This window comes from Tenrec ecaudatus, chromosome 14, assembly GCF_050624435.1.
Source record: "Tenrec ecaudatus isolate mTenEca1 chromosome 14, mTenEca1.hap1, whole genome shotgun sequence".
Classification (NCBI taxonomy): domain Eukaryota; kingdom Metazoa; phylum Chordata; class Mammalia; order Afrosoricida; family Tenrecidae; genus Tenrec; species Tenrec ecaudatus.
Window position 1 is genome coordinate 74,311,566 of NC_134543.1, and position 226,613 is coordinate 74,538,178.

At 39.5% G+C, this 226,613-nt stretch overlaps 1 protein-coding gene across 3 annotated transcripts; it reads left to right on the forward strand.

Annotated features, from left to right (window-relative positions):
* The first annotated feature begins 783 nt into the window (after positions 1–783).
* Positions 784–165,079, forward strand: HEATR5A (HEAT repeat containing 5A). Of its 3 annotated transcripts, none has more exons than XM_075531220.1 (37): positions 784–931; positions 29,503–29,700; positions 34,432–34,643; positions 35,457–35,565; positions 43,143–43,292; positions 43,951–44,125; positions 47,032–47,192; positions 48,375–48,630; positions 49,615–49,770; positions 51,403–51,653; positions 54,638–54,749; positions 60,714–60,866; positions 65,456–65,555; positions 73,607–73,716; positions 74,900–75,063; positions 75,151–75,326; positions 80,876–80,981; positions 87,831–88,021; positions 90,262–90,421; positions 96,915–97,104; positions 98,826–98,995; positions 100,769–100,795; positions 102,878–103,016; positions 108,446–108,625; positions 109,557–109,796; positions 112,407–112,588; positions 113,820–113,888; positions 125,028–125,207; positions 131,860–132,082; positions 133,757–134,005; positions 135,392–135,519; positions 145,875–146,022; positions 146,603–146,875; positions 150,643–150,867; positions 162,081–162,232; positions 163,923–164,136; positions 164,529–165,079. In XM_075531220.1, the coding sequence occupies exons 2-37, from the start codon at positions 29,566–29,568 to the stop codon at positions 164,822–164,824; spliced, it is 6,162 nt and encodes a 2,053-aa protein (XP_075387335.1). In that variant the 5' UTR covers positions 784–931; positions 29,503–29,565; the 3' UTR covers positions 164,825–165,079. The 3 variants fall into 3 exon arrangements, with proteins under 3 accessions (XP_075387335.1, XP_075387336.1, XP_075387337.1); XM_075531221.1 differs by having other exon boundaries at positions 47,035–47,192; XM_075531222.1 differs by lacking the exon at positions 100,769–100,795.
* Positions 165,080–226,613: the final 61,534 nt, after the last annotated feature.

Here is a 226,613-nt window from a genome sequence, read left to right on the forward strand (position 1 = left end):
TCAGCAACATATAACACTTGAACAGATGGTAACTGTGCATAAGGCACATTGGTTAGAACTGAACTCAGGCCTCTACCTGGAAAGACAGAATTTTGCCACTGAACCACAACTCCTCCCACGCCCACCCTTTCTGTGGTTGTTCCTGTCAGTTGTCACAGGGTGAGCTTACCAAGACCTTACATTGTGTAGAAGGCCCTACACACTAAATACACAAATGTTTAGAGAGGCCGTGGCATCAGGCCGGCAGCTTAAATTTCAAATGTTGTAGGAGGAATAAGTTTTTTGTACTACATTTGCAACTTTTTTGGGAATAGTATGAGATTGTTTCAAACTAAAAAAATGAAATATTCCATTCAAATGACCAAGTACACGAGAAAAACACACTTGATATGGAGCCAAGAGGTTGTTAATTCCAGTCACCCACGAGGGTGACCTAGCCATTGTGACCCTGAGCAAGTCACTTTATCTCAGACCCCATCCTTCTTGTTATTAAAGGAGGGGCCCACTGGGGTGTCAAGAATCTGCGGACACTCACAGCACTGGGCCTGCCTGAACTTCTGCAGCCTCCAGCTGTGTCTTTGCTTTTTGATGCTCCGACATTGACCCCATGGATTGCGGCTAGCGATTTAAAAAGAAAACAAAACAGACAAAAATAGCTGCGGCCGGAATCTCCGGACTGCAGCGCCACAGTCTGAGGATCAACTTGGGCCGCTGGCTCCTTCATCTGCTCTTTCGGCGGTGGAGCAGTCACGCCTGCCAGAGTGGGCGCTCGATAGCTCGGCGGCCGGCTGGCGAGGCTTGGGATCGGCGGCGCGGCGCAGGGCGCGCCCCCAGTCGCCGGCTCCCGCCGCGCTGGCCCTCGGAGCGCTCCTGCCCCGCCCCACTGCCTCACAGTCCGGCTGCCGCGTCCCCAGCCGCTCCGAGGAACCGGGTAAGGTGGCGGGGCCGGGCCGGGCTCTGCGCGTGGCAGGGCGAGCGGTAGCCGACTTCGGGACGGGGGCGGTGTCCGGCTGCCTGCCTGCGGGGCTGGCGGATCGATCCTCTGGGGCCCGGCATTGCGTGTGGTGCCGCCGGGGGTCCCGGGATGGGGGACAGCGAAGTGGGCGGGAAGGAATCGGAGGCCCGCGGTGCGAGAACGGGTCCCGGGCCGAAGCTGCCGGCGCCTGCTGAGGAGGGGCAGGGCCGGGGCCCGGGGCTGTCGGGCGGCCCGTGCCATCCATCCTTTCTCCCAGGCTCCGCGAAAGTCGGCTGCCCGGCCACAACAGGTAGCCGCGGACTCGCCCGCGGCGGGAGGTCGGAGGTCGGAGCCCGTCCGGCGGCGCCGGGGTCGGTGGGGAAGGCGGCTCCCCGCGGGCTTGGACCAGCCTCCCCTCTGTGCCGCGCGCTTCCAGCGAAGATGGGGGGCATTGCCTTCCGTCTGTAGGACTTTTTCCTGCTCTTTCAAGGGGAGGAAGCCTGGACATAGTGTGCGAAAGCATTTCGTCCGACCCCACCCTGGATCATGGGACGGCATTCCAAGAGACTGAAGTCTCGAAATTTTACTTCTCTCGTCAGATAACTTCAGTCAAGTTACTTGGGTTTCTTTATGAAAGATCATAATTGCAAAGTTTGGTTTTTTATGTGCATTTGTTTCGGCAGCTAATATTATTCAGGACCTTTTACGTGCGAGCCCCGAAGGAATTAAAAAATATATATGTGCCTTTGAAAAAGTGGTCGTAGATAAACTTTGAAACATATATTTTAATGGCGTTGTTCCCTTTAATAAAATGCTTAAGCGGGCAGGATTATAACGTAAGAATAGAGATAGTTGGAAAAAATACTGTCGACTGAAGTTTTGCCTTAGGATACAGTTATTTTACACAGAGCTATAGAATAGTGAAAAAACTGCTGGCTTCAGTTCTACCATAATTCTCAGCACTACTGTTTTTAAGATTTTAGATCTCTTTTATTTTACTTCTCGTTATTTAAAATTTTACAAGGCGCGCTGGTGGCGCAGTGATCAAAACTGCTCTCCGAGCTCCCCAGCCACTCCCACAGGAGATATATGAGACAATTTACCGTACTTCCTTGAAGATTTACAGCCATGAAAACCTTAGGAAGCAGTTTTATTTTGCCCTATATGGTCACTATGAAAGAGAACTTACTCTATGACCCTAGGTTGGGTCCAGTTCTATCTAATTTGAATGATTAAAAAAAAACAAAAACGAACAAACTCACTCCTGGGTCGTGGGGAGGAGAGGAGCCAGTCAGGGTGCAATATAGCAACGATGAAACAAAACTTTCCTCTCATTTTTTTACCCCTCTCATTCTTTAATGCCTCCCTCCTACCTCCACCCCCGCCCCCATCATGATCCCAATTCTACCTTACAAATCCGGCTGGACTGGAGGATGTACACTGGTACAGATAGGAATTGGAAACACAGGGAATCCAGGACAGATGGACCCCTCCGGACTAATAATGAGAGTGGTGATACCAGGAGGTTATGGGGAAGGTGAGGGGAGAAAGGGGGAACGGATCACAATGATCAACATATATCCCCCTCCTTGGGGATGGACAATAGAAAAATGGGTGAAGGGAGACATCGGACAGTGTAAGACATGAAAAATTACTAATTTACAAATTATCAAGGGTTCATGAGGGAGGGGAAAATGAGCTGATAACGACTCAAGTAGAAAGAAAATGTTTTGAAGATGATGATGGCAGCAAATGTACAAATGTGCTTGACACAATGGATGGATGGATGGATTGTGATAAGAGCTGTATGAGCCCCCAATAAAATGATTTCTGAAAACAAAAACTCTGAAGTACCTTTTAAAAATTATTTTTTAAACCACCCAAATAAGGAGTACATCATGAGTGGGCATGGGGTGGTGGTGGTGTTTCACTTGTGTTAACCTTTCTTCCTTTCAGCTTTATTTTAAAAATGGATTAAGGCAGTTTTATAGCCTTTATGTGCCTTTTATTAAGTACCTTATAAACACAATAAGGGCTTATGTACCATTTAACCAATATTTAGAATAAGATAATTTTGGAATATGAGGGACTTGAAAAATAATAATTCAGGACCTTTTATGGTGACACAGGAACTAGGTGCTTGGCTACAAACTGAAATGCTAGAAGTCAAATCTTTTGAGAGTAAAGACCTGGCAATTTGTTTCCATCAAGATTGCAGCCTAGGAAACTCTATGGAGCAGTTCTAAAACTAATTTTTTGTTCATAGATTTCTCTGTGTAAAACATGTTCATGGTTTATATATTTTATATAAATAATCCTTTACTCACTGGAAAGCATATGTTTTTATGCAAGTAAAATTATAGGAAATTGAACCTGTTGAAACATACATACTTGGGGAAGGAGAAAAAAGACGCACAGGTACAAAATCCCTTGAGTTTATTTCCAGAATTCAAAAGACTGAAACATTTTTCTTTTTAATTCATTTGGCAGCAAAACATGAATTGAACAGATAGGTAACTATTTATAGTCTCAAGGAGCCATGGTCAACTAGATGGCAGTGACTTTGGTCTTGGCTTGACTGTGAGGAGCCCTGGTGGCCTAGTAACTAAGTACTTGGCTGCTAACCACAAATCTATGTTTCAAATCCATTAACTGCCCTGCAGGGGAAAGATGCTTCCATAAAGATTACAGACTTAGAAATCCTGGGGGGAAGTTTTAAATTGCCCTATAGGCTCATTATGAGTTAGAGTTGACACATAGGCTTTGGCTTTATGGGTTTTGTGTGATTGTGCTTATTTTTGTTGTAAAAAGATTAGTGAGTGTGATTGTGGTATGCTAAGGGGCTTTGAGGGAATAGGTGGGTGTACACTATGACTTGACTTGGCATGACAGGTACAGCCAGAAAGCAGAGTAATCAGCAGTTGTTCTTGTGAGCCATACTTGGAAAGTTAAGAACTTAATTGGGTATTTGGGAGAGAGTGAGAAATAGGGTCTGCAAAAAAAAAAGCCACCTCCAGGAAGGCCAAAAATGTGTGTACCAGGCCAGGTGTGGCTACAGGAAGGCCCAAAGTGTAGTTAATTCCAATAGGTTAGATTGTGAACTGGAGGTGGGAACTAAGTAGAAAAGCCAGTGCAGATTAAGGTTGAATCTGTTGATGCTGGCCAGGATGGAAGGGTCTTGAACGGTTAGGGAATGGATTCTGAATCATTGTAACACTATAGGACCAGTAGAACTGTCCCCACAGAATTTCTGAGGGCTATGAATTTTTATTTTATCGTTTTATTAGGGGCGCACACAAGTCCCATCACAATCCATACACACGTCAAAGCACATCTGCACACCCATTGCCCCACCACTCCCAAAACATTTGCTCTCCACCCAAGCCCCTGGCACCAGTCCCCCATCCCTCCCCCTCCCCCTTTCCCCTATGAACCCCTGATAATTTATAAATTATCATTTTGTCATGTCTTGCCCCATCCGATGTCTCCCTTCACCCACCTCCCCATTGTTCGTCCCCCAGGGAGGAGGCCACATGCAGATCCCTGCAATCGGCTCCCCCCCTCGAACCCCCCCCCCCCTCTCCACCTTCCATCATCGCCACTCACACCACTAGTCCTGAAGGGAACATCTACCCTGGACTCCCTGTGCTTCCAGTTCCCATCTATATCAGTGTAATTGGGATCTAGAGGAAAGCCACATGCCTCATTGCTGCCACGTCATACCCTGACTGGCTCGTCTCCTCCCAAGACCCCTCCCCAAGGGGATGTCCAGTGGCCTACAATGGGCCCTGGGTCTCTACTCTGTACCTCCCAACCCCCAATGACATGACCACCACTCGATCCACTCGACACCCTATGATCCCACAAGCTGGTGTGCTTCCTCCACGTGGGCCCTGCTGCCCCTGAGCCAGACGGCCGCCTGTTTACCCTCAGGGCTGTGAATCTTTATGGAATCAGAGCACCTCATGTTTTCCCCCCTGAGAGGCCAGTGAGTTCAACAGCCCGGTATTTAAATCCTGCACTACCCAGTCTTCTAGGGATTAAAGTAGGACATCCTAAATGGCAGATTGCACTACCAGCAAATACTAGGCTACACTTCTTTTGGAAAGTTGAAGGGTTCCTGAACTCTATGGACTCAGTTGCTCTGGGGAAATAATGGAAATAGCTTTGTCCCTTTGCTGATTAGTCTCATGATACTCTCTTGGTTTTATTTTTGGCATCCCTCTCCTTTTTTTTATCATGGGCATGGTGAAAATGTATAGTTTAGATCAGAGTTTTACATTCAGCAAATTCATACACATTCTGATGCAACTCATTTATTGCAATCGCTTCAATATAGATCACTTCTCATACTTTCTTCCCTGTGTTACCTGTTTCCATCCCTTCGCCTTTTCTGACCCTCTGTACTTTGTCTTTAAGTAAATGCTGTCCTTTTGATCTTAAATGGTTGATTATTCTAACGTAAGGGTAAGTTTCTGGATGTGAGTTCAGTTCTAGCAATGAAAGGTAAGGGACATAGTTTTGGGGATCCCACCAGTCTATCTGATTTAGTAAGCCTGTTCTCGGGATTTTGCATTCTCCACATTTTTCTTTACTCCACCCAGCTCCTTCTATAGTGATCCTCTTCTAAGCAATTGTCAGTTGTAGACAGCCACCATGTAGTTCTAATTGCTCTTCAGATTGTGGGGGCTGATGTTCATGTGGTCCATTTAGATCATCGGTCTAATTGATTCCATGTTTCTTTAGATTTTTTATTGCTCTTTTTTCCACTGGATGAGGAGAGACCAGTAGTTATACCTTAAATGACTAGTCATGAGCTTTTAACATCCTAGTTGTTACTAAATTATGAAATTGAATATTGTCTATATCCTGTGTTATACCAATTAACTGTGTGTTAGTCTGGGTAGACTAGAGAAACAAATTCATAGACACTCAGGGTATAAGAAAGAGTTTATGGGTATAAGAAAGAGCTCTTACATACAAGAGCAATTGAATATTGAGAAAACATCCCAGCTCAGTCCAGATCAAGTCCATAAGTCCAATATTAACCCATATGCCCAACGAAACACATGTAATGATGCCAAATGTAGGAAGATCACAGGCCAGTGGGTGGGAAGTCTTTTGGATCCAGTGGTGCTGTAAGCATCTCAGCTTTGGCAGGGGTCTCCACTTGGCTTCTCTGGCTCCAGAGGTCTGGCTCTGTCAGCCTCTCTCCATGTGTCTTCTCCACAGGGATGACTTGCAGAGAAGGCGTGTCTCCCACCTTCAAGGAGGAAATGCCAGTGTTCCCAGAATCCTCCAAGTCCATGTCCACACCGTGACCTCATTGGCTATATCCTGATTGACAAACTAGACTCCACCCCTACACTTTTTTTATTGCCCTACACTCTTAATCTTCAAATTGACATCAGATTATGCAACTACCACCTTCAGTGTCCCCTGAAACTGGTCCTGATCCCCCAAGTCCAGCAGATCATTCCTGCAAGATGTTTGGTTATTAATGTTAAGGGTTGTTTACATAATAGTACTTGGCTCTGCTACCTTTAACTCTTGATTAATTTCGTTCTAAGTTTGAAACAGTCTGTTCTGTCTTGAAATGTACTGGATGTCCTCTCCATTTGAAAGTTATATTGTAATTATTTTATTTACAAATCTTGTCTTGAAAGTATTTTTTACTGCGGATGCTTTTATGCCTGAGTTGGCTTCTGGGTGTTATTGTCATGTATGTTAAGCTCAGGCTTTTGCCTTCTGTTTGCTGGTTCTTTGTCCAAAGAGCTCCCCTTAGTATTTCTTTTAAGAGTGATTTGGTCTACAAATTTCATTTATTTCTGTTTATATGGAAATGTCCTAATTTCACCAATGTATGTGAGAGGCATTTTGCTTTTTATGTGTTTCTTGTTTGGCAATTTTTATATATGTCACAGCATTGCTTTCTTGTTTGCATGATTTCTACTGAAAAAATCAGGGTTTAGTCCTATTAGCACCCCTTTGTTAGGTAATTTTTTGTTATTCTTAAGCTGCTCTCTGGAGTCTTTAACTTTTCAACAATTATCGCTTATTTTGTTGTTTCTTCCTGTTTTGGAATTCTGATCACATGTAACAATCCTTTTGATGGTATTTCACGTATTTCTTAGGCTTTCTTTGGATTTTGCTGTTTTTGTTCTTTAAAAAAATATTTCCCTAGCAGATTAGTATGGAGAGATTTATTCAGTTTCACTAATTAGGTCTTCTATTGTTTCAATTCTTCTCCTTTGCTCTTTCAATGTATTATCTATTTCTGAAATCTTAATCTTCTGAGTTTCTATTTGCTGTTTTTGTATGGTTTCTAGTTTCTCACTTATTTTGTTTCTTGTAGTGCTTTTATGAATTATTCTACAGTTTTTTCTGTGTTTTCCTTGATTTTTTAATTTTTCTCCCAATCTGATCTTTCTCCTAATCCATTGAAGTAATCTAAATACTGTTCTTTTGAATTCCTTTTTAGGTCCTTGCAATGCTTTTTCTTTCTGAGAAAAGTCTTCTGGCTCTGTTTATTGCTTATTTGTTTGAGCCACTTGGTATTGCTTCTTTGTATGAACTGAAATGATCTGTTGTTTGGTATTGTATTTAATTGATGATTGTATGTTGATGAGAACATAGCCTTTCACTACTTGTCCCCTTGTGGGTCTAAAGAGAATCTTTGTTCCTAATTCTTTTTTTGTACATATAGCACAGTTTAGGACAGTTTGGGGTGGTATTTTTAACCACCGATTGATGATTTGCTGGTAAATGGAAGGGGGTAAGAATACAGAAAAGGGGGAAAAAACTAGTAAAGGGAAAGCTGAGAAAGAGGAAAAAAACAAAACAAACCCACTGACTCATAGCAACCCTATAGAACAATAGCAACCCTATAGAACAAGGTAGAACTTCCCCTTTGAGTTTCCAAGACTATATCTTTATAGTAGCAGAAGGCCTCATCTCTTCCACAGAGTGCCAACCTTATGATTAGAAGCCCAATAAATAATCCACTTCACCACCAAAGAAGGGAAGAAAAGGAAAAACAAACACAAAGCTACCCTAAAAAAAGGTAGTCTAAGGAAGAAGACTGTTAGAAAGATAAAAACCCATATTCACTGTTAGCAAGTCAATTCTCACTCATAGTGACCCTATAGGGTACTTGTAGAACCTCCCCTCTATAGCTAACTGAGACCATCTTGTCTCCTGATGATTGCCTGGTGGTTTTGACCTACTGACCTTTTGGGGGCAGAGCACCTGGTGTTGGTCAGTACCCTCTGCCAGCTACTAAGGTCATAGGATGGGGCTACAGTGTGTAGTACATTTTATGTTGCTGTTTCAGATGGTGGCTGAGATCATCTTGCTCGTTGCTGAAAGGATTTTTTTCTGGCCCAGAGGGCAGCAGGGAGCAGGGCAGCTGGTTGTGGAAGGCAACCCCACCCATAGGGGATGGCCAGGACCCAGCCCTGCAAGAAATTCAGGAAAATCCTAAAGTTACATATAAAAATGAACTGATAAAACCAAGCTCTAGTTTCTCAGTAGAAACCATGCAGGTTGTGTAGATTACATTGTTTGCTTACTTCTTGTCACTGAATTCTCAATGTTGTACCAAATCGTGAAATTGTAACTTTTTGGTAAGGTGAGTAAACTTTTTGTTACTTTAAATCCTGCCTTCTGAATTATAGTTAAAAGTATAACAATGAGGAAAGAATGTTTCAGGAAACTTGTGAAGTATGTGATAGGGAAATGGAAATAGCTGATGTCAGTTAAAAAGAAAAGGTTTCCTGATGATTTTGTGATTCTGAGACAGATGTCAGCCAAGAAATGTTTTTTAAAGTTCCTGATACAATTTTTTTTAAGTTCCTGAAATATCTGTATGAAATCTTTTGTTCCGGTTTCCACTTTGGTGCACTTGGTAGTGCAGCTGGCTATTCCTCAATAAAAGGCTTTTTTTTTTTCTGCTCCAAATAAGTAAAATCTGCCCCCTGGAAATACTCTGTGTCCAGAGTGAAAGCTCCCTTCCTAGGGAGAGATAGGAGAGTTGATGTATGGAATGAAGAGTGATAACAATGGTCAAGAGTAGCCAAAAAGTAGACTAAAGTTATTAGTATTTACAGGTTTATTATACATATGAAAGCTGATGTCTTTAGAAGACTTAGCATTTAACAAAAAGCCATGCAATACTGGAGAGGAGAATGAAATGATCATAGTTATATTTGAATGTGATGCTTTAATACCTGTGGTGATAAAGTCATTAAAAGCAATTAGAGAGTGTAACAAAACTTATAAAAAGATTATATGAAAAGCAATGAAAAAACTCGGACATTAAAAGTAGACATAAGAGTATAGTCTTCTTTCTGTTCCTTAAATAGCTTTAAGCTTTAGGACAGATTTTTTAGCTTTTTAACTTCACTTATAAAATGAAGGTACTAGTACTTAAGTTGCAATGCTCTGAGGATTAAAAGAGATAGTCAATAAAAAGGATCTAGTCAGGAGGTCCTTAAAAAAAAAAGTCAGTTTCTTTAAAAAATATTGCTTTCTTTTCCTCACTGCATTGTTAGGGTTGGTCCCTACTGTTGAGTCTAGCCTCCACAGCATCACTTCCTTTTATACTTCCTGAGTTTTATCTTTTGTAATTTGCAAAAGTTGGCTCCCATCCTCTGACATTCTCACCCCATAACATTGACTGACCTGATGTACTTAAAAAGCAAGGAACAATGGAAAGTGAATTCAAACACCAAGACTGACCTTTTGCTGCTAATACATTTCATGCCCCTATCTCTTCCTTTTTCATCCCATCTTAGTTCTCTATCCCAGAATACGTGCCCCACTTGTTTGGGGCATGTGTGCATCTGCTGTTATATTTGGTTTGTGTATGCAGTTAAGTAACTGCTGCCTATTACATTTGCAGGAAACATTCTTGGAATCTTGGTACAGTGAATATATTTTCAGTATATATTATAGTACAGTACCATGATTAAGTTGATTGCATGGGTATTTATGTTTAGAATTTTTTAAATTGAGTTTTAATATTTATGATGCAACAAATTTTTATTTTGGCAGAGGTGTGTATGTTTAATATATTCAAAAGTGTGGATAGCACAAATCTTTATGTGAACGGATAAGTTATTAATGTAGCAGGTGATTAAAACTAGTATATACCTTACTCATATCCCACAATGAGCTAGCAGAAGATTGTGTTGATTTATTTTTAGAAATTTGAATGTTGAATAATTTGATATAAAAACTAAGCAGAAATGGCCTCTTTTAGGTAGAAGTGTAACATTGACTTGTTACACATTTTCATGTAATATTTCATTAAAATCTTATTATTGTCTGAACAACAAGGACATGTTTTGTCTTTACACGCATAATAAACCAGACCCACCAGTCGCTCTGCGGAGGAAGATGAGCCTGTGGCGATCGATCTGCAAAGCCTTGAAGACCCAAAGAAGCTAGTTGAGACAATGCCTCAGAAGCTACTGGATGGCAGTGCATGTAGAGTAGCAGTTCTGAGATTATGTCTTGTGGGACACCAAGTCTACAAGATTCCCTGTTAAATTGAAAGACAGGATGAGGAAGAAATCTTAACCCTGTTGAGAAATATCAAATGCTCTATCTTTACCCCCTACAGACAGTGTCTAATGATGACATATATGTATGCAGAAGCTCTGTAGAAAAGGAAATTGTCAATTTACTATTCCGCAAAATATTCATACTTGGATTGCCTCCGCCCTTCCCCCTAGAGAGCCTATTTTCATTCATTAGCCTTCTTGTTTTATCAGACATTCTTTGGGGAAAAACTGCTTTACCTATAGGACTTTCTAGTTAATGCAGGACTTGAAAATTGTTTGCAGTTCTTTATGATACTGTAAACATACAATCAGTATGACTTGAAAATTGTTTACAGTTTTTACTTTTATAATTCAGTAATCAATATATTTTATACTTTTCCCTTTTTCTTTCTTTTTTTTTTAACATTTTATTAGGGGCTCATACAACACAATCCATACATATACATACATCAATTGTATAAAGCACATCCGTACATTCTTTGCCCTAATCATTCCCTTTTTTTTTCTTAAGCATGAATTTTTAAAAGCTAGTCTTCATTAAAAAATAAAATAAAAGCTAGTCTTCAATTGGTTTTGATAATTTTATGACTTCTAATACCTTTTTAAGAGTTTTTATAATAGAGACTAAAGAGCCTAATGGCATGGTGGGGTTAAGTGCTGGACTGCTAACTTCAAGGTCACTGGCTCAAATCTACCAGCCACTTCAAGGGAGAAAGATAAGATTAGGCTGTCTCCTCCCATTAAGATTTAGAGCCTAAGAAATCCTAAGGAGCAATCTACTCAGACCTATTAAGTTGTTAAGAGTTGGAATAGACTCCATGGCAGTATGTTTTCACTATAATCGAGAATTAGAGAGTGCAAGATGAATCCATATGAAATTATGTCATAGGTTTGATTTCATTGTCAGAGATTCCTTGGTTGTTTAAGGTTTACCTAAAAATAATATCAAGGTAAGTATTTCTTAGCTAATTTAATAGATGACTATGTAAAGATAGTGGACACTAGTGGCTATTAAAATCAATCTGAATGATTTAAGTCTCAGTATTTTCATTTATAAAATAGGAATAATTCTAGTAGTTATGAGTGGAGGAATGAAGATTAACAGACCCTGGTAGCACAGTGGTCAAAGTATTTGACTATTAACAGAGAAGTGTATGGCTCAAACCTGCCAGCCATTCCATGGTAGAACGATCTGTGGCAGTCTGCTTTCACAAAGATTTGCAGCCTTGGAAACTTGGTTCAATAAGGACTACAGCCTAGGAAACCCTATAGAGCATTTCAATTCTGTCACATAAGGTTACAATGAGATGGAATCCATTCAACAGCACACAACAAAAAGACCTCATCTCTGAGAGAGACCAGCCTTCTTTAAGTAACATCTCAAGTATGACCTAATCCTGTGTGTTACTTGTGAGATCCTGTTTTGTAACCTATCATTTTCCCAAACCTGGGTCACAGATGGTAATCTTAGGTCAACACAGAATGATCTAGCTTCTTCTCAGATGAAAGGTCACTTATTTTTGAAAGTTTTTCATTTTAAGATGTGTATTTCCTTAAGTATGGGAGATTATGGGGTCTTGTTTGTTTGTTTGTTTGTTTGTTTGTTTACTTTTTGCCCGAGTAAACTATCAGGCTGAGTTGAAGTTTTAATGATACAATACAAAACTGAAATTTAAGTGGAAAAGATATTCAAAAGCACTGGGCATTGGATATGTTCAGGAATTAGTTCTTTTTATTCTTTAGTGACTTATTCATTTTGCAAATATTCTCATCTGTTCTTGTGGAGGAAAAAAACCCAACCCAGCCAACCTATCTTATGCCTATGTTTGCTCTTTTTAAAATTTTATTTTCACTTTTCTCTTCTGCAAACTGACATCATAAATTATTTTGAGAAACTGAAATGACCAAAAGAGAAGGAAGACTATTCCCAATGTAAATTTTAACATAATGTTCCTACCTCTATGAAAGAAGATCTATAAGCCCTAAACCAAAACATGTCTTCTGCTATTTAGTTGATTTTGACTCATAATGACCTTTTATAGGGTTCCGGATACTATAAAATTTTGTGGAACAGATAGACTTATCTTATTCCCACGGAGTAACCAGTGGGTTTGAACCACTGACCTTGGGGTTAACAGTCCAACACTTCCCAACAGCACCACCAGGGCTCCTTTTATAAGCCCTAGATAAAATTAAGATAGCACTTTATAAAGGTCTGTCACTACCAACAACCCTATTTGTTTGCTTAGGGTGCTTGTACTACCTTACCTAGATAAATTTGATGTTAGCTCACTTTCAGGTGGGAGATGAGCCCTTGATCATACTGTTGAGAACTGCTCTTGGAAGATGATTTGCATGTTAACTAATTTGTAGACTACTTTGGTCCTGGAAAATTGGCCCCTTGCTGATTTCTTTTTTCTGAATAGTTAATCTGTTTATGTATATATTCTAGGCTAACAAGGATGTTGGGTTTAAAAATAGCCGGTTGAAAGCATACCATGCTAAAGGTAGACATTCTTCTCTTCCACATTATGCCGTACCTTTGAAGGCTGACCAAATACTTAATTATATTGAGTCATGAAATTGTTTATAGGTGACCCTTAAAAAACTATAATTTGATATAGTTATATTTATAAAGTGGTTCTTAAACTTTTTCCTTACCAAAAGAAAGGAGTAATTCTTGTTAAAGGAAGTCTACATAGGGTCATTTTGGAATTTCTATGACATCTTATGATTTATCTTGAAACAATTTTGCCAACTTCAGGAATAACTTCTTCTAGAAGAGTAAACACCAATGACTCACTTTTCCATACTGTGTATACCACTCTCATCATTTCTAACACCAGTTACTTTTCCTCCCTTTATTAGTACTCTTTCTCCTGTCTGAACTCATTGCCATTGACTTGATTACTACCAGAAGTCCCTATTTGGATTTCTGAGATAAAATCTTCATGGGAACAGATAGCCTCATTTTTCTCCTTTGGAGCAGATGGTGTGTTCAAAGTACGAACCTTGGGGTTAACTGCTCAATGCACAATCCACTATGTTATCTGGGGTCCTTTCTGCCTACCTTTTTCCAACCCACTGCTACTAAATTGATTCTGACTCTTGGAGACACTCTGTTGGGTTTCTGAGGCTGTAAATCATTATAGGAGCAGGCAGGTTCATCTTTCTCCCTGAGAGCCCCTGGTAGGTGTGAACTGCTGACGTTGGTCATTTTAGGGTTCCATAATTCACTACAGCATCTCCCAGAGCTCATGAACCGCCAAAGGAAAGGCTCATGAGGTGTTAGAGCCCGTCATGTCCCAAATCTGTGGGCCAGGTATCAGTCAGCTGGATTCTCCTCACTCAACCTGGTTGCAGGGGCTGACAAATCCAAATCAACTGTCACAAGTATGCAGGAACTGGTGAGTCAGGTCAGAGGCTTGGCTGCAGACTTGAGTTCCAAGAACCAGATATCAGAGGACAGTGAGTCAGATGCGGGGTCCAAAGCAAGAAGAACTTTGCCAGAGCATTCATATATATTGGATGGAAAGCATACTCGCAAGAAGACTAACCCTGTATCATTAACGTAGTTGGTAACGATCTCCAAAATGGGACCATAATCACAAGCATGGAAACTAGCAAACAAACTTACTGCCATGGAGTCAACAAAGAAAGCCTTTCCCTATGCTAGTACCCTTAATTTGGTCTTCTAGCTTCCTAAATATTGTGATAATAAATTTGTTTGTAAAGCTATTCACTCGTGGTATTTCTGGTACAGCAGCACTGCATCGTCACCATACTGTGCTACTGCCCTTTGTCATCAAGTCAAGGGCACGATGCTAAATCCACTGTTATCGTGTCACTTGTGACTCATACTGAGCCTATGCAGAATTTCTGAAATGAAATCTTTCTGGAAGCAGCCAACTCATCTTTGTCTTGAGGGCTTATAACTGCACGCAGACCCTGCAGTTAGCAGCTTACTGCCGAACCCACAGCACCACCTAGGCTTCTTTCACAGACACGACCAACCCTCAAAAAATGTTAAGCTTTTAGAGAATTTGTGGGACTTTCTGGGTGATGCAATAATATACTCGGCTGCTAACTAAAGAGTTAGTGGTATAAGTCCATTCAGTATAGGATCTGTATGATAGTTGCTTATCTAATCTCTTGTATATCTCAAAAGAGATTGACTCAAGAAACAATTTAATCCTGTAGGTTGTATCCTGCCTCATTAACATTAGAGGTTAGGATTTAGAACGCATAATTACAGCATGTCACAGAATGGAGGATAATGAAATAATATTGAGAATCAGGCCTAGCCACGTTCATGCATTATTTTGGGAGGGGACATAATTTAATCTATATCATGTGGTTTAAGCACATATATTTGGGATTGTTTTGGTGTATTGACCCTATTCTAACACTTAATTGCTTTGAGAGCTTAGGGGAACAACTTTCGTGTGTCTCAGTTCGTTCCTCTGTAGCTACTTTACAGTTGTGTTGATTATTTAAGAAAATAAATGTAAAGTGCTTACCGTAGTGGATAGAATAGAGTAGGTAATCAATAAATATTACCTGCTGTTAAAAATACTTGGAGACTCCCCCCAGAAGAATTTACTTCAGAGGACAGCAGTGAAGCTACAGCTCAGGGAGAAAGACATGTTTGATCAGAGCACACGGGAGCAAATGAAGAAGGAGGAAGAGAGAGTAGAGCACATCCTGTCCCACCAAGCCTTGAGGACGATATCCCTACTCAGAGCAGCCAATGCAGAGAGGACCATATGACTGGCCCCACTACCAGACATGACATCCCTCACTGACCCATAGCCCTACAGGGGATAACACTGGAGGCACAGTGTGGGAATTACACTTGATCTGACCCCACCATACCAAGGAAAATACTAAGGACGTACAACAGAATAGCAAAGGGATTAGAGCAAGGAAGGCCCACGGGAGTACCAAAAGTAGACTTTGGGGCCAGGGCATGGCACCCCATCAGAATTGACCAGAAAACACTCCTAAACATAACTTGAAAACACTCAAGAAACATACCTTGAACTATTTATAGGTTTTTACCCTTTTTTTGTCATTGTTTTGTTTACCTCTGTCTTGTTTTTGTGCATATTATTATCTCTGCAGGTCTGTCTAGATAAGATAGGCTGGTAAACAATTGGAGGAGAAAACAACAGGACCAACGGTTCCAGGGGGACATGGGAGAGGGGGAGGTGGGGAAAAGGAAGTGATGTTAACAAACCCAGGGACAAGGGAACAAGTGATCCAAAAATCAGTGGCAAGGAGGGTGTAAGAGGCCTAGTAGGGCTTGATCAAGGGCAGTGTAACTGAGAGGAATTACTGAAACTCAAATAAAGGCTGACCATGATAGTGGGACAAGAGGAAAGTAAAGGGAAATAGAGGAAAGAACTCGGAGGCAAAGGACATTTATTGAGGTCTAATACAGGCATGTATATATATATAGAGAGGTCTAAATAGAGGCATGTACATATGTAAATATATGATGATGGGGAAATAGATCTATGCATATATTTATAGGTTTAGTATTAAGATAGCAGATGGACATTGGACCTCCGCTCAAGTACTCCCTTAATGGAAGAACACTTTGTTCTATTAAATTGGCATTCCATGATGCTCACCTTCCAGACACAACCGCTGAAGGCAAAGCGGGTGAATAAGCAAATGTGAAGAAAGCTGAACGTGCCCAGCTATCAAAAGATATTGTGTCTGGGGTCTTAAAGGCTTGAAGGTAAACAGGCGGCCATCTAGCTGAGAAGCAACAAAGCCCACATGGAAGAAGCACGCACACCAGCCTGTGTGATCACGAGGTGTTAAAAGGATCAGGTTTCAGGCATCAATGAACAAAATATATCATTGTGAATGAGCACAGGGTGCAGATTGGGGACCCAAAGCCCATCTGTAGGCAGCTGGACATCTCCTTATAGAAGGGTTGTGGGGAAGAGAGAAGCCAGTCAGGGTGCAGTGTAGCAACAATGAAACACAACTTTTCTCTAGATCTTAAATGCTTACCCACCCCCACTATAATCCCAATTCCACTTTACAAATCTGGCTAGACCAGAGGATGTACACAGGTACAGATAGGAACTGGAAACACTGGGAATCCAGGACAGATGATTCCTTCAGGACCAGCGGTGAGAGTGGCAATATCAGTAGGGGAAGGGGAAGGTGGAATAAAAAGTGGGGAACCGATCACAAGGATCTACATCTAACTTCCTTCCTGGGGGACAGATAACAGAAAAGTGGGTGAAGGGAGATGTTGGACAGTGTAAGATATGACAAAATAATAATAATTTATAAATTATGAAGGGTTCATGAGGAAGGTGGTGGCAGGGAGGGAGGGGGGAAAATGAGCTGATACCAAGGGCTCAAGTAGAAAGCAAATGTTTTGAGAAAGATGATGACAACAAATGTACAAATGTACAAATGTGCTTGACACAATGATGTATGTATGGATTGTGATAAGTGTTGTACGAGCTCCAATAAAATGATTTTAAAAAGAAAAGAAAAAAAATACTCGGACAACTCTTTTATGAAACTTTTTTTTCAAGCAGCAGGTGACAATTCTTTGAAAAAAATCTTGATATTGCTACTTGTGGCCATTTTTGAAAATGAACCATTTTATAATTTCCACGGAGACCTAAACAAGAAAATAACAGAAAGATTAGAAAAACAAGCATTTTTTCAGCCCCACCACGAGACAAGATGTCCTTCACTGACCCATAATGCTATGGCGGACAACACTGGAGACCCACTGGGGGAATTGTGTCCAATCTGACCCCACCACACAGGGGCAAAACACGGCATGCAACAGAGCATCATGGGGAGCAAAGCAGTGGTTGTCCCGTGGGAATAGCAAAAATAGACTTTGGGACCAGGGTATGGCACTTTATTAGACTCCACAGGAAAACACTCATAAAGGTCAACAAACAGACCTGGGTCTATTTATAAATTTTATATTTTGTTGCTTTGTTTTCTTTTGTTGGTGTTTTTTGTGTGTGCGTTTTATTGTTTTTGCATGTCTATCTAGATAAGATAGGCTGGATAAACGATCTGGAGGAGAAAACAATGGACTGACGATTCCAGGGGGACACGGGAGAGGGGGAGGCCGGGGAAAGGAAGGGGGTGCCAACAAACCCAAGGACCAGGGAACAACAGGTGATCTAAAATAGATGGTGAGGAGGGCATAGGATATTTGGTGGAGCTTGATCAAGTGCAGTGTAGCTGAGAGGAATTACTGAAATTTAAATGAAGGCCGAAGATGATAGTGAAACAAGAGGAAAGTAAAAGGAAATAGAGGAAAGAACTAGGAGGCAAAGGACATTTATCAAGGTCTAATAAAGGCGTAGATAGATAGATAGATCTGTGTACATATAGTTAGCAGACGGACATTGGGCCTCTACTCAAGTACTCCCTCAATGCAATAACACATTGTTCTAATAGCCCAATGCTCACCCTCCTGACATTGCTGAAGACAACATGGATGCATAAGAAAATGTGAAGAAAACTGTTGGTGCCTGATATCAAAAGATAGAGTGTCTGGATTCTTAATGGCTTGAAGATAAAACAAGCAGCCATCTAGCTCTGAAGCAACAAAACCCACATGGAAGAAGCACAGCAGCCTGTGTGATCATGAGGTATCAGTAGAATCAGGTATCAGGCATCTACAACCCAGAACAAAATGTGTATGGATGTGAATGAGGGGGAGGGTGAAGTAGAGACCCAAAACCCATTGGTAGACAATTGACATCCCCTTACAGAAGGGTCACAAAAAAGAGATGAGCCAGTCAGGGTGCAGTATAGTACTGGTATAACATACAACTTTCCTCTAGTTCTCTAATGCTTTCCCTCTACCCCCACCCCCACTATCATGACCCCAATTCTACCTTACAAATCTAGCTAGACCAGAGCACCTACACTGGTACCAGCTATGAGCTGGAGACACAGGAAATCCAGGACAGATAAACACCTCAGGACTAGTAATGAGATTAGCTGCACCAAGAGGGTAAGGGGAAGATGGGGAGAGTAAGAGGGAACTGTTCACAATGATCGACATATAACCCCTCCCAGGGAATGCACATCAGAAAAAGTGGGTGAGGGAGACAGTAGTTGGTGTAAGACATAGAAAAAAAACAGTTTATAAAATATCAAGTGATCTTGGTGGGGGGAGGATGGTGGGGAGTGGTAAATGAGCTGATACCAAGAACTCGAGGAGAAAGAAAATGTTTTGAGAATGATGATGGCAACAAATGTACAAATGTGCTTGACACAACATATGTATCTATGGATTCTGATAAATGTAAAAGCCCCCAATAAAATGATTTTTAAAAAGAGATTTAATAAATGTTCTCTTTAAACTAAAAAAAGAAAAGCATTTTTAAAGGCTACAGAACGAGAGGATTTATATTACGTTAAAACAAAGCAGATAACATGAACTGCACTTGTGTTCTTCCTAAAGTGAGACTTCAAATAGGAAGAGCTGCATTTTTATTTGCACAATGTATTTGCTCATCACATTTATAGTGTCTGGGTAGAGATCTCAAGTGCATTTTAAATGTGGTTTAGCTGTAGGGTTACCAATATGAAATGTATTTAATATTAATTTATATGAAGAATATATTGAGGATAGTAGCGATAACTTTATGCCCTGCTTATGATCTCAAGCTTTGCACTGAATTATTTATTATTGCATTGTGTTAGCTCTTTAGCTCCTTGATAGATCATTTTACAGCACAATTTTGCTGCTGCCTAAGGAAAAAAAATTGCCTCTTCAGCAGTCCTAATGACCTCTAGAAATGATAAGTTGATTCTTAAGGTGGGACTGATGTGTTCTGGTAGTTACAAGAAATTTTCTGTATGATGGTGAGGCTTTTTTTCACCTTAAACATTCATAGATACCTCTTGAGTGCTTTTCACCTTCTGTATGCTTAGTAGGTTTTTTGCCAGAAGTTATTTTGTCAGCGTTCATTTATTTTATCCTTCACTGTGTCTTTTTGAGCCAGGCCATTTCTGAAAATAATCAAAGTTCTTTTCTTTTAAAAGGACTTTTGGGGTCTAGGATCCCTGGTAGTACAATGGTTAAGTGCTCAGCTCCTAGCCAGAAGGTTCGTGGTTCAAACTCACCATCTGTTGTGCATTAGGAAAATAAGCTCTTGCTTCCATAGTGATTACACCTTTGGGAGCCTTATAGGGCAGTTCTTTTCTGTCTGATGCATTTATTATGAATCTGAGTAGACTTGATGTCAGTGGGTTTGCATTGGGATTTGGGCAGGACAAATTGGGAAGAGACCATCCAGAATGGTTAAAACAGCACACAGGCTTGAGAAGGTAGTTGCGGATGAGAGAAGATGACTGCTAATTAGTAAAGAAAATGTTCTTTGGTCTTTGGGGCAGTGTCAAGGTCAGAATGTAGGATATGGCCCAAGGTCATAAATAGGATAAAGAAGAGGAGTTGAAAACTTAATACCCGTTGTCATTTTTAGTTGCTGTGGAGTCAGTTCTAATTCATGGTAACCCCATGTGTGCCAAGAATAACTGTTCTATAAGGTTTTCAAAGCTCTGGCCAAGCCTTTATTTCTGTATAAATAAAGTATAAAAACAACTCAATAGCTAACATTGAGTAGTTTGACAAATCTAAAAATTTCCAGACATTTGGAATCCAATTTTACCAATGTTTAATTATAAACTCATAGAGAATACAAATGTGGACTTTAGGTCACAATTAACGGGTATTTCCACATTAACATAAATTCATTGCCCTCAAAGGTTCCCATGTAGTCTTTTGCGCTGTTGTTGTTAGTTTGGTCCTGTATGTTTTTTTAAAAAATTTTTTTTTATTTTAACAATTTATTGGGGCTGATACAATTCTTTTCACAGTTCATACATATACATACATCAATTGTATAAAGCACATCTGTACAGTCTTTGCCCTAATCATTTTTTTCTCTTTTCTTCTTTTACATTTTATTAGGGACTCAAACAACTCTTACCACAATCCATACATATACATACATCAATTGTATAAAGCACATCCGTACATTCCCTGCCCCAATCATTCTCAAGGCATTTGCTCTCCACTTAAGCCCCTTGCATCAGGTCCTCTTTTTTCCCCCCTCCCTCCCCATTCCCCCCTCCCTCATATGCCCTTGATAATTTATACCTCGTTATTTTGTCATATCTTGCCCTATCCGGAGTCTCCCTTCCCCCCTTCTCTGCTGTCCCTCTCCCAGGGAAGAGGTCACATGTGGATCCTTGTAATCAGTTCCCCCTTTCCAACCCACTCACCCTCCACTCTCCCAGCATCGTCCCTCACACCCTTGGTCCTGAAGGTATCATCCACCCTGGATTCCCTGTACCTCCAACCCTCATATGTACCAGTGTACAGCCTCTGTCCTATCCAGCCCTGCAAGGTAGAATTCAGATCATGGTAGTTGGGGGGAGGAAGCATCCAGGATCTGGGGGAAAGCTGTGTTCTTCATCGGTACTACCTCACACCCTAATTAACCCATCTCCTCTCCTAAACCCCTCTATGAGGGGATCTCCATTGGTCCTGTATGTTATTGCTAGGTGCCGGTCAGTTCCAACCCCTAGATACCCGAGGTAAACAGAACAAAACAGTCCCTTCCTGAACCATTCCACAGTTGTTACTCTTGAGTCCCTTGCTGCAGTTGATTTTTTTTTTTTAGGTCCCTTGCGTCCGTTGATTTTTTTTTTTTTAGGTCCCTTGCGTCCGTTGATTTTTTTTTTTTTTTAGGTCTTATTTTCTTGACCCTCTCCTGATAATATGTCTGAAGTTGATGAGATGAAGTTTCAACATGCTCATTTTCTAAGCAGCATTCTGGTTTTACTTCTGTAACAGATTTACTTTTCTGGAAGTCTATGATATGTTTAATATTTCAGTAATACAATTCAAAGGCATCAGTTCTTTAGTCTTCCATATTCCTTGTCCAACTTTTGTGTGCATATAAGATAGTTGAAAATTCTGTGGCATGGATCCTGTGTACCTATTCCTCAGAGTGATGATGTCCTTACTTTTTAACACGGTGAAGAGCTCTTTTGCAGTGTAATGAGCCAGTGAAAGTAGTTGATGTCTCTGCTTCTGCTAGCGTTGACTTTGGATCCAAGTAAAATGAAGGCCTTGACAACATTAATATTTTCTGTTTCCCATGATTTTGCTTACTACCGGTCTGCTTGTGAGGTTTTTTGTGTTGTTTATTTTTGAGATTTAATCCATACTTGAGGTTATAGTCTGTGTTTTACTTTCTCAGTAAGTACTTCAACTCACTTTGAACAAGCCACATTGTATGATCTATAGGTTGTTAATGAGTCTGTCACCAATCCTGATGCCAAGTTCTTATAGTCTCTCTTTCATTGCCATGAAGCCCATGCCAACTCATAGCAATGCTACAGGACAGGGTGGAACTGCCCTGTTGGGTTTCTGAGACTGTACCTCATGATGGGAGTAGAAAGCCCCATCTCCCTCAGTAGGAGTGGCTGGTGGTTTCCAACTGGATTGGCCTGGCAGTTAGCAGCCCAACTTGTACCACTGTGCTGCAGGGTGCCCGCCTTCTTATCGTCTAACTCCCCAGATTATTTGCTCATATACACAGATTGAATAAATACAGTGAAAAGACACACTCTGATGCACATCTTTATTGATATATGAATTTAGTTCTTAAAAACATTTTTATTGTGAACTAGGGTAGAGGTTTATATACCAGATCATTGTTTTTACATTCAAAAACTAAACTTATTATACCTCCCTTTAGTTTCTTGTTTCTTGACAACCCCGCCCCCCAAACCCCTACTCGTTGTTTTGTGTCCATTTTCACCTTGTAGGATATATCCTCCCCTTCACTCAAGTCTCTCCTCCAACCCAGTGTTTCTGAAAGTGGCTGATACCACCCCCTAGGGGCACTGGAACAATCTAACGAGGCTGCAAAGGCAGAAACCTAAAATATCCTGGAATACTTTATCCTGGAATATAGACTATAGGACAACATTTTTTAAATTACCAGGGTCCTGTAAAGGGGATAGTACGTCAAATAACTTTGGGAATTTAAGCTCAAGCTTATTGCTTCTCCTTCCTTTTCTTCCCCTCACACCCCTGGTAACCATCAAAGTGTCTGTTTCTTTTGATATAAAAACCTTTGCCTTGATTTTTTTTTAACCACTGTTAGTGGTCGTGGTCTGATACATTATTTGCTTTCTTGTGATTGACTAACTTCAGTCAGCATAACGTCCCCCAGAACTATCCATGTCATGAAGTGTTTCACAGGTTCATCATTATTTTTTAATCGTTTTATTATGGGCTCATACAACTCTTTTTTTTTTTGCTTATACAACTCTTATCACAATCCATAAATACATCAATTGTGTAAAGTACATTTGTACATTCACTGCCCTCATCATTCTCAAAACATTTGCTCTCCACTTAAGCCCCTGGCATCAGGTCCTCATTTTTTCCTCTCCCTTCCCTCTTCCCCCTCCCTCATGAACCCTGGATAATTTATAAATTATTATTTTGTCATATCTTGCCCTGTCCGAAGTCTCCCTTCACCCACTCTTTGTTGTCTGTCCCTCAGGGAGGTGGTCACATGTAAATCCTTGTAATCAGTTCCCCCTTTCCAACCCACCCTCCCAGTATCACCACTCATACCACTGGTCATGAAGGGATCAGGGATCATCTGCCCTGGATTCCCTGTGTTTCCAGTTCCTATCTGTACCAGTGTACATCCTCTGGTCTAGCCAGACTTGCAAGGTAGAATTCGGATCATGATAGTGGGGTGGGGAAGGAAGCATTTAGGAACTAGAGGAGAGTTGTATTTTTCATTGTTGCTACATCGCACCCTGACTGGCTCGTCTCCTCCCCATACCCTTCTGTAAGGGGATGTCCAGTGGCCTACAAATGGGCTTTGGGTCTCCACTCCGCACTCCCTGCCCCCTCCGCCCCCCCCCCCACATTCACTATGGTAAGATTTTTTGTTCTAATGATGCCTGATACCTGATCCCTTCAACACCCGGTGATCACACAGGCTGGTGTGCTTCTTCCATGTGGGCTTTGTTGCTTCTCATCATTATTCTTTAATGATAGTTATTTCATTGTGTGTATGTACCAAAGTTTATTTATTCATTCTTCCACAGACGAACATTTGGATTGTTTCCCTCTTCTTGGTATTGTGAATAGTGATGTAATGAATGTGGGTGTGCATTTCTGTGTGCTGTGTAATTTATGTCTAAGGTTTATGTTTCAGCCTTTAATCCATCTTGAGTTTGTTTTTTTATATTGAGTGAGATGTGCCCTCTTTCATTGTTCTGCAAATGGAAATCCAATTTTGCTATCACCATGTAAGAGACTATTTCTTCCCTATTTGATTTATTTCAGCCCTTTGTCAAAATCTGTTGTCTGTAGTTGGATAGATTTCTGGGTTCTACATCCTTTCCCATTGATCTATACCATTGTTTTGATTTCCATGCTACGGAATAGGTTTTGAGGTTAAGAAGTGAGAGGACTGCCCCTTTGCTCTTCTTTTTAGTGCTGCTTTGCTTATCCTGGATCTCTCTCCTCTGTATTTAGAGTTAGTGATTCATTTTTCCATATCTTTAAAGAATGATCATGAGACCTGGCTCAGAATTACATTGTTATTTATAGATTGCCTTCGAATGATGAACATTTATATAATGCTTCATCTTCCTATTTGTAAATATGGTATATTCTTAGATTTATGTAGGTCTTATTTTATGGGAATCCATTTGACTTTTGTATGTGTATCCTGACATGTTGCCAAATCTTTCAGTTATTTCCACGAGTCTTCTTGTCGAGTTTGTGGAATTTTCTACATATAGAATCATATAATCTGCAAATACTGAGAATTTTACTTCTCTGCCAATTTGGATGCCTTTCATTTCCTTTTTGTTGTCTAATAGCCCTGGCTAAGAATTCCAGCATAATATTGACTAAAAGTGGTGAAAAGGGTCATCCTCATTTGCTTCCCATTTAAAAATGGAATGTTTTCAGGTTCTCCCAATGAGCAAACACTGGGCATTGGTTTTGCAATATGGCCTTGATTATGCTGAGGAATTTCCCTTCTGTTCCTATTGTGTTGAGTGCTTTTAATCAGGAATGGGTGTTGGATTTTGTCAAATGTCTTTTCTGCATCAGTTGATATGATTGTGTTTTCGTTTCCGTGGAGTGTTGTTTTTTTTATCGTTTTATTAGGGGCTCATAAACCCTTATCACAATCCATACATACATCAATGTGTAAAGCACATTTGTGCACTCATCGCCCTCATCATTCTCAAAACATTTTCTCTCCACTTAAGCCCCCGCTCCCTCAGGCCGTGGAGTGTTTTTCTAATGTTGAACTATCCTTGCATCCCTGTTATAAATCCTACTTGATCATATTATATTTTTAAATATATTTTGTTCAATTTTATTGACTGGGATTTTGTTGAGAATTTTTATTTCTGTGTTTGAAGGGATATTGGAGTGTAATTTTCTATTTTGGTAAAATCTGCCTGGTTTGGATATCAATTCATAATATGAATTTGAGAGCTTGCTATCCTCTTCTATATTTTGGAAGCTTGTGTAGAATAGATTATTTGTTAGAATTCCATAGTGAAACTGGTCTGAGACTTGTTTGTTGTGAGTTTTTTAATGAGTTTGTTTATTTTTTTGTTATGTGTCTGCTGAGGTTTCTACATCAGTTTGTGTTAGTTTACATAGTATGTTTCTAGAAATATGTCCTTCTATTCTAGGTTTTTGAATTTGTTGGAATAATGTCATTCATACCCTGTTTCCCCGAAAGTAAGACATCCTCAAAAAACAAGACCTACTTATAGTTTTGCCTCGCTAAAATATAAGGCATCCCCCCAAAATAAGACCTCCTCAAAAATAAGGCTCACCCCACCCCCTGTCCTGAAACTACCGCACCATAACTCTGGACTCTGGACCGTAGAGGTGTGCACCGCTGCGCAGCTCACTGTTGGCCGCAGCGCAGCCCTAGCAGACATGAAGTGCGAGGTCTCTTTTAATAAAACAATAAACAATAAATGTGTACCATATTCTTCTTCATAGAAAAATAAGACATCCCCTAAAAATAAGACCTAGCACATCTTTGGGAGCAAAAATTAATAAGACATTGTCTTATTTTTGGGGAAACAGGGTAGTTCTATGCTATTATTTTTCATTTCTGTTGTTTCTATTTTAATGTTGTCCACTTCATTGCCCATGTCTTGACTTCCTCTGCATTCATATGTTTGTCTACATTATTTCTTTTGTTTATCTTGTAATTATATTCATTGAAGAATAATACCTCTGGCTCCTTATTTTCAGTCTTATAAGTTTAGTTTACTTTGAATAATGCTTTAAGTGTTGGTGTCTTTTATGTTGATCTTTGCTTTTGCTGTTGATTCTCTGTTCAGTGAACTTCCCTTCATGTATTTCATAAGGTTGGACTTGTACTTAAAAATTCCTTTAATTTCTAATGATCTGGAAATACTTTTATTTCTCCCTCATAATTAGGGATACTGTTGCAGTATATAATATTCTTGGTTTGCTTTTTTGTTTTTGTAGTTTTATATATATTGTTCTATTGTCATTTTGTCTCTATGGTTTCTGCTGAAAAAACAAAGAGTTTAGTCCTACCAAGGGGGTCCTCCTTTACAGTGAAGTTTTCTTTGTTTATTCTGTCCTGGATTTAAACCACGCAGTATCCATGGTGTTTCTTTTCCTGGTGTTTTTGGTGTCAACCCATAACTTGTCTGTTCTTCAATCATTAGACTTCAATGTGTCAAATCTATTCTTGAGATGGTGTCTAAATTCGGGTGAGATATACTCAGTGAGATATACTCAAAGTCATACTTTGTTTCTCCTAGACTTCTTTTAATCTGAATCAACTTCATCTTGAACTTGAATCCGAACAACTGATGATCAGGTTTGGAGTCAGACTTTGGCTTTGTTCATCATCTAGAATTGTCTGTATGATCTTCTATGGATTATTTTCTTAAAAGAGCATAATGCTCAAGACAGACATTTTTAAGCTAAACTGTTTGGTTTTAGAGGACTTTAGCAGATATTTTTCGTTTAAGATTTAAAGATTATTTCAGGACAGTAGTTTCAGGGATTCATCTATCCTCCAGAAAATGGCTCCATAAAGTAAGATATCCATGAGATTTTAAAATTCTGATTTGTATTTTTATTTCTCTATTGATCAGGATTTCTGGAATCTTGGCTCAAAATTCCCAGTTATATGGTAGCCAGACACTATCCAGTTCTTTTAGTTTTATGGCAAATGAATGGAGCAGTTCCTTAAAAAGCTCCAACAGAACTACTACGTTAGTTATCACTCCCCCAAGCTACCCTAGATTACCCTACTTCCTCCCTGTATTTCCTTTGACCATTTCCCTTAGTTCCTAACCCTCTGAGCTTTGTCCTTGGATAAATGCTTCCCTTTTCATCTTCAGTGATTGATTATTCATTGAAGTTCTGTTCCACAAATGGAGGCTGACTAAAGGGCCATAATCTTGGGAATTCTACTAATCTCTATCCAACGAGTAAACGTCATCTCTTTTGTAATTTGAGCTTAATTGTACATTTTTTCTCTCTTACTTTATCCAGGACCTTTTAGTATCCCTTTAGAGCAGCTGATATTGTCAGCTAGACACCATCCAGATTTTGGGGACTGATGTTTTCATGGTCCATATGCCATTGGACCAGTTGTTTCTTTGTATCTTTTGATTTTCATCACTCTTTTTTTCTTCTGTCCTGGAAGACACTAATAGTTGCATCTTAGTTGGCTGGTTATGAGCTTTGAAGACCCCGTCACTACTGAGTCCATATCTTATGTAAAGAAAAGAGTTTAAACAAGCAAGTAGAGATCAGGGGACCACCCAGAGAGAAGAGCTAGGAGCAGAGCCTATTTTTTGGAGTCATGATCTCTGAGTGAAGAACCTCCTAAACCCAGGGAAAGGTTGATGCCAAGATACATAGAGATTTCCAAGGGTTGCCAAATCAGTTACATTGAAAGGAGCCAAGGACTTTCCCTCCGAGGTGATGGAGAGAGAGAGAGCCTTCTCCTAGAATTGATGCCCAGAATTTGCTTTTCTGGCCTCCTAAACTAAGAGAATATATTTCTGTTTGTTAAAGCTATCCACTTAGGGTACTTCTGCTAGGGGCCACTGAATAACTAAGATACAATCTAGTTGGGGTATATGCTATTTCACAGTGATTTTGATTAGCATCTCTGATGGCTAATGACACTGAATATATTTTTATGTGTTTGATTGCCAATTGGTGTTCTTTTTGATGAAATGGTAAAATTCTGTTTTATGATTGGCTTTGGTTTTCAAATTATTACATTTTTTGGTTATTAGATTCTTGGAAAATCGATTGTTTCTGAAGACAATCTTAACCAGTATCTTGTCTTTTAAATTTTAATAAGGTTTTTTGTTGAAGAAATGCTAGAAGATTTTATGTTTTCATTTATTTGTTTTGTCTTTTGCTGGTTGTGTTTTTAGCTCTTGAAAGCTAAGCCTGACAACATTGTTTCTGCTTCTTGCAAGAATTTTGTGGTTTTAGTTTGTACATTTAGTTCCTTAATGCATTTTTAATTTTTTTGTCTGTTGTGAGATAAAAGATCCTATTTCATTTTTCTATATAAGAAAATTCCGTTTTCCTAAAGCCATTTATTTTATTTTATTAACTTAAGACAATTTCATTGACACACAATTCATGTATGATACAATTCAGTGGTTTGAATATATTAAGAGTTGTGCAATCATCACCACGATCACTTTAGAACATTTTCTTCATTTTTGTGTTTTTTCTTATTAGTTTCCCATTAACCCCATCCTCCCTTTCCACAACCCTAAGAAGTTATTAATCTATTTTCTGTCACTATAAGAGCTAACTATCCTGGATTTCATAAAAAGAAAATCATGCAAGCCCCCACATCCCCCAACAACAATAACAAAACACAAAAACCTGTGTGGCTGAAAATAATAAAAACTAGAACAAATGAAAAATTAGAAGGAAAACAAATGATAAGATATTAAAATTTTCCCTAGGGGACAGACAACAGAAAAGTGGGTGAAGGGAGATGTCAGACAATGTAAGATATGACAAAATAATAATAATTTATAAATTATCAAGGGTTCATGAGGGAAGGGACAGCGGGGAGGGAGGGGGACAAATGAGCTGATACCAAGGGCTCAAGTAGAAAGCAAATGTTTTGAGAATGATGAGGGCAACAAATGTACAAATGTGCTTGACACCATGGATGTATGTGTGGATTGTGGTAAGAGTTGTATGAGCCCCCAATAAAATGATTTTTTAAAGATATTAAAACTTTACCTAACTATATTTGCATTAATTCACTTTCTGATGCACTGTCTGATGGCAAGGCTATTCACATCGTGGTCAGTGGTCCGAGGGAATTCATTGGAGGCTTAATCCTAGTGGGAACTCTGCAAGTGGATCTGGGGCTTTCCCTGTCATCCACAGTCTTCTGCAGATCTGGTGCTCACAACTTAAGCTCAAATGTAATTCCCTATTTTGATCTTAATTTTACCATTTACAATCTTTAATTCACACAAACTAGTGTGCTCCTTGTGTGGACTTAGCTGACACCTCACTTAGAGGGCTTCCATTTTAAGACAAACTTTTAAGACTTTCTGATATCCAGGTACCTCTGATTTCTTTAGTGATCCCTTCACAAGAGTAAATATTGAACAGGGCAGCATCATAATTGATTATTCCAAGTTCCTGAGCCATTTATTGAATAAATCTTTCTCTATCAAGCAGATGTGGGACCTTTTTAAAAATTCAATTAACCATACATGGGTTTGTGAAAATTCACTCTTTTTAAGTTAGCCAGTGTAGTGACAATATTTTCCCAATGTTATACAGTCACCACCTCTCTTTCCAATGATTACTTTCCTTTAAAAGTTAATTTTTCTCTGTTGCAGAATTTTGCCCTTAGATACATTGACTGAAGTTCAGTGAGAAGAATCGTGGTCAGATAAAGTTTCATGGAAGGAATGGAATTATCTCATAGCTTATTGCTGAACGAAGAAGCATGCTGTCGACTCGGTGAAGTTCAGAAGGCAGAATTTATCTTTGAGTGGTTGAGATATTTGGAGAAGCTTTTGCTAGCAACCAGTAGGGTAGGTAAAATTACAAATGCTGTATTAATTGTCAGGAGATACTCAATTCCCTTGGTTTCCTTTCCTAAACCTAAATTAACTTTTAAGATGCTAGGCTTTGTTTGTGTTATAATTACTAGTTTTTATTTTGAACTTTACTTTCTGCATTTATAATAAAAGTAAAAGTTTGTTCTATTTTAAAAATGTGACAAAGAAATTAACCAATATTTTTGTATTTGAAAACAGAAACTGTGGCCGTTAAGTCAACCAGACTCAGAATGACTCTATAGAATTGCTGCCATGGGGTTTGGGTGCTGTAATCATTACAGAGGCAGCCATATTGTTCTCCCATGGAGCAGCTGGTAGATTTTCACTGCCAACCTTTGGGTTAACAGCCAAGTCCTTAACCCCTGTGCCAGCATGGCTCCTTTACTTCTGATAGTACCTCAGAAAAATATAAAAGAGCCTTGGTGGCCCTGTCAAGTCAGTGCTGGACTGCTAACCATAAAGTTGGTGCTTCATATTGAATGAAGGGGGAAGTGCAGAGTGGAGACCCAAGGCCCAAGTGTCGGCCAATGGAGATCCCCTCATAGAGGGGTTTAGGAGAGGAGATGGGTCAGTCAAGGTGCGAGGTAGTACCGATGAAGAGCACAGCTTTCCCCAAGATCCTGGATGCTTCCTCCCCCCCAACTACCATGATCTGAATTCTACCTTGCAGGCCTGGATAGGGCAGAGGTTGTACACTGGTACATATGAGGGCTGGAGGCACAGGGAATCCAGGGTAGATGATACCTTCAGGACCAAGGGTGTGAGGGGCGATGCTGGGAGAGTGTAGGGTGAGTGGGTTGGAAAGGGGGAACTGATTACAGGGATCCACATGTGACCTCCTCCCTGGGAGAGGGACAGCAGAGAAGGGGGGGAAGGGAGACTCCGGATAGAGCAAGATATGACAAAATAACGATGTATAAATTACAAAGGGCACATGAGGGAGGGGGGAGCGGGGAGGGAGGGGGAAAAAAAAGAGGACCTGATGCAAAGGGCTTAAGTGGAGAGCAAAGGCTTTGAGAATGATTGGGGCAGGGAATGTATGGATGTGCTTTATACAATTGATATATGTATATGTATGGATTGTGATAAGAGTTGTATGAGTCCCTAATAAAATATAAAAAAAGAAAAGGAAAAAAAAAGAAAGAAAGAAAAGAAAATGATTAGGGCAAAGACTGTACAGATGTGCGTTATACAATTGATGTATGTATATGTATGGACTGTGATAAGAGTTGTGTGAGCCCCTAATAAAACGTTTAAAACAACAACAACAACAAAAGTTGGTGCTTCAAGGCTACTAGTGACTCCAAGGAGGTAAGATGAAACCGATAGGTCTCTATGAACCAGAATGGACTCTAGCACTAGGTGAGTTAAGAGAAATATGTATTATAAACCAGACTTCATTTCATATCTTTTGTACTTTACGTGATGCCTGGTGGCATAGTAATCATTGGTCTGCTATCTTAATAATTGATGATTCAAACTTACCAGGCATTCTGAGGGACAAAGGTGAGGCTTTCTGTTTCTGTGGGGACGTTCAACAGAGGTTCCCAAATGTATTTGGCCTATTGTACCCTTTTCAGAAAAAAAAATTAATCAGCACCCCCCTGGCAAATAAACCCTTTTATTCTATAGCCCATAATCCCATAATAAAGTGTCTACATTTGCAGCCCCCTGGATTGTTCCAGCACATGTTGCCCACTTTGGGAAAAACTGAAGTATAGCCTTGGAAACCTCTGGTAGCAGTTCTGCTCTTCTCTGTAGGGTCACTGTGCGTGGGGATCAACTCAGTGGCAGTGGGTTTGGTGCCTTGTGTTTCTCTGCATGCATGAAGCTCTGATGTAGTCAGTATAAAACATAAAACCCGCTGGTATCAGCTGGGTTGACTCTGACTCATAATGACTTTGTGTGGGGTTTCCAATTCTATAAATCTTTACAGAACCAGACAGCTTTATCTTTCTCCTCATGGGTTCAGACGTCTAGTGTATTCAAACTGCTGACTTTTCCATTAGCCCAGTACAAGTCCCACACAATAGGACCTTTATTTTTTAAAACACAGGTCAACTTTAAAGACATATGAATATAAAGTGGCTTTGCATAAATATTTCTTATTAAACATTTATGAAATGAATACAGAAAAAGAAAAATGGCCAAGTATGTCCCTCACCTAAGTTAACAGCTTTGATGGTCAGATTTAGTGAATCATCTGAGGTGGTGCTTCACTTTTAACTATTTTACATATATCTTCTAAAATTAAAGTCATTCTTTTATATAACATTAGTCATGAAAACATTTAAATTAAGAATGGACATGAATCTGTACAATTAATGACTATCTCGCTATGGAATTTTAGAAAAAATTTTTTTAATACCATTAATTTTGATATTCTGTACCCCTTTTTCTCAGCACAAATGAAATGGAGTAACAGGTACTTATATGTGTATGTTTACTAAAAGAAAAGGAACATTCCACTGAACTTTCAAACAGGTTTAAGTAGAGTAAATAAATCGCTGTTACAAGGTCAGCTCTGGCTGCAAGTTGCTTCAATTATGCAAATATATACAGATGTACATAGCTAAAAATGTCTATTTAAAATAAAATTTTGCTCTGCCTTTTAAACATACGAAGGACAATTTAGAAGAACTAGAACCCTGGTCTTGGTTAACGAAGACTCCCGTATAGTAAGATCTGGAATTTTACAAAATTATTTTAATACTATGTAGACACACACACCCCCTTAGAAGAATACACTTCAGAGGACAGCACTAGGGCTACAGTTTGAGGAGTGGGGCGCGTCAGAGCACACGGGAGAAACAAAAAGGGATGGAGAGGGAGGAGAGGACATCTTGGCCCACCAAGCACCATGGACAATGTTCCTGCTCAGAGCAGACAGCACACAGGGAGGACCGTAGGGCTGGCCGCATCACGGGACATGGTGTCCCTCACTGAACCATGGCGTTGCGGGGGATAGCACTAGAGACACAGCGTGGGAATAGTGCACGGTCTGGCCCCATCACGCTGGGGCGAGGCACTGAGGGCATGCAGCAGAGCAGCAGGGGAGCGGACTGATGAAACCCCCGGGGGTTCCAAAAATAGACTAGTAGACAGAGTGTGGCACCCCATCAGACTCGACTGGAAAACACTCATAAAGGCCAAAAAACAGACCTTGAACTGTTTGTAGGCTTTTTCATTTTGTCAGTGGCTTTCTTTTTCTTTTTTGTTATTGTTTTGTTGGTTTTGACTTCCTTTGTTGTTTTATTTGGCTTTGCCAGGTTTTGCACGTAGTAATGTATCTGCATGTCTATCTAGATAAGATAGGCAGGATAAACAATTGGGAGATGAAAAGAACGGGACCAGTGGTTTAGGGGTGGGGGGTATGGAAGAAGGAGGGGTGGGAGAAAGTATGGGGGGACAGGAAACCAACCAAGGAACAGGGGAACAAGTGAACTAGAATCAATGGAAGGAAGATTGTAGGATGCCTAGTAGGGCTTAATCAAGGGCAGTGTAACAGCAAGGAATTACCAAACCTGATGAAGGCCGAACATGGGACAAGAGGAAAGTAAAAGGAAATAGAGGAAAGAACCAGGAGGCCCAGGTCATTTATGGAGACCTAAATATAGGTATGTACATATGTAAATATATACTATGTACTCATATCAATATGTTAAGAATTAAGGTTGCAGATGGACATTGGCACTCAATTATTCCCTTAACACAAGAACACTTTGTTCTAATAATCCAGCATTTTTTGATGGTGCTTGGGGTCTTAAAGGCTTGAAGATATAGATAAAGAAGCTGAGAAGCAACAAAGCTCACATGGAAGAAGCATACCAGCCTGTGTGATCATGAGGTGTCAATGGGATCAGGTATCTAAGACCCAGAACAAAACCATACCCAAGGTGAATTGGGATAGGGGATGGAGGGGAGACCCAATGTCCATCTGTAACAATTGGACATCCCCTAACAGAGGGGTCATAGGGAAGAGATGAGCCTGTCAGAGTGCAGGATAGCACCGATGAAGCACACAACATTCCTCTAGTTCTTTGGTGTTTCTTTCCTCCACTATCATGACCTCAATTCTACCTTACACATTGGATTAGACCAGAGCATGCACACTGCTACAGATAAGAGCCTGTAACACAGGGAATCCAGGATAGATAAACCCCTCAGGGCCAACAAGGAGAGTAGAGATACCAGGAGGATTAGGAGAGGGTGGGGGGAGATAGGAGAAATGATCACAAGGATCAAATAGAACCCCCTCCCAGGGGAATGAATAATGGAAAGTGGGTGAGGGGAGGTGGAGGATAATGTAAGATAGGAAAATAATAATCTATAACTTATCAAGGGTTTGTGAGGGAGGGTGGGTAGGGGAGGAATGGGGAAGAAATGGGGAGCTGATATCAGGAGCTCAAGTGGGAGGAGAGTGCTATGAATATGATGATGGCGGCATATGTGCAAATGTGCTTGACACACTGGATGAATGTATGGATTGTGATAAGAGATGTAAGAGCCCCCAATAAAAGTATTTTAAAAAAATAATTTTAATAGTTAAATAATTTTGTAGTATTTTACCTATTAAAATAATTTTGTAGTATTCTAGAGCCTTTCAGGTGGTTCTTAAATATGTAGAAGGAAATTGTAGTAGAGTGTTATAACTAACTATTTTGAATTTTATTTTTGTTTGTTTGTTACCTTCCCTCCTTCCAGAGTGATGTAAGAGAGAAACAGAAGACCCTAGTTGAACAGCTTCTGTCTTTGTTAAACAGCTCCCCGGGGCCGCCTACTCGAAAACTCCTCGCTAAGAATCTAGCCGTTCTTTATAGTATTGGAGACACATTCTCTGTTTATGAGACAATCGATAAATGTAATGATCTTATTCGTAGCAAAGATGATTCTCCTAGTTACCTTCCCACTAAACTGTAAGTTAAACATTAAAGCTCACTAGAAAATTAAATAATGTGTCCTTTGCCTACAGTGTTTGTGAAATACCAAATTACTTAGTTATTTTGAAACTGAATACATACTGAATTTTATTCATTCTTACTTTTTAGATCTAGTATTTTCCATTGACCAAGAAATGTTGTTTTAAAAAAATTAGAGATGTTTAAAATCTAGATTTAAAATTCTTATTATTCTCACCAAAATTTTAGCACTTCAATATTAAGAAAAAATCATGTCTGTGCATTTTTAGTGTTCTTTTAGTTCTGTAATTGTTGGTAGTGAAAATTAATGATAAACTGCTTAGTTTCTTTGTCCATAGGAACTGGTTTATCATACATTGTGTCATATGTGGTAGCACAATAGTAGTTCCATAGAAATTTTTGTTGATCCCAGTTTTTAGCCTTTTGTATTTTCATAAAGCTTTTAGACTTAAAACTTGATGGGAACAATTTTTGTATGTTTATTCTTAATCTTCAAGTCTAGCCTTGATTACCTAATATGAAATTGACTTTGACTAAAATATTGTATTATTTTATTCTGTAAAAATAATTGAAGGGGTAGAATCTTTATTCTAATTTAGATTAATTGAAAATGAATACCATTCTTTTAAAGTTCTTCATATTCAGAGTATATATATTTTATATTTAACTCACGATTTCATATTTAACAGTAGAAGACATTATGGGAAATTTTACCCTTTAAAGTTAATCACTTTTATATGTGTTCTAAGATTTTTTTTTTATTTCTGTTTGTAGAGCCATGACTGATTTCTAATTTAAATGTTGTTGCAGTGCTGCTGTGGTGTGTTTAGGTTCCCTGTACAAGAAATTGGGTAGAATGTTGGGTAACACTTTCACTGATACAGTGGGAAATATTCTTAAAGCAATGAAGAGTGCAGAGGTAAGTAGGTTCAAACAAAGAAAAAAATAGCATTTTTTAGGTGTGATAGTGTGTTAATTCTTAGAACAACATATATGGCAAGCATAGATAGATGTGCACATAACTATATTCTTAAATCAAATATGTCCAAGTGATCCACATGTGTCTGTGTATTGAATCCTTATTAGAAAATTAATAATATTGTGGAATTTCATGTATTCACCTAATCTAAATGGGCAGACATTATTTGGCACCTTTTTGCTCTTCTCATTTACACCTTTCATCTGGTACCAGTCATTAGTTCCAAAGTGAGTGCTGTTATCAGAGACTCAGACTCATTAATTGGTAATGACTGTGTAACTGTTGGATGGAGTGATTACTGTACCACTAGGGGCAGAGAATATAACCAGGGTGGAAAGGATATGGAGAACTGAAGTGTGACCAGGGTCTGAATGGCTTTTTGCTTCCTAATACAGTGTGTTTCCAACCCTCTCATCCTTGGCTTGTTTGTATCATTTACCAGTGTGGATCACCCTTTGTTCTTAAACCTATTTCTTAATTTGATTTGCAAGATAACTACAATCTTTCTCCAACTTTACTTTTTTTATTTAATAAATCTTTATATTGGGGCTCATACAACTCTTATCACAATCCAGACATACATCAATTGAGTAAAGCACCCTTATACATTCGTTGCCCTCGTCATTCTCAAAATTCGCCTTCCACTTGAGTCCCTGGAATGAGCTCGGTTTCCTTTTTTTCCCTACCCCTCCCTCCCTGCTCCCCACTTCTCCCTTAATAGTTTATAAATAATTACTTTATCTTATCTTACACTGCCCGGCATCTCCCCTCACCCACCTTCCCATTGCCCATCTCCCATAGAGGAGGTTACACATAGATCCCCAAGATCGGTTCTCCCTTTCTACAACTCCTTCCCTCCCAGTGTCGCCACTCCCACCGCTGGTCCTGAGGGATTCATCCGTCCTAGATTCCCTGTGTTTCCAGATCCCTACTGCACCGCTGTACATCCTCTGGTATAACCAGGTCCGCAAGGTAGAATTGGGATTATGATAATTGGGAGGGGAGGAAGCGTTCAAGAACTAGAGGAAGGTTTTGAGTTTCATTGTTGCTACACTGAATCCTGAGTGACTCATCTCCTCCCCACTACCCCTCTGCAAGGGATGTCCAGCTGTCTACAGATGGGCATTAGGACCCCATCACGCATTCCCCTCATTCACAATGATAATGATTTTTTCCCCCCGCCTTTGTTGTTTGAAACCTGGTCCCCTCAGCCCTTCATGATCACACATGTTGGTGTGCTGCTTCCGTGTGGGTTTTGTTGCTTCTGGACTAGATGGCCGCTTGTTTACTTTCAAGCCTTTAAGTCCCTGGACTCTATATCTCTCAATAGCCTGACACCATCAGCCTTCTTCACCACACTTGCTTGTGCACACATTCATCTTCAGTGTTTACGTGAGGAAGGTGATCACACAATGATTGTTTTTGTTCCTTGGTGTCTGCTACCTGGTCCGTTCAACACCTTGTATTCACTTATTAGACTTGTGTGCTTCTTCTGTGTGGGCTCTGTTGCTTCTGAGCTAGATGGCCGCTTGTTTGCTTTCAAGCCTTTCAGACCCCAGACGCTCTGTCTTTTTGATAGCCAGGCACCATTAGCTTTCTTCACCGCGTTTGCTTATGCACACATCTGTCTTCAGTGATCATGTTGGGAAGGTGGTTATCATGGAATGACCATTTAGCTGGGCAAGGTGCTATTGTATTGAGGAAGTGTGCGTGAGGAGGCCCAATGTCCACCTGCTACCCTACTACTGAACCTATAAATATATGCACATAGGTCTATTTCCCCCATAATCATAAATATATTTACTTATGTACATATCTGTATTTAGGCGTCTCTGTATGTCCTTTACCTCCTACTCCTTTCTTCTATTTCCTTACACTTTCCTCCTGTCCCACTACCATGTTCAGCCTTCATTCTGGTTTCAGTAATTCCTCTCAGTTACCTTGCCCCCTTGGTCACTCCCTACCAGTCCTCCCATCCCCTCCCTCCTCTGGTTTTGAACCACTTGCTGTTCCCTTGTCCCTGTGTTGGCCAACACCTCCTCCCTTCCCCTACCTCCCACGCTCTCATGTCCCTCCAGGACCGTTGGTCCCGTTATTTTCTTCTCTCATTGTTTGTCCAGCCTATCTTGTCTAGGTGGACCTGCTGATATAGTAATATGTGCATACAAATGCAGATGGCTTTGACAGCGCCCAAGTGGCACATAGGAACATGGCTTTGACAGCAGCAACACCGACACACTGATAGGCAGAAAAGCCACTAACATACAAAATTTACAAGGTTGAAAAAAAAAAAGAAAGAAAAGACAAAACAAAAAGATAGCAAAAAAAGAGAAAAAATTGCTGGTAGTTCAAGGTCTGTTTGTTGGCCTTTAAAAGTGTTTTCCAGATGAATCTTGTGGGGTGCCATGTTCTGGCCCCAAAGTCCATCCTTTATATTCCCTTGGGATCTCTTTGCTCTGCTTCCCCCGCTGCTCCATTGCACGCCCCCAGTGTTTGCCTCAGTGTGTTGGGGTCAGCTCAGTTGCACATCCCCCACTGTGTCTCCAGTGCTGTCCCGTGTAGGGCCATGGGTCGGTGCAGGATGTTGCATCTCGCAGTGTTGCCAGCTGAATGGTCCTTTCTGTACGATGGGCCCTTTGAGCCGGGCTATCGGCCTGTGGGCTTGGTGGGCCCAGGTGTGCTCCACTACATCCTTTCTCCTTCCTTTGTTTCAGCTTCTTTCTGGGTGTGGTGTGGTGGGTCAGTTCCTTTCCCACACCAGACGATCTATTGTCATTTTCTGTGGTACTCCCTTCGAATGTGGGGGTCGGGCTAATTCTGGATTGGGCCAGCGTATGGTCCACCCTCTTTGTAGTAGTCCTCCGTCCTTTACATTGCCCTCCTTGTTTGGTGTGTCATGGTGGGGTTCTCCAACTTTACCAAATACTGTGATCTCGTCAATTCTATTTTTATCCATCAGTATATTTGTATTTAAAAAAAAAATCTAATCTGGGAACCCTAGTTAAGCACTTTTAAAAATAAAACTCTGTAATAGCTACTGTTCAATTACTTTGGAAACAGTTTACAAAATAGCTCTGAAATATTTTATAGAGATGTTTATAGTTTACATGGGAGAATGCAGGTGTAAAAACTGTTAAGTTTCAAGATGTTATTAAATGCTGGTGAGTAGCTTCTGATTTAGAGCATTCCTGTGTACAGCAGAACAAAACACCGGCTGGTCCTGTACCATCCTTACAATCAGGACTGTGTTTGAGCCTATTGTAGCAGCCATCGTGTTAATCCATCTCTTTGAGGGTGTTTTTTTGCTGACCACCTACTTTATCAAGCATGGTATCCTTCTCAGTGGACTAGTCCCTCTTGATATTACGTCTGCAGTACATGAAACAGAATCTCATAATGTTCATTTCCAGGGAGCATTTTGGCTATCCTCATTCTAAAGCAGATTTGTTCCTTCTTTTGCAAATCCTGGCTATCTTCAATATTGTTTCCCAATATCATCATTTAAATGTATGAAATTTTCTCTGGTCTTCCTTATTCATGATATGGCTTTCACATGCATATAAAGCAATTGAGAATACCATGGTGTGTGTCAGGTATATCTCTGTGTTAGTCTGGGTTGACTAGAGAAACAAAATCTTAGACACTCATGTGTATAAGGAAGAGCTTTATATAAAAGAGCAGTTATATATTGAGAAAACATCCCAGGCCAGTCCAGATGAAGACCATAAGTCCGATACTAGTCCTTAAATTCCTCATGCAGCACATGCAATGGTCCTGAATACAGGAAGATTACAGGCCAGTGGGTAGAAATCTTGTGGATCCAGTGGCAGTGGGAACATCTCAATGCTGGCGTGTGTCTCCACGAGTCTTTTCCAGCTCTCTGAGTTTCTCAACAACAGGAATGGAAGGCAAACAGACTGGGTCTAACCTCCAGTTGAGCTATTTATCTCTGTCGCACCTCCAAATGAGGTCATCAAATTTTGACCTGATTGATGGGCTAGATTCCACCCCTTCCCTCAGGTTGACAGGAGCTTATGTAACTACCACAATCACAGTCCTCAAAATAACAGCGTTGCTTTTTACACTTTTGCAACAACTGCTTTTTTATATTGTTCGATTTTATAACTGCTGCTTCCACAAGTATTTATTGTGGAGCCAAGTAAAATGAAATCCTCGACAACTTTAATGTTTTTTCCATTTTCCATTAATGGTGATAATGTTTCTCATTAGTCCAGTTGTGAGAAAGCTTGTTTTATTTTTAGGTGTAATACAGCCTCTGTTCAGGAATCAATAACCCAGAACAAAATTCTATCACTGTGAATAACAAGGGACACAGAGTGGAGACCCAAAGCCCACCTGTGGACAATTGAACATTCCCTTACAGAAGTGTCACAAGGAAGAGACAAGCCAGTCAGGGTGCAGTATAGCACCGATGAAGCATACACCTTTCTTCTAGTTCTTTAATGCTTTCCCCCACTCCCCACTCTGATGACCCCAATTCGACCTTACACATTTGGCTAGACCAGAGGACATACAATGGTTATAGATAAGAGCTGGAAACACATGGAATACAGGACAGATAAACCCCTCAGGGCCAATAATGAGAGTAATGATACCAGGAGGGTAAGGGTAAACTGAGAGGAATAAGGGGGAACTGATCACAAAGATTTACATATAACTCCCTCCCAGGGGAACGAACAACATAAAAGTGGGTGAAGGGAGATGTTGGACAGTGTAAGATATGACGAAATAGTAATAATTTATAAATTATCAAGGGTTTGTGAGGGAGGGGTGCCAGGGAGGGAGGGGGAAAATGAGGAGCTGATACCAAGGGCTCAAGTAGAAAGAAAATGTCTTGAAAATGATGATGGCAACATGTACAAATGTGCTTAACACAATGGATATATGTATGGATTATGATAAGAGCTGTAAGGGCCCCCAATAAAATTATTTTTTTAAATGTTTAACATATTTAAGTCTGCTTGTTTTCAAAGCATGTTTCTATAAGAACATTTCTTTTGCTCAAGAATAGTAATTTTAAACTCCGTTTCCATTAACCCCTTTAGTTGAGTTATGATACTTTTTAGACCCTATGATTGACAAGAGTTTTAAAGTATTGCTTAGATTTTATGCTCCCCTGTTTATACTTTTATGATTTAGTTGATCTTAGATCACTGCAGTTCATAGATACCAAAAAGATTCCCAATAGTGATAACGTTTGAATCTGAGGTAATATAAAATTCAGAAATTTTCCATTAACCCTCATTTTATTTTTTCTGCCTGTAAATGTTGTTCTCCTTAAATAAAGACACATTATTAACATTACTATAAAAGTGATACTAAGTTAGTTGTTTTTGTCTTCATTCAACTTTACTTGCATTTAATAGTCCAGACTTCCAGGGGTAACAGAAGTCATTTGGGCATTTAATATAACATCAATAATAAAAATGTCTACTTTTTTGTTGTTTACTGTGTGCAAGGTGATGTGGTAAATGTTTTACTCACAGTTGCTTATTTACATCTCCAAGTAACTTGATGAAGGTCACGTTATTTTATAGATGAGGAAATAAGAAAAACTTAAATTTAGGAGAAAACAACAGGAAGACAGTTCTGGGGACCATGGGAAAGGGGGGGGTGGGGGGAAAAGGAAGTGTTGTTAACAAAGGGACAAGGGAGCAACCAGTGATCCAAATCAGTGGTGAGGAGGGTGTAGGAAGCCTGGTAGGGTGTGATCAAGGGTAATATAACGAAGAGGAATTTCTGAAACCCAAATGAAGACTGAGCATGATAGTAGGACAAGAGGAAAGTCAAAGGAAATAGAGGAAAGAGCTAGGAGGCAAAGGGCATTTATAGAGGTCTAAATAAAGGTTTGTCCATATGCAAATATATTTATATATGAGTATGGGGAAATAGATCTATGTGCATATATTTACAGGTTTAGTATTAAGCTAGCAGATGGACAATGGGCCTCTGCTCAAGTACTCCCTCAATGCAAGAATACTTTGCTCTATTAAACTGGCATTCCATGATGCTCACCTTCCCGACAGGATCACTGAAGACAAAGCAGGTGAATAAGCAAATGTGGTGAAGAAAGCTGATGGTGCCCAGCTATCAAAAGATATAGTGTCTGGGGTCTTAAAGGCTTGAAGGTAAACAAGCGGCCATCTAGCTGAGAAGCAACAAAGCCCACATGGAAGAAGCACACCAGCCTGTGCAATCATGAGGTGTTGAAAGGATCAGGCATCATCAGAACAAAAAAAATCATATCATTGTGAATGGGGGCGGGGGGGCGGAGAACGGAGTGGAGACCGAAAGCCCATCTATAGGTAGTTGGACATCCCCTTACGGAAGGGTTGCACGGAGGAGACGAGCCAGTCAGGGTACAGCATAGCAATGATGAAACATACAACTTTCCTCTAGGTCCTAAATACTTCATCCCTCTCTACCCCCACTATCATGATCCCAATTCTACCTGGCAACTCTGGCTAGACCAGAGGATGTACACTGGTATAGATAGGAACTGGAAACCAAGAATTCAGGGTGGATGATCTCTTCAGGACCCGTGGTGGGAGTGGCAATACTGGGAAGTTAGAGAGAGGGTAGGGTGGAAAGGAGGAACCGATTACACGTATCTACATATAACCTCCTCCCTGGGGGATGGACAGCAGAAAAGTGGGTGAAGGGTGACGTCGGACAGTGTAAGATATGACAAAATAATTTATAAATTATCAAGGGTTCATGAGGAAGGGGGAAGTGGGAGGGAGGGGAAAAATGAGCTGATGCCAGGGGCTTAGGTGGAGAGCAAATGTTTTGAGAATGATGAGGGCAATGAATGTGCAAATGTACTTTACACAGTTGTATGGATTGAGGTAAGAGTTGCATGAGCCCTGATAAAATGATTTAAGAAAAGAAAACTTAATTTCATACAGCTGTAAGAGACAGGTGTTAAAACCGCATCTTGTTAATTATAAAGCCCAGACTCTTAATCTTTGAATTAAATTACCTGGCCCAGTAAATAATAACAAAATATTAATAACCATAAAATTATTAAATGCTGTAAATCATGTACTGTACTAGAATTTATATATATTAACTCATGAGTTAAGTACTATTGTCCCCATTTTATAGATTGAAAACCACATATACTCTCAAAATTGTGTGTCAGTCTGCAGTTTCATTCTTACTGTAATAACCATTTATTTTTTATTTGTTTTTTTAATAACCATTTATTAAATGCTTAGCATGCAGACTTTTGCTGGCTATATTTTATGTAATATCATGAAATAATCACATCACTCTTGAAATTTATACATATTACATGTAAAAAATACAATTAAGACTAAATTAGAAACACTTCATTAAAAGAGGACTTATTAATCTTTATGTCATAATGGGTTGATTTATATGTGTAAAAATCTGAATATTTCTCTAATATGTGAGATAAACTTTAGTGCTTGCTGCTGTTCATAGTGGGGTTTTGTTTTAAAATCCTAAGACTTTTTTTTTCTTCTTTGTAGTCTCAAGGTCGGTATGAGATTATGCTAAGTCTGCAACATATACTAAATGGGCTAGGAGCCGCTGCTACACCTTGCCACAGGGATATTTATAAAGCTGCTCGATCATGCTTAACAGACAGATCAATGGCAGTTCGTTGTGCTGCTGCAAAGGTAAATTTTATTAGCAAAGTTTCTAAAAATTCATGTAAATAAAATGAAATCACTATTTCTACTCATTTATTTGAGAAAGTATTAGTATTGGTTCTGTAATCTTAGAGGTACAACCTTGGCAAACCATTAGATCTAGCTATCTCATTGTAACATAAAAAAGATTGGCACTCAGAGAGATGAATGAATTTCCCAGGATTCATCAGGTAGATCACAACACTTCAGAGGTTGAAGTCAAGTGTCTGGGTTCTTAAGTACTCATTACACTCTATTGTGCTTCCTTTGTACAATTGTAGAAACAAAGATCCACATGGCAAGGCATCACATAGTGGGGGGGGGGTTGTTTGTTTGTTTTTAATCAGGTCTCAGCACAATTAATTGCTTTGATTGTATAATAAAGCTGTTCTGTGTTGAGGTTATTCTTACATATGCTCATATCTAATTCATTTTTCATAACCAATTGATGTTATGCATGATTCTTCAGCCACCCATTCCATTGTGGGCATTTTGCTTTGTAAAGTATAGGCTTTAAGTATTCCATTGTTGTACCTGTGATCATTTTTTAGATGCTCTGAATTTATATATTATTTTTGTTAGATCTTATGTAGCTGTAAGCCTGACATTTTTATTTGTTTTTTTATTTCTATTTTCTATTGAGTAGTGTCTCCTTGAACTTCAGAATGAGGCTGTGTTTATGTGGAGCACAGATCTCGACAGTGTGGCCACATTGTGCTTTAAATCCTTTGAAGGTTCCAGTTATGATGTGCGGATTTCTGTTTCAAAACTGCTGGGTACAGTATTGGCTAAAGCTATAATTACTACAAGTCCAGGAGCAGGTAAAAATTTATGTGATTAATTTAAGAATGTGTTCAAAAAATTTTTTGCAGTTAATTTAAGCAAATATATGCAGCATGATTGCCATCCACTGTTTCTTTTGCAAAGAAGCAGGGTATGAACTAGCATGTGTAACATTGTTTTAGATCTAAAGAGTCTGTTGTCTTAAGTATTAGCCAGCAAGAAATATAATCTTAATCTCCAATTTCTTTTAAGCTTCGTATGTGAATAATTGTCTTAGCATTTCTTTGGTTAGTATAAAGGAGCAGTGATATAGATCAATCCAAATGATTAAGCACATGAGAACTAGCTAACAAGGAGTCCTGGTAGTGTCATGGTTACATTGTTGGACTGTTAACCATAAAGACAGCAGTTCAAAACCACCAGGTGCTCCATGGGAGAAAGATGATGCTCTCCACTTCCATAAAGAGTTACGGTCTCAGAAACTCACAGCCACATTTCTGCCCTGTCCTAGGAGTTGCTATTAGTCAGACGGCAGTCAATTTGGTTTTTTTACTAACAAGCTGGCAATTTGAATTCACCTAGTTGTACCTTTAGAGACAATTGGTGATCTGCTTTTGAAAACATGGAGTCCCCGTGAGTCATATTCAGCTTGATAACAACAACAATCTATGAAAACACTGATGAATAATAATAAACTCATTTTATCATTTGCTTTCCAAATATTGAACATAGAGTTGCTGGTTTTGCAAAAAATAACTTATTTTAGAAAGATTAATACAAGACTGGTCTCAGTGAGGTAGAATTTAAAGATGTCCCAAATGTCTGAATTTTCCAAATGCTATACCCCTTCATTATCTCTGATCTCAACCACCATTCCTCCCGTAGTATATTCCCCCACATCTCAGAGTCCTGCAATTCACCAGAAAGTGTACCAGATTCATGAGCCATTAAGGAAATGACTCATGTGGTTATTGAAGCTAACAAGTCCCAAATCAGAAGGGTGGCATGTGTCTGGAGGATCCTCTTCATTCATTACCAAATCTGCATTGTTGACTTACAAGTCTGGGGAAATTGGTGAATTGGGTCACAGCAATAGGTTGCTGGTTCATGTCCCCCATACCAGAGCTTAGGTGGAGGCAAGCCAGAAGCAAGATCCTGAACAAGAGAACGAACATAGTAACAGCTGTTCAGTGCTGTTACAGAACTACGAAATATCCCAAAGCAAAAGGTCTTACTTAGCCAAGCAACAGAGCATGCTGGGATTCATGTTTAGATGACTATACCAAAGTCCTGGGCCAGCAGTCTTTTAGAGTAGTTACTGGCATATGATTGTTCATCAGTACTAGTCTTCTGCGCATGCTTAGTCATGAAGAGGCAGTGACAAAGCTGGCATCTGGCCCACATCTGGAGCATGGATGGAGGTGTGGTTTTTGCCTTGTGATGTCAAAAGGTTAGGTAGAAAAGACTGTGATTACATCTGTGCACCTTTAGTGATTTTAGTGAGTCAGGTCTAATCTCAGCCAGTTCCATGATCCCAGTCTACTGTTTTCTCAACTAAGGCAGCTGACAGTTTGCCTCCTAAAGGGAACAAATTGAAAACAGAGATTGGTTTTTGTAAGGAATTTTGGGGCACGAAACAGAACCAAAGATCCAATCGGCAAAATTTAGAAGCAGGCTTTATTGGGAGGCTTGCGGGCGGATTCAGCAACTTGGGGAATTGAGCTATTGAAACCGCACTTTGGGAAATTTAGGCTGCGGTTTTTATACCCCTGCTGGCAGACACAACTGGGAAGGGTCCAAGCTGGGGAGGATCTGTGCACACGGGTACTTCAGAAGGGAGAAGGTCTTTGACCTTATCTATATGCCAAGGACGGCTAGAGTGGAGTGTGCATATCTTCAGAAAACATTCTGGCTCAGGGAGGAGCCGGCTCTAGGAATTTGAAGGTTGAGCAGGGGAGAGGGGAGATCAGTGAGAGAGAGAGGTCAGTGAAAGGGAGGTCTATGAGAGGTGAATTCTGAGAGCCAAGCTGAAGGCACCGGATTCAAAATGGAGTCCCTTTTGCCAAGACCAGACAGTTTTATTTTTGCACAGACTATAACAACAGGTGTAGAGGCTAAGATTTACATCATTATTGGAGAACTATAGAAGGGCTATATTAAGAAGTTACCTACATTGCAGAGTTAGAATCTATTTGATGACACCATACACCACCACCACCTTACTCCTCAGTCATCCTTAAACAAACAGTATCATTGGCATCATCTAGGAGGTTATAAGAAATGCAAAACCTGGGCCCCAATCCTGTTAATAAAAATACTCATTTTAACAAGACTTTTTGAATATTGAAAAGCAAGGAGGTTACTTTGAGGACTAAGGTACAACTGACCCAAGTCATGGTATTTTCCATTAATTCATATGCATGAGGACACTAAATAAGGAAGACCGAAGAAGAATAGATGCACTTGAATTGTGCTGGCAAAGAATATTGAAAGTACCATGGAGTACTAAAAGGATAAACCAATCTGTCTTGGAAGAAGTAAGGCCAGAATGCTCCTTAGAGACAAGGATGACGAGACTTGGCCTTACAAATAATTTCAAGTTATTCTATTACTGATTTTATTCATGGAGCACTAAAAAAGTTTTCTCTATTTTAAAATGTATAGCCTTGTTGTTTTATCTACATTGCGGGGGGGGGGAAGCAATGGGCCTTATTAATGTGGTATAGACTTTAAGATGTCATTGATGTGGAACTTCAGGGTCCTTGGTAACTTGACCTTGGAACTGTTCTTTTATTTTGTGCATTGCTGTGTTTGTCTTGCATTTTGTTTGAATTTTTATTTTATCTTTGTTTATATTAATGTTGGCTTTCTGCAAATCAAATTCATGCATTAAAATTTAGACTGTAAAATGTGAATCACAGTTTTGTTTTGTCCTTCGTTATAGCAGCCTCACGTCAGAGCATTCGCAAAGTCTCTCTGGAGGAAGTTCTGGAGTTATTAGGAACAGGGTTTCTCCGTGGGAGTTCAGGATTTCTTCGAGCCAGTGGAGATATGCTGAAAGGAACCAGTTCAGTCAGTAGGGATGTTCGAGTTGGAGTTACTCAGGTTGGAATCACAAATCAGAATCCAAATATAATCCTCACTGATCCATGATGACAGTTTTAGTTTCAGATGGCAGTCAGAAGTGACACCACACAAGTCCATAGTTAAGATCTCATAATCACGAATTGAACTAGTGAAGCCAGAATACAAGAGAGCCTCATTTATGCTACACAAAGAACATTAAAGATATGCCTCTTTGAGTTCCTACAAAGAAACTTACTTTGCTTCCTTTGAAACACAATACTTCTTTTGTTTCTCTTTGTCTCGGCCTCACATTTAATGTGTCTTGTGGTTTTCATCATTTATCTGTCTTTAGGGTAAAATAAGCAGTTAAGTATGTATTATTTAACATGAACAATATTTCCACTTTACATTGTTTCAACTCCTAAATGAAGATTATAGCATAAAGTCTACTAAGTTCCTAAATTCTTTGTCCTAAAGAAGCATAACCCTTAGAAAAAAATAACAATAAAACAGCAGAGGTCTCTCTATTTCTAGAAAAATCTTTTTTTCCTAATGCAGCAATGATTCCTAGCAAACTTATAGTTTTGAAAATTCACATGTCATTGTATTATACTGTATATTAGACTTCATGAAAATGTAATATGTAACAAGATAATTGTTATTAGATTATGGGCTGCTAAGAAACTGATTGCATAAGAAAACTCATTTTTATATATTTGGAGTATTGATAATCACTGAAAATAGAGAGCAATGAGTCATCACTATATAAACACCTCTTCCAGGTTTCCAGAACGTCTGTTCCCATCATGTTAGAGTATTAGAGCATAGTTGATTCTTACAATCTGTTCATCTCTTTGATTTTTCTTTTCTTATTCAGAATTTTAAATGGCTTAAAACTTTTGTTTATCCAGGTCCCAGATGTGCTTTACATATTTAGCTGACTGTGTTGGTTATCCTAAAATTTCTCTCAGCCTGACCAAAATAAAATGGAAGCAGCATGAATCAAATAGCATGTGAAAAACCTGTGTGTTTCAGTTTGGGCTTTAATGAGTTCCATGATAGGGCTTCAGAAAGTTCAGGGGAAAATTGAATGAAAGGATACTGAAATTTTTTCCCCACAATACTCTTTGTAACCTCCTTATATGGAAGGGAAAATACTAATATATAATTGAAATTATTACATATTTTTTTAAATTAAATTTTCTCTTATTTTTTCTTTAGGCTTATATTGTATTTGTTTCAACACTTGGAGGAGCTTGGCTAGAGAGGAACTTTGCCACCTTCCTTGCTCATATACTAAACCTGGTGTCACAATCATACTCTCGAGCTACCCAAGCCCAGGTTGATGCTGTCTGCTGTCGCCGCTGCGTTTCATTCATCCTTAGAGCTACTATAGGAGGCCTTCTTGGGGAAAAGGCTCAAATTGCTGCTGCTAAGGAGATTTGCCAGGCCATCTGGAAACAAAAGAAAATCATAGGTAGTAATACTATTTGTTTTCCCAATACTGAAGGAATTGTCCCATTAGAAGCCCACACTTATATATTACTATGTTAATATAAAAACTTTCTTTTGTAAAAGAAGTTAGTAGTTTCAATAAAAGTTCATGAGAAAGACATAAATGATCTAACTTGATAAGAATGATCATATGAAAACCATCTTACATTTTAAGACTAGTTATAACAGTCCCTCAGAATTATTATCTACCTCTTATAGAAGTTAATATAAAACATTTTGACAAAATTAGTCCATCTCAGTTCCTATACTAACTGGTAAGTTCCTCTACTACAGTGGTTCTCAATGCCGTGAACTCCAACCATAAAATTATTTTCGTTGCTACTTCATGAATGATTTTGCTACTGTTATGAAACGGGCAACCCCTATGAAAGGGTTGTTGGAACCCCAAAGGGGTCACCACCCACAGGTTGGGAACCATTGCTCTACTAGTACATTTTGCTTATCTTGAATATCATTAAAATTAAAATCCTTTTAGATTTCCCTTGATTGTGCTTTCAGTGCCACTTGCTAAGAGAGTAATAAGGGATCCAAATCAAGGTTGCTTGAATGACATCAGATTAAAATCAGTTGCAGTCAAGTTGATTCTCATTTGTGGAAACCGTGTATGTACAAGCGTGGAATAGTGCTTCATAGGGCTTTTAGTAGCTAGTTTTTCAGTAGATCACCAGACCTTTCATGCAAGGCATGTCTACGTGGACTTGGACTGCCTACCATTCTATTACTAGAAAGCCTGTTAACCACATTTGCCACCCAGGACTCCTGTACATCAGTGCAGAGTAAGTAATTCTTCCTTCAGTACTTAGCTAAACCACGTTTTAGTTACTGCTTCAAGAGTTTCTTAGTAATTAAGTGGCTGTTTTAAATTTCACATTTATGTTTTTCTTCTACTTATCAATATATTTTAATAAAATATTGATTGTATGTTTAATTCTTGCACTTCAACCAGATACTGTAATGAGTGATGGTAATTTGGAAACCCGGCTTGGATCTGCAGATGTAGCAGCCAGCCAGCATATGCTGATATGTGCTTTACAAGAACTGGGGAATCTTATCCACAGTCTCAGCACCACAGCTGCACCTTTGCTGCAAGATGCAAGTGCAGGTATGGCTATTGTGGTTGGTTTGAATACCTTGTGCATACTTTTAATCTAGACAATATTTCCAAGAAAGATGTCCGTGATGTACCTCACTTATTCTACTATAGATTATTTGGGGATATTTTATGAAATATATGTTTGAGTCTTTTTTGATTTCTTAATTAGAAGTTCTCTAAATATCTTCTTTCTTTTCTGTGGGTATTTAAGATAGTATGGAAACACATACAGAGAAAAAAACCTTAACCCAGATCTCTTATCTGAAATGAAAACATGAATATGTATATGATACAGGTAATTCAGCTCTGGAAAGGTCTTTGCATTCCTTATGTCTTTAAAGACTATTTTGTCATTTTTATAACAGCTTTTTTGTTGTTAGGTGCCTTATGTCAGTTCCAACTCATAGCAACCGATGTAAAACAAACCAAAATGCTGCCCGGTCCTGCACCATTCTCACAATTGTTATGTTTGAACCTTTACTGCAGCCACTGAGGCAGCTCAGCGCCTTAAAGGTCTTCTCTTTTTCGTTGCCTCTCTTTTTTACCAAACATGATGATGTCCTTTTGCAGGGACTGGGCTCTCCTGACAACATGTCCAAAGAACTTGAGGCGAAGTCTCACCATCCTTGCCTCTAAGAGCATTCTGGTTTTACTTCTTCCAAGAAATAGGAATTTGTTCTGTTGGCAGTCCATGTTACTTTCAACATTCTTCACCAGTACCATAATTCAAATGCATCAGTTCTTCCTCAGTCTTCCTTTGGCATTGTTCAATTTTCATATCATATGAGGTGACTGAAGATACCAAAGTGCCATCTTGCTTTTCAACACTTTAAAAAGGTCTTGTGCAGTAGTGCAATATATTGTTTGATATCTTGACTTGTTTCCATGAGCTTTGATTGTCAATCTAAGCAAGATAAAATCCTTGGCAACTTCAGTCTTTCCTACATTTACCATGAGCTACCTATTGCTCCAGTTGCGAGAATATCTATTTTCTTTACCCTCAATTGTTTAGTGAGACTTAATCCATACACCATAAAATTCACCCATAAGCTATTATGTTTGTGCTTTGTTTAATCCTGGGGTAAGTATTGTTTAAATAGCATTCTTGAATTGTCACATAAAGCTGTGTGATGTATTTTGAAGAAAATGTTTGTTGAATTATAGCAAAGATAGACTGTTTTCTTACTAATAAAACTACTATCTTCACACTGGACTTAGCAAAGCCACGATTTTATTTAACAGTTTGTTTTCAGGTCAACTCAATACAGTAGATAGTGCTTGAACTAAATATATAGATTAAGTATATTTGAAGGGTGGAAAAATTAGTAGATATAGAAAAATGTGGCATTCATCTTAGATTATTTGTTATTTATTGGTAGTGTTTAATTCCTAGACTGGATTAGTAATGATCTCAAGATAAAGTAAATAAAATATTGGTTCATTTTAGGAAATAAAAGTTTGGGGTTTTTTTTCTTGAGTTAATTTAAACTAGTTTCCATTAGATAAATGAGAAATGATCTTGGGTATAAATAATTATAAACATTTGATGTGTGAAGATACATTTCTTATCTATATGTGACCATTTCATGGTTGGGTTTTACCTGTATACCTGTGATATAATTTGTTTGTTCTTCCTTCCAGGTCTTCTTGACGGTGTCATTTCAGTTACTATTCATCCTAGCCTAGCCGTCCGACTTGCAGCTGCGTGGTGTTTACACTGCGTTGCTGTGGCGTTACCTTCGTACCTCACACCACTCTTAGACCGTTGTCTTGAGCGACTTACTGTGCTCAAGTCTTCTCCTGAAGCAGTGACTGGCTTTAGTTTTGCTGTGGCAGCTTTGTTGGGAGCAGTGCGACATTGTCCCCTGGGAATTCCTCACAGAAAGGGCAAAGTAATGATTTAATTCTCCATACAGAATAATAATATTTCAAGTTCTTCGTGAAAACATTATAACCTGTTTATGTACTGCTGAATGACAGCCTTACAGAGCAAATATTTGAGCAGCCAGTTGTACTTCTCTATGAGTGTTAAATATTATCAATACCATTGCTGTGAAAAGCAAAGGGATAGTTACTTGCATCCTACACATTTAATAGAGTGCTTTTCCCCCTTCATTTATTACAAATATCTCCATTTTAGCAATCTGAACACGAGGACTTTATTTTGCTTTATGTCTAGCCCTACCATATGCATACAAGTTGGGCTGCAAAAGAAATCTTGAACGGCATTCAGTAAGCTTATAGTTAGAGGTATTGGTGGTACCATTTTGAAATTACCTTGTAATTATAAATGTATTTATTTACTGTGTATATGTAAACAAAACAAAAAGCCTTACTGCCATTAAGTCTATGCCAATTCATAGCAGCCGTATAGAACCAGGGTAGGACGAACCCTGTGAGTTTCTGAGACTAACTCTTTACAGGAGTGGAAAACCTGGCTTTCTCCTTTGAAGCAGCTGGTGGTTTCAAACTGCTGACCTCGCCTTTAGCAGCCCAACCTGCCAATATACCACTAGGACTCCTTAAGCAAATAAATAAATAGTTTTAACAATATTGCGAGGAACCTGATATTTTAAGCAAAAAGAGCTATAACTATAGAATCAAGAAAGTTAAGTAGAATTGTGAAGCAGAATTGTCTGTTAAATTTGAATTAGAAATTCATTATAAATTTGTAATTTCAATAATACTTACATCCTAACCATATCCAGTGAAGAGGCCCCCCCCCAAAAAAAATGAAATCTCAATATCCAGGAGCTAGTACGTTGATTATATCTGTAAGTACCACTTCCAACAAAAAGAATCAAAATTCTGTGAAGGCATGACTGGTTCCAGGTCAGTAGTGGAAAATACACAATATGAGCCTGAGTCATGTCGAGAGCATGGAAGTCATCAAAGAGTACTGAGTTCATGTTAAAGGATCAAATTAAAACAGATACTATTCCTATCAGTTATATTGTATTTCAGTTTTCTTTCTGGGAGAATATCTGCTTGCCCAGTTTTCAGCTGGTTTGATTTGTTTTGTCTTCATTCGTTTTGCGTACCATCCATCAGTGATCTAGACTGCCAAAACCCACTGCCCTGAGTCAGTCGGTTCAATTCAAGTCAATTCCAAGGCTTTATAAAGCCCCAACAGAACAGAAAACCTCATCTTTCTCCTAAGGAGTGGCTACTGGCTTTAAGCTGCTGAACTTTTGCTTAATAGTCCAACATTTATGCAAAAAGTGGACCTAAATTAGTAGCAAGTTGATTTGGTTAATTGTGTAATGGTTACTTGTTGGGTTGCTAACTGAAAAGTCAGTATTTCAAAACCATCAGTGGCTCTGAGGGAGAAAGACGGCTTTCTACCCCTGTAAAGAGCTATAGTGTTGGAAATTCATGGGGGCAGTTTGATCCTGTAATATAGGGTCACTACTGTCAGCATCAGCTTGATGGCAGTGAGTGAGCCTTCCTCCTAAGAAATAACAGATCAAAGTATCATTCGCAATTCCAAAAGCCTGTATCACTCAAATTGTACTTGAAAGATACCATTAATCTAATAGAACTCTATAAGGAGGCTTTCAAAACTTGTTGAAGAAATGGGTTTTTCCAACAACTTTTTGAAACCATATGCTTACATGCATGGATAAATGTTCAAAAATTCCAATTGAGGATAAATGGTATCAAATAGTAACTCACACACTTAGTTAATTATTAACACACTACTACTTACGTAATGATTAACATACTGGTACTTACATAATTGTTAACACACTGGTACTTAATGAGTTAATTAATAACACAGAGTAAAATGATGTCATTCATCATTATCAAAGGTAAAAAGTTTTATGTAAAAGGAAAAGGAGAGTGTGAAAGAAAGTTACACTCTAGCAGCCTCCTGGTCTTTGTAATATAAGTGTATATTATATTGAATGTGAAGTATATGCTTTTTGTTACCATTATTTTATTACTGCTAATCTCATAACTTTAAAGATAGAACATTTTTAGTGTATCCTATTCTATTGTGATACTCTTAACATGAGACTATTTTATTGCTTTTAACTCCAATAATCTATTGCCTTTGGAAAGACAATTTTCAGTCATTTAGATAGTAAAGTCACTTTACACTCGAAAAACCAAGCTCACTGTCGGCACGTTGGTGCTGACTTTATAGTGGCTCAATAAGGCAGGGTAGAAATGCTCCCAGGAATTTTTAAGACTATAATTCTTTACAGGATTCAAAAACCCCATCCAACTCCCAAGGAGCAGCTGGTGATTTCGTACTGCTGACCTTAAAGTTAGCAGTCCAGTGCTACACCACTAGTTCTCCTATTAAAGGAACGCAGGTGTATAGAATCTTTTAAAGAGTGATGGTATTCCTGTAAGGAATTCTTTTCTAGCAATATGTAAAAGTAAAATCAAACTCTGTATAGCTTTAGTTGAACAGTCTTACAAAGATTAATAGGGTTGTTAGATACTATCTACGGACGCGAATGGTGCTGTGGGGTGAGCATTGGATTGCTATCTGCCAAGTCAGTGGTTTAAACCCACTCTGCTAATGGAGAGAGATGAGGCTGTCTGCACCTGTGAACATTTAGAGCCCCTAGAACTCTATGTAAGGTTGCTGTGGGTTAGAACCAACCTATTGGCAGTGGGGTTTCATTTTATTTTGCTTTTTGTTTGTTGCTGGGTGGGGTGGGGTGGCAAGTTATGACCTAATAAACTCATAGTAAATCTTGAATATTTTTTCTTTGTACTTTTCTGAATGATAGTGCTTCATCACTTAACATTTATCATATGTAAGAGTTAATGTAGCATGAGATAATTACTAATTTATCTATTAGCCTATAAATGACATACTTGTTAAGATAAACAACCTTGTTGTTGTAATCATAAACAGATTATTATGACATTAGCAGAAGACTTGCTGTGTTCTGCTGCTCAGAATAGCCGCCTTTCAGCACAACGTACACAAGCTGGATGGCTGTTGATTGCATCTCTGATGACATTAGGTAAGTCTTCTGTAAGGTCTAGTCTCTGCTTTGAGCCAAGATCCATCTGACATCAGCAATGGTATCCCTGGTTCCATGTCCTCTAATGACTACACCCTGAATCTCTGGCATCTCTCTGTCAATGTATTGCTGCAAACATTGTTTTAATGATCTTAAGCAAAATTGCACTTGCATGTGATATCAGTGATATTGTACTTTTGTTTGAGCATTCTTTTGGATCATCTTTCTTTGAAGTGTATACAAATATGGATCTCTTCCAGTCCGTTGGCTAAGCAGCTGTCTTTCAAATGTCCTTAGAGTTTGTGTGCCATCAATTCCTGAACCTTCTTTCCAAAGGCTTATGCTTTCAGTGCAGCTTGATCTTCTTCCTTCAGCACCATTGGTTGGTGCTTATGTGCTATTTCCTGAAATGGTGGATTGTCAGCTAGTTCCTATTTATAGTGAGTTTGTATATTTTTTGCATTCCAGTGACTGTTTCTTTTGCATTCCCATTATCATCTTCTTTTGATGCTTTCTGCATCATTCAATATTTTGCCCATAGACTCTTTCAGTGTGGCATCTTGAGGCTTGAATTTTTTTTCTTGAGTTATTTCAGTTTAAGTTCAGCATATTCTTCCTTTTTATATTTCTAGCTCCAGGCCTTATACATTTCAGTATGATGTTTTACTTTGCTTCTCCAGCTGCCCTTTGAAATTTTCTATACAGCTCTTTGACATCATCATTTTTTCCATTTGCCTCACCTAATGTACTATTAATTGCAAGTTTCACAGTCTCTTCTGGTATCCACTTTGATCTTTTCTTTCTTTCCTTTGTTTTTAGTTACCTTCTACTTTCTTCTTGAATGCTGTTCTTGATGACCCCTCACAGCTACTCAGGTCTTTTTTCATTAGTATTCAATGCAGCAAATCTCTTCTTGAGATGCTCTCGAAATTCAGATGGGGTAGTCTTAAGGTTGTATTTTGGCACTTCATAGACTTGTTTCAATTTCTTTTCAGCTTCAACCTGAACTTACATACGAGAAATTGGTGGTCTGTTCCACAGTCAGCCCTAACCTTGTATTATCTGCTGATATTGAACTTCTGCCTCATCTCTTTTTACAGATGTCCTCAGTTGGATTTTGTGTATTCTATATGGAGAAGTCCATGTGTATGGTTTCCTTTTGTGTTGTTGAACAGAGGTATTTGCTATGCACAAGTCATTGTTCTTGTAAAATCTACCATGCAATCCCCCTGCTTCATTTTTATCGCCAATACTGTAATTTCCATTTACCATTCCTCCCTCTTTGTTTCCAGTTTTTCATTTCAATCAACAGTAACTATCAATGCATCTTTTTTCCCCCAATCATTTTATTGGGGGCTCTTACAATTCTTATCACAATCCAACATACATCCATTGTGTCAAGAACATATGCACATTTGTTGCCATCATCATTTTCAAAACATTTGCCTTCTACTTGAGCCCTTAATATCTGCTGCTCATTTTCCCCCTCCATACTCCCCCTACCTCATGAACCCTTCATCATTCATAAATTATTATTATTTTGTCATATGTTACACTGTCCAACGTCTCCCCCGCCTTCTCTGTTGTCCATCCACCAGGGAGGAGGTGATACGTAGATTCTTGTAATAAATTCCCCCTTTCTACCCCTCATTCTCTTCACCCTCCAGGCATCGCCCCTCTCACCACTGGTCCTGAAGGAGTCATCTGTCCTGGATTGCCTGTGTTTCCAGTTGCTGTCTGTACCTATGTACATCCTCTGGTCTAGCCAGATTTGTAGGGTAGAATTTGGATCATGATAGTAGGTGGGGGGGAGCTTGTAAAAACTAGAGGAAAGTTATGTTTCATCGTTGCTACCCTGCATCCTGACTGGCTTATCTCCTTCCCACAACCCTTCAGTAAGGGGGTTCCGGTTGGCTACCATTGGGCTTTGAGTCACCACTCTGCACTCACCCACATTTACAATGATTTTTTTTGTTCCTTGATGCTTGATACCTAATCCTTTCGACAGCTCGTGGTCACACAGGGTGATGTATTTCTTCCATGTGGGCTTTGTTGCTTCTGAACTAGATGGCCACTTTATTTTTATTAATAAATCTTTTTATTGGGGCTCATACAACTCATCATAATCCATACATACATCAATTGAGCAAAGCACCCTTATACTTTCGTTGCCCTCGTCATTCTCAAAATTTGCCTTCCACTTGGGTTCCTGGAATCAACTCGGTTTCCTTTTTTTCCCCTCCCTCTCCCTCCCCACTCTCCCCTTCCCCCTGCACCCTTAATAGTTTATAAATAATTATTTTATCTTATCTTACACTGCCTGGCGTCTCCCCTCACCCACCTTCCCATTGCCGATCTCCCATAGAGGAGGTTACACATAGATCTCCAAGATCGGTTCTCCCTTTCTACACACCCTTCCCTCCCGGTGTCGCCACTCCCACCGTTGGTCCTGAGGGGTTCATCCGTCCTAGATTCCCTGTGTTTCCAGATCCCTACTGCACCGCTGTACATCCTCTGGTCTAACCAGTTCCACAAGGTAGAATTGGGGTCATGATAATTGAGAGGGGAGAAAGCGTTCAAGAACTAGAAGGTTTTGAGTTTCATTGTTGCTACACTGAATCCTGAGTGACTCATCTCCTCCCCACTAGCCCCCTGCAAGAGATGTCCAGCTGTCTACAGATGGGCATTGGGTCCCCATTACGCACTCCCCCTCATTCACGGTGATGTGATTTCCCCCCTCCATCTCCCCCTTTGTTGTTTGAAACCTGGTCTCCTCTGCCCTTCACGATCACCCATGTTGGTGTGCTGCCTCCGTTGGGCTTTGTTGCTTCTGGGCTAGATGGCCGCTTGTTTACTTTCAAGCCTTTAAGTCCCTGGACGCTATATCTCTCAATAGCCAGACACCATCAGCCTTCTTCACCACACTTGCTTGTGCACATATTCGTCTTCAGTGTTTACGTGAGGAAGGTGATCACACAATGATTGTTTTTGTTCCTTGGTGTCTGCTACCTGGTCCGTTCAACACCTTGTATTCACTTAGACTTGTGTGCTTCTTCTGTGTGGGCTCTGTTGCTTCTGAGCTAGATGGCCGCTTGTTTGCTTTCAAGCCTTTCAGACCCCAGACACTCTGTCTTTTTGATAGCCGGGCACCATCAGCTTTCTTCACCATGTTTGCTTACACACACATCTGTCTTCAGTGATCATGTTGGGAAGGTGGTTATCATGGAATGACCGTTTAGCTGGGCAAGGTGCTATTGTATTGAGGAAGTGTGCGTGAGGAGGCCTATTGTCCACCCGCTACCCTACTACTGAACCTATAAATATATGCACATAGGTCTATTTCCGCATAATCATAAATATATTTACATATGTACATGTCTGTATTTCGGCTTCTCTGTATGCCCTTTGCCTCCTACTCCTTTCCTCTGTTTCCTTATGCTTTCCTCCCGTCCCACTACCATGTTCAGCCTTCATTCTGGTTTCAGTAATTCCTCTCAGTTACCTTGCCCTTGATTAGATGGCCACTTGTTTTTCTTCAAGCCTTTAAGACCCCAGACACTATATCTTTTGATAGCCAGGCACCATCAGCTTTCTTCACCACATTTGCTTATGTACCTGCTTTGTCTTCAGCAATCGTGTCGGGAAGGTGTGCATCCTGGAATGCCAATTTAATAGAACAGCATATTCTTGCATCGAGTAAATGCTTGAGTGGAGTTCCAATGTCCATTTACTGCCTTAATACTAAACCTATAAATATATGCACATAGATCTGTTTCCCCACACTCTTATATAAATATATTTACATATGTACATTCTAGTCTTTAGACCTCTATAAATACCCTTTGTCACCTAGTTCTTTCCTCTCTTTCCTTTTACTTCCCTCTTGTCCCACTATCATGCTCAGCCTTCATTTGGGTTTCAGTAATTTCTCTCGGTTACCTTTCCCTTGCTGAATCCCTACTGATTTTGGATCACTTATTGCTCCCCTGTCCCTGGGTTGGTCAGCACCACCTCCTTACCTCTGCTTTCCCCTCTCCCGTGTCCTCCCCCAGAACCATTGGTCCCATTGTTTTCTCCTCCAGACTATTCATCCCGTCTATCTTATCTATAGATAGATCTGTGAAGATTAATAATATGCACCAAAATTCGAGTCATAACAAGATAGGCGATGAGTGAAAACACAGTGATGACAACAAAAAAGGAAACCAATTACCCATAGAAGAATAAATTAATTAAAAGAAAAAAATTTTTTTAAAGAAAGAAAAACCTGTAAATAGATCGAGGTCTGATTTTTTAATCTCTAGGCGTGTCCTTCAGCCAGGTCCAATGGGGTACCATGCTCTGTCCCCAAAGTCTGTCCTTTGTACTCCCTCGGGGTCTCCCTGCTTGCTCCCATGGTTGCTTTGCCGCACACTTTTAGTGGTTTGCCTCGGTGTCACAGGGTCAGTCAGGGCCAGTTCCGACCCTGAGTCTCCAGTGTTCTCCCCCTTAGGGCCCTGGGCCATCAAGGAGCGGTGTGTCTCGTAGTGTGATCAGCCATATTGTCCACTCTGTCCATTGGCTCTTCGGAGCGGGGATATCGTCCTCCAGGCCTGATGGGTCAGGATGTGCTCCACTCTCTCTTCCTCTCCCTTCATTTGCTCCCATTTCCTCTGATCAAACATACCCCTCTACCCTAGCTACAGCTTCTGTGCCGTCCTCTCAAGTAAATTCTCCTGGGGGAAGGGGTAGTTGTCCACGTAGCTTGTATAGGGGCTGAGCCCTTAGGCCCCTCCACTGGCTCCCCACTCCTTGCCGGCACACTGCATTCGTCTGGCACTATCAGTGCATGTAATTGCATGTTTGACTGGTTTCTGACTGAAGTTGTTGATAGAATTCTCCGATTTCTTCATCACAAGCTTTTGTAGTTGGTGCATAAAATTGAATGATTTTGTATTGATTGTATTTCTATGAAAGTAGATAGATATCCTGTCACAGACAGCATTCTACCTCATGATTGATTCTGATTGTTCTTTTGACAATGAGTGATAAGCCATTCCTCTTGATTGTGTTATTCCCAACATAGTAACATCAAAGCAAAATATGATATTCTGGTTGACTTTATTTAGAGAAAGCAACTCCTTCTCAGTCTCATTTCGAGTACTTTCTAACCCAAGGGACCTACCCTACGGCACTATTTTCAACAATGTTCTTCCATTCATTATACCTATATCTGATAATGTTTCAAAGCTCTATGTAAGGTTTCTTCAGTGGCTACTGCCTCTGAAGTGGGCAGTCTATTCCTTGTTTCCTGTATTTAGTGTGGAAGCTCTGCTGAATCCTGTTCACTTTGAGTGATCCTGCTGGCATTTGAAATACCAGTGACAAATCTTCCAGTATCAAAGCAAAACACATGCCACCATAGCATGACAAACTGACAAATAGGTGGTGAAAGTGTTTGTTACTTTAGTAATATTACCTTGCATTTATGTGGTACATTACAGTTTTTCAAAGCATTTTAAAATACAGTCTGACGTAAGGAGTCAGCAGTTTATACAGGTGGTATTTTCTTTAGTATTAGATAACAGAAACAGGTTCACAGGGGTCACAGACATAGTGGAAGAAGTGGCACTGGAGCCTTAAACTTCTGTTAATATTCCTTTCTTTCCGAATTATAGTGCCTTCACGTAATAAATCATTCAATAGGAGAATCTTTTGCAACTACAATGTAAGAAAAATAGAATGGAGTACAGTAGTGCATGAGAATGTTTAAGAGACAAAGACAAAACCCACTGTCATTGAGTCAGTTTTAAATTGTAGCAGTCCTATAGGACAGAGTGTAACTGGTCCTTGGGGTTTTCAACACTGAATCTTTGTAGGGGCTGACAACCTCAATTGTTTCCTATGTTCAAGAGACAAGAACCAGCTTAATGATAAGATTTCAAGAATAACCACTTTTACACTAACAAATTTAATAAATTACAGGCCCTGCTGTTGTCAGTCATCACCTTGCTCGGGTTCTGCTCCTGTGGAAATGTGTTTTCCCTGTATCTCCCAAAGATCTAGAAACAGAGAAGAACAGAGGAGATTTATTTACGTGGCAGGTGACATTGGAAGGACGAGCGGGTGCACTGTGTGGTAAATTGAATTTAGTCTTTTTCTCTCCTCTGACTTCCTTTGTCTTTACACATGCTCATCTGTTTTCTCTCTACCACTTGTAAATTTGTTGCATTGTTGTGGTAGTTACATAATCTGTTGTCATTTGAGACTTAAGAGTGAAGGGGTAGAGTTTAGCCTGTCAGTCTGGTCACAGCTTGATGACCTCATTGAGAGGCGCTCAGGAGATAAATGCCTCTCTGGAGGTGTGACACAGATATACTCCCTGTTGAGAAGACACATGGAGCTACGCTAGAGCCCTGGGGCTGCAGGAGCCATGGAGAGACCCCTGTCAGCTCTGAGATGCTTCCACTGCCACTGGATCCACAAGACTTTTCACACACACTGGCCTATGAGCTTCCTGCACTCAGCGTCATTGCATGTGTTGCGTGAGTCTGAAGAGGAATTTGTAGATTTGTATCGGACATATGGGCTAATATCGGACTTATGGACTTGATATGGACTACGCTGGATGAAATGTCTCAATATTCAGTTGCTCTTGTATATAAAGCTCTTTCTTGTAAACATGTGCATGTCTGTGAACTTATTTCTCTAGTCTAGCTGGACTAACACAACTGTGATGTCTTCGCATGTTGCTGTTATGTTGGAAGCTATGTTATGGGTATTACCAATTTGTAGAGGTTTCCCCATGGTGGACAGGTTTTCAGCAGAGATCTCATACTGAAAAATATAAGGAAGGAGGACCTCATCAGATGAACTACACATGTATCAAGTTGACTATTCTGTGGAAAGATACAATGGAAAAACAGTATTTTCAGAAAATGGCCAAAGGCCCAGTCCAAAATAGGAAACTGTTTGCTCATCTACAAGTTCAATTAAAAGCTAACAAGAATTAAAACAGGTCATGAAAGCCAAAGTAATAGCTTGATGATAGTTTACCTGAATTTAGAGACCATCTTGTACGAGGCTGTTTTCTAGAAAAACAAAACCAGTGTATCAAGAAAGAAATTTATATCTAGAAAGCAACCCACATATTAATATTATACCCAAATAAAATTTTGCTGAAGATAATTCAAAAACAGTTACAACAATACATTGTCAGGGAACTGTCAGAAATTAAAGCTAGATTCAGAAGAGGACCTAGAATAAGATATCGTTGCTGATGTGAGGGGTGGATCTTGACTCAGCAGAATATCAGAAAGGTGGTTGATTGCCTGCTTTGTTGATTGTACAAAAGCATTTGAATGTGTGAATCGTAGCCAACAATGGATAACATGACCAGGGGCCAGCATGCAGTTGTACATACAGTGTGAGGAAATACTGCATGGTTTAAAATCGGGAAAGGTATGTATTGAGGTTGTATTGTTTTGTCCTTTTTATTCAATCTGTATACTAAGGAAAAAATCTCAGAGCTGAACAATATGAAGAAGAATAAAGCATCAGGATTGGAGGAAGACTCAGTCACACTCTGCAGTATGCATCTGATGCAAGCCTTTTTGCTGAAAATGAAAAGGACTTGAAAAGGACTGTTTTTGATCAAGATCAGAGACTATTGCCTTCAGTATGGATTATAACTCAACATAAAACAAAGTTTCTCAGAAGACCAATTAAGCAGCAGTAAGATAAATGGAAACAGTCTTGAAGTTCTGGAAGATTTTTCACTTTATTTGGATCCACAGTCAACATCCACAGAAGCAGCAGTCAGTAAATGAAATTATTATTGCATTGGTCAAAATTATTCCAAAGTCCTTTTTAAAGTGTTGAGGGATGTCATTTTGAGAACCAAGGAAAGTCTCAACCAAGCCATGGTCTTTAAATTTGCCTCATATGCGTGCCAAAACCGGACAACAGATAAGGAAGATTGAAGAGTTAATGGCTTTGAATTATGGCATTAGTTTCATTTAGCCTTACAATAAAGTTAATAGAACGTAAATCATTAAAAATAATTTGTGCTTCGTAAAGGAGAGGGTTGGTAAAACAGGAAGATCCTCAACAAGATGATTTGACACAGTGGCTGCAATATACAACTCAAGGCAAAAATTATGATGATGGCTCAGGATTCGGCAGTGCCTCATTCTGCTGGACATAAGGTCACTAAGAAGTAAAACCAACTCAATGGTCTTACCAGCAACAGCATGCAAACTTGAAGTCAAGAGGGGTAGGAATCCCTTAAAAATCTTGCTGGCCCCCCAGAAGAATTTATTTCAGAGGACAACACTGAAGCTGCAGCTCAGGGAGAGGGACATGTCTGATCAGAGCACACGGGAGCAAATGAAGGGGGAGGAAGAGAGGGGAGCACATCCTGGCCCACCAAGCCTTGATGATGATATTCCCACTCAGAGCAGACAATCCACAGAAAAGACCATATGGCCGGCCCCACTATGAGACACGGCATCCCTCACTGACCAATAACCCTACAGGGGGCAACACTGGAGACACAGTGTCGGAATTGTGCATGATCTTACCCCACCACACTGAGGCGAAACACTATGGGCATGCAACAGAACAGCAAGGGGAACAGAGCAACGAAGTCCCAGGGAATACCAAAAATAGAATTTGGAGCCAGGGCTTGGCACCCCATCAGACTGCACCAGAAAATCATCCTAAAGGCCAACAAACGGTCCTTGAACTAACTACAAGCTTTTCTTTTTGGTTGTTGATGTTGTGGGGTTGATTTTGTTTTGTTTTGCCATTGGATTTTTGTTGTTCTTTTGTTGCTTGGTTTTGCTCTGTCTTGTTTTTGTACATGTTATTATCTCTGCAGGCCTGTCTAAATAAAATAGGCTGGATGAACAATCTAGAGGAGAAAACAACAGGACCGACAGTTCCAGGGGGACGTGTGAGAGGGGGAGAAGGGGGAGAAGAAAGTGGTGTTAACAAACCCAGGGACAAGAGAACAACAAGTGATACAAATCGGTGGTGAGGAGGGTGTAGGAGACCTGGTAGGGCGTGATCAAGGGTAATGTGACTAAGAGGAATTATTGAAACCCAAATGAAGACTGAGCATGATAGTGGGACAAGGGGAAAGTCAAAGGAAATAGAGGAAAGAGCTAGGAGGCAAAGGGCATTTATTTATAATAAAGGCATGTGCATATGCAAATATATTTATATATGAGGATGGGGAATTAGATCTATGTGCATATATTTATAGGTTTAGTATTAAGATAGCAGATGGATATTGGACCTCCACTCAAGTACTCTCTCAATGCAAAAATACTTTGTTCTATTAAACTGGCATTCTATGATGCTCACCTTCCCAACACAATCACTGAAGACAAAGCAGGTGCATAAGCAAATGTGGTGAAGAAAGCTGATTGAGCCCGGCTATCAAAAGATACAGCATCTGGGGTCTTAATGGCTTGAAGGTAAACAAGTGGCCATCTAGCTCGGAAGCAACAAAGCCCACATGGAAGAAGCACACCAGCCTGTGTGATCATGAGGTGTTGAAGGGATGAGATATCAGACATCAAAGAACAAAAAATCATATCATTGTGAATGAGGGGGAGTGCGGGATGGGGGACCCAAAACCCACCTATAGACAACTGGACATCCTTTACAGAAGGGTCACAGAGAGGAGACTAACCAGTCGGGGTGCAGTGTAGCAATGATGAAACCTACAACTTTCCTCTAGTTCCTAAATAATCCTCTCTCCCCTCCCCCACCCCCAATAACATGATCCCATTTCTACCTTACAAATCTGGCTAGACCAGAGGATGTATACTGGTACAGATAGGAACTGGAAACACGGGAATTCAGGACAGATGATCCCTTTAGGACCCGTGGTGAGAGTGGTGATACACGGAGGGTGAAGGGAGGGTGGGGTAGAAAGGGGGAACCGATTACAGGGATCTACATATAACCTCCTCCCTTGGGGACGGACAACAGAAAAGAGGGTGAAGGGAGATGTCGGACAGTGTAAGATATGACGAATCATTTATAAATTATCAAGGGTTTATGAGGGAGTGGGGAGTGAGGGGTAAAAATGAGGAGCTGATGCCAGGGGCTTAAGTGGAGAACAAATGTTTTGAGAATGATGAGGGTAACGAATGCACAAATGTGCTTTATACAATTGACGTATGTATGGATTGTGATAAGAGTTGTATGAGCCCCCAATAAAATGATTTTTTAAAAATCTTGGTGGCTTTTAATTTGCTTTTATTTATTAAGATTCATGACATTTTTAACTAAAAGAAAACCTAATTTTAAAATTTAGTAACTTCAGACTAATTTTTTTCTATATAAAATAGCTTGCAGAAACTATTATTTCAGGTAATATGTTAAACCTGTAAAAACCTAAAATTTTTATTTGAAAATTAACTTGATTCCACAAAACTAGCATATAATTAGCAACTAAGTCAAAACTAAACATAGAACCTAGGTTAATCTCTTGCATGACTGAACTGAAAGGCTAAGTAAAATCATAGTATTTTGGTTAATTTACTTATTAGTCTCTTAGGCTATATTCATAGAGAGTTCTTTTAGTATTACAGGTTTAAATAATATTTTATTTTTAGCACATTTCTTTATTTTTCTAGGGAAATGTGAATTATGTACCATATTTGGATGCTCTTTTCACAATTGGTGCCAAATTAAAGTTTGTTCTCTTTCAGCTATCAAGAGCTTTATTTCCCACTGTGGTGATCTGCTTACTGAGGAAGTAATTCAGCATCTTCTTACACCACTTCCTTGTGCTGTGGATTTGCTTGCTCAGTAAGAATCAGTTATTTAAATTGCATGTAATAAACCATTTAGCTGTATAATGTTTTTAAAATAATATCTTTAAAATATATTAATAAGGAAAAATTTCTATGGTTGATTAATGATTTTCCTTCTGCAAAGGAGAGCAATCATTTGCTTGTATGTTTTCTTATAATAGGTTCATAAAAGAATAAAAAAGTAATACCTATAACATGAAAGGAAAATAATTTGGTAGATGATACATCTTTCATATTGCCACATTTAATAAAATTAAATATTATGCCTGTTAACCTTTTCAGGTGTGCATTTGATTGATCTGTAACTTTTCTGGGTTTGTTAGAAACAGCTCCTTGTTTACAATTTACAGTGTATTTGTTTATAGTCTTCAGAATTAAAAAAAAAATTTTTTTTTAAACAATTTATTGGGGCTCATACAATTCTTATCACAGTTCATACATATACATACATCAATTGTATAAAGCACATCTGTACAGTCTTTGCCCTAATCATTTTTTCTCCTCTTTTTTTACATTTTATTAGGGACTCATACAACTCTTATCACCATCCATATATATACATACATCAATTGTATAAAGCACATCCATACATTCCCTGCCCCAATCATTCTCAAGGCATTTGCTCTCCACTTAAGCCCCTTGCATCAGGTCCTCTTTTTTTTTCCCCTCCCTCCCCTTCTCCCCCTCCCTCATGTGCCCTTGGTAATTTATACATCGTTATTTTGTCATATCTTGCCCTATTCGGAGTCTCCCTTCCCCCCTTCTCTGCTGTCCCTCTCCCAGGGAAGAGGTCACATGTGGATCCTTGTAATCAGTTCCCCCTTTCCAACCCACTCACCCTCCACTCTCCCAGCATCGTCCCTCACACCCTTGGTCCTGAAGGTATCATCCACCCTGGATTCCCTGTACCTCCAGCCCTCATATGTACCAGTGTACAGCCTCTGTCCTATCCAGCCCTGCAAGGTAGAATTCGGATCATGGTAGTTGGGGGGAGGAAGCATCCAGGATCTGGGGGAAAACTGTGTTCTTCATCGGTACTACCTCGCACCCTAATTAACCCATCTCCTCTCCTAAACCCCTCTATGAAGGGATCTCCATTGGCCGACACTTGGGCCTTGGGTCTCCACTCTGCACTTCCCCCTTCATTTAATATGGTATATATATACATATACACATATATACACATACATATACACACTTATATCGTGTTTTTTTTTTTGCATGATGCCTTATACCTGGTCCCTTAGCACCTCGTGATCGCACTGGCCGGTGTGCTTCTTCCATGTGGGCTTTTTGCTTCTGAGCTAGATGGTCGCTTGTTCACCTTCAAGCCTTTAAGACCCCAGACACTCTCTCTTTTGATAGCCGGGCACCATCAGCTTTCTTCACCACATTTGCTTATGCACCCATTTGTCTTCATAGAGGTGTGCAGACAATGATATGATTTTTTGTTCTTTGATGCCTGATAACTGATCCCTTCGGGACCACTCGATCACACAGGCTGGTGTGTTCTTCCATGTGGGCTTTGTTACTTCTGAGCTAGATGGCCGCTTGTTTATCTTCAAGCCTTTAAGACCCCAAACCCTATATCTTTTGATAGCCAGGCACCATCAGCTTTCTTCACTACACTTACTTTAAAATGTTTCTTTAGAGCAGGGTTTTTAAAAGATTATTTTTGGCTGTTTTTACAGCTCTGATCATAATCCATACACCATCTATTGTGTCAAGCACATTTGTACATATATTGCAGTCATCATTTTCAAGACATTTTCTTTCTACTTGAGCCCTTGATATCAGCTCTTTTTGTTTTTCTATCTCTCCCCCATCTTCCCTCCCTCATGAACCCTTGAGTCTTTAGAAAAAAAATTTTCCCTGACTGCTATCACCCACTTTTCTGTTGTCCATCCCCTTGGAAGGGGGTTATATGTAGATTATTGTGATTGGTTCCCCCTTTCTACCCCTATCCTCCCCTTACCCTCTTGGTATTGCTACTCTCATTATTGGTCCTGAGGGGTTTAATCTACCCTGGATTCCCTGTTTCCAGCTCTTATTTGTACTCGTGAACATGCTCTGGTCTAGCTGGATTTGTAAGGTAGGATTGGGGTCATGATAATGGGGGATAGGAAGCATTAAAGAACTAGAAGAATGGTGTATGCTTCATTGGTGCTATAATGCACCCTGACTGGCTGTTTCTTCCTGTGACCCTTCTGTGAGGGGATGTCCAATTGTCTACAGATGGGCTTTGGTTCTTCACTCCGCACCCCTCCCTAATTCACATCAATAATGATTTTTTGTTCTGGGTTTTTGATGTAGAGCATGGTTTTTTAATCTTATTTCTTTTTATATATCGCTTGGTCCTTCTTTCACTTTTTATCTGATTTGTTGAAATTTTAATTAGGATTGCATTGAATTTGTAGATAAATTTGAAAAGAACTTATTTTTACAATATCTGTGAACATGATACCTTCCTTTTTTAAAGTGCAATTTATTTTTCTTCATAAAGCTTTCATATGTCTCATGTTAAATTTATTTCCAGGTATTCAATATTTTCCATTGCTATCATAAAATAAATCTTTTTGAGTGTGTCTATAAATGTTGTTAGTAATATATAATAATACAATTACATGTATATCTGGCCAATGTCCTGTATTAAACATTTATGCTATCGATATTTTTCAGATTCTCCTCTTAATATAATGTATTTATTAATTTGTAATCTCTCTCTTCCCTTATGGGTTAATTAGAGAACTGTCATTTTAAATTAGAGTGGTTGGTTCTCTAATAAAAATGTTTGCTATAGGCTTTATATCAGCTTAGAAAGTAGTCAATTCCTAATTGTGCTAGTGTGATGTTATTTTAAAATATTTCATTCTTTAATTCTTTTTGACTATTTAAGGTCTGATTTTCTTTATCATCTCCCCATCACTCCCTTTAAGTATCTTGACAAGATACATCTAAGAATATTCTCAATTCATCTACATCTTTTAAGTTTTTCAGCATAATTTTGTTAGTAGTATTTTTCTTTTCACTCTCTACTATACTTACTAATTGAGGAACTCTGCTGGCATAGTGGGTTTCACATTGAACTACTAATTACAAGGTCAACAGCTTGAAGCCCCATTCATAGAGTTACAGTCTCAGAAACCCACAGGGGGATTTCTATTCTGTGCTGTAGAGTCCCAATCAATGAGAATCGATTCAGAGGCAGTGAGTATACCAATCAATGAGAATCGATTCAGAGGCAGTGAGTATACCTGTTATATTGCCTTCTTTGCTTCTAACACAGTTCCATTATTTCTCATATTTTGTTTTTCCTGATTCTTCTATTAATCTTGACAAGGAATAGCTTTGGTTACATTCTTCCTTGATTGTTCCTTTTTTAAATGCTTTAAATGATGATAATGTTATGATCATTGTTTTTTCTTGTTTATTATCACCCTTTTCATCCTTCAGTTTTCTTTAGATCTTTTTCAAAATGAATACTAAATCATTGAATTTATTCTCTTCTGTTGTAAGCATTAAAGACTATAAATTTTCCTCTAAAGTCTGTTTCTGAATCTCAAAACTATTAATATATATTCTATTAATTTAACATTTTTGTTTAAAATTCTTTGGGTTATGTAGAGGTTAAATCTTTAATTTCTAAATGTATTTTTTAATTTATGGTTTTGCTACTGATTTTAACTTAATGAATATAATTTGTGTGTTCCCTATTCTTTTAAATTAACTGGACCTTGCTCTATGGCTAAAAAGTCTCATTGTACTATCTTAACTGATTTTTTATCCGTTGAACCAGTTAATTGAGATCAATGTGTTAAATTATTCCACATGACGGTTTGCCAATTTTTCATATTCTGAGACTATTGACATAATCTTTGTGAGTTAAACTATCTAGTAATGCATTAAAGAACTACAGGAAAGTTGTAAGTTTCATTGGTGCTATACTGCACTCTGACTGACTCATCTCTTCCTTGTGACTCTTCTGTGAGGGATGTCCATTTGTCTACAGATGGGCTTTGGGTCTCTGTTCTCCACTCCATGTCCCCCCCAATCACATTGGTATGATTTTATTCTGCGTCTTTAAAGCCTGCTACCTGATCCCATCAACACCTCATGAACACACAGCCTGGTATGCTTCTTCCATTTACGCTTTGTTGCTTCTCAGCCAGATGGCTGCTGCATTACCTTCAAGCCTTTAAGACCCCAGACACTATATCTTTTGATAGCTGGGCACCATCAGCTTTCTTCACCACCTTTGCTTATGCACCCATTTTGTCTTCAGCGATCATGTCGGAAAGCTGAGCATCACAGAATGCCAGTTTAATAGAGCAAAGTGTTCTTGTGTTAAGGGAGTACTTGAGTCAAGGCCCAATGTCCATCTGCTACCTTGATTCTTAACATATAGATATAAGTGCATAGGTTTATTTCCCTATCGTTATATATAAATACATTTACATATGTACATACCTGTATTTAGACATCTATAAATGGCCTTTACTTCCTAGTTCTTTCCTCTACTTCCTTTTACTTTCCTCTTGTCCCACTGTCATGTTCGACCTTAGTAATTTCTTGCAGTTACATTGCCCTTGATTAAGCCCCACTAGGCATCCTATGCCATTTTCTCCATTGATTTTAGTTCACTTATTGTTCCCTTGTTCTTGGGTTGGTTAACCGCCCCTTCCTTTCTCCTACCTCCCCTTCTCCCATGTACCTCCCGGAACCATTGGTCCCATTGTTTTCATCTCCGAATTGTTTATCCCACCTATCTTATCTAGGCAGACATACAGAGACATATCTCTTTTAAACTGTGCATTTGGGGATATTTAAAATTGAATTTAACAATCTCTGTCTTTTAACAGGGAATATGTGGCTTTTGTGGCTTCTTTGTTTTGTATTAATTCTACTTGATTTCCACTTTATTGGTTTTCTGCCTTACAGTGTTTGTGAATAATTGGCTGTTAACTTTTTCATATACTGCCTCTTCTCCAGGCTCTTGACATATTCCTTCTCAGTCTTTGAATAGACAAGTTTTGGACTTTTCATTTTGTCTTTCGTCTTTAATCTTTTCATATTTTTTCCTTCCCTCCTTGCTGTATTCTGAGTTATTTCTTCAACTCAATCATTGTTTGTTAGCTGAGTCTCATATGATATGCTTTTGCCTCTGCCAAGACTTTGGACCACTATAGATTTCTTCAGGACCCTCCCCTCCACCCACACCCCCCTTGCCACCTCTACCTTGCCAGGGATGCCAACTAAATTTCAAATACTTGTGTTGGTAATGGTTCCCACTCTGATTTCATTTTGTTTTATGTTTTTATTTGCTTGCTTGGTTTAATTGGGATAGGGGAAGGTTGCCTTTAGAAAAGTCTCTTTCTCCGTGTCACAAATGCAAAGCATCTTTTACATAGCATCTAAAATAATAGGAGAGCCCTTCAGAGAAGACCCTAATCTGCCCTCCTAATGCAAACAGAAACCTCCAGGGATGTTTTGTTGCTACGCACACATCCACCCCACAAAATGCCATGTTCTGTGCATTTCTAAATCCCTTTGTTCTATTCAAGTTACTTTCTTTTGGAAAAAATCTATATCCCTTTGATCAGAGTTTTAATGAATTTGAACTAAATGAATTGCAAAGTTTTGAAATATATAGTTTGTAATTTCTTAGCATCTAAATCAGTGGTTCTTAGCTTCCTAATACCGCAACCCTTTAATACAGTTCCTCATGTTGTAGTGACCCCAACCATAAAATTATTTTTGTTGCTACTTCATAACTATAATTTTGCTACTGTTATGAATCGGGTGACCCCTGTGAAAAGGTTGTTTGGCCCCAAAGGGGTCGTAGGCCACAGGTTGAGAACTGCTGATTTAAATGATAAAATTATGTTACCTATGATTTTTGCATCTGATGTTAGAGAAACACAAAAATACAGTGGATTTATTCTTTTTTTCTAAACGTTTTATTAGGGGCTCATACAACTCTTATCACAGTCCATACATATACATACATCAATTGTATAAAGCACATCTGTACATTCTTTGCCCTAATCATTTTCTTTTTTTCTTCTTTTTTTCCTTTTCTTTTTTTACATTTTATTAGGGACTCATACAACTCTTATCACAATCCATACATATGCATACATCAATTGTATAAAGCACATCCATACATTCCCTGTCCCAATCATTCTCAAAGCATTTGCTCTCCACTTAAGCCCCTTGCATCAGGTCCTCTTTCCCCCCCCCCCCCCCCCGCTCTCCCTTCCCTCATGTGCCCTTGGTAATTTATACATCGTTATTTTGTCATATCTTGCTCTATTCGGAGTCTCCCTTCCCCCCCTTCTCTGCCGTCCCTCTCCCAGGGGGGAGGTCACATGTGGATCCTTGTAATCAGTTCCCCCTTTCCAACCCACTCACCCTCCACTCTCCCAGCATCGCCCTTCACACCCTTGATCCTGAAGGTATCATCTACCCTGGATTCCCTGTGCCTCCCGCCCCCATATGCACCAGTGTACAACCTCTGCCCTATCCAGCCTGCAAGGTAGAATTCAGATCATGGTAGTTGGGGGGAGGAAGCATCCAGGATCTGGGGGAAAGCTGTGCTCTTCATCGGTACTACCTCGCACCCTGACTGACCCATCTCCTCTCCTGAACCCCTCTATGAGGGGATCTGCAGTGGATTTATTCTTAAATATTCTATATGATCTTTCAAGATGACAAAACAAGAGACCCAATATTATAAAATAGCAAGCAATAGTTTTCTAGAACATGCAAAAGAATAAATGTTAGACTTTCGTAGAGGCCATAGAATTTTTGGGTATAGAGAAGATTTACTCCATTGGCAGACTAAAAGTAATTACCTTTACCATACATACTTTAGTACAAGCTGGGTTTTTCAGCACATTTTTAATGCTGTTTTGTGGTAAAATTGGGTGCCTCAGTTGATGGTCAAATTAGTTTATACTCGAACATACACGGTAATTTCTCTATTGCTAAGATAGATGGATACCATATTCTAGTTGATAGATAGCATAGTGACTTGCCACAAGTAGGTTTTCAATAAATACTTGTTAGAGGAATAAACCAAACAAAATCCACTGCTATCAAATGATTTCCTACTTACAGCAGCCCTGTAGGAAAGGTTCTGACCGTCTCATTTCACCTCCAGAAGGAATGCTGGCTTAGAAAGCGCTACCTGAACACCAAGAGAGAAAGTAGAGTAAGAATCCTTGAAAGTTAAAGGAGAGAAAGGAGAAAGAGATGAGATTTCTTCAATGGAAATTTTAGGAAAACCTTGACAATTTGTGCTTTAATGAAGGGGAAATTGTTTTATGATTTTCATATTTTGGTGTTCTTATTACTTGGTGGTGCCTTCTAGTCTTTAACAATACTTGAGTTTTTCATTGCATATATTTGTGTCTCCTTATTTTAGTTTTAGGAATCTTGTTGGCACTGAGGGTTAAGCAGTGGGCTGCTAACCTCAAGAGCTTCATTGAAATCCAATAGCTATTCCCCACGAAGAAAAATGAAGCTGTTTCTTTCTGTAAAGACTTACCGTCCCAGAAACCCTAAGAAGCAGTTCTACCCTGACCTAAAGGGTCACTAGGAGTCAGAAACAGCACTATGGCAGGCAGTATTTTGGTTTGTTTGGCTGATTGCTTTTCTATATAATAAATGGATGTTGATTTCATAAATATGAAGTTATAAATTTTGACAGTAAGTTTTCATTTCTAAATATTCTGTGACCTTAGGAATCTAAGCTGAATATAGTTTATGGGGTTTTCAAGTATTTGTTTATTTTTAATGGACAATGTTAGAAAAATTAGTATTATTTCTGACTGTGACACTTGCAATCTCATACTTTCTTTTTTGAATACTAATACCTTTTTCATTAATAAATGTTATTTATTTTCTTAAATAGTAAAAGTAGCACTAGCAAATGTTCACTAATACATATATAACTATTTTATATTTTATATTCATTCTGTCAATACTTTGTACATTGTTATATAACTTAACCAATTTAAGATTGATGTTTTCTTTTATTTTAAGGCTTGTGTCAATTCTAAAAACATATGGAAATCCTTTGAAAACACCATCAATAGTTTATAGACAAAGACTATATGAACTATTGATTTTATTACCTCCTGAAACATATGAAGGTATGTGCCTTACACTAAAATGTTTTACTGTTTTAGCTAGTATAGTGGCTGAAAAAGAATTAACATTCACTGAATACTTTATGAATAAATTATATGGAAGTTATTTAGTACTTTGTTTTCACTAGGTTGAGGGAATGTTTCCCAAGTAATCCATTTCATTTCATGAAAGCCATTATCAGGCATGGCCGTGGTATAAAAGCTTACTGTTCTTAGATTGGGGCTAGAGTTAAGTGGTAAGCCTAAATCCATCTGCTTGTCCGCTGGTTATGAACAATTCTGGTTTAATTTGGCGATCATATTATGACAAAAAAATACACGAGAGCAAAGCAAACAAATGGCAGAAAAACAAAGAAACAAAAAGACAAATGTGGTCAGTCATCCCTTGGAGTATAAGGTGACTTTACTGATGACATCCATTTTTCCAGTGACATAGAACTTAAGCTACTGTGGATATGAGGAGTTGATGCAAGTTTAGGTCAACTGCAAGCTGCAGTCCAGGAGTTGTTACTCTGTACAGATGGATTTTGTAATTGAGCTCTCTTTCCAGAGGAAATTTTCCTGCACCAATTCTTATTGGTGCAGATCCTTGCCTATCAGATGAAAATCCATTTTCCAGTGAACAATTTATATTCATATATTTTCATAACATTAATTGCCATAAGAGAACTCTTCTATTTTTTCCCTGTGTTCTCCATATTTATTCATCCTCCTTTCATGCCCCTTCCTGCCTCCTGAGCTTTGTTTGGTGGCAAATGTTGCCCTTTTGGTCTCATTTGGTTAGTTTCTGGGGAATGTGTTCCACACGTATGTTTGTAGGCCTATCCCTTATTTGACTGCATGGTAATCCCTTGGGGTGAGTTCCATTCCAAATTTGAAGAGTATCTAAGTGCTGTAGTCTCAGGGGTTCCACTTGTCTCCATTCATTAGGCATTAAATGCACAATACTACTGAAATGTCTTTTCGGTAGCCATTCATAGTCAACCTTGTGGACAGAAGCACACAATTTAGCCATTCATTTTAGTTCTCAGGTAGGAGAAATAAAATATTTGACTTTGATATATTAAAGTTAACCAATGTGTGGATCAAAGCCTGTTTGTTTATTTGTTTGTTTTTTTAACCCATACACTAATCTGATAACTGCTAGTACTAATTTGCTAATTTAACATTTTCTCCTATTTAACAGGAAACCTGGGTATTATACTCAAAGAACTAGTTGCTGACTTGACTGGCCCTGACATCCAGGTGGCAGCATCCACATTTTTACTTCCACCCCTTTGTCATCAGGATGATCTCTTAATATTGAGTCCCTTGCTACAAGAGACTGACCATAGATTTATTGAGGAACAGGTAAAGTATTTTTTGATAATTCTTGGGTAGAGTTAGTCTGTGAACAGTGATCTAAAAGCCTGATCTGACTTTTTTTTTATTTTTTAGCTCCTGCTTGGTAATGGTGTTGCTTGTGGAAGTCTTGAGTATGACCCTTATTCTATATATGAGAAAGATGTAGAAGGAGATTCAGTGCCTAAACCCCTACCTCCAATGCTATCAGTTATTAGTTCTGCAGCCAAGTTCTTTGGGGTTGCATGTGCTCATGTGGGAGAAACTCAAAGGTAAACATCTTCAATAATTTACTTATTCTGAAATAAATAAGTAATTGGGTTATTGAATGCATGATGAGAATTGATGGGTCTGAAGAATGACAGGCTCATTGACAGCTAAGATTTTTTTTTATTGGGGGCTCGTACAACTCTTAGAATCCATACATACATCTATTGTGTCGAGCACATTTGTACATTTGTTGCCATATCATTCTCAAAACATTTAACAGCTAAGATTTCTTATAAATAAAAGTTGAAGGTGAGATGTTGTGTACCTCAAGTTGATTCCATCTCATAGTAACCCTATAAGACAGCGTAGAACTGCCCTTTTAGGGCTTCCTAAGCTATGACCTGCACAGGAGCATATCACTAGATCTTTTCTACCATGGAACTCTGATATGTATTTGAACTACTAGCTACAATCACTGCATGGTTGTGGCTACACTATTTTGCCCGTTTGCCCATGATTATCTTATCCAAGTGAAAATACATGTGAAAAAATCAGTGATGATAAGAGAACATTGTTTGTTTTTTTTGAGCTGTTGTTAAAAAGACATGCTGGAATTCTGCTAAGAGGTTTTTCCAGACTTTATTCCCTTTGAGACTTTTTGGAGCCATTATACGTCAGGTATTAGCCTTAAACTCGAGGATTTCAAAATAATAATTTTATCAATTAACTCAAAATGAACTTTGGCTTTGAAAAACCAAAAATTGATAATAATCTCATTTAAAATGACAGAGTTTTAATTAGTAATGGGAGATAAAGCTTTCCCCAAGATGAAAATACTCATATTCACTGCCAGGAAACTTTGTTACTACCTGAGAAATTAAATAGGTTTTTTTGGCTCACAGTTTATAAGTTAATTTTATTCAAGATCATTCTTTGTTCATTCATTCTTCTCTTTCCTTCTACTCTGTCTCTTACTCTTCGTCCCTCTTTATCTCAAACTAACTGACAATAATGCATTTGACCAGATCGTCCAAAAAAACCAAACTCACTGCCATCGAGTTGATGTCCACTCACAGCAACTCTATAAGACAGGGTTTCTCCCCCTGTGAGTGTAAGTTTTATGGGCGTAGAAAGCCCGTATTTGACCCGCAGAGCATCTGCTGGGACCTCCAGAGGGTGCCAGTTAGAGAAGTGACCCTAACCTCTGCCGTGAAGACTTGGTCTTAGCAGTACCACCTTTTGATGCACGTCTTAGGGTAGTCTACGGGGACTTTTACTCCAAACTTGTGGTCGCCTATAGCTCCCTGTGTATATCATAACCGAGTTATAAGATACTTAAAAACAATATACTATATTACTAAATTATAATGAGTGTTTTACACTGAAAGGTGAGAGGAAAATCACAATGGTCTGGAGTATTCAATGAAGAATAACTTTGCCCCACATAAAACTCAAGTGAAACTCACTGCTATCAAGTTGACACCAACTTATATTGCCCCAATAAGGTCAGGGCAGGCTTCCCTGTGTGTTTCTGAGACTATAACTTCTTAATGCAGTAGAAGTCTCTCAAACTGTTGACCTTGAGGTTAGCAGCCTGTATTAGGGTTCTCTAGAGAGATAAACTCAGATTGCTGATAATTATATTTATATATATTTATATGACACAAGAAATGAACTGTTAAAAATTATATACAGATAGATATATAATACAAGAAATGAACAGTTAAATAATAAAGCAGTACAAATGGCTCGGCGCAACTCACTCCCTTGAGAGAGTTGTGAAACACTAGCAATCCTTCAAGTCTTGAGAGCTGCCAGGTAGTCCTCTGTAGAGAGAGAGCCAGGCTATCCCAGCACAGGCAGCAAACAGCAAGGCAGGTCACCAACTGTCAGCCAGGTCACCAACCGTCAGTCCCCAGCTCTGGATATGTAAATTTCAATCGTGGTCTTAAAGGAACTTCAACTTACAGCGACACAGTCCACTGGAACAGAACAAGCAAGACAGCCGCACACTGGTCACATGATTAAAGAGTGAGAGACAAGAAAGGTGAGGCTCACCAAGCCATATATCTCTCCGCCCTTCAATTAAACCCACTTGTGTTTATCCTCCAGGCTGGCACAATAAACTATCTCAATCCACCCCTTGCCAACCTGGCACCTATACACAATTCTTTAGCCATATATACTTATATAATTTCCGGACATTGATAAAATCACACATACTTATCATCAATCATCTATCATACATATAAATGAAAACACACTGAGTCCAATTGTATCTGATATACAGCCCAACTTGTAACAACTGCACCACCAGTTCTCTTGGTAAAATTTGTTTCAGCATAATAGTTAATAAGATGAGAAACTTTCTAATAATGTTGCATAAAACAAACAAAACAGGTTACTAACAAAATGTGTGCAATGTTTCCCAGGTTTGTAAAAATGAAACCCAAATGCCTAGGGGATAAAAGACTAGAGTGAATTTATGTCCATGGAGTTCTTTCTAGAGGGTTATATGTGAATTTTGTTTGTTTGTTTTTTAATCATTTTATTGGGGGCTCGTACAACTCTTACCACAATCCATACATACATCCATTATGTCAAGTATGTTTGTACATTTGTTGCCAACATCAGTCTCAAAACATTTACTTTCTACTTGAGCCCTTGGTATCAGCTCCTCATTTTTACCCCTCCCTTACCGCCCCTCCCATCATGATCCCTTGATAATTTTGTCATGTTTTATACTGTCCAACATCTCCCTTCACCCATTTTTCTATTGTCCATCCCCCAGGGGTAAATTTTATTTTTCTTTCTAATATAACAAGCCAGTTTAATCTTGAAATAAGAAATGAATGTTTTAAAATTTTATATATATATTATAAGTAATCCCCAGGTTATGAATTTCCAACTCACATACAACTTGTTTTTACAGACTAACCCCATAAAGCATTTGTTAAAAATTTGAGGTATGTGCAATGGTTCATAATAGCAAATAGTCACTAGTTTGCAAGAGTGGTGTATCAAAACATTATTATAGTTTTCACTCTTAATATGTTAAAGATGTTTTCACATAGCTGGAAATGTTTAATTATTTTTTTATGTGTATAAAGGTGCTTTATATACAAAGGTAAACATTTGACTGACATTAGATGCTAACCATACTTAACTTCTATACCAATTTTATTTACAGACTTAGAAACAGTTGTGTTTTTATTTTTTTTTCAGAAAAATCAAGAGATGAATTTTATTTTTAATGAGATGAATTTTTTTAAGATGTTTTATTAGGGGCTCATACAACTCTTATCACAGTCCATACATATACATACATCAATTGTATAAAGCACATCTGTACATTCTTTGCCCTAATCATTTTCTTTTCTTTCTTTCTTTTCCCTTTTCTTTTTTTACATTTTATTAGGGACTCATACAACTCTTATCACAATCCATACATATACATACATCAATTGTATAAAGCACATCCATACATTCCCCGCCCCAATCATTCTCAAAGCATTTGCTCTCTACTTAAGCCCTTTGCATCAGGTCCTCTTTTTTTTCCCCTCCCTCCCCACTCCCCCCTCCCTCATGTGCCCTTTGTAATTTATACATCGTTATTTTGTCATATCTTGCTCTATCCGGAGTCTCCCTTACCCCCCTTCTCTGCCGTCCCTCTCCCAGGGAGGAGGTTACATGTGGATCCCTGTAATCAGTTCTCCCTTTCCAACCCACTCACCCTCCACTCTCCCAGCATCGTCCCTCACACCCTTGGTCCTGAAGGTATCATCCACCCTGGATTCCCTGTACCTCCAGCCCTCATATGTACCAGTGTACAACCTCTCCCCTATCCAGCTCTGCAAGGTAGAATTCGGATCATGGTAGTTGGGGGGAGGAAGCATCCAGGATCTGGGGGAAAGCTGTGCTCTTCGTCGGTACTACCTTGCACCCTGACTGACCCATCTCCTCTCCTAAACCCCTCTATGAGGGGATCTCCATGGCCGACACTTGGGCCTTGGGTCACCACTCTGCACTTCCCCCTTCATTCAATGTGGTATATATATATATATATATACACACACACACATATTCTTTTTTTTTTTTTTGCATGATGCCTTATACCTGGTCCCTTTGGCACCTCGTGATCACACTGGCTGGTGTGCTTCTTCCATGTGGGCTTTTTTGTTTCTGAGCTAGATGGCCGCTTGTTCACCTTCAAACCTTTAAGACCCCAGACACTATCTCTTTTGATAGCCAGGCACCATCAGCTTTCTTCGCCACATTTGCTTATGCACCCATTTGTCTTCAGCGATCCTATCATGGAGGTGTGCAGCCAATGATATGATGATTTTTTTGTTCTTTGATGCCTGATAACTGATCCCTTTGGGATCACTCGCTCACTCAGGCTGGTGTGTTCTTCCATGTGGGCTTTGTTGCTTCTGAGCTAGATGGCCGCTTGTTTATCTTCAAGCCTTTAAGACCCCAGTCACTATCTCTTTTGATAGCCGGGCACCACCAGCTTTCTTTACCACATTTACTTGTTCACCCACTGTGGCTTCAGCAGTTGTGTCGGGAGAGTGAGCATCATAGAGTACCATTTTAATAAACGAAAGTATTCATGCATTGAGGGAGGAAACAGTTGTTTGTAATTCAGTCACTACCTATAATGTTTATTCCCCAAATTTTTAATGTTACCACAATTTTTATTACCTTCTATATATTGCTTTTACATGTACTGTTTTCACAAATCATATTATACATGTAAGTTCATACCTTCTTTTTTCTCTAAGTTTTCTATTGTTGAGGTTTTTTAAAGGCACAGTGGCTGTATCCTGCTTTGAAATAGAATTTCTTGTGGAATAGAACTATATACTGATAGTGTTGCATTATGAGAATTAGAGTGGCGAAGATTCACAGATATTATTGGAAGTATATTAGGTTGGGTAAAAGTATCTCCGTATGCTGCCTATACTCACTGAAGCAATTGTCCTTTATGGTTGTTCAGCTGGTAAATTTGACTGCCTAGTACATACCAAACACAAGACAATAGTCATAGGAGGATCAATTAATCCCTGCCTTCAAGGTAGATGACAACCTAAAAAATAATTTTAAGCATTATTTCAGCTTTCCTGACTTAAAAGGAGCAGTTGCTAGGTGCTGTGGAGTCAACAGAAAGGGAAAAGGAAGGGCAGGCGTTTGAAATAGGTTCTGCTGCTTCTGAATGTAGATTGACATTACTTTGGTACTCACTTTAAAGGAATGCACTGAGTTCGTAAGTCTTGGAATTAAGAGCAAAAAAACTTGATGCAAGTAAGTTAGATATGCTGTTTTGGAAGGCAGCTATCAAATAACTGAATTTGCTCAAATACATCTTTATTAAGTAACATTTGTCTTTTGCACAATATAATATTGCTTTATTGTCATAATCGCATGTAATTCAAAATATTTTAATTTTGATCATTATGTATTTTATTTTCCTAAAATAATTCAAAGTTTCAACAACATTTTATCTCACTAGAGTAAAGCCAACAAAATAATTCAGCAACACAAATCACCAATATCTTTCTTAATAATTCCACTGTCTGATCTCTTTCCTTCTGGTTGCTTCTCACTGTAGGCTTCTTATATTGGAACAGCTGGTGGACAGTCTAAAGCACACAAAAGGAGCTCGTCAGCAAGTCATGCAGTTACATATTATTTCTTCATTTTGTAGGTTTTTGAAGGTAATTCTGTTTTTTAAATATTATGCTGTTTGCTTGATTGTGCATATGTGGCCAATTATTGAGATAAGAATATGATAAAGAGTAGTACTCGTCCACCACCATTTTTCTAAAATCTGGTGATGAAACTATCTTAGGATTTGGAACTCACTTTTACCTTTTCTCCTTGTAAAACTTTTTTTAAAAATCATTTTATTGGGGGCTCATACAGCTCTTATCACAATCCATACATCCATCCATTGTGTCAAGCACATTTGTACATTTGTTGCCATCATCATTTTCATAACATTTTCTTTCTACTTGAGCTCTTGGTATCAGTTCCTTGTTTTTTTGCCTCTCTCCCCACCCTCTGTCCCACATGAACCCTTGATAATTTATAAATGATTATTTTTTCATGTCTTTTACTGACTGATGTCTCCCTTCACCTACTTTTTTGTTGTATGTCCCCCATGGAGGGGGTTATTTGTAGATCATTGTGATCGGTTCCTCCTCCCCACCCCCCACCTTACCTTTACCCTCCTCCATGTAAAACTTGTTAGACAGAAATCAAACGTATATTCTTGACATTGAGTTATGTATTAACCTATTGAGCCTGATATTCTAGACCAGTGGTTCTCAACCTTCCTAATGCCATGATCCTTTAATACAGTTTAAATTTTCCCTCCCTCCCCCACACCTCCTCCCTCACAAACCCTTGAGAATTTATAAATTATTATTACTGTGGTCATTACAGTTTTTAATAGAAAATCCAAAGAATGCTATTTTGTAATTTTTGGAAATATTTATAGAATTATATTGGAATATAGTCACACTCATTCATTTATACATGTCTGTGATTGCTTTGACAACACAGTGACAGAATTGAATTTACAGGCCATCTGACTCACCCACAAAGCCTAAAATATTTATTGTTTTACCCTCTACACAATTTTTTGACCCCAGCTTGATAGTAGTAATTCTCACAGGGTAGAATTCGGTATAAATGCAAATTCCTAGCTTCCTCCACTTTACTGCCTAAAGAAACCACCACTTCCAAAGCAGAATTTCTTTCTTTTTAAAGCATTGTTGGAAATAGTTGGGAGGAAATTTAAATGGACTTAAAATTAGACCTTGCCATCATTTAAATAAATTACTATATAAGGCTTATATTTCTTACAATATTCAGATCCTCAGATTGTGTTTTGCATGGGTTACCCTTCTTACCTTTACTCAGTAGACACTGTACTAGGGAATTTTGTGAAATATAATTAATATTCCTGAGACTTTACTGAATATCACTAGTGACTATTTCTCAAATTCCTAATGGCTAAAAAAGAAAACAGAAAAAGCTAAAAAAAATCAAATGAGCTGGAGTTCAAACAAAAAATTTTGTTGCCATAAACTTTTTCACTCAGTCCAATTAATACCTAAATTGAAATTTATATCTATACAAGAGGGCTTCAGAATGTTCAATGAAAAAAGTGGGATTTTAAAGATAATGTAATTTTCACATGAATTCTTTGTTACCCTTTATATTTCACATATTTATTTCCATTTGATCTAATGGCAATTCCCTTAGAAAATTGGTTAGGTTTCATACTTTAATAGTTTTGCTATCAGTGATTTAATTTAATTAAATACTACTTATAAGCTCACAATATGATTCTCATTTTGTTATAAGTACCTTGAAATTTCTGCACAAAATTTTGTTTTCATACTTGATTTGTGTGATTATTCTCTTGGTCTACTTTGATTATTATTTTAGTTGGCTTGGTTTTTAAAAAATCTTTTTATTAGGGGCTCATACAACTCATCACAATCCACACATACATCAATTGTGTAAAGTACCTTTGTACATTCATTGCCCTCATCATTCTCAAAATATTTGCTCTCTACTGAAGCCCCTGGTGTCAGGTCCTCATTTTTCCCCTCCCTCTCTTCCCCCCTCAATCATGAATGCTTGATAATTTATAAATTATTTTTTTTTACATATCTTGCCCTGTCTGATGTCCCCTTCACCCACTTCTCTCTTGTCCGTCCCCCAGGGAGGAAGTCACCTGTAGATCCTTGTAATTGGTTCCCCATTTCCAACCCACCCTCCCTCTCCGTTCCCAGTATCGCCACTCACACCACTGGTCCTGAAGGGATCATCCTCTCTGGATTTCCCGTGTTTCTGGTTCCTATCTGTACCAGTGTACATCCTCTAGTCTATCCAGATTTGCAAGGTAGAATTGGGATCATGATAGTGTATGGGGGAGAAAGTATTTAGGAACTAGAGGAAAGTTGTATTTTTCATCGTTGCTACATCGCACCCTGTCTGGCTCGTCTCCTCCCCAAGACCCCTCTGCAAGGGGATGTCCAGTGGCCTACAAATGGGCTTTGGGTCTCCACTCTGCACTCCCCCCTCATTCACTACTAGGATTTTTTAAACTTCATTTTTAATTCCTACATAAGAGCATTTTTAGATCACATTATTGGGATAACTGTATTGTGACATTTTTTTGTTACAAGGTGGATTTAGCGATGATAATCCTAATGAAGGAGTGCTTCTGGTTTAGAGGGTTACGTGTTAGTAGTCAGTGTGAACCTACCAGGCTCTCTATGGAAGAAAGATGGCAACAAATGCACAAATGTGCTTGACACTATGGGTGTATGGATGCATTGTGATAGGAGTTGTATCAGCCCCCAATAAAATGATTTTTTTTAAAAAGAATTCTACCTTGCAAGTCTGGGTAGAGCAGAGGATGTACACTGGTGCAGACAGGAGCTGGAGGCACAGGGAATCCAGGGCCAATGATACCTTCAGGACCGGGGTGTGAAGGGTGATACGTGTAGGGTAGAGGGTGAGTGGGCTGGAAAGAGGGAACTGATTACAAGGATCTACATGTGACCTCCTCCCTTGGGGACGGACAACAGAAAAGGGGGTGATGGGAGATGCTGGACATGGCAAGATTTGACAAAATAATAATTTATAAATTATCAAGGGCTCATGAGGGAGTGGGGAGCAGAGGGAGGGGAAAAAGAGGATTTGATGCAAAGGGCTTAAGTGGAGTGCAAATACTTTGAAAATGCTGAGGGCAAATAATGTACAGTTGTGCTTTACACAATTGATGTATGTGTGGATTGTGATAAGAGTTGTATGAGTCCCTAATAAAATGTTAAAAAAAAAAAAGATTTACAACCTTGGAAACTGCCCTATAGGGTCACTGTGAGTCAGATTGATTCCCTGACAATGAGTTTTTTTAACTTTGAAACTTTGGACCTAAGTAGAAAATCAGTTATTCTTAATATTAATACTAGATTTAAGTATGAATACAGTTTTGCCTTTGCTTGTTTGAGAATGGTATCACATCTCTGAAAAGTGGACTAGACTTTACTACTTCCCCTCCTTCTTAAAACGAAACTAGTGCATTACAAGTTGGGCTGCTAACTACAGGTCAGCAAATCAAAACCCCCAGCACTCCCCGGGAAAAAGATGAGCTATTTGCTGCCATAAGGATTTACAGTCTTGGAATCCCTAAAAGGCAGTTCTACTGGAATCCCTACATGGTCAATGACAGAGTCTGGGTTTTGTATTCCTTTATAAAGCAAATAAAATAATCATGAATAGAAAAAAGAGAGAAAATCAGTTCTTTTACTAGCTGTGATCTTGTCACCATTTTGGTCATGTCCCAAATGCTAAAGAGTTACTACAAATAACAACTTTTGGACACAAAATTATTCTTCAAAAATTCATTTCCCCCCCAAAAATCATAGAGTTGGTGATCAGTACGTACCTCTGTAATATTTAACCTTTCAAAGCCTTGCTGTCATTCACAGTGCATTTGTAAAGGGAATTACTGCAGATGTAGTTAGGTTAAATTTTTACCCTGTGTATCATTTGAACTTCCATTTGACCCATTTTTTATCTCTTCTAGTTTTTCATACTTTATGCTTTTCGGTTGAGTTTTTTCCTTTTTACTTTATTGTTGTTTTCTTGCTTTTTGTTTTTCTGTGTATGAAATCCACGATAGGTAGATCTATAGAGACAGTAACTGGATCAATGGTTTCTTGGGGGTATGGCTGGCAGGGGAAGTTGGGGAAGATGTGAGCTAATAAGAATGGGTACAAAAAGAAGAAAATACTCTAAAATTCATTGTTGTGATGGTTGTACAACTTTTGTTAATATTATTTATTTATTGTATGATATGTGACCTATATACTAGGAAACTTTAAAGTGTTTAATCATCTGAGCCTCAAAAACAGTCTATCTATATCTATATGAAAAAAGGCTAGTAAGGAATCAGTGAAAAAGAACTTCAGACCTCTTAGGTTGATGAGCTTATCTATAATTAGCTTTTTATTGTTTTTCTTTAAGGATTTTTTTGGGGTAAAAAATGAAAAGTGAAAATCTAGAAGTAAGCATGTGGCTTGGCATGAATTCAAAAACTGAAAAATCTATAAAGAAAATAAGGAAACCCAACTTGAAAATAAACAGCTTTTAAAATTAATTAAAATGATTGGTTTCTGCGTGTTCTTCGTCCCAATGTTATCTTTGTTATTGGTAAAATAAATTAGTATTAGCATCATTGCATTTATGGCTTATCATTTTTAAGTGGGATATGATAGGCTTTAGTGATTATTTAATTTAAATTTTTTTTATAAATCATTTTATTGGAGCTCATACAACTCTTATCACAATCTATACATCAATTGAGTAAAGCACCCTTATGCATTCGTTCCCCTCATCATTCTCAAAATTCACCTTCTACTTGGGTTCCTGGAATCAGCTCATTTTCCTTTTTTCCCTCACCCTCCTTCCCTGCTCCCCCCTCCTTCATGAACCCTTAATAATTTATAAATTATTATTTTATCTTATCTTACACTGCCCGGCGTCTCCTTTCACCCACTTTCCTGCTGCCCATCCCCCAGAGAGGAGGCCATATGTAGATACCCGAGATCGGTTCCCAGTTTCTACACCCCCTTCCCTGCCGATATCACCACTCTCACCATTGGTCCTGAGGGGTTCATCTGTCCTAGATTCCCTGTGTTTCCCGATCCCAACTGTACCACTGTGCATCCTCTCATCTAACCAGGTTTGCAAGGTAGAGTTGGGATCATGATAGTTCGGTGGGGGGGGGGGAGGAGCATTTAAGATCTAGAGGAAGGTTGTGAGTTTCATTATTGCTTCACTGAAGCCTGAGTGACTCATCTCCTCCCCACTACCCCTCTGCAAGGGATGTCTAGTTGTATACAGATGGGCATTGGGTCCCCATCATGCACTCCCCTCATTCACTATGATATGATTTTTCCCCCTCTTTGTTGCTTGAAACCTGGTTCCCTGGGCCCTTCATAGTCACACATGTTGGTGTGCTGCTTCCATGTGGGCTTTGTTGCTTTTGGGCTAGATGGCCGCTTGTTTACTTTCAAGCCTTTAACACCCCAGACGCTATATCTCTAGAAAGCTGGGCACCATCAGCCTTCTTCACCACACTTACTTATGCACATATTCATCTTCAGCATTTATGTGTGGAAGGTGATCACACAATGATGGTTTTTGTTCTTTGCTGTCTGCTGCCTGATCCCATCAAACCTTGTGTTCACTTACACTTGTGTGCTTCTTTGTGGGCTTTGTTGCTTCTGAGCTAGATGGCCGCTTGTTTGCCTTCAAGCCCTTAGGACCCCATACGCTATGTCTTTTTGATAGACGGGCACCATCAGCTTTCTTCACCACGTTTGCTTATGCACACGTCTGTCTTCAGCGATCATGTCGGGAAAGTGGGCATCATGGAATGACGGTTTAACTGAGCAAGGTGCTATTGTATTGAGGGAGTGTGCATGAGTAGACCCAATGTCCACCTGCTACCCTACTACTGAACCTATAAATATATGCACATAGGTCTATTTCCCCCATAATCATAAATATATTTACATATGTACATGTCTGTATTTAGGCTTCTCTGTATGCCCTTTACCTCCTACTCCTTTCTTCTATTTCCTTACACTTTCCTCCTGTTCCACTACCATGTTCAGCCTTCATTCTGGTTTCAGTAATTCCTCTCAGTTACCTTGCCCTTGGTCACTCCCCACCAGTCTTCCCGTCCCCTCCCTCCTCTGGTTTTGAACCACTTGTTCCCTTGTCCCTGTGTTGGCCAGCACCTCCTCCCTTCCCCTACCTCCCACACTCTCATGTCCCTCCTGAACCGTTGGTCCTGTTATTTTCTTCTCACATTTTTTGTCCAGCCTGTCTTATCTAGGTGGACCTGCAAATATAGTAATATGTACATAAAAATGCAGATGGCTTTGATAGCACCAAAGCGGCACATAAGAACATGGTGTCAACAGCAGAAACACCGACATGCTAACAAACAAAAAAGCCACTGACATACAAAATTTAATAGAAGAGGAAAAAAAAAAGAAAAAAAACAAAAAGACAGCCCAAAAAAACCCAAAAACCAGTTAGTAGTTCGAGGTGTGTTTGTTGACCTCTAGGAGTTTTCTGGACCAGTCTGATGGGGTGCCACATCCTGGCCACAAAGTCCATCTTTTACACTCCCTTGGGACCTCCTTGCTCTGCTTCCCCCGCCGCTCCATTGCACACCCCCAGTGTTTTGCCTCAGTGTGGTGGGGTCAGCATTTAATTTAAATCTTAATGTGTTTCTGAATATATTTTTATATAGTACCATGATAATTGATTGCTATGTTGGTTGTCTACTCATTTAAAATATAATTCAACGTACTTTAGCGAGCAGGGGGGATCAAACTATATTTGTAATTCAATGTGGATTTTTTTTTAAGTAGTAAAGTATGAGCACAATTGACTCCAGAATACACATTGCAAATTAGATAGGAACATTTCTTTTGTGAATTTTTGTTCTTATTCCCATATTTTAGTATGCGGCTGGCTCCAAAGGAAGTTTAATTCCAGAAGACATCAGAAGACCTGCTCTAGCGTTATTGCTGGGAGGCCTAGAAAACCCCAACCCTTTGTTGAGATGTGCTGCTGCAGAAGCATGGGCTAGATTAGCCCAAGTGATTGATGATGGAGCATTCACTGCTGGATTAGCCCAAGTTAGCTTTGACAAGTAAGTGAACTTCTTATTTAATAATTAATGGCCATATATCAAACTAGGTATCATTTCCTAGTGTGTTGAATTTAGTGATATCTTCATTCCAAAATTTAACTTAGAAAAGAAAAATTGACAAATGTGTACACTTTAAAATAAAGAAAAACCTGTTTAGTTGGCTAGTCTTAGAACATAAAAATATCATTGCTTCAGTTTCAGTTTTGAGATAATAAAAAATATCTAAATAAGTGTTAAAATTGACCGTCATTGGAATGATAAGGTATTTACAGGGATTTATTATGTAAAATTATAGCTAGATAATAAAAAACAGTCTGTTGACTATGGATCTAGAAACATAAATTGTATTTTCATTTCTTCCACTATCACCATAGCCTTAGTTGATTTATTCAGTTCTCCTAGCATAAGTTTCCTCTATTCCAAATAGGATATTGTTTATATTGCCCTGCCTCTAAAAAAGCATACCGTATATACTCGAGTATAACCCAACGTGAATATCAGCCTAGGCACCTAATTTTACCACAAAAACTGCATTTAAAATGTGGTGAATGATGCTCACCTTCCCGAAACGATCGCTGAAGACAAAGGGGGTGCATTAGCAAATGTGGTGAAGAAAGCTGATGGTGTCTGGCTATCAAAATATAGCATCTGGGGTCTTAAAGGATTAAGGTAAACAAGAGGCCATCTAGCTCAGAAGCAACAAAGTCCACATGGAAGAAGCACGCCAGCCTGTGTGATCACAGGTGTCAAAGGGATCGGGTATCAGGCATCAAAGGAAAAAAAAACCCATAGCATTGAGAATGAGGGGCAGTGCGGAGTGGGAACCCAAAGCCCATTTGTAGACAACTGGACATACCCTTACAGAAGGGTCGCGCGGAGGAGAGGAGCCAGTCAGAGGGCAGGATGACAAGGTGAAGCATACAACTTTCTTCTAGTTCTTAAATGCTTCCTCCCCCAACTATCATGATCCAATTCTACCTTACAAATCCGGCTAGACCAGAAGATGTACACTAGTACAGATAGGAACTGGAAACTGGGAATCCAGTGCAAATGTTCCCTTCAGGACCAGTGATGACAGTGGCGATACCGGGAGGGTGGGGTAGCAAGGGGGAACTAATTATAAGGATCTACATATAACCCCCTCCCTAGGGGATGGACAACAGAAAAGTGGGTAAAGGGAGACCTCAGATAGTGTAAGACATGACAAAATAATAATAATTTATAAATTATGAAGGGTTCATGAGGGAGTGGGTTGCGGGGAAAGAAGAGAAAAAATGAGCTGATACCAAGGGCTCAAGTAGAAAGCAAATGTTTTGAGAATGATGCACAAATGTACAAATGTGCTTTACATAATGGATAGATGGTATGGATTGTAATAAGAGTTGTATGAGCCCCCAATAAAAATGATTATTTTTTAAATGTGCTCAAAACTCAACTTATACAGAAGTATATACGGTAAATATAAACACAGTATAGCTGTGTTAGCCGTAGTGTTTGCAGCCTACTGAATTTGTGATTCTGATGTGGTTAAAAGCTTGACATTTGAGTCAGAGTGACTTGGTTCAAATCCCAAATCTATCATTTCATAGTAGTGAAAGTTACCTTTTGTTTTGCTTTCCTCATTTTTACAGGGAGTTTGATAATAGGAAGAACCACCTGGTGGGGTATTTGGGAGGATTAAGGAAGTACTACTTATAAAGCATTTAAATTTGTGCTCTATGCATAGAGAACTTCTCATAAATCTTATCTTCTTGTGATTTGATTTTATAATCAGATTCTTCAGTGAAATTCTCTTTGTATGTAATTCACATATCCAAGCAATATGGTAATTTTTAATGTTGAATAATGATAGACTTATAATAATGTTTGCCTTATAAACAGTTTTTATATGCATATTTGAAAGTTTATATATATATTGAAGCTGTTCATACTGAAATGTTAAAATGCCAAATGTTTTGCTTTTGAATGTTATTACCGTGTAATTCACATATCATAAAATTGATTAATCATATTAAAGAGTAGACAGTCATCACCACAATCAATTTTAGAGCATTCTCTTCTTTTAAATGTATTTTTCTTTTCAAAATACCTTTCAGGTTATTTCAAAATTTGTCATATAATAGAAAATATAAGTCAGAGTTTTGCAGTTATTTGTACAAAAAGTGTTTCTTAAATGACAATATACATGCATTAGTTTTTATTCCATAGATTGTTACTTGTTTTTATTTCCATAATTATAGATTGAAATCAGCAAGGGATGTTGTTACAAGAACAGGGCATTCATTGGCTTTGGGATCCCTCTATAGATATTTAGGAGGAATAAATTCTTCTCAACACTTGAATTCTTGTGTTGGAATACTTTATACTTTGTCTCAGGATAATACTTCTCCTGATATGCAGGTAAGTACTTCAGGTGATACCTTCCTTGAAATTTATTATTTGTAGATGATGTGAATTATGATTTTTATTAAGTTTTTCATAAATGTTTTCCCTCTATACTAAATGTCAAAGCTATTAACACTGGTGGATTGTTTCTTTAAAACAATTTATTTTTGGCATGTTTGGGAATCTATAAGGCAGAACCTATTCAGATGCAGCAATTTTTCCAGGTACAGTTCAGTGATAGTTTTCCTTCTTTGAGTTATAAAGCCATTCTGACCCATTTCTTCCTAGTTAGTCTTCCCACTTTAACAGAAACTCAGTGCCCTCTAAGGTTCCTGTCTCATCTTTTGGGTTGCTATTTACCAATTTGATCTCATCATTTAAAAAATCATTATGTTTAAGGGAGATATTATTTAATAATTAAGCTAAACTATTGTTTTAAGAATTTGGGGGTGTTTTGGTTTAAGATTTTTTAAAAATAGTTTATTTTCTCTTTTTTCTTTTTTAAAAATCTTTTTATTGGGCCTCATAAGGCTCTTATCACAATCTGTACATACATCAATTGAGCAAAGCACCCTTATATATTCATTGCACTCGTCATTCTCATAATTCTCCTTCCACTTGGGTTCCTGGAATCAGCTCGGTTTCCCTTTTTTTCCCCCGTCCCCCTCCCTCCCTAATCCCACCCATGGTCCTTTGATAGTTTATAAATAATTATTATATCTTACCTTATACTCCCCAGCATCTCCCCTCACCCGCCTCCCCATTGCCCATCTCCCAGAGAGGAGGTTACACATAGATCTCCGAGATCAGTTCTCCCTTTCACACCCCCTTCCCTCCTGGTGTTGCCACTCCCACCGCTGGTGTGGAGGGGTTCATCTGTCCTAGATTCCCTGTGTTTCCAGATCCCTACTGCACCGCTGTACATCCTCTGGTATAACCAGGTCCGCAAGGTAGAATTGCGGTCATGATAATTGGGGGGGGGAGGAAGCGTTCAGGAAATAGAGGAAGGTTTTGAGTTTCATTGTTGCTACACTGAACCCTGAGTGACTCATCTCCTCCCCACTACCCCTCTGGAAGGGATGTCCAGCTGTCTACAGATGGGCATTGGGTCCCCATCATGTACTCCCCCTCTTTCACGGTGATATGATTCTCACCACCACCCCACCTTGGTTTAAGATTTTTAAATTCTCTTAAGACAATAGTTTTAGAAGTTCATCCAGCCACCAGGACTCCAGAAACTGTAGAGTCCATGTAAATTTGAAATTATTTTCTATATTCCTCTTTTGATCAATATTCTTTTATGAAATCTTTTGATCATATGTTCAGTAAGGGTGGCCGGGCACCATTTGACCCATCTGAATGCATGACAAAGGAGACAATTGTTCACAGAAGCAATTAGCCACACATTCCATGTTTTCCTCCTATTCCTGATTCTCCTTTCTTTGTTGCTCCAGGCAAATAGAAACCAAGGATTATCTCTTAGAGGGCCACTTGCAAGCTTTAACAGCTCCATGTACAGCTCAGTGACCTAGGAGATAGAATAGGCATTCAATGTGCTATTAGGCCAGTTACTGGGATGTCTCATGAAACCAAGGCCCTAAATCCCCAAACCGAGGAACCAAATCTGATGAGGTGTTTGATTGTTTATAAGCAACTTCAATAGCTACTCTCTTCTTTTTCATTCTTGTGAACATATTTTATCACATAATTTTTGTCTATTTAACTTTTTTACAGGTGTTTAGCTTCTTGACAGCAATTACATTGTTGAGCTGTGTAACTCTCCTTTGACCAGGGTGACTTTTCCCTCTCTGTCAACCGAACCTCAGACCTCCCAAAGCAATAATCCTCTTCCCTTGCCACTAATAACCCTTAGTCTCAATGCATTTGTCTTTTTTGCAATAGTTGTGCTTAATGATAGACTTCTTCCAGTCTTTGTAATGCCATAGAGCTCCACTCATGTATCAGGACATTATTTCTCATATGTTAAATAGTGTTCCACTTTATGTATGTACTACATTTTGTTTAACCATTTTTTATGGGCACTTATTTTGTTTCCACCATTTGGCTGTTTTGATTGGTATGACCTCTGCTTTCAAGACATTTAGTATGAATGGAATTTCTAGATTGTCAGAGTAAACCATTCTCTAACAATCAAGGGATCCATAGGCGCAATTGTACGGCAATAATATGTAAAGGTTAGAGTAAAGTCATAGAAGATAGGAGAGATAGGAAAGAGAATAAAATAAAGGAGTCAGACACATTTCATGGTAGCATGCTCACCTCTGGGATGGCCATGACCTCAGCAGCCAGGTCTGCTTAGAGAGCTTCTTTACTGTCTTGGGATATTTATAGGTAGCCATAAGACATGCATATTTAGTAATTATATATGTTGCAAGGTGGGTGTTAACCACAGTAAAGTCCCTGAGCTCACAGGTGAGGAAACCTCATACCAACATAGGGGGAAGGCATGAGGGGAGAGGGATGCCAAGGCCAAAGGAGTTAATAAAAATGCCTGCTTCTATAGGGAGATATAATCAACAATGTGCTCACTTTAAGGCGGCATAACTGTTAACTTTATCTCAAACTTACCTAAGTGGTGGCTTTCCTACCATGGAATACTAGCTTTCCAGATTCCCTCTGTTATAAGTTAGGGAATATAGTCCTAGTCATATTTCCCTTTGTTAGTTTTCCACACTAGGTCATATGGTAGTTCTATTTTTAGTTTTTTGGTGGAACCACCAAACTTTTCCACAATTACTGTACCTTTTGCATTCACACTATCAGTGGAAAAGGGTCCCAATTTCCCCTCATCCTGGCCAGCACTTGTTATTTTCTGGGATTTTTTGTTTGTTTGCATTTTTTACATGTTTGTTTTACATTTTAGCCTTCTCTGCGATGACTAATAATGTTAGCTTGTTTTTCATGTGTTTGGTAGCTATTTGTGTGTCCTCTTTTGTGAAATTTTGGTGGACTTTTAAAATTCAATTCTGTCTTCATCTCAACTCTGCTTCTAAAGTCAGTTTAAGCCTCTATTTTTTTTCTGAAAATGAATCCTCCTTCCATCTTAATAACTGCTTCTACTATTTTGTAGAGCAGAACTTGTACAAGTACAAATGTCACACTTACAAGCAGTCATACTTACCCTTTAATATTAGTAAAGTTAATCCCACTCTGAAACAACTGAACCAAAACCTATTTACAGTACATTCTTCACCCAGTCACCGTCATTGCTGTATGTGTGCTTTTAAATTATTGAAAAGACTTTAATCTGTTCCTTGCATTAAAGTAAGACTACGTAACTTAGAACCATATGCACATGGTCTGACTTATCTACAAATTCAGTTTAAAGACACACTTGGAGCTGCCTATATTATTTTTTCTGTGTTAATACATTTAATCCTCACAGTAACCCAAGTTACATATTTCCATTATACAGACAGACAAAAGGGAGTTGAAGAAATGAAGTCACATGCTCCAAGGTGAAAAGCTAATCATGAAATCATATTAAGAACATTCGTAATAAATAGACTCTAAATCCTACATTCTTAACCACTTTACCTAACATGTTTGTCAGTGAAATCTTTGTCCTTCTGATACCTTAAATTGTTGTTTCTCCTGTCCCTTTACTCCCTTATCTCTTCTCTGTTCTTCTTGTGTGTTCTTATATATTATATTAGCATCTTAATAAGTTACCCTGTTTTTCAGTGTTTTCTTTCTACCTCTCCCTAAATGTAAGGCCAAATTGTTTTCCTAAAAGATTTTAGTCTTGCCAGCTTCCTTACTGAAAAGCTGGAACTGCTTGTTGAATCAACTTCTTATTCAAGTCCCATCACTTGACCCAGGAACCTCCTGTTATTGCCCCAAGGTACTGATTTTTCTTACATATGATCTGTCTACGTTCTTCCCACGTGTGCCTTTCTCATAGATGCACTGTTTTTCCTAATGCTTTACTCCCTTTCTGTTTTTCTCCACCAGTTCATATTCTTTAGTATCGTGAGGTCCAGTTTAACCACTTCCTCTTCAGACTTCATTTCTAGCTCAATGTCAGCTTTTTTCTCTGAAATACCATAGTTATAACAGTCTCCGATTTCATCTAAACCAAAACCAAACCCATTGCCAACAATTCAATAATGCACTCAGTGACCCAAATAGGATTTCCAAGGCTGTAAGTCTTTATGGGAGCAAACAGCCTTCTCTTCCTCTTACATAGCAGCTGATGGGTTTGAACTGCCAACCTTGAACAGGGCTGCTCATCTGAAATTGACTTATGAGTTTTCTCATTCTTCTTTAAGGATGTTTACTCTATTCCTCTTCTTCCACTAGAAGTCTATTATGAATATGCATAGATTTATGTTGTGCATTTATTGATTAAGTGCACTTTCCTTTGGCTTCCAGTATCATCAAATCTGAATTAATCATTTTATTTCTCAACTACAGAGAAGAGCTAACTTTGGGAGCATAAAAAGTACTGTAAACTTATTTATGATCCATGTATAAAGAGATAAAGCTTAGATTCAGTTCATTTCTGAAAAAGTGATTTTCCCCCTAGTTATATTTGTTATGGAAAGTTCAAACTTAAACAGTGTACATTAAGCCTATTGTACCAGTCGTTCAGTTTAATTTGGTGTATATACATGTACAGTGTCTCTTTATTTGTGGGTTTCTTAGCCCTTAAGAATTTGCCTTTACCCTCAGATTTCCTGTAGCTTCCAAAGCAACCCTTGCAGCGCTTTCCCGGACTATCTAGGATGTGTGCTGATAGAGCCGCCAACATATTCCAGCACCTGATACAAAGGCAGGTCACGGTTTGCTGATGGGTGGCACAGTGATTAAGTGCTTGGCCCCTCAGCTGAAGGCTGTGGTTTGAGCCCACCAGCTGCTCCATAGGAGACAGGTGCTCCAGTAAAGATATACAGTCTAGCAAGCCCAGTGGGGCACTTCTTCCTGCCTATAGGGTTGCTATGAGTCAGAATTGACACTGGCAACTTTGATTTTGTTTATTGAACATAGCTAACTCTACATGGCCAGTCTTATCCTATCTAAATCGGGTGTTGTCAAAGTTATTATATAAAGGCCAAAATGGTGATATTTTATTGTAATGCAATATATATAATAAAATTTGCCATTTTTAGCCATTTTAATCATTCATTGACATTGTATAATTACATATACACGTTTGCAACCATCAGTAGTGTCAAAAACTGTTTTGTCGATCCAAACAGTCCCTTAGCACCCATTGAGCAATACCTTTCAGATAGTAAATTATCTACACATGGTAAATCATAGCGTATGTATCACAACTACTTAGTCTGTCTGCCATTGTAGCAGGAAAACAACCATAGACGAATGGATATAAATCAGCACGTCTGTGTTCCGATAAAACTTTATTTACAAAACAAAGATCTCACGGTATAAAATATGTAAAAATACACATACACATGAGGGCTTTAAAAAGTTTTTGGACAAATGGAATTTTAAGAAAAGATAATAGGATTCTTTTTCACAAACTTTTTAAGACCCTGTCTGTGTGTATATGTTTATGGCCTTAATCAAGAAACAAGACATTACCAGTAACCCGAAAGGCTCCAGGTCCTCTTTTCTCATTACTTCCTGCCCCACTAAGGAGAACCACTATCCAAATTTGCAGCAGGACAGTTTGGGCTGTTTTTATACTTTATATGAATGGAACTCCATATTATGTACTCTTTTGTGCATGACTTGAAATTAAAGTTTTGTTGTTGTTGTTTACATATAAGCAATAAACTGGATTGAGCCTGAACTGTTAGCTAAAAATCTAAATATTATCTTAGAATTCTTAATGCTATCTAAATATTACTCAAAATTAGATAATTTTTTGTTTTGTTTTTTTTTACATCTTACATCTCTTATCACAAACCATACACTCATCCATTGCGTCAAGCACATTTGTATCTATGTTGCCATCACCATTTTCAAAGCATTTTCTTTCTACTTGAGCCGTTGATATCAGTTCCTCATTTTCCCCTCACCCTACCTCATCCTCATGAACCCTTGATAAATTATTATAGATTATTATTATTTTCATGTCTTACATCGTCCTTTGTCACCCCTTACCCACTTTTCTGTTGTTCACTCCCCTGGGAGGGAGTTATATGTCGATCCTTGTGATCGATTCCCCTTCTCTCCCCCTACCTTCCCCTTATCCTCCAGGTCTCTCTACTCTCCTTGTTGGCCCTGAGGGCTTTATCTATCCTCAATGCCCTGTGGTGAGGGCTCTATCTGTAGCAGTGTACGTGCTCTGGTCTAGTCCGATTTAGAAATCAGACAGTTGTTACTGAGTTGTATTTTATTGGACAGCAAAAGAAAAACTTATTAAATCCACTTTAACTGCATAATTTTCTCCATTTCTCTTTAGCACATACATACTTATCCCTTATTTTATTACTTCAGCAAAAATAACAATAATAATGTATTTTATATTTGTTAATGCTATGGTGGCATTTTAAATTATTTTTTGTTCTCTTCGCAGACCTGGGCACTGCACTCTCTGTCATTGATAATTGATTCTGCTGGTCCACTCTATTATGTGCATGTGGAGTCTACCCTTTCCCTTATAATAATGTTGTTGTTAAATGTGCCCCCGACTCATGCTGAGGTTCACCAAAGTCTTGGTCGCTGCTTGAATGCCCTTATTACTACATTGGGTCCAGAGCTACAAGGTATTTATAGCTGTTTTTTTGTGGTGTCTTATGTTTAAAATACAAACCCCAAAGTACTTTATACATTACTATTTTACAGCCCTCCTTGCTTCATTATGACATGTATTAATCTGGTAGGCTTGGCTCTGCTGCTATGAATGAACATTATTGGAAGATTAGCTTCATCACCAACCCCCATAGTTTGTGTAAACAGTGTCCAGTCTCTTAAAAGTTTAATCTGTACAACTCAATAATTCATGTATTATGGTTCATAGATGGCCTTTACTCATTTAACTTCCTTTTTTCAATAATATTTTAAAGTCTATACCATTGACTAAGCTAATGACACTATCAGTGCATGGTGGATACATGTGGATCGCCTTGCTAACATGCAGAATGTATTGGAAAGTGGATTGTTACTGATGCATTTGGGTTAAAATTTAGCACCCTATCATTTGATCTTCTTTATGATCCATTTAAATTTGTTTGCGTTTTTAATATTTCCTGCTTTCAATTGAAATTTTTATCTTTTGTTATTCTTGTTAGTTTTGTTTATTTTTATTTCTATGTATATGAAATTCAAGTTAGGTAAATCTATAGAAGTACTGAAAAATGGTCCCTTGTGGGTGTGGCAAGTGAGGTTGGGGGAAAAGGAGAGCTAGTAATGATGGGTTCAAGACTGAAGATAATGTTCTAAAACTGTACAACTATATGCAACTTTTCTTGATGTGATTGAACTGTTGAATTGTATGATATGTTCATTATATGGCAATAAAACGGCTAGGGAGAAAAAAGAATACATACATAAAAATTCATTCTGTGCTATTACTAGAACCACATGCTTCTTAATGAGGTGAAGTGAAGCAGAATGGCTTATTCAGACATATAGGGGGGATGTTGAGGGAAATGTTGGCCCTAAATGATGATATAAGAGAACACAGAAGCTTGGAAACTTATTTTCAGAGCCACTAATTAGGTGACCTTGGAAATACCCTTTTATACTTCCTCTACAAAAGGAGGGACTTTTTAAAAGATTTTGTGGTTGGCATATGATAATTACTTAGTATGTTATGTTAAACGATTGTATACGTGTAATGTAGTATATTTTTCTCTTATTACCATACCTGTAATGATTATATACTTACAAGTCCGACAGTTCTTTCCCTAAAGAATTAAAATGGCAAACATGAGTAAAGAAGTTTAAAGTATGCCAAGTTCCTTTTAAGAAATAATTGATAAGCCCCCAAATACAAATATTCCTATCTCCAAATTATAGAGTATGCAATTTCAACACATGAAAGTAGCTCACAAAGAATTTAAGCAGGGCTGAGTTTATTATATGGGATCATGCAGTGTTTTGTTGTGTTCTGCACACTGACTCGGTAGCACCTAACAAATAAACAAGCTTATTAGCAATATCTAATTCCGCTTTTCATTGAAATTTGATATAATCTTCAAATAGCTGTGTTTCTCTTTGTCTAATGACTTACAGTGAAGTAAGTGTTTAAAATTAAGAATAATGGAGTCTACGAATGTCAACTAGACTAAGATATTTTACTTTATTCTTTTATAACTCAAAATAGTTCCATGTCCAGTACACCTTTGGTAAAACACCAAAGACTAGTACGTTCTGGAAAGGAACCAGAGTATATATTCTTAAGCTTAAAATTGAAAATAAAATTTAAAACTTAGTTATCATAATTTATAGGACAATTATCAAAAGCTTTTTGCTTTTATTTTAGGCAACAGTAATTCACTTTCTACCCTAAGAACTTCCTGCCTCTTGGGTTGTGCAGTGATGCAAGATAACCCAGACTGCCTTGTTCAAGCTCAAGCCATCTCTTGCCTTCAACAGCTTCACATGTTTGCCCCACGACATGTCAACTTATCTAGCCTAGTCAGATGCCTTTGTGTGAGTACGAAACTGTTCAACATCATTTTCATTTAAATTTACACTTATTCTAATACTCATTTTAATTATTCTCCTGACTGCACAAGATTATATGTGATAGAGAGAGAGAGAGATTGATTTACCCTTCCCCCGAGCTCTAGTTTCTTGGTGGGAAGGGGTAGGAAACTTTCATCCAATCACTTCTTATAAATCTCCCATGTATTTATTTATTTATTTGTCTTCTATCAATGGTGAACTAAGCACTTAGTATTTGGATAAGTATAATAAGTAATCTTACTTATTTTGATAGTTATATTAGGTCTCTTTTAAAAGGTGGCTGACATTTCATTTTGTATTGTATTGGGTCACAAATGTATTGAACAAAAGAAAAGAGTTTTACCTTTACCCTACCTCTCAAGGTCTTCCCACAGGAATCTTACTCTTTATATAAAAAACCAATTGCTGAAAAATTTTCCATTTAAATTTGCATGTTGACATAGCATTTGCTCTTCATTTAAACATACTGGTATTTCTAATATTTTTCTTTAATTTTAGTATAAATTTTCTAATGTATCTTTAAATTTTCTCCTTTAAGTGGTACATAGGTGCATTTGTTAAATAAAATGTACTGAGGAATGAAGATCAGCACTGGCTGCTAACTCATGATGAATAAGACCTGGTCTCAAAAAGAACAAAGCTGTGTTCAGATTTTTTTTGCGGGTTCTATCCAGAGCAATTGACAAAATATGAGTAACAGTTATAATTACTACTCCTGTTACTCATAATATTTTAATTGTTGGATTAGCTTTTCTTCATTCAGAAATCATATATTCAAATCATCCTAATAGTCTTATTTTGGCAGTAAGGCTTCTATTGTAACTTTATTAGATTGGATTTATTACATTATTTCTCATAATAAAAGGAACTATAATAATATTGTTGGGTAAACATTGGACTTCTAACCACAAGGTCAATGGTTCAAACCCACCAATCATTTAGAAGGAGTACGACGAAGCAGGTATCTACCTGTTCCTTTAAACATTTACAGCCTCAGAAACTCTGTATACCGTCATTGAGTCAGAATCAACCTGTTCGTTTTGGACATACAGTAAACAAATTGCTTTTGCTTTCCTATTTAACAGCTTTTTGACCAGCTTTCCTTTCTCTGGAGAATTCAATAATTAAGCTTAAAGTCCTCATACTCATTGAAGCCCTTCAAATATTCAGAACACGTTTCACCATAAGGAAGAAATCTTACTTAGAAAAGTTACTCTTCTAACTGCATGCTATTTAACTTCCACTCTGAACTTGGCCTTAGGTACTAGAAATTCTGAGTACCCTCAGTTTTAAAGCGTGGCCTGCCAACCTGAAGAATCTATAATTAACTTTGGGATGAGGTAAACTATTGACTTTGTCCCCTGCTGGACACCCGTTCGTGTGACTGCAACTCAGGACACTCCCCACACTCAGTTCTACTTGATCTGGGTTATTCTAAAACTGAGGCTAAATCAGATTTCAGAGGGAAACCTAATTACACAAATGTACACACTTTATTATTGTGTAGTTTTTCTTTGGAGTTCTTGAAATGACTATTTTCAAGATCTTAGTTCAACTCAATTTTGTAAGTTAAAAAATAAAGTATTTATGGTATGTTTTCTAGCTGAAGCGAAGCCAATTTGTGTAATAGCTCTACCAACATTTATACTCGAATGCTTAGCTGACTGTTGTCAAAGTCGTCCTAGTAGTTATCTTTTTGGTTTTGTCATGACCAGTCTGTCATTTGTTTTTGTGCAGGAGATCTTGTTGGATAATTCTGTGTTGGTAGGTCCCCGACCCTCGATTCCTTTTTTGTTGTTGAGGTTTGCAGTGTTGTTTCATTTTCTTCTGTTTTTTAATTATTGGTTGGTTTGTAGATGTTCTTGTTTTCCTCTGCATCATTTTGTTAAACTAACCATTAATGCAAAATCCAGTATGTGTAGCATGTTAACATAGTGTTTATTTAATAGCAGTAAGCAAATCCTAACCTCAGCTGGTGCATGCTCTCCTTGCACTAATTTTGCTGTTTGATTTAATGTTTTCATTTCAGAAAAGAATTGACAGTTCAGTTTACTTTAAGTACTTTATCTTGCCTGCTTTGTTTTTGTTTGTTTGTTGTTGTTTTGCCTCAACCTATTCTCTTCCTCTTTCCCAATATAAATGCTGAGGAATGATGTGGTTATATTAAGCCATCCATTTTACTTTTGGGGGCTGCATTTGATCTTTTTTCAACCAAATGAAAGAATATTGTTAAGCATGCTTTTTCTGGAAGACTATTTAACCAGCTTGAATAAATGATACATCTGCCTTGCATTACTTGTTTGCAAATCCCCATTTAAAATAACTAATAGAGTCATTGACTTTAAAAACAATTATCTTGCAGAGTGCCTTTTTTTTCCCATTGGTGTTAGATGCAGTATTAATCTTGGGCACGAATAAACAATTTTTTTAATATTTTAACTTCTCTGAAATGACATTGCCTTGAACCTCTTTTGTTAAGGGCTTTGTTCTTTCTTGAGTTATGGTAACAGCTAATGGGTGTAGTAGAACACACATGCAAAGCAATGCCCATTCATACATTTCCCTGATAATATAAATCACAGACTCTTTTGTTTTATGATGAAATTTAGAATTTGTTCTCCTTGCACATATTGCTTCTTATATTAAACTAGCGTCTACCACACATCTCTTTACTCTCTCAGAATTTAGGAAATTGCCCTTTACAACAAATCAACAACTTCAGTCCTATCGTGACCACATACACCAAAGATCATAAGGAAGAATTCTGACATTCTCAAAGTTTGCTCTGAAAATTACTATCAAAGGATACTTGTTGATTATTGAATACCACACCAAAACAATTCCTTCATAGCTATAACACAAATATTGAAAACTCTAGGCTTGATCCCACCGAAAGATTTGTATCTAAACCTTTGATTGCTCATTTGAAGTCTGTTATCAGTTTGATCATTTTATCAAATAGGTACAACCTATTAAGGTTCACGTAGCTTAAATACATGTATGTAAAAACATAATGAGCCTGCCATTTTGTGCAGAAATATTCCATATCTCAAAGAAGTAATTACAGTACATATGTACATACATGTATCTACTATATGTACATATATATAATTTACTGTTATAAAATGCTTTCTGTGTTTCCTTGACATTTACTTATTTGACATGTCATCTGAATAAAATAATATTGATAGAGATTAAATTAATAATAATTCAGGTGTATTACCAATTACTATTTTCCATAAATTATACTAAATACTTTGCATATTACCTTGTTTTATTTTCACACCAGCCTATTACATAAAGGGCTAATTTCCATTTCATGAATGAAGAAGTTAAGGCACAGACAGGTTAAATAACTTGCCAGAGGTCATACAGCTACTTCAGTGTTGAATCTAGAACACAAATTGAGACCATTTGAATTCAAAGCCTCTATTTTAGCCAAAATACTGTATTGCCTATATAGTTTTGAATACACTCTACTTAGAGATGCATAAAATTGTTATAATACTGCTGAATAGCACACATAAACTGCAGACGAAATCTTTCATGCTTGTTACTTTTACTCTTATAAATTCTGTGTTGTCTAACACCAAAGAGGCTCCTTGCTTGTTTTTTATATATAAATAAATATTGCATAACCGAATACATGCATAACTCTTTAAGCTATTTCTAAGTTATGAAATCATAAATTCTAAATTTATAGAATCGTTGTAAGAAATTTCTGTGTGCTTCATATCTTGCATTCTGATATGAAGGATAAGGAAGGGGTCCAGTGAAAATTATCTTTTTAAACTTAGTGTCATCCAGGACTTTAGATATTTTATTTCCCCAAATGATCTTTTTCAGGTGAATCTCTGTAGTCCCTACTTGCTACTGAGAAGAGCAGTGCTGGCTTGTTTGCGTCAGCTTGTTCAGAGAGAGGCAGCTGAGGTTTCAGAACATGCTGGTTTGCTTGCTAAAGATAATAAAGAGGAGCTGATTCCAGGTAATTCTTTGTACTAAAATTGTATCCAGTTCAACTCATTGTATTCTTATATTTGGGGGATGGGGTGGGGGGTAGGTATAAAAGTTTAATATTTAAATATCTCAAACTCATTGCAATTATTATTCCAACCAATGATGTTACTTGTTGATTTAAAGCAATGGTCCTAAAACTAAAGTCCTAGAACCAGCAATGTTTACATCACCAGCAATATCTAACAGGAAGCCATTAGAAAAGCAAATTATTTAGCCCCATCCCAAATCTATTGTATCAGAAATCTGGGGATAATCTTAGTAATCTGTGTTCTGTGTTTTTACCATCCTTCCAGGTGATGTTAATGAATACTAAAGTTTGATAACCATTGGTTTAGTTATAGAACAAGTTTTCTCCGTAACAGGCAATTGAAAAATGTATCTAATCCTTCTGTAGTTTATCATATATGCCTACCTCTTTTAAAATTTCATCTTATAAACTTTAGCATAGATGTTCGCCTCAAAATAAGGGTACTCGATGTATAAGCGCACAAAACACTGCCTAGTGCTGCACCATCCTCCCAGTTGTTATGTATGAGCCCACTGTTACCGCCACTGTGTCAATCCAGATCCTTGAAGGTTTTCCTCTTTTTCTTCTGACCCTCAACTTTACCAAACACAATGCCCTTTTCCACGAGCTAGTCAGTCCTTCCTGATAACATGTCCAGAGTATGAGATGACGTGTCAAAACTCCATCTCACATCCTAAGAGTATTCTGCCTGTACTTCTTTCAAGACATCTCTCGTTCTTTTGGCAGTCCCTGGTAATTTCTATATTCTTCATGCCTCACCCTCACCCTCAATATTCAAATGCATCAATTCTTCTCCTTATTAATTGACCCTCTGTCACATGGCTGGGGTCAGGTGTCCCTTTGCACTCCAATACTGACATCTTTGTTTTTTAACACTTTAAAGAGGTCTTTTTGCATCATATTTGCTCAATATAGTACATTCTAGTTTTTATTTCTTGACTGTTGCCTCCATGGATGTTGATTCAAGTAAAAAAAATCCATGTTAGCTTACTATTTTCTTAATTTATTATAATGTTGCATTTTTATTTAAATATGTAGTTCTTCATTTTAAAAGTGATATAAGAAACCCTGGCAAGCATACAAATTCAAATAAACTGTTAGTCTATAAATAATAGTATTAATATATTTTAATAATACTAATATACTTGTGTATTTATAGTTTCTAGACGTCTGGCATACTCTTAGAAGGTCACAGACTTCGTAAAGCTTTTATGCCCTATTCTTTATGATTTTATTATGAAATTGACACTGTTGCCACTTAAGTTATTCAGCATTGCTGGACTGACACACCATTACTGTACATTGCCTCGTGTATAAGCCAAGTTTTCAAGCACATTTTTTATGCAGTTTTTGTGGTAAGATTAGGTGCCTCAGCTGATAGTGGGGTCAGCTTATACTTGAGTATATACAGTAATTTTCAAACATGTTACAGAAATCATTTAAAAATTATTATGTTGTTACTTAGTGTGTGGTCTTCACCCCAAGAAGAAGAGAGATTTTCTATACACAGGTGTCCAGAGATCGAAAAACTGACCTAGACCCTATCTGAGATGTTATTTTATTTGTGTTAGGTCTCACAGACAGGGAAATAGGACTGCTTTTTCCAGCAAGCACCAGAAAGAGGAGTTAGTTTGGGAGATCCTCTTTATAGTTTGAATTAAGTGAACTACAGGAACAATTTACCTTCTTACCACCATGATGCTACCATACCTGAAACTCCCCAAACTCATCTAAGGGGGAGGGTTCAGGGAGTATTAACAGTGCTTCTGGCTGAGCGGAGGCACCCTAGCTGTCGCGGATGGAAGAGGATCCTTCAGATTGGTGGAAGTACACCTGGGCAGGCCTGCTTAGCTACAGCAGCCATTTTTCTAGCATTACCTCATGTCCCTGTACATCATTAATGCCTGTACTTTCTAAACCATTGATATCAAGCTCATTCTGACTTATGTGACTCCATAGGACAAAGTAAAGGTGTCCCCTAGGGTTTCCAACGTCGTATATGTTATGGAAGCAGAGTGCCACATCATTCTCTTATGGGGTAGCTAGTGGGTTCAAACCAACGACTAAGTTAGCAATGAGCTCTTCAACCAGTATACTACCAGGGTTCCTTGGACATACCTTAGTCAGAGAAAGAGTAACATTCCAACTATGTGAGATATTCTCCCCAAAGTGACTGTCAGTTATACTTTACACTTCAATTATCTAAATCGGTTGTTTTATATTAATGAGTTTGGAGATTAAGAAGCTCAGAGTGAGCTTCACACAAGGGTAGCCTGCAGATTTTGAATCACCAGCAGCATACAGGAAGAAGGAAGAAGTGAAGTGCCTGGTTTGAGTATTATTATATCTGGGATGTCCTCATAAGAGGTTGAAATTTGTGAACATCATTAGAGCTGATCCAGATGGGACAAAAATAGAGTATCCCAGTTGCTGTCAGTGTCCTAAGGACCAAAGAAAATTACCAAGATCCAGGAATCACTGACATTCAACAATGTGGCTGTAAAGTTCACCTGGGAGGAATGGCATTTCCTAAACCTTGCTCAGAAGACCCTATATCAGGATGTGATGTTGGAGAACTATCGAAACCTGGTTTCCATTGCACCTTTCCCAATGTCTGGCGGATCCAATTCCAGCAGGAAACACTGGTGATGGAAATACCAGAGACAGTGCAGAGATGGCATGAAGATCGAAGTTTCCATTCCAGATCTTATCCAGGGCCTGATTGAAAATCTCAACACACTGCTGGAGCATCTTCTTCCAAGGTGGCTTTGTCTTGAGTCAGACTAGCTGCCCTGGCTGTAAGCTAGGAATGTATACAGGGCTGAGGGCCAGGACCTTAATCCAGCACCTGGACCTCCATTGGACTGAGCTTCCTGTGAACATGGTGTCTGAGTGTCTCCTGAAAGTCATGAGATCAGTAAAGCGAAGTTGTATTAAAATGTTGAGGAAAAAAAAAGTTTGTGGAAAAATATAACTAAAAGATAATGGAGTTTTTAAAAGAATGGGATAGCTCACGTCACTAGAATATTACTTCTAGTAACATACTAGGGTCATTGAATCAGTCCTATGAATAAAATAATAGTAAAGTGATATCTTCCCTATCCATCTGTCATAGTTACCCAGTGCTGCTATAACAGAAATACCACAAGGAATTGGCTTTGACAAATAGGAATTCAGTCTCTTGCAGTCTAGGAGGCAACAAGTCCGAATTCAGAGTACTGGCTTTAGAGGAAGACTTTTTCTGGCTCTGGAGGAAGGTTCTTGTCTCCTTTCAATATCTGTAGACCCAGTATTCCTAGAAATCTCCATATGTCCTGGTTTGAGTTTTCTCTTGAGCATAGGAGGTTCTCAGTGCCTATTCCTATTCTCACATAAATTTCCTCTAAGTCTTTTGTGACTCCTTACCTCCACCTCCCAACCAGCTGTAGAACTAATACCCACATTGCATTGGCTAGTCTGTCTCTTTAACCTCCCCTAATTGGGAACATTCTTATTTTGAACTTTAAAAGGTAAATCCTCTTTTAAAATAGTCTAGTAGTTGTATTATAAAATTTTACAATATCCCCCCCCCCCCCCACTGGCTGCTCTGAAAAGCCATCTTTGCATTGTTCCCGGGCTCCACTGCCCGCAGCCACCTCCGCAGCCGCCTCCTCCGCTGCCGCCGCGGACTCAGGCAGCTCCCTGGCCAGAGTCCCCAAACTTGCGCTCTCTTTGTCATCCGCTGTACCGGATCACCAGCGTGCCCCACCATGTCAGACGCGGCCGTGGACACCAGCTCCGAGATCACCACCAAGGACTTAAAGGGGAAGAAGGAGGTTGTGGAGGAGGCAGAAAATGGGAGGGAGGCCCCCCCCCCCCGCTAACGGGAATGCTAATGAGGAAAATGGGGAACAGGAGGCTGACCACAAGGTAAATGAAGAAGAGGAAGAAGGTGATGGTGAAGAAGAGGATGAGGAGGCTGAGGCAGCTACAGGCAAACGGGCAGCTGAAGATGATGAGGATGACGATGTGGATACCAAGAAGCAGAAGACTGACGAGGACGACTAGACAGCAGAAGGAAAAGTTCAACTTACAACAAAACAAAAACACAAAGGCCACCGTGACCTATTCACCCTCCACTTCCTGTCTCAGAATCTAAACGTGGTCACCTTCGAGTAAGGGTCCCGCCCCACCCACCTCGGGCTGCGCCACTGCAGACACGCGCTCACCACCACCCCACCAAAACGACACCGTGAATTTGCAACAGGGGAGGCAAAAATAACCAAAACTTCCCGGGCCCTGCTTTTTTTCTTAAAAGTACTTTAAAAAGGAAAATTTGTTTGTATTTTTTATTTACATTTTATATTTTTGTACATATTGTTAGGGGTCAGACATTTTTAATGATCTCAGATTACCAAGCCAGCCTTTGGAGCGTTCTCTGTCCTACGTCTGACTCTACTTGTGGTGTGACCATGTTCATTATCTCAAAGGAGAAAAAAAACTTGTAAAAAAAAGCAAAAACAACAACCAAAAAATACTCTTATTCCGAGCATTCTAGTAACTGTTTTTGTACTTAGCTGTACTATAAGTAGTTGGTTTGTATGAGATAGTTAAAAAGGCCAAAGATAAAAGGTTTCTTCTTTTTTTTCCTTTGTCTATGAAGTTGCTGTTTATTTTATTTTTATTTTTTGGCCTGTTTGACATATGTGTGAAGCAATGTTGTCCAACAATAAACCGGAATTTTATTTTGCTGAGTTCTAAAAAAAAATATTTTACAATATCAAACTTAAATCGTCAAGAGAAAATTCATTTGTTCTTTTCACATTTTTTGAATTAAATAATTTCTAGATCAAGACATATCTTATTACTTGGTTTAAGAATATTGGATAGTGATTCAGCTTCAGCAGTTTTAAGTTTCACATTAACTTAGTTGTGCTGACACTGTTCTTCAAATAATCTTTTTTTAAACCGTTGTATTGGGAGTTAAGACAGATATCTTATTTCATAGTTCAATCACATAATCTTTTTTTTTTTAGTTTCCTCATATGCCAACAAATTTATAACCTTTAACCCAGAGCTAGGAAAGCTTAAGTGTGCCCTTTTTTATTATTAATCTTAGAAGTGGTACTATAATTACACCAAGAAATAATAACATGTATAAATATTGAACATTAAGTGAAAATGTTTACTGAATTTATTAAAAAGCATATTAATAACTGTAAATGAAGACTTACTTTCAGTGACATTGCATAAAAATAACTACAAGGTAAGTATTTGGACTAGTTTTTTAAATATATTTTAAAAATAATGTTTGAACTACTGAATGCACGTGCTTCTCCTTTGACAGCTTTGTTTTCTGTATTACTTGGGTCATTGTTTTCTACTTTCAGATGCTAACATCAGAGAATTTGGCCTTGAAGGGGCATTATTGACCTTACTAGATAAAGAAACAGATCATAGATTGTGCTGTGATATCAAAGAGACTTTAAATCATATGCTAACATCTATGGCAGTTGAAAAGCTCTCCTTTTGGTTAAAGCTTTGTAAAGATGTGCTTGCTGCTTCAGCTGGTAAGTAGGGTTAGTAATAGCAATGATATCAGTTGTAAGTGAATGATAAGTGAGAAGTAAAAGCTTTTTTCCGATTGCCACTCTAAGTAATGTTAGCAACTCTATAGGATAGGGTAGAACTGCCCCCATGGTTTTATAGTTAAGGTATTTTAACTTCCTTGGAATATGAGAAGAAATTATGAAAGGATGAAACAAGATAGAAACCTATTTTATGCACGGTACTGGACATGTTTAATGTTCCTCAATTATGTAGAAGTACAAAAAGTACCATTAAAAAGAATTATTTTTTAACAATTTTTACTTTTTAACTTGATTATTATTCTTACTGCCATCGAGTCAATGCAGAGATACACTATAGGACAAGGTAGGACTGTCCCTCTTCACTGGAGTTAATAAGTCCCATCTTTCTCCTGAGAGAAGCTCGTGGTTTCGAACTTCTGACCTTGCAGTTAGCAGCCCAGTTTGTATCCAGTATGTCACTAGCTCCCATTATAAGAGGAGGTCGTGGTTCATGCCTTAGTAACTCCTGACATCACAATGACTTTGAAACTATAGTAACAACAATGAGTGTATCCTAAAAAAATCATTCTCAGCCAGATTTAGTGGCTTCAGGAATCTCTTTAAATCCAGTATTAAACCAACATTGTTAATAGACCGTACCTCACCCACATCTGCATACTGGGTATCAATATTATCCAGACTTTAGTCTCGTGTTCAAGTTGTCATTTTGCTTTGTCACATTCACCTGAAACAGCTTATAATCTTTAAGCAATGCTGCTACCGGATATAGGTATTAAACATAACTTGTTGATGTTATTAAAATATGTATGATTGATTGTCCCACACGAATAGTAGTCAAAATTTTAAATCGTGTGTTCATAAGTATATGTTCTGATTTATTATAATTACATGTATTCTTCCTTGATCAAAGATTTTGCAACTGTGTCTTCTGTGGATACAATGCAAGAAGAAGAAGGAGATAAAGGAGATGATGCCTCAGTTCTGACCAATAGAAATGCTGAGAAATTCCCTCCTTTTATCAATCCCCGATGGGCTACTAGAGTCTTTGCTGCTGAATGTGTCTGTAGGATTATTAACCAGTGTGAGAATACCGACCGTGCACATTTTGACATTGCCGTTGCACAGGAAATGAAAAAAAGGGATTCAAGAAGTAAGTGGCTTACTAATGAAAAGGTCACATGAAATTTATAGAAATTCAAACTGCTATTGTTATAACTTTAAGAAAACAAAATTTGAAGATTGTTATAATTTTCCAAAATACTTATGAAACTATTAAGATATTCTAGATAAGCTATAAGGTAGTTTTGATATTTAAGTACATTGTAGGTGATTGGGCTTTTTAGATTAACTTTTGCTTCATGGCTATATGCAGTGAGTTAAGAATGTAGAGAATAATCTTATTCGTGGAGATCATGTGCATTAATAATTTACCAAAAATTATTCATTAAAATTTAACTATTTTGCTTATACAAATTTAAAAATTAATTTGTAAATTGTTTTTGCTTATCTCAACATGAAGTAAGCCTGATTATAAGAACATTTTGACCTGTAGCCAGTTTTGTTATTTTTACCTAAGTATGTCTTAGTTTTTCAAATTTACTTAGGCGTGTACACAAAATGCATTTCTAAATAGCTTTAAAATATTCTTTGGAAGATAAAAGAATTGTGCAACAAGATGTTGCTATTGCCGGTGTGAAAGCATGAATTTGATTTTTGCTTTGCTTTTGAGGCCAGGCATTTACTTTTAGTCTCGTCATAGTGAGCACTGTGCTAGATGCTATGACAGGCATAAAAGTCGCTTATCATGGTTTCTTACTGATTGCTATCGTACCAGTTAGAGTTGGCACTAAAATTAGTTGATTTCTTTAGTGTGAGCTTCTTAGAATTAGTCCCAAATATGTTTTAGACAAAGATTAATTATTCCCTTGAACATTTTTGAGCACTATTAAATGATCACTTTATCATGTGCAAGTAAATGCATGTGCATGAATGGGTGTACTTTAGCCATATCTGTGTACGCATTTTGTGTGCTACATATATAAATCCACATAGGAGCACAGTAATGGAGGCTTTATTAGATGGATAGGTAGGTAGATAGATAGATAGATAGATAGATAGATAGATAGATAGATAGATAGATAGATAAAAACTTCATTGGATTGATATACTAAGTCAAAAGTCTTAGGACCATAGTCTCAAGGAATATTTTACTCACTTGGTGTAACACAGGTAACTAATGTTTTATATCCAAATTTAATGAGTAGCAACTTGGAGTGTTAAAGGCTTGTGAGCAGTTATCTAAGATGCAATTTAGTTTCTACTTGGATGGAGCGAGAGAAAAATGAAAGGAGTCAGGGGTTTAAAGAAGAAACAGACCCACAAGCCTAGTTGCCCACAAGAATCACAGCCTTTTAAACCAAAGAATGGAAGAACTAGATGGTGCCAGCTACCACGACTGATCATTTGTCCAGGGACTCAATAAAAGACCCTGAATAGAACAGGACAAAAATGTAGGCCAAAGCTCACATTCTTAAAAAAGACAAAACATACTTGCCCAGTAGAGACTACTGGGACCCCTGAGACTCTTGCCTTAAGAAAACATTTTGAAATTGGAACTTAAACCATTTCTGTATGTGCCTTCTCTGCCAAGAGGACTTCTGTAAATGCTATCACTTGGGAGAAATGGGCTTCCTTGACTATAGGAGACCCAGTCATTATCTTTGCCAACAGCAAAGATAAGACCAGGTTGGAAAAAGGAGCTAGATCTTTGGAAACAGAGTGGAAATAATGAGACTGCTGACAAACTGCAAACAGTGTCACAGAGCAATATGTGTTTAAAAAAAAAATCAGGAGCACCTGGTTTTCTGTGTCAATTTGGACCTAAAGTACAATAAGTATTATTTTTCAAAAAGAACAGAGATCCAGTCCCATAGACATATTTGTGCTTTCAAAAGCAAATACTCATTTCTGGAATGAAAATAAACAATCATTGTACTTAGTGCAAATAAAGTTTGTAGGACAAAATGGGAAAAATAATTAAAAGATTGCCATCCCTCAATAGAATTATTACGCCAAAATAGAATTGTAAGAATAAAAAGAGTTATATCTGAAGCTAGAAATGCTTTTTATGTGCTCATCATTTGCGTGTATGGTAAAATATGCAAAATATAATCTAGTCCATAAAAAGAACCCCATATAAAAGAAACTTTATATTCAACTTTAAATAAATAATTATTAAATTACTGCCTAATTCATCAAAACCCAAAGTCTCCTAAGTGGGATTTTGAACAGGTTCCTTCCTTCCAGTTGTTTCCTCTTTATATTCTGATGATTCAGTATATCAGATGAGAAGACAAATTTTTAGCAAGTGTTGGGCCAGAATGGACCAGTTCAAAAATCTGTTTTTAAGTACCTTCGAATATATTTTTATCAGAAGGTATGAACAAAACTTTTATTGGAGGTACTATTAGTACTCATTCAAAGGATGCTAACTCTCCCTGTGTTTTTTAATAGCTAAAAGTAATAGGGTATTGTTTGGTTTGGTTTGTTGTGGTGTAAATATTCTCAGTGATACCATGAATTATGGGATTAATGTTTATTAAATCCATCCATAAAGTCTGTATTTTAACAAACATTAAATCAATTCAGAGGTATTTAAAAGAAAAAATCTGTGTTATTAAATTAAAAGAAGCAATAATTGTCACATAAATCTTAGTTCTGGCATATTCTTTTTCTTGATAAGGTATTTTTTAATTTTTAGATGACTTTTTGGTGCTACATCTTGCTGACTTAATTCGCATGGCTTTTATGGCTGCCACAGATCACAGTGACCAGCTCCGTCTTTCTGGCCTTGAAACACTGTTAGTTGTTATTCGGCGATTTGCAACTATTCCAGAACCAGAGTTTCCAGGTCATGTGATTCTGGAACAGTATCAAGCCAATGTAAGCACTTTCTGTGAGAGAATTTTATAAATCAATTACTGGATAAACCGTCTATGAAATTAATTGACATGTCACTTCTTAATTCATAAGTGAAGATTTCTGGTCGCATATCACTAGTATAGTCAGAATATTGAAAAAGAAGAAATAATAGCAACTAATATCTTATACAATTTAAAATGAAAGCAAAATAAATAGATCTTTTATAACTTAATTTTCATAATTAAAACTGTTGGAATTTAGAGGGAAAAAACAGCGCTAGTAATGAAATCCATAACAAAATGTCTGAATGAGTAACATAACACTAAATCAGGGTAAATATCTTATTTTAGATTCATGAATGTTTTATCTTTAAGTAACTCTCCTAGAATATCTTATTATATATAACCTCTTTAATGCTCACTATACCACTGAGGCATAGAGAAGGACTCAGGTGATATATGTTTAATTGATTGTTTTGACTGGCACATTGAGTAATGTAGAAAAAATAAGGGGAAAAAGACCACTTGGCTTTTACTCCTCTAGCAGCATATTCATCCAAGGCTACTTTGCATAATGATTCAATGGCATTTTCTCACGGCTAGCAGTTAGTGAGACCAAAGTTATTTACCAAATGGTTAGCTGTGTCCTTCACTTGGTCCTGGAAGGTGATGGCAGTGAGATAAAGCCTTCTACTTAGGGAAAACACAGAAGAGATCAAAGATGTATAGAACTATCATATGACAACCACTAGTGTAATTTAACTTTATTGCAGGGGCGCCCTCTTATTTTTTAGGTTTTTCATAGTGACAAATGATAGAAACACAATTCCAACTCAAACAGAAAAGCAAAATTCTTGTAAAAAAAATCTGTATTGACGCCATTTTTCCCCCATAGATTTCATTCTTAGGCTTGCTCTCCCAAGATGGCTCTCTTATCACCCAGTAGCTTACTAAAAAAGACTGTTGTTTTCCCAGTGCCCTGAAGAAGGCAGTCATTTCCAGTATGACTTTCTGTCAGCCACTGTTGTCTATCTCATAGGAATAACATTGACTAAAAGTAGGAAAGTGAATTCCCCAGGGGAAGATTGGTATGCTGTTACCTAAAACAGTGGGAGAATAGGCAGAACAGGCAAAACAACACATGTCCATAAGGCCTATTATAAACAAATAACTTTAAAATATCATTTAAAAGGAAGAGAACTTGTACTCTTTTACTTATTAATGATGGATATGTTCTGTTCTTTTCTGGCCAGGTTGGAGCAGCTCTTAGACCTGCCTTCACTTCGGAGACACCACCTGATGTCACTGCCAAAGCATGCCAGGTACATGATTAAAAATGAAGCATAAGAAATAAAGCCATCTGCTCTTAGGAGCAATTCTGTAGTTAGTATTTGTAGTTGTGTGCTCTCAAGTCAATTTTGGGTCTTAACAACTCCACAGGAGAGAGGAAAACTAACTGCTCTTTGGACTTACTGGCCTCTATGACTAGCTTCTTCTGTAAAGATTTATAGCCTTATAAACTATGGGAAGTTTTATTATTTCCTGCAGGGTCACTGTAAGTCACAATCAATTTGATGGCAACAGATTTGCCAGGGTAGGGGTGGGGGTGTAAATTTTATGGGTGCAGATCACTAGGTGAAGCCCTTGATGGGTTGAAACAATGCACTTTTTCTTTAGCAGTCAAGTATTTAACGACTGTGCCTCCAGGACTCCTTTCTTTTTGGTTCTAAGGTGTTTTTTTTTTTAGTCTAGTTGTTGACCATCAATCTCACCTTCACCTTTTCCATTTCTTTTTAAGTGCAGAGAATACATATGGGTTGTTTTGTCTTTTAAAAAACGGTACTGCAGTGCATAGGTGCTTTCACTGGGTGCAAGCTCATCTATGAACATGAATTCCTTAAAGCTGAATTGCTGTATCAAAGAATAATTCATGAAAGGAATTGCCCGCACTTAAACTCGCACCAGTAATGTCTGTAAATACCTAATTTCCCCATAGCCTCAGCAACATTGTGAGTTGTCAAACTTTGTAATTTTTGCCGTGGTGGTGGAGTAGAAAAGCTATCCCAGAATAAGTCCTATTTACATTTCAAGTGAAATGGAGCTTTCGCCCCCCTGCCCCCACATATTGTTTGCATAATTTTTCACAGAAACTTTTTTCAGCCAGGTTTGCCAAATGTTTGATAGATAACCCACCCCAGATGATCTGAAGTAATCAAAAATAGGAATGACATAAATAAATTAAATATAAGCATAATAGAAAAAATAATTATAGTTAATTCTTCCAACTTTTAAGTGTTTTAGGATATTTAAGTGCCTTGTTGCCAGAAAAAGTCATTAAATATTTTGAAGGACAGGAAGAAGTAAAACCCATTTCTTCTGGTAGAGATATGTATAGTCTAAAAGGAAGAATAAGGCCAATACATAGACTTGAAAACATACTAGTATGTCAGTGATAGCAACAAAGAACTGTGATTCAAAAAAGGTAAATGAAGGGGTAGTTTGAGGCCATGCCTCACATAGGAGATGACATTTGGTTCTTTTAAGTATCTCTTTTCTTTATGTTAGAGAAAGATGTGACTTTCTGCTTCCATAAAGATTTACAGTCTCAGAAACCCAAAAGGACAATTCTCTGCCCTATAGGATCACTGTGAGTCAGAATTGAATAGGTAGTACCAAGTTTGGGTGGGTTTTTTTGTTTTTGTTTTTTTAATTTTAAGCCTGTCTTTATTGTGTTAAGATTATCTCACGTGAGCACTTGATTAGGAGGTGGCATTTGAGACCACTAAAGGAAACATAAGAAGGGTGTTTTAGATGGAGAATTGATATACAAAGGCAAGGAGATAAGTCAATTTAGTGTTTTAAGAACATCATCAAATCAGTAATCTGGAATATCTCTGCATAGAAAGTCTAGAGCCAGACGAGCTTAAAGAAGAGTGAACACTAATCCTACTTGAACTCTTCCAACACTAGATGAGGACAGTATGTTTCCTGACACAGTCTGAGGCCAGCATCATCAAAATACCACAGTGGGGGGAAAAGTACAGAACAATATCCCTTATGGAGATAGATATAAAAATCCTCAACTAAATACTAGCAGATTGAATCCAGAGTGGTTCAAAATAAAATATCCATGTCATACACCATAATAATAGAACAAAGAGAGAGGGCAAGATCATTTCAAAAATGGAGAAAAAGCATTTGACAAATTTTAACACTTCCATGTTATGCAAACTAGGAATAGAGGGGAGTTTCTTAGCTCTGGTAACATAGTGAGCTACACATTGGCCTGCTGACCACAGATCCACAGTTCCTCAAGAAAAGATGAGGCTTTCTGTGCCCATAGGGCTGCTTTGAGCCAGAATCAACTCGATTGCAGGGGATGGGTTCTTAACATGGGAATAAAGGGCATTTACCAAAAAAACAAAAATACTCAAGGGTAAAAGTGTGGAAGCTGTCTTCCCAAAACAAGATCCTAAAGGATGCTTGCTTTGCCACTGCGCTTCAACACTGTACAGTTAGTTTTTGCTAGCCAGATCAATTAGGCAAGAAAAAGACATCCAAATTGGCAAGTAGTACGTAAAACTAACTCTATTTTCAGGTGACTGACTCGATAACTAGAACATTCGAAAGAACCCACACAAAAAAACTTCTAGAGCTGATAAATAAATTCAACAAAGTTACAGGTACATGATCAACATGCAAAACCTGTGAGCATGCATAAAGAAATTTAGGAAAATGATTTGATTTACTATCACTCCCAAAATAAAATTATATAGAAGTAAATTTGACCAAAGAGATGAATTTAGAAACACTGAATGCTCTTCGCTGTATCTACAGCAAGCATGCAAACCATTCTCAGCAACCAGATTGCTGGCATTCCAGAGAATGTCCACATTTCCTTGAATGTTACAGTGAAGGGTCCCAGAGGCACCCTATGGAGGGGCTTCAGTCACATCAATGTAGCACTCAGTCCCTGGAAAGAAAAAGAAGAGGTGTCATGTTGACAAGTGGTGAGGAAATATAGAGGGTTCTGGCAGCAACCCACACTATCTGCAGTCATGTACAGAACATGATCAAAGGTGTGACCCTGGGCTTCAGATACAAGGCAAGGCCTGGTTTGGCCTACTTCCCATTCTGAATGGGTCTGAATGGGTCTCTTGTTGAAATCCATAACTTCTTGGGTGAAAATTATATCTGGAGGGTTCGCGTGAGTACAAGTGTTGCTTGTTCCATTTCTCAAGCCCAGAAAGATGAGTCAATTCTTGAAAGAAACAACTTTGGGCTGGTATCACATTCAGCTGCTTTAATTTGGCAAGCCACAATAGTTCAAAACAAGGATATCCAAACATTTTTGGATGGTATATATGTTTCTGAAAAAGGAACAGTTCTGCAGGCTGATGAGTAAGATCTACGTGGTGTCCAACTACAGTCTAGACGATTTCTTTGGACGTGTCTGTGATGCTTGATGTAATAAAGTGTAATGAAAACAAATTAATTGCTTCTCGGCCTTTTGGCTAAAATCAAGTGTAGAAAACAAATTAAGTGGGAATACATCCCATGTGTATGGACTGAAAGACAATATTGTTGATAGTACTTCTCAAATCAAATCTATAAATTTGCTGTAATTCTTTTCAAAATTCTGATGGTCTTTGTTGCAGAAATAGGAACGTCAAGCCTCAAATTTATATAGGATTTCAAGGATTAACCAAAAACAGTATTGGAAAGGAAAAGCAAAGTTGGACTCAATTTCACAATTTTTAAACTTAAAGCTATAATACATCAAAATGTGATAATAGTATAAGGGACAGACATATAGGATAAGATTGTGAGACCACAAATAAGCCTAAATATCCATGGCCAAGTTATTTTCAACAAGAATGCAAAGACCATATATTGTTGACCCTACTCACTACATCACACTGCCAAGCCTGGGTAGGGTTGCCAACAAAAGTATGACTTCTATAGTGAAGTTAAATTGCTTAATATGATCTTTCATTCCATAGTCTTAGTATCTCCCATTCAGTGAATGGGTTGGAAGCATGTGAACAAGGTAGGGAGGAATATTAACTTAGGGATTTGTCAGTTATGTTAACCTGCTAGATATAAAAATGAGCCATCTCAGAAGCAGGGATAAGATCCCATGACCATCAGGAAAAAAGAGCCACCAGTGAGTGGAGCATATTTAAGATTCCTGCGTGAAGTGGCACAAGCACCAGACGTCATGACACCGAGACCATGACACAAAGCAGAGGAGCTGCACTGAGACCGTATGGCAAAGCAGCACCAGGTTTTTTGACCTGCAAAAACAGAGGCCAAGGACCACAGGAGACAAGCCTGCCAGCATGGCTAAGCAGAGAACTGTGGCAAAAGACTGTATTCTTAACATTGTGTAATCTGTTGGTCCCCCCTAAAAAATCCCATTATTGTGAGTATTGTCTGAATTCTGCTTGACCACTGCAATAGATTATTGAATCCAACAAAACAAAGGGATGGCTGGTGTCAGAACAAGGCAAAAGAAATTGGAAGTTGGAGGCATTACTGGCCTCTGTCTTGTAGCAATCTCCCTTGGGCTGGTGTGGAGTTGGATTCTCCCTCTTCCTGTGTAACCAGAGAAGTTCACAGATGACACCCATGCCATTTCTTACTTAAACACTGGCGTTGATGGAGCAACAATTTACTTGGATAGAGTAGCAGAAGCTGATCCCCATGGTCAGAGGGTCTGTGTACTCTACTGTGCTTCAATTACAAGACTCCGTTCCCTTCCTGCTGTTTACAGGTAGATGAATGTTCTTGGTCAAGTGCCATGTGGCATCCATACTTGAGAAGAACAGAAAAGCTACTAAGTACACAAAACAGAAAAGTAGATTCCCTGATAAGGAGAAGAAACTGGTAAGGAGAGGAAATCGGCCCTGCCCCGATGTTCTCTGAGAATAATTGGAGCCCCAGGCTTCGGATTGAGCAGTCCAGATAGAATAGGAAGGCTGTGAAATAGGGCCGCTTTCCTGTGTTCCCACAACCACATGAAACAGCATCACTTCAACTCACCAGACTTGAACACATTTTGTTGAAGGATAGTCCATGCAAAAGAATTAAGTTATACCTGTACCTCACTCCATATTTTTGTCACTCAAAATTTTACTAAATATGGATAAATGCCCTAAGTATAAGAGCTGAAACCTTAAGACAAGAAAGATACTTCTAAAACTATTAAAAGAACACATAACTGTAAATATTTATTACTTGGGCTTGAAGAAGGATTCTTAGATATAAAATGAAAAGCACTAACAAAAAAATAATAAATTTAATTTTATAAACATTAAAAACTTGTTCATCAAGGAACATTCTCATGAAAGTATAAAGACAACCTACAGAATACAAAATATTTGCAAATCATATTTAATAAGGATTTTATATCCAGAAGATAGGAGTATACAACACAACAGCAAAAAAAAAGACAAACCCAATTTTTAAAATGGACAAGGTACTTGAATGGCATTTCTCTGAAAAATATAAATTTCCAGAAATACATGAAAAAATAATTCAGCATCACTGGTCTTTAAGGAAAAGTAAATCAGAACTGCAGTGTGATAGTGCTTCAAGCCTTCTGGGATGGCCATCATCAAAAAGACCGAAAGCAGCAAGTGGTGGTGAAGATTTGTAGAGCCCTTGCACCTTACTAGTGAGAATGTGAAACGGTTCAGCACCGTACAAAGCAGCTTGGGGTGTGTAGAAAATTGTTAAATGGAAATCTAATTTACTGTGTAAATTTTCACTGAAAACACCATCAAAACAGTTTCTTAAAAAGTTAAACTTACATCCACTCCCAGGTGGATACCAAAGAAAAATGTAAATGTTCACAGTGAAACATGTACACAAATGTTTATAAGAGCACTGTTTATAATATCCCAAAAGTTGAAAGAATATATACATTTTTCTAAAGCTATGATGGTATATATATATATATATATATATGCAATAGAATATTATTCAGCAATAAAAAGGAATGAAGTATTGATGGATGCTAGTACTTGCATGAAATCTGACATCTTAAGCCAGCGGTTCTCAACCCTTTCACAGGGGTCACCCGATTCATAACAGTAGCAAAATTTCAGTTATGAAGTAGCAACGAAAATGATTTTATGGTTGGGGGTTACCACAACATGAAGAACTGTATTAAAGGGTCTCGGTATTACGAAGGTTGAGAACTACTGTCTTAAGCGCAAGAATCCAGACATAAACAGTCACATATTCCTACAGATTATTTTTCTGTGAAACATCCAGAATTTAAAATGTCAAAGAACAAGATGTCACTTTGAGGACTGAGGTGCACTTGACCCAAGCCATGGTACTTTCAGTTGCCTTGTAGGCTGGTAAAAGGTAGACAGTGAATACAGAAGACTGCAGAAAAATTGGTGGTTTGAATTTGGGTTTTAGCAAAGAACATTTAAAGCACCATGGGCTGCCACAAAAACAAGCAACCTGTCTTGGAAGAAGTATAGCCAGAATAGTAAGACTTTGTCTCATACTTCGGGTGTATACATGGGAGAGAGCAGGCCCTGAAGAAAAGCATCATACTTGCTAAAGTAGAAGGTCAGTGAAAGAGGGAGGCCCGCAATGAGATGGATTGACACAGTGGTTGTAACCATGAGTTCAATTGTAAGCATGATTGTAAAGATCGTGGCTATCCAAGCAGTGTTTAGTTCTGTTGTACAGAGTTGGAGCCAACTCATTGCACTTTATAACAGGAACAGAATAGAGGCAGGGTAATGCAAACTGGTTACTTGGAAGTTAGAGGATGTGGAGTTCCAAGATACAAACAGTTTGAAGCGAACAAGTCGTTGCACAACATTTGAGTGAACTTAATGTCACTTCATAGTACACTTTAAAATGTTTAGTTGTATCTTATCCAACATTCACCTCAATAAAGTCTTAAGAGAGCAAATTTTCTGTTTCACTAGTGTGTAGTTTATGTGTATTCTTGCTGTAGGCTTCTTGAGCCTTTGTAAAGCGAGACAGGAACTGTGAACAGGTGAACAAGAAGACAGACAACATTTTCTCTAGGAAAGGGAAAAATGCTTGCCCCTGGGAAAGCCACACAGAAGATCTGATAGTTGAGTTTACTTTCTTGCACTGCAGTTACTGTTTTAAAAATTGAAAATATATATCTTCAAATAAATCAATATCCGTATTGAGAATTCAACTAAGTTGTATTAATTATAGAAGCTGCTAGCGTGGAGTAGGGAACCAGTGGAGAGGTCTAGGGGGCTGGCCCCAATCCCAAATACTAAGTGTACACCTGCCCCTCCCCCAAGAAGAATTTGTTTCAAAAGATGGCATTGAATCTGCAGCAACGGGAGAGGGACATATCTGATCAGAGCACACGGGAGCAAATGAAGGGGGAGGGGGAGAGAGTAGAGCACATCCTGGCCCACCAGGCCTTGAGGACAATGATCCCAATTAGAGCAGCCGGTCCACAGAGAGGACCACATGGCCAACCCCACTATGAGATGTGACACCCCTCACTAACTCATAGCCCTACAGGGGACAACACCGGAGACACAGTGTGGGAATTTCACCCGATCTGATCCCGCCACACCAAGGCAAAACACTTAGAGGGTGCAACAGAACAGCAAGGGAATGGAGCAGCGAAGTCCCCAGAGGATGCTGAAGGTGAACTTTGGGGCCAGGGCATGGTACCCCAACAGACTAGACTGGAAAACAGTCCTAAAGGCCAACAAATGATCCTTGAACTAAAAAATAATAATAATTACAGATGCCTTGGTGGCACAGGTGGTGAGTTAGTGCCACATTGTTAGCTGAGAACTGTTCTTTAGAGTGGCAATGAACAGGAATCAACTGGACAAGGGATATTAACCACATGTTCCCTGTTTTTATATGAGCTGAAATTTTATTGGGTATTTAAATCTTAAGTTGAAAGCATTTTTGAAAGTGGTATTTTTCTTTTTTTCAATCATTTTATTGGGGGTTCATACAGCTCTTATCACAATCCATATATACATCCATTGTATCAGGCGCATTTGTATATTTGTTGCCACCATCATTTTCAAAACATTTTCTTTCTACCTGAGACCTTGGTATCAGCTCCTCATATTTTTTTCTTCCCTCCCTCCCCAACTCTCCCCCTCACAAACCCTTGATAATTTATAAGTTGTTATTATTTTTTCATGTCTTACACTGACCTATGTCTCCCTTCACCCACTTTTCTGTTGTCCATTCCGGGAAGTGAGTACTATGTAGATCATTGTGATCAGTTTCCCCTTTGTTCCCCTTCCCCTCCTGGTATCGCTATTCTCATTATTGGTCCTGAGGGAGTTGTCTGTCCAGGACTCCTTGTTTCCAGCTCTTATCTGTACCCGTGTACATGCTCTGGTCTAGCCAGATTTGTAAGGTAGAATTGGGATTACGACAGTGGCGGGGAGGAAGCATTAAAGAACTAAAGGAAAGTTGTATGTTACATCAATGCTATACTGTACCCTGACTGGCTTGTCTCTTCCTTGTGACTCCTTTGATTTCCTCTTGTCCCACTATCATGCTCAGTCTTCATTTGAGTTACAGCAATTCCTCTCAGTTACATTGCCCTTGATCAAGCCCTACTAGGTGCCCTATCCACCAATTTTAGATCACTTGTTGTTCCCTTATCCCTGAGTTTGTTAACACCCACTTCCTTTCCCTGCCTCCCCTCTTCCATGTCTCCCCAGCCCTGGCATGGTCGGTCCCATTGTTTATCCTACCTATCTTATCTAGATAGACATGCCAAGACAATAAGCACAAAAACAAGGCAGAGCAAAACAAAATAAAACTAAGATACCAAACAACAATAAAAAGCCAACTACAAAAAAAGAAAAGCCTGTAAATAGTTCCAGGTTTCTTTGTTGACCTTTAAGAGTGTTTTAAGGTCAAGTCTGATGGGGTGCCATGCCCTGGTCCCAGAGACTTTTTGGTACTCCCTGGAGAGTTCATTGCTTTGCTGCCCTTGCTGTTCTGTTGCATACCCTTAGCATTTTTCCCCGGTATGGTCCCACATTGTGCTTCCAGTGTTGTCCCTCACAGTGCTATGGGTCATTGAGGGACATCGTGTCTCATGGTTGGGCATGCCCTCTGGTCTTCTCTGTACATTGGCTGCTCTGAGCAGGAATATCATCCTTGGGGCTTGGTAGGCAAACATGTGTTCCACTCTCTCTCTTTCCCTCTTCGTTTGCGCCCCTCTCCCTGAGCTGTAGCTTCAGTGCTGTCCTCTGAAGTACATTCTTCTGGGAGGGTAGGGGGTGCTGTAAAAGTGGTATTTTTCATAGCCTCATTTTTCTTTTTTTCTTTTTAATCGTTTTATTAGGCACTCATACAACTCTTAATCACAATTCATACATACATCAATTGTGTAAAGCACATTTTTACATTAGTTTCCCTCATCATTCTCAAAACATTTGTTCTCCACTTAAGCCCCTGACATCAGCTCCTCATTTTCCCCCCTCCTTCCCCATTCCCCTCTCCCTCATGAACCCTTGATAATTTATAAATTATTTTTTTTGTCATATCTTGCCTTGTCCAACATCTCCCTTCACCTACTTTTCTGTTGTTCGTCCCCCAGGGAGGAGGTCACATGTAGATCCTTGTAATCGGTTCTCCCATTCCAACCCACCCTCCCTCTACCCTCTGAGTATCTCCACTCACACCACTGGACCTGAAGGGATCATCTGCCCTGGATTCCCTGTGTTTCCAGTTCCCATCTGTACCAGTGTACATCCTTTGATCTAGCCAGAAATGCAAGGTAGAATTCAGATCATGATAGTGGGGGTGGGGGAGGGGAGGGAAGAAGTATTTAGGGACTAAAGGAAATTGTATTTTTCATCGTTGCTACATCACACCTGACTGGCTCGTCTCCCCCCCCCACCCCAAGACCCCTCTGCCAGGGGATCTCCAGTAGCCCACAAATGGGCTTTGGGTCTCCAGTCCGCACTCCTCCCCTCATTTACTATGGTAAACTTTTTTGTTCTGATGATACCTGATCCCTTTGACACCTCGTGATTGCACAGGCTGGTATGCTTCTTCCATCTGGGCTTTGTTGCTTCTGAGCTAGATGACAGCTTGTTTTCCTTCAAGTCTTTAAGACCCCAGATGCTATATCTTTTGGTAGCCGGGCACCATCCACTTTCTTCACCACACTTGCTTATGCACCCATTTGTCTTCAGCGATTATGTCATGGAGGTGAGCACACAATGATATGATTTTTCTTTCTTTGATGCCTGATAACTGATCCCTTCACCACTTTTTGATCACACAGTCTGGTGTGCTTCTTCCATGTGGGCTTTGTTGCTTCTGAGCTAGATGGCCACTTGTTTACCTTCAAGCTTTTAAGACCCCAAACCCTATATCTTTTGATAGCCGTGCACCATCAGCTTTCTTCACCACATTTGCATATTCACCTGCTTTGTCTTCAGTGGTTGTGTCCGGGAAATGCGCACCATAGAATGACGATTTCATAGAAGAAAGTATTCTTTCATTGAGGGAGTACTTGAGTAGAGGCCCAATGTCCATCTGCTACCTTAATACTAAACCTATAAATATATGCACCCAGATCTATTTCCCCATCCTTATACATAAATATATTTGTATTTATACATGTATTTATCTAGACCTCTATAAATGCCCTTTGCTTCCTAGTTCTTTCCTCTATTTCCTTTGACTTTCCTCTTGTCCCACTATCATGCTGTCTTCATTTGGGTTTTAATAATTCCTCTTAGTTACATTACCCTTGATCATACCCTAACAGGCCTCTTACACCCTCCTCACCACCAATTTGGATCACTTGTTGTTCCCTTGTCCCTGGGTTTGTTAACACCACTTCCTTTCTTCCCCCATCTCCCATGTCCCCCAGATTGTTCATCTAGCCTATCTTATTTAGACAGACCTACGGAGATAATAACATGCACAAAAACAAGACAGAGCAAAACCATGTAACAATATACAACAAAACAACAACATACCAATGACAAAAAACACAACAAGAAAGAAAAGCTTGTAGTTAGTTCAAGGATCGTTTGTTGGCCTTTAGGAGTGTTTTTCAGTCCCGTCTGTTGGAACATCATGCCCTGGCTTCAAAGTTCACCTTCAGCATTCCCTGGGGACCTTGCCACTCCATTCTCTTGCTGTTCTGTTACACCCCCTTAGTGTTTTGCCTCGGTGTGGTGGGATCATATCGGGTGCAATTCCCACACTGTGCCTCCGGTGTTGTCCCCTATAGGGCTGTGGGTCAGTGAGGAGTGTCACGTCTCACAGAGCCTCATTTTTCTATATTAACATCTGAAACATTTAATTTTTATAGTTTTTCACACTTTTTTTCCCTTCAACCTTGGACTTCATTCCATTTTGAATACTGGCTTTTGACTGCATTATAAGACTAGTTAAAAATACATAACTTGATTTTGTTTACAAAAATAAAACAGGTTTGCAGTGCTTGGATAACAAGTGGAGTTGTAAGTGACCTTAATGATCTCCGAAGAGTTCATCAGTTGCTTGTTTCATCGTTGACAAAAATACAGGCTGGAAAAGAAGCTCTGAGTCACTTATATAATGAAAGTGCTTCTACCATGGAGATATTAGCTGTACTAAAGGCCTGGGCAGAGGTGAGTACCTGTCAACTTATATGTTGCAGTTTGGAAGTTTTTAGTAAATACCTGAAGCCATCACAGTGTTAATAATTTAGAACACATATACATTAAGGTTAACAAAGCATTCCAAGGTGAGGTTTATTTATATGTCAAAGCATCCAAAACCAAAACACAGACCCTTAGCCAGGACTCCCAACTCAGAGCCATTACAGGGTAACTGAGTTCCAAAGAGTGCTTAATTGCCTGTTACCAGTTTCTTTAAGCAGGAGTGGTTGTGAGGGAGCAATGGGTTGGGAAAAGTTGAGAGTTTGTGCTCACATAAAGATTTGTAGTCTTGGAAACACACAGGGGCAGTACTACTCTGCCCAAAAGGTTGCTATGGGGCAGAGGCAACAAGATGGCAGAAAACAAAAATGAAAACCAACTCCTATTAAAAGATGAATTTTTGGAATACAAGTCTGCTTATATGTTCTATCATTCATGAAATACATATTTTAACCTTTTTTCCTTGCTTTTTCATGGAATGATATTTGATGATTTAAATACCAATTGTTTTCTGTTCAGGTATAAAAAATCTTAAAGGAAAATGTCTTTAAATATACTACAAAGTACGTAGAAAAGAAGACTAAAAACAAATAAACCATAATGTTAGGACTACATGTCTCTGGGTATGGGATTATGATTTTTATTTAACTTTCCATGTTTGCTTTCATAATCTGGTAGGGAAGCTATTTCAGTTTGTAACTTAATTATGGGAATGTTTATGTACATATTATAGTAGATAAAATAGTGTCATGAACCCACTTAAGTATATTATCCAGCTCAGCAGCCACCAAACTCAGCTGATATTAACTCTTTTAACACCCTATTGTATATTTTATATTTTAGAACAGCTTCAGGTTTACAGAAAAATTATGTAGAAAGTAGTTATTATTGTATGGTGTTGAGTTGATTCCAACTCATAGTAGAATTGTTATGAGGCTATAAATCTTTTTTTTTTTTGAGGCTGTAAATCTTTAGGGAAGTAAATCACCAGGTTTCTTCTGTGAAGGAGCATGTGACTCAATCCACTAACCTTTCAATGAGCAGCCAAGTGCTTCACCATTGCACCACCAGGAATACTTATAAAGACCAGAGAGTTCCCACTTACCTCATCTCCCAGCACATGCCATGTGTGAATATCGTGCATTACTATGATACATTGTTATGATTATGAACCATTATCCATAGTTTAGGATTCACTCTTTGTGTTGTATAGTCCTGTGGGTTTTGACAAATGCATAATGTCATGTATCCACTATTACAATAACATACAGAAATGTTTCACTGGTGCAGAAATGTCCTGTTAACACCTATTTATTCTTCGTCTTTTCGAGGCCCTTATAACCATGAGCTTTTTATTATCGCTATAGTTTTGCCTTATCCAGGATGTCTTATACTTAGATTCATGTATTATGCCATTTAATTATGGTATATACTCACAGTACACGTGTGTGTGTCAAACATTACACTGTTGTAGTTATACTACATAACTAAATTGTGTCAATTTGATTATATATACAAGGAATGAATCAAAAAATATTGCTACTGGAGTTCTAGTTTATCATCCATGCACAAATTTATTTCAAATAAAACATTTTTAAACATTGTCTTGTCAGTGAGTTGCTGCAGAGAAGCTTTATAAGTAATACACACTTGTTTCAATCTTAATCTTGTTTGTGCCCCTTAAAAAAAAAAAGTTTAATCAAGACAGTGGCTTCTAACGTGCTCTGCTGGGCTACCTAAATCCAAGGCAGAGCAGGTGACAGTGACACTGTATTTTGGAATTCCAGAATTATAATCTTGGTGTATTTTCTCAAAGTACACAAGATGGTCATGGGGGCTTATTAGAAAGAAGTTATAAGAAAATTGAAAACTGCATTGGTGAGACAAGGGCCGAGAAAGTTGCACCAAGAATTGTTTTTCTTTATGACAGTGAACCTACTGACTTTTCAAGAGTCGCAGGCATCTCTTAAGAAAATTTCACTGTAAACCTACCCTATTCACCTTCCAGTCCTGATGCTGCTCCAAATGTCTTTTAGTGTACCAGACTCAAGGAACATTTGAATAGAACACTATTTGATTCCCATAAGGATGCCCATACTGCCATTGTAATCTTGTATCAGTGGAAGAGCACATAATTTGTCATGGATGAGCTGAAAGATACTGAACACCATCTTCAGAAATGTGTAGACCTAGATAGAGGATATGGCAAGAAACAGTAACTTTAACCTTTTGTTTTCTGTTGTTTTTTGTATTAAGGTTTCTTTGATTTTTCATAGACTTTCCGTAATTTAACATTTTACATACATGTACCTACTAATAGTAATTGGTAGAGCTATTTAAAACCTGAAAGTTGTGGAATGTATTGATCATTATTTAATGCTGACAACTCTTGGTTGGAAAGTAATATAGCATCGCTTCTTGGCCTTTTGGCTAAGATCAAGTGTGGAAAGTAGTGTAGCCTAGGTTAATTAAGTTGGATCTAATGATCTTTAAAGCATACAAACAAGAATTCTGAAATTTGAGTAATCTATTTTCCAGTTAACTCTTTGTTCATATATGTGAACAAAGCCAGCTTCCCACAACTAATGACAGGTTTGGTAGGCTCAATTGTACCGTTGAGAAATATAATGAGTATAGTAAAGTCATAGGGAATAAGAGAGAGAAGAGAGATTGAAATAAAGGAGTCAGACACATTTCATAGTAGCATGCTCACCTCCTAGAGGGCCATGATCTCAACAGCCAGGTCCGTGCACAGCACAGGCAGAGGGCAGGAGAGAGGGAGGGCGAGAGCGATTTATTGCTAACCCAGGCTTATATTATCTTTGGGGCATGCATGCCTCCTAATCACAGGTAAAGACATACGTCACAGGAAGGGGTTGTACAATAGGCTTAAGCGTAACAGGAAGGGTCTGAGCTAGGGGTATACACAATAGGAAGGGGAGGGACTAAGAGTAGACATGACAAGAAGGGAGGATCCTAGACTCAATATGGCAGCCTAACCTTGGTCACCCTTGAGTGGGCTAGACCTCCCTGGGGTTCTCCTTCAGGGCTGCGATTGACTATCCTTATTAGAAGGGAGTAGGCCCTACTTAGGTGGGACAGACTGTACAGTCTGATTGCTCTAGATGGCTGATAACCCTTAGGGAGAATAACCTCTGGCCTACTTTTGTTGACCTCCCAATAGTCATTTGCCATGTGTAGCAAGCAGCTAGGTTTGGCATATATTTAGGGGAGACAACTTGGGGGAAATCTTTCTGTATCCCACATTATAGTGTTCACTGTAATGTAAATCAGTTATGCTGTTTTTTTGTATCCCTAGTAGCACAATGGATTAATCATTTGACTACTACCACAAAATGGGCAGTTCAAAACCACTACTCTGAGAGCAAAGAATGAGACTGTGTACTCCCATAAAGATTTATAGTCTCAGAAACCCGAGGGAACAGTCCCACTCTGTTCTATAGCATTACTGTGAGTTAGAATCCCTCAACTCAATGGCACTGGATTTGGTTTAAATTTGGTGCTCTTTGTTAAGCACATTACCTCCTACTCTACTTTGCTCAGTAAAGATAAATAATGAGCTTTTCCAGCACTGACGACTGCTTGGCGATCTTGCCTCTCACAAAGGATCTCCTTCACCCCTCTCCCGAAGAGGAGAAGAGAAAACACAAGAAGAACCACCTGGTGCAGAGCCCCAGTTCCTACTTCATGGGTGTCAAATGCCCAGGCTGCTATAAAATCTCCACGGTCTTCAGCCATGCACAAGCAGTAGTTTTGTGTGTTGGCTGCTCTACTGTCCTCTGTCAGCCTACAGGAGGAAAAGCAAGGCTCACAGAAGGATACTCCTTCAGACGGAAGCAGCACTAAAAGACCCTGAGTCAAGATGAATGGGAAGCCATTCTAATAAACCCATTTTGGATACCCAAAAAAAAAAAGATAAATAATGATTGGCAAACCTGTTGTGGGTAATTGAGTTTCATAATCCCTTGTCTAAAATTCTTGCAGCCAGATATATTTGGAATTCAAAAATGTATAGATTTTAGGAAAGTAATACAAACGTTGTATAATTCCTCCAGCAAGTCAGGCTTAATACTATTAAATCTGCAAGCAAAATTAAGCCATCTGCAGCAAAATATTTGAATATTTGCACTATGTGTGATAGAAAGTATAAATAGCCTTTATACTCACACATATGCGTATGTTGTTGTTGGGTGCCATCAAGTTGGCTCTGATCCATAATTAACCCGTGCACAGCAAAACAAAACACTGCATGGTCCTGTGCCATCCTCACTATTGTTTCCATACCTCAGCCCGTTCATGCAGCCACTGTGTCAGTCCATCTCACTGAGGAACTTCCTCTTTCTCCCCGCCTTCCACTTTACCAATCATGATGTCATTCTCCAGGAACTAGTCTCTTATAACCATATGGCAGAGAAATATGATCCAATAATCATATATCAAATAATCATATATCCAAAGTACAAAAGATGAAGTCTAGCCATCCTTGCCTCTAAAAAGCACTCTGGCCTTATTTCTTCCAACACAGATCAATTTGTCCTTTTAGGAGTCCCTGCTAAATACTTTCAATATCCTTCTCCAGCACCACAATTCAAATTCTTCCTTATTAAATATCCAACTTTCACGGGCATAGGAGGCCGTTGAAAATACCATAGCTTGGGTCAGGCACACCTTATTCCTCGGAGTTACATCCGTGCGCTACAATACTCTAAAGCAGCGGTTCTCAACCTGTGGGTCGCGACCTTTTTGGGGGTCGAACAACCCTTTCCCAGGGGTCACCTGATTCATAACAGTAGCAAAATGACAGTTATGAAGTAGCAACAAAAATAATTTTATGGTTGGGGACTCACCACAACATGAGGAACTGTATTAAAGGTTCGCGGCATTAGGAAGGTTGAGAACCACTGCTCTAAGGAGATCTTGTATAGTACATTTACCTAATGCAGTATGTCTTTCAATCCCTTGACTGCTGCTTCCATGAGCATTGCTTGTGGATACGAGCAACACAAATCCTTGACCACTTCAACCTTTTCTCCATTGATCATGGTGCTGCCTGGTGGTGGTGAGGATTCTAGTCCAACTTAGATTGACTGATGATCCACACTGAAAGCTGCATGCCTTAATCTCAGCCGCTAGTGCCTCGCGCCCTCCTTCCAGCAAGCAAGGCTGTCATCTGCATGTATCAGGTTGCTAATAAGCTTCCTCCAATCCTGATGCCATACTCTTCATATAATCCCATTTTTCTGGTGATTTGTTCGTCATACAAATTGAACAAGTATGGTGACAAGATGCAACCCTGATGCACACCTTTTCTGATTTTAAATCCTGTAGTAGTCCCTTGTTCCATTCACACAACTGCTTCTTGGTCCATGCACAAGTCCCGAAAGAGTACAAATGAAGTGTTCTGTAAATCCCATTTTTCTCAGGATTATTCTTAGTTTATTATGGTCCACATAATTGAATACCTTTGCAGTCAGTGAAACACAAATAAACTGTCTTTCTGATGTTCTCTTCTTTGAGCCAACATCCATCTGACATCAGCAACGCTATCCCTTGTTCTACCATCTCTTCTTTATTATTTTTTTCCACCAATTCTTCTGACCCTAGTCTAAACCTCTAGCTGTTCCCTCTCAATGTAATGCTGTAATGTGTATGCACACACGTGTGTATTATATATACATATGAACACATCTATATGCCTTACCTAAGAGAAACTATTAATATTCTCACAAAAGTTCTTTCAGTTTTGTCAGCAGATTAATTTGCCATAAACTTACATGGTTCAGCACCTCTTGAATTCTAGAATTATGGATAAAGGGATAATGCTTGTTACTTATGTTTTCAAATTTGTCTTTTGGCAGGTTATATTTATCTGGAACATTTCCCCAGAATAATTTTCATTGTATGAAATCCATTAATTTCAAAAATATACCACATTGACTACTTAAACATTCTATAGTCCATGTTGTTTATTTATGTAGATTCTTTATAGTGGTTTAGTATTATGTCTGAATGAAAATATTGTTAGTACTTTATTTTATTCAGTTTAGAGATGGCTGCCTGAAATTGTGTGTTGAGATTAATTATAAAGCTATGCATAGGCTTGGTGAGAAAGAGTGCCATAAGTAATTATATCTTCCTTAGTTGTGAAACTACAGCATGGCAGCTTAATTGCCAAATATTTGTTATCCTTAATGTATCTCATTGAAAAGAATACTATTGGATTTTTCTACCATAGTTTTGTGTGTGTAGTTGTATAGGTTTGCCTTTTTTGTGAGCAAAATGCATTTCACTCCAATTATGCTCTGGTCGTAGAGTGTTTACATGTTGGTGTGCCAACCACAAAAGCAATAGTTCAAATTCACCAGTGGCTCCAAGGGAGAAAGATGAGGCTTTCATCTCCCATGAAGATTTACGGCCTCAGAAATCCACAGGGGCAGTTTTACTGTGTCCCATAGGGTCGCTGCAAAGTGGAATTGACTCAGTGGCAGGAATGAGTGAGTTTTGTGTTCAACAAGAAGTCTGCTTCTTCAGCAAGATTAAATGTTATTGTACCTTTTCTTTGGATGCAAGATTTTCCTATTTACACACTAACCTTTAACAGGTCTACATAATTGCTGTAGAAAGACAGAAAACATACATACAGCCTTTGAAGACTACCATCTGTTCGGAAGAGAGTGAAAAAAATGAGTCATTTTCCCCAGATGGGCTGCTCGACTTAGTCCACACCGATCTGGGCACACTAAGTAGACTCTGGCTCGCTGCACTTCAGGATTTTGCTCTCTTAACATTGCCTTCAGAATTTGCCTCCCAACTTCCTGTTGAAGGTAAGGAGGTAAAATGTTTAGATCAGTCCTACCCGGTCAATCAGTAACAGTTAACTTAATATTTTAAAAATCCTCTTTTGGCAAGTGATGTTTATCTGGAACACTTTTGCCAGAAAATTTTCACTCAAGGGTAAGAATTCAAGAATTGCTTCGTGGTAAACACCTATGAGTTGATTCTCTTTAAAGAATCATCTTAACCTTAATCATCGCTCTCCAAAGTGGTCATACCAATTTTCATGCCCACCAGCTACATATATCTACATCTTCCCAACATTATCTGTTACCATACTTAATAAGTTTTTGTCAAACTAATTGGTATGATATATATGTTATTCGTTTATATTCGTTTGAAGATATTTTATAGATTTACGTGCAGTTTAAATTTCCTCTGAAAATTTCCTTCTCGTGTCCTTGCCCATTTTGTACTTGGTGTTTGCCTTTTTCTTACTGATTTGTTAATTCTTCATATATTTTTTTCTTTATATATTTTTAATATTCTTTCTTTGTGTTGTTTCATTCAGATATCTTCTCTCAATTATTAACTTATCTTTTTTAACTTTAAGATTATAAAGTTATAATAAGTATAACAGTTCTACTTTTAAATTTTGATCATTAATCCAACTGGAACTTGTGTGTAAACTAAGGATAAAGATCTAATCTTATAGCCTGTTACAGCAGTACGTTTTATAGGCTGCATACTTAGTAGACACTCAACATTTTATTACATGTTATTCCAAAATATTTTTGCTATGATTGTTTCTTTAATCTTTAGGAATTTTAGAATCCACCTGTCAAGTTTTACTAGGATTTTGATAGGAGTAATACACAAAAAGATATGTAGAATGTTGATTGTAGTACGTTTCGGTGGCATAAAAATGGAAATCAGGGAAAAATTGATTCATAAACACATTCTCACAGTAAAAATGACAGATACTTCAATGTAAATAAATCACAGAAACAGACTGTTAGGTGAAAAGTAGGTTCAAAGGCATCAGTATAATGCTTTTTTTTTTTTTTTAGTATAATGCTTTTTAAGTAAACTTTTAAATGTATAAAATTTATGAATAAATGCATTTACTGTAAAACTTACTTGGAAATATTCACACCAACTTATGGAAAGTGATTACTGAAGGAGGGCAAGGATTAAAGAAGTAGCAAAATTTGGGTTTTTTGAAAAGCGGTAGTGTAAGAGACTTAAGAAAATAAAGGCAAAATGTTAGGTAGGTGTTAGTGTTTTACACACACATTTTGTTTAAAATATTTCTATTAAAAATAAAAATTGAAGAATTCGTCTCAAGTTTCTTATAAAATGAAAGATAACGTCAATCCTCCTATGCAACATTTTTTACTAGGAGAAATAACAATACTGATACCATAGAAGCATAGGTCAATCTCCAAAAGCATTAACCCAAAAACGATGGGCACAATTGAGTGAATACTGTATATTTCCATTTGTATAAAGTTCCATTTATATGTGTGAAAGCAAATATTTTTCATAAAGTCAGGGACTGATTGCCTTGTGACGGGGAGAGGGGACTGACTAACTTAGCTGGAAAGGAATACACAGGAACTTTCAGAGGCCGCGGAAATTGTTGAATTGTTTAACAAAGGTAAATGTATTGAAAGCTAATAATCTGTTGGATTCTTCCTCACACTCTGCTCCCCCCTTTGCAGGTGGTGCTTTCTATACAGCGGAGACTGGTGAAAATACAAAAGTGCATTATCACAACTCCTGGGCCCTTATCCTCCACGCTACAGCATTGTGGCTTACAAGCACAGGCTTTGTTGTTGCCGACCTAGATGAAGGCACAGCTAATCTCTCAAGACCTGTAACACCAACTTCCATGTGTCAGGGCTCATCTTCTGGAGCGCCAGTCAAGTCCCCGGAGGATGTCTGCACTGATAGATTCCATCTTATTTTAGGTGAGTACCAGTGTGCCTATGGTTATCTTCACTCGTTATCAGCTCTCTTGGCTATCACCCTCTTTGTCTTTTGATAAATCATTGATACAGCCAACTGTGTGTGCCTGTACATATATATGTGTGTGTGTTTATATATTAAACCCCCCACTATTCTCAATAACTTCAGTTTGAGAAAGTATACTAAGTAACACACAAGTAGAAACAAATATTTAAGATAAATTGATGGATTTTTTTGAGGTTTAACCTTTCTTTGTTTATTTTTGTTGTTGTTTTGCTTTGGTTTTCTGGAACTTTTAAGATGAGCCTTTAGAATAAATGTTTTTCATATTTAATTTAATTCTGAAGAAACATACCATAAGATTGTTACTGGTAAAAATATTATTGATCAAATGAAATGTGAGGGTTATAGAGATAAATTATTGTATTATGAGCAATGTGTGGTTTCCAGAGCTTCTGTTATCATTCCTCTCCAGGCCTTGCGTGACCAAACTTCATGTGTACTCATGTTTATTAGATTTGATTCCACATGCCTTGGAATGAGAGCTTTTTAAAAAGCAACTGTTGTAGAATGAAAGAGTTCAGAGTTTTGATGAGTATAACCTGAGCCTTTTTACTACCAGAGTTCCAATTCTCAAAATGCCTTATTCTGGCTGGCCCTGAGCAAATTAAATCACTGAAGTTCTCTGTGCACATTTCTCTATTCTAAAAATGAGTCAAAATAATAGTGTCTGCTTCGTTCCGTTCTGAGAGATTTACATAAAATGATACATGTCAACCAAACCTACTGGTAGCAAGTCAATTCTAAGTCAGCCAACCTCTGTGTAGAGTTTCGAAGACTGTGAGTCTTTATCAGAGTAGATAGCTTTATCTTTGTCCAGTGGGTTTGAGCCACTGATCTTATGATTACCAGTCCAGCATCTCATGCAAAGAACAGTGCCTAGTCCTCACTCGATACGATTTAGTACACAAAGAGTTACTGAAACTAAAATTTCACTGTAATTTATGCATCATTGAACTATTTCATAGCAACTAAACAATAATGGACATGCCGAATTGAAATTATTCCTGTGTACATGTAAGCAAAAACAAGCTTAAGGAATTTGCCATATTATTTAACTTTTTAGTGAGTTGCTTAGAGTCTTAATTCATAGTTTATCTGGGATACCATTTTGCTGAAATTATTTGTATATCTTATTATCAAAATAGAATTTTAAAAAATGTTTGTGTGTGAATTAGGTGAAGGTTTACAGAAATTATTAAAAGTTTTATAGTCAATAATTTATACACATTTTGTTTCAGCTCACCATTGCAAATCCCCTCAATGACTAGAAGATTACTTAACTTCGTCAACAATCTCAAAGAAGTTTCCTTTTCTGCTTTCCACAGGGATCAGTGTGGAATTTCTGTGTTCCTTGCGTTCAGATGCGACCATGGAAAGCATTACTGCGTGTTTGCATGCCTTACAGGCCCTTCTAGATGTTCCTTGGCCCAGATCTAAGATTGGCAGTGATCAGGTGATTGCTTGTGTGTTTGTTAGGCTCTTGCACATTTCAAGGAATTGAAGTGTACTCAGGTTATTTCAGTTAACAGAGCAAGCGCAGGAATAAAAAGGCATCAGCAACTCTGGTCACCCAGGACTGGTCCTGAATTTGACTCTCACTTTTCTGCTTCTGCTTGTACTGCTCTTATTTTTGCTGCCACCAACTGACCACTCTTTATTGTTCTTATAAAATCCATTGCTGTTGAGTTGATCCTGACTTGATTCCCACTCATAGTGATCATAGAACTCTCTACAGGCTTTCCATGAAGCAGTTTGTTGTTTTCATATCACCAACCTTGACATTGGCGACCCAAAGAAGCCCTACAACACCACAAGGGCTTCTTGTTGTTGCGTGAAAATCAGACCCACAGCCATTGAGTCGATTCTGACTCATGGCAACCTAACGTAGAGGTTTCAAGACTAGATCTTTATGGCAGAAGACAGCTTCAGCTTTCTCCTGAGCAGCAGTTCTTGGGTTTGAACTGCAGCCCAGCAACCTGTGCACAGCACTATCAGCTCTTCATTCAAGCTTTCTGTAAAGACAAAGAAGTTCTATATCTCCACTGTAAGCTGGTGTCTTAGGTTCTTTTTCCGCAAGAGACATTTGGCTGTCCTGTGTAACAGTTCCTGTGTGTTACAAAGAATTCCTGTTATACTGAGTTCTCCCTCCAGGTCTTTTTAAGAGAACAGGAATTTTTAAGAGGCCAGATTAGAAATGGAGTCACCCACTAACCCCTGACCCAGTTGTATCCACAGCAAAAGGATCACTGGATAAAGTAGTAATTTACTTCCTTTAGCAGCTTTTCTCAAGGGCAGCTATACATTACATATTATATAATTTTTTATATAATTTTTCATCAGATTTTTGGGTATTGGTGGTGTGATTTTCTCTTTACATAGTTTATCTGTGATATAAGTATTTTTATACTAACATATTAAACAGGTTCCTAACTGAATTGTCTTAAGCTTGAATAATTTAAAACTGCTTATTTCTCCTGTGTTTTAGAAGTGTTATATAAAAAAGGAAATGTTATAATGACAAATTCACTATTGATTTTTTAAAAATCATTTTATTGGGGATCATACAACTCTTATCATAATCCATACATACATCAATTTTGTAAAGCACACTTATACATTAGTTGTCCCATCATTCTCAAAATTCGCCTTCGCTTGGGTTCCTGGAATCAGCTCATTTTCCATTTTTCCCTCCCTCCCTGCTACCCCCTCCCTCATGAACCCTTAATAATTTATAAATTATTATCTTACACTGTCCGGCATCTCCACCCACTTTCCTGTTTTCCATCCCCCAGAGAGGAGATTATATGTAGATCCCCGAGATCGGTTCCCCCTTTCTACACCCCCTTCCCTCCCGGTATCGCTACTCTCACCCTTGGTCCTGAGGAGTTCATCTGTCCTAGATTTCCCAGTGTTTCCAGATCCCATCTGTACCACTGTGATTCCTCGGGTCTAACCAGGTTTTCAAGGTAGAATTGGGATCATGATAGTTAGGGGAGGAAGCGTTTACCAACTAGAGGAAGGTTGTGAGTTTCATTATTGCTACACTGAATCCTGAGTGACTCATCTCCTCCCCACTACCCCTGTGCAAGAGATGTCCAGTGGTCTACAGATGGGCATTGGGTCCCCATCATGCGCTCCTCTCATTCACAATGATATGATTTTTTCCCCCGCCTTTTTTGCTTGAAGCCTGGTCCCCTCGGCCCTTCATGATCACACATGTTGGTGTGCTGCTTCAATGTGGGCTTTGTTGCTTCTGGGCTAGATGGCCGCTTGTTTACTTTCAAGCCTTTAAGTCCCCAGACACTTTATCTCTCAATGCTAGGCATCATCAGCTTTCTTCACCACATTTGCTTATGCACATGTCTGTCTTCAGCAGTCAGGTCGGGAAGGTGGGTATCATGAAATAACCGTTTAGCTGAGCAAGGTACTCTTGTATTGAGGGAATGTGCTCGAGGAGGCCCAATGTCCACCTGCTACTCTACTACTAAACCTATAAATATGCACGTAGGTCTATTTCCCCCATGATCATAAATATATTTACATATGTACATGTCTGTATTTAGGCTTATACATAACCTAAACCCTCCTGGTTTGGCGTGTCATGGTGGGGTCCATATGCATGTTCGAATTCTGTGGGGACACAACCAATACTCTCCCCCGCGTGGGTTAGTGCCCTGTTCCCCCTATGCCATCCACTCAGTTTCTCCCCATGCTGCTTCTCCCTCCACCTGCCCCACTTCCCCTTCTTTATGCTGGGTGTGGCCTGCCCTCCCTCCAACTATCTATGCTTCCACCTGTTTATTGCGAGATAGATGTCTATTCTTCTATTCCTGGCATGCTGATTGTATTACCTCAGGTGACTCATGTTATACCTGCCCTTTTGAGTCTGGCTTACCTCACTTAACATAATTCCTTCCAGCTCTTCCCATGAAATAACGTGTTTCATGTGCTTGTCCGTGCTTTTCAGTGCTGCATAGTACTCCTTTGTGTGTATGTGCCAGAGTTTACTAATCCACTTATCTATCGATGGAAACTTAGGCTGTTTCCAAGTCTTTGCGATTGTGAATTGTGCCGCAATAAACATTGGAGCTCATCTGACTGGTCATGTTTTATTTGCTGCTTCCACCGGGTATATGCCCAGTAGATGGGTGGCTGGGTCATAAGGTAGATCAATTTCCATTTTCTTTAAGTATCGCCAGATTGTTTTCCACAGTGTCTGTACAAATCTACAGATCCACCAGCAGTGGAGGAGGGTTCCTGCTTCACCACAGCCCCTCCAACACTTGTTGCTCTCTGATTTGCTGATTTGGGCTAGCCTCAGGGGTGTTAGGTATCTCATGGTTGTTTTTATTTGCATTTCTCTTATGGCTAATGACTTGGAACACATTCTCATATGCTTATTGGCCATATGGGTCTCCTCCCTAGTGAAAGTTCTTTTCAGTTCTTTTGCCCACTTCCTTAAGGGGTAAACTGTTTTCCTCTTTTTGCAGGTCATGATGATGTGGTAGATTTTAATAATGAGCCCTTTGTCCGATGTGTCATTACCAAAAATCTTCTCCTAGTCTGTCGGTTGTCTTGTCACCCTCTTGGTGAAGTCTTTTGAGGTGCACAGGTGCTTTATTCTTATTAAATCCCATTTGTCGATTTCCAGTTCATCTGTGTGTATATCCTTCCCTATTGCAGTGAGCCTATGAGTTCCCTGGGTCAGTGCTCTGAGGTTAGTCCCAATTCCCTCCCAGATGGTCCTGATGGTTGGAGATTTAACTTCTAGGTCTGTGATCCACCCTGAGTTTATTCTTGTGCATGGGGTGAGGTAAACATCTTGTTTCATCTTTCTACATATGGATATCTATTGTTTCCACATTGTACCACTTGTTAAAAAGGGCATCTGCTTCCAACTTGATGGTTTGGGGACCCTGGTCAAAGATCAGTTGTCTATATGCTGATGGTTTTATTCTTGGGCTTTCTATTCTTTTCCACTGGTCTGATTGTGTGTTGTTGTGCAAGTATCATGCTGTTTTGACCACTGTAGCTGTGTAATAGGCAGTAATATTGGGTAAGGTGAGTCCTCCAACTGTGTCCTTCTTCTTGAGGAGTTCTCTGCTAATTCTGGGTTTTTTCTCTCTCCATATGAAATTGGTGGTCAGTTTTTCCAATTCTTTGAAGAAGGTTGATGGTATTTGAATTGGTGTAGCATTGAACTTGTAAAATGTTTTAGGTAGTAGGACTGTCATCTTTACTATGTTGAGCCTTCCAATCCAAGAGCAGGGCATGTTCTTCCATTTGTGGAGGTCGCTTTTGGTTTCCTGTAGTAGGATCTTTTAGTTTTCCTTGTAGAGGTCTTTAGTATTTTTTGTTAAATATATTCCTCAGTATTTCAGTTTGTTCTTAGCTACTGTGAAGGGTACTTCCTTCTTAATCCTCTCTTCCATGGTCCCGTCTGATGTGTATAGAAAACCTACCAACTTCTGTTTATTGATCTTGTTTCCTACTACTCTTCCATATTCCTCTATCGCTGTAAGTACTCCAGCTGTAGAGCTTTTGGGGTTTTCAATGTACAGGATCATGTCGTCTACAAATAGTGATAGTTTCACCTCCTCCTCTCCCATTTGGATCCCTTTGATGTCCTTCCGCTGTCTTATATTGTTAGCCAGAACCTCCAAAACAATATTGAATAGAAGTGGACAGGGGGCATCCTTGTCTTGTACCCTTTTTCAGTGGGATTGTTCTTGTCTGTTCTCCATTGACTATGATGTTGGCTGTTGGTCTTACATAGATAGCTTGTATCACCTTGAGGAACTTACCTTCCAATCCTATCTTCATGAGTGTCTTGATTAGAAATGAGTGTTGGATGTTGTCATGCTTTTTCTACATCTATGGATATTATCGTATGGTTTTTATCCTTTTTCTTCTCAATGTGATATATAATATTGATGGATTTTTGGATGTTAAACCATCCCTGCATCTCTGGGATAAATCCTACCTGGTCATGGTGGATGATGTTTTATATACTTTTGTATTCTATTGGCCAATATTTTGTTAAGGAATTCTGCTGTGAAAGCATCTGGCCCCGGGCCTTTTTTTGTTGGTGGGTTTTTGATGACCCTCTCTATTTCTTCTTTCACTATGGGTTTGTTGAGGTTGTTGATCTCTGTATGAGATAATCTAGGGAGAGACTGTTTTTCCAAATATTTATCCATGTTCTCTATGTTTCTGAGTTCATTAGAATACAGACCTTCATAGTACTTTGTGATTATCCTTTTAATTTCATTGGGGTCTGTTGTTACAGCCCTTGCTTCATCCCTCATCCTGGCTATTGATGTTTGCTCCTTTCTATCCTTGGTAAGCTTTGCCAGAGGACTGTCAATTTTGTTAATTCTTTCGTAGAACCAGCTTTTAGCTGCAGTTATCTTTTGCATTGTTCTCATCTCTTCCCACTGGTTTAACTCTGCCCTGATTCTTATTATTTCTTTTCTCTTACTGTTGGAGGGGTTGTTTTGCTGACTCTGTTCTAGTTGTTGGAGGTTTTGTGTTAACGTATCTGTCATACAACTCTATTCTTTTTTCATATCTGCATTTAATGATATCAAGCTACCTCTGATAACTGCCTTCGCAGTGTCCCATAAGTTTTGATACATTGTATTCTCGTTCTCGTTAGTTTTTAGGAACTTCCTAATATTCTCTCTTGATCTGGGCCTGTACCCATTCATGTTCCAGGAGATCATTGTTCATTCTCCAATTGGTTGCCCTTGCTTTTCTGGACATCCTCTTATTAATCTCCAGCTTTATGGCATGGTGATTTGAGAAAGATGTCTGGATAATATCTGTGTTTAAATTTGCTCAGGCTGGACTTGTGTCCCAGCATGTGGTCTATTATTGAAAAAGATCCATGTGGATTTTAAAAGAATGTGAAACCCTTTGCTTTAGGATGGAAAGCTCTATAAATGTTTATCAGGCCCTGTTGCCTAATTACATTGTTTAGCTGTCCTGGCCTCTTTGATGAGCTTCTTTCCTAGTGATCTTTCTCTGATAGTGGAATGTTAAAGACACCTACAATGATTGTTGATTCCATGATTTCTTTTTTCATCTGTTTAATAGTTTGACGAAATTCGCTGCACCATTATTAGGAGTGTAAATATTCAAATATGCTAAGTGCTTCCTGGTTTACTGAACCTTTGAGCATTATGTAGTGTCCCTCTTTGTCTCTTTATGGTTTGGATCTTGAGGTTCATTTTGTCAGAGATTAAGATAGCCACCCCTGTCTTTTTGGAGTTGCAATTTGATTGGTAAACTTTCTGCCAACCCTTTATTCTTAGCTTATTCTTGTTTGTGTGCTTAAGATGTGTCTCTTGCAGGCAACAGATTGATGGATTATGTTTTCTGAGCCAGTCCTCAAGCCTCTTTCTTTTAATGTACGAATTGAGTCCATTGGAATTTAGAGTTATCACTATCTGTCGATTCATAGCTGTCATATCCTGTTTTATGTTTGCGGTCTTTACCTATCTTACTTCATATCAGTGTGCTGTGTTTGAGTGGAGAGTTTCTATCTTGTCCTCTTTTCCATCTGAGACCCTGTTGTCTTGGTAATTGTTGCTGGCATGTTGGCTTCTATATGGAGATGGTCTATATGGTGGTCTCCCGTTTGTTCTTGGTGGAGGTTGATCCTCTGGCCATAATGAGTCAGCCAGTATTTTCCGCAGGGTCGGGTGTCTTACAGCATATTTTTTGAGTCTTACCTTGTCCTGGAAGACCCTTATGTCACCATCTGTCTTAATGGATAAGTTGGCAGGGTACAGGATTCTGGGTGAGGCATTTTTTTCTTTTAGCTTTTGCAAGATATTGCTCCATTCTCTCATCCTCTTCATGGTATCTGCTGATAGGTCTGAGCATATTCTTACCTGCACTCCTTTGTATGTGACTGTGTTCCTTTCTCTTGCTACTCGTAAAATTTTCTTTTTCCTCTAGGTTGGATGTTTTTACTATTATATGTCTTGGCGTGATCTTCTTGGGATTTAGTCTATCTGGCATCCTTTCTGCTTCCTGAATGAGTGCCTGGTTTTCCCTTGTTAGGATGGGAAAGTTTTCTTCCAAAAATTTCTTTGCTATCTTGGCTGTCAACTTGTGTGTTGTGTTCTGCTCCAATTACTCGAATATTATTCCTCCTCTTAGCATCTGTCATTGATCTCAAGCTATCTTCTGTTTCTTTAATTTTGTTATCTGACTGTCTTTCTTGCTAACTTAGGTCTGTTTGAGTATCCTCAAGATCGCTGATACGATTCTCTACCTCCTCAAGCCTAATCGTAAATTCTGTGACCTTGTGTGTGGCTTCTGCTACTTCCTCTCTCAGTCCTGCAGTTCCCCTGTTGATTTTCCTTGATGCTTTCATAGGCCCCATGCTTCTGGGAGGCCAGGGTAACCTTATCTGTGTTACTGTTAAGGATTCTTTCAGGCGACTGCTTATGACCTACTATCAGGATGGATCAGACTACTGTGTAGGCAGAGTTCCCCGAAGGCATGGTAACCCACAGTACTGAGTTGTTTCAGCAACTGGAGTGGGGGCCGGAGCCTCAGTGAGTGCCCTCAGGCTGTTTTGACCTTGTTTGTCAGCGTACCCTTAGCATCCTTCTTTGGTTTAGTAATAAAAAGAATTTAAAAGGTTAAAAATTAAATAATTTTTAACAAAATTTTGGGTGGGAGAAGGAGAGAGAGGAAAAAGGAGAAGCTATAAAAGAGGAGAGAAAAGAAGTGATAATAGTAGAAGTGGAAGAAGAAGAAAAAAGAGAAGGAAAACCTATAGAAAAGGGCAGAAGAGAAGTACTAGCAATAATGCAAAAGGAGGAAGAAAGGAGAGAAAAGGAAACACAGAAAGTAAAAGAAAGAAAAGAGAAAACCAGCGCAAGATAAAAGATGTATATATATAAATTTCCCCCTTCTTTTCCCTCTAACTTACAGTGATGCCCAATAGAACGCAGAGGTGGGCGAGGCCTCACTGTCACAGGACGTGGTGCTGATCTGGGTTCAGGAGCCGGGCTATGTGGTGGGGTGAAATGCTCTTCAGATCAGCAAGCCCACCCAGGTCCCTGCAGGCCTGTAGAGTTGAGCCTGTGGATAGAGGCTACACAGGCAGGAGCAGCTCCCCAAGGGCGGGCTTCCTGCATCAGCCGGAAAATGCTGGGACTGCAAGGGGTGTTCAGAGAGGCATAGGCCCCAGCCTCTGCCTCCTATGCCAGCTGTGAATGGCTGGAGCAGGCTTAGACGCTGGCACTGGGGACCCCGCAGGGCCCCACGGTGGTGACAACCGGCTGGGACATACATACAGCTCCGGCGGCGGGGACTGCAAAGCCATGTCCTATGCTTAGCAGGCGGGGATATTTATTGCCTAATCCACCGGCCATGTTAGCGGTGCAAGCTCCGCAGCATCGTGGTCAGAGCCGGATGAGACAGCGGCAGCTCTGGCGGGAAACAGCAGGCAATGGCGATTGTCCTCCTCCCAGGAAGAAATGTGTCATGGCAGGAGCGCAGAACCCTGTCGCTTGTGCTCCCAGTAGGCCGGGGCACCCACTGTTGCGGCCGGCGATGTCACGCTGGAAGTGGCGCCCTCAACAGCAGACTTAGCACCCCATCCATGGCTACAGGTCTCCGCTATGGCGCAGGCCATCCTGAAGTGGCTCCAGTGGAAATGCAGTGTCGGGGGTAGAAGCGGGATGGGCTCTGGTATGGCTCAAGCTGGTGGGAAGTGCTCAGCGCAGGTTCCCTGCCAGGAGTGGACCAGGCGCTAAGCTGACGTGGGTGGGCAGCTGGGCAAACGGAGTGCCAGTGGAGATGTCCCAGGCAGCAGTGGGGGTCATCAGGCAGCACCTGGTGGCCCGCAGGTCAGTTACCCGGGCCTTGAATGAATGGAAAGAGGGACACAGGCCCAAGGGCAGATCGCTGCCACATAGGGAGAGGGAACCGTGGTAAAGGGAAGCTTCTCTCCTAGTGGGGTCCCACAAGTGGGCAGCTGCTGTAGGGGGTCCCACAACCACTGCACATGTCTAGGCAGGGCATGCAAGCGACTCTGGGCTCAGGGTACTGGTCTAGGGGTGGAGTGGGGCTATAGCTAGTCACAGCCACAGTGGTGGCAGCCTAGTGACCGGAGATGTCCCACAAATCGGGTCCTATATCGCGAGGCCCCTACTCAAGACAAATGCATGAGGTGGGTGGGGTGCTGTCCCAGGGTGACATTTCACTCACCAAACTCCTACCACTCGGCTACCTGGACACCAAACCCACTTTGTTCGAAAGAGCTCTGAGTATGCGGGTTCCCTGGTCTGCCATCTTCCCAGCTGTCTCACTATTGATTTTTGAAGAAGTCATCAGAGTCATCAATAGTAAGAGAAGAGGTGTAACATGGAAGAGGGGAGGGGAGGGAAAAGAAGTGGGTGTTAACAAACCCAGGGACAAGGGAACAACAAGTTACCGAAAAGTGATAGTGAGGAGGGTGTAGGAGGTCTGGTAGGGCTTAATCAAGGGCAATGTAACTGTGGGAATTACCGAAACCCAAATGAAGGCCGAACATGATAACTGGACAAGAGGAAAGTAAAAGGAAGTAGAGGAAAGAACTAGGAGGCAAAGGGCATCTACAGAGATCTAAATACAGGCACATACTCATGTAAATATATTTATATATGACCATGGGAAAATAGATCTATGTACATATATTTATATGTTAAGTATCAAGGTAGCACACAGACATTTAGCCTCTGCTAAAGTACTTCCTCAACACAAGAAAGCCCACTTTGTTCTAGTAACCTGATACTCTGTGATGCTCACCTTCCCTACACAATCGTTGAAGACAAAATGGGGCATAAGCAAATGTGAAGAAAGCTGATGGTGCCCGGCTATCAAAAGATATAGCATCTGGGATCTTAAAGGCTTGAAGATAAATAAGCTTCCATCTAGCTGAGAAGCAACAAAGCCCACATGGAAGAAACACACCAGCCTGTGTGACCATGAGGTATCGACAGGATCGGGTAATGGGCATCACAGACCCAGAGCAGAAAATCATAATGTGAATGAGGAGGGGAGTGTGGTGTGGAAGCCCAAAGCCAATCTGTAGGCAGTCATACATCCCCCTTACATAAAGGTTGTGGGGAAAGGACGGGCCAGTCAGGGTGCAGTGTAACACCGATGAAACATACAACTTTCCTCTGGTTCTTTAATGCTTTCCATCCCCCACTATCATGACTCTAATTCTGCCTCACAAATCTGGCTAGACCAGAGCATGTTCATGGGTACAGATAAGAGCCGGAAACAGGGAATACAGGACAGATAAACTCCTTGGGACCTATATTGAGAGAAACCATACCAGGAGGGGAAGGTGAAGGTATGAGAATTAAGGCGGAACCGAGCACAATGTCCTACCTCTAACCCCCTCCCAGCTGATACCAAGGACTCAAGTAGAAAGAAAATACTTTGAAAATGATGACGACAACATATGTACAAATGTGCTTGACACGATGGATGGATGGATTGTGGTAAGAGTTGTATGAGCACCCAATAAAATGATTTATAATAAATTTAAAAAGAGAACGGTCACTATAAGAGTATATGTCCATCATGTTTTATTCTTTAGAGAGATAACCATTCTGTGCTTATTATTTAATATAAACCTTTTTTTCATTATTATCTACATTAGAAACAAATTATACCTTTTTTAATTAATCATTTATTATTCTCTTTTTCTGAGTTTTTGCCATTTTCTAAGTTTAACCAGAGAGACATTATGTGATTTCCAATGCCATGTTCTCTGAATGTTTTCTGTAATAGGACCTGGGTACTGAGCTGTTGAATGTGCTGCATAGAGTAATTTTGACAAGAGAATCCCCTTCCGTTCAGCTGGCTTCACTTGAAGTGGTAAGGCAGATTATCTGTGCAGCTCAAGAACATGTAAAGGAGAAAAGAAGAAGTGCAGAAGGTGAATATCACTCTAAATGCTGGATTAACTGCCTGCCACTATTTTTTAAGCACTGTTCATATATCTTTATCATCATTATAATAACCAACTGTATCAAAGGAAACATTGCTGAACATGACTTCTAAGTCCTCATTTACTATTAACTTGGGTAACCATCAAGAGCGAAGCAATTTATTCTTTGGGAAAAGTGTACTTTCAACAAAGCCTGGAGGAAGGGAGATCCAATATATTGATCAACTACTTGCTTGAACTACAGATATTTACATTTAAAGAACTGACTAATTTTTAACAAATATGTTTTTAAAATTGGTTAAATTACTCTTACAAATCCAAAGTGATATTGGTGAATTTTAGCATCTTAGGTTACATTTGGCTACATATAATAGAAATCCCAATTGTAAGAATGGATTAAAAGCATAAGTATTATTTCCCTCATGTACAGAGCTAGGCAGTTCACAATGGTAGGACTGAGAACATCAAGGACCTAGGTTGCCTACTACAGGAATGAACTAAATTACCATCTACCAAAAGCAAAGCAAACACAAACTATTTATTTGGCACTGTTATTTCTCTGTTTTAGTTGATGATGGAGCTGCTGAAAAGGAAACTCTGCCAGAATTTGGAGAGGGCAAGGACACAGGAGGACTTGTGCCTGGGAAGTCTTTGGTCTTTGCAACATTGGAATTGTGTGTATGCATTCTGGTTCGGCAGCTCCCCGGACTAAATCCTAAATTGACAGGTAGTCCAGGAGTACAAACTGCAAAGCCACAGATGCTGTCAGAAGATGCAAGTAAATTGGTTTCAGCTGCATTGGCTATTCTTGCTGAACTTCCTGCAGTGTGCTCTCCTGAAGGTATGCTGTCGTGTGTGGTTGTTTCACTTGACCTAGACTAGGAGACAAATGGTTTGCATTCATTTTGGAACCTAGTTGCTATTCCTTTTCTTGTTAAATTAATGCTGGCCCAAACATTTGAATATTGTTTTTAATCTTCATAAGATTAATAATACATTCTAGTCATTTGCTTTACTAAGAGCATGAGCATAAACACGAAACAATTATAGATAGATATGCTCTTCTTTGATTAGTAATATCTTAAGCCAGCCAGTGGCATTTCTTAATTATTGGGCATTTTCAGTATAGCCCCCTCTAGTTATTTCCCTGCCTTGATGATACTAGTTCTGTTTAGAATCAAGTCCATATTTTTTTTCTTTTTTGCCAGTATGCATTCCTTTAATTTTCTTTTTTTAAAAAAACATTTTATTAGGGACTCATACAACTCTTATCACAATCCATACATTCATCAATTGTATAAATCACATCTGCACATTCTTTGCCCTCATCATTTTCAAAGCATTTGCTCTCCACTTAAGCCCTTTGCATCAAGTCCTCTTTTTTTCCCCTCTCTCCCCGCTCCCTCCAAGTCCATATTTATTAACACAGCTTTAAAGTGCATCATTCCAAACAAGCCCATTGCCTTGGTGTCAATTCCGACTTATAGCAGCCCTATATGACAGAGTAGACCTGCCCCCATAGAGTTTCCAGTGCTGTTAATCTTTACAAAAGCAGACTGCCAAATTTTTCTCCCAAAGAGTGGTTGGTGGGGTGCACCCATTGACCTTTCAGTTTGCAGCTGATAACTTGAACTGCTCTTCCCAAAGCATCCCTTACTCCTCCTAATTCTTTCTATGGAAATCCTACATCATGTTTATCCCAGCTTCTGTACTAATATCATGGTATTACTTGATCTAAAATGACCTAACACCTCTCTGAATTTTACCTTCCTTCAACATTCAGCTCCAAACCTACCTCACTGTTAAGGCTTCTATATGAGAAGTTCATATTGATTTCACACATACACGCATTTCATGGTAATGTATAACTTTTATATGCCATTGCCATTATTATCGAGGTGATTACAATATACAACAACCATTTACCAAGGACTCAAGTAGAAAGAAAATGTTTTGAAAATGATAATAGTGGCATATGTACAAATGTGCTTGATACAGTTGATGTATGGATTGTTATAAGAGCTGTAAGAGCCTCTGATAAATATTTAAATAGATATATATGATAGAGCAGACTGCCTGCCCCATAAGGATTCTACAGCTTTCACGAGTGGAGTGACTGGTGTGTTCAAACCGCCAACCTTATGGTTAGCAGCCATGAACTTGACCACCTGTGCAATCAGGGTTCCTTTATGTCACAGAGAGAGAAGCATTACACAGGATTATTATAGAGAGAGGACATATGTCATTTCCAACTGGACTTTGTATCTTTTAGGGCATTCTAGGTAGATACATAGTAGATACTCAGTAAGTACTTTTTGATTGTTAACCATATTTTTACTTGAATGTTTCAACCAAGTTGTAGGTGTGCTCTCTTACCAAGAGTGGCAGGAAAACTACTTGCAGAGGATTAGAGTTAAAAATGTACTTGATGAGTTTTGTTGAGTAGCATCAGAGCAAATTAAATTGATCATTTTAGCTTTAGGCTATTACTTTTCATTTTCATTTTTAAGCTCACATTAGCCATAAAAATATTTTTGCACAGAGTGAATCCCATAATTTCTGTGAAGAAATCATTTATAATTCAGCATTTGTCAGTTCTAAATCAGACAGGAAAAGCATGACACTTCCCACCACCACCCCTCCAGTGTCCAGTAGATTTTATTGTGTAAAGACTAACTAACCCTGGTGGGGACTCAGCATGATAGTGGGACAGGAGGAAACTCGAAATAGAGCATAGTGCTGTGAGGCAAAGGGCATGTATAGAGGTCTAGATAAAGACATGTACCTATGCAAATATATTTATATATGAGGATGGGGAAATAGATCTATGTGCATATATTTATAGGTTTAGTATTAAGGTCGCAGATGGACATTGGGCCTCCACTCAAGTACTCTCTCAATGCAGGAATACTTTCTTCTATTAAATTGGCATTCTATGATGCTCACCTTCCTGGCACAACCGCTAGAGACAAAGCTGGTAAATAAGCAAATGTGGTGAAGAAAGCTGATGGTGGCCGGCTATCAAAAGACATAGCTTTGGGGTCTTAAAGGCTTGAAGCTAAACAAACAGCCATCTAGCTCAGAAACAACTAAGCCCACATGGAAGAAGCACACCAGCTTGTGTGATCACGAGGTGCTGAAGGGACCAGTTATCAGGCATCAAAGAACAAAAATTCATATTGCGTGCTCACCTCCCTGATACAATCGCTGAAGACAAATGGGTGCATAAGTAAATGTGGTGAAGAAAGCTGATAGTGCCTGGCTATCAAAAGATATAGTGTCTGGGGTCTTAAAGGCTTAAGGGTAAACAAACAGCCATCTAGCTCAGAAGCAACAAAGCCCACATGGAATAAGCACACCAGCCTGTGCAATCACGAGGTGTCAAAGGGATCAGGCATCATCAGAACAAAAAATCTTACCATAGTGAATGAGGGGGGTAGTGCGGAGTGGAGACCCAAAGCCCATTTGTAGACCACTGGACATCCCCTTACAGTAGGGTCTCAGGGAAGAGATGAGCCAGTCAGAGTGCAGTGTAGCAACGATGAAACATACAACTTTCCTCTAGTTCCTAAATGCTTCCTCCCCTACCCCACTATCATGATCCTAATTCTCCCTTGCAAGTCTGGCTAGATCAGAGGATGTACCCTGGTACAGATAGAAGCTGGAAACACAGGGAATCCAGGGCGGATAATCCCCACAGGACCAGTGGTGTGAGTAGCGATACTAGAAGCGTAGAATCTATTATAAGGATACTAGAAGCGTAGAACCGATTACAAGGATCTACATGTGACCTCTTCCCTGGGGGGTGGACAACAGAAAAGGGGTGAAGGGAGACATCGGACAAGGCAAGATATGACAAAATAATAATTTATAAATTATCAAGGGTTCATGAGAGAGTGGGGAGCGGGAAGGGAAGGGGAAAAGTAAGGACCTGATGCCAGGGGCTTAAGTGGTGGGCCAATGTTTTGAGAATGATGAGGGCAATGAATGTACAGAAGTGCTTTACACAATTGATGTATGTATGAATTGTGATAAGAGTTGTATGAGCCCCTAATAAAACGATTTAAAAAAAGAAAGAAATACAGGAACATTTTAAATCTCAAAAGAAAAACCAAAAAAGACTCACATATTGTATCTGCTTCATGTTATTTGTCTTTTTTATTCTGGATTAATATATAAATAACAGATGGGGTGTTACCTAGACATTGCTTTCCATTCTAATTTCTAAAAGAAATATTTTACTCATTTTCTAACTAGTCCACAGATTTTATTTTAATCATTTTATTGAAGGCTCGTACAATTCTTATCACAATCCATACATACATCCATTGTGTCAAGCACATTTGTACATTTGTTGGCATCATCATTCTTAAAACATTCGCCTTCTACTTGAGCCCTTAATATTGGCTCCTCGTTTTTCCCCTTCCTGCCCCCAAGTCCATAGGTTTTTAACAGTTATAATCCTATGAGTTATAATCTTGGAAACCAGAAATCTTTTAACATTGTCCTATTCACAACTTCTCATAATTCAGATGCCTCATGATTGATTGTTCATAATATTGGCTGAAATCCATATTTTTTATTTTTTCAACGTATCTCGCTTTACAGGGAGCATCTCAGTTCTCCCTACTATACTGTATCTCACAACTGGAGTCCTCAGAGAGACTGCTGTGAAGTTACCTGAGGGCCACTTATCTTCAACAGTTGCAGCTTCCCTACAGGCTCTGAAAGGAATTTTGTCTTCTCCCATGGCCCGAGCAGAAAAGAGCCACGCTGCTTGGACTGAGCTGCTCCGTAGTGCTCTGACAACAATTCTGGACTGTTGGCATCCAGGTAACCCAGGCTCTTTGGAAGTGCTTGTTAAGTTGTACAAAACAAGAGCAACAACTTTGTGAGGATAAGCCATTTACCTAGTAAACATTTGGCAATCTATCAGATACAGATCATGTCTACTACACATGTGTTTACGAGATATATTCAAGTATACTTATATTCTGATTTTCGTATCTTTATTCTTTAAGCAATTAAACTTAACCATATATATTAAGTTCAAATATAATGGTAAGTTTATTATCCTTACTCTACTATGTGACTGAACAAGTTACAGACTTCTCAAAGCCTTCATTTCCTCATTACTAAATTAGAATATTATGTTGCAGAAAATTGTTAGAACAGTAGCATAATATATAAAAAGCATCTAGCTTTTACCTGGCACATACTAATAAATTATAGCCAGTATTATTTTCTGTATCCATAAAAATGCCTTTCTCAAATAGCAGTTTATTCAACTGCTATTTGGACTTCATTTAAATAGACCTTGAGGAATCATTAAGGTGTTAAGGAAGGGGAGTATGTGATGGAATGTGTATCTCTAAAGGATCACTCTGGCAGCCACATACAGAAGAAAGCAAGACTGCTGTATGTAAGGAGAACAAAGACGAGGATGATAAAAACTAAAATGTGAAGCATGTAGCAGCAGAATTTACTGATCGTATATGCCCAGAGTTGACAGAGTAGGGTAACTTGAACAGTCTTGGTGCCATTAACAGAAGTGAGATGCCACATGATAATTAGGGGAACTTTAGGTCTAGAATTCAAGAAAGTTAGCTTGGACTCATGATGATTTCAGACTACAGTATTTGTGAGCTGACCATTCAACCTATGAAATCAACCTGCCTGACTTTATAGAGCAAGAAGAGGACCAAGATCAATAGGAAAGGAGAATCAAATGATAAAGCAATCACAGAAGACAAAAGACTGTTCTAGAATACATTTTATTCAGCATCATAAAATACATGTATTCTTATGAGGGGGATACAGAAAGTTCGTGGGAAAATTCCACTGTCTTTTAAGTCCATATTCTCATGAACTTTTTGAAGTCTTCCCATACTTGGGGGTTAAGTAAAGATGGGGTAGGGATTGGAAATAATATTGGGAACTAGAGTCCCAGTGTAAGCAAAAAGAAATAAAATTCACAGCACAGGTAGAAAGGACTGGCCTCAGACCATGTGAGGGAAAGAAAAAGAGGTAAGGGTGGAAAGTAACAGAAAATGTCATATAAAAGGTTATGATAAGCTTGTCTAAGAAGAAGAAAGAAAAGCTAAGGAATTGGGAGTAGACCAGGACATTGAAGAATTGGCTTAGCTACTAAAATTAAAGAATGTTCTAATCATGACAGGTAAATGTTTGCTGTGTGGCAGAGTACTGAAAACAACAAGTGTCCATTATTTGACCGTTTCTGTGGGTTCTGACTGTTCGGATGTTGGCTGAAGGATTCACTGGACAATCCATTCCCAAGATGACTCTTTCAAGTGGCTTTCAAGGGGCCTCAGTGTCTTAACTGGCTATTGGCAAGAAGCTTCAGTTCCTTAACCACATGGACCTCTGAATAGAAATATATGGCTTAGGAATCCTTTCGTGTAATTTTGATCAAAGAGAATGAGAATAAGGAAATCTCATGGGGGTGGGCTTTGAAGGAATTGTAGATGAAATGAGAAGCTCAAGAGAGCTTCATCACATTGAAAGTAAAACAACATTTTTACTAAATAGACTAGCTCACTCTGCTACAGGTTCAAGTAACACCATGGTTAGCAATACGCTCTCTAGAGCAGTGGTTCTCAACCTTCCTAATGCCGGGACCCTTTAATATTGTTCCTCAAGTTGTGGTGACCCCCAACCATAAAATTATTTTCGTTGCTACTTCATAACTAATTTTGCTACCGTCATGTAAATATCATATGCAGGATGTATTTTCATTGTTACAAATTAAACATAATTAAGGCATAGTGATTAATCACAAAAACAATATGTAATTATATATTGTGAAATATTTATTTCTAATTACAAATAAATGAAATTTTGTCTTGAAGCATAGTGTAGCACATGAGTAATAGTGTTAATATCACAACAGTAAACTACCTTGCTACATAGGTGAAAAGCCAACGTCAGTGTGAAGGTTGATGTCCTTTTTTCTCACCAGATCAGCATATCTGCATGTGGGCAGACCCACCTGGAAATGGATAGAGGAGCCAGCCGTGTCTCGGTTCCTAAGACCATCAGAAATATGAGGTTTATTAGGGAATCAAACAGGTTATAAAATAGTAAGAATACTGCCCTTTTGTCTGCAGCACCTCTTATCAGCTGCATGATCCCTTGGTCTCTGCTTTTGTGGCCCAGGAAGCCCACCTGCCACTCTAGTTCACTGCTTCATTGCCTCATGGTGTGGCAATGATGTGGGTCCTCTGCTCTGTCTCACCGTCTCCAGGCCTTCACCTCTGGCACATCTGCTGCCTCCACCTCTCAGGCAGGGATCTTGCTCATCCTTCACTAGTGCATCTTCTTTCCTCTGAAATGGTTCTGTCATTCCCAGAGGAATAATTAAAAACTGACCAACCCACTCTGTTAGTGTTTCACCCATCTTATTTACTTGGCCACACACAACCATATGGTAAGAATTACAAAGACTTACAAATAGAAGGGCTATAAATAAGTAATTTCACTCGCACTACTTCTGGTCGTTTTTTGAGGATTAAATATAAAGTACTTATAACAGTGCTAGCATAACTTTAAAATGTAGCCTGTGTCTACTGCACCTTAGAATAATTCAGATTCCGTATGGATCGTGATGAGTTGTACGAGCCCCCAATAAAGGGATTTAAAAAATAAAATTATTCAGATACCTTTTATAAAACAAATCACACCCATTTATTTATTGCTATTAGGTCACTCACCTATCGAATACAGAATTACTCCCAAGATTTCTCTGACAAGCTAGTGTAGACTGTCCTCCTCTGTCACTTTCTATTGTCTTTTAATATTATTTTATATTCATGACCTTATCTGTAGCTGAAATGAAATTTATTTGGTTCCTGGTTTATACTATGTCTCCTTTTCTGATTCATATTTTGTTTGTAATTTCTAGATGTTTATTAAGTATTTGTTGAATAGCAAACTTACTATGTTAATATATCATTTCTCCATAAAAAATCATCTATTTAAAAAAATAATAGTAATCTATTTTTGTACAATATAATGGGTTGAATTTGCCACACCTTGTTCTTTTCAAATAGCATTGAATTTCTTAGCAAGTTGATGAAAATTACTTAATAAGACTATGACTTTGGAAAATGAAAGCTGTTTACTTCTAATGTCCCCTCCCCGAAATGATGGAGACCTATGCACCTATTCTAAAGTGTTCCTCCTGTTGAGAAATGGTATGTGTTGACAAAACACAAATGTATGTGCAGTTGACACATGTTAGCAAAATGTAAATACTTTAAACTTAAAAATTAAAATAAAACATTTGCTCAAGCATTTCTGTATTACTGCATAACAAAAACAATTACAATATAATAGTTAACATGTAGTAAGCACTGTATTGCTACGTGCTATCCTAAACGTTGAGCAATTAACTTAATCGTTATAATCGTTATAACCCTAAATGCATGTATTTTTGTTATTCTCATTTCAAAGTTAAGAAAACTGAAGGCAGAAAGGTTAAGTATCCCATCTACTAAATATATACAAATTCATATACAAATTCAGTTTGAAGTTGAATAAAATTAAAAGCAGTCTAAAAGAGTCAAAATATGGCATTGGACATTCAGTTAAGTGCTGGGCTGATACTGTTAAGATCAGCCATTCAAACCCACAAGCCAATAATCTACAGGAGAAAGATAGAGGCTTTCTTGGAAACGCTGTGGAGTAGTTCTGGTCTGCCTCACAAGGCTGCTGTGAGTGGAGCTGAGTCAACAGCAGTGGGTAGAAGGGGATAGATATCCCAACTGAATTTAGTGACCGTATTAAGAATAGATTTGATGCATTGAGCACTAATCATCAAATGCCAGATGTGATGATATCAGAGAGGTTGAATGTGAAAAGCGAAAGATCATGGGAAAAGAGAAGAAAAAAAGGATCAAAATGGACATCAGAAGAGACTCTGGAATTTGTTCTTGAAGGTAGAAGAGAAGGAGTGCTGGTCCAGTGGTAGAACTTGTGTCTTTATGCAGAAGACCTTGGTTTGATTCCTGGCAGTCACCTCCTATGTAGTCCTCATTCATCTGTCAGTGGCACCATGTCAATTGCTATAATGGTAAGGTGACCAGATTTTAACATTAGTAAAGTGGGACACCATTGATAAAACTCATATCCTGACGAAATAGCCACATGGCAGCCGAAAACCGTGTACCCTAGCTTGTTGTGCATTCTTTCCAAAAATCTGGATTTTTTAAAACGCCACGGGACGTGGAAAAAATTGTTTAAAATTGGGACGTCTGGTCAATGGTGAACAGATTGCAGCATATCTTGCACACTAGACACACTAGGAAGTAAGGCCTGGAAATCTTATTTCCAAATATCAGCCAATAAAAATTCTGTGATCAAACTGATCAAAGAGAAATCATGGGACTGAACAGTATTTTGTTCTGTAGTACATAGAGTCCCCCTGACTCAGTGTGCTGAGTAAGTAGCAGCTAACAAGAACAACACAAACACAATGAAACAGACAATAAACACCACATCCAGATACATCTGCATGAAGCCAATGGACTCCATTAAATGCCTCAGGGTACAGAAACTTTCAGAAACAAGTCTTCAAAAGTTGACAGAAGACAAACCTACTGTATCTGACACCCAAATTAAGACTTATACTTTACGGAATTGTGAGAAAATACATTTCTGTTTTATAAAATTACCACTTTGTGTTGTTTTGTTGTATATTGTTGCTTGGTTTTGCTCTGTCTTGTTTCGTTCATGTTATTATCTCCACATGTCTGTCTAAATAAGATAGGCTAGATGAACAATCTGGAGGAAAAACAACAGGACCAACAGTTCCGGGGGGAAATGGGATAGGGGGAGGTGGGGAGTAAAGAAGTGGTGTTAACAAACCCAGGAACAAGGGAAGAACAAGTGATCTAAATTGGTGGTGAGGTGGGTGTGGGACGCCTGGTAGGGCATGATCAAGGGTAATGTAACGAAGAGGTATTGCTAAAACCCAGGTGGGAACGGACCATGATAGTGGGACAGGAGGAAAGTCAAGGGAAATAGAGGAAAGAGCTGGTAGGCAAAGGACATTTGTAGAGGTCTAGACAAAGACATGTACATATGCAAACATGTATATGAGGATGGGGAAATAGATCTATGTGCCTATATCTATAGGTTTAGTATTAAGGTGGCAGAAGGACATTGGGCCTCTACTCAAGTACTCCCTCCATACAACAATACTTTCTTCTATTAAATTGGCTTTCTATGATGCTTACCCGCCTGACACAACTGGTGAAAACAAAGCAGGTGAATAAGCAAATGTGGTGAAGAAAGCTGATGGTGCACGGCTATCATAAGATATAGGGTTTGGGGTCTTAAAAGCTTGAAGGTAAACAAGCAGCCATCTAGCTCAGAAGCAACAAAACCCACATGGAAGAAGCACACCAGCCTGTGAGATCACGTGATGACGAAGGGATCAGTTATCAGGCATCAAAGAACAACAAACCGTATCATTGGGTGTACACCTCTATGATACGATCACTGAGGACAAACAGGTGCATAAGCAAACGGGGCGAAGAAAGCTGATGGTTCCCAGCTATCAAAAGAGATAGCGTCTGGGGTCTTAAAGGCTTGAAGGTAAACAAGTGGCCATCTAGCTTAGAAGCAATAAAGCCCACATGAAAGAAGCATACCAGCCTGTGAGATCACGAGGTGTCGAAGAGATCAGGTATAAGGCATCATCAGAACAAAAAAATCTTACCATAGTGAATGAAGGAGGAAGTGCAGAGTGGAGACCCAAAGCCCATTTGTCAGTCACTGGAGATCCCCTTGAGAAGGGGTCTAGGGGATTAGATGAGTCACTCGGTGCGATGTAGCACTGATGGAGAATACAGCTTTCCTCTATTTTGTAAATGCTTCCTACCTCTCTTCCCGCCCCCTCCCCCCACTATCATGATGCGAATTCTACCATGCAAGTCTGGATAGAGCAGAGGTTGTACACTGGTGCAGATAGGAGCTGGAGGCACAGGGAATCCAAGGCTGATGATACCTTCAGGACCAGGGGTGTGAGTGGTGATACTGGGAGGGTAGAGGAAGAGTGGGTTGGAAAGAGGGAACCGATTACAAGGATCTACATGTGACCTCCTCCCTGGGGGACGGACAACAGAAAAGGGGTGAAGGGAGACATCGAACAGGGGAAGATATTACAAAAAACAATTTATAAATTATCAAGGGCTCATGGAGTGGGGAGCAGGGAGAAAGGGTTAAAAAAAGAGAGGACCTGATGCAAAGGGCTTAAGTGGAGAGCAAATGCTTTGAAAATAATGAGGGCAATGAATGTACAGATGTGCTTTACATAATTGATATATGTATGGATTGTGATAAAAGTTGTTTGAGCCCCTAATAGAACATTATTTAAAATTATTATAAATTATTATAAATTTATTGTAAATTATTTATATATTGTATATTATATTATAAATATAAATTATTTATATTATATTTATATTATAAATTCATATAATATATAATATATTATAAATTTAAATAATAAAATTATATTTTATTATAAATTATTATAAATCACCACTTTGTGATACTTGCAAAATACATAAGTCAATTCAAAGAAATTATGAAATAAAAGAACTGAACAATTTCAAAGAGCAGCTTGAGAAGACAAAGTAAAATATTGTAATGAAATGTTCAAAGACCGGAGTTAAAAAATCTAAAAGGGAAGAACCTTCTAAACAATTCTCAAGAGAAAAGAACTAAAGAAAAAAATGCAAGTCTGAAGTGGAATATTAAAGAATTCTTTGGACAAAATAATGAGCAATACAAAAAATATCAAAAGAATATAGAATCACTGTACCAGGAAAAACTGGTTGACATTCAGCTATTTCAGGAATTAGTATATGATCAAGAACCAATTGTATCAAAGGAAGAAATCCAATACTCACTGAAAGAATTGACAAAATAACAATTGAGGTATTTCTGCGAAAAGGTGCCATGCTAGAAGTGCTTACATGTCTGGGCCAAGAATGTTCCCTGTCCACCTGGCTGGAAGATCCAGTTAATGCTCAAAGAAAGATGACTCCATGGAATGCAGAACTTAATCAGCATTATTATTAATGTCAAAACCAAGTAATATGCACTAAAGATAATTGGAGTAAAACATTGACAGAGAACTACCAGAAATTCAATTTGGATTCCAGAGAGTCCTTAGAACAAGGATATCATTGCTATTGTTACATAGATCTTGGCTGAAAGCAGAAAATACCAAAAATATGGTTTCCTGTATATCACTGACTGTGCGCTTGACTGTGTAGGCCGTGACAAATTATGAATTACTTAACAAAGAATGGGAATTCCAGAACACTCAGTTGTGTTTAAGCCCAGGTGGCCTCATGGCTTAAGCATCTGGCTGCTAACTGAACCATTAGTGGTTTAGACCCACCAGCTGTTACACAGAATGATGAAGCCATCTGCTTCTGTAAAAATTCCAGCCTTAGGAATCCAAAGAAGGGGTTCTAGTCAGTCCTTTAGGGTCACTCTGAATTGAAATCCACTCAAAGCAGTGGGGGCTTTTGGGTTAATTGTGCTCATGCCGAGCCTGTACATAGACAAAGACAGAGGCAGTTGTTTGAACAGAACAATTACGTACTACGTAGTTTAAAATCAGGAAATGTGATGATGGCAACAAATGTATATACGTTCTTGACACAATGGATGGATGGATGGATTGTGATAAGAATTGTATGAGCCCCCAATAAAATGATTTTTAAAAATCAGGAAATGTGTCTATTAGAATTATATCCTTTCACCGTACTTATTCCATCTTTGTGTACAACAAATAATCCAGGAAGCTACACTAGAGGAAGAAGAATATGGCATCAGGTTTGGAGGAAAATTCAATAGCTTTTAATGTGCACATGACATAACTTTGCTTGCTGAAAGCCAAGAGGGCTTGACGCACTTCAAAGTGAAAAATCAGTATGAATGACAGACACCTTAACAAAATGAAAATCCTTATAATGGAACCAATAAATAATAGCATCAGAAACAGAGAAAAGATTGCAATTATCAAGGATTTTTACTTGGATATACAATCAACTCCCCTGAAAGTAGCAGTCAAGATGTCACATGCCATGTGGCACAGGCAGATCTATTGCAAAAGATCTCTTTTTTAGTAGATTGTTGTCATTGTTTAAAAGGTCATGAAATTTTTCACAAGAATTTGTTCAATTATATTTCACACATAAAATGGCTTTCAAAGTTTCAACACTTAATTGTGGTTTTTCTGGTGTCCACACTTTATTTACCATAGAAAAAATGCATTCAGTTGCAGCATTAGTTCCTGGTAAGGACAGAGCATATTCCACAATTTTTAGTGCATTATTGTATGGAACATGGTTTGTTTCAAATTGATGAAATATTTTAACCATTTGTTCTCTATTGTGATTTTTGCTGATGCCCAAGATTTAACCTTTTCCTTATCGATATATTTTTAATAATAATATGTCATTAAAAAGATCATTTTCAGAAATATTACTGTATGGGAAATTTTGAGTAATATGAGCGAATGATTTTTGCACATCATTTCAATTAAGTTGTTGTTTTAATGTAACCCAATAAAAATGTTCAATATCATTGTAATGTACCGTCCACTCTTCTAAATAATCTGTGCAATTACTATAGAATTTTTAACGTGATTCATGATATCTGCACGATTTATTGCACCTTGTTCTTCTAACTGGCTTACACTATTACGGATAGTTAACAGAAGAAAATTATTTTCTAACCGCTCTTGACACTGAAATTGTAAATTATTAACTTCATTTGCTACTTCAATTACTGAAATTTTTTGTTGCCTTCAGTAAGTTTTATAGCATTTTGAAAAAGAGTTGCTTGATTATGTACAAACTCTAGCCAAATTTTTGAAGATTATTTTTCAAAAAAACTCTTCTAAAACTCTAGGACATTTATCCTGTGATAGAAAATAGGATTTCAAAGGATCGTATATTTTCAAAATTCTTTCGACAGCTGGCAAAAGAGCTAACCAGCGCATTTTACTGTATCCAAGTATTTTCTGATATTCGACTTCCGCAGTTTCACAAAATTCTTTAAGCATTTCAACGCGCAGTGTATATATAGAAATAAGAATATATTTTATAACAATATATTCCACATCTACAGGCAACAAATCAGCAGCTGTTTGAATGGCGTGTTATGCATTATGTGCACTGCAAAACCAACACCAATAGTGTTTTGATTTAGGTTTTTGTTTAATTTATAAAAAATATTATTTGTACCTCTTCTCCCTTTTCCTCCAAAATTTGTGTTCGTGTTGTCTGCACAATATGCAATCATTTTATATTTTAAAAGTTTTTCCAAAATATTAATAATGGAACTGAAAATTATTTCACAAGTTTCACCAGGCACAGAAACGAAATCTAAAATTCTAATTTTTATTCCAGTTTCCGAATCAAAAAATCTCATAATGGTTGGAAACAACTTTATATCCTTATGATTAGATGCATCAGAATATATGGATCTAAATTTTAATTTTTTCTATATTTTTGTTTAATTCTGTAAATGCATATGGGGAAAGCACATTACATACAATTGCCTCGGATTTTGTTGTAGCACAGGCAAATTTTTTGTTGATTAACTTTTTGACAACTTGTGATGTACACTCTATAGATCTGAAGGAATGATTGTGATTAATAGCATGAAAAGACATGTCCTTCTGCTAATACTAATTTCTTTTCTTCATAAGTTGTTTTCCAAAAAAATTCCTGTATTTTGGAGGAAGATGCAGCAATATTTAAATATCTTTTATGTTTATGTGTCCCCAAGTGCTTTGAAATATTCAAAACACTTCAAAATAGAATATGTGAAATATAATCTTCCCGCCATTCAAAATAGAATATTCACCATTACATTTCTCACATTTTACCATGTAATCGCTTTTGGTTTTTTTAATAAAAGGAAATTCACTTCTTAGATCATCATTGCGTTTGCATCCTCTGTTCTTACTCATTATGTTAAAAATCTAAAATAAAATTTAATTATATTATAAATTATTATATACATATTGCTTAAAAACATAGCAAGTAGGTACATAATTACATGAACATATTTTATTGTTAATTTATAAATTAAATTAATTTGATTGTTATAAAGTAACTATTTTAAAAGTTATTTTAATCCTATATTTCTTTCTAAATAATAACAATACTAATTTTTTTTTTCTTCTCTGAATTTGCCATAACGTAAATCATAATTGTCACTTTCGAGGCCAGCGCTAGACTTCTTGCCACCACTATAAAATATAAATAATACGAGTATTGTCTGCTAAATTCAAGAAAATTTAATAAATAAATTACTTCCCTAAATTATCTGAATAGCTGATTTGTTGACATCACTTGTTTAACCAGTACTAGCACCCAGTACGATGTGCATCATCTGAGAGATAGTTACAAAATATTTTCGTCGTTGCCAATGCCAAAACATATCATTGTTCATTAAGTCCAAACAATGGTGTTGGAATTTTAACAACTGATCAACAATGTGAACTTTGAAAAGCAGTTCTCGATAATCAGTTCTCAACAATTATTTGTTATTATTAGAGTTTAACCTCTAAAATTAACAAAAAATGATATAAAACTCATATCCTCGCAAGACAGCCGCACGGCAGCTGAAAACCGTACATTCCCTTCCTGTTCTCCCGCCGTTCCCGAGCTTGTGCATTCTTTCCGAAAACCGGGCTTTTTAAAAACCCCGCGGGACGTCTGCTCACCTTAACTTAGGATCATTATGAGTCAGAACCAACTTTATGACACCTAAAATTCCAATTCTGTGATACATAATTACTTATATTGCCCATCCTAAAACTCTACATTTGTGAGTGTTCTTAGAATCAGCCAATTGGTGTTTACTATTTGTGTCTGTTAGAGAAACTGTTGCTACCAAAGTTGAGACAGCTATACAAAGATGTATTCTAGGACCCGGGTACATTCACCTTAAGTATTGGGATCTGCTTCTAATAAATCATTCTTTCTTATTAGATGGAACACACCAAGAACTTGATGAAATAAGTCTACTTACTGCTGTCACAGTATTTATTTTGTCTACTAGTCCAGAAGTAACTACTATCCCATGCCTTCAGAACCGCTGCATTGAGAAATTCAAAGCTACTCTGGAAGTGAAAGATCCCATGGTAAGTACCTTTAGCAGAGAGATATTTAAATAAAACTAATTTAGGCTGCTGCAAAATATTTATGGGGGATTTTTCAGGCTCTAGCATGAAGTACCAGACTGGATTTTTTTTTAATATTCATTTCCTTGTGTTAAGAGTGTCCAGTTGGCTTTTTAAATGCAACATGTGCCCGTACCTTGTCCATGTCTCTGTGTGCACACTTCCCATGTGTCATCATAATTGTATATATCTGTCTGCTTGCCTGGGTATGTTTATGTCATCTTTTTTTAAATTTTCCTATGTATTTTCTTTTGGCTTGGTTTGATTTGGGGGCAGGCAGAGGACTACTGCCCTTTTGTTGTTGTTGCTTGGTATTAATTCATATTCTTTCAGGGAATAGGGTAAGTAATAGTGTTCGGGTTCTTTGGTCCTGAGAGTAAAAAGTAGTGGCAAAAAACTAGAGGAAATGTCTAAAAATATATAATTGAAATAGAAGCATTTTAAAATCTGTAATTATCTAGAATGTTCAAAGAGATTTTTACAAGATAAGTTGTAGCTCATTATATTGGATTTTCTACAGCACTGAAAGACTCCACTGTTACATGACTGAATGTGTGTGCATGACACTGTGATTTTTGCCTAAAATACTTTTTGAAATCTTCCAAAGATTTTTCTAATGTTTTTGTGGAGGAGGTTTTGTTTGTTCTTTACACATAGATTCAAGTCCATGAGGGGAGAAGGGGGCTTGAGAAAAGATAAGTTAATGGCCTATGTATTAGAGCTTAAATTCTGAGCATCCCTGGTTTGCAAAAGTCTTTGGATGGCAGTGACAGCACAAAATCTCTTGTCAGAGTCCCCACATAGATTAAGCCTCCATTTGATTCTTTGTGACCTTTGACCAAAGATCTTGCCTTCGGGCGGAATGCCCTCTATTCCTCTACAGTCATCCCAGGGAGGGCAGGCAGTCTCTCTTAGAGGTGTGCCTGGGTGGGTCCTTGCTGGAGTTCACCTTACTGGGGACAGACAGTACAGGAGGTTTCATAGGCATGGTCATGCCCCACCAGCCCCACCCTGACTGCCTTGGTCTTAGGACCCCAGACCAATCTTGTACATCCTTCTAGGTGGCATATGTACATGTCCCAGGCCGGGCTGGTTTCCTTTGCCCTCCCATGCCCTTCATAAAGCTTTGTCTCGAAACAGACCTTGAGGCACCAGGTTGGTCTCCTGCTAATAGTCTTCCTCATGCAGATGATGTATCTGTGTATTGCCTTTGTCTCTTTCTCCTTAAGTTACATTTGAGATAAGGTATCTTTTGCACCCTGAACGCCAGGATTATCTTTCCCTATCACACGCACTCACCAGCTCTTCTGGGGAAAGATGAGGCTTTCTGCTCCTGTTAAGATTGCTAGCCTGGAAACCCACAGGGGCAGTTCCCAGCTGTCTGATAGGGTTAGGAGGAGTTGGAATCAACGAGGTGCTTGTTGCTTGTTTTTTAGAGTTTTGGGTTTCACATGCATGTGACTCTGTCCCCACACCAAACTGTTACTACGACTGTTGGCATCCTGGATTACATCACTGTCTATATTTGGACTTCCAAAGTTAAAAATATTTAGAAATAAGCTTAAATAGCTCTGCTCTTTTATCTTGTGAAGCCTCTCGAGACTCTTAGAAATTCATAATTTACAGATCTCTTTGTCTCTTTCTTGGCTAGGTACAAATCAAGACCTATCAGCTCCTACTTTCCATTTTTCAGTGTCCGGATCCAGCAATTTCCTATCCATACATTTACTCTTTAGCTTCATCAATTGTAGGAAAACTACAGGAAATAGATAAGAGAAAACCTGAAGACATTAAGGAGCTTCAACTCTTTCAAGAAGGAATAAAGCTCTTGGAAGCGCTGGTAGCTGTTGCTGAAGAACAGTATCGTAAGTGTCAGCTGGAATTCAACTGACTTCAAAATCTCTCCACACCTTACAATTCTTTTGTTTTGAAATAGCTATTAGAAATCAGAATTTTTTTAAAAAGAAAAGAAAGAAATCAGAATTTTTGAGGTTATTGAAATGAAGTAAAATTTAAAGCATTTAATTAGTCATTTAACAGTGAATCCATTTTACATTCATTTAAATGCACATATTATTTTAATTTATGTGTTTATATTAATTTAGTATTAGTCAAATTAACTTATATTAATTTAGTAGAAGAGTTTGGGAGAAAAATGTTTTCTCTCTAAATCAGGAGAAGATATGTACTGAACAAGTACTCATAACTTTACATAATAAATATTGATATCCTAAGACTTAATTTGTTTATTTTCCAGGCTCTCAACTGGTGGCCTGTATTCTGCCTATCCTCATTTCCTTTCTTTTGGATGAGAATACCCTGGAATCAGCAACTTCCATCATGAAAAATTTACATGACTTTGCTTTGCAAAACCTTATGCAGATTGCCCCGCAATATTCATCAGTTTTTAAAAGTGTAATGGCTTCTTCTCCAGCCTTAAAAGCCCGCCTGGAGGCTGCTATAAAGGGCAATCAAGAAAGTGTCAAAGTCAAGCTGCCAGCATCTAAGCATACTAAGAATGCAAGCATCCAATTAAAAACCAGTTTCCTCTGATATCTCCTGCTTAATAGTAGGCACCTTAATACAACACTTGATCATTTCCTTTTCTTTTTTGGGGGGGGAGGTGGGGACAAAAGTGACATTTTAGACACAAATACATTTAGATGTCCAGTTTATTATTTTAAATAACTGGAGTGGTTTAAAATGAGGAAGATGTCAGTAAACTAGCATTGTGTGCGTGTGTGTTTCCCTTTTAAGAAATTGCTACAGAACTGAACTTAATAAAGAATCCCCTGCTTTAAAAATAAACATTTATTCTGAGAGTTTAAATACACATTGCACACCTAAATACTGTGAAGGATAAAGATTGGGCACTAAGGGTTCCAGGAAGCCTTAACTCTTTTATAAATCATCTATATATTTTACCCTAACAACTAATTTAAAATTCTGTCATATGCAATTATAAAAACATACTAGTTTTCTCAAGATAAATAATCTGAAAGCTACTTAAGCAAGCTGGGTCTAGAATTACCCATTATATGCTGGTTTAGGTTAATGACAGTCCTTGGGATTTGGTGCCTATAAATATAACTTTTCACCACTTTTTGCTTTATTTCATATTGGGTTAAAGGAAATGAAAATTTTACTCATTTAAAATAGAGTAGAGCATCTCTTGTTTATCAAATGGATTGTGTTGCCTCTATTCCTAACAATTTGGGTTTTTTTTATTTGTGACATTCTTATCAGTGTGTTTAATGTACATATTATATTTCATTCCACCTTGGATTTATACAATAAATTTAGATCAAATTTTTTAACATGAAACATATTTTAATATTTAAGAATTTAATGATAAAGTCATTGTTTGAAAAGTATTTTTTAATTGCCACTAATCATTGACTTTTAGCTTCTATCTGGATGAAGCATTATGTCAAAACAAAACATTTCCATGTTAAAAAGTGAAATCAGGGGCATGATGAGAATGGAGAAAACACTTTATTTAGTTCAAGTGAAAAGAGGGTGATATACTCTATTTTATTATGGTTTGTATATAAATACTGTTGTAAATTGTTCAGAGTGAAAACATTTGACAAATTCTAGCACCAACAAAAAATTTCTAATTTACATAAATAAAGTTAATTTTGTCTAATTCTTGTATTGTGATTTTTTTACCCATAAAATAAAACCCAAGTTCCATTGAGGTTGACTCATAGTGACTGTACAGGACATAGTAGAACTGCCCCATAGGGTTTCCATGGCTGCAAATACTGAAAGTAGCAGACTGCCCCTGGCTTGGCCATAGAGTGGCTGCTGGGCTCACAACCACTACTTAACCCACTGTGCCATCAGGGCTTGTTGACCCCCAAAAATGGCTGGTTAGTTACTCAGCATCCAGAAGTCAACTCTGTGGAGTAAATAAATATACACTCTATAACATGAATTTTTTTTTCTCAACTGAGTACTTTTTTGGAGCATTGTATATGATGGCTTAGATTTTCTGTCTTCTAAATGTCTAGGCATTTCAATGTATATTATTACTGCATTCCCTAAAACGCCCTCTCTCCCTTGTTTTACTCTACATACTCGTTCTCTTAGGCTTGGATTATATGCCCTCTCCTCCTGGTAGCTGGCTCCTATAATAGTACATTTATACTTGAAACATCACTTTGTTTTAAATGTTTGGTCTCCTACTTAAGACCCACTCTCCTCAGTGGGAGAATTTTGTCTTCTGTCACTTAACCTCTGTAGCATCAACAAAGTGCTTGATAACTGTTGAACTGGACTGGTATGGACAGATGTGGGCCCAGAAATTTATTCACTTGTCAAGGAAGATGTTGGATTTGGGTTTGAAGGCTGTAATTTTTATTAGTTTGATTTTGAATTTTGTTTCATTTAGTTCTTCAATAGTATGATTTTTTACTCATTATTAGCCTAGTACACGGAATTGGATTGCAGTGCTTTACTGGTGTCAACCAAACCAAAGTCACTGCCACTGAGTAGATTCTGACCCTAGCCGTGGGAGTGATCCTGAAGGAGGTCTGAGACTACATGGAGCAGCTACTGGGTTTGAACGGCTGCGCTTACCGTTAACAAACAGCACAAAGCTGAACACACTGCACCAGGAGGGCTCCTTATGGGTGTCAGTGTTTTTGAAAAACTATTGTCTGGTGTCATGGAATTACCAACTTGGAGTTAGGTACTATCTTCTAGTCTTTTTTGTTTAAATTCCTAGGCAGATCCTGTCTAGTAAAAGAGTTAAGACTTGACAGCTGGGATCTGCCGACTGTCTTCTGACAGTCCTGATTCTAGTCAAGGTTTAGCACTTCCTGTGAATGTGTCAGGCCGCCTTCCTCGGAACCTTTCTTCAGTTTTGAGCTGCATGTCTCTAAGCTTCAATCAAAAGATTTCTGGTTTACACAGAATTAAAAAGTCAATGAAAAAAAATTAAATCTTGTATGCTTGGATATTAATGTAAATTCTAATTTTTCAAAGATTAATAGCTGAAACTGGAAATTACATGTGCTTTATTTTATGAGTTATCAATTGTGATAAAGCAGTTGTACTTTAATTAGCTTTGTAATGTTTTACAAATTTTTTTTTCTTTTACATTTTATTAGGGACTCATACAACTCTTACCACAATCCATACATATACATACATCAATTGTATAAAGCACATCCATACATTCCCTGCCCCAATCATTCTCAAGGCATTTGCTCTCCAATTAAGCCCCTTGCATCAGGTCCTTTTTTTTTTCCCCCCTCCCTCCCCATTCCCTCCTCCCTCATATGCCCTTGGTAATTTATACATCGTTATTTTGTCATATCTTGCCCTATCCGGAGTCTCCCTTCCCCCCTTCTCTGCTGTCCCTCCCCCAGGGAAGAGGTCACATGTGGATCCTTGTAATCAGTTCCCCCTTTCCAACCCACTCACCCTCCACTCTCCCAGCATCGTCCCTCACACCCTTGGTCCTGAAGGTATCATCCACCCTGGATTCCCTGTACCTCCAACCCTCATATATACCAGTGTACAGCCTCTGTCCTATCCAGCCCTGCAAGGTAGAATTCGGATCATGGTAGTTGGGGGGAGGAAGCATCCAGGATCTGGGGGAAAGCTGTGTTCTTCATCGATACTACCTCACACCCTAATTAACCCATCTCCTCTCCTAAACCCCTCTATGAGGGGATCTCCATTGGCCGACACTTGGGCCTTGGGTCTCCACTCTGCACTTCCCTCTTCATTTAATATGATATATATACATATATATACATACATATATACATATACACATATATACACATACATACACACATCTTTTTTTTGCATGATGCCTTATACCTGGTCCCTTGGGCACCTCGTGATCGCACTGGCCGGTGTGCTTCTTCCATGTGGGCTTATTTGCTTCTGAGCTAGATGGCCGCTTGTTCACCTTCAAGCCTTTAAGACCCCAGACACTATCTCTTTTGATAGCCGGGCACCATCAGCTTTCTTCACCACATTTGCTTATGCACCCATTTGTCTTCAGCGATCCTATCATGGAGGTGTGCAGTCAATGATATGATTTTTTGTTCTTTGATGCCTGGTAACTGATCCCTTTGGGACCACTCGATCACACAGGCTGGTGTGTTCTTCCATGTGGACTTTGTTGCTTCTGAGCTGGATGGCTGCTTGTTTATCTTCAAGCCTTTAAGACCCCAGTCACTATCTCTTTTGATAGCCGGGCACCATCAGCTTTCTTCACCACATTTACTTGTTCACCCACTTTGGCTCCAGCCGTTGTGTTGGGAGAGTGAGCATCATAGAGTTCCAATTTAATAAAAGAAGGTATTCATGCATTGAGGGAGTGTTTGAGTAGAGGCCCAAGGTCCTTCCGCCACCTTAATACTTGACCTATAAATATAGACACATAGATCTATTTCCCCATCCTCCTATATATATTTGCATGTACATGTCTTTGTCTAGACCTCCATGAATGCCCTTTGACTCCTAGCTCTTTCCTCCATCTCCCTTGACCTTCCTCCTGCCCTACTACCATGCTTCGTCGCCACCTGGGCTAGAGTATACCTCTTCTCTAAGCAACCTTACCCTTGATCATTTCCCACCAGGCCTGCCACTCCCCCTTCTCTACCATTTGGGGTCCCATGTTTTTCCCTTGTCCCTGGGTTTGTTAACACCACTTCCTTACCCCCCCTAGCCCCCCACCCCAAGTCCCCCCGGAACTGTCGGTCCCGTTGTTTTTCATCCAGATAGTTCATCCAGCCTGTCCTATTCAGACAGACCTGTGGAGTCACTAACATGCACGAAAACTAGACAGAGGAAAACAAAGCAACAGTATACAACCAGACAACAAAACAACCAAAACAAACCACTGAAAAAGAACAGAACAAAACAGTTCACAAGAGAAAAGCTTGTAGTTAGTTCAGGGATCGTTTGCTGGCCCTTAGGAGCATTTTCCAGTCCAGTCTGTTGGGGCACCACGCCCTGGCCCCAAAGTCCACTTTCAGCATTCCCTGGGGACCTTGCCACTCCATTCCCTTGCTGTTCCGCTGCACTCCCCCAGTGATTTGCCTCGGTGTGGTGGGATCAGGTCAGGTGCAATTTAATTAGCTTTGTAATGTTTTACAAATTTGATATGGTAATTAGCAACTTGGATGAGAAAAACAAGGTGGTTGATTTTTTTTCCCTGGTAGGAAAAAAAGCAACCAAAGTATTAGCTGAGAGTCATTCTACTTAACTTTTATAAAACTTTTTTATGGTGAACAATTCATACCCATTTGATACCTGTCATTGCAAATGTCCACAATGCAATAACACTTCCCATTTCTTCCCTGTATTTGTTGTTTGCATTTGTCCCTAATTATCCCTTCCTACCTTCTGTTCTGAGCTTTATCCTGGGCAAATGCCTTTCATCAGAATTGGTTGGTGTCAGGAAGTCATAGCTTGCTGCTGGTGGTCGCCTTACCTCTCCCATTTGGCTGAAAGTTGAGCCGCAGGTGTGAGGTCAGTTCCATACCTAAAAGTGCCCAGGACCCTAGAGCTTCCATTAGTCTCTGCCAGAGTAGGAAGCCTGTTCTTTCTTGTTCTTTTTTTAATGACTTTTAGTTTTGTTTCTTCACCTATTTAAAGGGAACCTTAAGGGACTAATAAACAGTAAAAGCTCAGTGTCACTGAGTTGATGGCAACTCATAGCAACCCTAGATAGGGTTCTGAGGCTGTGAATTTTTTCTAAACTTTTTTAAGTTGCTCATACAACTGATCACAATCCATACATACAATTGTGTAAAGCATATTTGTACATTCATTGTCCTCATCATTCTCAAAACATTTGCTCTCCACTTAAGCCCCTGGCATCAGGTCCTCATTTTCCCCTCCCTCCCTGCTCCCCCTCCCTTATGAACCCTTGATAATTTATAAATTATTATTTTGTCATTTCTTACCCTGTCCCACATCTCCCTTCACCCACTTTTCTCTTGTCCGTCCCCCAGAGAGGAGGGCACATGTAGATCCTTGTAATCGGTTCTCCCTTTCCAACTCACCCTCCCTCTACCCTCCCAGTATCACCATTCACACCACTGTTCCTGAAGTGATCATCTGCGCTGGATTCCCTGTTTCCAGTTCCTATCTGTACCAGTGGGGGAGGAGCGGGAGTAAGCATTTAGGAACTAGAGGAAAGTTGTATTTTTCATTGTTGCTATATCACACCCTGACTGGCGCATCTCCTCCCTGAGACCCTTCTGCAAGGGGATCTCCAGTGGCCTACCAATGGGCTTTGGGTCTCCACTCAGCACTCCCACCTCATTCACAATGATATGATTTTTTTTCTGATGATGCCTGATACCTGATCCCTTGAACACCTCGTGATCGCACAGGCTGGTGTGCTCCCATGTGGGCTTTGGTCCTTCTGAGCTAGATGGCTGCTTGTTTACCTTCAAGCCTTTAAGACTCCAGATGCTACATCTTTTGATAGCCGAACACCATCAGCTTTCTTCGCCACATTAGCTTATACACCCATTTGTCTTCAGTGATCATATCAGGGAAGTAAGCACCCAATGATAGGATTTTTTGTTCTTTGATGTCTAATAAATGATCCCTTCGGCACCTCGTGATCACACAGGCTGGGTTGCTTCTTCATGTGGGCTTTGTTGCTTCTGAGCTAGATGGCCACTTGTTTACCTTCAAGCCTTTAAGACCCTAGATGCTATATCTTTTGCTAGCCGGACACCATCAGCTTTCTTTACCATATTATTCACAGGCTTTGTCTTCAGCGGTTGTGTTGGGAAGGTGAGCATCATAGAATGCCAATTTAATAGAAGAAAGTATTCTTGCACTGAGGGAGTATTTAAGTGGAGGCCCAATGTCCTTCTGCTACCTTAATACTAAACCTGTAAATTTATGCACATAAATCTATTTTCCCATCATATATAAATATATTTGCATATATACATGTCTTTATCTAGATCTGTATAAATGCGATTTTTTTAAATTGGGGACTCTTATCACAGTCCTTACATAAATCCATTGTATCAAGCACACTTGTACATTTGTTGCCATCATCATTCTCAAAGCATTTGCTTTCTGCTTGAGCCCTTGGTATCAGCTCCTCATTTTTCCCCTCCTTCCCCACCCCCCACCCTCTTGAACCCTTGATAATTTATAGATTATTATTATTTTGTCATATCTTACACTGTCCGACGTCTCCCTTCACCCACTTTTCTGTTGTCTATCTCCCAGGGAGGGGGTTATATGTAGATCCTTGTAATAATCGGTTCCCCTTTTCATGAGGCTGTGAATATAAGAGCAGACAACCTCGTCTTAAAGGGTTTCTAAATTAGTGCTATAAAAGATGGTGCACTACAAAAGGAGATTGCAGGGAACATTAAGTGATGAAAATCAGTAGCAAGGAGAGTGTGAGTGGCCTGGTAGGGATTCATCAAGGGCAAGGTAACCGAGAAATTACTGAAACCCAAATGAAGGTTGAGCATGATAGTGGGACAAGAGGAAAGTAATAGGAAATAGAGGAAAGAACTAGGTGACAAAGGGTATTTATAGAGGTCCAAAGACTGGAATGTACATGTGTAAATGTATATGAGTGTGGGGAAACAGATCTATGTGCATATATTTAGAGGTTTAGTATTAAGGCAGCAGATGAACATTGGGCCTCCACTCAAGCACTTACTCAATGCAAGAACACTTTGTTCTAATAAATTGCCATTCCAGGATGCGCACCTTCCCAACATGACTGCTGAAGAAAAATGTGTGCATAAGCAAATGTGGTGAAGAAAGCAGACGGTGCCCACCTATCCAAAGATACAGCGTCTGGGGTCTTAAAGGCTTGAAAATAAACAAGTGGCCATCTAGCTGAGAAGCATCAAAGCCCACATGGAAGAAGCACACCAGCTTGGCTGGCCATGAGGTCCAGAAGGGACCAGTTATCAGACATCAAAGAGCTAAAAACCATATCAGTGGGTGCCCACCTCCCTGATAGGATCAATGAAGACAAATGTGTGCATAAGCAAATGTGAAGAAAGCTGATGGTGCCCAGCTATCAAAAGATATAGCGTCTGGGGTCTTAAAGGCTCAAAGAAAAGTAACTATCTAGCTCAAAAGTAACAAAGTCCACATGGAAGAAACACACCAGCCTGTGTGACCACGAGCTATCGAAGGGATCAGGTATCAAGCACCAAGGAACAAAAAATCATATTGAAAAGGTGGGTGAGTGCAGAGTGGAGACTCAAAGCCCATCGGTAGCCAACCAGACACCCCCTTACTGAAGGGTTGTAGGGAGATGAACCAGTCAGGGTGCAGGGTAGAAACGATGAAACATGTAACTTTCCTCTAGTTCTTAAATACTTCCCCCTACTATCATGATCCCAATTATACCTTACAAATCTGGCTAGACCAGAGGACGTACATTGGTACAGATAGCAACTGGAAACAGGGAATTCAGGACAGATGACTCCTCCAGGACCCCTGGTGAGAGTGGCGATGCCTGGAGGTTGGAGAGAATGTAGGGTAGAAAGGGGGAACTGATTACAAGAATCTACGTATAGCCTCCTCCCTGGGGGAGGGACAGCAAAGAAGAAGGCGGGGGGGGGGGGAGACATCAGACAGTATAATATATGACAAAATAATTTATGAATGATGAAGGGTTCATGAGGTAGGGGGGAGTGGGGAGGGAGGGGGAAAATGAGCAGCAGATATAAAGGGCTCAAGTAGAAGGCAAATGTTTTGAGAATGATGATGGCAACAAATGTACATATGTTCTTGACACAATGGATGTATGGATTGTGATAAGAATTGTACGAGTCCCCACTAAAATGATTTTTTTAAAAAAGGAGATTGCAATGAATGAGTTGGAAATATATATGAATTGTTGGGTATAACATTATGATCTGTAAAACTTCACCTAATTCACAATTTAACAAGTTTTAAAATAAATCAACGAGGTACCAAGCAGAGTGCTATGGCAACTCAAAAAAGAAAACAGATTCCAAGGTGGACTTTATGGACTGAGTAGTAAATGATGCAGGCTTAGAGAATAGCACTTACCTATTGGAAGAACTTGATAACATTAATTTTTATACAATTTCCCATTATACTCTATCCTTAAAAATTCTTTTATCCACTTATTACAATACATTTGCATTACAAGGAGGAAAATCAACCCTTAGCTAATAAATGCAAAGGTTGACAAGATGTTAAATAAATTCTGATTACCATTATACTCCAAGAAAACAAACTCACTGCCATCAAGTGGATGCCAACTCAGTGACTCAATAGGACAGGGTAGAACCAACTGCCTCGAAGAGTTTCCTAGACTGTTAAATCTTATGAGAGTAGAAAGCCCTGTATTTCTTCCTCAGAGCAGCTGGTGACTTTGAACTGCCGACCTGGAGGACCCAATGCATAACCACTAAGAAACCATAAAGCTAAGGTACTGACAGTATTCTAGGTGGGGGGAAATAAAACAAATTCCAATGTATTTTATAGAGACCTTTTTATTAAGGGTTAAATAGGACAAGACAAATCATCCAAAATGGTTTTCAAAGTATTGATAGTTGTTGATAGGTGCCATCAAATCACTTACAACCCATAGTGACCCTACCATGTACAACAGACCAAAGTACTGCCTGATCATGTGCCATCCTCCTAATAGCCCTGTGTGAGTCCATTGCTGGAGCCACAGTGTCATTTCATCATGTTGAGAATGTTCCTCTTTTTCATTGACTGTACCAAGTGGCTAATTATATAGAACATGGAAAAAGAAATTATACAGATTCTTAAGTACCTGATTCAAGACATGGTATTTTCAATCGCCTCACATGCATGTGAAAGTTGGACATTGAACAAGGAAGACTGAAGAAGACTTGATGTGTCTGAATTAGTGTGTCAGTGAAGAATATTGAAAGTAGCTTGGCCTGCCGAAAGAACAAATATGTCCTAGAACAAGTGTAGCAAGAATGTTTCTTAGAGGCATGGGTAGCAAGACTTCACCTCATATACTTTGGACAGGATGTTAGAAGATACCAGTCCTCAGAAAAGGATATCGTGCTTGACTAAGTAGAAGGGCAACAAAAAGAGGAAGGCATTCTAAACTTCTACATATTTCCAAGAAAATATGACCAACTTTCTGTGTAAGAAATACCTTAACTACAAGCTTTTCTTTTTGTTGTTTTGTCATTGGCTTTTTTGTTGTTTTGTTTGTTCTCTTCTGTTGCTTGGTTTTGCTCTGTCTTGTTTTTGTGCATGTTATTATCTCCACAGGTCTGTCTAAATAAAATAGGCTGGATGAACAATCTGGAGGAGAAAACTACAGGACCGACAGTTCCGGGGGGACATGGGAGAGGGAGAGGTGGGGGGAAAGGGAGTAGTGTTAACAAACCCAGGGACAAGGGAGCAACAAGTGATCCAAATCAGTGGTGAGGAGGGTATAGGAGGACTGGTAGGGTGTGATCAGGGGTAATGTAACTGAGAGGAATTACTGTAACCCAAATGAAGGCTGAGCATGATAGTGGGACAAGAGAAGTAGAGGAAAGAGCTAGAAGGCAAAGGGAATGTATAGAGATCTAAACACAGGCATGTAAATATATATATGAGGATAGGGAAATAGATTTATGTGCATATATTTATAGGTTTAGTATTAAAGTAGCATGTACATATGTAAATATATATGAGGATTGGGAAATAGGTTTATGTGCATATATTTATAGGTTTAGTATTAAAGTAGCAGATGGACATTGAGCCTCCACTCAAGTACTCCCTCAATGCAATAATACTTTGTTCTGTTAAACTGGCATTTCATGATGCTCACCTTCCCAACAAGATCAATGAAGACAAAGCGGGTGCATAAGCAAATGTGAAGAAAGCTGATGGAGCCCGGCTATCAAAAGATAAAGCATTTAGGGTCTTAAAGACTTGAAGGTAAACAAGCGGCCATCTTGATCAGAAGCAATAAAGCCCACATGGAAGAAGCACACTAGCCTGTGTTATCATGCGGTGCAAAGGGATTAGTTATCAGGCATCAAAGAACAAAAACTCATATCATTGTGAATGAGGGGGAATGTGGAGTGGGAACCCAAAGCCCATCTATAGGCAACTGGACATCCCCTTACAGAAGGGTCATGGTGAGGAGATGAGCCAGTCAGGGTGCAGTGTAGCAACAATGAAACATACAACCTTCCTCTAGTTCTTTAATGCTTCCTCCACTCCCATTATCATGATCCTAATTCTTTCTGACAAATCTGGCTAGACCAGAGGATATACACAGATAGGAACTGGAAACAGGGAATCCAGGACAGATGGTCCCTTCAGGACCAGTGGTGAGAGTGGTGATACCAGGAGGGTGGAGGGAAGATGGGGTCAAAAGAGGGAACTGATTACAAGAATCTATATATAACTTCTTATGTGAGGGATGGACAACAGAAAAGGTGAAGGGAGACATTGACAGTGTAAGATATGACAAAATAACAATTTATAGACTATCAAGGGTTCATAAGAGGGGTAGTGGGGAGAGACGGGGAAAAATGAGCTGATGCCAGGGGCTTATATGGAGAGCAAATGTTTTGAGAATGATGAGGATAACAAATGTACAAATGTGCTTTATACAATTGATCTATGTGTGGATTGTGATAAGAGTTGTATGAGCCCCAATAAAATTATTTTTAAAATAAATTAATTAAATAATATAAAATAGTTTTATGAGTCCCCAAAAGAAAAGAAATACCTCAGTTATATGATAAAAAGAAAAATTGTCCCGAGGAACAAAACCAAAATATATTATGATCAATAAAAATGTTGGTTCTCTAAAAAAACAAAAGGCACTTGACAAGCTGCACTGACACAGTGGCTATAACAAAGAACAACTGTGAGGACTGCGCAGGACGGGACCGTGTTTTGTTCTGCTACACACGGTCTTACACACCCTGGTCTTGTGGTCAGGAGAGAGCAGCCCCTGGAAAACAGACGTCATGTCTGGTAAAGTAGAGGGGCAGCAAAAAATGGGGAAATCCCTCAAGAAGATGGGTTGTGACCATGGCTGCAACAATGGAGGAGGGCATAGCGGCCATTGAGAGGATGGTGCAGGACCAGGCAGTAGTTCCCTCCGTTGTGGAATCCCCTTGATGGCAACTGGCAACAACATGAGTCAGAGCAGACTCCATGGTCCTTAACAGCAATAACGATGCCTGCACTGCCTCGCTCATTTGCTCTAGGGGGAAAAGGAGCCTCAATTTTAAGCTTTCTGTAGAGACCCCTTTATTACACCTTAAGCAGGACAAAGATAATCATCAAATAAGGGAAGCGATCAACATGAGGCCAACCAAAGTAGAGGCTAGTGAACTCACACCATTGTGGGGCTAATTATAGATGAAAGAAAGCAAAAAGAAATCATGATTGGTGCTACATCAACACTGTTGCAAACGGGACTACATAAATGGGGGCGTTTCCCATGGAATAACATGCACAATTAAAATACAGCATTGAAAAGTTTCAGGAGCAGTTCCTATGTGGTGAGTCATTGTCTCCTGGAAGAAACTAGGTGAAGTAAGCTCAGACAGAAAAGATAACGTGGCTCCTTCTATTGATTCTTGAGTCCAGGATGAGTTGAAGGACAGTGATGTACAGACTGCACGTGCTCTTGACTCAGTCTGAGCAGGGAGGGCCCTGGGGCCATTCTTTGAAGAAAGTCCTTGGGATGGAATTAGAAGACGGAGTACAAAGTACCAAACTCAAGGCAGGGGGATGGACTCATAGAGCGGGATACTAGTCTGAGGGTTTCATTCATATATAGAGTTGGAATATATCAAGTATAGAGAACAAATGCAATCCTAGATTCTTGAAATTCAAAGGAGCTAGCTTCCTATAATTGCATTTTTGTCTTTTTTATTTGTTTAAAGATCATTTTATTGGGGGCTCTTAAAGCTCTTATAACAATCCATACATCAATTGTATCAAGCATATTTGAACATATGTTACCATGATTATTTTCTAAACATTGACTTTCTATTGAGCCCTTGGTATCAGCTCCTCTTGTTTCCCTCCCTCGGCCCCTCCCACGCTCGTGATCCCTTGAGAAATTATTTTCATATCTTACACCGACCACTGTCTCTCTTCCCCCACAGTTTCTGTTGTTTCTCCCGCTAGAGGGGAGTGTGATTATGCTTCCATCATTTGGATCAGTTTCTCCTTGCTCCCCACCTTCCCCCTACCCTCCTGATATCACTACTCCCATTTCTGTTCCTGAGAGGTTTATCTGACCTGGATTCCATATGTCATGAGCTCTTGTCTGTACCAGTGAACATACTCCAGTCTAGCTCGAAGTAACAGGCAGGACTGGAATCATGTGTTTCATCAGAGCTATACTGAGCCCTGGTTGACTCATCCCTTCCTACTAACCCTTGTGTGAGGGAGTGTCCCATTGTCTACAGATGGATTTGGGGTCTCTGCTCTACCACCCCCCTTCTTAACAATATGGTTGTTTGTTTCTTTGTTTGTTTGTTTTGGGTCGTCTGATGCCTAATACTGATCCCTTCTACAGGAGGTTATATGTAGATCCTTGTAATTGGTTCCCCCTTTTACACTACCCTCCTTCTACCCTCCCAGTATCGCCACTCACACCACTGGTCCTGACGGGATCATTCGTCCTGGATTCCCTGTGTTTCCAGTTCCTATCTGTACCAGTGTATGTGCTCTGGTCTAGCCAAATTTGTAAGGTAGAATTGGGAACATGATATTAGGGGGAGGAAGCATTTAAGAACTAGAGAAAAGTTGTATGTTTCATTGTTGCTATATCACACCCTGAGTTGCTCATCTCCTCCCCAAGACCCTTATATAAGGGGATGTCCAGTGGCCTACAAATGGGCTTTGGGTCTCCACTCCTCACCCCCCCCCCGCTTCACTATGATTAAATTTTTTGTTGTGATGATGCCTGATACCTGATATCTTCAACACCTCGTGATCGTACTGGCAGGTGTTCTTCCATGTGGGCTAGTTGCTTCCCTTCTAGATGGTTGCTTGTTTACCTTCAAGCCTTTAAGACCCCAGACACTGTCTTTTAGTAGCCGGGCACCATCAGTTTTCTTCACATTTGCTGTGTACCCATTTTGTCTTCAGCAATTGTGTTGGGAAGGTGAGCATCATAGAATGTCAGATTGTTAGAACAAAGAGTTCTTGTGTTGAGGGAGGACTTGAGCAGAGGCTTAGCTACTACCTCAATGTATTGCCATAAAAATATATGTACATACATAGGCCAATACCTCTGTTTTTATGAATATATTTACATATGTACACATCTATGTTAATGCCTCTATCCATATCTTTGCTTCCTAGGTCTTTCCTGTTTCCTTTTACCTCCCTCGTGCCCCACCATCACACTCACCCTCTTAGTAATTTCTCTCAGCTAGATTCCTGTTACTCCAACACCCCCAGGATCTCCACATCATCCTTGTTGATTTTGATTCCCTAGTTGTTCCCCTGTCTATGGTGTTGTTTGCTCACCGCTCCCTTCCCCTGCCTCCTCTTCTCCACAAGTTCCTTAGAACTATAGGTCCCATTACTTCCTCCTCAGGCTTGCTTCCTATGCCTACCTTATATAGGTAGACAAACCAACAATACCAGAGACAAAACAAAAGGATTGAATAAAATGGGGGTGTTAAATAACTAGCCAAAAATGCAAAAAAACATACATAGTTCAAGGTGTGTCTGCTGACCTTTATGACTATCTCTTACCGATCCTGGGAGGTTCCAGGAACTGCCCCTCCTGTCCTGAAGTCCATTTTGGGGGCTCTTCAGGGACTTTGTGGTTTGGCTTTGCTCCCTCTGCCGATCTGTTAAGTTCCCTTTTGGTTCGCTGTGTGTCAGCAGTATCGTCACAGTATGCCCCAGTGAGGGGACATCGTGCCTCTCTGTGCCTTCGCCGCTCTGTGCATGGACGTCTTCTCCAGGGCTTGATGTGCTGACATGGAGTCTAGACCCTCACTCTCTCTTTGTCCTTGGTTTGCTTCTATGTGGGTGTGACAGGCAGGCCCCTCTCCCCAACCTATAGGTTTAGTGTTGTCCTCTGTAGCGCATGCTCCTAGGGAGGGCGTCCGTCTGGCTCTGGTTGGAGCCGGCCCTGTAGCCCGCTGTTCATGATGGCGCACGGTGGTGGAGTCGGCTGCGTTCCTCTTGTTAGGTCTTCTGCACTCTTCTGTTGAGGCATATTAAAATGATTCTTTTTTTTTTTTTCTAAGCAGGCGTTGCGGAAAGCCTCCTGGAGCAATCCCATTAAAATGATTCTTACAGGCGACTTAGACATTGTTCTCATTATTTGATGTCCATAGATGGTACATGTCTTCGTGTTTCTCACAGCATGTCTCTATAGCTTAAAGAGATCATGCATTTCAGAATAACTGTTTTGGGGAAAAGGCAATCCTAAATTCAAATATAATTCATAGAGCTTCTTAACAAGTCTTAAAAAGGACAAAGATAAAGAAAAAGACAAATCATTTCGATGAGGGAGACCACAACAGTGGCCAAAGACTCACAGCCCCTCAGTCACTTTAATAGACCAGAGAGAACCAATGAAACTGATAGCTACGTTTGTATCGATTTGACTCAGCCAGGATTTCCAGTGGTTTAGCAAATGACGTCTAGTAATCCTCCATGCACGATTTGCCTAACACACTGCAGTCAATCATATCATAGGACCAGCCTCTGACTAGCCAATCATTTGTAAAAACTTAGTGTGAACTGCAACCACCTCACTCAGGCTACAGGCCTGATGATGTTTTCTTGGGCGGGGGTAGGGTGGGAGTGGGGGGTGTCTAGCCCACTTGTATAAGCCGTCAGTGTGGGGAGTTTGCTTGCTCTTATTGGGCTGGGTCCTGCGTCTAGCTCATCAACTTCTGGTTATTTAGCTTTGAGTCAACAGCCTATTATACCCCTGGAAGCCGTCATTGCCTGCAAGCTGACCTACTAATCTTAGATTCATCCTACTAACCGACTAACCTTTGCACCTACCAGTCAGGAATCTTTTTGCTGCTTCGTTCACCTTCCTGCTTTCTGTTTGTCAGCCACTACTGTTAGGTAGCTCTAGCGCAGGGATGGGATGGGCAATGTCCGTTACCTATGCCCAGAGAGCCAAGCGCAGGAACAAAGGGCGGCACTGCACATGCTCAGAGGCCCAAGTTTCCCCTCCGGTGGGCATGCGTGGGCGCTAAACCTGGATTGGCCCACCTGGGCCATATGAATTTAATTCAGCCAATGGGGTCGATCAGGGGTCGTCCACCACGCCTCCCGTGGAATCCTTGAAAAGGCAGGAGCCTAGAGGAGGGAGGGGGAGAACTTGGTCTGCGTGAAGCTAAGCAGCTTCTGCAGGCTGCATGATTAGGAGTCCTATGGGTGTCGTGTAAACCTGAAACGTCTTCTAACTCTCATAAAACTCACTTGGATCACGAACCAGGCTTCGGCATGAATTTTTTCTCGCCGGAGCCAAGGACTGAGGTACAACTCACCTGATTCTACAACAGTGTGAGCCACTTTCTTGATATAAAGTTATTTCATAAATATGCATAATCATCTATGTAGGTGTACTCACTGGTTTTGCTTCTCCCGGGAACCCCATCTAAAATAGAAACTGTCACAAAACCATGATGGCAGATCATTTCCTCACAACAGAGAAGCAAAGGGACCGTGATTAGACTATACATACACATATACTCTGGTCAATTAGAAAAATTTACATGATTGGTTCAGTGGATAACTCATGACTGTGTGACCCTGGTACCCCAATTTTCACCAAGGGCACAACCAGGCAATTCCCAGAGGGTAAGGCTGCCCCTCCGGGCTGGCTAGAGAGTCACAGTAATCTGCTTTCCAACACACTCCTGAGGGCAAAGCTGTTTATCTTGCTAGGAGGGTCAGGAATAACTCAATTAAGGCTGAATGTGGAGACTCAAAAGGGACTACGGCTTCCACTGCAAACCATAGCCACCTGCAAACCTCGGGTGTAAAATTTAAGCTCTAATCCGCAATTTGATGTGCCAGCCACACAAAGCAAGAGTAGTTTTGTTGGTGCTAAAATTGGAGAAAGTACAAGTGGTCTCAAGGGGAAATGTACGTATGAAACCAAAACTGAGGTGATGTTCTGAGCAATTTAGTCTATGTAAAAATTGAGTATTTCTGAGACTTGTTCCTGTTCTTAAGAAAGCTTTGAGGTGGGGCGGGTGGGGGGGAGAAGAAAAATGAGGAGCTGATTCCAGGAGCCCAAGTGGAAAGCAAGAGTTTTGAGAATGATGATGAGGGCAACCAGTGTATAAATGTGCTTTACACAATTGATGGATGTGTGGACTGTGCTAAGAGTTGTATGAGCCCCTGATAAAATGATTTTAAAAGAAAGAAAGGAAAGAAAGAAAGAAAGAAAGAAAGAAAGAAAGAAAGAAAGAAAGAAAGAAAGAAAGAAAGAAAGAAAGAAAGAAAGAAAGAAAGCGTTGAGCCTTCTGCTTTAACAATTGAATGCTGGGGAGGGGGTCACTGCTCTCGGAAATTGCCAGGGAACAGGCTTCCTGACTCCTTCTTCCCCAGTAATGTCACATTCTAGAGATACACCTTCCAGGTCTTTCTTTGAACACAAAGGCTTCTTAAAAATAGCTTCTCTAAATTGTGGAAGTGCTTTTGTTTTAGTGGTCAACAGACATCTTGAGAGTCAGCATCCAATGAGACGTGGTTAGCCTGTCCTTCCTCTTCAGTCAGCTACGTTGTTGCTCTGCCACGTGCTACGTTTTCTGTTCAGACGCCTTCTCTTTTCATTAATAATATGGCCTTTCGGACTTCTTTATATTTTGTTGTATTAAACACACACACACACACACTCACACACACACACACACTGGAGTTTTCTACAATACGCAAAAGATCTCCTCTTAATTGTTTCATGTACATTCTTAACACACGACTGGGGCTTTCAAAATTTCCCCAGACCTTGCCTCTGGACAAAGGCATGCCCAAATCTTTCAGAACGATTTATTCTATTTTTCAAAGTTGAGAAGTTCCATGTCTAGCTTAACTCTGGGTGAGTTACCATAATTGTGTTTCTTTTGTCACTTCAAAATACTTTCCATAACAAGTGACAACAAATGAGACGCCTAAGCCAACACAAAGTATTCCCGCACAGCTGCCTTCTAGCTGCACCACTCCCAGCTGACGGCGCCTCCACATCTCCTTCTGCTTCTCTGAAGCATGCTTCCGAAGAACATTTGTATTGCGTTTAGAGTCCACCCAGATAATGCAGAATTATCTCATGAAATTCTTCATTACTCATGCCGATTTCTTTTGAGAAGGCCACCATTCAATGCACTATAGTATCCTATTTTCCTAATTCCAGTTTTAGCACTGAAAAAATACACCACCCAAAACTCATCTGTAGACATTGTGACATCTCCTCTCAGTAGGGTCACAAGGAAGGGATGAGTTAACCAGGGTGCAGTGTAGCACCATTGAAACTTACACTATTCCTCTGGGTCCTTGAGGCTTCATCACCCCCTACTATCATGACCCCAGTCCTGCCTTTCACTGCGGGTTAGACCAGAGCATGTGCACTGGTACTGAAAGGAGCTCACGACACAGAATCCAGGTCAGATAAGCCTCTCGAGAAGAGAAATCAGAGTAGTGATCCTAGGAGGATAGGGGGAAGGTGGGGTGAGGAGAGGGGAAGAAAATGGGAAGGGAGAAAGCGGTTGGTGTAAGATATGAAAATAATAATTTATAATTTATCACAGGTTCATGAAGGTGGGGGAGGAGGGGCAAAAAGAGGAGCTGATACTAAAGTCTCAAGTAGAAAGAAAATGTTTTGGAAATTATGATGGCAAAAAAATGATGATGATGGCAACATATGAACAGATGTGTTTGATACACTTAATGTATGGATTGTTATAAGAGCTGTAAGAGCCACCAATAAAATGATTTATTTAATTTTAAAAGTGGGGTTTTGTGTATGCTTGTGCTCCAAAGACTCAATGAAAGAAATAAGATGATAGACCATAGGTAGAAAAATAATATTTTTGCAAACAATATACCGTCTTTTTTTGTGTGCAAATAATATACTTTGTAAAGGTCTCTCACTGCCTTATAGTTCCGCCTCACAGTGACCACATAGGATAAAGTAGCCCTGCTTCACACAGTTTCTGAGACTTGCTTCAGAGGAGGAAACAGTCTCACCTTGATTTCACCAAGCAGCTGGAGGGTTTGAACCACTGACCTTGAAGTTGGCAGCCCAATGCTTAATCCATTGAATCATGAGAGAGCCAGTAAGTGTCAAGTACCCAGGATATATAAAATCAGTGCAACTGAACAGTGGGTGAAGAATTAGACCTTTTTCCAAAGAAGACACAAGAGGATAGCCAGCATCATTAACCATCACAGTCATGCAAATCACAATCCTAATGTTACCACTTCACACTCACTCGTTACATTGACTATAATAAGAGAGACAATAACAAACGTTGGTAATAACGTGGTGAAATTAGAATCTTCATTCATTGCTACTAAGAATATAAATTGGCACATCCTCTTTGGAAAATAATTTGACAGTTCCCAGCAATTCTACTCCTAGGAATATATAAGACTTAAAAACGTGTGTCCTGAAAAATGTATACATGAATATTAATGGCACATATTCATAATAGCAACATACTTCATAATAGTAAAAAAGTATAAACATCTCAAATATCCACTGACTGATGAATGAATAAATAAATATGGTATATCCATAGATTGGAAGATTAGTCAACTATAAAAAAGGATTCAGTGATCTATTTCTGTACTATGATGTGGAGGAACCTTGACAGAATTATGTCAAGTGAAAGAGGCTTCACACAAAGTCACATATTGTATTATTTCCTTTATGTGAAATGTGCCGAATAAATAATCTCCGAAATAGAAGTTGATTGCGAGGGCCTCGAGTGACGTAGAGATTGGGCATATGTGCTAAGGGCTACAAGGTTTCTTTTGGGGATGATGAAAATGTTCCAAAATGGTTTGTTGTTTTTGTTAGGTGCCTTCAAATCAGTTCTGACCCATAGGAACCGAATGTAGGGTAGAACCAAACATCGCTTGTTCCTGCCCAGCCTGTCCAGGATTAGATAGTGGGGATGGTGCACAAGCTGTGACTGTGCTAAAATATACTAAATTCATGTGCTTCAACAGAGCGAATTTCATGATATGTCGATTATACCTCAATTAAAAAAAAAAAGTTGTTCCCCCAGATCCTGGATGCTTCCTCCCCACAACTACCATGATCCGAATTCTACCTTGCAGGCCTGGATAGGACAGAGGCTGTACACTGGTACATATGAGGGCTGGAGGTACAGGGAATCCAGGGTGGATGATACCTTCAGGACCAAGGGTGTGAGGGGCGATGCTGGGAGAGTGGAGGGTGAGTGGGTTGGAAAGGGGGAACTGATTACAAGGATCCACATGTGACCTCTTCCCTGGGAGAGGGACAGCAGAGAAGGGGGGAAGGGAGACTCCGGATAGGGCAAGATATGACAAAATAACAAGGTATAAATTACCAAGGGCACATGAGGGAGGGGGGAAAGGGGAGGGAGGGGGAAAAAAAAGAGGATCTGATGCAAGGGGCTTAAGTGGAGAGCAAATGCCTTGAGAATGATTGGGGCAGGGAATGTATGGATGTGCTTTATACAATTGATGTATGTATATGTATGGATGGTGATAAGAGTTGTATGAGTCCCTAATAAATGTAAAAAAAGAAAATAGGAGAAAAAAATGATTAGGGCAAAGACTGTACAGATGTGCTTTATACAATTGATGTATGTATATGTATGAACTGTGATAAGAATTGTATGAGCCCCTAATAAATTGTTAAAATTAAAAAAAATTTTTTTTTAATTAAAAAAAAGTTGTATGAGCCCCTAATGAAATGATTAAAAGAAGCGCCATTCTTCATAATGAATGCAATGTCACTCTTCTTGAGTGGGTCACAACAAATTTAAAAAGAAAAAGAAAACAAATAAAAAATAATGTGGCTTCAAATAAGGCAGTGCATTTTTTAAAACATCATTTTATTGGGGCCTCACAATCTATACATATAGCCATTGTGTCAAGCACATTTGTACATATGTTGCCATCATCATTTTCAAAATATTTTCTTTCAACTTGAGCCGTTGGTATCAGCTTATTTCCCACCCCTCCTCCCTCATGAACCCTTGATAATTTATTAAAATTTTTTTTCATGTCTTATACAGACTGCTGTCTCCCTTCACCCACGTTTCTGTTGAAGGTAGCGCATTTAATGACACACAGACCTCAACTTTAGCACTGCTCAACCAATGCCATGGATTATAGTTATTGATCTCATTTACACCTCACGCAAAAGTCAATTAAAAAATTCAAATAATGGGGGAGGAAGGGAATAAAGAAGAGCTTATATCAAAGGGCTCAAGAAGAAAGATAGTTTTTTTAAATTGCTTATGGCAACATTTGTATATGTCCGCTTGATCTAATGGATATATGGATTGTTATAAGTAAGAACCCCAAGAAAATGACTGATTAATTTTTTAAATCACTTAAAATGACATTAAGGCAGTGTTTACCACATGTACCTGATTCTAAGGATCGTTTGGAGATGATGTTGGTAGGTTGTTCCATTCCCAGGTACCCTATGCACAACAGGACACAACATGGCTGTGTCCTGGGCCACCCTCACAACTGTTCTTAAGTCTGAGTCCATTGTGGTAGGCACTGTCTCCCCTCATCTTGTCAAGGTCGTTCTCGGTTTCCCTGGCCCTCTACTTCACGAAACATGATGTCCCTTTCCAGTGGCTGTCCTCTCCCAAGAATATGTCCAAAGTACTTGAGACAAAATCTCACTATTCTTGCTTCTAAGGAGCATTCTGTTTTTACTTCTTCCAAAACAGATGTATTTCCTTTTTTGGCAAGCTGATACTTTCAATACTCTTCTCCAGCACCATCATTCAAATGCACCGATTCTCCTTCAGTCTTCCTCATTAAATGCCCAACTTTCACGTGCATAGAGGCAATGGAAAATATTATGACTTGGGTTCGGTGCACTTTAGTCTTCAAAGTAACACCCTTGCTGTTCAACACAGTAGAGAGGGCTTGTGCAGCACATTTACCCATTGCAAAGCATCTCTTCCATGGGTATTGATTGTGTATCCAATCAAGATGAAATTGTTAGGTAGGCTAGCATAGAGCTGGGGAATGTCCATTAACACGTGCCCAGAGAGCCAAGCCACCGGAAACAAAGGAGTGGTGCACTGCACATGCTCAGAGGTTCAGGTTTCCCGCCGGTAGGCATGGGTGGGCGCTAAACCTGGATTGGCCCACCTAGGCCACCTGAATTGGCCCACCTAGTCCAGGTGAATTCTATTCAGCCAATGGGGTTGATCAGGTGTCGTCCACCACCCCTCCCCTTGGAATCCTTGAAAAGGCAGGAGCCCAGAGCTGAGACACATTTTTGTCTGCGTGATACTGAGCAGCCTCCGCCGGGCTGCATGGTCAAGAGGAGTCCTATGGGTGCCATGTAAACCTGAAACTTCTTCTAACTCTCATAAAACTCACTTGGATCAGGAACCAGGCTTCGGTGTGAATTCTTTCTCACACGGGGCCAAGGGCTGAGGAATAAATAACTCTAGCTCCAGAGAGATCTAACAAAATCCTTGACGTCAATCGTTTTTCCCCATTTATCATGATGTTACCTATTGGTCCAGTTGTGAAGATTTTTGTTTTCTTTACATTAAATTGTAATCCATATTGAAGCCTGAAATCCTTGACTTTCATCAGCAAGTGTTTCAACTCCTGACTTTCAGCAAGTTTGTGTCATCTGCATAGCTCAGGTTGTTAATAAGCCTTCCTACATTCCTCCGGATTCACCACAAAGCCACTAAATAGGAAAGCAACCCAAGAATTTTATTTATAGTAAAGTTTCCATGTGTCTCTTTCAAAGTTCCAAGAAACTCTTCCCGTTTGACACTTGCCTAAGTGTTGTGTGATTGAAAAATATTAGGAAAGTTTGTTAAGGGAGGTGGAGTGGGGGAACCAACAAAGGTAGTGGGGGGGAGTTTCAGTATAACGTGCTAAAATAAACAAACAAGACAAGTCAAATAAAACAAAATGGCTATATGACAAATGGTGACCAGGACAGCTGAATGAGTTAGCAATGGCTGTAGCTTTGACAGTTTGAACAATAAAATCAATAATACAGTATTAAATTATAACCCAAAGTAAAAATTAAATCTCCTTGAATTTATACCGATATAAACAAGTAATTGAATGCTATAGGAGGATGACCAAGAGTTTATGGAGATATTCTCCCACTGTGAACATAGTGATTTTTTCTATATGCAAAGAGTGCCAGTGGAAAGAGCTTTACAGTAAAATCTGACAAACACTACTTTAGCCAAATGATAAAGATTAGCATCGACAGTAACAGAAGCTGATGTGGTGAGATGAGAATGACATTTCATCTCTTTGGTCGTTCTCCTAAAACACTCATAATCCCAGTGTAATCCTGGGGGGCAAAAATCCATTGAATCCAAAAAGAGGGACATTCCTTTTTTTAAAATTAATTAATCTTTTTATTGGGGCTCATACAAGAGGGACATTCTTTGAAATATCTGACCAATCCTCTTCAAAATGATCAAGTCAATTAAAACAAGGGCAGTCTGAAAAAATGTCACAGTCCAGAGGAGGGAGGGGACATAATGAGTAAGCTATGTGGTATCCCAGGAAGGATCTTGAAGCGGAAAGAGACCGTTAGGCCCAGACTGAAGACATTTGAATGCTTTATGGGTTTTAGTGACTCAAGTATCATTTGGAGTCCTTGAGTGGCACTTGATTACCAGTCCCCAAAATGACCCTACAAACCCAGCCAGAGACACTCAAAAGACAGGCTGAGTTACTTGCTTCTGAAAGGTCACAACCTTGAAAGCCTTACTGAGCAAGCTCTACCTGTGCCCAGGACATCAACATGCGTCAGAGCTGACTGGATGGTAACCAACGGCAACGTACCAATATTGGTCCACCAATTGTGGTAAATGTACATACTAATGTCAGTTGTGAATAATAGGTGATCCTGGGTGTGAAGTAAATGGGAACTCTCTGTACTATCTTTGCAACTTTTGGTAAATCTAAAACTACTGTAAATTTAAAAGTTTAAATAGGGAAAAGAAATCCTGATTTAAGACATCAGGAGTCCAATAATCTGCATTTATAATCAGCCTTGTTCCCCCATTCCCCTGGCTTCTAATGGGTGGTCACAAGCCCATTTTAATGATCAGCAGACCCTAAATTCAGCTCCCAATCTGCCCTTAAACCTAAAGTGAGCGAACAGCTCATTTACACCACATTTACTGATAAATACTAACAGCTATTTGCAAAGTACAGTCACCTCAGTTTCTATTCACCCGCATTTTAAGAGATTAGTCAGGAGAATAGGTAACCTTGTTTCTGGTCCCTAGGAGGAAAAGGTGTGGTGGAATAACAAAGTAGGTACTTGGCTTCCATTCTGAGAGTAACACCCATGTTAATGATTGTCAAAACACCTTAGTCATTTTGATTTTGTTTATGCTACCTCTTTTTCATGCAGGTTCCACTTCCTTGGGACTCAAAGAAATCTAGTGCCACACAAATTGAGCTGCCTGAAACAGTCATGGTGTTAATCATTGGTTAGTTTTACTCCTACTGCTTTTTCTAGCCCTTCATACATTTAGCACCAGTGCCTCTGGTAGGTGAAAAACTATGGTATTGAATTGGACTCAGTAGTGTCTAGGTAATAAGATCTATATGTAGCTGATGAATAATTGCTAGTCCTTTGTGCTTTTTTGTAGAAAACTCCGTGGGGTTGGTGGGGTGTGGGAACAGGGCAGATCTCAAACCTACAGGGACAAAAGAACACTGCTGGGAATTCATTTTAGTTCCTTAGAAACAGAACCATGAATGTCAGGTGATATCACTTTTCATCACATGGTGATTACCCCATGCGGGTATGTGTATGCAACTCCATGGCTACTTCTCCTACCTGTCAGGAGAACTATAGTACTTTTCAATTGTGTTCTTTTGCTGGATGGTAGGAAAGTAATACTTTTTTCTCTTGTGGTGTTTACATCCCATGCAATATTTCCGTGTCCCCTGCTGCCTTGTTGCTCAGTCAGCCTGTACACACAAGCCTCTGTTAATCTTTACAGAGTTGTTTTTTTGCCTAAACACTTCTATAATTACTCAGTAAGCGTCCCTCCTCTTTGTTCTTGCTACTCTGTTCATAATCCAAGCCTGGAGACCTGATTTCATCATTGAACTATGATGACCTTGAGCAAGACCCATTGCTAATAGGAATGATCATATCTGTGAGAAGCACTTCCCTCAGACTCAGAAAAGCAAGGACAACAAAAGCATAAGCCTTAATTATGTGCAGTGTAATGAAGAAACGCCAGGGAGTGCCAACATGAAACAGCACTCAACTCCAGAGCCATGCAATCTGCGTTCTAATCCTAATTTGAAACTGATGAATTTGGTTAGTTTGACCTTAGTTTCTCCCAGCTAACTAGTAAGGCAGTGATGTGAGTGAATGAGGAGATGGTGTGGGGGCCATATGTGACCACACAAGAAGGAAGGAGACTCTAACACCAGCCCCAGGACGATTCCTATAAAGCAGAGATCAAACAAGCAAGACTTCATCCTCCATCCTTCTTCATCCTGCTCTGATACTAACCATCCCTTCCATGGCCCTGAATTTCTCTGCAATGGCCACACAGAACTGACAGTCAACACTCACATCCATGGGGCTTATTAAAGAAATAATACGTTACAAGTCAGGGTCAAAAATATTATGGATACAGTTCTTTTGTCTACAGCACTTCTTCATTGATGCCTGTAGTCCTCAATCTCTCAACCATGAGGCCCCTGCACTGCTTAGGCAATTCATACAAAACTGCTAGTACTGAAAAAAGCACCCCGTCTATAAACCTGCTTCCTGCTGAAGGTACTCAGCTTTCCTGGGCTGGGAAGCCTGCTGCTCTGACTCATGGTCTCTGTTGTCTTAGCTTTTGTATGGACACAGATATTAGACATATTCTGCTCATGGCTTTTCTTTCTTGCTAGACACAAGATTGTTTGTTCCTGCTTCTCAGATGGCTTATTTTGTACCAAGAAAAATGGCAAAATTGAAAAATCTTCTCATATCAGTTCTTTTATTAAATCGTTTTATTAGCGGCTTATACAACTCTTATCACAATCCATACATACATCAATTGTGTAAAGCACATTTGTACATTCATTGCCCTCATCATTCTCAAAACATTTGCTCTCCACTTAAGCCCCTGGCATCAGGTCCTCATTTTTTCCCTTCCCTCCCCAATCACCCCTCCCTCATGAGTCCTTGATAGTTTGTAAATTATTATTTTGTCATATCTTACACCGTCCAACGTCTCCCTTCACCCACTTTTCTGTTGTCCGTCCCCCAGGGAGGAGGTCACATGTAGATCCTTGTAATCGGTTCCCTCTTTCCAACCCACTCTCCCTCCACCCTCCCAGTATCGCCACTTAGATGACTGGTCCTGAAGGGATCATCCTCCCTGGATTCCCTGTGTTTCCAGTTCCTACCTGTACCAGTGCCCATCCTCTGGTCTAGCCAGATTTGTAAGGTAGAATTGGTATCATGACAGTGGGGGAGGAGGAAGCACTTAGGAACTAGAGGAGAGTTGTATTTTTCATCATTGCTACATCACACCCTGACTGGCTCCTCTCCTCCTGAGACCCTTTTGTAAGGGGATATCCAGTGGCCTACAAATGGGCTTTGGGTCTTCACTCCACACTCCCCCTCTCATTCACTATGATATGATTTTTTGTTCTTATGATGCCTGACACGTGATCCCTTCAACACCTGTGATCTCACAGGCTGGTGTGCTTCTTCCATGTGGGCTTTGTTGCTTCTAAGTGAGATGGCCACTTGTTTACCTTCAAGCCTTTAAGACCCCAATTGTTATATCTTTTGATAGCTGGACACCATCAACTTTCTTCACCACATTTACTTATTCACCTGCTTTGTCTTCAGCAGTTGTGTCGGGAAGGTGAGCATCATAGAATGCAAATTTAATAGAAGAAAATATTCTTGCTTTGAGTAAATACTTGAGTTGAGGCCCATCTGCTACCTTAATACTAAACCTACAAATATATGCACATAGATCTATTTCCCCAACCTCATATATAAATATATTTACATATGTACATGTCTTTATTTAGACCTCTATAAATGCCCTTTGCCTCCTAGCTCTTTCCTCTATTCCCTTTGACTTTCCTCTTGTCCCACTATCATGCTCAGCCTTCATTTGGGTTTCAGTAATTCCTCTAGTTTACATTACCCTTGATCATGCCCTAACAGGCCTCCCAAACCCTCCTCACCACCGATTTGGATCACTTGTTGTTCCCTTGTCCCTGGGTTTGTTAACACCGCTACCTTTCCTCCTACCACCCCCCTCTCCTATCCTCCCCCCCCCCCGCCCCCAACCTGTTGGTCCCTTTGTTTTCTCCTCCAGATTGTTCGTTCAGTCTATCTTATTTAGACAGACCTGCAGAGATAATAACATGCACAAAAACAAGACAGAGCAAATCCAAACAACAATTAAAAAAAAAACACAACAAGAAAGAAAAGCTTGTAGTTAGTTCAAGGATTGTTTAGTGGCCTTTAGGAGTGTTTTCCAGTCCAGTTTGTTGGGGTACCATGCTCTGGCCCCAAAGTCCACCTTCAGGATTCCCTGGGGACCTCGCCACTCTGTTCCCTTGCTGTTCTGTTGCACCCCCTTAGTGTTTTGCCTTGGTGTGGTGGAATCAGATCAGGTGCAATTCCCACACTGTGTCTCCGGTGTTGTCCCCTATAGGGCTATGGGTCAGTGAGGGACATCATGTCTCATAGTGGGGCTGGCTATGTGGTCCTCTCTGTGGACTGGCTGCTCTAAGCGGGAACATTGTCCTCAAGGTCTGGTGGGGCAGGGTATGCTCCACTCTCTCCTCCTCCCCCTTCATCTGCTCCTGTGTGCTCTGATCAGATATGTCCCTCTCCCGGAGCTGCACATTCAATGCCATCCTTTGAAATAAATTCTTCTGGGGGAGTCATATCCGTTCTATGCACCTTGTTTGCATGCTCCCAGCCAGTCATTTGGTGAGAGTTACACAGACTATGGAAAGAAGAGTCATGCAAAGTAATTTCACTTCACTGTACCCACTGTCCCAGTCTTCCCAGCATTCCTACTTTTGATACTGAAGGTTCTGTATCCCAAGAAACTCTTCAGTCCCTGGTTAAGCAAGACAATGAGTCACCATAAAGGGCAGACTATCTGAGATCCTGTATGGTCCGTACACTCTTGAACTTTAGCCTCAGGTGCTTCTCAAAACAATTCTGTCTGTGCCTTTCAGAGTGTGGACTGGGTGTCTGGGAAGGAGGGTAGTGGTTTTATGCAAAGGACTTGGAAGGCATCTTCCCTACTGATCTGTGGCTCACACAGAATGCTGCAGGACATCATTCTTAAGCTCTCTGGTGAAGAGAGATCAGTTGAGTACTGTACACTCAGGCAGGAGACATTGGGTATCCCAGTGGGACAGACATTCAAAAACAATTGACTAATGAGAGAAATGTGTAGTGAATGTTGGGACTGACAGCATTCTTGCAAGTGAGCCAATGGCCTTTGGAGCTACATTTACAACTGACTCGCTGCTTGGCCACCATCCTAATAAAGCCTCCTTCCCAGCTCAGAGAGTATTGAAACCTGGCTCCGCAGTAAGGCTTTTAGCTTCAGATGTAGATTTAATCCAGGCTCATAAAGGTCTTAAAAAATAAAAGAGACAAATGGAGTGAGTGACGACCACTGCTGGTGTTGACAACTGACTCTGTTGTCCTATTTTTGTGATTTTCATGAAAGGCATCCTTGGGTGGCCTGAATCCAGACAGCTGAACTCAAGCTCTTGAATGGATTTACCATATTGCAAGAGACTACAGGGGCTGCCAGCTGGCCCTTAGCTGGTTCAGAAGAGAAATGCAGTTTGCAGCAGATTTATCTTTAGAAGCAAACTTCAGAATCACCTTGTACATTTTCTGTGTGCTTCTTTTTATTTTGGCATTAAGTTTAAGATCAACTCCTATTTCATTCTCACCTAAAGGATAAATCTGAACTGGTTGGCGTCTTCCCAATCACTGTTTCTTAAGAAACTGGGTCCAAAACATAGCCCCAAACAATTATTGAGTGGTGATAGAATATTCGTGGAAAGTGTCAGAAAAGCTAGGGTAATAAAAGCTACTTACAGAACTAAGCAACAAAGCGAGTGATTTCTCTAACTCAGCAAATTGACACAGTAGCTATTTAAAGTCTCTTTCCTATCCTTGACTAATCAAAAGTACAGAAAAATCAAGTTACACTGGTTTAAAAATACAACAAAATCAAGTTAAACTGGTTTAAAGACGTATGTGCCAAGCACCATGTCCTGCCCCCACCCTCTACCAAATGACTCTTCGCTCACATTCTGTCAGCTGGACGTCAGTAGAATCTATGATTATTGACAAAGGAAAATTTTAGCCATAGCTTCAGGAGTTAATTATCTGGAGACTAATTACAGCTCACATGAAAATTCCTGTTTACACATCACCAGGTGAGCAGTACAGGGATCCAGCAACACGAGTACTTACCGAAGGTATTTTTGGCAATGCCTGGTCAACGTGGAAGAGACCAACCAACTAAACAAGAACGCTTGAGGCACGTGACTAAATTCTTTCATTTGAAGAGTATTATACGTTACTTAATGGACGGTGAAGAAATGAAGAGATATGTGAGCGTTTACTTTGTACACTCGGGCAGACAGCCAAGGTTCTCATAACTGGCAAGGCTGTGCCACCTGCCCTGTCGCCTGGCCTTTACATTTATTAACTTCTGGTCTGTACAACAGGTGTGTTGTGGGGAAGCTTTTACACTTTAAAACCCTCCCTGGGAAGGAGCTTTAGACAAAATATTAGATCACATCGAATGTCCAGTACAAAGCCTGATTCAGACCCGAGTAAGTGTACATCAGAATTGTAGAACTCCTGGTCATGTTTGTACTTGTGGGGGGCAGGTGTTACTCAGGGGCAGGGTTCTTTCCGCCCTTCCTTCTGAGAGACTTGGGCGTTATTCTGCCCAGTACACGGCAAGTACTGTGACCGCCCGGCTCCCAGTGGAGGCTTGCCTGGTGCGAGGATGATGAACAAGGAGCAATGGAATGTCCAGACTAAGGTAGACTAGAAGAAGAAAGCCTTGTTCTACTTCTGAAATCAGTCCATGAAAACCATCCGGATGACAATGGTGCGGTCCTGCTGGGCCTGGCGTCAGTCACCATGACTTGGGGAACAACTGATGACAGCTAACAATGACGCCCTGTTCAAAGCAACCGCTGGGCCCTCGTTGATTGGTAGTGACATTTAGCTCTTTAGATGCACAAATTCCGTGACACCTTTTGTTTTCTATAAGATGGGCAGTTCGTAGAAGTGGTAAGTTCATGAGACGGGTGTGCTTGTGTCTGAGACTGTCTTATTAGTAATGATATGTATTTGAAACGGAATCTTGATCACCAAGGGTCCTATTTGCCACCTCATCATGGTCTTCTAAAAGCATAAAGTTTGTTACCTTAAATCATTCATCCTGAAATTAATTTTCATCCATGAATTTGCTCCCCAGTCATTTAATATAAACCTAAGGCATCATTTTGAGAAAAAATTTTAAAACGGTCTATACATCAGGTCACATAAATATCTCATACTCAGAATGTAATATTATCTGTGTTCTAGGTGTAATATAACATAAAGCTATGTAAAACATGAAGTAAAATGCTCACTAGGGAGAAAGTATGTAGGTGTTGCCTTTTGTTGCGTTTTTGTGTGCATATTATTATCTCTGCAGGTATGTCTTGATAAGATAAATAATATGGAGGACAATGGGACCGAACGTTCAGGGGGACGTGGGAGAGGGGTAGATGGGGGAAAAGAAGTGGTGTTAAGCAACTCAGACACAAGGGAACAACAAGTGATCCAAAATCAGTGACGAGGAAAGTGTAAGAGGCCTGGTAGGACTTGATCAAGGGCAAAGTAGCCAAGAGGAATTAATGAAATGAAAATGAAGGCTGAGCATGGTAGTTGGACAAGAGGTAAGTAAAAGGAAATGGAAAGAACTAGGAAGTAAAGCGAATTTATAGAGGTCTAAATAAAGGCATGTACATATGTAAATATACTTATATATGATGATGGGGAAATAAATCTATGTGCATTATTTATAGGTTTAGTATTAAGGTAACAGATGGACATTGGGCCTCCACTCAAATACTCCCTCAATGCAAGAACACTTTGTTCTAATAAACTGGCACTCCGTGATGCTCACCTTCCCGACACAAGCGCTGAAGACAAAGCAAATGTGGTAAAGACAACTGATGGTTCCTGGGTATCAAAAGATACAGCATCTGGGGTCTTAACAGTAACAAGCGGCCACCTAGCTCAGAAGTAAAAAAGCCCACAAAGAAGAAGCACACCAGCCTGGGTGATCACGAGGTATTGAGGGGATTGGGTATCAGGCTTCAAAGAACAAAAAATCATATCGTTGTGAATGAGGGGGAGTGCAGAGTGGGGACCCAAAGCCCATCTGTAGACAACTAGACATCCCCTTACAGAAGGGTCATGTGGAGAAGGCGAGCCAGTCAAGGGCAGTGTAGCAACGATGAAACATACAACCTTCCTCTAGTTCTTTAATGCTTCCTCCCCACCCACTATTATGATCCCAATTCTACCTTACAGATCCAGCTAGACCAGAGGCTGTACACTGGTACAGATAGGAACTAGGAACAGGGAATCCAGGACAGATGAACCCCTCAGGACCAGTGGTGAGAGTGGTGATACCAGGAGGGTGAAGGGAAGGTGAGATGGAAAGGGGAAACCGATTACAAGGATCCACATATAACCCCCTCCCTTGGGAATGGGCTACAGAAAAGTGGGTGAAGGGAAACATCAGAGCTGATACAAAGGCCTCAAGTAGAAAGAAAATGTTTTGGAAATGATGATGGCAACATATGTACAAATGTGCCTGACACAATAGATGTATGGATAGTAATAAGAGTTGTAAGAGCCCACAGTAAAATGATTTAGAGTTAAAAAATGATATGCTGTGAAACAGGGACTATTAAATGAGAAGGGGCTAGAGGTAGATAAATCCCCTCCTGGCTATTGAGGAAAGGCAACGGAGTCTAGCTCCCTAATGAAGGCAAAGGCAGGAGTCAACTCAGGAGCACGTTCAAAATAATGATTCTGGCAGGCAGGCAGAGCAGACTTCTGGATTGATGAGAACAGCTTCATGCTCATGAAGTCTCCAGGGTCTTTGTCTTCAGCCAACCGACCCCACTGAGAGATTCCAGACATGCCCCAGTGACTGGTGTCCTTTCGGGCAACCAGTCGTTCCTTCAGACCATTTCAATAAGGGAATAAAGAGTGTTCTCCTGTGTTGAGGGGCAGAACTGGTGTACAGGAAACCACTGTGTGTTGGAGACAAAGGGGTCATGGTTGACCAGAAATCCCCGAGGGCCTCACTGATTACGTTTTACAAGGGTCTTCTGATGCTCTGATGTCCTCAGACGGGAATGGAGGTAAACAAAATCCGCTGCAGCATTTGGATGTCTAAGTATTTGCACCACACCATTTATTTTTGGCACCGAGAAACAGCATTCACTGGGCAAGAAAGCAGTTGAGTTTGGTACAATAGATATCTATCTATTGATTGATAAGGATTCTCACCTTAAGCTGTCTAATATTAATTATTTAAAATAACAATTTTCCTAGCAGGTTTTAAAAGATAAATTAAATTTAAGAAATTGTGGTGATTATCAACTAATTTCTCTCCAAAAAAGGAAAAATTTAACAAAAGCCTGCTGTAGATGATTTTCCTTATGAGAGCTACCAAATTTTCAAGCTACAATTATCGTCTATGTAAACCATCTCAGAAAATAGGAAAATTTTGAAAATGCATAACTCAGTTTTGAAGGACAAATCATCTTGATTTTAAAACCAGGAGATGACAAGCTATTAAAAATATTGGCACAAAGCACTTATGAAAACGTCCGAAAAGCACTTACATAAAATCGGAAACCCTAGCTAAAACATTAGCTAAACAGAAAGGGTCGGGAGCGCAGGTGTGCTTAGGCCGAGGCCAGCGTCTCTTCTGGGGGTGGGGGGGTGGGGGGAGAGACTGAAGAAAGAGCGGTCACGCTGAAGACGTGGGAAGGGTGCAGACACCACTGAGCTTCACTTTCACTGAGTCGATTTAGACTCTAAGTGACTGCAGGACAAGGGAGAGCTGCTGGTGCGTGTCCGCAAAGGCCTGGCCTTTCTCCGACAGAGCGGCGGGATCCTAGGGAGCCCGGAGACCCGCTCCCGGGGCTACAATGGGCTTGCCGGCTGCCTGCGGATGGAGGGAATGCCCCCGCAGAAGGCATGAGGGTGCCTGCTGTCCTGCTGGGCAGAGACCAACAGGAGGCCCAGGGATGGGCACCACCAAGACAGGAGAGAAGGAACGGAGAGCTAGTTGGGTGGGAAGCTTTCCTGAGTTGTGTCCTGTTCCATCTAAGTCGATCCTAATCCTGAGTTGTAGTCAGCTGCTCCTACCATCGTGAAGGATGGCCTATAAATTCTAGGTGCTCCTTGCAAGGAATGATTGACCCCAGCAGAGAAGGAGAGGGTATTGTGGGGAGGAGCGCGGTATTAGAAAGGATGGAAAGTTGGAGAGTAGAGCTCTGTCTGAACTCTGTCTCAGGAATGGGGTGTTCCTGATTCTCCTTCCTCCTCTTGAATTTATGGCAGTAGAAAGCCTCATCTTTCTCCCGCAGAGTGGCTGGTGGTTTCTAAGCGCTAACCTTGCAGTTGGTGGTCCATCATGTAACCACTATGCCACTAAGTCCCCTCCTCTGGAATTCAGATGGCTTCTGAGTGTGTGGTGTATTGCATCTCTACCCTACATATATTTCTACTACGAAGAACTCAGATAAACTAAAAATCTATCTAAGAAAGACAATCCCCACTGACAATAAAGACATTGATAAAACAGGCAGTCTTGTACATCGTTGGCCGGCATTTAAATGGAGGTAATGTATTAAATAATATCTATTAATTAAAAAAAAGAAATACTCATTGCTGAGAAACTTAAGAATGCTTAAGAATTGGGATCAGGCATCATTTTCTATCTTTATTATTTGAATTTCCTTATATAAGCACAATTTCTAATAATTTAAAACACTGGTTTAAAAAAATAGTTTTCATCCATTTAAGAGCTACCTTGTCCATCAATTTGGAACCAAAATCATCCTCCCTAATTCTGACTATTCAGAATCCTAGATTTGGATCTGTGTTTAATAAAACGCTGTCTTTTGGTGTTGGTTTGAAAATCCCCATTAGTAATTCAGGGCACTGAGCCCACAGCAAAGAAAGCATTACTGCATTAACCCTTCTACAAGCGTCTATCTTTGAACAAATCCGTGTAATCCTCATGTCTGAAAATGAAAATGTGCCCAGGGTGCACGAAACCACTGTGCACACATCCAATACACACATCCTTTAGCCCCGGGGTTTTCCAGGGCCCTCCCATGGGAGAACCCAAGGGCGACTCTTCTGCATTTGTTTCTCAGGGGAGTAGGGCGGTGAAGTCCCAAAGTGACTAAGTAGGCTCGTGACTCCTAGCAGCCTGCCAGCTAGCCTATGAGCAGGTTAGAGAGTCCTGGGCACTGCTGGGGAAGTCTTTCTATTTGATTGGATCTTACTAAATACATCTTATTTCTAAGGCATCACTTTCAACTCTTCCAGCACGATGTTTTTATCATTGCTAGTTGGATGTATGATAGCAATTGTTTGCATTAGTTAAGTATGCTCGTTCCTCAAAAACTCTCTGCCATGGAGTTGATTCCGACAATGCATGGTGACCGTAGAGAGCACAGCAGGACTGCCCTTGAGAGTTTGTGAGACCGTTTCAGGAGTAGAAAGCCGTGTCTTTCTCCTGGGGAGCACCTGCTAGTTTGGAACTGCAGCTCTTGCATTTAGCAGTTCAGCAGGTAACCTCTGTGTCATCAGGGTTCCTGTAAGTATGAGCTGATTATCAACTAATTTCTCTCCAAGAAGAAAGGAAAGTGCCAGGCATAGAGGATTTTACCAGTGGTCCCCAGTGACCTGTTGATTTAAAGGAAGAGGCTCCTGCTTCCGCTCACAGCCCCCAGTGACTACGAGCTCAGAATCCGACAGCAGCCAAGCTCGTGCTTGAAGAGAATAGGTACTGGAGAGCCCAGAACACAAACTCAGAGCTCATCGAAAGGTGAGTTGGGCGAGGGAGAGAAGTTTAAGTAGGGCGCTCTGCCTTGGCCAGGGTTCTGCTAGGAACAGCCATATTAGAAGATGGGACCCCCCAAAATCATCTCATCACACTCATGAACCACCAGACCCAGAGAATCCCAGCTTGAATTTTGTTTCAGGAGCAAATATATATATAAATCAAACCAGTTGCTGCTGACTCTGCTCTGACTCAGCGACACCAGGTGCTGCGCTGTAGATGGCCAGGCCTTCATGCCAGGCGCCCTGCGTGATCTTCCTCTGCCATCCTTTCAGTTAGTAGTCTTTCACTTCACCGTTTGTGCCACCAAGGTCTCCTGTTTGGGATCAGAGCTGTTAACCTGGACAAGAGGAAAGCTGGAGTCACCCCTTTCTGGAGAGCCCATGCTGATGCTGCCTTTATGATTTACTCAGGATGTCCGTCCCCCCGGGAACACAAGGGGCTGAGTCTTGAGAACACAATGAAGGGGCAGAGGGAGGAAGTTCCACCCTAAGGTTTCTGTCTTTGTTAGGCACCTGGCGTTTACACACCATGAAATCTGTTCGATTTGGGGTTTAGGAATTCAGGAGAGTCTTGTTTTTCCCAAGGGTCAGCAACATTGTCACTACCCTTAGGACAAAGGGTGTTCTGGGGGGAAGGAGAATGTAAAAGCAAACCAAAAAGCTAATTAGACAGCTTAGGACACCACTAAGTCTGAAAACTTTTTTTTTGTCCCTCTAGCAAGAACATCTGTGTGTGTGTGTGTGTGTGTGTGTGTGTGTGTGTGTGTGTGATGGATCACCAATGGAAACATGACATACAGCCTGTTCTGTAACCTGCCCGCAGCCCCCACACCACTTGTTTCTGATGTTGTGGGCTTTATCTTCTCTCTCTTAACATTCATTTTGTTTCTGCCTACCCCAAACCCTCTTTTTTTTCTTTGTTTTTCATCCTCATTTGTTTATGAATGGAAAAATATCCCTCTACGTTTAGAGCAATTCCAGATCATTACCTATGATAAGAAAAAAAGATTATGATGTAGCACAGATTCTTCAGCTCGGTCTGCTTTTCAGTTGGTCAGATTATTTAGCCTCCTGTCTCTGCGTTTCCATAGCTGCAAAGGGGGTGCAGATAGTGAGAGTAGATATCTGACAGGGAGGTTAAATGAGCTCATCTATTTAAAGCAGTTAGAACAGTGCATAGCACACGTTAAGTACTAAAAACATATTAGTTCTTACGTACTTACAAGTATTTACATATTTAGAAATCAGCACGCGCTTGTGTCTCTGAGTCATCTCCCCTGGTGTCTTCCCTGGTACCATAGCCCTTCTGCTTCCTCTTCCTGTTCCCATGAATTCTTCTAGCCCTCTTCCTTCTCTGGCAATTCTAGCCGCTCCTCATTTCCTGTAGCCATCACAATAGACACAGAAAGACATCGTGAGCCTTCCCTCTGCCCCGAATCACTGCAGCAATAGGGCTTGCCACCATTTGCAATCAGCCTAGCTCAGGCTCTCTATCAGACGGCACCCTTGGCTGGAGAAACCTGTCCTTGGTGGTCCAATGCCACAGCACGCTCAGAAATGCCCTGCCCAAGACTCACCCCTAAACGGTCGGTCGTGAGTCTAGGGACACATGCACGAGAGTACGAAATTCTACTTCTGTGATGTTTTTGGTGACATAACTTATTCCCAGGCCCGTGAACAGAATAACTGCAGTAGGGAATGCAAGAGGACGATGGGGGGGAGTAGTAAAGGCACAGAGAAAGTCCTCTCCCTGTCTTTACTTCATTCATGAATGGCAAACACAGCCACAGAGATCAAGGGAGAGGTGACTTGTTTCAATTCTCTGTTGCTGCCACCCCCCCCACACACACACACACAAACCCTCTGTGGTATAAAACTCAACAGTTGCTTATTGCTGCTCCTTCTCCTGGTTCTGGGGATTGGCTGGCTACAGTTAGAAGGGTTCTCCCACGGAGTTGAAGTCAAATGGTGACTGGGGCTAAGCCATCTTAAAGATGACTTCTATCCAGTGGTTCCCTTACCTAGTGGTGGATGCAGCTGATGCTGTTGCTAGCTGTTGCTAGCTGGGACTGCAGCACGCCTTGGGGTTAGAACACCTCCACATGGCTCTTCGTGTGTCCTGGGCTTCCTCACTGCATGCTAACTGGCGTCCAGGAGTGGGTGTCCTGAGAGCGAACCAGACAGAAGTTCTGTTTCTTACCTTTGCTTTCTTACTTGTGTGTGTGTGACCTTTTCTCTAACACAGCCTCGGAAACCACACATCCCTCTCTGCCCCGTTGTCTCCGTGAAGGTGCATACCTAAGGGGAACCCGAGTCCCCTGGAGGGATTAGACGAGAGTTATGCATGGGACACGTTGAAGAATATTCACATGCTTTACAACCCCTGTAATCGCCTGCATTCTCGAGTGTACTGGGATGTGGGGCTTTGCTGTGTCCATGGTTCAAGCTGACTTTACTTTGAAAAGCTAGTCCCTTTGCTCCTGGGTTCACAGGGACTGATTACCCCTTTGCGTAGTTTCCCCATCATCCACCCCTCAGATCCTTGGGCTCCTTTCAAGTCTGAGGATCAGAAATAGGAAGACCAGCCACCCTCTAGTTACCATTTTGTGATTCTTCAGGACAGTTTCGTACAGAGGTATCATCATCTGCCATCTTCCTGCAAGTCTCTCGGGACCATTCCAATCTGAGGAATTCAAGCAAAAAACAAAATCCTCACTGCTATTGAGTCAATTCCATTTTCTAGCGACCCTTTAGGACAGTGGTTCTCAACCTGCGGGTCATGACCTCTTTGGGGGTCAAACAACCCTTTCAGAGGAGTGGCCTGATTCACACCAGTAGCAAAACTACAGCTATGAAGTAGCAACAACAATAATTTCATGGTTTGGGGTCACCACAGCATGAGGAGCTGTATTAAAGGGTCACAGCATTAGGAAGGTTGAGAACCACTGCTTCAGGACAAAGTAGAACTGGCCCTCTGTTGGTTTTTGAGACGATAACTCTTTTCTTTTTTTTTCTTGAGACTATAACTCTTTATGGGAGCAGAAAGCCCCAGCTTTCTCCTGAGGAGAAGCTGGTGGTTTCAAACTGCCAACCTTGGGTAGTTAGGTTAATCACTTGTTGGGGTAGCAGCCCATGAGTAACCACTACGCTACTAGCACAGCCTCAAGACAATTGGGTGAATACAGACCAGCTTAGCTCCTTATTTCCTCCCTCTGAGCCCACGGCCAGGGAGGCTGGTAGTTAGATGGTTAGAAAGTAAAAACAGGGAAATCATTCCTACCAAGTTTCACACAGAAAGTGTACTAGCTAAGTGTGCAAGTGTTCATAGTAGGCAGTTATAATCCTGGATGTGCATAAAGCAATCCCTCTATTTTTCATGAAGAAAATGGAAATGGTAATCCAGTAACACCCACAAAGGCCAGAACCTGTGTGATGCAGAAGCTTGTCAAGAAGGACAACTCCAAGTATTTTCCACAAGCAGAGGGTGATAGAAAGTATTAGGACTATCACTAGTGGAAGCCTTGTGAGACCCAGAAAAACAAGAGCAGTCCCGTTGAGTTATGGCTGTCCCAGTTTTACTAAAGTTGCCAAGGATCAGAAAAAATAAAACATGGAGTCAATAGACATAAACCTATAAACCCAGTTGTAAAAAGTAATATTAAAAAAACTAATTATAACTCAACTTGATATCTGATTCTAGCCTCACTTTAGAAAGTTGGTCATTCTGGGAGCTTTTTCCCGACCTATGCTGTGGCCTTCTTCCACATCTCAGGCCCCAGTGTGCGGTGTATATGTTTCCTTGTGTTCAATTATCACTAGTTCACATAACAGACAGCTGATTTATCTGCTGCACCTTCCCCTTAGGACTCTGCAGCTCCAATGTCATTTCAGAAACAAAGATTTTCTACAATCTGTCTGCCTAGATGCACTACACAGCCATTCCTTTCTGGGGTCTTGCAGCGTCCCTGGTGGTGGATCCGGAAAAGAAAGCTGGTTCCTCCACTTCTTTGGGACTAACAGGCCTCCCTCTGCCTTCTTCCTAGCTGCTAATATGGGGAACATTTTTTAATTCAGTCTGGAAGATAAGATATGTTTCCCATACCGCTTCTCCAAGATTTTCTAACAATGTTTCTCAAAGTGTGTTCATAGACCCTTGGAGTCCCCAAAACCTGTTAAAGAGGCTAGAGAATTCAGCAACATTTTCTTAACTCCAGAAAAATAGTCTCTGTCCTTTTTGCTATGCTGATACATATATCCACAGTGAAAAAGCCGTAGCTAAGGGAGCTGGCACTTTGTCACTTGTCCAGACAATGCCATTAGGTTGTAGTGCCCGTTGTAGTCTCTGCAGTCGGCCACTTGCAGTCACAATGCCAGGTCACTTAAGAATGCCCTCGATGAAACAGGGAAAAGTGCTACATTTATTAAAACTCGGACACTTGATTCATTTTAATATTCCATGTGATTAAATGGGGAATACATACACATAATATGCCTCTGCTGCCCACCACAGTATAAAGCACTAGGGTGATTTGCCAGATAAACTAGCTGCTTTTTAAGAAAATAACAGCTTTGTTGGCATATAATTCACATATTATACAATTCAATAATTCAATCTTCTGCTATTTTTTTCATGCAACATTGTCTCAATCTAAAAGACCTTCTGACAGATAAACATCTGATTCAAACTAGGGAATTGGACAAATATTTTCCTGAAAATAAACAGTGAGCCTCCAATAAAAATAACTGCAAATATTTGTTTCCAATGATACAATTTGAGCTTTTAAGTTGATTTATTCTAGAATTTTGGGGAAACCTGAACTTGCTCTCTTGAGTTTGCCAGTTTAAGACTTTCCTAAGGTGACTAATGCTGCTGTTAATAAAAAATGTGATTCTTTAAATGCTAAACAAAAACAAGAAACCACCCCCCCCACTACCATCAAGTCAATTCTGGCTCGCATAATTCTACAGGACTACCCTGCTGCCATCAAGTCAATTCTGGCTCATGCGACTCTACATGACTACCACAGAGGGTTTCCAAGACTGTAATTCTTTACAGGAGCAGAAGGCCAGTCTTTCCCCTCCAGAGCAGCTGGTGGGCTCAAACCCCCGACCTTGTAGGTAGCAGACCAACCCCTAGCCACCATGCCAGCAGGGCTCCATGGTACACTCCTACCGTGAAATGTTAGCTATCAGAAAAGCTGCATAATTTAAGGAGTCAGTATTTTCTTACTGGCCAGTACATTATGTTACAAAATCATGCAAAGGTAAAGATTCATTCTAAGTGCAGGACAGACAAATTGATTATAATATAATGTTTGTTTGTTTTAAGTTCATCTGGTTTCAGATTCCATATTGCAGCCAAACTCCCAAGAAGCTAGCACTTGTTCCGTTTCAGCATACTATCCAAAGAAAAACATTCAGAGATTATATGAAAAGTCTATTAAAATACCCTTTCTTTTTCCAATTTCAAATTTGCAAAAGCTTGGCTTTTTCTTAGTAGACCACAACCAAAAACAACTGATCACAACAGGCTGCAAACAAAAGAGAGACTTCATTTAAGCCTGACATTAAAGTGGGTGATCTGCAAAAATGCAAACCAATCCTATTCTTCTCTTTTGTTTCAGAAAGTTTATTTTTTCATAAAAATATGTAGTATAGATTGAATAATTTCCCACAAAAAGAGATGTTGATTTTGTAATCCCTTGTATGTGTGACCTTGTTTGAAGAAATAAGCCCCTTCTATGAATATATTATCAGGTAAATCATACCTGATAATGCCATGTGCTACATGGTCCCATGTAGCTCTGATGGGAAGGACAAGATGTTTTGGGAGCAAGCTGTACTTGGAACTATGGTGAGTACCATGCAGATTTGGAGAGTTGTCGTATTCTCTAAAGTTATGGATTTCATTGTCCACCCCAACCCCACCCCCAAATATCATAGGAATCCCAGTCCTGTGTCTGTAACCCATTTGTATATAGGGCTTGGGGAATGGACAAACCTTGGAGCAGCTGGGAGAGAATGAGGAAGAAGAGAAAGGAGACTTTTAAGGATTGCTAGGGATGATAATCTGGATCTATTTAATACACTTTCCCCCCAAACACAATGAAAAGTTGTATATTATAGGAGGAAAGCGAGGAAGACAGGAATTTCTCTGGAAAGAAGGCTGCCTACTGGGTCAGGTGTCTTTCATGTGAAATCAAGTCAAGACTGGGTCAAGTGGGGTCCCTATGTAACAGTGAAGAAACTAGGGTTTGATGACACCCCAAATCCGAATCTGAACTCAGACCTTAAAGGTTCAGTGCTTGCCCTACATCTCCACATGGTCACCGTGGTTCTGAATTCTGTTAAGTCTCACTTGGACAAACTGAAGATGAGGCAATGTTTCAGATCATTCCCTCTCAGTTCTCAGCTTTCAGTAGGAGAATCTTCTTGTTTCAGGATGATGGGAAATTTTACAGTTATCAGCTAATCTTTCTTTACCTTGGTAATTTCTGACTTTCAGCTTTGATTCTGGCTCAGCATGTCTGCTTGAGAATATACTCATACCTTGATTTAAAAGACATTGAGGGAAATAACAACTTCAAAGTCTAAATTCTCCTCAGGGATAAGACAGGAGTCATTTCTGCAAGTGTAGTATATTTTCCAGAATCACAGATTCCCATTCTGCTTGGGGAGGTGCCAGTATTTGGAACTGTAGAGAGATATGAACTCAAAAGACCCTGTAAAATACATTAATTTTAAGAGTTTGGAAATGTAAGCTGCACTGGTATCTGAGTAAACTGAGAAACATGGGCAAGATGTAATGACATTACTGATGATGGTAATGGTATGGCCATTATGAGTATTACTAGGCTCAATAGTGCTTCAGATGTGTCCTGGATAACATTTTGAGATAACGACCTTTTTCTTTCTTTCCTCCTTTTCTTCTCCTATTCTACTCAGGCCATGCAGCTAGACCTGCCAAAGCTTTGTACTGCTTCTGTTGGATCCACAAGACTCTGCCCCCACCAGCCTATGATCTTCCTGCAGTCCCCATCATTGCATGTAGCTGCGTGTAGCACTGAAGAGGGATTTATGGACTAGTATCAGATTTATGGACTTGATTTAGACTGGACTGGGATATTTCCTTGATATCCAATTACTCCTTGATATATAAAGCCCTTTCTTACATATATATGAGCATCACTGCATTTGTTTCTCTCATCAACCCGGCCTAACACAGTGGGTGACTTTGAAGAACAGAATTTAGAAGTCTCAGCCATGTTAATTCATTCGTTCATGAATCCCGTGCTAATAGGGTTTCAGGAGGGGAACGGTTCCGTGCCTCTCTCCTAGTTTTTGTGTGGCTGCCGGCAATCCTGGTGTATCTTTCCTTCTTAAAGATGTGTCTTTCATTTATCCTATTATGCTGTCACATGGCATCTGTCTTCCCGATGTATGTATGACCTGCTCGCCATATCTGTTCTCTCTGATGAGACATCATTCAGTAGGGATTAGCACAAGGACCCGCCTCACTCCAGCCAGCACATGGCATGTAGCTTGTATTACTTACAGGAATTAAGCAGAGCAACTACAGTAATCATTGGTCTCTCCTAGCTGGAGGAAAGACGAGTCCTGACAATTGAAGACACATGGGGACTATTAGTCTAACAGACTGCAAGACCATGAGAGCATTTAAGGCCACAACCCTGGGACCAGAAGAACCAGATGGTACCAACTACTACTGTGGAAGCTGTGGTGGTATCGTGGTTGTGCATTGGTCTGTGATCCTCATGGTCTGCAGTTCAAAACTATCAGTCACTCCATGCGCGGACGTTCTAGTCTCATAAACATATCACAGTCTTGGAAAACCCACAGGAAAGTCACTAAGAGTCAGTACTGGTTGGATGACAGTGAGTTTGCTTTCTCAAAAGGGAAACAATAACACTAGTGAGGTATACGTACCTTAGAACAGTCAATAATTTGAGATCAAAAGGGCAGTGTTTCCTCAAGGACAAATTTCAGAAGGATTAGGGAGAAAAGGAGAAACAGAAACAGGAAACACAGGGAGGCTGTGATATAAATAGTGTTACATCGAGGTGATTTCCATGAACGATGTAAAACAAAATGTGCATGGATTTTTGAGTGTCAAACTGATCTGCTCTGTAAACTTTCACCCAATCCTCAAGAACAAGAGTTATAAACACACATGCTAACAGTACTAAGGGGACCAGCGGGAAAGTTCAATAATAAGCATAACTCCCTTCTCATAAACTGTCTGGACAAAAATACCGACTCTTCTTTGCACACTCCATTGGGTCCCTAAGCGGACTGTAAGCTTATCCTTATCTGGGTCTCGCCTGCACCAGAATGAAAAAGACCAAGAACATTTCCTCTCCCAGCTATTAGGAAACACTTTCTAGGCAAAGAGATTAATTGTATCTTTTAAATCCAACCAATAAACACCCTATTGTTTCATGTGTCTCTGACTTATTCAGGGGTTAACCCAGAATTGTAGATTTTTAATCTTGCTAATAAACACCAGGCCTCGGTGGGGTTATGGTTTGTCCTAAGGCCTAATGATTCCAGCAGGGAGCGGAATGGAGAACACTATAGCAATCTAGCTAGTCTGAAAAAACCTTGTCCAAAGTTGTCACCTTGAGGATTAACGTGTGCCTGACCCAAATCATGACAGTTTCAATCATCTGATATGCACAGGAAAGTTGGCCAATGAATAATTGGTCAGCAGACCAACACATAACCACTATACCACCAGGGGTTGCTATGAGTCAGTATTTACTGGAAGGCAATGACTATGCTGTTTTGTTGCTGTGTGTGTGTGTGTGTGTGTGTGTGGTGTAGTGCGTTATGCATTGGTTTCTCAACCACAAGATCAGGAGTTGAAAACCATCAGCCACGTTGGGGAAGAAAGATAAAGGTGTTCCACTCCTGAAAAGAGAAACCCACAGGGGAAGTTTGCATCTGTCCTCTACCGTCACTATGAGTCAGACTTGACTTGATGGCAGTGAGGTTGATTGAGGCTGATAACATCTCATGACACCCACCCCTCTCCTGTAATTTAAATATTATGTGGCTTCTCCCCCCCCCCCCAAGGGTCTGGGTACAGGAATGACATTTCAAAGACTTACATAAGTGAATGTGAGTATGGGTGTAGTCTGGCAAGGAATACAGTTCTGTCATATAAAAACATACTAGTTGCATCATCTTGCTTTCTCTATAAACCCTTAATCAACTAAATCAACCGTACTTTTAATGTAGATCAGGATTTTTGTAGCAGGAAGATTTTATTATCAGCTAGAGGCACAAAGTCTTAGGAAAGAACTTGAATGCCATTTGTTTTTCCTGGGAAGAGTCTTTTTAATTTTTTAAATCATTTTATTGGGGGCTCATACAACTCTTACCACAATCCATACATCCATCCATTGTGTCAAGCACATTTGTACATTTGTTGCATCATCATTCTCAAAACATTTGCTTTCTACTTGAGCCCTGGGTATCAGCTCAAATTTCCCCCCTCCCTCCCCGCTGCCCTCTCCCCCATGAACCCTTGATAATTTGTGAATTAATATTATTTTGTCATATCTTACACTGTCCAGTGTCTCCCTTCACCCACTCTTCTGTTGTCCATCCCCCAGGGAGGAAGTTATATGTAGATTCTTATAATCTGTTCCCCCTTTCCACCCCACCCTCCCCCCACCCTCCTGGTATTGCCACTCTCACCACTGGTCCTGAGGGGTTCATCTGTCCTGGATTCCCTGTATTTCCAGTTCCCATCTGCACCGCTGTGCATCCTCCTGTCCAGTCATATTTGTAAGGTAGAACTGGGACCATGATAGTGGTGGTGGTGGTGGGGGGGGAAAGAAGCATTCAATAACTAGAGGAAAATTGTTTGTTTCACTGAAGAGTCTTAACCCTGACAAAATAATAATTTATAAATTATCAAGGGTTCATGAGGGAGGGGGAAACAAGGAGGGAGAGGAAAAAATGAGGAGCTGATGCCAGGGGCTTAGGTGGAGAGCAAATGTTTTGAGAATGATGAGGGCAATGAATGTACAAATGTGCTTTACACAATTGATGTATGTATGGATTGTGATAAGAGTTGCATGAGCCCCTAATAAAATGATTTAAAGAAAAGAAGAAAAAAGAAGAGTCTTAACCCTATTTTTAAATTTGAAATATAGTGCTTATGATTTTAATAGTCATGTGTGTTTACTCTAGGAAATTAAATAAAAGTATAAAATAAAATAAACCATGATCCTTCCACTTGAAGAAATAATGATGAATATCTTAGTATATACTTTTTTATTCTTTTTTCTATAAATATAAATATGCTTTTCAAATTTGGAATCATGATTCATCTACTTTATAAAATATAATTTTACTTATTCTAAAATTTTATGAGTGAAAAAAATTTTTAAACATTTTATTAGGGGCTCATAAAACTCTTATCACAATCCATACATATACATACATCAATTGTATAAAGCACATCTGTACATTCTTTTCCCTAATCATTTTCAAAGCATTTGCTCTCCTCTTAAGCCCTTTGCATCAGGTCCTCTTTTATTTTTCCCCTCCCTCCCCGCTCCCCCCTCTCTCATGAGCCCTTGATAATTTATAGATTGTTATTTTGTCATATCTTGTCCTATCCGGAGTCTCCCTTCCCCCCCTTCTCTGCCATCCATCTCCCAGGGAGGAGGTCACATGTGGATCCTTGTAATCAGTTCCCCCTTTCCAACCCACTTACCTTCTACTCTCCCAGTATCGCACCTCACCCCCCGGTCCTGAAGGTATCATCCACCCTGGATTCCCTGTGCCTCCAGCACCTATATTCACCAGTGTACAACCTCTGCCCTATCCAGCCCTGCAAGGTAGAATACGGATCATGGTAGTTGGGGGGAGGAAGCATCCAGGATCTGGGGGAAAGCTGTGTTCTTCATTGGTACTACACCGCACCCTGAATGACTCATCTCCTCTCCTAAACCCCTCTGTGAGGGGATCTTCAGTGGCCGACAAATGGGCCTTGGGTCTCCACTCTGAACTTCCCCCTTCATTCACTATGGTATATATATATATATATATATATATATATATATATATATATATATATATATATATACACACACACACACACACATATATATATATATATTCCTTTTGCATGATGCCTTATACCTGGTCCCTTTGGCACCTCGTGATCACACCGGCTGGTGTGCTTCTTCCATGTGGGCTGTATTGCTTCTGAACTAGATGGCTGCTTGTTCACCTTCAAGCCTTTAAGACCCCAGACACTATCTTTTTCGATAGCCGGACACCATCAGCTTTCTTCGCCACATTTGCTTATGCACCCGTTTGTCTTCGGCGATTGTATCATGGAGGTGTGCAGCCAATGATATGATTTTTTGTTCTTTGATGCCTGATAACTGATCCTTTCGGGACCACGCGATCACACAGGCTGGTGTGTTCTTCCATGTAGGCTTTGTTGCTTCTGAGCTAGATGGCCACTTGTTTACCTTCAAGCCTTTAAGACCCCAGACACTATCTCTTTTGATAGCCGGGAACCATCAGCTTTCTTCACCACATTTACTTGTTCACCCGCTTTGGCTTCAGCGAGTGAATAATTTTCAACAGTCTTTTGGTATTGAATCTTATGAATAAATATACTGAATTATCATCTACATTTAAAATTTTTCAGTTATTCAGCATCATAGACAAAGCTGTTACTCATATTTTTTAATTCATATTCTTCTTCATAGCATTCTTTGTTCATTCTTTGCTCATCCCCCTAATATTTTCCATAGAATAAATGCTAGTAGAAGACTTGTGGGAGTGTGTGAATATTTTTTCATATTTTTATATAAATTGCCCACAAAATAAGGCAATCCCACAATTGACATTCACGGGTTCCCATTTCATAGCAATCACCCAGCACCGGGTATTTGAATTCTTTTAAATCTTGAGCAATTTGGTTGTAGAACCATAGCATCTCATTTTCATTTTATGTTAGGCCAGGTTGACTGGAGAAACAAACGCAGTGACACCCATATAAGTACACGAAAGAGCCTTAAATAGAGAGGTAATGACGTATCATGAAGGCATCTCAGCCCAGTCCAACTCAAGTCTGTAAGTCCGATGCTAGTTCCTCTTCAGCCTCATGTAGCTACATCCTGGTGATTCAGGAAGATCACAGGTCAGGGGGTGCACAGTCATGTGGATCCAAAGTCGTTGGAAGTGTGATGAGGTACACAGAGCTCTCAGGGTAGAGTGGCCCATACGGGGCCATCCCTCGAAACAGGCAGGGAAGGCAAAGAGGCAGAAAGGGGGGTTCCCAGAGTGCCTCACTCTCATACAAAAGGCCACAGCCCCTAGGAGGTGTCAGCAAGCTGCCACTTGATTGACAGGTTTAACTCCATCCCTAGGCAGGGATTGACATAAAATCATCCCACTACCACCCGTTTCTTTCATTATTAATGGCTGTGTTACGGTTTGCAGATTACCTTGGTTTTTCATATTGCTATTCAAATATGTAGAAAAGTTGTATATTATGTAGAAAAGTTGTATATTTTGTGCAGTTAACACTACTGCTATTTTCATTTATTTGCCTTTGACTGTTCCTGTTGGTTTGGCTTTTAATAAAACCTCTAGGGCTGGCATAGGATTCATCTTCATTCATCTATCATTCCTTCTGCGTTCAAGAACCTGACAATGTTCTGTCAACAAAGACTGAAAAAACAAAAAGGAAGGAAGCCAGTGATAGTCAGTCAAATGGCATGCACTTCCAGTAATAACTTTTTAGTAATGATTATTTCTCAGTGCAATATTTTCAACTAGAGAAAATTTCTTCACTGTTAAAAAGCAGGCGTGCATTAACTAGGCTCTTAGATTCACTTGTAAGAAGAGCAGTTTGTGTGGCAATCTTGGAAGGTTGTTGAAGGGGAATTTGAACAAAAGCAGTCTCTCTCAAATTTCTTCTGATATTCCTTTCCTGACTCTCATTTTCTTTTCCACTTAAAAGAAATTATCATCATCCTTCTTCTAACCCTAGTCTTTCAGCTTTCTTTCCAATAGCTAAGTTTTCACCGCTACTCTTCTTTTAGAAGTCCTCTAGCTTGGTACAATCATCGAGATTTTTGCGTCAATTATACACTAAGTACTACCCAATGGTTACATTCAAAGTCACAGACAAAATGTAGCCAGAAACAAGGGCCTGGGATTGTCTGTCACTCAGTCAAAGACAGAGACAGGTCGATTTGAGATTTATTCTGCAAACATGAGACAGAGGAAACTGGGGTTTGTTACTCCAAACTGCTTCCAAAATCCAGTGAAAATCAAGCAAGTTCTATATCCAAAACTGTGTCACAGAGAGCAGATTTCACAATGATCATAGGAAAGTTATCTATACGTACATTTCTCTAAGGCCAGATTACCACCACCACCTCCACCGGAAGCACCAGGTTCCACTGCTTATTTAAATGGGGGATGCTTCAAGCCTGGCTACCTCTCCAATGGCCTGGCTTAACACATCCCTAAATTAAATTTAATCCCTACTAATTAAGCTTAAAGGCATTTTTACTGCAAGGGAGGGGGTGTTACATTTTGAATTTCCAGCAACTAAATCTTAAATAATACTATATTTATAGTATTTTGATTAATAGCACCTAACTCTTTCACCTCCCTCTATCAAAAACTGAGAATGAAACCAAGCCCTTCAGGTAAAAATCATGCAACCCTCTTGGAAGTATGTTGTTCTTCCTCTTGGCTGGCAGGCAATGAAAATCTCCTGCGAATTTTATACAGATCGTTTAGGTGGTTACTGGTCCTCACTTGCAGCGTGCCTATTTCCTGGGGTATTAGCATTTTAAAGCAGTGGTGGTGTAGAGACCAAAGATCCTTAGTGGTATAGTGGAGGCATTTGGTTAGTGAGCTGCTAACTCTAAGTTTGAAGCCACCACGGGCTTCTTGGTAGAAGATGAGTTTTTCTACTCCCGTAAAGATTTATAGCCTAGGAACCCCCATGAGCTCTGTCCTATAGCGTCACTGAGAATCAGAATTGACTACATGGCAGTGGGTTTGCAGGGTGAGAAATGAGGCCTTTCTGTTCTCAGCAGCAAGCCACATCATTAGGCTCCAGAGAGAGGGCAGTCCCAGAGGGGCTTCCCTCACCTCAACAAACACACTAGAGAATACAGGAGTATTTGCTATATGACTTCTCTTGTTGCTGGCCCAGGTGTTGGATAAATCTTAGGTTTAGAATCGTTTGGATGCTTATTCGACTGCAGGTTCATGGGCCTTATATCCAGAGATTTGGTAGGTCTCACATGGGGTTCAGGAATCACCAAGCTTACTGAACATTTCAGCTGCTGCAGATGCTGAAATGCATTCTGCAGATCCTGATGCACATGTTCACAAACACTGATAGTGGGGGTTTTCTAGTGGCCTGAAGGCCATCCATTTAAAAAATAATTTTATTGCGGGCTCATGGAACTCATCACAATCCACACACACATCAATTGTGCAAAGCACATTTGCACATTCGTTGCCCTCATCATTTTCAAAACATTTGCTCTCCACTTAAGCCCCTGGCATCAGCTCATTTTCCTCTCTCCCTTCCCCTTCCCTCCTCCCTCATGAACCCTTGATAATTTATAAATTATTATTTTGTCATATCTTACACTGTCCAACATCGCCCTTCACCCACTTTTCTGTTGTCTGTCTCCCAGGGAGGAGATTATATGTAGATCCTTATAATTGGTTCCTCCTCTCTACCATACCTTCCCTCCACCCTCCTGGTATGGCCACTCTCACCACTGGTCCTGAAGGGATCATCCACCCTGGACATTCTGTGTTTCCAGTTCCTGTCTGTACCAGTGTACATCCTCTGGTTTAGCCAGATTTGTAAGGCAGAATTGGGATCATGATAGTGGGGGGTTGGGGGAGTAGGAAGCATTTAGGAACTAGAGGAAAGTTGTATGTTTCATCATTGCTATACTGCACCCTACTGGCTCGTCTCCTCCCCATGACCTTTCTGTAAGGGATGTCCAGTTGCCTACAGATGGGTCTTGGGTCCCCAATCTACACTCCCCCTCATTCACAATGATTTGATTTTTTGTTCTTTGATACCTGATCCCTTCGACACCTCGTGATCACACAGGCTGGTGTGCTTCTTCCATGTGAGCTTTGTTGCTTCTGAGCTAGATGGCCGCTTGTTTACCTTCAAGCCTTTAAGACCCCAGAAGCTCTATCTTTTGATAGCCGGGCTTTCTTTATCACATTTGCTTATCCACCCTTTTGTCTTCAGCGATCATATCGGGAAGTGAGCACACAATGATATATTTTTTTGTTCTTTGATGGCTGATATTCCTTTGGCACCTCAAGATCACACAGGCTGTTGTGCTTCTTGAAGCCATCCATCTTAATGAGTTCTATTATTGGCTAACTATTTTAAACTATTTTAGTTTCTCCATTTTCCAAACTGAGAAGATACACCTGATCAATCTCATTCCTTAGAATTAGGTCAAAATGAAGACAATAATCCAGAACATAGATGTAATATGCTCAGCACAGATAACTTCCTGCTTTGTAAACCATTAAATGATTAAAGTCACAAACACATATAAACAATAATGGCAAAACCAGATGGCTGGTATAAAGTGGAAGGAGGGTGCTTTGGATTGAATTTAATTATTATAAGTGTTGTTAATCCTAACCCCTACCTATGGGTTATGTTTGGTCACATCTGGACAGCATATGTTTTGAACCTGCCATCTCTGATATATAAAAAGGGCAGGAACAAGAACCTGAGAGAAGGGCTTTTTCTAGAGCTGGCTCTTCTATACTCATCTATTGTGAGCAAATAAATTTCTGTTAATAAAAACCACTCCCTCATGGATCTCTATTTAAAACAGTCCTAGATTACCAAGGTAGGGGCAATCCTGACATCGGTGAACAAGAGTCATCTCCTCTAGGACAAAGTTTCTTAGGCCTAAACCCAAACATACTCAATCTGCAGAGAGTCATCAAACAAAGCACACCTCCTGAAAAGGCAATTTTTTTCTTGTCTGTGGACTCGCCCTGACAACTTTGGTGTGTCCGGAGTGAGAACTTCTAATGATTTCTGGAGGAGATACCCAGGACTGGCTTACAGCCCATGCTTTCTGTGGGCCTCAGACACAGCCCTTGACCACCATGTCACCCACTTACCCAAATTATTAAGTTCCCCTAGAAACGATCTATCTTCAGGGAAAACCTAAAATATGCGAAAGTGAAATAACAAGTAAAAGCTGCGGGCTGGTGGTTCTCTGGCAGGGGCAGGAAGCAAGGTGCTGCCGGAGAGAAGCACGTCTGAGCGTTGAAGGCGCGGGCTGTGCCTTCCTTGTTCTGCTGAGGGAGTGTGCTCAGCTGCTCGTCTTCTTCTTCGTCTCTAAGCGGTTCATACATGCTTCAAGCACTTTTTGCATTTTATATAATCACCTTACCATTTAAGAAGTTAGCCTGTTATTATTTTAAGTTATGTTTATTTCTGTTTCAGTCTTGTTTATAATCACAACAGCATGAAGTGGAAGCTGCTCACTGGATGGAATGATCAAGTGAAATGCTTGGAATGATGAAGCATTTGCTGGTGGAATACTTTTACTAAGCTCTTTAACGAATGCTTATGTAGCACTACTGGGGGCAAAACTTAAGTGGACCAGTTCAAGGCATAAACAGAAGGCATGTTCTTCCAAAGAGCCTGGTGGCTCACCAGGTGGCTGTCTGCTCCCGCAAAGATTTACATGAGCAGAAACTCTACCTGGGCCACTTTAGTGGGAGCCAACTCGAGGGGAGTCAGTTTGGTGGGGCTTGGCTGCCACTCCCGTATAAGTGGTTGGTTGTAGCCACAAGGATTCTGAGGGGTTTCCCACCCGCTTTCTTTTTCTTAGTTTCTAAAATGTGGTAATATTTTTAACAAGAAGTTGATTTTGAAAAAGAGCTTTGATTAAAAAAATAAAAGAGGTTTCCTCCGGAAGCATTTTTGCCAAGACTAGAAATTGCATGGGCTTCCAAGGTTTGATCAAGAAGAAAGTGCCTATGGAAAACAAAGCTTGGTCAGGAAACAGCGTGTTTGCCTCAAGCATTTCTCAGTAAGTAGCCTCTTTGCCTCTCTGTTTCTCAGAACAAAAGGGAGGGCTGAGATTCAATTGCTTGCTTGCTAAGAGTTAAGTTCTGTCCCCATGCTGTCCCCCACCCCCGCCGTGCCAGTTTTTGGTGCCTGTCAGTGGCCAGCCTGTCTTCATTCCTGAGCACTTCCAATCTCTTGGCCACACATGCCTCACAACAGAGCTGACCAACCTAACCCTGGGAGAGCTTATTAGGCAACCTTTCACACAGTGCCCATTGCCACCCATTGCACAATGTCGTTGACTGGGATGATAAACACCACTGTTTTCATTTGACTTTAGCCGCAGGGTCAGTGCCAGCAGCTAGAGTGTAAACATCACCCACTGCCTTCACAAAGCCGCTGACCTTGTGTTCTGGGCTCCAGGGTGTTGGGTAACTCCAGGGCAGCCAGAGGGGGGAGGAACTCTGAGGAGGAGTCTGAAGCCAGTGAGGATACTACTTTGTAATCCCTTATTGCTTTATTCCTGAAACAAAAGAAAAGCTGGGCACTTTCTGGGCTGTAGTGGCATATAAACTTATTCTTCGAACTTAGAGTGCAAGAATTAGACAAGCAAAATATTCAACACTTTTCCTTCTATTCCCATAAGTCCAACAACAACAGTTTGAGGACATTTCTGAGGGAGGCAGGCCCTTTCATTTCCAGTGACCAGAACAGGACAAACAAGGAACAGTGATTTTCTATTATTGAACATTCTGTTACAAGTTCATCAATGTTATAAAAATGTTTGACTAAAGAAACCACCATGAAAAGGTTTGTTTCCTGAAGACTGCAAGCTGCCTTTAAACAAAAGGGGAGGGGGGCAGGGGGGCCTTGCTTCCTTTATGAAGTTAGATAGGAAAGAGGAATTTACCTAAAATGAGGGGGAGAATCAGGATTTCAATTATCCAGTTGTCTGCAAATAAATATTCGGCAGGATACTCACTACATATAGTTCAGTCCAGTTCTTTAAGTTACATTGGTTATCTGTAGTGTTCACAATGTGACAGTAACATGAATACAAAAAGGGGAGACGTCAGACAGTGTCATATATGAAGAAAAAATAATAATATATGAATGATGAAGGGTTCATGAGGTAGGGGGGAGTGGGGAAGGAGCGGGAAATGAGCAGCAGATATTAAGGTCTCAAGTAGAAGGCAAATGTTTTGAGAATGATGATGGCAACAAATGTACATATGTTCTTGACACAATGGATGTATGCATGGATTGTAATAAGAATGTACGAGCCCCCAATAAAATGATTAAAACAAAAACAAAAAACATGACTACAAAAACAAAACCAACATTCCCTCCTTGGGAATGTTGACAGACTCTGCTCTAAAGGATCCAACTTTATGACAGTGGGTTGGGTTCAGCGTTTCTTTTGTCTATGAAAGAAGAGTAATTGCGTTCGCGCTCTCCCCTGGGGGTAAAAAAAGAAAAGAAAGAAGAGTAAAATAATTTTATTGATTTGACTACAATGAGTGTACTGTTAAACCTTTTGGTACAGTTTCAGTCATTGTAAGAGGACAATCCAGTGAGTCCTTAAGCCTGACCAGGACAAGTTAAGTCCCTCAGAATGACGCAGTGTCCGAACCGACCGGCACACACTACCAGCTCACCTTCATTAATGATTGCCGTCTGGACCTCATCACACCCACAAAAGGCTGCGTGTGGAAAGTGTTTCCAACCTGTCCTAAATGCTGTAACTCTGCCATGCAAATATATGAGAAAAAAACCAAACTTACTCTACTCTAGGCACAATCGGTATCTCAGCTAAAGTGTAAGTCTTCATCATAGATGAAGTGGTTCTCACCTGCCCCACGCCGCCACCCTTTCACACAGTCCCTCATATTGCGGTGACCCCCCACCATAAAACTATTTTCATTGCTACTTCATAACTGCAATTTTGCTACTCTTAGGAATCGGGTGACCCCTGTGAAAGGGTCGGTTGACCCCAAAGGGATCGCGACCCATAGGTTAAGAACTGCTGCTTTAGGGTCAAAGGAATAACTTCCCCTTCATTTTACTAGTTTTGACTGTTCAAAGGGGACAGGGGAAAAAGACAAAATAGATCGTAGGGATCATTGGTCTGCAAACCTAAACAATGGTAGTTTTATTCTTTTAAAACTAATACTTAACCTGTTAAAAATCACTTCCAAGATGAACATGATGATTTTCTTTCTCCATGGTTTTTTCTTCCAAGGAAGACTTAGCTCTCACATTCAGGAAGTAGGAGACAGGGATAGTGCATTTAATCTGCCCTGGAGACTCTAATATTCCTGATTTCTATGACAGCTATGACTAGAACTTTAAAGAAATCTGTATTGAGAAGTAATATATCAGTGGAAGGATTGTTTTTAAATTACATATTGGAAACAGATATAGATCACCTGAAGTAGCTTTTGAATTTTAACAATTTCTCAGTAACATCCCTTTGCTATTCTAAAACTAATATATATTATAAAGGTCTTGATGTTCTTTCTGGACATGAGTTGGTAGATGAGAATTGCAAAAGAACTCCTTTCATTTGTGGCAGGCCGTGTATTTGGTGAAAAGGTACATTTGAAATCAACAAACACTGCCAGAAGCTATTGCCTCTACTTTTGAGATAAAGAAATTGAAACTCAGATAGTGAATGAATGATTCCATCCACATTACAAAATCAGTCAATGAACTGCAGGCTATTAATATAAACTAGGATTTTCTACTCAAAGCCTATATTATTAGTCTTCCCACAAAACAACATTTCTTCAGATAAAATGTAAATAACTAAGAACCAAAGCAAATAGCAGATATAAACCAAATACTTAATTTTTAATAAAACTTAAAAAAATTGTAAATAAATATATGATATATGTGGCATACTAAAGGTAAAAAAAGGTAAATGTCAAACACAGTATACATATATCCTTATGTGTCACTCTTTCCTTTTCTTACATAAGAGACACCACATAAAGCAGTGATTATAGTAAGCCCTATCTAAGAATAATTAGTTCTTACAATGTGGCCCTGCTCAATACAATCCCTATCAAGATTCCAATTGGCTTTTTGCAATGGGCAAGCTAATATTAAAATTAATATGGAAATTCAAGAAATTCAGAATAGCGAAAATAATTTTCTAAAACAACAAAGTTTAAGAATGTACACATCTTGATTTCAAATTCATTACAAAGTTGTAATAATCAAGACATGGAGTATTGTCCTAAGGATAGAAATGCAGACTATTGAGACAGACTTGAGAGTCCAGAAATAGACACTTACATTCATGGCCAATAGACTGTTTTATAAGGGTACTGTGTTAGTCCAGTTAGACTAGAGCAAAACATTCACGGACACTCATATATGTGTGAGAGAACTTTATATATCAAAGAGTAATTGTATATTAAGAAAACACCCCAGCCCAGCCCAGTCCAGATTAAGCCCATAAGTCCTATATTAACCCATTTGTCTGATATCAGTCTATAATTTCTTTAGACTCATATAATACGTGCAATAATGCTGAATGCAGGAAGATCACAGGCCATTGGGTGGAAAGTCTTGTGGATCCAGTGGTGGTGGAAGCTAGTGTGGGTCTCCACGTGGCTCTTCCAGCTCCAGGACTCTAGCTCTATCAGCTTAGCTCCAATGTGGCTTTTCAACAGGAATTTCTCAAAGGGAGAGAGTGTGTCCTGCCTCCAGGGAGGAAGACAGGAGTTCCCAAAATCTTCAGGAGAAGGCCACACAGAAGAATTGTTGGCTATGACCTGATTGACAGGCTAGACTCCACCTCTCTGCTCAAGTTGACAGAGAAGATGTAAATACCACAGGCAACAAAACAGCAAATGGTGCTGTGACAACTAGATATCCAAAAATTTCCCACAAATGCTTGGATTAGGCATCGGTCTCTCATATGTGACACTTAAGGCACAATAACAACGAAGAAAGTAAATTGAACTTCACCAAAATTATAAACTTGCCTCCTTTAAAAGAAACCATGAATAAAGTGAAAAAAAAACAACAAACAACCCAGAGAAAAGGAGAATAGGTTCTTGCAAACCATACACAAATAAGGGTCCAATATTTAGAATACACAAAGGATTCTTACAGTTCAACAATAAGACAGTCCAATTTAGAAAACCAAATGAAAAAAAAAACACCTAAAAAAACGAAATGTCTATGTACCAATGAATGTATAAACAAAATGTGATATATTCATATTGTAGAATATTATTCAGTTGTAAAAAGGAATGAAGGATGAATTCATGATACAATATAGGAGGGGTCCCCCCCCCCTCAAAACAACCTGGAATTTTTTCAAAGCTATGTACATGTAGATTTTAACCTTATCACCTTCAAAGTACTCTCCATTACTCTTAATAACTTCTCAAATCTGTGATTCCATTCTTGAAAACATTTTTCAAACTCATCAGTTTGGATGGCTGATAGCACCTCCATCAATTTTTTCTTCAGCTCTTCTAGTTAATCAAATCACTGTCCTTTCATGTCCCTCTTCATTGGTGGAAACAAAGAGAAGTCACATGGAGTGAGGTTAGGTAAGGTGCATGGGGCAAGAGAAACCTGCTGTTTTTTGCCAAAACATGGTGCACTGAGATGGCTGCATGAGCAGGTGCACTGTCATGGAGGCAAAACCAGTCCCCTGTCACAAATCAGGCCTTTTCAAAAAAATTATTTTATTGGGGGCTCATCCAGCTCTTATCACAATCCATACATCCATCTATTGTGTCAAGCACATTTGTTGCCATCATCTTTTTCTCCCTTTTATTTTTTTTAAAAGGTAAATCTTACTAATGTGTAACTTTAAAAAAATAAATTTATTGGGGGATCTTATAACTCATCACAATCCTACATCTATCTTTTGGGTCAAGCACATTTGTACATTTGTTGCCATCATCATTCTCAAAACATTTGCTTTCTAGTTGAGCCCTTGGTATCAGCTCATTTTTCCCTTCCTCCCTTCTGAACCCTTGATAATTTATAAATTATTATTTTTTCATGTCTTACACTGACTTGTGTCCCCCTTCACCCATTTTTCTGTTATCTGTTCCCCAGATAGGGGGTTATACTAGATCATCATAATCAGTTCCCCCTTTCTCCCCACTACTTCCCCTTCCCCTCCTGGTATTGCTACTCTCATTATTGGTTCTGAGGAGTTTTTCTGTCCTGGATTCCATGTGCTTCCAGCTCTATCTGTATCCATGTACATGTTTTGGTCTAGCCGGATTTGTAAGGTAGAATTGAGATCATGATAGTGCGGGGGAGGAAGCATTAAAGAACTAGAGGAAGATGTGTGTTTCATCGCTATATTGTACCCTGACTGGCTCACCTCTTTCCCGTGACCCTTCTGTAAGGCGTTGTCCAATTGTCTACAAATGAGCTTTGGGTCTCCACTCTGCACTCCCCCTCATTCACAATGATATGATTTTTTGTTCTGGGTCTTTGATAACTGATCCCTGATCCCATCAACACCTCATGATCACACAGACTGGTGTGCTTCTTCCATGCGGACTTTGTTGCTTCTCAGCTAGATGGCCACTTGTTTATCTTCGAGCTTTTCAGACCCCAGATGTTATATCTTTTGATAGTGGGGCACCATCAGCTTTCTTCACCACATTTGCTATGCACCCATTTTTGTCTTCAGCAATCATGTTAGGAAGGTGAGTATCATGGAATGCCAGGTTATTAGAACAAAGTGTTCTTGTTTGGAGGGAGAACTTGAGTAGAAGTCCAATGTCTTTCTGCTACCTTAATACTTAACATATAAGTATATGCACATAGACCTATTTCCCTATTTTTTATATAAATATATTTATATATGTACATGCCAATTAGGCCTTTTTGGTCCATACTATAGTGCTATCTTTTCAACATTTCACCTTTTTTGAAACAAGAAAACCACTCGTACACCTGAGGTTTTCCCCATAGAACTGTCCTTGTAAGCTGTGTTCAACATCACAACAGTTCCTGCAGCGTTTTTCCTGAGAAACAAATTTTACAGCCACATGCCGTTCTCTTAAATTGGCCATCACAAAAAATGAAGTTCGAGTGAAACTGCTTTTATGAAAAAATTCAGTGACCAGAGAGAACCTTTGCAGGTGATGCCACCCACTGTGTTCACTAATTCAGAGCTGCTGGATGCTAGCCTGGGGGTGGGGGTGGAATGTGCACTATGACACCTCTGCTCTGCCCAACACAATTTCGGTTCTTTTTGGGTCCCCCTTGTGTTAGTCTAGGTAGACTAGAGAAACAAATCCAGGGAGACTCAAAGGTATATAAGACAAAGTTTCATATAAAAGGTAAGTGTACATTAGAAAGCATCCCAACCCAGTCCAAGCCCATAAGTCTGATATTAGCCCATATGTCTGTTACCAATTGATGAAATCCTCTTCAGACTCACGAAACACATGCAATGACACTGAACGCAGGACTATCACAGGCCAGTGGGTAGAAAGTCTTTGGATGCAGTGGTGGTGTAAGCATCTCAGTGCTGGCAGGGGTCTCCACATGGCTTCTCCAGCACCCAGGGCTGCATCAGGGTAGGTCCATGTGGCTTCTCCTCAGGGATGTCACACAGGGAGTCAGCCTTGTCAGTAGAAGGTCTTCAAGGGAGTGAGCCCAGAGAGAGAGACTGTCTCCAGCCTCCAAGGAGGAAATCCAGTAATTCCCAGAGTCCTTAGGGGATGGCCATGCCCACACAGAGACCTCATTGGCTATCCTGATTAACACCCTAAACTTCAGCCCTACACTCTTAATTCTCAAATTGACACCAGATTACATAATTACCACACCCCTCATAGATAAACTTTGAAAACACACTAAGTGAAAAAGTCAGACATAAAAGACTACATATTGCTTGGTTTCATTTATTTGAAAATCCATATCAGGGTTAGTAGCCTAAAGAGTATCCCAGTAGGTCACCAGGAATCCAAAGATTCAGATAATCTGTGTCAAATGACTTTCCAAGAACTAACAGATAACTTGGATCCTAATGACTTGGACGGGTTTGTTGAGCTACCGTATATACTCGAATATAAGCCGACCTGAGTATGAGGCAACTTACCTGATTATATTACCTGGGAAACCAGAAAAACTGATTGACTCGAGTATAAGCCTAGGGTGGAAAATGCAGAAGCTATTAGTGAGTTTCAATAATCAAAACAAAGAAAATAAAATTACTAAAAATTGAGACATCAGTGGGGTAATGTATTTAAATATTTATTTTAAATAAAAAACATAAATACAAGGACAACAAGTCGTTTAACATTAGTAAACCAGCACAGTAAATGGAAAATGGGTTCAACAAAAACAATAAGGTATCAACAATGATACCTTAAGACAACTATTCCCTGAGCTCCATCATCAACCAAGCTAAAATGTAAAGAGTTAAAATCCTTCAAAACAGGATTCCTCATTATCATCCGTATCCCAATGCGGAGCTTCAGCTGGTGTGAGGTCATCATAGACACTGTCCTCACTGAGATCGCCGTCATCACCATCACTGCTGTCATTTTCATACAAAGCGCAGTCTTCACTGCCATCCATAGCATTACTAATACTACATTTCTGGAAGGCACGTCGCACCATGTCTTCTGGAATGTCTTCCCAGGCATCTCGAACCCACATTGCTATTAACTCTATGTCAGGCTTCATGAGATTTCCTCCTTTTGTTAGTCGAGCTTGACCAGATGACATCCATTCATGCCACATCCTTTGCACATGGTCTTTAAAAGGCTTATTCAAAGATACACATCATAGGACGGCTGTGATTGGTTAGATGTGAGTAAACAAACATTCAAAGCCCTGCAGTGTCAGCAGGGCTTTGAATGAACGGTGGAGAAATGGCAATCACCGGCGAGATAAATGGGTGCTAGTCCCATTACCTCTGGGGCCCCAGCGAGATGTTACACCTCGCTGGGGTACCACTGACCCATGTATAAGCCGAACCCCAGTTTTTCAGCACATTTTTTGTGCTGAAAATCTCGGCTTATACATGAGTATATACGGTAAATAACTTTATGGGATAACCGTTTACCTCTTTAACTCTGCTACTATAGATAGTATTCTCTCAGAGAAGTTACTCTTCATGTTTAAAGTAAAGCAGCTCTTTACTGGCTCAGTTAACACTAGCTGGCCTTCATAGTTTCTGTTATATACTCATATGATTTTATGTATGCTTATGTTTGTAACTAAAAAACAGGTGAATATTAACCAAAATGTTAATATACAAATGGTAAATGGTACATATTATTGATTTTTCTTTTGATTCTCTTTGGATTTTTCATTTTTCTGCTGGCTCTATGTATTAGTTAAAACAAAAATTATAAATATATGGGAATGAACACCAGAATTTTAGGGGAATGGATACATTGGATGGTGTAAGTTATTGCAAAAAAAAATAATATATTAAGGGTTCAGGGGATGGTAGGGTGGGGGAGGGAGGGGATAAAGGGGAACAGATATCAAGGAGTTCAAGAAGAAAATGTATTGAAAATTATGAAGGCAGCAATTGTACAACTATGTTTGATCTAATGGAGCTATGGATTGTATTATCTGTAAGACCTCCTAATAAAATGTCAAAAATTATAAATGATTATTTTTTAAAATTCACTAAAAAACAAAATATGCACCCACCATTGAGTCAGTTCCTGCTTATAGCAACCCTGTGTGACAGAATAGAATGCTCCCAAGGGTTTTTGAGACAGCAAATCGTTACGGGAGAAGGCAACCTGAGTTTTCTCCATTAGCTGATGGAATTGAATTTCCAACCTTGTGGTTAGCAGTCCAGTGAGTGCTTAACCCACTTTGCCACCAGGTCTCTTTCAAACACTAACCAACCCAAAACAACCCACTACCATCACAGTTGGTTCTGATTCATAGTGACCCCACCTAAGCTCCCAAACTTATTTGCCCTTCATCTCCTTTACATAAAAAAATAATTACTCAGCACCCCATGGCAATTAAAAACATTTGTATTATAGCTTATAATACAGGATGAAGTATAAGTATCTATTTTTCCAGAGCCCTGGAATTGTCCGTGCTGACCCTCCAGCCCCTATACTGTGAGAGGAGAGGAGAACATAACACCCTATTTGGGAGCAACTGCTATACAGGGATCCTGAGGCTGCAAATCTTTATAGGAGCAGATAGCCTCATCTTTCTCCTGAGGAGCCACTGGTGGTTTTGAACCACAAGTCTGTGAGTAACAGCCCAAAGCTTACTTGATAAAGCCACCAGGGGCTATTTGCAAACACTAAAAAGGATATAAAATTAGAAGCCAAGTCCTTTTCCTTATTCCTTTTCTTCCAATCTGTCTCTCAGAGGAAATAATGGTTGGTGACTATTGATTAAGATTTTCCTCTTATGTTTAGTATGTGATCACTATGAGTCCAGTTATGCAACAGTGCTCAGTTATGCAACATTTCTATTTATTTGCAAGAAAAATTTCTCCCAGGACAAAGTGGTGAGGGTGTCTATAAAGATTTAGCAAATTATAGAAGGGAGTCTTAGCCTCAAAGTAAGAACAAGGTAAAAAACAAAAAGCATACAAAGAAATCACTTAATTCTCTTGAAATTCAGATTTCTGGAGTCCATAGAGTTGGGGAACCCACCTTTACCTACAGTCACTTTTAAAGCAAACACCAATTTTGTAGGTAGCTTAGTGGAGAACACTTTGCCTTAGACATTGGGCTCTTCTGAAGTGATGTCTAGGTGCAGTCAGTTTTGAGAAACCAGCAACTCCAGAGTACAACTAAAAGCTGTATTTTAGGGTACAGTGTTACTAGGAAAACACTGTCTTAATCAAAGATGCATAATATAATGCACATGAA

Bases quoted from the DNA above. Each gene is read 5' to 3' on its own strand.
- HEATR5A (XM_075531220.1), top strand. From the start codon at position 29,566: ATGGAAGGAATGGAATTATCTCATAGCTTATTGCTGAACGAAGAAGCA. The intron at 80,982-87,830 runs GTAATTCTGTTT...CCCATATTTTAG, and splicing joins CATTTTGTAGGTTTTTGAAG to TATGCGGCTGGCTCCAAAGG. The intron at 150,868-162,080 runs GTAACCCAGGCT...CTTTCTTATTAG, and splicing joins TCTGGACTGTTGGCATCCAG to ATGGAACACACCAAGAACTT.